Source organism: Xiphophorus maculatus, chromosome 12 (assembly GCF_002775205.1).
Source record: "Xiphophorus maculatus strain JP 163 A chromosome 12, X_maculatus-5.0-male, whole genome shotgun sequence".
Taxonomy (NCBI): Eukaryota; Metazoa; Chordata; class Actinopteri; order Cyprinodontiformes; family Poeciliidae; genus Xiphophorus; species Xiphophorus maculatus.
Window position 1 is genome coordinate 29,613,786 of NC_036454.1, and position 249,047 is coordinate 29,862,832.

At 41.6% G+C, this 249,047-nt stretch overlaps 2 protein-coding genes across 3 annotated transcripts; both read left to right on the plus strand.

Annotated features, from left to right (window-relative positions):
* The first annotated feature begins 15,584 nt into the window (after positions 1–15,584).
* Positions 15,585–241,876, plus strand: LOC102221065 (netrin receptor UNC5D). Of its 2 annotated transcripts, XM_023343786.1 has the most exons (17): positions 15,585–16,036; positions 115,504–115,716; positions 142,922–143,065; positions 146,084–146,187; positions 158,748–158,928; positions 159,671–159,838; positions 170,681–170,845; positions 174,994–175,026; positions 179,476–179,661; positions 187,116–187,478; positions 193,998–194,082; positions 215,460–215,631; positions 221,871–222,098; positions 227,199–227,348; positions 229,588–229,752; positions 234,670–234,848; positions 237,377–241,876. In XM_023343786.1, exons 1-17 carry the CDS (start codon positions 15,952–15,954, stop codon positions 237,639–237,641), a joined length of 2,886 nt encoding a protein of 961 aa, XP_023199554.1. In that variant the 5' UTR covers positions 15,585–15,951; the 3' UTR covers positions 237,642–241,876. The 2 variants fall into 2 exon arrangements, with proteins under 2 accessions (XP_023199554.1, XP_023199555.1); XM_023343787.1 differs by lacking the exon at positions 174,994–175,026.
* Positions 204,049–206,363, plus strand: LOC111610311. Its single transcript, XM_023343788.1, has 2 exons — positions 204,049–205,684; positions 206,229–206,363. The coding sequence occupies exon 1, from the start codon at positions 204,437–204,439 to the stop codon at positions 205,418–205,420; it is 984 nt and encodes a 327-aa protein (XP_023199556.1). The 5' UTR covers positions 204,049–204,436; the 3' UTR covers positions 205,421–205,684; positions 206,229–206,363.
* Positions 241,877–249,047: the final 7,171 nt, after the last annotated feature.

The window sequence follows — 249,047 nt, forward strand, 5'->3', positions numbered from 1 at the left end:
GATGCAGGAGTTTCAACCCTTTGTATCAAGTACAACAGTCTTGTTTCCAGTATATAAAAAAAACACTGTTTGTTTAAAGACAAATAACAACCTAAATGTTCAACTGCACAACATTCGATACTTTATCCTGTCACATATGCCATTGATCTGCGGTGAGATAAGCCCACATGTTATAGCGTCTGGATGCCTGCAGTCTCCCCGGAGAGGAGAATTTTACGCTCAACTGCCTGTGCAAAATAAGACCATCCTCCAATATGCTGTCATGGCTCTTTTCTGCATTCTGACCCGAGCGACGTGCCTTTCTGAAGCCTTGTATCAGCATCACTTGCAGCTGTAAACGCTACAGAAATGTTTTATGGCTCAGGCCAAGCGCCATGCAAAGCTGATTAAGTGCTATAATATCTCAGTTTCTTTTAAAGCTCCCTGGCTCCGGGCTGCATTAATTCTGCCAAACACGATTTACAAGTGGGAACTCACGTAGAACTGGTTATTCCCACCCGGCCAGCCGAAGACCATCAACTGCGAGTTGCCTGCAAAGTGTATTAATTAGAATTTAATCTGTGTTTGGTCTGTCTTCTCGTTTGTGCACATGTAAAGCCATGGCTTTACATGTGTTCCAGTGCTCAAAGTCTCACTGCAGAATTGAATTTTAGCAAAGCAAATGCTTCAAATATTTCGGGTGTTTTTTCATTTGTGCATTAAAAGGCATAACTAGCACAAACCTCTACAACTTTTCTTCCAAAAGTTGCAGGTTACCCTCTCTGCCTTCAAACCCAGACGTCCTCCACCAGCTCCGAGTGCCAGCCTCCACCTTGCAGAGGATCCCTGACTTCCTCACTAGCTGCATTTCCACCACAATTGTGTGCAAATCTTTGTCAAAGCAATTGTAAAATTGTGTTTTTTCGACACAATTTTTGATATAGTTTCCATTAAATAAGAAATGAAACTGAAATCACATGTAAATAAGATTGTATGCGTGGTAAGTGGGTAAAAATCAAGGTAGGGACGCGCTTAAACAGTCACATTAGATATTCTCCTAATTCAGCCATGGCTCTAGCGCTTATCATCTATCAGCCAATCAGAGGAGACGTCGGCGTCTTATCCATGGGGTAGGAGTGACAAACCCTTCATACTTGGGAGCGGCTACGTATGCGGTGATTTGTGGAAATCGTAGTCTGCGATTTTACAGAAGAGCTGTGGAGTCAACGCTTTCGAATGACAACAACTTTTTATGAACCGTGTGATGCTGTGAGAGCTCTGGTGGAGCCAGATGGACATTGTCTGGAAAAAACAAAACCATCATCTTCCTACTTCCTGTCATCATCTTCAATGTTTTTGCTAGTAGTAACATCCGGCTGTTGATCATGTAACTCGTGTGGCGCCAAAAAAGTGTTTCCATTACAGTTTTGTAAAATACATCTATTTCGATATGAAAATTGCGTCATCCTAACACAATTTTTTTTTTTTTATCAGAAAACATGTTTTCTTTTTTTATTGATATGTTTCTATAAGGGGAATTCATTTTCGCAGTTCCCATTTGTGCAATTTCATGGCTAATGGAAACGCAGCTGCTGATAGGCAGCAGCAGGAAATTCCTTAGTTGTGTTTGCAAATCAAATAAAGCTGATTCTGAATCTGAAGACAAATGTTGACTAAAATTTGTAATAGATTGGCTTTTTCATTGTACAGCCTGTCTCTTGAACTACTAAATATAGTAAAATTATGATATTAGCAACCAACCAAACAGTGGCCTTATAGAGCAATTATGTAAATTGATGTAAATTGTGTGCCTGTGTTTTGACCACATGCACTTTCAGGCATGAATACACCTGTGATTGACTAGATGGCTTCTTGTGCAGATGGTTTCATGAACAAAGTAGCTCCTCTGATGCTTTTTATCCTATGACATGATATTTATAAGCAGCTGGACTCTGTTCTGTTGTCGTGACCTTGACTGCTTGGCCATTTTTAAAACAGCTTTTGTAAATTTCCAGAATGAAAACCAACACAACCCAAACGTAATCTCATCGACAAGTTAAGCTTGGTGTCACTTTGTGTAAAGGAGGAATTGCTGGTTTAATATCTGGCAGAAGCTTGCTGTCTAAAAAGCAGAATTAGACATTAGTCAGTTAATAATCGGAAGGTATAAAACACATACAATTGGTCTGACTTACATAATAAATACATATTTAGGTCAAATTGAAAATTATCTTCAGAAGAAATTTGAGTTCTGTCCTTGGTGGCCAATGAATTCATATGTGGTTTGTTTTCCATGTTTTTGATGGTTTTCTCTGAACCAGGGTTAGACGCCATTGAAACCATTCTTAGCTGTTTAGTGGATCTCCTGTTTGTTTAAGAAATGTGTTAAAATAACTATTCTGTCACTTTTATCGACGTCAAAAGGTGTCTATGGGACCATAACCGCAGAGAAGCGAATCAATACAACTGCCAGGCCTTTAAATTACTCTGGCTGTTACAGCTGGCACAAACAGCAAACTCACATTTTTATTGACTTTCTGTTGCAGGGGCAGTAAAAGTCTGGCTCTCCCCCTTAACTTCTCAACGCCTCCCTGTTGAACTGTTACATCAGCTTCATGGATTCCTTCAGTGTATTTTTTTTGAAGTGGTAAAACCTCATCCTAAAAGTCAAAACACACCCAGGATTCTTCATACCTCGCCGCTGGAAAGCCTCCTGCATGCGATATGTGGGCCTCCACATGGTCAAAACCCAAACTGCAGTCCTGATCATGATAAATGACAGTCACACATCTCCTCTGTTTTTCACTCTCCTAACCACAGTGTGCTGTTGTGTCTTAAAGGAAGAGTAATGTGCCGTCGTTTCCAACAGACCTTGAGGATGTGCACCTGAAGTTCAAAAGCTCCTCAGAAATTCTTCCACAGAGCAGCGGACGTCCACGAGGCAGGAGTCTGACACCAGAGCGGTGTGTCTTTGGGGGAATTGATCGTCGCTCAGTAAAGCGCAGCAGATTTTCTTGGACTATATTCTTGGTAATTATTGTCTGTCTCGTGTACTCATGTGCTAATTGGAAGGTTGTGTTAGATCCCAGCTTCCTCCAACCAACATAAGAGTGTGTGAAGTTGTGTTTAGAGGTGGGCGGATGGATCCAAAATATCGATACCAAGTCGGTATCAGTATCTGATCGATACCAGGTTGGTGCTTTAGTTTCACATTTCCTCTTTAAATTTGACTTTATTTTTGTATTATAGTTTTTCAACTCTACCTCAGAAAAGATTTTAATTCAATTTGCTCTCAAATGACACTTTTTTTCCATATTCGTGTACACAAATCACGTCATTAAAGACTTTGTAGATACCTAGAAACTTTTATGCAAATTCTGTTTGAGGTTTGAACAAAAGGACTGAAAGGAAAACACAAACAAATTGATCTAAAGGTAAGAAGTTTGAGATATAAAACTTAAATAAGTATCAGTTTCAGTTTCTATTGATGATACGATTCCGATACTGATACTGATACTTGGTATCAGAGTGATAAGAGAATAAGCAGTATCACACTCCTCTACTTGTGGAATTTGTGAAAACACTCTGCGTGATGTAGAATTTCCCTATATAACTTCAGTCCACTTAGCATGTAGCAAATGCTATTTTAGCTTTGCCCCAGATGAAGAGGGTAGCGCCTTGCTAAAGTATCAACTTTTGTCATATCAGTCCATAGAAGATATCTTGTAGCATTCCTAATCTGCAGTGGGTTGGGCTTTGGAGCCCTCTTAGGATTTCATTTTTTTGCTCTTTCTTATTGTCGAATATCAAAGCCACAGAGGCAGCGTGGCGCTTTTCCTGGAGCGATCCCTAAAGCATCTGTTATCTGATGGAGCAGCGGAACATGATAGCCAGAGCTTCCAAAGAGGGAGGAGAACGCAAAGAAACTGCATAAAGGAGCAGAGAGATATTCAGCAGCAGAGAGTCGGAGAAAGAAAGTTGAACATAGAGGAACTGGAATGGTCTCCAATAAAACGCATCGGGATAAGATCCCAGACAAAGATGAATGGTTTTCAACCCAAACCGAACCAGAACCAGAATGCCACAGTAAGCCCAAACTGTTTTAGTTCATCCTGAATCTTGTGTAAACCATCTTTGGGCAACGATGTCCTTTCAACCTCGGTCGAGTCCAAACAAGGGTGGAGCAGGCTGTTAAATAAAGCAGCATGACCAAATATCAGTAGTAATACGGTATTTGCTCTAATATTTCCCACCAATTAAACCTGATCAAAATGTTAGTGACTCAGATTCATACTTACCCCTGGGACTTTTCACGTTATTCACATTTGTGCCTGGATTGGATGTTGTGCCTAAACAAAAAACTAGATACATTCTATGTACTTTGCAATCATGCAAACTTTGTGTTGATCTGTTACATAAAATCTGGACGGAGGTTTGATGAGACATGACGATAATATGAAAAAAGATGAAAAACCTGGGCTATCTAACTTTAATTTAAAAAAGATTTTTAACATATCTGTTAAAACTGTCATCATGTCGTAATGAGAGACAGATCAGCTCTGAAAAAAAATCAAGGTCCTCCGCCTCGTCCCTGTACTCCCAGTAAAACACAACCAATGAGAGCCAGAAGCAAGGTCTTAGCGCTGTTAATCAAGCTCATGTACATGCTGCTCACTGTGCAAATGGTGGGAAACAACTTACGCTTTCAGTATAGCCCTCATTGATGGCTATGCTAACTAACCGGAGCCCCCATGGCAGGCTCTGCCGACTGGCATAAGCTGTAGCTTAACAGAGAGCAAAGTGGGAGAGTGTGAGCAACGCATACATGATGCTTATTGACAGCGCTAAAACCCTCCTTCCGCCTCTGATTGGTCATTTCTGACCAAGCGATGTATTTCTGTAGTTAGCACTGGGAGAAGGCAGAGGAGCTCTACGTTTGCACAATTTCACAACATAATGACAGTTTTCACAAATATGTAAAAAAAACAAAACCTTTTTTTAGAATAGTTACATACCCCAGCTTTAAGTGAATTAGCATCTCTCAGCAGCTGCTGCAATTTGCTCAATCCCCGGGGTTGGAGTTGGAGATGTGATTATTTGCCCTCTCTGTGGAGCAAACTGGCAGCACTGTGAGCATCACGAAACAATCCCAACAGAGTACAATTACAGGAGTGGGGAGCGGGGGCGGCTTCACAGCAGCAGGATGGGTAACGGAGCACACAATGTGATAGACAGAGGACAGTTTGTCTGTGAGTAAAGGGTCAGCAGCAAAGGAACGTCACAGTTTGACCCTGATCACCTCAGAGAAGAATCATATAGGAAAGAAAATCTGTCAGTGGTGACATGGAATCCAGGAACCCTGCGGCCCAAATTATTATAAATAAATAAGTGCGTAAATTTGTATTTGCTTGGATTGCATAATGCTAAAATAATAGCCAGACTGAGCCATCTAGATCATTGGTCAGCAACCTTTTCATTCCAAAAGCCACTTTTTCCTCTGCTGCTACGAAATAAAACTTGCTTTGAGCCGCAAAAAAATGCTTCTAAAAATGTACGGGAAAAAAATGTTTTATCATGAAACCTAACAAATTTAGCTAAAATGTATTTACATTTTCAGATTTTAGAACAAAATAAATCCTCTCACAAAAGAAGAAAGAAGCGATTTTGTAATGATTGTGCTAAATGAAGCACAGTTTGAAGCTAGTTACTTTTAAAAGCCTGTTATAAGAACTTACAGAAAACTCTTAAAATTTCTTTTTGGGTGACACGAGTAACCACCCGGGGCGGCATCTCGTCAGGGAAGGGTGAGATCTGGTGAGAGAATGGTGAGAAAGCTGAGATCTGACAGAAATCTCTGTCAGGAGAAGGTTATCAGACCTCGATTAGATGCAACGCGTGCACTTGGCTCTGATAGGTTGTTTCTGGACGAGCTGTGCATTTGTGCAGATGGCAGTAGGACCACAAGGAGCAGGCAGAAGACCTCAATTTTTTTCACAATTTTTCTAGTCACACAGATTGTCTTATCAGCAAAACCTCAGATACTCGAGCCACAAAGTGAGTTTCTTTGTGCATAGGTCAGCATGTAGCTCAGATTAGGAGCTTATAGGTTATTTGGGGTGAGGCATTCATAGCTTACAAAGAGTCTGTAGTTCATTCAATGGGCTCTAGTCCCAGTGGAACAAGCCTGAAAAACCTTCAGAGGGAAACGTCCAGAAGGCAAATATCTGCACCTCCACTGACTCCTTCTAAATAATAGGATCTCCTTCTCTATATCTATCTCCAACACTACCCCTAATACTAAATGTGATGGAATAATTATTGAAAATGTTTCAGGTGTCAGAAAGACGTTGAAGCAGATGAATGTGACTCACGGTCATAAAGTTCCCAATTAGCCACCTTAGCTCGTGACTAATGGTTAGCAGGTTGCCCTCATTGAAAGTCCGCAAGCGTGCCATGTGTCACTTCTGCATGCAGGAGTCGGCTCACGTGTTACAGAAGCTCTTGGGAGCAGCTACAGTAATCTTCCACCAGACAAAGCCTTCAGGCAGTCGGACGATCAAACTCTATCTGCTGGTTTGTTTATAGATTTCCAGCGTGTCCGCTTGAAGGAATTAAGATTTTATGCTCGCAGGATGTTCATCGTTACAGCCACTCAATACGTTCTGACAGGCCAAGCGACGAGTTCTCTGGCTCAGGTGCTGGGAGTAGCCACACTAGTTTGCTCACTTAAAGCAAAAATATAAAAATAAAGATGTCCAATAGATTTGATTTTTGCATCACAGATGTGCGGCACAGACTCCCGCCCCACAGGAGAGAATGTGTTTGATAAAAAGCCAAGCCTCATGTCTGCCATGATGAATGGCATCTCTTTATAGGCACTCTGTTAAAAAGGCAGCCTGTGGTAATAAGAATACAGTAAGTAGTGTTATTCATGCCGTGCTCGGAAGAGCACACTTCAAGCAGCGCATTCCATGCCGCTAGATGCACTGTTCTGCAGATAGAAAGGCTTCCAGGAATAATTGAAAGGGTAGCTCTATAAAAAGGTAATGGAACTTCTCCAGCGATGCTGCTGTGCGGCGCAAGAAGACAGTCAAAAAGAGCAATGCTTTTCATCCGTGGCTTCATCATTCGTGTTGGCATGATATCATACAGTTAATGTCTCGGCACGAAGTATTTTAGCAAAGGCAGCGGTGCAAGGCGCTCGTCTTAATCCGATGCTGATTCAACCGAGGATCACATGGAATCGAGAGCAGCTGAGTTTACAGCAGGAAATACAGGAAGCGTGGTTGAAACTGGAGCTGCACCGATCCACTTTTTTTTTTTTTTTACTTCTGATACCGATATCTGAGGCTTAGTATCAGCTGAAAAACTGCACTGGATTGCAGTTGGGGCGTTTCTTTTTTTCCAACCACTTTATTTGAGAACTCTGCATCAGTACATCTTGACAAGCCTGGTCAAACATGTAAGAACAACACAATTTATATTTGTTCAGTCGGTGCAGTTAGGAGTAGAACTAAGAAACTGAAACTGATAAATGCAACAGGTTGACTAATTGGTCAAAATAAACTTCAAACAAACCCTTCAAATAGTTCTGAGAGGCCAGTTAGGAATTCTTAATGTAATCTAAGGTAAATAATGACATCACTCAGAGCATCAAGCATAGAATTAGACTGAATAGGTCTGCCCCAATGGATCAGGTGCATTGTCACTAACCTATATAGATTTTCTTTCAATATCGAGATCGATACAGATATCAATATCCATCCTCTAGTTAAAACACATTAAATATGAGCAGAGGTAAGATGGCAGTTGTGGAAATGAACTCTGCCCCACATGATATCCTGGATGCATCTTGTAGAATTATTTCTGTATCATGATCACTGCTCTTTTCTTCCTAACCTCATTATAAAGGAGGGAGGGAACTAGTGACCTCTGGTGGTCATTGGGTGAGAGCCTGCTACACCGTGGACAGGTTACCAGTCCATCACGGGAAAACATGGAGGACAAACAAGCACACACACACTTCAATCTTAGAGAAACTTGTCATACCAGTCATTGTTTTTGGGCAGTGGGAGGAAGTCAGAGTCCACAGAGAGAACTCCAGCATTCACTGGGGCAACATGGAAAACAATGCAGACAGACTCCAGGCTTGGATTTAATCCCAAGACCTTTTTACTGCAAGGCAACAGTTTCAAAGGTGCCTTGAAGCCCACAAAGATACTTTTAAACCTCAATCAGCGGAGATGAAATCAGCTGATGCCTAAACCAGGCCCTGTCTGGCCTTCGGATGGCCCTTGAAATCCCTGAACTGGGAATAGATCTGACTCAGTGTAGGTGATGCAAACCAAACTACATCCGTTCTACTGTATAGAGAATGGATGGCCCCTATTGAAGGGCTCTGGATTCTGTCCGTTTGTTTTCCTATTTGTATTTGTTTTGCAAAGAAAATGTAAAAAGAAGAAATGTGTTTGTGTAGCATGCATATCATTATTGTTGAACAATCAGGAAGTCTTCTATTAATGATCTTTTTTTATGTTTAAGTTTATGTGGATGGTAACTGCCTCAAAAAATGTATTGGTTTTGATGCAGACAGAGTAGATATGTACAATAGTGTTGCTACAGTGCAAGTTACAAAGTGACATGAGATACAGATTTTTTTTAAAACTGTTTTTCTGTTTTGTAGCTACATCTAAGCACAGTTCTCCCCTTTATCCAATACATCTTGGTGTACCCCAAGGTTCTGTTTTGGGGCCTCTTCTGACTTTATTGTATTGCATCTGCTATGCAAATGATATTCAGCTGTTTACCTCATTTTACCCAAATTAAATCCACACTTAAATTGTGCTTAGACTCTAGTAAACAGTAGATGGAAAACATTTCCAATTCTTTATTAGCTTGCGTATTTCTAATTTCAGATTCCAGGCTTAAAACTGAATCCATTGTGTCTCTTCAGACCTCTAAGCTACGATCCTATTGCATTGAAAATAAATCACAATCTCACTGTTTTGTTTGTGTTCTATGATGATAAAGTTATATGCTTGCGGCATATAACCTAAATGATTGTTGCACAAAAAGATGTGGACTACAATCTTAAATGTTAACAACTATAAGGACAAATATGAAAAAATTAGAAGGTCGAACTCCGAAGCAGCAGCGCCGAGAGGTGAGTTGGCTTGAACTTCTGTGGCAATATTCATATTGACAGAAATCCCACTTTTCATGCAGGGCCTGTATGTTCTTCATATTCTTCTCGATGTGAAGAAGCCCAGTGAAACCAGATTAGATGAGAGAAACAGGGGAAGCAGACCGGATTAAATGATGAAACTCGAACTACGCAGCAGATTCTTTCAAAGACAAGCTTCAGGCTGTTACCGTTCTAAAACCCCTCAACTATTAAAAAAAAAATCTGAATCATTCCACCCATGTATTTTTCTGACAAATTCTAGTGGCTGATACTGTTGATTTGACTTTCCCACATCATTTCATGTAGTGGAGTCTTACTGTTAACTTTCAAGATGTGGAAACAGGAGATATGCACTTTCAATGGCTAATTTCTTTTTTCAATCAATACAGTAAAGAGCGGGAGGTGGAGGCAGACAATAGACAAGAAGTAGAAAAAACTGACCTTGTTGGAGTTCTAAACTTTGTATGAATGTCATGCAAAATCACAGTTTAGTTCATGCAATGACTGACGTGCAAACTGTAAAAGTTATATCAAGGTAAAATGTAAAGATAAAAGACAATATTCAAGAAATTCTGCTGGCTAAGTGTAAGAAAAAATTAAAATGTTGGTTATTACCGGTTAACCTCATGATGTTTGGTTATAGTTTACTTGTGCAAAAATGACAAATGCACAGGTTCCAGTTAAAAAATAGCATTTACACAAAAGCTGTCTTCCCAGAAATGTCTTTGGCTGATAACATGAAAAAGGTTAAGCATATCTGACTGGATTACACATCAGATGGAAGAATATTTTCCGTGAACACTTAATCCTTTTCCAGGGATGGAAGGGGACCTGTTTTTTTGTTTCAGTTCAACTCTGGACAGGTCGCCATGACATCACAGGACAAATCGTGCAGTCTGAAAGAGCAATACATAAAAAAGATAAATCCAACTTGGCTGGAACCACAATATGATTAATCCTCTTTAGCTGAATGATTGGGCTCTTCAAAATTTTCTGTTTTTTTTATTGGTTAAAGCTGCAGTATGTGCCTTTTATTAAGAATGTCTTTTACATATTTGTTCAAACTGTCACCATGTTGTGACAGAATGTTGTGAGACAGATAATCTGTGAAAACATCAAACTCATTCACTTCCTCCCTGAGCTGCTATAGCCGTCTGAAGAAACGCACGGCTCCCGAACAAAAACAACCAATCAGAGCCAGGAGGAGGGGCTTAACGCTTTCAATCAATACTGCTTAATACTGCTTAAGTGCCACGTTGAAGATGATTGACAGTCTGCTGGCTTTGATTTGCTGTTTCTAGTTGGCATTGGAAGCACTGGGAGAAGGTAGAGGGGCTTGACTTTTTTCCACAGATTATTTGTCTCACGCACATGCTAATAATGTCACAACATAATGACAGTTTCAACAAATAGGTAAAAAAAAGATCATTTTACTGCAGGTTATATAAACCATTTTTCAGATTTATTAAACTACAACCATTGTATCCATTTATTTTTGGCAGGGCATTCAAAAAATATACATTAGAGTGTGTGCCTTTATTTTATTGCATCAGTATGTTGTATGCATAATGTGCTCTGAACTTCATATAGTATTTGTAAAGACAATTAACATGACTTTCATAAGGAGATAAGTAGGGTTGGCATGTGGAAAAGTACAGAAAACAATACCGAGCTCCTGCGGTTACCAGAGAGGTTACCAGTCAGGTGGAGGACTGGCGGCCAGCTCTGGGTTCTGACCTGCAGCTCCAAACTTCAGCTGGACTTCGCAGCTAAAAATTGAGAGGAACAAAGCATCACACTGAGACTTTCCCCCACAATCCACCATCCGTTACGGATCTCATTCTGTTCGTGTTACTAATAGAACGCCATGATATTATACAACCTTCACAATTTTCTATGAAGATAATCCATTTATGCTTTTACGTTACCCTCACGTCTTTCCTCTGCCACTTCCCATCAGTGACTAAAACCAAACGCCAAAATGTCAGGACAGGTTCCAGCTGAGGAGGTCTTATCACTTCATGTGAAGGTGGAATAACTGCAGTGATGTACGCTCTATTTCCTTTTTTTATTATTATTACTTTGACAGAATATTGTCAACATAGCTTTTGAGTTTGAGTCCCATCCTGTGAACTTTTAACTTCCTGTCTATTGAGCACGTTGAACTTTTATTCAGATGTAGTGCGACCCTATAGTTCCCTGGATCGATTGCTTTCTTCCCCAATCAAAAATGAGTAAAGTGATTAAAGTAGCTTGTGAAACTATTGATGTTGTCACATTACAACTAGGAGCTACAGTCCGTTTCATTGTAATAGAATAACACAAACTAAAACATAACTATGAAATAGAAGGAAAGGGATGCATTATTTGTTTTTGAAAGGGCTATTCATTTGATATTTTTGAATTTTGAATTTAATTGAATTGCCCATTAATCTGATAACATTAAGTTAAGTCTAATTCAGTCCAGTTGACTTCACACTGTGTGTGTGTGATTTATTCTCAATAAATGCAGGACGGACGGCCCTGGAAGGACACCTGTTGCAGAAAACAAAAAATGTAGACTTGGACAGAGATTCACCGCAGGAAAAAAACCCCCAGACATACAGCAAGATCTACAGTGGAGTGGTTTAAATCAATGCAAAATTATATGTGGCCTAGTCCAAGGATCTGAAACCTGAGGTTCAGATACTACAGTGGCTCCTGAGACTTTCCCCAGTGGTTCTTCATAACTGAACATAAGATGAAGAACCAACAAATGTTCCTCGATATAGATATAATATTTTCTTGTCATTTAGTTGAAAACGATCTGCTTTTTTATGTTGTGATGTATCCTTTTATGTTTTGTGAAAATGTTGCGTTTTTCCCTGTCTTCAAAACCTTTAACATTTTAGAAAAATATGGTTCTGCACAAATCAGAACAAATTCTCTGTAATAGACCTTAATCAAAAATGACAAGTCATCTTTTTTCAGAAGATCAGGTAATATTTGCTGCTCCAAGTGACTTTTATCTACCTGAAATGAGGGAAAAACGGCTCCCTGCAGATCCATGACCTAGTCAAAGCCCAGTCCTATAGAATAGAACATCTTAAAAATAAATAAAAAAATTCAGTTGGTGTAAAACTGGAAAACAAACTGAGGTGTAATTGCAGTGAATGGTGATTCTAAAAAGTATTAACTTAGTGGGAGAAATTAAATTGTTTGTCACAAGTTTGAGTTTTATTTGTAAAAAAAAAGAAAAGAAAAAGAAGAAGAAGGTTGAAAACTGTCAAAGGTTTTCATTTCAATTAACAGGTCAAATTTATGGAAATCTTAAGTGAGGTATTGTATACATTTATTAATATCTGCATATCAGCCCATGCTAGCCCCTACTTCAACCTCTCATCTCCCAATATGCTGTTGACTTGTCGGACATTTTGGATAAAAGCGTCGGCTAAATGAATGTCATTTAAATCTAACTCATTTAACACCTGTGCAGGTGGATCACGGCTTTGTTGGGATTTTGGAAACAAAGCAGATGTATGGGAAGGTAACCCGAACATGACGGTTCGATCCGAATTATTCATCTGTGATTAAACGTGTGAAATGCAGATCCAGAGTGTGTCCTCACCCAGCACCTGCTTCACATGTAAATGAGCCCAATGATTCATACTTTCCCGTTACAGTGTTGGCACAGCAGCACAGGCGCCAGTGGAACGAGATGTGATTTTTCACAGGACAGACATTGCTCTTGAATGTAACCTGCTCCTGTGTTTTGCAAACATTAGAGCCTCATATGAGTCTGATCAAATGGCTGAGAGGGAAGCCTGGGAACCTTAGAAGGCTGCAGGTCGGATATTTGAGCATGTTTCTGGGTATTTTTTCTGCGGCGCAACGCCACATGTTCTCCTGCTCCTCAAACAGACACCCAGGGAATCATCCTGGTCATTACCAGCAGTGTATCAGTTATCAGGTAAATTAAATTAGGCAATGTTGTATGTTTCATGTAGAAGACTCCATCAAAGTAACTCTCTGGGGAAGAATCATGATATTAGTGTCACAGATGTGTATTCATACTTTATATATATATATATATATATATATATATATATATATATATATATATATATATATATATATATATATATATATATATATATATCTCTGTAAAAAATGAAGAGACCACTGCACTGAACCCCATTGAAAACCTCATGGTTATTCCACCAAATATTAATTTCTGAACTCTTCCTGAGCTAATACATTAGTATTGTTGTTTCTAAATGAATATGAACTTGTTTCCTTTGCATTATTTGAGGTCTGAAAGCTGTTTCTTCTTGCATATGTTTCGTTATTTGGACCGTTTCTCATTTTCTGCAAATAAATGCTAAATTCTTGCTTGGAATTTCGGAGATGTTGTCAGTAGTTCATAGAATAAAAGAACAATGTTCATTTTACTCAAAAATATACCTATGAAAAGTAAAAGCAGAGAAACTGATCATTTTAAGTGGTTTCTTTGTGGAAGTGCTGTTTTTTGTGCAATGTCTAAAGCATGACAGTGAAGGTGCGTAGTGCTGTGGAGGCTTTGAGTAAAGCCAACTAATAGAAATTAACGCTGCATTCAGTGTCAGAGCTGCACAGTGGCGCAGTTAGTAGCACTGTTGCCTTTTTTAGCAAGAAGGTCCTGGGTTTGAATCCCAACCTGGAGTTTGCTGGTATGGATCTAATGTGTGTAGCTTTAAATGTAGGTTTCTGGATTGGGATGCTTAGCACCCCCTAGTGGTGTCTGTGAAAACAGAAAGTTCCAGCACAGTGGGTATGACAGACCTGCGTTTTTCCTGCTAATGTTTAGTTCACAAAATCTGTAACTAACCAAATATGTTGTTCAGTTAATTTATTGATAAAAACATTTGGCTCTGGTTACAGTGTGTCCCACAAAACAGTGTTTAGTAAAGCAGAAAAGGTTTTAACCAGACTTATGCATTGCTAGCTTGTGTTGAATTTTATCAGAATTAGCGTTAGCATAGTAGCAGACCAGACGACTGGTTTCTCATAAGTTTACAAGTTAGTTAGCATTAGCAAATGCTAACTGCTAATTACGTTGACGTTCACACGCACAATACAATTGTGTGATGTTTTGTGTATGTTTATGTCTTTCAACGCAGAGTGGGTTGAGCTTACAGACAGCACTGCAGTTGTTAAGACTTGTAAAACAACACACTAAAGATTTTTATTGGTCTTTTTTCAGTTTTATGACATTTCTATGGAAAAAATCCCCAATGGAAGTAAGAAGTACTAGTAGAGGGCCTAAGAAGAACACTGACATGCTGGAAAGGTTGGATGGAGGACCGACTTTGGGCACCACTAGCATGGTTGTTTGTTCTCTCTCTCTCCATTATTTATACACCTCTTCTCTCTTTTCTCACTGGTTTCTCTTGTTATTTTCCTGTTTCTTCCCTGCTGTATTTTCCATTGGATTTTCAGTTTTTGTTCTCCTCTGCCTCCCTGTGTTCGAATCTTTTCTGTGTGCTTTTTTTCCTCCTCTTTTCTTTAAATCTCGCATCCATCCAACACCTCTGCCTTACTGCATTTTGATCCACCATCACCGCGTGAAACATGACAAAAATCAAGTCGTCGGTAAAGTAACTATTACTTTTTCAAGTAACTATGCCATCACTGCATCTGAATGCGTCCCCTAATTTTTCCAAAAGTGGTTATTCATTTATCCTTATTTTTTATTTTTTTTATTTTCCCCAAATCACTAATGGCAAAAAATACACCTTACGCCATTACTTTAGGAAGGTGCTTTACATAAAAAAAGTTTAGTTCATTGGAGTTACAAAGCCTTAAGGGTTACATAGCCTTATGACTTAGTGACTCTTTCCAGATTAACTTTGTTTCTCACCTGTTCTGCTTTTTTAGAGTACAAAAGGCTCCACTGATGTGTTTCTCGTTCCCATATGTCAGGCATTAATCAAGCTAGGGTGTGATCTGTCATTGTTAATTTAATAAGAAGGAATGGCTGCTCTATTTATATGTAGAAATCATCGTTGCCCCTCTTACCGAACTTGCTTCTAGCTTAGGAATTGTTAATTGACACAAAGCAGCAGAACACAAATAATTTTCTGCTATTTAAACACATACAGAAAACATGTAGCAGTTAAAAGTAGCAATTTTCTCAATGAATTAGATTTTTAAAGCAGAATCCCTGTTGTGCTTTTCTGACCTCTGAACCCTAAGCAGCAGCTGCCTTGGTTCAGCTCCGGATAAAATCAACTCGGTCAAGTTCAGGTTATCGGTGTCTCCTCCTCTGAGTTATGATTTTTTTTTTTTTTTAATTAACCAACCTCCAGTGATGTCAGCTGTTGTGTTTTGTTCTTTGCCTGACCGTAACGGCGGACCTCTGCCTGCTGCATTACAGTAAGAAGAAGAAGAAGAAGAAGAAGAGGTGTTGGAGCGATCGGAGCCCACCTCTCCCCCTCTCTCCTCCTCCCGCTGCCATTGGTCGGAGCGCAGCAGGCTCCGGTGCCGACGATGCTTTGAAAGGGGGGAGTAAACAGAGAGCGCACGTCTCTCCCGCTGCGCGCACACTGCACGCACGGCGAAAGTGGAGTGAAGATGCTGGTCCCCCCTCGACCGGCAGCCCAGTCCGCCAGCCGTCCTCTTGTCCCCCTGATTGTTTTTCTGCTGTCAGCCCGTCACGCTGCCTCTGTGCCCGCTTTACGTGAGGAATCCGGAGCGGCAGCAGGGGGAGGCGAAGGGAGACGCGAGGGATCCGGAGAGCCGTCACCTCTATAGCGCATCAGTGGGGAGCTATGGATGCGCGGACAAAAGGACGCTTCCTCTTCGCCGTGGGCCTCCTGTGTGGGTTTTACTGGCCGGCATCAGTCACCTCCAAAGGTAGGAGCTTCCTCTCCGTGAAGCACGCATGGTTACTTTGCGCTCACTGACTGTTTTCTGCGTGCCAACCCTCGTGGTTGCGCACCACTTGTCGCCTGAATTAAAACGTGACGTTATTGACCCGGGGGTGTTGTAAATACTCCAAAGCGCACACGCAAACACCAGAATGCGTTTTCATTCATCCCCGTTTTTTAAAATTGTATTTATTTATTTTTTGCTTTGCGCTGGAGTAGCTCGTCCTGATCCCCCCATAGGATGCGCAGCTTATTGAGTCGTGAAGCTTAAAACTTCCGCTGTCAGCCGCTGGAGCTGCTTGTTCGTCACTGGGGTCGCTGCTGATTCTCCTATTTCACTTGTTCTGAAATAAATCCATCAGATCGAGAGCACGCTGCGTGGAGGAGAGCGGCGGCTGATGTAGGCACGCCTGTGCAACAGGCATGGTGCGTTTTTTTTTTGTTGTTGTTTTTTTTTTTAATAATCTGTTTAGAAAAAAAGTGTCTCTTTTCAGAAAAAAATTGATTTATGCAGCAAAAAAAAAAACAAAAAAAAAACATACAATATGTGATCAAGATGCGCCTTCAGTTAAAGAACGTTTGCTGCAGATGTAATATGAAACCTTTTTGCAAACGAGCTGCATGCCGGTTCACACCAGCGGTGGTGAAGCTCAGCTCCTCTACACACCGTTTTGCTGCATTTTTCACTCAAACAAACAAACAAACAAAAAGAGAGAAAAGACTCCAACATTTCTGATTTAGACCAAAACAGCTGAGTGTTTTGGTCCAAAGCTGGACTCTAAGCTGCTGCACTAAGATAAAACCAAAATAAATTTCCTGTAATTCTGTGAACAGAACGACAACAAACCTTCTTGGTACTTTGTTCCAGATGAACTGACTGTAAAATTCCCCAATCTGCCTCCCACACATCTGTATTATGTGCCGCTAACTCTCCAGCCCGTTCTCTGTGTTCTCCTGCTGCTGTAGAGGACGACAGGGTGCAGTCATGGTGTTTGTCAGAGATGTTTCTTCTGTGGATGAACACTGAAAAGTTGCTTCATGAAGTTTGACTGGTTCTTGTGATGTATTTAGGTTGCGGCGTACAAAGGGAGAGCGCCCGCCTTTTCATTGTACATGTGGAGTCTGTTGGATCGCGTGGCTTTTATTGTTCTGCCATGCTGTCACCTCCTGCTGTGCAAAGACAATCAGAGACTCGGCCCATAATAACTGCTTGATCCAGATAAACCCGACGTTTCTGCAGATTTGGAAAGTTAAAATAAGGTTTGTGGGCTTGTGCTGGCAGATGCAGGTTTCCGGTTTTCTTTCTGGGAATATGGCAAACACTGATTCCAAAAAAATGTTTAAAAAAAGGGGCCACACATTGCTTGATAGAAATAAAGGTTTGACATTTTTACTATGCTCAGAACAAACGGCATCACGGACTGTGTTTAAGCTCTGATAGAACAGAAAAGCTTTTAGGTTTTATCCAGATTACTAATGGCAGGAATGAAAAGGGTTTTCATCGATGACCAGTTCATTTGTGCATCTTTACAAAAGTTTCATGTTGTTTTTTCTAAGTTTGCATCTTTTCACCTGTATTAAAAGTGGATTGTAAGGCTGCAACTAACAATTATGTTAGCAATTAGTAATTCTGACGATTAATCGGATAAAAAATGTTTTACTGAAATGCAGTAACAGCTTTACTTATATTATTGGAGCAGAGGACGCATCTAAAAAGTACTTCTAACATCAACATGTGAAGAGGTCATCTCTGCTTGACTTCTCAACAAATCAGTGTAGGGATAATCTGATATTGCTTTTGTAGAATTTGATCCAGGTGAATAAAAAACTAACTAGAACATCTTTACGGACAAAGACGTTTTTTTTTGCTAAATGCAAAATGTATATATTTTCTGCACAGTTTTGGCTTTACTGCTCTGAGTGTTTGTTCTTCCATTTTGCGGCTTCATACCTGAGCTAACGATTGATCAAATGCTGAATTAGTTGGTGAGTGTTTCAATAATTGATTCATCATTGTTAATCCGATGAATCGCTTCGTCTCCAGGGGACATGCTCTCTTCAGTTTTCAAAACCAATCACATACAAAAAGAACTTTTGGAACTGCATCCCTTAAATTTATATATAACTTCATATTTATTTCCTGGAATCCCACGGCCCAGCCGCTGCTGCTGTAACTTAAAAAGAGAAACTCGCGAGGAAGAAAAATAGTTTTCTGCTGCCACTAATCAGACCTAATGAATATCAAATTAAAGCTGTTTTTGCAAGTAAAACATATTTATTATTTGGCACTTTGCACAGCAGGGGCATAATAGAATGAAGTGAAAACTGCTTCTTTGTGTTTTTGTTGCCCTAAGTGGGATTCTTGATGAATGGAGGGATCCTATAGAGCAGGGGTGTCAAACTCCAGTCCTCAAGGGCCGCTGTCCTGCAACTTTTAGATGAGCCTCTGCTGCACCACACCTGAACAGAATAATTAGGTCATTAGCAAGGCTCTGGAGAACTGATCTACACAAGGAGGAGGTAATTAAGCCATTTCATTCCAGTGTTTTGTACTTGTGGCACATCTAAAAACTGCAGGACACCGGCCCTTGAGGACTGGAGTTTGACACCTGTGCTATAGAGTGTGTTTCATTTTTCTCTTTCTGAATTCTATGGTGGAAGTGAAATTATGGAGCTACGCCTGATGATATTGAAACTATTAAAATGCTCAGCGTTTTTGTGAGGTAAAGGTGCCATTAAGCCAGGAAAATCTGAATAAAAGGAATAATCAAAGGAGCAGAAATGGCCAGGATCAAGATACCCTGAAGGTCACCAGCAGTTATTACCTGGAGTACGATGACCCTTGTAAATGATGACCCATAGTTTAAGAAGCGCCTCTTTCAACTCCTTGTGAAAAGGCTCATAATGAAACCCCGGCTTACCATTCCACTAAACCAATTTTCATTCTAATACAGATTTTCTCTCTCTTTTTTAAATTCTCATACATCTTCTAACCAGACTGGTAAAATCGAGTTTTTTTTTCCACTAATAGTGACGGTTGAAATTGGAACACCAGAAAACAACAAAAGCACTTCAAGGCGAGCTGCATCGATAAGCTGCACTTAGAACTCCTGTCATTCTCTGACTCTTGATACCAAAGGACTCATCGTCAAAAAAGCTCATAGAAGGGAAAAGAGATCAATAAGTCGTGGCTCCAGAGAACTCGGGCCAGATGGAGTGCTCACTGCCTTTTTCACATTCAATTTGACAGCGTTTCACATGTCGGATTTGTCAGCGAATGCACCTCCAAAAGGAAGCCACGCCACAAAACGCAACCTGTTAGCGCCTAGCTGCATGAAACTGTTTTCGTTTTAATTAGCATTTAATCATTTGGCTATGTTGGTATTCATGTATAAATTGTAAAGAGGATTAAATGTGATTTATTATTTATCCTGATGAGAATGAATAAATAAAAGGCTTACACCTGTAACCATGGTGAAGCAAATAGTGCGCAAGTACAGGCAGCTAAAGAGAACATGCCAGTTTATAGAAACAGACATTGACCAAAGTGTTTCCATTTAGATGGATGAAATAAAAACAGTCTAAAAATTTCCCAAACTAACAGTAGTGAAGCTAAATGTGGCTAAGGTAAGCTTTTCACTGCTTGTGCAGTCTGCTGTAGCAGTCCCTGTTTGGGACTTAAAAGATAATTTAATAGCAAAACATTCGATTTTTTGTGATCACTTTGCTTTTCAAGTGATTAATTTACCACTCTATTTGGTAATTAATAGATTAAGAATCAACTTTCCAAAAAGGTTGGAAGCTTACCTTTAGAAATCTTACTGATTCCTAAAAGGTATAGCCATTTTGTTCAAAACTATTGAAGCATAACTCCCTCAAAATAAAGTTCTGTTTTACGCATTGTCAAATAGTGTTGGAAGTACATAGTACATAAGTTTGCCATTTTGACTAAACTAATTCTTAAATTAGCTAGCATTTAATAATTTAGAGCTAACAGAACTCATCGACAAAACCTTTCAATACAATCTATGGTCTTAAAGCATAAATATTCATACTGGACTGTTATATTCTATAGATCATTGAATGGGTTATTTCATATTTTATTTGGTCCATATTTGTGGTGTGATTTTGTGAGGACTACACAGATTATTTTGGTTCAAACACATCTGGAATTATTGGTCCTATTTTTATCTAATGTAACTATTTGTACCTTTAGTAGTTTGATGTCACCATACTTTTATGGTTAGATGTCTCTCAGCTGTGATGAGCAGCGAACACAAAGAGACTGGGTAGATGGGGTTTAATGGGAGGATCCAGCAAGGAGTGAATGATGGAGAGGTGGTTAAATAATAGGAGTTTGAATGATGGAACAACAGATCGGTGCTAATTAGGAAACAAGGTGTAGGTGAGAGGTCAGAGGGCCAGCTGAGGGAGGGAGGGAAGGAGAGAGAGAGATGGCACATGGAAACAAGGAGGAGCAACACCAACAGGGGAGGAGGAAACGTAATCAAGAAAAACTAGACAGAGAAAACAACGGACATAATCAAACTAAAATAACTAAGAACTCACTAGTTTGAAGTGAATCAGAAAAATAGCTGATCTAAAGAAATGTTTCAAACTATAAACCCTGGAAACACACAAACACACCCTGATATCCTGACAGACCTATTATTTTTCAAACCTAAACCTTATTTAAGTATTTGTAGCTAGCCACAGTTCGAGATTCATGAAATGTTTAGTATATTTGTGAAACGCACACAAACCACCTCAGATTGAGATATGCAGGAAAATCACGACGCATAGACTGAATTGTTGCTTCCACCAAGCAGTTTTTGAATTGTGAAACATTTCCTTGATTTGTTTGCCCCGATACTAGGGTTAAACTGGCCGTGAAGCCAGTACCATTGGTATTTACAGAGAGGAACCTCAGGGTCGTGTTCTAAGTCATCTGTCAAAGATAGTCTGGTAACCAAGTGATTTAGGGTCACATTTACATCATAGGGGCAGACGGTTCTTCAAATAATTTTGTTGAATTGTGAACACAGAGAATTACCACAACTTGCAACAGTGGAAAAATAATAACAGCTTTATTTTCCACCTGACAGCAGCTAAATGTAATGCAAATGTAGGAAAAGCATATTGAAAGTTCTTGCCTGTCAAGGTTTTTTTGATTCCACAAACAATATTTTTGATTAAAACAGGTTTTTTTTATTTGTATCCATGCTTATAAAAATCACAGCTGCATATTGTTTATATTTCTATATATTAGCAAAATGAAACAAAGGAACTGGTGGATGCTGGATCTGTCGTGGTAATACATTTTGCTGGATGATAAATTGTCCCAAGTTTGCCCTCTCAAAGACTAATACACTTTAATTTAGTACAGAACATTCCACACTGGAAATGGAAGACATTTTAAATATTCACACTAAAACACAACCTAAAGCAATAAAAAAAACTGAGATAAAAACTACTTACTACTGAATAAATTTATGTGTCTGTAAACAAAATTACCCTTCAAAAAATATCATGAGAATGAAAATTGTTGAGCTCATTATATAGTCATACAATTAATTGCTTACCGTATCAGGCTTAGAGATGAACTATAGCGCCTGGTGATCCGTCTGCTGGACCAGCAAGAGTAAATAAAGGCCATGGTGAAACTTCAAGTAACAGTTCATATTAAGTCATACAGAGGTTATGATCAGTCTGAGAATGCTTCAAACAATTTCAGGCAACAAAAAAATGTTCGCATTTAGAATTCTAAATTCTCAAACAGAAAAAACAAATGGCTTTGAAAAACTAACCTGGGATTCTCCATCTCCAGAAACACGTGACACCGTTTGCTTTACCATTTCTTTCTACGTGACCTCAGTCACACAGGCCAAAAAAAAAAAAAAATGTCACGACTCGCGTCATTCCCACTCTCTAGCAACCGGAGTCCAGCCAGCCAGCCGGCCAGCAGCGGTCTGCTGCAGCAGCAGGACCTGACAGCTCCAGCTCGCACACAGCAGGACTTCAGCTCCCGACGATCAACGGCCGAAGTTATCTGGGCCCCTGGTGGCTTGAAACGAGACTTTCGTGTAGGGTCACGAACGAGGGCTCCTTCATGTGCAACACATGAATAGCGCGGCCCGGGGGGCCGCTTTAAAAAGCTCTCCTCATGTCTCTCAGCTGTGATGAAACACGCGGGGGGTTATCTGAACACGCACATCTTTCTTAGCGCTGCCGTGACTCGCTTTTGATAAAGGAATCGGATTTTGTTTGTAAAGACCCTCTAACAGATCATGCTAAGAGGTTGTGGGAGTATTTTGGTAACATCTCTTGAAACCTGAATCCCGATGAAGCTATTGTTGATTTCACTTGTCATACAGGTGCTTGATGATTAATTTATGTGCTGTGTGATTTAGCAGCAGTGTGGGTTCTGTGTAGAATATGAAGAGCGGTAATCGAGGGGATTTAATTAAAGTTTGAGTGTTGAAGTCATCCAGTTCATTTATTAGATATTCAGGATGTTGTGCTAATGATTACGAAGACAATATATTTTGTGAGATTTGAATATGGTAGCATTTGCTTACGTCTTGGAATGTGTGTCACTTCATTTGATAAACTTGAGCTGTTATTGTTGCACCAGCTGCAGTTTTCTAGCCAATTGCCCATTTATAAAAATCCTGACCTGCCGAATCTGATTTTGTTCAATGCCAATGTTTCAACCGATGCTGATCCGACACAGAAAAACAGCTGAATTGACTTAAGATGTTTTTGGGTTTGTTTTTTTTAATACAGACATAAATGTACTTAGTTAAGAATGTATTTGATAATTCTGCAGAACAGCTTCACAAGCTTGGTCAAAATATGTAAAAACAGAACTTTAATTTGTTCAGTCAGTGTAATTAGGAGTAGATCAGCCAATGTAAATAATTGGCTTTATTGATTATCTTGGTTAAACATGTAAAAATAAACTGCAGCAAACTTTCTTTCAGATGGTTCAGAAAGTGGAATGAGGAATTCTAAGATGATTTCGACCAATACCCAATCTAGAATTTTTTTTTCCAATATCGGAACCGATACAGATATCAATATCAGATCAGTTCATCTCCGGTTTGACATGCACGTGTATGCTTATTGCTGATTCCTCAAAATTAAGGAAATCTGGGCCGATTTATCAGTGCATCCCTAGCATACAGCATCTTCCCCACTCATGATGTGTACTTTTGTCAAACGTTGCTCAAGTAATCATCACTGCCTGGCCTGCCATGGCGTTCTCCTCCGTTCTGCTGCTGCTGCAGCCTCAACCCTTGCATTGCCCCTGACCCGAAATTTTTGACAATGGAAAAAAAATTCTTTTTTTTAAACTGTCAAAAACGACAAAATGTGGCTACTTTTGTTTTCCTTACAATGTATATATATATATATATATATCAAGGTTTTTTTATTTTGCTGCTCACAGGGCTTTCAGTGAAACGGACAAAGGTCAAATCTGTTATTTTCCTTGAGAGAAAGCAAAGGGGCTCTTTTATTCTGCCTGCAGATTCAAGAATGAATCATCATAGTCGGGCTGTCATAGACGGGGGGGGACAACATGCGCAGTTGAGTGCCCAGATTTACATTTAAATGAAACCAAATGGCTGTACATTCAGAAATGATATACAGTAATGATGATGGTAATAAAAGCAAAGTCCTCTTTCATATTGGACCTGCTGCTGCTTGGAATTGCTGTCGTTTGGCAGGAATTTTCAGGTACAGTCAGTGAGTTATGTCTTTGCTATGTCAAGACTATTACCTTAACGTTTCAACGAGTAGATTCATCAGCATCCTGCCTAAGAGGCTTAATGTAGTCAGCAATCAGCCCCGCAGCTCATTGGGTTTTTTAGTCTGCTGCATGGCAGAATGGGGCTTATAAATTTTGCCCCCCCCCGCCTTCATCATGACTTATGAATCTGTAAGTTTCTGCCATTCCACAAGGCTCTCATCCATTCCGGTTTCTAAAAGTTATTTGGGGGTGTCATTTCTCTGGACCCAAGCCCAGCAATCATTACAGAAAGCCTGACGCATCTAAGTTCCTACATCGGTGGCAAACCCCCCGCCACTGGGTAATCCAAGTTAAAGGTTTCATTTTAGATAAATTTACTAAGGATCTTGTGTCTGGTTTCGCTGTGTCACACATTAAACAAAATATATAAAAACTTTATAAAATGTGCACACGTGTGTGTATATGTATGTATATATATATATATATATATATATATATATCAGAGGTTGCGCTAGACATTTTTGTTCTCCGTCATTTTGACCGACAGCATAAAAAAAAATCGGTCACAAATTCCTCCTTGTCGCATCTACAGAGAAATCTGCGCTAGTTCATTGGTCAGTTGGATCTGTCTGATCCAAGCCAATCAATTTAACTTTTTTTTTTTACCCTGTGCGTGGTTACTAGAAGTTTTTTGCGTGGTTTTGCTTCTCCAAAACGGACAGATGCTTTGTCTGTCACGCTTCTGAGCGCCGCTCTCCTTCTGGACGCGGGAGGGTAATGTCTTCCAGCTCCATTTGTTAAAACCGCTGGATGAGTAAAGTTTAATTCTTTGCAGCGTCCGCATTAGTTGTTCAGCGGACTGCGCATGCTACGGTCTAATTAACTTCTGCACCTTTGTTGTTTCCTCAAGATAAACTGCCGGCTCCTCTGTTTAGACTATAAATGGATTAGCTCAACATTGCATGCTCTTTAGTTTTCTCTGGTCTGTAATGGAGACTGAAATTAAACGCGCCATTTCTACTAAAGGTTTGGAATACGCTTCTGAACCAGACGCGCTCCAAAGTGTCCGGTTCGTAACTCTTCAACACGCTGTGAGCTCCCGATCAGAAAGACGCATTTAGTTCAATGTCCCTAAAATGATATTCAGAAAGGATTTTTTTATTATTTGATTTTAGTTGCCTCTGCGATGGACACTTTGCGTAAAGTCTATAATGTCTGCCTGTGTGCACCAGTCAAGGGTGTGAATTATAACCTGTCAAATGGCCTTTGGGTTTCAAATTTTCCCATCGTTCAAAAGGTAAGGAGGTCTTTGAAGTATTCTGCCCACCGGCCCACAATGTCCCGAGTCAAGGTCAGCAGCACACTATCCCCACTATAAACAGTGTTGGTGCTGCTCTGCTTCCCCCTCCTCAGACGCCAGATGGTGAACCAGAATCGCCTCGAAGCCGTGCGGAGGTCTTTCTCCATGGCCTCTCCAAACACCTCCCACGCCCGAGTTTTTGCCTCAGCAACCACCCGAGCTGCTTCGGCCACCGGTACCCATCAGCTGCTTTTGGAGTCCCACTGGCCAAAAAGGCCCGATAGGACTCCTCCTTCAGCCTGACAGCATCCCTCACCGAAGGTGTCCACCAACGGGTACGGGGGTTGCCGCCGCGACAGGCACCAACAACCTTGCGGCCACAGCTTCGATGTGCTGCCTCAACTGCATGATATTTGTTGGTATACTATTGCAATATCCTGGTGGGATGCAGCAATGATAATCTATTCCAGCTGACCTACATTTTCACAACTGTTGTGGGATTTTTTGGGGGGGGGTTTACCATCTATCATCACGTCTGATTGTCTGGTTTAGAATGTTGAAAGGACTGATGAAAGATGTTAGCTACCAATTTAGGTCTTAAACTCTATTTGTAATATTTTCAAAAGGTATAAATTTTGAGTAGGTGAAACATGCATAAAACCTGGTAAAGGTGCATCCAACAGGCCAATTGTATGACTGGTATCATGGACACGCTGTACAGAGCAGCACACCTTGTCTACAAATCAATTTTTACAGATTGATCTATTCGCTTATTTATTTATTTCTTTTGCAGAGCGCATATCTAAGACTTTTGAGACAAAATACCATGCTGCAACACTACTTAACACTATTGGCTGGCATTTGCAAAGCAGCCAGTCCAGGAGTGCCTTTCTTTGTCCTTGGTGCTGATTGGCTGTAGACACAAGAGCAGAGATAAAGAAGACTGTAACTGTTAGCCCATACGGTAGCACGGAGACGGTTTACACTGAGCGTAACATTGCATATTAAGTTATATTTGGTGTTTAGGAGCATCTTCAGCAACCTTTTCAAGTGTTTGTGGATTTTAGTTATTTGCATGTGCTATGGACCCTAACCCCACTGATCTGCTCCAATGATTGTCAAGGTGCAAGGTGTTCACAATCATTTTCTCTTGGAATTTTATTTTATTTTTTACGTCTCAATGGCTGCTTAACTTCCTTATTTATTCCCAGTCTTTCCTGCCTTCTGGGCTACATGCTATACTAGTCCAGCCCCCACCCTCGCCCCCCAATATTTAGGTGGTATTCACAAATAGCATCACACATGACATCCCAGGGCCCTGTTGCCCTTGACTTTTGATTTCTACAGGACCCCGCAAACATCTGTTAAGGATTGTTGCAAGAAATGTGAGAGAAGCGCCACCAGGGCGGGGTGAGACGGCCCATTCGGTCACAGCGCTAAATCATGGAACAAAGCTGCAGATACTCTTCATCCATCTCAGTCTGCAGATTCAATCAGCTGTGCTCCTGGAGCCACATGTCTTCATTCCACAGCCTCGTTCACGCCGCGGCTCAGTGGCTCTCCTTTCAGACAACTATTATAAAAACTGGGGGAAAATACATGTTGATTTATCCATTTATTTATTTGGATCTTTGTACATTCTTTCCTTTTATTAAGTGTTTATGTGCTAAGATTGAAACCTTAAAATATTTCTTTCAAATAGTGTGTGAAAATGTTTACATCCCTTTTACTTTTTCAGATTTTGTGGTGTTACAGCCATAAACAGCCATGTGATTTATTGCCTTTTTATGTATGAGACCAACACAGGAGATAATTGTGGTGTGAAAGGGCAAGGATATGATCTATTCACGTTTTGTGATAAAAATAAAAAAACTTAAATGCGTCAAGCCTGGTATTACATTTACATTGGTTTGCCCAACATAACAGTAAAATTTATTGAAGTCTGGCATGGAAAAGTTAAACCATTAGGAACGCTTTCGTAAGGATCTGTATAAAACTATTGTAAATAATTACTGATATTGTGAAAAACATTAATGGATTAAACTACATGCCTTTTATAGCATCTATTTAAATTTTTATTTATCTTTAGATTATTTTTTTAAACTTGAACATGATGTTTTGTGTGGTCACATAAACTGCATACTAAGCACTAATTTTGTATTTGAAGGCATAAGCTGAACATCTCAGTAGTATTAATGGATTTTTACATACACTATATGAACAGACACACATTGTCTTAAAATGTAATTAAAAAAATGACTTAACTTTAAGTGAAGTAGTGTAAAGTTTATAAAAAAGCAGCCTCAAGGTATGTTCTCCCCACCCCCCAAAAGAATAGACTCATTAAAGGCACACAAACACACACACACTGACCCTTTGCAGGCTTTAATGCTCGCCACATGTAGGCGTGTCCGTCTGCACACACACTATGATATCTCACTGCCTGTGTTTACAGATGGTGGGCAGCAGATGAGCTTTTTACAAGGCTGTTTTACGATGCCGTCCTGTTTAGCAAACGTCCGACTACTATAAAAGCCTCTGTGTGGACGGGGGCACGTTTAGATTGGCATGCACACAAAGACACCGCGAAGAAGCCCACACACAAGTTCCCTTGAAACTTGATTAAAATAACACGACTAACCGTGTTTGATAGGATCGGCGTGAGGGCCTCTCTATGTTCACAGTCAACCGAGAGCCAAAGCCTCATTTCTTATCAAGTTAGAGAGAGTTCAATAATGTTATCGAAAAGCATGTCCTGTTGATGTATGGCTCCTGGTTGAAATCTATCTGAGCTGATCTCAAAGTAAATGGTTTTTTGAAAGACTGGAAGAGGAGAAGCCCTCAAAGTCCAACCAAAAAGGAGCCAAGGTTAAGACTGTCCTTTCTGTTCCATGTTCCTAATCAGGCTTTTTTATTTTACTTGGAGTGCAACAGAAAACAATGCAGCTTAATGGAAGTAGACGGATATGCTCCAACGATTGTCAATTGTTCCACAGTTTAGTTGCTGTAAAATTGGATATAGAATCAGTTTGAATCCAGAACCTTCGGGATTCCTTTTGTTTCCAGAAAAAAACCCCTGGTTTTATGTGGCTTTTATTGGTTGTCATTGCAACTTTGCATTTCTACAATGTGAATTAGTGGTGAAAATTGGGCTCTTTTGTTTTAGAGGCTATCATGTAGACCTGTGCTGTTAGTAAAATTTCAACCGACCATTAAGAAAAAGATGATTTTAAAAAAGCCTTGCATCACATTAATTTAGACTTTGGGTATAGATTCACCCGTTTCTTTGATTGCACGGTTTCTCCAACCCTCTGCAGCTGTCATGAAGTATAACCGTCTCCCATGTTCTTAGTGACAAGTTTAATTACAGCCCAACCACATAATTAAAACGCAGGCTGTGCAAACACAAGAAGAATAAGAACGTTTATGTTTTCGGCATCATTTTATGTTGAAGGAATGCTGATGAATGACCCTTAATAGGTCTTTAATGTTGTTAGGGGTGACAGAGCTGCCGTTGTCTGCTTTCATAAATATAGTAGAAGCTATAATAGAAGTTGTATAAAACTCAAACTGTATTAAAGAAGCTCTGTCCATTGTAAAGTTTTCCAGTTCAGGTTTGATGACCTTATTGAAAAGCTGTTATTGAGGCTCTTTTGTCGCTCAGAGAGAAAGTTACAACTTTTTCTTCAGCATGTTTGCAGCTGTATGTTCAGCCCTGGTGCTGCTCTTGCATAGTGAACAGAAATCATAGCTGTCCTGTCTGAATCTGTGATTCTTCTCTGCAGTGGATACTGCAGAGGTTGTCAGATAAAAGATTCAGTGGAGTGCGAAGGATCGTCAGTCGACTCCGTAAACAGAGCTACTTGAGAACTACTTCCATTCTTATTTCAAAATTAGAGTCTCAAAACTCAGATGCAACAGGGTGTCGACACCTGTTGTCATTCTGAGCTCCTATTGAGCTCCTGCTGCACCAAACGAAGTCAGCAGTGAATCAACACTCTGCTTTTCGATGCAGCTTTTTAATGTCGCCAGATCCGTTTCACAGTGTCTTGTCACACCTCTTATATTCACAGCAGCCACACACAAAACCTACCAAACCTCAGCAGGTTATATTTCATCATCACTAATGTGAGCATGGACCGACATCTGCCTGTGACTTTTTATTACACCTGAATGTAATGCAGGAGGGATAATAAAGGGCAGCAGTTCATTAAACCATTGATGAGGAAGTGGACAGGACAGCAAGCCGTAGACAAACATAAAAGCTGCACACCCACTGCATAGATCACAGGTCTTTTTCTTGGAGGTCTGATGTATTTCCTTTGATACGCCGACCCTGATGCTGTTATGCTGCTGCTGCACTAACTTTCATGGCCTTGGGTGAACTGTTCAAACATGTCCCGTGTTGATCCATGGTGGAGCAGCAGGCCTACCGGGACAGAACAGTGCTGAAGGACAGGATGTGATGAATGGACTGCCCAGCTGCAGTCCCAGCTCACTGTGTCCTGTACCTGCCTGCAGGACCTCTTGCTCTTGTTGCCAGTCTCATCATTGGAAGAAACTATTCCCAACAAGCAGCAAACACTCCTTGATAGGAGGATTTTAACTTTCCTCACCTTAATGCATGTAGCTGGTAGTTAGGATCATACTCTTTTTAAACAATGACATGTAACTAGTTGATTCATCACTTTACATTGTAGCTAATGCAACAATAAAAATGATTATGAGCAATTCTGAACTATTTTTTTGACAGACTGTTGTTCAAAATGGACTAGCTGATGCATCAGCTTGAAGTTGAATGTGTTTCAGTGTCACTATGTTCTCACTCTGTGGAAAAGCTAAAATATTCTGTTGCTATGAAACAGTAAATGCCTCCTCATATTACTTTGAGTATGGTCTTTTTTGTCACACATTATGTTTTAAAATGATGAATTCATTTACTAAGGGAACAAAGCAGCCTGATACTTTGGGGACAAGAAAAAGGTTCCTTGCTAAATAATGACGCAACTTTTATAATCCACACTTTTTAGAAAACTGAAATCAAAAAATGAAATATGTTGAACCTGAGAGAAAGACGTAGACAGTGATAAACATTCCCAAGAGTGGCCAGCCTACTAATATTACTCCAAAGACAAGTTGAACATGGAAAGAGCCACAGACCTCACATACCCTGGCTGAAATCAATGTTTGTGGTTCAGTATTAATGACAAAGCAATCAGACAAAAACAGCATTCATGGAGAAATATCAAACCAGAACCACAGCTGTTCAAAGATACAAAAAACACTAACACCCGATTTATATCTGCCAAAAAAATGTTTTGATGATCCTCAAATATCTGATTGATTGTCGAGACAAAAGAGAAACTTTTTGGAAGATGTGGTTTAAATTGAACATTTCAGAAACAGAACAGCAGCACCAGCGACAGACATGGTGGTCAGGGCTGTTTCCTGGTTCCCACTGTTAGACAAGCGTTGCAGATTTGCATCAAACTGTTTCTGGTCTGAGTGCAGCCAAGCTGGTGGACAAATATCAATAATGGAAGTGCACCAATTTCAGTTTTCTGGCTGATCACCGATTACCGATCTATTAAAAATCCTGACCTGCCAATTCCGATTTTGGCCGATACCAATTGTTTTTTGTCTAAAATGTTGCTAAATGTAGCAAGAACGTTGATGAGTTGCTAACAGTAAGTTGACTATTAACTGCAAACCTATAGACCTGATCTGGTGGGCGGGTCTACTAGTCCAACCTCTCTCACAGCAGAGGAGAAGAAGATAGCAGTTGATTTAAATACATTTGCCGAGGTAGATAAAATCGGTGATTAAGATCGGCTTCACATGTAAAAATCGTCCGATCTCCGATTTCCCAAAATTGGGGGAAATTGGCACCGATAAATCGGCTGGCCAATAAATCGGTGCATCCCTAATCAATAACGATACAGTAAGCCTAGTATTTCACATAATGGTAATGATATGTTTTAGTTAATTAATTTGGTAAGTGTTTACTTTGTAGACTGCATGGGAAATAGCATGTTGCGATTAGATTTCAAAGCCGTCTCTGAGCAGTAGCAGCACCAATAAAGTATTTATACAGTTGAGATTGGAAATTGGATGTTTTTCTCTTTTGTGCCTACTTTTGCTAAGTTGCCAGTCTAGTTTTACTCAAATTTAATGTACAGCATTTAAATTAATCTGTGGAAATGGTGCTCACAGAAAACGTAAAAAAAAAAAAGGTTCATGATATTCTGAATATGTTTATGTTTGGTCCTCAAAGGTTCTTGAAATTAGCTTTTTTCCTTAGATAAATGAAACTAATATTTATATTTATGTTTGTCTGATATAGAAAATTGTTGGAAAGTCTTAAACATTTTGGTGTGAAAAGAGAGTACCAGTATCACTTCATTATTGTTTCCACAGGGACATTTTCCCTGCAACACGGTGGAAAAAACCCCCATAAAAACAAAACCACACATCATCAGTGGCAAAATACTGAAAAATAAAGTCTGTGACAAAAACAATCAGAGAAATTATAATCATTAAATTTTCCATTACAAGTTTACCTGAAAAATTACATACTTTTTCCATCTGTATAGAATCTCTTGGATTCTTGTATTTAATTTTTTTCACAGCACTTTGAATTTCATAACAGTAAGTATCAAATGTTAACTGTCAGAAAAAAGTAAGGCATTGACTTGACTTGGCCTTGTTTCCTTGGAGACAAGGGGATTTATACTTTATACAAATGTGGGGTTACTACTCAATACCGTAATCTTTTGAACATGTTTATTTTAGGACAAAGCGTGTCATATTCAGGGCATATTTGCTTTGGAGGTAAGCTTTTATTGTCAAAGTGTCAACCAAAAACATCACCTTTTATCGCTAGGCTCAGACAGAAAGTCTTCTGAGTGCAACATCTTTGCATCAAACAGCTTTGCTAAGCTCCAGTCCGATCTGTAGACAAACTGCTTTACTAACTCAGTCTAATTATTGCAAGAATATTGCTAAGAGAGCAGAATCTGTCACACATGGATTGACTTGCAGTGAGAGAAGAAAGTGAAGGGCAGAGATTTGTAGAGTTTCTGTGTTACTGGCTGATCTGAATGTTGCTGATTACACAGGACTTGATTAAGTGAAGAATTTCTGTGAATAATTTTAAATGTTAAACACTCCATTTGACCAATTACGCTGGTGCAGAGTCTAATAGCCCAATTTAGACAAACATTTCCTGTGAGTAAATGAGACTGGGGGATGTTAGAGCTGGAGACATGGACAGATGGACATTTTCAAGCTAGTGTAGCCATAGCATCTATAAAAACGCTTTATAGTAACAAACATACTTTTGAGAAGCTTGATATTTCCTTTTTGAATGGATATTATGCAAGATTCTCCTTTTTTCTGAGAAAGTAAATTTTATCTGCAGGTTATAACAATCAAAATTACAAGAATGACTTGAAAAATGTCAATCCACCTGGGGAAGAATTCAGGCCTGGGGTCTCTGTGCATGGTTGGACATGTCAATCTGTTTAACAGAACCATGGATTAGGATTTTTTTTTTTTTTTGCATATGACTGTGATCTGCAGTGAGAGCAGGGTGTAAGTAGAGGAAGGGACAGAGAGGAATAAAGATGTGTCATATTCATCCCTGTTGGTATTGGCACAATTTTCCTCTTTTCAAATAAGATTCCTGGTCAAATTTGCGCATCTTTATAAGTGGCAATTCTAATATTGCTTCTTCTAAATAGGCTATTGCTTTTCAAGTTCAAATGCATATGTAGATTTTGTAAAATCTTTTTAAATGATCCTTCTCAGATTCATATAGACGTTATTTGATTTGATTCTTTGAGAAATAACCATGAATCAGGCCAGCTTGCCACAAAAATAATGACCTTTAGGGAGGTCTTAAACATTATTTAGGCAGAGATGTTTTGACTGTGTGATTAGGTTTGGCTCTCGCTCTCTCGTGACGACGGGCCGACTGAAGCCCTGTGCAGCTGGCGCATTCAGTGCAGCAGCAGAAACCATGAACACAGCTGCAGCCCGAGCCAGTGCAGCTGCAGCAGAGGGTCCAAGCTCAGCCTTTCACAGGGAACAACGAGCAATGAACGGGTCCAGTACAGTAAGGTGCACAAAATGCAGGGTTTCATCTGGACTGGAACTGGCACAGCCATTTTCTAAATGTCTATTTAAACAGCACTGGCACACTTATTGAATATGAATGATGTGGTAAACTGAACTTGCTGCAAGGATAAACAATAACAGTTCAGAAAAAAATTCTTCAACCATCTTCAGCTTCTTAAAAATGAAACCCTGGGATTCGCTGCAGTCAGGGACAACATCCACCCATGAATAATTAAAATCCACCGAAACCTGAGACCCTCTCTTATAACTGCCTGTCTTAATAGTTCAAACACCAAATATACCTTGATATTCTTTCCTACGCACAGTGAAAACCATGTTTATACTTCAGATGCAAATTTTTTTTTTGTAAAATCTACATACTGTTCCTTTAATCCTGCAGATCACCTTGTTTTGACATAAACATTCTTTTTCTGAGAAAACCAAGAAAGGCCGAGGATGTGCAGAATTAGTTCGGTCATCCAGGGCCAGCTCCACGTGAAACATGAAACACTTCTCAGAAACTTTGCTAACACAACTACCTATTAGCTCTATGATTTACATTTACAATACAATTGTAAAGGGGAAAAAAATGCTCTCATTGCTATTTTGATATGGATTATTTTACCTTACTGTTCAGTCATAGCATGTGACTGAATTTCCTTTATGTTTTCATTTGGGGTTTAATTATACAGTTTGAACTTTACTCAGACATGATTATTTTTGAACATTGTTTCTGCTGCATTTATTTGCAAAGCCAAACTTTTGTCCTCTATGTGTCAAAAATCTATTCTCTGATCTTTTCAGCTTCGTTAGCGCTGCTAGTGTGATCTATTCCTAGAAGTGGCTGTGTGGCAGGCGGAGTGCAGGGCGAACATGTTGCCTCTGTCAGGGCGAACGCAGATGGACAGACACTGAGTGTGCTCTCACCCTCACACACGTCTGAGGCGGCGTGTGTGCTGCTCTACACATCAACAATTCATTTGCAATGTCGCCCAGCGGTGGCGCTTTACCATGATGCCATCCAAATTAATCTCTACTGTGATCAATAATGCTGAAAATACACATCAAAGTGTGTAAAAGTAAAGAAGAAACTTGCTATGAAAGGCCTGAAGAATTTCTTGAACTTTCCTTTGGTTGTTGGAGTTTCTCACAGGGGAGCCTGCTGCTTCACACACTGGATTAGTTTGTATGTTCTATTACTATAAAGGTATTAGTCTTGCTCATTCGCCAGTATTTCTACTCACGTTTATGCTCTCATCAGAATCTCAACACTGCAAAAACACAAAATCTTACCAAGTCTTCTTTCTAGATGCATCTTAATACACTTGAAATAAGATAAAGCTAAGTAACTTTTCAGCAAGATACAGGAGCTTGATTTAAGTCAATAATTTCTTCATAGTGAAAAAAGTACTCATTTATAACAAGACATTTTTCTCATAAGTGAAATAATCTGCCAGTCCAACAATAACTTGTTTTAATCGATATTAAGGGATTATTTACTTAAAACAAGCTCCTATTTTTTTTACTGAAACTGTACCTGTAAGTTAGTTTTGACGTATTTCTAATGTACCAAGATGTTTGTAATAGAAACTAACCAAAAATGCTTGGTAAGATTTTGTGTTTTTGTAGTGAAACCTGCCAATGACTTTTCATACATTTAATAAGTGTGCTCTATATTTGATGGAACGGCGTGTAGCCTTCTTGTTGTCGCCTATACCGTCACCCGCCGAGGTCCAAACTATTCATTTGCGACAGCAGGGAGCTTGTGACGCCAATTATGTTCTGCTCTTTCAAATCCAGATCAGCCATGTTTAAAGGTTGTAATTAGCCTGAAAGGAAAGTCTGAAAGTACAGAAGAATCCATCTTAAAGGGACTGAAAATGGTCGGTTTCCACCTTGATTTGTGAACTAGCAGTTAAGCCTGCAATTAATCAACTGTTTGCCTAATAAATTAAGATGAGTTTGATGATTTCCTTTTTGATTATTGATATTGTTTGAAGGGCAATTTTCTTCACAAAGATTTCATAATTGATTTTACTTATGGTTCTGATGGTGTGTGTTTTTTTTTATCCACCTTTCATTTATTGGTTTTTGGTTGTGTTTTATCATAGATATTTAATATACATTTCAGTTCCAGTATTGTGTCCTTCACAAACTAGTTTGTTAGTCTTTGAGAGGGGGAACTTGCTATCACATAACTTTTTGGGACATTTTATCATCCAGCAAACTTTGTTATTGTGACAGACTACTGCTGCTGCATTCCCGTGTGATGTTGGAAATAAAGAACAAAATCTCCACCAGACGAGTAATTTTCTACCAGATGTCTCCAAAATTTCTAGCGTCATTGAACATTGATATTCTCTGATGTTGAAAAGCACTACATTTACAAACATTGAATCATTTTCAACCAATAAAAGCATTAGGTGGTGATATTAAAATTAGGATCTTTTCTAACATTTTAAAGTCAGAAATCTGAATGAAAAAAAATTATCGTCAGAACATTTGTAGGAATATAAAGTCAGTCTGAAATGATTAAAACCAGGGTTATTATAGTTAACTAAAATAAATAAAATGACAAAAGCTGAAACTGAGAGAGCATTTTTGCCTTTTGAAATAAATAAAACAGTAAGTAATGGGAGGGGAAAGCTACTGTCTGTAAAACTAGCTAAAACATACTGAAATTGGAGATATAATTGCTTTTGTTTGTCTTTATGAATCTTTATTAACCTTTCAAACTGATCTAAGATTAATTTATACCCCCCCCCCACACACACACACACACAAGCAATTTTTGTCAGCTGTCACCAAATTATGGTACTACATAGTTTGCAAAACTGCCTCAGCAAAAGTTGGGAGAAAACACCAGGGTCAGTTTGCTATTCAACAATAAATGAATACATTTTATGAGAATGGTGTATTCTGTTGAGTATTCATTATCCAATCAATTTAAAATCACAATAGAATGGAATTCTGCACCAAAAAAGTAACCAAAGTATGAAAAACAAAAACTACTACTACGAGAAATAAAAATTAAACTGAAACTAAACCATATTTAGCCATTTATAAGAAGAAAACCCACTCAAAAGACAAATTAAACTAATTAAAACTAGCTGAATGAGACAAACAAGAAGTCACAACAAATAAAACTAAACTACAATGAAAAATCCCAAACTGTTAAAAGAACATGCACCTAAGATATTTGGTGAATTCAGACTTTTAATTCCACTTTAATCTGTTGTTATAGTGAAAACCCTGTTCTCCTTTGAGTGTCAGCCCCCCAACAAATCAGCTGCGTTTTTTAAAACACTTCACAGTTTCACGACATGCAAAGAACGCGCTGAGATTCCCTTTCTGCCCTAAAGGCACCTTTTCCTCATCGCCGCCCTGCTTTACGGTCTATCTGCTTTTTGACAAGTCCGTTCACTCTCACGAGCCACATGAGCCGCGCCTCGCACGTACCATCACTCACTGGGAGTATCAATCGGGACTGACGGATGATCAGAACCGGCCCCTCGACAGGCGGCGGACGCTTTGAAACGGGCGGTAGCATGGAGACACATTCACATCCAGCACTGGCGAACAACGCTCAGCGATGGCTTCTGGCGCAGTTCGAGGTAGACTTGTGGACAGGAAAATGAGGTAGCCATGTTGTGGGGAGAGCAGACAGATGCCGTAACCTGCCGAGTGTCTCAGTAGGGAGGTGATGAAGCACCTGGATTATCTTCTGCATTTTAGCCTTTTTCATTCTTTAATTTTTGTTGGGGAGTTCTCCCGTCTTAATTAAGGGAGCAGTACTATGCAAAATTGTTTTTTTTTTAGCTTTATATCGTGTTCTAATGTTATCCCCTCACCAAAAACATACCTGGAGTGTTGCCTTGATTCTTTAATAAATGTTTGAGACGTCCTTTAATCTCCATGGCAACCATTCAGCTGTGCACAACGCCTGGATGGACGTAGCTCCGCCTTCGAGGACGCAGCTCCTCCTCTGAGCTGCAGTTTCTAAACTTCTGAGCTTCTGCCTTGGAGAGCAGCCCTCCCCCTGCGACTCCTCCATCCAGCTCCTCGAGACTAGCCAGCAGCAATTAGCAACCACCTGGTGGAACTGTTCATCTGCTGAGCTCATTATAGCAGCTACTTCTCAGTGCAACTCTGGTGAAAATGTTGATAAAGAGTTAACAGAAGAGTTTATGTTGTGATGACTTTCTGAAGGCAGAGTTTCATAAAGAGCAAAGTTTTAAGGCAACAGAAGCCTAATTTTGAGACGTTAAATTAAAAAGTAAAATTTCTTTTTAGTCATATTTGATATTTATAGCATTTGTTTAACAACTGAAGTTAACATAGTGTTATAAAATGGCACTATGTTCCTGATAAACACATAATACTGGCCCTTTAACCCATTTTTACATCGCTTCTGAAGTCCTTAAAGTTTTTTACCTTTGGAGGTTCTGGTTGCTGACTTTTGAACCAATGAAGCACTCACTGGATGGATATTGATGGTTATAGCCTTCCAAGTTGATCTGTCTTGGCAGGAACTTGCTGCGTTGCCTCTAAAGCTCCTGATGAGCCGGAGGCGTCCTCCCACTCCCTTCTCTCCATACTTTCATTTTCCCTTTTGAAACTCATTTTAGCCTTTGATACAATCTCCGAGGTCTCCCCGGTCAGGACCGCCGGGATTACCCAACCCTCCCATGTAAACCAACATATTCGTCTCAACCTGCCGCTCGTGGAGGCCCTTTTCACCGATTTGTTGCAAACTGCGCCCACACACCATCCCTTTGTTCCTAGTGTCTTTGTCCTTTTAAGCTGCATTAAGATTGGTCAGAATTAATAGCAGTTATGAAACAAAGTGGCGTGCCACTGTATCACTTCCCCGAAGCCACTGCGTGTTTGGGAACATCTCATGTCTGCCGCTGGTGCCTCCATGATTCACCGTGCAATTTGTGTCATGAAATGCCATCAAGACGAATGCTGTCTGAAGACATTTTTTAACAACTGCATGATGAGCAGTGAGTGGTGTTTGGTACCGACTGCATTTTTCTTCCTGTTGCTAATGTGCGGCAGAAAAAGAAAAAAAAGTCTGGGGCCATTTCTTTGATGAATACATTATATTGCATTGACATATTGATGAAATTATGTATTCACGTTAAATAAGACAAGTTTTTTTTTGTTTTGTCTTGGTGATGTCATTGTGTAAAAGAGGAATGATTGTTCTTATTCTTATACAGACTTGGATTTAAATCTAAATCTGCATGAGAAAGTGATGATTATTAGTAGTGTTATTACAGAGCCTGATCTAGAAGGGAAAGTCTTGACGAGTATGAAAAAATGAAAAGATAACAGTCATGCGCATACAGTGGTGTGAAAACGTTCATACTTTTTTGTACATTTATCTCACTGAAATGTTTCAGAGAATCAAACTAATTAAAATAATTAGTAAGTAAACACAAAATGCAGTTTTTAAATGAAGGTGACTGCTTCTATGGAAGAAAAAGTAAAGTCCAAGCCTACGTGGCCTTGTGTGGAAAAATTAGCTGCATTTTCATCACAAATGTGCACAGAACTATGTCTGTTTTCAATTCATGTCCCATGAACGCAGTGTCATTAAAAAAAGAAACATGCAGCGCCATCGTGCTCCAACTACTTCCTGTCGACTTCTTCTTCGTGGTTTGTGCCAGTGGCATTTGGGCATTTCAGCTCGGAGACGCAGACTGCAATAGGCAGCGTTTCTTTCCATCAACCCTTCCGTGTGAAATCCACGTCCGCTCCACTGCTTCAGATCTCCAGAATACCACAAATCACCTTCCAACAGTGAAAAGCTTTTAACGTCAGGCTGCAGACACCGCTCTCTGGGAGAGGGACAGTTCAACGTGATACATCGCCTGTTGCACCAATTTAGTGACTGCATCTGTGGGTGGGGGCTCGGTAATGCTAATGGCTTCAAATAAAATCTGATTAATGTAAAAGACTGTCAAATACATTAAGGCAGTGGTCCCCAACCTTTTTATTGCCGCGGACCGGTCAAGGCTCGGCAATTTTGCTGCGGCCCGGGATGATGAGGGGGGACAACTCCGATGTTCACTGGACATCGGAGGTGATATATGGAAATGTTTATTACTATATGTAAATGTTATTTTTATATATGTTTATTATATGTGGTAATGTTTATTCAGTTAAAAATGTTAACTACGAACAAACATAACTCACCTCCAAATCATAGAGCAGCAAACAGAGCGGCTGATCCCGCCGGCTTTTATCAAACTCCTTTTGCTGTTTCTACATCGTCATCCGTGTTTGATTATTCTAAATTCATGTATGGTATGTTCGGGGTTTTACTGGATTTTCTTGTTGGACTTTTATCGGCTCTGTGGTCACAGAGGTTTGGAAAATCGGCCGACAATCCTTAAATCGTGTCGTGTGAACCAGACCTGAAACTCACGAGCTCTACTCCTCTCTCTGCCCTAACGCTCTCTGACTCTGGTCGCTATGGTAACGTTTACGTATCCCTTCAAAATAAGATACAGATGCGCCACAAAAAACGAACATTTTACTTTCGTGAAAATTTTAACTCACGATAACGACTAATGGAGCCCTGAGCTTGTTTCTCTGCAACCAGACGGTCCATCTGGGAGAGATGAGAGACAATGACACCGGAAGTGTTGCTGATGCTCAGGGTTCTTGGTCTCTAGTGGAGAAGCAGTTTGAAGCTTCATTGCCTCATTAACATCCGGTCACCAGATCATGCAGAGCTTGGAATGTGGGAATCATCAACCAGGATAAATCCATTCTCCTGTCTCTTCTCTGGGCCTTTTTCCCTTCGCAAAGAAACTTTCCAAAGAATCTGATCTGTTTCTTACTCATTTTGCTGCTTGTGGGTTCAACTGATAGAATCCGGTTAAGGGATTTTCAAAATAAAAGATCCTCTAGACTCAAATAATACATAAAACGGAAATATTGAATTATTTCTTGCGGCCCGGGACCAATTGGTCCACTGACCAGTACCGGTCCGTGGCCCGGGGCTTGGGGACCACTGCGTTAAGGTATGTTGTTAGAGCTAACAATGTGTCACCAACTTCAGAAGCAACTTTGTAAGTTCTGAAATGCTTTTTTTCAACACTCCCTTCTTTGAAAGAGAACAAGAACTCACTAAATACTTCCAGAATATGCTGACCCAGCAGGATAATCTCAAGTAGTATATCACAACTTGAACTCATTGAGTAACAAGCAGCACCCACCCTCCCTCCCCAGGTGCAACGACAAGCTGAGTGGTAATTGCAGAGAAAAAGACTAAAAACAAATCCAAAGCCTTTGCTGGATGTCTTGTTGCACTTCAGTAGCATCTGGAATATTCCACATTTAGCTCTGCTTTAATCCGCCACAGGGGAGGATTGGAAACTAAAAAAAACAAAACATGTCTAAGCACATTTTAGAAACACAAGTTTAAAATATGAATAGTAATAAGACAAATGTCCAGACGGGAATTAAGAGACATAATGGATTACATAAAGTATAAAACCTTAATCCGTGTCATTTATTGTAATCCCCATGAGCGGGTTGTACTTACAGAACAGAATCTGCTGCAGCGCTGAATGGAACAGAACCATTCTGAGGTTTTTTTTCTCTAGTTTGCACTTTGGATTGAGGCTGCAGCTAAACTTTATTCAGGCCTTGGTCCTCCTGAAGGTCCAACTGGATTTATATTCAGGATTTATATTTATTCTCCATTTTCTCCCCCACATTTTAACCAAAACCTTCAATTTCTTTCTATCAGGGTTTAATTTTATAAACCAACAGCGTCTTGTAGAATTGCCGAGGAAAAGGACGTGTGGTTTAAAAAAATCTTTTTACTAATAAAAATCTGAAAAGTGTGGTGTGTGTTTGTGTTCAGCTCTCCACCAGGCTGCAACTGCTGGGAGGAAGACCTTCGCCTCAAGCTCAGCTTCTGCATCCTGCCGCGGATTTTCATCCCTCCCTGCTTCTGTTTAGTTTCGCAGTCGCTGCTGACTGGTGGTGGCACATCATGATGCTGCCACCACCATGCAGATGGTGGCAGCAGGTAGGCCAAAATGTTACATAGAACTCAGGACTTTCTTCTAGCAATGGCTTCCTTCTTACCACACTAAAGGGTTAGACGTCTGACAGAACAACTGATTGGCACTAAACTCTCTGCGGCTCCTCCAGAGTTAACTTATCAGGTGATGTATTATGACTTTATTAAGCTGATGTTGAATATATCGCCAGATGCAATTTTCCACCGCTATCCCCTCTCCTGATAAGAGAATATGCAATATTTTTATATTAATCCCATCAAATTTTATTTCACCTCCACAGTTTAGGGTTTTGTCAGCAGAGTCCTCAGAGCTGCTGAACGGTTCCTTCGGTTGTTTTCTTGTCAGAAACTTTTCCATTTGTACCTTGAGGAGCAACTTGATCAATCTGTCTGGCAGCCAATCAGAAATGCCATTTTTCTGAATTTCCCATCTGTGGGGCAATATCTCCATCTTCAGGAACGCATTTTTTAAAATAATTTTATAATAATGACTGAAAAACAAATTACATTTATATAGAAATGAAAAAGTAAGATGTAAAAATGTATTGGAGTCTTTTTTTTTTTTAAATTAATTTTTTTAATTTGTTTCTCATCTTTTTCTGAGGCCTCCATAGCGCCCCCTGGCTGTAAAAGAACCTCTGAGGCCGGAAACCGAACAGCTACCTTAACCCTTACCCTCCATAAAAGATTGTAAAACCATATTGACTTTCCAATGACTCTGTGTTGCTCTATCACATAAAATCTATTTAAAACATTGAATTTTGGAGAAGTGAATCATTTTTCCTGCAGTTCAGCTCATGCTCTCCGCCGGTCATTCACGTGTTCGCCACAAATCTTCAAAAGCTGACAGCCGTGTTGAAACAGGCCGATGAAAGTCGCCGCATGCTCTTGATGCTTGCCCGCTCATGCTCAAAATGTAATTCCTGTTTATTGGCAAATGGTGTAAAACTGGACTCTTTGCACAGAGGCTCTCTTGCCTGCAGACTCTGACAATTGACCAACTGCTGGAAAACTAATTGCTTTAGCCGCCGTCGGTACGCCGCTCTAACCCTGGGTAATTTAACAAAGAGTGCACAGCGGAGACGGCCCAGATATCTGGCTTATCCTTTGCGGCATCTGTCCCCTGAGCAGCCTACCGTTGATGGTTCTGTGCCGTTTGCCTTTTTTCTCTTTGCTCACTTGGAAGAGCAGCGTAATTGAATTTCCACTCGCGAAGCAACACAATCAATGGGGAAAAAGAGGGGGTTGCTTAAGAGTTCACGTTTAATGGTATGGACAACCCCACAGATCACAGAGGGAAGTGAAATTAAAGTCCATTCGATTACACGCTGGAGCCCTGCGAGGCGACATCGCTCACACCTTTACGGAGTGTTACGTCTCCATGTTGGACGGCTCCGGTGCTAATCGAAGTGCAGCTTCTGGTAATGATGAAATTATTCCACTGCTAACACCGATTAAGAAATTATGTATGTTATTAGTTCCATTAATTATGCTTATTTTGCTGTTCTGTGCTAACAGATGCTGAGGTGTGGTTTTCTGACACAGCAACATTTAATTTGGGGGGCTATTTGTATTAAAATCAACTATTTTAAGCTTCATATGTTATCCCCTCACCAAAAACATACCTGGAGAGTTGCTTTGATTCTTCTACGCAGGTTTGAGAAATCCTTTAATCTCCCATGGCAACCATTTGGGAGTGCCTAAAAGCTTGCGCTCACAAAGTGCCGCCTTTGTAATTAGCAAACACCTGGTGGAGCGCCAGTAAGAACGTTAACGGCTTAATGGAGCAACGTTGTGATGACGTGCTGAAGGCAGAGTGTCAGAAAGAGCAGGAGGTTCTTAAAGACACAGAGGCCCAATTTCAAGGCGTTAAACTGCAAAGTCAGACATCTTTTGAACTGAAGGTAACAGCGGTTGTGCTATAAAATGGTTCTATGTGCCTGGAAGACACTGCCCCTTTAAAAAGTTCATAATATATGATTATTCTTGTTACTTTGCAGCAAATGTTTCCACCCAGGGGTCACTTCGCAAAGAACGAGTTTTATTCCACCTGATGAAAACAACGAGCCTGTAGAAATGACCGTCCTGGTGAGAAGTCGTGTCTCTGGAAACCTTTTGTGTTTGTTCATGAATATTTGAAGCCCTAAATATAGACCAGTTATTTCCAGACGTTTTAGCCACCCAGCACTCTCCACCTCAACCAGACTGAATGGAAAACTAGTCAAATTTTACAAAAGAAAAAAACAAACAGTTGATCAATACAGAATTTGTTTAAATCTCATAGTAATGTTCTTATGCTTTGTCATGTTGCGACAAGTAGAAACTAAAGAAGCGGTAAAAAAAAAAAAGAAGTGCATTTTTATGAAGCAATGACCATTGTCCTCTGACAGATTTTATGGAAGCTAAAATCGCAAATCTGCTGATCTGTCTGTAACCTGAGAATCTAGCACAGTTTTGTTTTTCTGCAGCATTTTGAAGGATGATTAAAAACTACTTATATGAATTACAATATGCCAGATTGTAATGAAGTTCTTCATTACTTAGCTGGAAACACTTAAAATGTGCGAATGATAAAAGAAACAGGTACAAACAGATTGAAGCATTTTATTGATTGTGTGTTTTTATGCAGTGGCATCTCAGCTGAAGCTGATGGTGTCCTGTTAAAATAAAACAAGCAAATGGATATAAGTTTGGTGACTGTTTGAAATGCACTGAAATGTTTTGTGCAGATGTGGCTTACCTCTGTCTCTTCCTCTGCAGGGTGTTCAGGCTAAAAGATTCCCCCGGGGGCCTGAGCACCTTTTAAAGGTTCCAGAAGAAACCAATGCAGATGGAAGGGGGGGAGCAGTAGAACTATGCACTGTAGAAGTCTAATGTTGGATTTATATTTATAGAAACGTCTTTTTAGAAATGAAATGCCTGTTTAAAAATCAATAGTATTTGCTAATATTATTCTGAAGATTTGGTTGTTTTTGTCAAGTTTGTTTGTGTATGTATTTTGTTTGACCCTGTTTCTTGGTGGGTTAGTTAATTGGAGCAGCCAGGAACTATAAAACGCTGCATGTTGGCCACATTGCAGGTGGTTGCTGCTGAGACCTTAGGCCATTGTGAGCAGGGTTGTGTGTGTGAACCTTTTAACTGTTGGTGAATAAACACCCAGTGGGTCTGCACCGTTTGTCTGCCTCAAGACTCCTACTTAATCCAGCCGCTAAGGGCCATAACACGGATGTTGGTTACAGTACAAACAGGACACACTGTGTTACAGTCACAATCATGTATGTTGGAGCATCATAAACTAAGCTTGTTATGAGTCTCCTTTAGTTAGTTAAAAAAAACAAACAGCACACCACCTTGCTCTCTGCTCTCCCTCAACGCGCCTCAAGCTGCTTCACTGTAAATTACTTCATTGTTTTTGAACAATTCAAACTTTGGTGACAAACTCACCAGATTTAACTGGAATACGTGAAAGTGGGCTGGAGGTTCACCAACCTAAAGCATCCAGGCAGAATGGTTTAAATCTTACTATGTCCGCTTATTAGAACGGTCCAGTCAAAGCACACTCATTAATTCAATGGAGAATCTGTAGCAAGCCTTGAGAACTAATGTTCACAGACTCTCTCCATCCAGTCTGAGCTCTAGCTTCGTCGCTTAGAAAAATGAGCGTCTAGTTTAGTTTTAATCTGAGTTCAGTATTGACTCGGAGATTCATAAAAATCAATACTTTATTTTTAGATTATTTGTTTGCATTTAAGCAGGGACGGGGAAAAAAAAGACATTTGTTCATCGTCGTAACAAAGAACATGAGCAGGCTGTGTTGAAAATCGAGGCGGTGCACAAAACGAAACTCCAGTAGCAAAAAAGACCAAAACAACAAAGCTCTGTGGTCATCAGTAATTAAAGAAATTGAGAATACATTCATCTACTGGAAAGCAAAATGTAGTAAAATATCACCTTTTATGCCCCTGTCATCTGGTTACGTGCCTGTTCTTGCTCCAGTCTTTAATCGTATTGCTGCTCCCAGTTTTGATTTTCAACTCGATTTTATGAATCTAATAAAAAAAGTTCCTGTCCAGACAGTCTGTAAAATTTCAGGTGATTTATTTTCTTTCTTTTTTAAAAAAATTGGCAAATGACATGGCTCTTGTTTGGCTCTGAGCCACTCTGGTATTCAACAATGATACGTTTCACTTCTGGTGGGTTTTTATTTAATTTTTTTTTTTTATCATTTATTTCCTCCTGGTCAAAGGGACACTTTCCAAAGGCCATGTTTGTCATAATCAGCTCTAAATGTAGTGAGCCACGTTTACAGGAGAAGACATGAGCTTAAATGTCAACCCGCAGACGGGCTCAGATAAAAAAATAAAATAAAAGACGGCAGTTTGGCAGGGACGGCCTGCGCGGCCACTTGGCGGGCTGCAGCTTCAAGCGGTCAGCATTAGCCGCCGTTTTTGAAGCAACCGCCAATGTAAATAGGATCAAATGAGATTGTGATGGTGGCCTGGAATGCAGAGGACGGGTGAAAAGTAATACGAAGAAATTATATCACTGGGGAGAACAAAGTGCAGTGATTACATTTATTTCCACTGGCCTATTACTGGAGCACTGGGGGGTGGGGGGGAAACGCGCGCTGAGCTTTCTGTTTTTGCAGTCGGCCGCGGGCTGTTAAGAGCCCACAGGCCTTTTTTATTCATGACATGTCAGAAAAACAGCTTGCTTTCCCCCCTTGTCCTCTGAGGATTCTCGAATGATAGGCTGAATTCATTTGTGGGGAAAAGTCTTGCAAATTTCAACTCGAGCTTTAAATATCTAAATGTATGCCTTTCTATGATTGCATGTCTTCCCCTCTGTTACTGTAAATTACTTCTTTTTTTTCCCCAGTTCCCCAGTAGCTTGCCAGTGGGATAGATAGCTTACTTGTCGACTGTTGGCGTTTTGAAACTGACATAATGGGGAAGTGTGATTTCATTTCACCTTGCCTATAGATCAAGGGAAAACGTTATGACTGCGAGGTTTCATTAAAGGACCTTCCGATTCCAGATACGAAATCCCTTAAAATTCTGGGCTATCGATACGAACATGGACAACGACAAGGATGTGGAAGCGGTATAGCTTTAGTTTGTGGACTCATGTTAACCCAAAGAAGACGTAACAAAAAAAAAATCAAAGCTTGGGATTAAGAACTGGAGACATTGCGAGCAAGGATTATATTTGTTGCGAGGTTTTTTTTTCTTTTTCTTTTCTTCATAACAAATACTGGTTTTCATTTTTTCGGTTTTGTCGTTTAATTAACCGTTACCGTTTGCTTATCTTTTTTTTTTTGCTTGATGTTGTAGAATATATGTATATGCTGGACCTTGTTTCAGAAAACGGAATGACTGAAACATCAGAGTAGCTTAAACTAGAAGAAAGCATTTCCTGCATATTTGTTTTTAGAAAATCAGATGGCAGTTAGACTTTTTTCCCCCCCGACTGACCGCGAAAGGTTAACGTATTCCGGCTCCTTTAATTAAAACCCGAATGGGGAGTTAATTGTAAATTTTCTGGCATCCCTCCTGAAGCCGCGCAATATTTTTTGCAGCGCTCTGCGCTGGTCACAGTTTTCTGCACTTTTTTTCCCCTCTATTTGCTCCTGTATTTAGACTACAAATAGATGAACACAGCATAACATTTTCTGTATTTTTCCTCTGTCGTGTTATTACTGCAGAATGAAAGCAAATGCGCCATTTCAACCAAAGGTTAGAATGCGCTTCTAAACCAGATGTACTCTGTGCAATAATTTTATAATTTTCTATCGTTTAAAAAAAACAAACAAAAAAAAAAACGATCCATACCGCTCTGAACAAGGATAAAGCTTTACTTATGGTTTTCTGAGATCTAATTACCGTAGCATACGTCAAAATTCGGGATGCCCACCGTGCTTACGTCACAGCGCTTTCTGATTGGCTACCTGTCATATTCAACAGGCTGCCTTCTCGCTCCCAGTCGGGGGAACGCCACAGACACTGAGATAAACGAGCCAAGACGATCAAATATGCTGAATATCCCCGATTTTAGATCAAAGCGGTCCCGACGTTCTACCGACTGGACCCGATCAGTCGTAACACACCACACACTACAGGATCACCACACACTACAGGATCACCACACACTGCAGGATCGCCACACACTGCAGGATCACCACACACTGCAGGATCACCACACACTACAGGATGATCGGTTACGACAATCTTAGAACTCAGAACGTTCAAAGATTGTCTTAAGAGCAAACTCGGGCCCAAAAGAAAAATTGTGTAGTGTGAGCTGGGCTTTGGCTTTCTCAAATATGACGACTGTAAATGAGCTCGCTTTTTTGTGTTTTTTGTTTTGCCAGAGACGGAGATGATTAATGTTTTATTTGGTCACCATAATGGGCAAAGTGGTCAACGCATCCTCCCCGCATGCATCATCGGATCATTTCCAGGTGTTCATAATGTCATCCCTATTAGCTGTTGTTGTGTTTCCCATAGTGCATCATGAATCTGGGTGGCAGCAGCCGTTGCAGTGTCCTGACAGCTGACATGATGGATGCCTCTCCATTATCTGGGTGTGCTTTCCTGCTCCTCAATCTGGGAAACTGGGGGGGGGGCAGTTATTAATCGACTGCAGATAACTCCCAATAAAGTGTCAAGGCTGAACCACAATGAGCAGTGCTTCATGCATCACCATGCCAGTGCTTTGCAGTGACAAAACACTATTATTGCCGTAAAGACTGCAAGGCTGGTGGCTTTTTGCCTCAGAAAGTGCACATCCGACCTCAATGATTAGACAGCTGTATGGAACGTCACTGTGGCATTGTGGTGACTTTTACACACACACACACACACACACACACGCACACACACACACACACACACACGCACGCCCACACACACACACGCACACACACACACATGATGTAGAGGACAATTTAAAAGACCTCAATCACAAGAAATGAAAATCTTCTTGTTTAAGTGATGTGCAGTAACTGGCAGTATTGCGTTGTGTGGCAGTGCTAGCTTATTGCTTGTGCTAGTTTAATGCTGGTGTTCTGGGTTAGTGCTTGTGTTAGTGAAGACATAATTGTGTGAATCATGCCTGTATGGAAATTGGTTTCACAAAACTACAATTTAAAACCCTTTTTTTGTATCACACGAGTCACCTGACAGACAACCAAATGTTGCCAGTGAGCAAGTCATGAAGGAGAAGACAGGAAGTGGTAGGAGCATGATGGCACAGCATGTTTTATAATGACTTATTGTGTAACATATTCAAGTGTGATTTTAATTGTGTTAATAGAAACATTGCAATTGCAAAATTGTCTTCTTTTTTTTTTTTACTTTAGCAGTATATTGACAAAGTTTTGCTCACGTTTATAATGGAAACGCAGCTAGTTCTACCTTTACCACTGTACTCTTTTTGTCATAATGTTCCAGGGCCTGCTGCCCATGCTTGTAAGTCTGTTCTCCTTTGTCAGGCAAAAACAGGACACACACAACAACGTGGGGATGAAGTGAGGACTGTTTTGCCAAGGGAAAAGAGCAAGAACCAGTGAAATGAAAGATGCTGGAAAGTACACAGGATGGGCGAGCAGCCAGGAAGGGGAAAGAGCTTTTCATTAGTCTAATATTCCTCCTGTGCATTGGCTGCTTCATTATGCCTCATTTTGCCTAACCAGGGAAACAGCTGGAGGCAATGATTGGGAGAAGCAGCAGAACCTCTTGACCTTCGATTTAAATTAATTGAAATATTCCCTCCTTCATCTGATAAATGGCAGGGGTTTGTTTGAGTGCTCTGAGTTTTTCTGGTTTTGTCCATCCAAGAAATGAATCATAGAAAAGTTATTTTGGAAGCTGGGTCCTTTCCTTTCTGGGTGGGTTCAGTTTTAATGTAATGTGTTGGATATTACATAAGCACATGGTCATCCTGAAATTAAAAAAAACAAAAGTCTGTAGCTGTGTTTCCATTACAAATGTGTGCAAATGTTTGTCTATCTTATGCTAATGTCGAAAAACCTCACTATTGCGGTGTTTCCATTAATTAACAAATGAAATTGAAATCACATGTGAGCTAGCCCCTTTTCATGCGATAAGTCATTAAAAATCATGGCAGCGATGGACATAAACAGTTACATGAGATACTGTATATTCACCAGTCAGCCATGATGGTACTGCTCAACCTTCATACAGAGGAGACGTAGGCGCTGGAGCAACAAGCCCCTTATACTTCAGAGCGGCTACATGTTCAGCATTTTTGATGTTACAGAAGAGATTCAATACGCTTGAATGGCACACAACCTCTTATAAAGTGTGACATGCTATGAGAGCTCAGATTGAGCCAGCTGCACATTGTCAGAAAAAAACAAGCCATCATTCTTCCTACTTCCTGTTGTCTTCTTTGTCATTTTCACCAGTAGTAACATCTAGCTGTTGGCCACGTCTCGTGTGAAATGAAAAATGTGCTCTGATTCAGAAAACCCACCTCATCCTATAGTTTTTATTTTCAAAATGTTCATGTTTCCACTAAACAAATGTATTTTTGTGATTTCAATTTGGCAGATTTACGATTAATGGAAACTCAGCTAGAGAGACCACGGTGAGGTGTGCGGCAGTAGACAGATTAAAGGGCAGATTGACATTACTGTTGGGATTAGTTTTAAGTCCCTGAACCCTAATTCACAGTAAGAGTTGGATAATTTTAGGTGTAACTGCATAAATCCTTTCCATCATCTAGGTTTATCCGCTACATTTTTCTCAAGTTCTCAGATCACAGCACAGTCTTTAATGTTCAATTTTGATATCTTGCTAATTTGCTTTTAAAGCCGTGGTTTTCTGACAGCTCCCCATGAGCTGCAAAGTAAAAGATTTATTGTGCTCATGAAGTTGTTCTACAGTTGAGAAGTAACTAGATGCATAAAAGTACAAACTGCTAACATTGTGTATTTAGTTGTCCTGTTTTAAAATTCTGCTCCATCAGGTTGGATGGGATTTGTCTACGCAGCCATTTTCAGATCTCTCCTGAGATGTTAATCTGATTCCAGTCCGGCGTCTCGGTTTCTCCAGGACTCACACAGTGGTGGTTCCATACAGGGTGGTTGTCCTGCTGAAAAAGGAACCATCACCCAGACTGAGGTCAAGATGCTCTGCAGCAATTTTTCATCCAGGATCTTTGTACATTTCTACATTTATCTTTTCCTCTATCCTGACTAATTTGTCAGTCCCTGCTGGTAGAGAACATTCATCCTAACATGATGCCTAGTATTCACACCATAAGAGTTCAATCTTTCTGTCATTAGACCAGAGAATCTTGTTTCGCCTGGTCTGAGAACACTTCAGGTATGGTGGCCCTGTGCCTTTAATTAAGAAGCAGATTTTGTCTGGCTGCTCTACCATACGGAAATGATTGGCGGATTTCCTCACAGGTAGTTCCTCTTCTGGAAGGTTCTCCGTTCAACAGAGGAATGCTGGAGTTCCGACAGAGTGACCTTTAGGTTCTTGGTCTCCTTCCTGACTAAAGCTCTTCTCAGCTCAGTGGGACCTTAAAGGAGCAGAAATGTTTTTGGATCCTTCCCAAGAGTTTTGCCTCAAGACAAAATTGTCTAGAGGATCTGCGGACAATTCGTATAATTTCACGAGTGGTGTTTGACCACTGACCTGATGTAAACTGTGGGACCTTAGGTGTATGTCATTCCAAATAAAGTCCAGTTAACGCAATTTACTTTGGGTGGACTCAAATTTCTTGGGGTATTTGTGTGTAGAACTTTGAGGAAAGAGATTATTTTAATACAAAGTAAAATAAGGCTGAAACATAATAAAATGTGGAAAAAGCAAAGAGCTCTGAATCCTTTCCAGATGGACTGTATAATTAACTGCGGATATACTTTTGGTAGACAAGTTTTTCCGTCTGGGATGTTTTAATTCATAAAACAATAGAAGGAGTTTAATTAGTAAGATAAAGACCAGCAGAAGTAATACTCCAGAGATGCCTTTCTATTGTTAATGGATTGTTCTCCTGTTGTGCCTAAAAAGCTCCTGAGCTTTTATTACTAATCCACAAACAGTTATACCTAATTAACTCTGTCATTTGCTTTTGTATGGTGTGCTGCTTCTGGCTTCGCATCTTAGGAACAGGGGAAATCAATTAGTGGGATAGAGATCTGTGTCTCAAAAAAAAAGAAAAAAAAAAGAACAAAGGCTAATGTCCAGTCCCAGAGGCGCAGTTGGCAATAGCGATGCAGCGCCGTTCATTTCAGTTGGGTTGTATTCCTGGATCTCCTGACTGGAAAGGATCCTTTATTCTCCGCTGATGATGTCTAAATATATGAGGAGGCTTTTTTATCCAAGGACAAGTGGACAAGTGCAAAGCACTAAGGAACAGGAGCTTTGAAACCAGCAGCGTTTAGAACAGCTATTCCTCTCTGCACTAAATTGATGTGAACACATTCTTCTCGACTCCTTGCACCCACCGCCCTCCCAGCCTTCACTCACCCCATTTAGCAAAGGGCTGAGAGAGGGTCGAGTACAGTGGAGGGGGAACTGCATAATGCCACCTTCTCTGCCTGAGTGCTGGTCCATCCCTCTTTGGACATTGGCAGGAGGAGGCAAGTGCATATTATGCCCACTTAGCCATATCAATGTTAGGGGGCTGTTGGGTTGCCATTTGGTTTCCCTCTGTCACGGTTTATGAAAAAACAAAACATGAACTGCAGTCCATGTCAAGTAGAAAAAGTGGGGTAACATGAAAAACCGGTCTGTTGGTAATACTGGTTTATTGTATGAGCTGCTGTATTAATATGATCCCCTGAAAGGTAAAAAAAACAAAAACAATATCAATCTTGCACTAGCTGCACCAAGGGAGGCAACGTCGCTCCCTCTATATTCATTCTCGATGGAATTTGTGCAATGTGACGATCACTTGCCCTTTTCCAGCCACTTACATGTAGACATGCATGGTCGGGCTAGGGATGTGACACAAGAAAGGCGAAACTTTTGTCACAACATGGCGTCGCAATCGCGTCCTCAGTGTTGGGTTCACCCCTAGAGGCTTCACCTTTTGTTTTCGTTCATCCCTCGTTGGATTTATCCTAAATATTCTATCACTGAGAATCTTGTGTTTGTAACAGAAAAGAAGAAGTGAATGAATGCAGGCAACTTTCATAGAGGCAATAGATTCACAGGCAGACAGGTAGGGTCTCCTCAGCAGCTGCCTTTGCAAGGATGTTCTTGGTCTGCAGCAGTCTGGAGGTACTCAGGGTCAAGGAACCAAAATCAAAATCATAAATGTCCAAAATTAGGACTGCTTTGTGGAAAAACATTATTTTATCTTGAATACAAACAAAACAAAGGGGCTGATAGAAGATTATCAGGAAGAGGTCAAAAAGTAAGAGGCTTTAAATGTCCAACTAATCAATTGATCAGACTGGAGTTGTTATGATGTGTGACCACGACAATGAGTATTGGTTTTTCAACTGAGAGCAGCTGATCAGCACCTCAACAATTCAAGAAACACTTCATGCACTTCACGACTGCAGAGCAGAACAAAAAAGTAGAGCTTGAAGGAATCCCATTCCTAGGCAGAACTGGACCATTTATTGAAACTCAGGTAAAGGTTTTAGCTGAGAAATGACATCATTAAGTACGCCTCGTTCCAATCGCAGAACTATTGTACTGCGTCCATATGTTCCCCGAAAGGGACTTTGAACTGGACTTGCCAAGGCCATACTTATCAAGCACACAAGAACGTACTTCTTGCACACTTGACTATTAAGAAGGGCCCCAGGCCTTTGACAAACTGACTGACATGCTTAAGGAAATAATTCAGCCTCAGGTGGTTTGGAACAGGGTTGCATATCCAAGTTGCAGGACAGTAGCATTTGAAGACTGGAGCTGCAGACATCTGCTCTTCAATAAATTATACAGACTCTTTGATACACAGGTCATAGTTTGTGGAGAGCAAAGGAAAATCTTTTTTTTTTTTCCGGTTTTTGGTTTGGATTGCAAACTCTCCATATCTCAGTCCAGACATGTTTGATCCACGAAGGCCCCGCCCTGCAGCTTCCAGCACTTTAACAGTTCAGTGCCAGATCTCACCAAATGGACTCGGGTCCAGTGGAGGACAAAAGAAGGACATATTGAGTTATTAAGGATTCGTTCATAATGTTGGGACTTCGCCATTGACCTCTTTTGTTTCTCTCATGTGTTCCTTCGTTAAATGGAAAGGCGCCGCCATTCACTAATAAAACTATGAGCTTTGTTGTCATTGGCTCTGTAAAGTCATTTGGTATTATAAAGCAATTGACCTTCAGCTTTATTGCTGCACAAATCTTTTCATTGCATTTCTGTTTTCCTTCGGCGCATCCCCTTCAGTCGCTCGGACATTAAAAGTTGCGTGTGCACATTAGAGCCAAAGCAATCGTTTTCTCTGCAGTACTTACGAGTTTTGCATTTTGAGTCGACAAACAAGCTCCATACGGCACAAAATCTACACCGAGCATCTTTAGGACTACACTACCTCTCGCTCTTTAATTCTGCCTTAGTGAGCGTTGCTGTTTAACGCAACATAAAGTCTACCTGAAGGGAAAATTGTGTGAAAACAACCTTGAAACAGTGAAGTTCCACACCCCTTTAACTTTACTTCTAGACCAACCTTGAGATGAATTTCTGCTCTACAATTCAACCTCTGCACGTAAGCTGCTGCTGCACCGCTGAATCCATCACTCCACGCAGTCACGCCTATCATTTCAATGTGTCACAAATAGGCAGAGGGGCGATAAATTACTGTTACCTGCCATGTCAGGACACTGTTCATCACTCAGTGTGAGTAGTGAGAGCCGTCCATTCAAAAAGGAGGGGGAAAGGCACCTATGCTTTTTGCGCTCCTCCTTTTTCCTGTTTCCTAGTGACTCAGTGGAGTCTGTTTTTTTTTTCAGTCATTTCAAAATAAAGGTTTCTGTGGCTGTTGTTAGATTCAGGGGGAAATTACAGTACATTCAAGCTCAATCCTGCTGCTTATGTCATGAATTGGTGGATGAGGTGGTGAGGCAGACGCTTGAGACCCAGGTTGAAATGAGAAGATGATGGTTTGATGGTGATAATCCAGAAAGGACTCAGCATGTGACTCAGTCAAGGTGTAGACATAAATCTGGGAGGGAAGTAAAAATTAGGGTGATGGCAAGGAGGCCTAGCAAACAAAAAGCTCTTTAGCAAAGGTAAATAATGAAAATAACTGGAAACATGATAAAAGCTGCTCAGCATATAGAAGAGGTTTGATTGTTGCGGTGATAATATACTGTATGTTCATTGATTAATGAGAAGGTTATACAGGTAATAATTGTAGACTTGCTACTTTTTACCTGCTTTCATGCAGCTTTTCCAAGTTAGTAGAGTCTGTTGTGTATGCTCAGGCTAGTTAGCATGGCCACCAATGACAGCAAATAGACTCCTTACCTGTAACAGGGAGTTATTTCTCCACCATTAGCACATTTAGCAGCACATTTGACAGCACTAAGACCCTCCCCCTGGCTCTGATTGGTTGTTTTTGTCTGGAAGCGGTGCATTTCTTCAAACGGCAACTGCAAAACGGAGAGGAGGCGCAGGAGCTTGATTTTTTTTTTTTTTCCCACAAATATTTGTCTCATATTACACTGTCACAGCATGGTGACAGTTTTAACAAATATGTAAAAAGAAAAACTATTTTTTTTTAAAATAACAGTTCCATACTGCAGCTTTAAAGAAACAAACGCCAACACAACTCCTTTTACTGAAGCAATGTCACAAAGAAGAGTGAGTTAGAAGCTGACGGTGCTTCTATACGCTGCTGGGCTACCCTCCACTGCAAAGACAGAAGGAGAGGAACACATTTAGTGCAAAATATAATTTTAAACAAACAAGCGTCAAGGGAGCAGTAACTTTTTTTTCCCTGAGTGTACCCGTTAGTTTGAAACGAGCCGAGAGCCAAACTCTCCCCCTAAGTGCGTGCAGCTCGGTATCAAATCAAGCGTTTCACGCGCAACACGGCCCCTGTTGACTCTGCAGGTGCTCCGCAGCTTTCCCATCCACAGCGTGTTTTTTCAGTCATAATCCTCATGCGAGGAGGGAAATTCGGTGCGATAAGATTAGCTGTTTGGTACTAAAGCAGTTACCGTTCATTTGGGTATTGTTTGCTGGATCCCAGAAGGGAATTCAATGAATAAAATGTAATTAACTTGTGGCTGTTTGAATGTTATTTTAGGCTTCCATATTAACTAATCAGATCGCATGTTGTTTTTTGGGGGGGTTTTTCTGTTTTGTTTTCAGTGATAATACTTGACTGGCTCTTTCTTAGTCTGCTCCACAAAGGATCTACAGTGCAATAAACAGGAAGGAGTGGCGCAGCGTGTTGCTGCCGTGATAAATGAAAGAAGATTATGTGATGTTGGGGGTTTGAACTCCTTAGCTGGGAGAGACGGTCCCAATTACATTTCAAAGGAGGATTAGGGAAACTTTTCACTAAAAAGGATTTGAAAAGTAATGTTTTTTTAAAAAAATTGTAACACTTCTTATTTCTAAGCATTTGTGATTATAAGCAGACAGATTAAAGTGTTAAGATGAAAAAGCAGAAGAAATTAACCCTTTGGGCCCAATTAACATTTTCTGGATTAGCATAATATTCTCCATTGGGATGTCACTTTCTTTTTTGTGCTTTAGGAAGAAAAAAAAAATAAAGAAAACATCAAAAGCTGAATAAGCCCTGAGACATCCAGAGCCACCCAACTTAGCGTGAAGACAGCAGACCCCACGGACCCCCACCAGAAACAATGAGTGAGTTTATAATGGGGTAAAAGAGGCGACAAAGGCTCCAGGAGGTTCTGCTCTGGAAGATTATTACCCTAATGTCACGTCGGCTTCCGACTGAAAAGTCATCCGTCAGTCACTCAAACTTCATTTTTACCACCGAGAGGCAGTGAGAACCCCACTCTGTCAAAGATTAGCTAGTGACTGTGCTAAGAGGTGAAGTCATACTGATGCTGAATGGATGTGGTTCAAGTTATAACCTCACATCATAATCAGCTTGGTTGCAGATGGTCAGTTTTATGTTACAGAAAATTACGCTTTTAGATGTGATCACCAAATTGTTTTTGTCCTGGTTGGTGACAAAGGAAACAAAGGTGAGCCAAAATGCAAACGGCAGCGTGGCGTAAACGAGGATTTATTTCGGCTCCGAGACTCGACTTGACAGATTGTGGTTATTCACCAAGTGACAGACGTAAGACGTACAAGAATTCCGCACCAGACAAAGACATGACTCGAACTGAAATGTTACGGGAGACAGGCGAGGGGAAATCAGGAGACACGGGTGAAAAACAGGAGCTACGTTAACAGGAAGGAGATTGAGCTGAAGAACTAATTACCATGATGCATGCAATCAAGAAATAAAACCTGACATCTGAAAGATAACTGAACCTACGGAACACAAAAGCTCACGACAGCACCCCAAAACACTGACATCGTGACAGTTTTGTGGAAATCAGATTGAAACAAGGGAGGAAATCTTTCATCTTTCTTTCAAAGTATCCCAGCATGCCCATATAAGGAGTTCAAGGCAACTTCTGAAATGCAATAAGAAGAAGAGAGCATCGGTTTACCTGCTGCACGCTGCCAAAAGCTGGTTTAGAGCGGTTAGGTTCGAGGTTTTCCGTTAATGAAGTGCCGACTGAAATGGTTTTCTAATAAAATCTGTGTCTGGGCCAGGCATTGATAATGCCATCAGCTGCTGCTGGCCATGTACTGTAGTGTCCATACAGTTCTGAATCACAGCAGACTGGCCATGCTAATTGTAAACCAGCTGCACTTTATGTCCATAAGCAAGTCTATATCACTGACTCCTGGCAATAATAACACCACCAAACCTTCACTTATTTATTTACCCTGTTATTGTATTCCCCAGGCCAGAACCTTATTGCTCTCCCTTCTCCCCCTCCCAGCAACCCCCCCTACACTACCTCTACACTACCTCTACACTACCGCTACACTACCTCTACACTACCTCTACACTACCGCTACACTACCTCTACACTACCTCTACACTACCGCTACACTACCTCTACACTACCTCTACACTACCGCTACACTACCGCTACACTACCTCTACACTACCGCTACACTACCTCTACACTACCGCTACACTACCGCTACACTACCTCTACACTACCGCTACACTACCTCTACACTACCGCTACACTACCTCTACACTACCGCTACACTACCTCTACACTACCGCTACACTACCTCTACACTACCGCTACACTACCTCTACACTACCGCTACACTACCGCTACACTACCAGCTCCAAACTTTTAGACATTCGAGAAGACGTTCACTAATTTCTGGTGATTCTGCTCATCCTCACTCCAGCTGCGTTTCCATTCCAAATGTGTGAAAGTATTTGTCAATATTCTGCTAAGGTCACAAAAAAACACAATTTTTCAATTGTGGTGTTTTCATTAAATAAGAAATGAAATTAAAATCACATGTGAATAGGCTTGTTCACATGATAAATCAGTGAAAATCATGGCAGTGACCGATGTAAACGGTTAGATGAGATATTGTACAGTATATTCATAGTCCAGCTATGGTGCTAGCGCTCATCATCTGTCTATTAAGGTTATGGCTAAAGGAAATCCAGCTGCAGCCACCATGTAGCTCAGAGAATAGACTAAAACACTTTCATTAGTTTATAAATCACTGACCGACTTAAATACCAAAAATACACTCTGAACATCTGCTGTTGTAGGATGAACCTTCCAGTCCTCTCAGCTCCTCTCATTCTGGTCTACCTTGCCGAACCAGAACCCGAACCAAACATGGAGAAGCAGCACTCAGCTTCTTTGCACCACAAATCTGGAGCAAACTCCCAGAAAACTGCAGAACAGCCGAAACACTGAGTTCCTTTAAATCACCCATTAGTTTACAGTTTCCTTTGTGCCATAATAAATGTTTTGATTTTGATTTGATAACCCGAAGTGGGAGATGGATTGCTTCACTGACTAGTTGAGGTTGGCTTGATTGTTGAGCAACAATTGTCTGCACCAGTACATCACACTCATAGCTTCACAATGGGGCATTAGGGTGTTTTAAAAGGAGGTGGTGCTACTTGCCCCGTCCAGCTGGTCTGTGCCAAGCTGTCTGCTGGGACGCTGCGCGACATAATCAGCTCCAATGGGAATTTAAATCACTGTCTCCTTCAGGTACATGATTGATGCATAATGATGTATGTGACTGAAGTAATTAGTCACTGAGGGAAAAGATCTTACGTGATTACATCTCAGGGGGTTCTGCTTTAGCAATGACCCGCAGAACAAACTCCACAGATGAGGAGTAAAGTTAAACCGAATGTTCTGGAGTTTGGATAAAATGACAAAGATTCTGATAAGAGGAGAGGGGGAAAAAAACACAGTGGAAGGATCTATTTTCCCTTGGCATAAACGCACAAAGTGCTCCGACAATGTGATTTGAAGCATAATTTGATGTTGGAGTTCTTTTCAAAGAGAACCGGAGGATGGCAGCGCGCGTGATGGATGTGTCGCTTGGCCTGTTTGACGAGTTAATTGAAAGCTGCGCTCCTGTCCTCGGCGAGATTAAGTGCCGCAAATGACAGGTTACTGTCAACGAACGGGACGAATGCACCAGCCGCTCACTTAACTGGAAAATCACTCATCGGAGTTGCAGAAGAAATTGTTCCCGTCTGAGGAACGGCGCTTGCATAATTCCGTCATGTGCTCCATTTGCTTAATTTGATTTCCATGTAACTAATTCATTATAATGCAAAACAGCCTGCAGTGATCTGCTGTTGACTCAGTGAACGTTCTGTACCAAATAGGGAGTAAATTATTAATCATGGTCATTTTCAGTGGAGTGTGAGGCGAACACCGAGGACTTCTTGCGAATGTTGAATCCGTGGAGCACAGACAGAAAGATTCAGATGTAACCCTGTGTTCCTGCCTCCACAAGCTGCTGATGTTTCTTTTTTCATGTCTCCCCCTGAAGTCAGTTTAGTATATTGTCCTCCAAGAGATCGCATGGGGCCCCGTGGCAAACACGCCGTGAGAGCCGGAGCAGGCGACGGAGCAGGCGACGGACCTGCGACAGGCAGCCAGCGTGGAAACCTATTACCGCCATCAGTCTGGCCGTGGCAAGAAGCTTTATATGATCACCAAGATCAATCTGTGAGGTAGCTTTTCTTTTTTTTTTTATGTCTGCATTCCAAGCAGCCTAGAGTGACGGATGATTTTAGCCTCCAGTTTTCAGGAAACTCTTTGAAATTCGGCCTATTCTCAGCCGTGCCAGTCAATATGTTCTCAGAAGTTGCCGCTCCGGAGCAGCCGGGCCGTAGGTGGAGGCGCTGAAGGTCCCGGCTGTCAGGACCTTCAGCGAAATCTACTCATAGTGAAAAATATTCTACAATTTTACTCTACATAACAGATTCTGACCAAGTTCTACTAGTAATTAAATCTAACCTTTTGTGTTAAAAACTAGAGATGCACAGATTCCGTTTTTTTTTTTTCTTTTCCTTTTCCGATAACGATATCCGAGGTTTGGTGTCGGCAGATACCGATCCGATACAGAGAAACACATGAAGCGTTTTTTGTTTTGTTGTGTTTTTTTTTTGAAATACAGACGTAAATATACTGAATGGGAAATTTGATAACTGTGCACCAGCACAGCACATGTAAAGCTTCGAGCTTGGCCAAACATGTAAAAACAACAAGAGTTTCATTTGTTCAGTCGGTGCAAATAAAATTAATAACCTGACTAAAACAATAGGTTGACTACCTTGGACATGCATGTAAAAAATAAACTGCAACAAGCTTTTCAAATGGTTCAGAAAGTACAATTAAGAATTCTAAATATATTGTAAAACAAACAATAAAGCGCAAAACATAGAAATAGAATTGGTCCATCGGTCCCATCAGACCGTCAGTTCCCGATCGACCCGATTTATTCATTCTGCGTCTGACCAGTGTGCCTAATAAGGAGCAGTATTATGTAAAGTCGACTTTTTTCAGCTTGACCTCATGTTACAATGTTATTCCTCATCAAACACATACCTGATGTGTTGCCTTGATTCTTTCATGCAGGTTTAATAAATCTTCTATTTCCCTGTGGTATTTTGAAGAGGCCGTTCCTGAACAGCTCAAAGCTTTGGAGTGCTCACTCAGAGTCGCTCAGAGTCTTAGATAAGCACAAGAAACCTTCATTTTTAAATTCCTGAGTTTCTTTAATCACCGCCTTTAATCCGCTCCCATTTTTGCCTTTTATGTTAATTTCTAAAATATTTTGTAAACTTCCCCCTCACATTTGTTTCCAGTTTTTTTGCAGGAGATTCTTGTTTAAGTATGTAAATGTATCTATAATTCAAAATTGCATTTTGTTTTCATATCCTTATTGTTTTACATGAAAAGACACTTTTGAATGAGAGAGTTTCTGGCATCTGGGTTGACCATTCATAATTAATGGACCTTTGACTATTTGAAAAATGTCTTTGTAGAGCTTTTTTATATTTGAGTAGCTCTGTCCTATATTGTGCTGAGAAGCTACTTCTAAGGTAGCCTTGTCTTATTTCAACTGTACTAAGATATTAATACTAGAAACTAGACTTGGTAAGATTTTGGGTTTTTGTAGTGTTGTACCAGTCTGAAAAAGTGTGGTGAGTAACAGGTCGTCTTGGTAAATGATAAACCACCTTTTCATGTAAGACAAGGTAGATCTGTGTAGCTTTTTCTACTTCAGTTGTCTTTGTCTGCGATTAGAAAAATCAGCTCTGTGCGTTGTGTCATTAAACCTCTAACCTCTTTTCAGAGAGAAGAGCCGTTGTCTTGGCAACCCCTTCAAACAGCCTTGCACGTTTTCAGGCTGCTTAGAATTGTCCGCCATTAACTTCAGTATTGAACATGCTAACTCAGGCTCGCACACTCTCTGTGAGCATTGCATGCGCCAGCCTTAGTTGAATTTGCTGGTCCATCCACTCCTGGGAAAAGTGTTAGCTGTCTGGCAAAAGTTACTTCTGTAGAGTCGTTGTTTTCTCTTTGCTATAACTCCTCTACTGTACCGCCTGCGATTCCTACTTTTCCACTTAAATGACATTTAAGCAACTCAGTTTTCCTGCACAACCATGTTGACTGTTTTATTAAAGGGGCAGTAGTATGTAAAGTTAATGTTATTCCCTCAACAAAAAACATACATGGAGTGTTGCTTTGGTTATTTCATGCATGTTTGAGAAACCCTTTAATCTCCCATGGCAACCATTCAGCCGTATGAATCTTCTTGGGGAACCAAGACAAACTCTCTCCTCGGAGCTGCAGTTTCCAAGCCACGCTTCCGCCTCACAGAGCAGCCCTCCCTCACGACGCACCTACTGAGCTCCTGCAGACTAGCCAGCAGCAGTTAGCAAAAACACCTGGTGGAAGTGCGCATCTGCTGTGCTCATTATAGGAGCTACTTCTCAGTGAAACACTGGTAAGAACATTGTTGATGGATTAATTGATGAGCCATGTTGTGATGACTCCTGAAGGCGGAGTTTCATAAAGAGCAAGAGTTTCTTAAAGCGACAGAGACCCCAAATTCAAGGCGATAAATTACAAAGTCAAATTTCTTTTGAGTCATGTCTGATATGTACAGCACTTTTATATCATCTGGTGGCAAAATAATTACTTGAATAAAAACTAAGCAAGTAATTACATAGTACACAGTTTGTGTACTACCTGGCTATAAAAAAAACAATACTGCTCTTTTAGTAAAAAAGGAGGTATGATCAAAACATAATCATTTAAAATTCCAGCAAAGCCCAGGTCACTTACACTTACAGGTTCTGAATCAACCACAGAACCGAAAGAGGGGGAACGTTTTTTTTTTTTTTACCTGACTGATCAACTCCACTACTGATTCCGCCTTAAACATGTACGTAATTTCTTCCCTGGAACGTATTGACACGTCATGATGGATCGCTGACGGAAAAAGCTCCATCCATCAAACTCACAGAACGCTCGCGCTGCTGCAGGGAACCGCCGCGCGGGTAATTTTTCACAGAGATTAAATGAGCGTGCTCATCGGAGGTGGCACGGGTCATTAGTTTCCCCAAATATTCGACACATTTTCACAATTCTCCCGCTCTGTTTTGTTTCACGCCTTTAAGAAAGAAAAAAGTGTAATTCACGAGTTTAATTGAGCAGCGATGTGCCGCGTGTTGACTCCTCTGATTTAATGAGCTGTCAGCCCCGCATAAAGACACATCCAGGAAGCCTCCTTTGCTTCGCCTCATAAAAGCTTCACATCAGACATGGTAATTAGTTCGCTCTCTGACATTATCCCATGACTTCACATTGTTCAACAACCTTGGAAAGAAACCTTAAAAAAAAATCACGGGGGTAACTGTGGGGAATTTCTTGCCGGTGCTAAAAAAATTCAGCAGTCATTTCCTGAGTCCTCTAATGGCTTTCTGCAAGAAATGTTGCGTGCCGTTTCATTAACATTGAAATATCCCCGATCACTGTGTGTGTGTGGGGGGGTAACCACAGCGCTGTCCGCCTTCACCAGCGCAGTAAACAACTGGTGTGGCTGTTGTCGCGCTCTGTCTAATGAACCCACACAAATGAGTTAATGGGGATCCAGCATGATACCGTCGTCCTGCCTCCCAGCTTCATGGCGCATGGCTAATTGTCACAAGTTTAATGACCATTTTAAATGAGCAAAACAGAATGTGGACATGTGTACGGTGCGCAGACAGAGTGGAGGTGTTGGGAGAGACGACGTGGGGGGGTTTTGTGCAAAAGAAAAAAAAAACAAACAAACAAACAAAACAGTGCGACCGATTGCGACTGGAGGGTCCAGTCGGGTTCTGTTCCCATCAGGGGCCCCCGGAGAAGGTCAAACTTGATATTGTTTGTCTCAGCGGAGGACGGCGGCCGGGGGGCCTCGCCTTTTTGTGTCGGCCGCTGAACCAGAACCCTTTGCCTCATTCGGCTTGCGGAGCCGGTCGGCCCCGAGCTCTTAAAGCAATAGCAGTTATTTGTGTTTGTTAGTGGTCCCTGTCCCATTTTCTGGCACACTGAACCAGAACTGAACCAATACGCTCCATTGCCAGGTGCCGCCCAGTGTTTTTTCTTTTTCTTTTACTTTGAGCGCCATTCATCAGGGAGCATTCTTCCCCCAGTTCAGAGGGATCCATCTAAGATTCCTTCTCCACCCTATTTCATACTCGGGGGCGTCGGGAGGGGGTGGCAAATGAGGATGATGTGCGATATTGCAAGGAGAATTTGTTACAGCTGGCTTATCAGAACCGCCGCAGACAGATTGAAAGGCTGTGATCGAAATAATAATCAGTCCACAGTGTGACAGAGAAGAAGTTGAAGTAATTGTTTTCTCATAAGCTTCAGGAGTTAGACAGATCAGGCAAAACGTTATGGCTGGTGCAGATGAAGTGAATAACAATAATACTAGTCCATATTGGCACCTGCTAATGCACGGTGTAAACTGGGCAGCAGCTAGACATTCAGTTTTCTAAGTGGATGGGTAGGAAACAGCAAAAACTGGACAAGCACAAGAGTTTGAATATTGCGAATGTTCGATGGATTGTCAACACTCCAAACTCTTCTGCAGGGTAAAATAGTTTTGTGTTTTCATTATAGTTTAGTTTCATTTTATTGTGACTTTTTGTTTGTCTAATTCGGTTAGTTTTGCTAGTTTTTAAAGGTTATTAGTTAAATGTTAGTTTCAGTTGACTTTTTATTAGTTGTTGTCGTGGTTTTAGTTTTTTCATACTTTGATTCATTTTTGGGTGCAGCATTCAAAAAGGTCAAAGTGTTGTGTTGTGATTGTATTTCGATTTGGTAATAAATACTCAACAGAAGATGCAATTTTCATAAAATGGATTCGATTATTGTTGAACAACAAACTGATTCTGAATTCCTCTCCCAACTTTTGCTCTCGCCATTTTGCGTGCCATCATTTGCCAATAGAAGAAGTGTTTTCATTGCAGTTTTGCAAAATACACTAGTTTCAATATGGCTGAAAAACTACCTCATACATGCTCAAAAACGCCTTTTTAATCAAAAAACGTGATTTTTTTTTTTTTTTTTTTTTTCCATTTAGAAATTGCTGTTGAGCTGTTTCATTGTGAAAGCCTTGGGTCCTGACCTCCATGAGGATGTTACTTTGGCATTCACTCTCTAAGCATCATTCCAGGAAGTGAGCGTCTATGGCATGGCTGCTGACTCTTTTAGGACTGTACCCGGCAGCAAGTGAAAAGGAACAATGCCAGGAGCACAATAATGACATCTATAGGTTTTGACTCAGCCTTCAATTTCCCAAGATCTAGGGAAGTATCAAGCAGTACTGTAATATTAAATATGTTTTTAAAATTGTCTCCCACATGCAGCGCTTTGCTCGCTGTTTATAGCCAGTTAAGTGGTAATTGTATATATATATATTTTTTTTAAAGTGCACCATCTTTTAACCGTAGTCACCGACGCTGAGCGCGTTTGATCCAACTCACGAACACAGAGAAGAAGACATGAGAGGTGCAGACAAATAAAATTAGTCCCCTTTCTGTACTTTGGTGTGCCAATTAGCATATGATAATTAGCTATGGACAATTGGCCTCCTGGATGGTCTCATTAAAAAGTATCACACTGGGACCTCATTAGCACGCTAATATAAGAACTGTTAGACCTGTTCTACTCCACTTTACGGATCTCATTCATACCGGAGTCAAGGTCTGAGATGCTTGGAGTCTCCTGCAACGAGGAGGCAAGTGATGCGTTCGACTTGCTCACGTCTTCACTTGTTTTCAAAGTTTTATGGCTACCTGAGCATTACGTAGAGTGTTTACAGGATGTTCATCGTGCGCTCAGAAATCCCTGGCGTGTAATTATTCACGGCGACTGGAATGATTGCAGCCCCCTTGATGAGCAGAGACTCTAGAAGACATTAGCAATGACTAAAAAGGTGCTAATTTAAAATAAGTCAGACATAAAGCCTCCGAATTCCCCTGCTGCTTCTAGCAACTGTCATTGACAAGAAAGGTTACCCTTGCTGAGGAGACAGCAGAGAGGTAAGGAGGGAGGGAGGGAGAAGTTTCCCCCCTGGATGTTATCGGAGCAGCCTGCAAAGCGCCACGACGTTCCACTTCCCTGCTCCTTTCTCTACAGGCCTCCTCCAAGAGTCTGACTGCCCCGGGTTGTTTCACAATAAACCAAAGGAAAGCCGTACAGAGTCACACCGCGAGGATAAAGAGCAGAAGCCACACTCAATCTGCCTTTCGCGAGCTCATCTGCTTCGACTTTGGAAGTAGGAGGTAAGACTCCATTCATAAGATCAAGCGCGTGATTGGAGCTTGCTTCCCCGCACGCCCGCTGCCAAACAAGTGTTCCACATAGATGAACTGCGCTAATCTTTCCCTAAATCCCCTTAAAAACATCTTTTTCCTGCGTTAGCTGGGGAGGGCAACAGATAAAGTCTTGCCAGCAAGACGGAGACGGCGTTGGCAGGACTTTCAAGCAAGATTTGTTTCATGAGAGGGAGCAGGGTAGCACCGCGAGATGAATTATTGATACAAACTCAACAGTGACCCGCCATAGATCAGGGCACAAAAGTTCAGTGCTGCAAATCCCTGACAGCTCTCATTATAAGACCGAGCCGTGCTTCAGCAAAACGTCCCACAGCACCTTTGTTGCTGTCCTCGAGGAATAGCTCTGAGATGGCGCCGAGCTCCAGATGGGGGGGGGGGGGGGGGGAACCGTGGTGTGTGGTAACAGGTGTCAGAAAGCTAAAGCTGCTGGAGAACGACAAACTCTATAGTGCAAATTGCTCTACAGAATCTCAAACTGAATGTACAATCTGGCTTGGTGGATGTGATTTCCTCTGAGATGCAATGGGGCTTGCGGGGTTGAGGGGGCAAACAATGCTTTGAAAATGTTTAAGAGTTTGCAGGGGGGGAAAAGAAATGCTTGTCTGAAAGTGCTTTGGAGGAAAAATCGAGCGGTGCTTTTACTCTGCGCCTCACAGGCTCGCTACATGTTTGAGAATTATGAAAATGTGTGGGAATTTGTTTTAGGTCTTCCAATTCTGAACAGACAGAAACGAGATTAGACCTGGAATGCAGGTACAGGAAGAAAATAAGGAGAAGTGCAGTCATGGCCAAAGTGCTGAAGCGAACAGAATATTTTCAGCTGTTTACTGAAGACACACGGAAATGATTTCATAGACTGCAGAGAAGCACTTTGAGTTTGTGCAAATCATCAATAGAGTGTCACTGGATTAATGGTGGGATGGATTAATGACCTGAATACATCATCTACACCCACGGTTAGAAAATGGTTTCCTTTCTTTAAGCTTGTTATAGCTTTTGTGCTTTCTGACTTTATTTTCTAAAACGTCACTGGTAATAACTAACCAGTCAGAATCAACTCCTACTCTGAAGAGCGTTGTCGTTAGCCAGACTTAGGTACGGTGCATTTACTGATCAGAAAAAATTCTGAATTTATGGTTTCTGACCGGTCACTAGGAATGCCCGATAAATACGGAATATGGTAGAAACAATAAAAATTCGGCCTATGATAGAGATCTGTAGTTTGCCAGCTAACCGCCGTAACGCTTGTTGATGACGTAACCATTTCTACACATACAAATATACACATTCCACTCGATTAGTATGTGATTTTTTTCCCCATTTCTATTGTAAGTTTGATAAAGATCATATTGTGATTAGGGGTTGAACCAATTAGTCGACTAGTCGACTAGTCGACTCTAGGACGTCTCGCGAGTTTTTACATTTCATGTCGACTAGTCGCAGTCATGTGATTGTCGGTGGTGACAGCCTGTGCTGATCTGACAGCACAGTATACGTCACAAGACAGAAGAAAAATAAGTTAATACATTAGTTTAAATGATATGTAGATGGATGCATATTTGTGGTTTTACAGTGTTTTTAAAAGGAGATGGAGTTGCAGCTGCAGTCCACTACAAAACACGAGGCGTCTAAAACTCGCCCCCTTCCCGCTAAGGATGTCACTTAGCCGGCTCGCGAGTGTCTTTGTCGCGACGATCTAACTAATACATTATGATGTTATGTTGCTGATTAAATAAAGATCTGTGGTAATGACAGCTGCTGATTAAATAAAAGCCTGTAGTTGGTAATGACAGTGTATACTTGTCTGACATATATATAGCCGTGAGTTCGTGCTAAGAATGACACTTCGTGCTTAGAAGTGTCATCAGATCAGCTGTCAGAAGTGTATAACACTCTGACAGCTGATCTGACAGAACACTGGCTAAAAAATGGCGTCTTCAAAACAGATCGAGGACAAAACCCGCATCTTGTCAAACAGGTAGAAATTACTGGGTCCTTGTATGACAATGTGCTCTTAGCGAACTCTTAGCAAAGAGAATATTGACAGCGAGTGAACTTTATTTACCCCCCCCCCGCCCCCGCGCCACCTCTTTTTATTGTTTTTACATGCCATCTAAAAGATGTGCGTTTCCTTTTGAATGTTGGTTTCCCAGCAACTTATTATTTATCATAAACTATCCCGATGTTTTGTTGTTTCACTTGTTGCTGTTCTGTGTAAATGCCGTATTTTTCCGTGAAAACGGGTAATAAAGCCTGTACGTTACTCCAAAGCTTTGCGTCTTGCGTTGCTATGACGTCACAACGACTAGTCAACTCGACATCGACTCGACTTTTATCATGTTGACGTTGACTAGAAAATATTTTAAATCGTTCAATCTGCTGAGTCAGCAGAGCTTCCTGCCGCGCATCAGGCGGAGGAGAAGCAGGTGGTTTCGTTGAATTCAGCTGTAACCAAACGGGATCCGTTCATAACAAGTTTGGCTTGTGATGTTCCAAAAGCTCCATGTAGTCAGTGTGATCATTTGACTCCTATAGTAACTATCCAGAGATCATCAGCATCAGCCGGTGTTTAGAAAAAAAAAGTCAGACCCGACTTTGTGCAACAAACTTTTCCCCGCTGCTCACGAAGAATCTCCATAATAGACTTAGTAAAAGCAGGAGAAGGGGAGAGTGTGTGTGTGTGTGTGTGTGTGTGGGGGGGGGGGGGGGGGGGCAATATTTGCCGTGAAAATAGCTAATAAAGCCTCCAAGTAGTTGTGAAGGGTTTTTGCGCTTACGTCACTATGACGTCACCGCGACTAGTCGACATCGACTCGACTATTATCATGATGAAGTCGACCTTAAAAAATATGTAGTCGTTCAACCCCTAATTGTGATATGTATATCGTTACCACCACTCATCACAATATATATCATGATATGAATTTTATGCCATATTGCACATTCCTACAGGTCACCAGTCAGACCTGCTTAAGTTGAAACCGAAGCCATTCCAGTCACCAACCCAAAGATGATACATCTCAGTGCAGCCGATATCTTCACAATAGAACATAAACTGACCATCTCCCGTGCAGTAAAGTTTTAAATTGCCAAGACTTCATGAAAAAAAAAAACAAAAAAAACCCTCCACTGTCATGAAACGGTGGTGGAAGATGGTGAGGGAACGCAGCAGACCCAGGATAAGACAAGTAAGATGGTTTTAATAATGAATATCAAGAATACACAGTCCAATAATGACCAGAATACCGGGCAGCACGGCCGAGCGGAAGCCAGGGCTCGACGCCGGTAGCAACTGGTTACACAAAGGATAAGACGACGGACTAGAAGTCAAATGAGACGAGGACCCAACAAAGACACAGACACACAGGTGACACTAAATACACAGGAGGTAATTACGGGGACACCTGGGGACAATCAAGGGGAAGACAGTACAACATGGAAACTCAGAAACACAGAAACTCGAAATAAATACACAGGAAAAACACGGAACATGACATCCACAGATTTTAGTCTGTTTAAATAGCGTCGGGAGTAATCCTTCTGGCGAGTGAGTAACGTTAGCCTGGAGCTCAGAGGAACACCTCTAACTAATAATCACATTTGCTGTGATGAAAACTGCTCAGTCGGCGTGCAGAGCGCCATTACTCAACTAATACAGTGGATGCATAATAATAACCTGAAGCCACGCCAAGATCTGCCTGAGCCACACGGCAGGAACAATGGCATCCATCATATTAATTTCAGTTAATTGTCTGTACTTATTAAGTCACCAGGACTGTGGACGGCAAAAACTAATTGTCTGACTTTAATTACCATCAGACAGGCTTTGTGCAGGCGGCCCAAAGATGATAAACCAGGAGGAGGACAGCGAGGGAGAGGGCGCGAGGCAGCCTAAGCTAAAGCCAACAGTGACAACAAAGGCACCACGGTCATTCATAACAGAAACTGCTGCATATGAAGTAAAAGTGGTTCCCAGTGCTGCCTGTAATGAAAGTCATGAATAAAATCCATAACTTCACGGTGTGTGAAGTGATGTTGAAAATACAAAGGACTGTATATGTGCTGTTGTTTCTTATGCCCAAGTGAGCTTGTGCCGTTGTGCCTGGAGCAGTGCATATTAACAGGACCTTTGATCTTTACACTTACATTACTTTATGTTTGTATGATGCGGTTGAGTTTATGAAAAGAGGACAGTGTCTGTTCCATTGTTGTTGCATTGAAGTTTTGTTTTAATGTTAAGTTTGGATGTGTGGAACAAATAAAACCGTAGTGGCCCCTGAGGACATCCGTCTTGTAGCCAGAGGGTTACCAGTTTGAACCCCTGCGGTTAATGTATTGATATGTGGCTAATCATTGTGCTCATATTTTATCGCAATTATGATGCATTGCATAAGGACCCACGTAGGGCAAGTTACTTTTAATAAGTAATTTGTTATGGTTGCTAGTTACTTTTTCAAAAAAGTAACTGAGTTTGTAAGTTTGTCTGTGACGTCTCACTCTGATTGGTTTACAACAACTACTGCAGTCGTCCTCAGCCAATCAGCAGCACATTTGTAATCATTTTCTGCTGGTCAGACTGTTTCAACCTTCCGTGTGCTGAATTAAAGTAACATGCCACATTTTATCGCCAGTTGTAACGATGGATAAAGTAATTCCCCCTGACTGAATGATGGTGTTTATTTTAACACCATCATTCCTATCACTGAAAAAGTTGTTTTTAAAAAAAACAAAATGCTTTGCTTTGGGTCTTGTAAAATTCAATGAGCAGCGTTTCAGCTGCTTTCTGTGCTGCTATTTCCTACGTTCGCCATACATCCAGCAGGCCATGTGGCAGACTCAAAGGAACTAAAAGTGTAAAAGCAAGCCAATGACTCGATGCTAACTTTTATTTGTATTCATGCAAATAAAAATGTGTCGTTGTAACTTTTTACCCAAACATTCTGCTGGCTTTTAATTCGATTGATTAGAGTGCCGTTTCTGGACTCTTTTTCGTTTTGTTTTTTCTCCCTGAATCATTTGAAGTGAGGATTTTGTTTTTCCTATCACGCTGAAACATGGCCACTTTACTCTGCAGTCAAACATGCACCCCCATTAACCTGTCTTCCTGTGTCTCCCTGCAGAGGAAGGGGAGGCAGCGCTGATCGCTGCTCTGGTTCTGAGGGAGGCATCAAGATAATTAAAGTTTCATTCTCAGCCAAAATGCAACCTGCTCATGATTAGGCTTTGAAAGCCCCTCTGAGGACGCAGTTACCCTGTGACAGTCCAAATGGACTTTTCTTGTTTGCAGAAATCCTGTTGTTCTGTGCTGCATTGGCTTTGCAGAGATTTGGTTAGAAGTAAGCTGCCTCCTCTACACTTTTTTTTTAATTATTATTTTTTGTGCTATATTACTTCGGGGCTTTTTAAAGTGTTGATCCTTTGGCTACTTTTTCCTCCTAGTTAGTCAAGCACAGGGATGCACTTTTAGTCTTTGGATCATTTGCGATAGCATCAGTGGAAGGAGTTCTCCCATCAAACCTCACGTTATCTGCTTCCTGTGTGAAAGTGGAGCAAAAGCTGCCTGATACGAGTTGCTTTTTACTGAAAACCCCTGTGACATACGTACATTAGCTGGACTGTATCGTGTCCATAAGGCTACAAACCAATCTGTTGCTTTCTAAATGCTGAAATGGACCAATTCACCAAATCCTGGATGAGAGTCTCAAATTATCATACAGATTGGAGGGATTTCTGGTGTGTGATTTCTCTGATTTCCAACATTTAGGCTGCAGGCGGGAGGCCTGGCTACCTTGAATAGCCGCTGATCAGCAAAGGGAGGCAGAGCTGCTGGAGGACAGGCCCAGCAGGGTCCTGGTTGGGAGCTGAAATGGGTTTTCAGTGGTCAGGCTGGTGTGAGCGGTGATAGTTCTGTGGGTGCCACCTGTTCAGGCACAGATGATCGTAAATAATCACTTTTTTGTGAATATTACGGGAGTTTATTCACAAAACTTCTGTTTTGTGAAACGGGAATTTCACAAAAACCAGTTTTGGTTACTGCATACAGCAGTCTTTTTGTCAGCAGCTAGGTGTTTTATAGGAAAGGGCCTGCTTTTTGCAAACCATCTTTGAGAAAAATATTGATGAAAAACTGCTAATAATTATGTAAAATAATCTTAGTGCTATAACTCATTTCATTCTTTGTTGACAAAATCCAATCCCCAAAATCTGTTCTAAAAATATATCGTTTTTATTGAATTGAAACTTTTATGTATTAATAACAAATTTTTTGTCTGAGATTCAAAAATGGTTACATTGTTTAGGTGAGAAGTTACAAAGACACAAACGGTGTGTGTGCTATCAGCTGGCTATCAGCTGGCTACAGTTTGCCCTCAGTCCTGATCCTGATCCGGAAAACGCATGCATATTGATCTGTCCCGGATTTTCCAGGTCTGAAAAGCCACTACTTTGTGACTGTGGTTTAGCTGGAATGTGCTAAAGACGTGACAACAATCTGTTCACCTGCTGTAGCTGGGTCAGACAGCTGAATGCTTCGGCTGTTAGAAAATAAGTTGGTGGCAAGTTAGCATGCACATATTTTGCCAATAAAAGTAAGATGGACAACAAAAACCAATGCTCTGACCTTGTTTAACCCTCTCGCGGTCTCAGCGCGACACTCAGGAGGAGTGCAGCAGATGTCACGGTCAGACAGCAGGGAAGTGAGGGGTATCCCATCAGACCATCAGTTCCTGATTTAGAACTGGCAGTCCCGATTTATTTATTCTCCCTGCAACCAGCAGGAGTTTCTTGTTTAAGTATGTAAGTAAGTAGAAACTTAAATATGAGACTTTATCTCTTGTGTGCTGACTGTTTATAATAGTTTGACTATTTGAGAAGTGTCTTTGTGGACCTTCAAGATTTGTTTGACTGCACCTGCTTTACTCACTTTGCCTTGTTTATGACCTGCTCTTTCCAACTCAAACTAAATTTCTGCCAATCATTTTTAGGCCAACCAAATTAGTCATGCCCCTCTCAGACTTGGATTAAAGTAGCGTTTCAATTTTACCAACATAAATCTTCTGCCTATGCTTTTATCCCTATTTGCACTTTGATCAGTTCAGAGCTCTTCATTATTGTTAACAAGCTATTGTCACATTCTGTCCATTTCTCTCTCCTTTCGTGTTTGAAAGGCGTTTCCATATTGATTCATTCCTTTGTGTTTAGTTTCTTACCTAGATTTCTGGTTAGTTTTAGTTTATTCTCTTAGGTCAGTGTTAATCTTTTCCAGATTAGTTTGTAAATTCCTTTTGTGTCTATCTTAGTTTCTACTGTGTTGATTTGTCCCCCCACTCGGCTTTGCAGGTCTGCTCTCCTCCACAGCTGTTCCAAACCCCTCTGATTAGCTCACCTGCATCCAATGTCATTCTTATTGTTTATTGCTGTTTTCTACCTTAATATGTCGAAAAATTTATAGAATCAACCCTTCCCCACATTTATCCCTAACCAGAAGTGGCAGAATACTTGATATAAAAAAAAACTTTGGCCATATTTCTCCAATTGTACATCTCAAACGCAGTTCTTTTTTTTTTTTATGTCTGAACTATATTATGGGGCAGCTCAGTTTTTGGAGTGTGTGCCAGTTAATTGAATCTGATACCAACTTCATCATCATGTCCCGTAAAGTCACTTGGGCTAACCTTGACATAAAAAAGCCGTTGCTGGAATTTCTCCCAGTGGAATTAATCTGCTGCTGGCCGTCCTTTTGTCCCTGCAGTGACGATATAATGAGGAATGAGATGCTGACAATATTTTGACATTCATCTGTGGGGCCGTAATCACCGCTGAATCAATATCTCATCTGTTATCATTTCATCCAAGCCCGTCTCCACAGAGGGTCATCTCGGAGGCGTTGTGGCTCCCTGGCTCTTTAACCACTCAGTGCTTTGCCGTCAGAATGCCGCAGGGACATTTAAATGCAAAACCAGAGAGATGAATCGCTTAATTATATTATGGAAATGGGAAAGTGGGATCAGTCAGGTCCTTTCTGAAGACATAACCACATCCTCTGTCTTTTCCCTACCGAGCTAAATGTTAGGTTGAAACCAAACAACCACAACTGCTTTTTATGTATTTAATCCACAGATTGCAGTTGTACCGCCAGTTTCTCTGTCCTTTGGGCTGACACTTAAATGATCAATGGAAATGCAGCTTGTGACTTTAATAAATGCTTGTTTTGCTACACTAACTAGCCTATTTGTGAGGCAAGCAGGCTTTTGTTTCTGCTTTACACGTCTTAGACATGAAGTGAGTCACCCAGTTCCGAATCCGACCTAAAGAACCCCAGGCAAAAAAAATAATAATAATTAAATGGTGGAAAACCACTGCAGCCAAACAGAACACACAGGCCTCACTATTTGCAAAAGGAATCTTCATGATCCCCTTGACTTTTAACAAACTATTCAATGGAAGTGGTGCATTTCATTAATTCTGGTGGAAAAGTCACATGGCATTTCAGAGAAAGCAATACATCTACAGCCAACATGGTGTCGGGAATGTGCTGAACTGGAGCTTCTTAACTGCTAAAGGCGGGAGTGAGACATTATGTAAAATGTACTTGTTGATATATGCAGTTTTATAATTTTTATAACAACTGGAGGTAACATTGTTACCTGATTGTGCTGTGAAATGGCGCTCTGAGCTTGGAAAAGACATAATACTGCCCCTTGAAGTACCAGGATGACTGTGATGGATGGAGCTATGAATTTTGCCATCTACAACAAAATCTTCTTACTACTGGGCTAGGTTGGAATATTTAGCTTTTGGCAAAAATAAAAATATAAAAAAACAACAACAACAAAAAAAAAAAATGCCACCTCTTTTTTTCCAAAAGATGTCTTTATCAAAAAAAAAAAAAAAAAGTAAAAAAAAATTTTAAAATTTCTTTTGGCAAAAAACGACTTAAACCATTATTTTACGAAGGTGACTATTTGAAGTCTTGATTTTGTAATTACTCTGGTTATCATTATCTGGTATTAAAAAGTGTTTGATCATTTAAAATGTCCCCTGTATATGTAAATAAAAAGTAAAAAAAAAAAACAACACAATAAACTCCACTAAATTTTTAGTAGCTCTGTGTAAGTAAACAAGCCTAACCACCTGCTGAGCCTGCGCCTCCAGGCTTTGTTTCCTGTTCACCCAGGAAGCTCTACTAAAATGTCCTCTTGTCTCACTTTGATGTTAATAGTAATCATGGTAATAGCTTCAATATTTACAACCACACTTGCCAGTGACACCGTCACGAGTGGCTGGCTAATTAAGCAGGCTGCTTCGCACTTTATCTTGTACTTTTGATGGAGCAAAAACTGATGCGTGTCAAGTGGAAATGAAACAGAGAACTGCTCATTAAAACAGACTTCAGTCAGAGCAAACGTAGCCGCACTGCTAAGTGTTTGGTCGGACCAAACGAGTGGCTTCGTCACAGAGACCCACCAGCACGAGCGTGCCCGTGTGTTTTCTCGCTTTGAGGCTAAGACGAGTCAATAAGAAGAAGAAGAAAAAAGTGCTTTTTCTGCCAAAAAAGAAAAACAAAAAAGGTTTGAGCAAACAGCGTTGACATTAATACTCTTTCAAACCTATCTGTTCAGATTTGACAGACGGCGGAGGCGAAGGGGGAGAACATGAAAGGGAACAGAGCAGATTTAATTACACTGAGCGTCCATGTGCTGCATTAGCGGCCTGCTCTTCAAACAACCCGCCCCGCCACAATGAAAGCTGCTGACGCTGCAGCTTCATTCCCATGTCAGAGTCTTTGCCCTCAATCTCACTTGATCAGGATCCTTGGTTAAAAAAAAATGAAAGAAAGAAAATTGCATAGTTATGCATTTTTTCCCAGCCTGCAGCAGGAGAGGATAGCTCAAGATATGTCAAATTAATCCTAGTGTAAATGACCAGGAGGGACAGAGTTTTGCATTATTCTACACACAGAGCTGTGGATCAGCCATATTGGACTTGATTTACTTGGTGGTTTATTGATGTTCACATCTTTTGTAAGCTGGGAATTCATCAGAGAACCTCACACTGTTCCATAGTGCACAATGCTTCCAAAAGGTGTTATAGCCACAATTACACATCTTGCCACAAGCTGATGTTAGATTTTTTTATTATTATTTTTTTACCCAAATTAGTTTGTGAAAGAAAAGTGATGGAAAACTGGACCATGACGTTCATTTTGTTTTTGCAAATAAAGGAAAACCTCCAGCTCATTCAGGTTGAATGGAGAGGTTTTGTTTGTCCTCAGATTCTCAGTTGGATTTAGATCCAGACTTTGACTGGGCCATTCTTACACAAGTGTTCTGCTGGAAGGTGAACCTCTTCCATAGTCTCTAGAAATTCGGTTTTCTTCCGGTATTTCCCTCACGTTTACATCTGCCCATTCTCCCAGGGATTCTCTCTAGCTTCCCTCTGCCCCCTACTGGGGAATAAATTATTGCCAAGCACTGTTCGGGTGGAAATCAGTCAGTCAGGCTGATTAATATAATGAACAGAATATAAGCAGGTACAGAGATACACTTTTGAACTGGTCAAAGTAAAAAGAAAAAACACATTGGTTTTCTAGGAACAGTAAAAGGAAATAAAATCCTAAACATTGAACAAAGGAAAAAAATCGGACCAAACTAAAAAAGAAAAAAATCATATCATAACCATCAGATGAACAAAGACATAAGATACTAGAGTAAAATAAAAATAAAAACACCATGCTGGTGGGGAAAAAAGCCCACTGCGTCAATTGCTGCCTCGGTGGAGATGGTGCATTCAGGAACATGTGAGTGTTTTCTGTCAAATGTGTTTGATTCTACTGAACGATGCTGGAGGCCAAAAGTTTAATCTTGATCTCATCTGACTAGAGCACCTTCTCCTTACAGGACTTGTGGCAAACTGCAAACAAAAATCCTATTTTCAACATTAGCTACGTTCCAGTTCCAGCCAGTTCCATAAAGCTCATATTTGTGTAGTGCAACAGATAGTTTCCCCGACAACAGACTCTCCTACTTGAGCTTATTCTGTGGGCAGTTTCTTTAATTAATGCTTAACCAGCCTGTCACGCTAGGTGGACTATGGCCATGTCTTTGTAAATCTGCAGATTTGCCATAATCTCTTCATTTGGGAACGACAGATTAACTGGTTCTTTGTATGTTGTTTAAATCTTGTGATGTTCCGTTAGAACCTAACCTTCCCATTAACCTCTCCACACATTTCCCCCTGACTTGTCTGCTGTGTTCCTTGGTCATGATGTTATTTGTTCATGAATGTTCTCATTCAGATCGTTGAGGCATTCACCGAACCTGGATTTACTCTGAAATTAAATTATACAATGATATTTACTGATCTAATGACTGCTGCAGGGAGTTTGCCATACTGGGTTTTATTTAGGCTTATCAGAGTAAAGGGGGAAGGGCTGCTACTATGGCCTGTCGCAAAATTCCAAGGAAACGCATTGTAGTTTCTGTCTTTAACATTACAAAGTGTAAAAAAAGGTGGAGTAAAACTTAACTTTATAAGTTATTGACAACGAATTGACAACGTCTTTCCCCAGGGATTTATCTAGTTAGAAGAGTAGGCTCATTCTTTCAACTCAACTGATAACTACGAAGTTTGAAGATGGACAACCTTGAGAAGGCTTTGCCTCAGTTACTTTGGTCAAGAACATTCTGGGAGCTTTCAAAGTCAATTGAGTTTCCACCATCGAGTATGGCCAGTCCTGCTCCCAGCTCAATCGCCAAGGCTATTTTTATCCATCCGACTGACAGATCAAGTGGCACTGATCAGCACACCTGCCTCTCTGTGCTGCAGGGTGGAAGGAGCAAAAACTGGAGCTCATACATCAATGTGTCACCAGCCAGGACTGTCCGGCAGGCCCCCGGGAGCACGGCTCCCACTGGCTAAGGCCGTGACCGGAGACACGTCTCAAAGTCCCACTCCAATGTGTGTGAATTAGAAAGAGCCTAACCTCTGAGCTGTGGCTCTACTAGACTTTTACTTACCAGGAGGAATTTGAAAGTTCTGTTAACAAAAGAGATTTTACTGACATGGTTTACATATTTTAAAAGTTCCAGAGAAGTGTTTCAGTGGCCTTCCCCTGTGAATCTGGGCTGACTATTTTCCATCAAACTGAAGCTGTCGAGAAACTGTTCAAACACAGCAGCTAGTGACTGCCAACTGAGCGCTGATTTACGTTGGATATGAGCCATTTGTTGGCAACCTCTGGAGAGAGAGACAGTAGGATTTCAAACTGTGTATATGAGCTTATTTTCTATGTTTTGTCATTAATTTGGAAGAGAATGAAATGCTGTGCAACCACAGCTTCACCAGTGTTTTATTTAATGGGCAAAACTGAATATAGTGTTAATGTTTAAAACTTGCCCAAAGGTATTTCAAAGTTTCAAAGGTAAAGTTGTCTCTTTCTTGTCAATCAAGAAGTCCCTTCAATAGAACCTGTCTGACAACATAAAGTAAGACCAAGATAGCTGAAGAAAAGTAGAGACAACTCTGAAACGGTCATTGGTATCTGTTAGCCTGGAGCAAGGTGCAGATTATTTGGTGAACCACAGAGACATTATCCACAAATGGAGAAAACATGGACCAGTGACGATCCTTCTAGGGATGAAATTACAGAAATGTTTGCAAGAGAGCATTGTCAAAGCCTGATTCACAAAGACATTAAGCCCATGTTGACCACACTTCCTATTGAATCAACATTGACAGTCGCCTCATTCGGCACGGCGCATGTCTCTCATCAGTGGAGGATGATTGTTTACAGCCCAAGCAATTTCTGGTTAGCTTCATAGCTTCAAACTGATGCATTGCGTATATAACGGGCAAGCGTTAGCGATTAGTAACATTTCAAACATCAACACAGTCCACGCCTCCAGTAATCAAACCTTTCTCAATAGCCAAGAAAAAATCTGCTATTTTATCTGCCAGAAACTCAGTTTGGGATACTAAGTTTAAATTCACCTGAGTTGTTTCACAGTGGATAGTGATCCACTGTGAAATCCACTCTCGGAGTTGATTAGTCAAGACTTTGTCCTTCACTTAAGTCTTCTTGTGATACTTTGGCATCACAAACAGCCAATGTGTGAAATCAAATAATTATGTCAGGAAAAGTGAGGCAAGATTTACTAGCAGTTCTAGTATTAATTTTATTGATTTGAAACGTGAGTGAAGATCAAAAACAGAAGACAATTAATTTTTTATAGGTACTGGAAGTTGTGTAACTTGTGTTTAGGTGAATGAGAGCAGCACACTGTTGAAGTGTGGTGTGTATTCCAGGTGAACTTCGAAAGCCATCAAAACTCTGGGCTATTAGGAAGAAGCTGCAGATGTCAGTGGCCATTTGTAAAGAATGGTTTGACAGTTGGAGTACACAACGTCTGAATGATGGAAGACTTGCTGGATAGCTGGTGAAGCCTTCTAATTGGTACTGCAGGGTTTGGGCATCTCCAAAGTCATTGTCACACTCTCTGACACACAAGGCCTATGGGGCTGTTATGCTACAGGACACAGTAGAGAAACAATTAGTTGTGGATGCTAACTTGCTAGAACGTTTGACATATGTTGTTGAAACCTCCCAGGGGGAGGACTCCCCCTAGGGAGTAGGGGGGCTGGTGCCTATTTCCTGTATTCTAATGGTCCAGCAATAGTCCATTACTGAGCACAGACAAGGGAAAATGAGTAACACACTTGCACTGTGACTCCAAAGGGCAATTTGTGATCCCCAACTTACAAATTGGGGATCACAGGTTTATCAGACTTCTGAATTGATTTTTAGACTTTGATTCTGTAGAACCCAGAAAACAAAATGCACACATGGAGTCATTTTTGTTGCCTGAGGCTGTTCATGCATCGCTAATATTACTGTTTCTTCTCTTCCTGTCTTCCTGCTTTTCACTGGGAACCCACTGTCCTGAACAAATTCATTAACTAGGTGAGTGATCTCTAAATGTCCTTGCTGTTGTACATCACTGTGGCTACAGCCTGTTCTTCAGTTCAGAGTTTAGCATGTTTGTTTTGTGACTGGCAGCTTTATAGTCACAAAACTATGGGTACGAGTTGTTCCACCAAACTGGTTCCAGTTGTAGCTTGTACTCTCTGTTTTAACTACCAAACCAACGAGTCTTGCATCAAAAAAAATTGATGCTGTCTTGGCACAAACTCTTAACTGGTACCATTATTTCAAACTGAGGGATATGCAGAAAACAGTTCTCATGCTTGCTAACCGACCCAAGCGCAACACAACTGAATGTCAAATGTAAACTGCTGCAGTGAAAATACTTTGAACCATTTCTATTTTGTCACTATGAGTGTTTGAGTTTGAAGCAGAAATAAGTAGATTAGTAATACCAGGTTGGTGGGGGGAGTCTTTGCTCTGTGTGGATGTGTCCCAAGTGTGTTCATGTATTATTCCCAAGTGATAGCGTGGGGCAGGAGGTGGATGGACAAAACATGGACTCAAATTAGTAATGTGGGATCAGCTCTGGTCTGTCATAGGGCGGGCGCCCAGCTCCACTAGTCATTAGGTGACAGGCGGGGCCCGTCCTGGAAAGGTTGTCAGTACATCACAGGAACACAGAGACACTTACACCTCAGAAACATTCAGAGTAACCAACTAACATAGCAGTCATATTTTTGGACCATGGGAGGTAGCTGGAGTACCCAGAGAATGCACACATGCATCAGGAAATTATGTAGAAAGAACCAAGGAGCTTCTTGCTGCAAGGCAACAGTACAATATCACTGCTCCACTGTGCTACTATTATCTGCATCCTGCCAATCTTTACACCAAAGAATACTCTATTTAAAAAAATGTTTTAATCATATTCTTGGTTGTCAGTGGATTTGCATCATAGTATTTCTGCCACACAACACCGGCTCTGTTATTGCAGTTTGCATCCTTCTTTACAACAGCTTAGTAAAAAACCCACAGTTAACCATCTCAGGTACTTCACCCCTCGTCCCCTCTACTTTACCTCTCCTCCTACTCGCTCATTGACAGGTGCTTATGCAATCCTAGAGGTGCCCACATCAGAAGTAATTCATAGATCACTCCATTACAGCCCAGAGTGCCTCTTTTCTGAACACCTTCTCTTGTGGCTATGATGAGGTTGGATTATTCCGGCCACCTCTCACATGGCCTATTGTATATCTTCTGTTAAAGCTCAGTGCAGACAGTTATAGCAAAAAAAAAAAAAAGCTCATGGTCACCCTCTTCTTCTCGGTTGTTTTCTGCCGCGCGCCATGATATATCGGCCTAATAATCGCAGCCACAAGTTGACCAAGAATATATTTTGAGGCCAGCGGCAGCACCTCGGGAGAATCTGCTTTGTCGTGTTGAGTACATTACATATTATTAGAAGAGAAGAAAACACGCACCTTGAGGCTTGTTGGTTTTGAGACGAGACCTCGGAGAATTTATAAATCTGCAGCCGCAATATTCTTCAGGTTGAGTATATTGAGTTGTGGTTTTAAATTAGAGAGCGCAATCTGCCGCCTGGCCCAGCCTATCCATAAAAAGCTGCTGCTTGAAAGCACAGCGTTGAGAGAGAGAGAGAGAGAGAGAGCGGCAAAATGTTGTTTTGAGTCAAAGAAAAAAAAAAAGAAAAACTTCTACTGCTGTGCATGTGACTGGATGGGAATTTTTTGTAGCGAGAAGCTAAAAGAGCGCCACTACTAACACTGGCACAGATTTCCGATTCCTCTGACAGAGCGGGCTTCGTATTGGCTTTTACCGCGTGGAGGATTTGGCTCATAGAGGCGCTTTGATGAATGTCTTGACACATCTGTGACCATTATTTCAGAACGCCTCTGAAAGAATCAATAGTGTTTGCTCCGAGTGCCTGAGGCGATGATGCCCGTGAATGCTTTATTTACCTCTTTATGCGTAAAGATTTGAAGAACCATTCACTGTTGACTAATGAATGAACTGCCCCGCCAAACGCCACGGCTGTGGCACACAAGAGCATCTAATCGCCTCCAAATGTCACTCCGGCTGTCCTCCATTCGTATTCCATCCAGCCTCCGGCTCATCAATAATAGGTAAGAAGTGAACTCCAGGGAGCCGCAGCGAGGTGGATGTCAGTCCCCGGTGCTCCAGCGAGGGCCCGTTGGAGGCCTGGGGGGTGAGAATCGGCACTCTGCTTCTCCTCCTGTTTCTCCAAGTTAATGAGGCAAATGTCAGTTAGGCTAAAGGAGCTCCTCCTTGGTGCATTGAGTTTAGAAGCAAATCAAGGTCCGCCTCTGTAATTGGCACCTGATACAGCGGACGAGCTTGATACACTGACATTCATTACACTTAATAATGCTCTCCAGGCTCTGTGCTTCCTCTTCCTAGCCAGCTGTCTGCTCAACACCAATTCCATTAGGCTTCAAAGTCAGAGAGTCAAGCAATGCTTTTGACATACGTCCTCTGTGACGGGGCAGCGGGTGAGGAAGTTCAAGCTATTTGTTCACCAGCCTGTCTTGCCTGTTTGACTCCACTGAGCTGGAGATAACCCCACTATCCTGGAGAGTGACTTCCTCCTGCCTCTTTTAGATTTACCCAGGGTACTGGCAGCACTTTGAGACAAGTTCATGATTATGGCTGCCTGTCATGTGGCTGGATCTGCCTATCATCAGGTGTGGTGCTAGTGGGCCGTGCTGGCTCCCAGTGCCAATCAGAGCTCAGTAGACCCGTGTCCCTGCCAGGACTCTATCACACATGCCGAGTCCCGAACACTCTGCTGGCAACGGCGGAGCTGCATGTCCCCTCCAATCAGGCTCCAGTTTCCCAGAATCGCTGCGTGTGCAAGGAGCGTGTCTTGGGAGAGAGAAGTTCCTTGGAGTTAAAAAAAATAAATAGATAACAAGACCTGCACCTATTTTTGGGGGGGAAGTATATGCATGTCAAATTGTGTCTAATAACACACTTGCTTTACTTTCCCAGCAGATCATGCAGAGGCGAAGATGTTCTGATTATATTCTTTGTCACATTTTGGTGTAAAGGATTTAGTTTTTCTTCTTAAAGAATTATCACAGTGGCAGGTGGGATGAGACAAGACAAGATGAGATAATTCGTTAATAGTCCAACAAGTGGGAAATGTTCATTGTCATGGCAGGAAGTGGATACAAGGTAAAAGTAACAAAAATTAAAAGCACAATAGAATAAATGTACAATACAAAAAACAATTGCATGTCTCAACCCGTAAACTGCTGCTACTAGTACTAGTAATAAACCTTTACTGTTTGTGAAAACATCAAAATGGAGCCTCAGATTTGATTGGTCAATGCAATACACTGACTAATAAAATCTGGGCTGTATTGTTTTATGCTGGCCATAACTTTTTTTAACACACTGTTTGAGATTTGAAAAACCTGTTCCTCTGTTTATGTGGCTAGAAAACATTTGTAGAAAACAGCAGTTGAATGAATTTTTAAACACTTTTTAGTGAGCATTTGTGTCCCAATGGAACCAAATCAACAGAATTCAATTGAATTATGAGTAAATTGTCTTTACTCATCATCTCATTATGGACTCGTTGTGGATGGTGATGCTGTTTACTGGAAGGGTAGGGGTCAGTATTGCAACTAATTTAAAGAAGCCTCTGACTGAAGACTGTTCCTGTGTGACTGTCACATGCATGTCATGACATGCTAACTACTCAATATCCAGGCAGGAGAGGCGATATTCCACAGTAACATGTCCTGGGTGACTCCATCAGTTGTTAGCAGCTCTGCTGACCCGCCTCCTTTGCTTTTGCTTCTCCTCTTTAATTCTCTGCCTGAACATTTGGTTAGAAAGCTGGGCAGAAAATAAAGAAATAAGACAGGAGGGCAGAGAGACAGCCAGAGATATGATCCTTGTCCATTTTGATTGGTAGAAGAGATGGTTTGAATTGTAGCTTTTGAGATGCTTCTGGTTGTCACCATGGTCATGCGTCATAGCAACTGTACTGTTTTGTTGTTGTCTTGATTCATTATAACTGTTCAATGCTTTGTGAGGAAGGGCCTTATAAAGTTGTTATTATTAACTGTCCAATGGTGAAAAAGTTCAATCAAAAATTCTTCCAGCTGCACAAGATTTGGGACCAGAAGGAATAATTGTCCAAAAAAGTGACGCCCAAAGTCCCCAATCCAAAAAACATCATGAAACGTCTCCAAACCAAACAGAACTCAGAGCTACTCCAACATGCTGCCACCATGAGTGGCACAATTTGAGTTTAATGTTTGCTCACTTTTAGATCATTTGTCCTTTTTTTTTTTCCCCCAGCAGGGCCACAAAAACACAGGATATCCGGAAAACAAGGGGTTCTGTTTAAGCGATAGCCTGGCAAACATTTTCGAATCATCTTGTCACGGGGTTGAGGTGTCTGAAAGTAAGGACAAGAAAAAAAAAAAAAAAACGAATTCCTTGGACATGAAATAAACCCGCTCCACCAAAGGCATGATTGTGTTGGATGTAAAATGTGCGGATTATTCAGCAGGCGCTGAGAATGAGCAGAAGCGAGACGTGAGACAGCCTCCCTCTTTGTGCCCGGGTGTCTGAACGCTTCGGCACAGCTGCGTGGTCGAGACGGGTCGGACACTGACTCACTGTCAGCCCGATGCACACTGTAAGAGCCGGCCCACTGACGGCAGAAAGCAGAGGCCCACTCCGCGCTGAGCTGGAGAACTTCCATCCAGTGTGTTTCTGTTTGAACAGACGAACCAGTGAGGTCCATAAAGTTACCGCTAGAACGCATCGCCGCGTAGTGAGCCGAGACTGAAGAGTAGTCAAATATTTACAGTTGCAAAACCCAATACCAGCTGGCAGCCTGTGTGAACACACATTGAGTGGTTAGCTCACTGTACATAGAACCACTAATCTTATAAAGTAGTTTTTTTCTTTTTACAGTGGTTGGAACAATTTACTCTGACCAAGTAAATGTGGGCTTGTGTAAAAAAACAACAGCTGCACTTTGAGCCATCTTGTAAGTTCAGTTAAACAACAAGGATTTCCATCTGGCTGCAGACCCACTGGTGTGTGCAGACTGCGTTCATGCTGAATTGTACAGGACGTGTTCAGTAACAAATCCCAACTGCGAATTTAACACGAGGAAGATTTTAGGGGCTGACAGTGAGAAATGGCAGCAATATTTATTGTCTTAATAGCATCTCTAATATGGAAGAGCTACTCTTACAGGATGTGTAGTCGGTTGCTATACTTTGTGGCAAAATCAAAAATAAGAGAAACTTGGTTCAGCTGTTAAAAACACTTATTGTAAGAACTTGTGAGGAAGTGAAATTGACAGCAGCTGTACAACATTCATTTAGTCTCCAAGCCAAAATGCATTCAGCTAGTAGAGTTTTGAATTATTGCTCTGCCATTATTTCCATTTTCTGATGAATAAACGGATGGACTCAGAGAGCTCTTTTGTTTAACCATCAGCCAGGAATTAAGTTTATCGCTCCGCCTAAACGCTGTTGAAGATATCTGTTGAATCACATTTATTTGATTACAGACTGCATTTTTATTGAACAATGCAATCATGTATTTATCCATTAGCGAGGAGGAGAGGCAGTAGAGCGTCGTGAGGAAGCAGGGGGATGGAGAGACAGACGTAGGAAGCGTTTCTGTCTGAGAAATGAAACCCCACAATAAGGGCTGTCAGCAAATTGTGGGTAAAGTGGAGCTGCACTCGCGGATAATGACTGCTACTGTTTTATTCATCGGAGCGAATGAATGCTGACCACTGTTTGTTTGTCTTCGACTCATTGTGTTTGCAATCACAACTGTGAATCTGCGAGTGTGTAATTAATTCCCTTGTGTCTGCCGGCCAGCTTCGGCTTTGTCGGAGGAAAATCAAGTGTTTGTCGGGCCAGCGCCTTGGCCAGCGCTGCAGGTGAAGGAGAACGGAGAGGACGGAGCGCTCTTACTGGTACTGTTCTGTTTTTTTTTTTTAGGAAGAATCACTCTGCAAGCGTTTGGCAGAGCACTGATATATTTAGTAGGTGATGCGCCCATCCACTTCCTTCACTTCTGATACCGATCTGCTGCAGAAAAACAGCTGAATGGATTTAAAACATTTTTAATGTCTAAACGCAGACAAAAATGTGCTGAATTACGAATTTAATTGATAACTCTGCACCAGTACAGCACACTTAAGTTCTCCTGTAGCTTTAAGAACTCTGTCAAACATCTAAAAACAGCTTTAATCTGCTCAATCAGTGCAATTAGGAGTAGAACAAACAATGTGCAATAGATAATAAAGAACTGAAACTGACTAAAACAATACGGTGTCCATCTTGGTCAAGCACGTAAAAAGTAATCAACAAACCTTCTTCTAAATGGTTCAGAAAGTGCGATAAGGAAATATAAAAATAGAATGTAAAATGACAAATAATAAAGCAATGTCACTCAGAGCACAAAGCATAGAATTGGACTGAATAGATCTGCCCTTATGGATTGAGCACATTGTCACCCATTCCAGATGTAGAATTTTCATTAAACGTCAGGATCAATCCAGATATTAATATCAGATGAATATTGATATCTGAATTTATTTTTCAAATTCTCATTTCACTTCAACATTTTATAAATACCTATCGAATGCAGAGAAAGCCTTAACATACATTCTGCCACATTTTCGGGGACATTCATGGTCTTGACGTTACCCCAAATAAAAATGAGGTTGACACCCCTAGTTTAGGTCAAAAATATTTATGACTTCAAATGGCCCAGTTAAAGTCCTGCTCAATATGAAGTTGAGAATTTGCTGTGAAACTTGAAAATTGTTTTTCAGCTGGGCTGACAGGAAGTGCTGGGCTGGATTCTTCAACCTGTGGATCAGGAGCTGAAAGTGGCTCTTAAATCTGTTGTTAAATATAGACATAATCACAAAGGCAGGTTTTATTAGTTTTTCATTTTAGTTTATTAAGAAATTGTGTTGAACTTCCACAATATAATGATTAATAGTACCAGGAAAAATGCTTAGATCTATTTCTCTTTCTCATTAGTATAGAAACTTAAACTAGAAAAAATTGTTTTCCAAAGCAAATGAACACGCTGTAAGAGAAGATGTATCCATCGTCTGTTCACAAAGATTTAATTGTAAAATCTAAAAGTAGAAATACAAAGACAAAAAAAGAATGTTAGATATTAAAAATCTCAAGTCTTTTTTTTTCAGGTCATGTAAAATGTATGGCTCTAAATCAGTTTTAGTTATTGTGACTGTGGGGAAAATCAGTTTTTTTTTATCCGGTAAAGGCTGTTGACCTCTGACCCGGAGGGAACCCTGCAGCACTGGAAGCCCTGCTGCTGCTGTTTTCTCCTTTATGTGGGGAATCAGTCACACCTAACGTAACCACAAATCTCTCTTGTGGTTTATATATTATCACCTCATTCACATGGTCAGATTGTTTTTTTGCAACTCTTTGCAAATCTTTCCTTTTGGACGACGTGTCCTGCCCTCTGCTTTTTTCACAATTTAGTGATTACTCACAATAGAAAACCTGAAAAGTGTGTTCAAAATTTGTCAGTGTCAGCTCCGTGTCAGTGGACGTACGTACAACAGTTCCCTTTTTCTCCCAGTCGTTTGCATTCCTAATCCACTGAAACTAACCTTTAAAAGCATAAAATACCTCCAAACAATTCAAAACAACAATGGTGAAACACAGATTTGTGCTCTGAAAGCGAGCGAGGCAGACGCGGTGAAAGCTGGACGTTGCTTTCCTGAGCTTCATAAAACATTTAGGCGCGTTGTGTTTTTAGCGCTCGCCTGATGAAAGAGCCGTGCCCTTTGTTGTACTTTTGCCCTCTGCTAAACTTGGCAACCAGCAGCACTTTCAAGTCGGCTGAATGTGGGTCACGCAGCGCTGCGCTGCGGTCTCAGCGGCCTTGCTCTGCATAAATAGCAGCACATCTAAAGCGCCCTCCTCGTCTGGAGGCGCCAGCACTGTGATCAGCGGAGCTGAAAGGAGAACGTACAGTGCGGCTGTTTCTTCGTTTTCATTGCGGCTGACGTGTTTTTGGACCTTCGTGACGCTACTGTGGCTTCGAGCCGTCTCTGTCGGACCGAAACACCCTGAAGGACAGTGAACACTACTTTATGAGGTTAACTGAACCACATTTTCTCACAGACTTTAAAGGGTTTTATTTGGGGTTTTTGCAAATTATGACATTGGGCTCTACCGGCTTTCCATATTTCAACATTTCTTTATTCATTATTTATGCTTAACTGCTCAGGTTCACTGGAACTGTTTTAATATTGCAATATTTATTTATTTGTCTCTCTCTTTTTTCTTTTTACCTTTTTAAGCACAAGTCAAAAGGAAAAGAAATGCTAAAAAAATTAAGACAAAACAAGTACAAAAATAGATCATATTAAACTTCCGAAGAACAGAAAGTGTTCTTGCCATTGACAGGAAGTAAAATTGTTGGTTATACATTCAATTTGTTGTACATAAAGCATAATCACAATCAAAGCAGCTGAGCCTTTCCTGCATACTTTTCTAAAACACATCATGGAAGATAAACTCAGAAAATAAAACCTTATCAGACTTTTAACTACTTGTTTAACAAATTATTTTTATACATTTGTTTTTAACTTAAGGAGTGCAAAACACAGATTTAGCTCACACACCTGAGTTCCTCCAACTAAAGCACAGTTGTTTTTAATATTTGTTCTGATCTTTGATTTAAAAAGAAAAGAAAAATCTCTCCTAACTTGTAGTTTGATCCTGTACAATGAAACATTCATTTTAAAACCCTCCCTGTAGATTTCTCAGTGGATTTAGGTCTGGACTTTGACTGGACCATCGCAACACATTATCTTTGTACAAGCCATCAACATTTTTTTTAATCTCACTGCTGTTTTGTTATTCTTATTGTCTTATTTCCATTTTTAATACTTTTTCTATGTGATTGTACCGTTGTTGTGCATTTTATTTATCCTAAGTTGCATTTACCTCGTGAAGCCCTCTGTGCAGTTTGAGCTGTAGGAATCGTGTCATATAAGTAAACCTGACATTGACCGCTGTGTGTTTCTCTGCGTCCATCTTCCTGTTAACTCTGACCAGCTTCCTGTCCTACATGAAGAAAAGCCAGATTCCTCCACATCGGCTTCGTTAGCTTTAGGACTTACGGCATGTAGACATTTTTCCCAACAACGTCTTTATTGAGCCACATTTGCGGCGTGTGACCAATCTGTGTTGTGTTGATGAATTCTTACTAATGAAGCTCTCCCCGGAGTTAGGGTGTCTCTCAGCTGATTCTATGATTGAAACGCGTCTGACGGCTTCTAGGTGTTCCAAACTTTTTCCATATTTAGAGGACAGATTGAACACAGTTCCATCAGATGTTCTAAGCCTGGGATATGGCTTCCTATCTCAATCCTGCATTAAAATGCTCCAGAACCACAGGCCTTATAGTTTGTTCAGACAGAACGCTATTTGAGCATCAAGAGCGTCTGTTTGTCACGCAAAGTCTACTGTGGACATGCGTCTAGCGTCGAGAAGTCTCGCGCACTTTGAAGAATTTTCAGATGTCCAGAATTTGACTCTGCACGTCAACCAATCAGAGAGACTCTGCCATGTCTCTGGTGACATAGTGGCTGATTATCCAACTGGATGGAAGGACCAAGAGCCCAGGACGTTGCACCACACAAAGACGCCAATGGAGGACAAACAAATGCGGGTACCGACACAGGTCAGCACGCCGTCTTCAAATTGTGTTGCACCTTGTTTTGGTTTTGGATTGTTTTTGTTTTCTTTCCTCTATGTTTGTGCTTAGCAATTTTTATACAAAAAGTGACATATTTAGGGGTTTTTTTTCCAACAAATATTTAACGATTTATGAAGAGGTGGACGCCTTTTTGACGCACAAAATGCGTTCTCGGTCTGAGTGCAACATTTACATGTCCGCTGTCTTCCTTTGTCTTCACGATGCTCTTTGTTCAATAATGTAACCATGCAGCACTTTTGTTGCGACATTTTGAAAATCATTTACTCCTTTCCCACCAGTTCGCAGTACTTTTTTTTAAATATTATTTTGTGCTGGTCTGTCTGACATAGAATACACTTTAAAGTGTGTGATTGTGCAGCAACAAAAAAGGAAAATACTTCAAGGAGTATGAGTACTCTAGTGTTGTGTTTGGGAATACTTATGCCCTTTAACTGCAGTTCTATCTACCTGCGTACAAGTTAATATAGATGGGTAAAGAAATATCTCGTTATGCGCCTCATGGCAGCTCTAATTGTGCTGTGGCTGACGGAGTCTTCCTCCTCACACGGTGAAGCATTTCCGCAGCTCCTTTATGGAGGATAATGAGGCTGCCAGTGAAGGAGTAATGTTGAATAAGTGGGGAACTCTCCTGGCTCCTTGTTAAGTGTCAGGCAAATGAAGCAAAAACCTTTGGCAAAGGTATTCACGCCAACGTGAGGTGAGCCTATTTTTATTCACGCCTTTAAGAGCCTCATCTCGAGAACATCTCTGACTGCCGTGGTAGATGGAGCCGGGGCGTCCCTTAAACTGCCTGTAAAAGACATTTCTAGATGGAGATTGTTCGTCACGGCTTCGCTGTCACCGGCGGGGCCAGTAAGCAGTAACTCAGGCTGACCCGGCATGAAGGTCAGACATGACATATTCCGCAGTGAAATTCTCAGAAACGTTCATCTTTTCTCGGAACGGTGGAGGAGCTTCGTGCAAAGCGAAGAAGGTCCACGATTTAGGAATTATTTAGTGAGATGATGGGAAATGGACTGGTTTTTTTTCTTCATATATCCAGAAAGCATGACACAATATGTTCAGAATGTAATGATCTAATTCAACTTATGAATTAGCACATTGTAAAATTACTTCTCATTAGTTTTACAATTAATATACTTCTTTTTTTTTACATAGCATTGGAGTGGATGGAGAAGTTTTCTACAGCCAACTTATTTCCAATTTTCAGCAGAGTCTAAAACTGTGGTTGTTATTTACTTTGTCAAAAATATCCGAGACCATTACCCAACCCTGGAACCACAAGTGTGGAAAAGAACACATTACACGTTCCACGTTGCCAAGACGCCTATGTAAAGTTTGAATCTAAAGTTTGTGCTCCCAAACCCCAAATACATACAAAATATACAAAACCGCAGAAATGAAAGGGGTGTACTTTCTTTATTAAGTAAAAGTATTTGTATGTTCTTGTAGGAGTTTCATATTTGCATGTGATATTTGGATGTAAAAGAAAACAAAACAGAATTATTCAGTGATGCAGAGACTGGCACATTTAGAGTTTAAAAACACAACAGCTTATCAAGTATTTTAGGTTCAGTTTCTAGAACAAATATCTTAGTTTTGTCTTATTTCTGGTGTACTAACTTAGAAGTGATTATTTAACAAAAATGTAGGGGCTGGTTTTAAGTAGATAATTCCTTAATATTGATGAAAAGAGCACTAGTTCTGCTGGCAGATTACTTCACTTCATAACTGGTACTTTTTCATTAGTATGAAAGTCCATGAAGTCATCAAACATTTGGATAAACAAGAAACATGTTTTAAGCTAAAATCTTACAGGAAAACAATGAAAACGGACACATTCTTTTGTTGATGACAAATCAAATAGGCATTGAAATATAAAATGTCTCCTTTATAGCTCACTTTGAAAATATTGCTTTTAAATATAAAAAGATTTTAAAAAACCACAACAAAAGCAGTCGCTTTACCCTCAAAGCTTTTCATTTCATTATTATCGCAACAGTTAGAGTTTAAAAAAATCACAAAGAGCTAACTCTGGGCAACATCTTATGGCATAACCACAAAATATTTAGCTTGTTTTCTAAACTGTCCACACTCATATAAGTCTTGCTGTTCATGCAGCGTGGCCTTCATTCATAATGAACAGAAACGCACTGCCTGACTCCACTCACTACGCATGTTCAGAAACAGCACAGATATCTTTTGATGTGTTTTCCTGCTGCGCCGGCACATTTCAGAGCCTCTTTTAGTCCTCCTGCCGTTTAAATAGCGTGGTCAGTGAGTGACGGTTTGTCCTCCCCTGCCGCTGCTGGCAGTGGTCTGTCCTGCTCTCCCCTGCTTTAGATGCACAACCAGACCAACTCCAGCACATTCCTCCCTCTTCCTCTGTCTGTCATTCAACTCTGTGCTGACTTGGCACTCCTCCCTGGAGAGCGGAGAGACATCAACAGATCTGCGGAGGAGATCTGGCTGTTCAGGCTCCCCTTTCTCTCTCTTTGTCAGCTTTTCTTTCTCCTCACGTGGAGGTGGGTGTGTGTGTGTGAGGCTAGGTGGTATGAAAGCAGCTGGACGGTGGCTGTTGGCCCCTTATTTTACTACAACAGGGTTGTTTCTGGGACCAGAACCCTGGTGCTGGTGCTGCTGGGACCAGGCAGCATCAGCGCCAGTGTTTGCTGATTGCTGCTGGTTAGTCTGAAGGAACTGAGTAGAGGAGTCGCAGTTGAATTTGTTTGCTTGTCAGCCATTGCAAATAGGATATTCAGTAATATCATTTCATGAAAGTAAATAGAGATATGAGTTTCACGAATGATCAGCAAATCTTAATAGAATTAGCCTCAGTTGTTCAGTCATTTGTTGTTCGGCTGTTGGGTATAGAAAACAAGTCTTCCTTCTGAAGAGTCGCATGTTGTCCTGCCTGATGTCTGCCTCTGTTGTGCTGCTCACCACACCACCTGTGGACAAACAGCAGCTGTACACTAGATTGATCACCTTAGGCCATGATGCATTGCAAGTGTTGACATTTGTTACAAGAAGGGGGATTTTCTGTGCTACTGAAAAGGTCTGGTGAGGATGAGACCTACCCGCTGCACTGATTCACTCTGCAAAGATACAGGAATGGACTCACAGCGCCTTGTGACAGGGTTCACTTTTTGTCAGACATATACGAGAAGGTTCAGTTTCCCGTCGTTCTTCACCAATCAGCTTCTACTTTAACTATAAACCTTTGATTAGATCTCACTTTGCTCTGTCGTTGTCTTGTGTTTAGTGTATTTTTGACCTCTTACATTGTGTGTTTTCTTCCCTACCTGCTCCTCTCTTGTCATCTCTCTCCTCATATCCAGCAGTCAGGCCTCCCAGTATTTAAGCTCTTCATTTTATCCCAGTTACTGCTGGATTCGACTGTTGTCTTTGCTGCTCTCTGTGACATTTTGCAGCCCCTCCAAGCCCATCAGTCATGTCATGATGGAAAGGTTTCATGAAAACCTTAAACAAGCAGAGACGATCAAGACAGACAGAAGTGAGGGTGAGCTGTGATGACATAACGACCAATTTAAGCTGGCAAACGACACAGATCCCATCATCGCATCAGCAGTAAAGCAGATCTAAACGCTGCAAAACGTTAGTTACCCCAGCAGCTGCAGTTAGAGCAACAAAGTGCGGTGCACCTGTTTTTTTAGATTTACTATTATACTCTTCCTTACAGATGTCACAGCATGGCAGCGGCGAGCCGTCTGCAAATTTAAATGAGCTCTGATCCAGAGAGCAGGAGCAGCGGGGGCTCTGATTGGCCAACTGTTTTCTTTTTGTTGTTTTTTTTCCTTTCTGTTTCACGCTGTTATTGCCTTCTGCTGCACATGAAAACAGGCAGCAAGATCAGCAGTGAGGCTCAAGAGTGGATCTGCCGCTGAGACGTCTTTAAGTAGCCCGCACTAAGACACGGAGAGCTGGACCTAGAGAGGCGGTCTGCGGAGTATTTATTATGGGTCAGTGCTTTACCGGCAGAAGACACAAGTCTTGATTAGAAACGGTAGACTCTTTCTAAACCGTTCCATCACAGACGCTCCACTCTGCTTCTGACTATATCGTCAGAGAAGTGTCTCGCTCACACACACACACACACACACACACACACACACACACACACACACACACGCCTTCTTAAATGTGAGGCACCATGACATAACTGGGAACAACTGAAAATGAAAACTGGAAAAAAAAAAAAAAAAAAAAAACACCAATGTCTTTTTTTTGGTAAATATGTTAGTCAAAGTTATAAAGACTGCTTTAAATAAGAGTTTCAGAAGTTTTACAATAGTAAACATTGCATTTGAATTGTCCACAGAGTAACTCTGAGGTGTTTCAATGTGTGGGGGGTAAACTCACAGCTGATCAACATTCCGGGCTTCATTGGTTATTCACACACTTTTGTCATTGGTTTCGTCCAATAACCAAATTTTCAGCCAAAACCTTTGGTCATGTGAAAGTAACACATGGCTACTTCACTACTACTTAGCTACTTACGATTAATTGCCAAAGCTATGCAAAATTATACTCCGCTCTACATCATAATGTCACCTGGTGACTCTGAACCCGTCCAAACACTAAACAGATGCTTAGAAAAAGATGTTCCATAACTTCCTCCAGTGGAACAGAAACAAAACTGAATTTATTATGTTCGGACCTAAACAGAAATGATCCAGAGTCAGCACACAGCTTCGGTTACTACAGCCGGAAACTAGAGAACAGACCTGAAATCTGGGTGTAGTGATGAACTTTGACCTGAACCTTCAGAGTCACATGAAGTCAGTCACAAAGTCGGTCTTCTATCACCGGAAGAACATTTTCAGAATTAGAGGACTGATGTCTCAGCGAGATCAAGAGAGACTTATCCGTGCGTTTATGTTGAACCAACCAAACATGGAGAAGCAGCATTCGGCTTCTATGTGCCGCAAATCTGGAACAAATTTCCAAGGAACTGCAAAATAGCCCAAACACTGAGTACCTTTAAATCGAGGCGAAAAATTTGCATTTAGAGTTGCCTTTGATTAGCAGTAAATGAAACATTAATCAACATGTTTCATGTGTATTGCTTGATAATTTTGTTGATGGCATTAGATAAAATGTCATGTTTATTGCATTATGTTTTATAATTGATGGCTACATGTTTTTATGTTATAAAGCACTTTTAACTTTAATATATATATTTATATATAAATATATATTGACAAAATGCTTTGATACAGCAATAAAAACATCTAAGCAAACAATTATGGATTTGCAAAAATGCCTTTATGAGACACTAAGAGCCCAGGAGCCCTGAAGGAAGGAGCAGCACTTGATTTTCTGACTAGTCGTGGCGGCTGCATGTGTAAAATGTTAATTGGACGGGAGTAAAGTTTAACGCGACACGTTGCCTTTGGAGTCTCCTGAAGCTCGCAGTTTGACAGGCCAACGTAGAAACCTGCCGCCGCTCAGGGAGACGCCGTCGTTTAACAACTTGTAGCTGCTGATGCCTGAACAAAAACAAAAAGAAGAGGAAACGGCGAGTCATCTTATCTGGTTGTGGGTGGTAAAGTGACATGTTCCAAAAACAACATGTCAGTTCAGCCTTGTGGAGCAGCGGATTTCATGTCAACACGTTGGTAATTGAAAAACGCCCTGATATTTTAGATAAGAAGATTCTGTTCTGCGCCAGGTGGAAGTGGATCAACATCTGCTGAACCACTCGTGAAAATGTGAAAACACATCTTGGTGGTTCTCCTTTTCTCTGATATCCTTTTTGAAATTGGCCGTAGCCGCTCGTTCGGCGGGCTCCTTTTGAATGACATGATCATGGGATGGAACTCTAATCATTTAGGCCCATATTTCAGTAATGAGCTTAAGCACTCGCCTATCTTCTTCTCTGCTGAGTAAAGATTTCCCCAGCTAGCTAACCAGAGAGCTGTGGAGGTTTAAAGACGGAAATAAATAAATAATAGAAGCAGAAATCAAAGGGGGATTTGAAACTCATTTGCATTGCACAATTGATTCCTCGCATCTTACCCTGTCCGCAATGTCAGTCAGTCCCCCTTTTGAGTTTTAATTAAATCCCCGACTTAGCTCTGTTCGAAATTGTGATTTGAAGCTGCAGTCAATAGCAGCAAAGTGTCCAAAGATTGGGCTCCACTTCACTAAATCAATTCCAACAATGCTTCCAGGCCCCGCTCCTCTGCAGAGGGAGTTGGCTCCACAATGGCTGTCAGAGGAGATAATATCTGCCTGCTGGTAGCAATCCCATCCCTCCTGGAGGGGAACACCTCACCAGAGGCCTATCGGTTATCCCTTCCTCCTGCCTTTCTTGATATCATCTCATTAGACCGGATCATAATGTGGTGCCGCTCATTGCGAATGGTAAGTAAGACGGAATTATCCACGTTTTTCTTTTTTTGTTTTTGTTTTTTTAACAATCGGACATTTTGCCTACCTATGGACGGCATGTTTCATTCTACACATTACAACGATGGAAACTTGATCCATGTTTCTGCTGGTGGGTGCTCACCCTTGACAGACCTGTTACTGGACGTCACTTATTGTGTGACACACGTGCGCTTTGCATCGAGTCAGCAACATTGGTGGTTGAAAATGAACATAACGCAAAAAAAATCAGGGAAAAAAGGGCACTATTAATTTTCAACACTACGACAATTAGGTCACGTTCAAACTGCAGCTTGAAGTGGCCAAATTCCGATTATCTTATCAAATCGGATTTTTTTTTTTCGCTCTGGCCGTTCACGTTTCCAAATATATGCAAACTGCACATGATCTCCGGTGTGAAAAGCAAATGACTTGAAAATGTCCTGCATGTGCAGTAGAGGGCGCAATAACGTCACACAGAGAGCGCGCTCAGTGTTTTGTCAGCCGCCATAAAAAAGGAGACATGCTCAGTGTTTGCGGAAGTAAACGTGGATGCTAATGGTGGCGCCTATATAATGATTTTAAAGTTGTTGTCCAACCGGAGCCGGCACATTAACAACTTAATCCACATTATGGTTCGACATGGTTGTTGTTTTTCTTCCAAAACGCAGAGTAGTGACGTATCAATAATATTCAGGTCGGATCGATGCGACTTGGCCGTTCAGATTCAGGTCACATTTGAAGAGATCGGATATCCAAGTGGCCTGGGTCGCATTCGAAAAAAATCGGAGTTGTTCAGACTGTCATAAAAAGATCAGATGCAGGTCGTATTACGGCAAAAATAAATAAATAAAAATTGGGTCACTTCTGGCTGCTAGCATAACTGACGTACTAAACACGCGCCGAAGTGGCACCTAAACATGGCGGCATGCATCTTCATGGATGAAAGACACAAGTTGCTTCAAATTTGTGTTGCGAGATTGCCGTGTGTGCTCATCGATAATACGATAACACAAACGAAACCAGCTGCAGTCATTTAGGTGTTGAATTCGATTAATTGAAAACCGACGGAATCCGATTCATTTAGAATTCAGGAGCTGCTGCCATCAAGCTGACAATTGCCTTCAACTGGTTAAATCTGACGACGAAGCACAGGGGAGGAGAAAACAAAGGTTTCCCCGAAAGAGCGGCAGGGCGAGCCGAGGCGGACGGGACCCACCGAGGTCCCGGTGCCCCGCTTCCGCTCATTACGCCTCACCTCCGGCAGGCTCCTCCGCTGCATTTTTAATGAAATGGAGAGGAGAGCAACAGTTTTCATTTCACATCTCACACGCGAGTCATCCGTCAGAGCCGATAAGCTCCAATTTGGTGAGAGGTCAAGTGAAATATTAACAAGAGCCTCCAGCAACCCATCCCAATCAATTACAGTGTGATATATTCATAAATCAATGGCATGGAGCTGACAGCTGAAAACAGAGATGCCTCGTTCCAGCCTGACTGACATATTGGCTTTTGGCCTATCGTACCATTGTCGTTTCCTGCTTACTGTAAATAGTTAATGTGTATTGAGAGACTGAAGTTGCAATTCAGGGAATACACTGAGCAATTGGGAATCATTGTTCACTTTTTAAGGTGTAATTTGTTTCCTCGAGAAGCGAACGCCACAAGTCCTTACACCGTGTGAAATTTGGTGATCTCACAATAGATCAGAAAACCTGTTTCTGCTGACTTCTTACAATCGTTCTGTCGAACAGTGAATCTTTTTGTTTTCTTTTTGATTGATGTATCTCAGGGGTTTCCCTAGGCGAGTCAGCCAGCGGTGAAGCTCAAAGACGGTGAAAACCATGTACAGTGAAGTTGTCCTACAGTTCTTGTGCCAGGATCTGGTTTAACAGAAGAATTGATCTGAAGTTAAGCTGGCATCTGTTTTACCAACTTAGCAGAGCGTTGTCCTATTCTTCAGGATCTGAGCTAAAACGCTACAGGAGCTGAGCACAGACTAAGAGCTGTCAGTTTACTATTCAGTCTGTGGTTGAGACCTAAACTAAACTCTGGTATCTTGGACTTTTTTTATGGAAATCTAAGCCACCATGTTGAATGTAGACTAGGAGCATAGTATGTTTGAAAATGAATCAGATAAAAAAAATCATTAGTTTACTCAAATAAGAAAATGTAACAGATTCAAATGTTTAGTTAACTCTTAACTAAACTTAGCTAATGGTTTAGCAAAGCTCTACCTGAAATGAAAATATACTTTCATGTATAACTACAGTATACTTCTACCTAATATGAAAGTAAAATAACTAACATGGTGATGTTTTGTGAAAGTCAACCTTAATTTATTGTTAAAATTTTGATAAAGAAAAATGTACATTTAAAAAAATAAGCTCATGAGCTGATTTCATATTTAGCGACATTTGCAGAGCTGAAAGCTGCAGTATGTAACTTTTACAACTTTCATAACTTACATAATTGTTGAAACTGTCACTATGTTGTGACAGTGTGGTGGGAGACATAATCAAACTCCTCTGCCTTCTCCCAGTCCTCCCAGTGCTAACTAGAAACAACCAATCAGAGGCAGGAAGCGGGTCATTAGCACATTGAGCAGCGCGTACATGAAGTCAATGGACAGCGTTAAGACCCTCCTCCTGGCTCTGATTGGTTGTTTGTTTGGGAGCGGTGCATTTCTTCAGAAGGCAATAGGTTATCTGTCTGATATTACACTGTCACAACATAGATGAATTATGGCATCGTTCATAACTTCTCCTTCTGTTAGCTGATTGGTCAGAGCACTGAATGGAGACGAGAATGGACCTGAATTCAGCAGGAAGGCCACGGCTGGGCTGGGACTGCCCTGGTTTCCTAGTAGAAGAAGTTGTAAAGGTGAAAGGCCAGGTGAAGGTTTGGGAAATCTCTGCTGAGATCGTCAACTCAGAGCAGTAGATGGGTAGATTCCACAGCAGATTATCACACAAACTAGCCTTGACACATTGAATTCACCAGAATGTATTGTAATGAACTTTCTGGCATTTGTTGCTAGCTTTTATTTTTTTCAGCACTACTGAAACTGAAACACTAAAATGTATAACTATGAAGAAACTTGGGTTTGATGGGAGGAGTCAAAAGTTAACTTGCTCAGACGAAGTTGATTAGTTGGGCCTTAAACATTTTTTGTCCTTGTATTATCCTTACAGCCAGCCGTTTCCTCTGAACCCCACCATGGGCCCTCTGTTACCCCAAACTGAACACCTTGTTCAGCTTTCCTCTTTTGAGTTTTTATTTACCACATGGTTCCTCACATTGGGAGACTGGAGTGAGCTGGACATCCAGAATGTACTAAGAGAAGGAGGTAAAGGACTTATGCAAAGGGAGCCTTGAGTTTGACAAGTTCTAGTGTTCGCCCACCCGTCATGTTTGACAAGGGAAATGAACTGGAATTGCAGCTCTGTCACACAGTCACAGTTGGTAATTAGTTTCTGGCCTTTCAATTAAAATGTGGCAGGAGAGAACCCAGGTAACGCTTAAGGCATTTGTCATAGCTGAAGCAGTGATTAAAGCCATTCAGTCAGGCTGATAGGTTTTAATTCTGAAAGGCTTGTAGACATTTTTCAAACAAGGTGCAACTATGTCGGTTTGTGAGATAAAGTTTCTGTGGTATTTTGTTCTGATCTCTTTTTTATTCAAAAGTCAGGAGCAATAAACAGAGCTCCCACCAGCTTCAACAGGCATCAATCTTTGATTCCGACTTTTCTCTCTGGTTTATTTAAGACGTTTCAGATTGGAGTTGGATTGCTGCTCTGCTCTCCAGGCGTATTTCCAGCCATCACTGGAGCGTGCCAGGAGCATTTACATTTACATGCAGATTAAAAGTACACATGATTTAGCCGTCCACATTTTCTAATATTGTTGTGTTCAAAAGTGTTGTCAAAGCAATGCAGCAGAACCAGAAATAATTATTCTGCTTTTTAAAAGAAATTATGCTCCTTTCTTTTTTTTTGTTCTTGGTAAGTCAGGCTGCCTTCACACTGCAGCCCAGAGTGACCCAAATTATTTATTTGTTTTTTGCCGTAATACGACCTTTGTCTGATCTTTTCATGACAATCTGAACAACACAAGTCACATTCATCCGACCTGAACGTCACTGATACTCGACAAATGTCCCTATTCTGCATCCTGACACACGCAAGCAGAAAGAAAAACAACAACCACGGCGGACAATAACAAGAATTAAGTTGTTAATATGCTGGTTCTGGTTGGAGAAGAACTTCGTAAGCTGTACTCCACCGTTAGCATCCGCGTTTAATTCCGCAAACACTGAGCACTCTCTATATGTATGACTTTATTGCGCCCTCTACTGCGCATGCAGGACACTTTCAGGTTGTTTGCCATTCACGCTGGAGATCACATACAGGTCGCAGTGTGAACGGCCACAGCAAAAAAAAAAAAAAAATCTGACTTGATAAAAAATCAGAATTGGGTCACTTCAGGCTGCAGTGTGAATGCAGTCTTAGTCTGTCCAGGGTTTTCCTAAAATGTAAAATATCTTAATCTAGAAAATGTTAAACCTTGTGACTTTAAGAATCAAGAAAAAGAGAACATTGAAGGATCCCCCCCCCCCTCTGCTTTTCTGGGCTTCCATACCTGTGAGACAATAATATGTCAAATTTATTATTGAAATATTCTATATTTTATGCATTTTAAATATAAAAAGGCAAGAACAAACAATATTCAGCACAACGTGGTCAAATGTCATACAAACATCTGTCACAGCTTTCATATTGGGCTTTAAAGATAGATCATTCGAACATGTTTTAATTTGTCATACAGGTACTAAACAAAATGAAAAATCAATTAATATGACTTCAAAATGTTCTATAAACCTCTCGGCGCAGACGGAAGATCTTCCAGGATTTTTTTTTTCCCTGGAAGCTTTAAGCTTCCTTTGAATCCAACAGCCTGACGGCGCGTCTATCGATGCCTGGGGATTCATTCTTAATCTGATGATCCTGTGATTTACAACTGGAAGGTTAGTGTAGGTGTGAGGCAATCAGTTGTGATGTTGTGGTGAAACGTAAGTCCGTGTCACCTTCATTTCAGACGTTGACAGTGGTTCACTGGCTGGTCGGCGAATGACAGCCTGCTGGCTTCAGACGCATCCTGGGGATTAGGATTGAAAGGTACCACTACACGTTTATGTACAAGAGCTAAATATAAAAGCTGATTAGCTTGCAGCGTTTGGGTACAACCATCTGTGTCCACATTGACTGCTTACAAAGTTATCAAGCTTCCTGAAATCCCCATCATCATAACAATAAATCTGCTTGTTTTTTTTGTTGTTTTTGTTTTTTAAGTGGGAGAAATGAAGTTAGATATACTCACTTTCATAATCTAATTAAGCACATTTTTGAGATTCCTTTCATTTTGAGTTGTTCATAGTTTACAGTAGTACCATACAGTATGTTTTGGTCAGAACTCATTTCCAGAGAGCGTTAGAATATATGAGTCTTTTAAATCATTCTCTCCTAGCTTTACTTTAGCTACTAGTTCTTGTTAGCAGATCTTTTTTTTTAGGATCTACTTTGCCGGGGTTCCAAACACTGAAAGACGTCCTGCCAATCACAGTTTGGCTAGAGCAGGGGTGTCAAACTCCAGTCCTCATGGGTCGCTGTCCTGCAGCTTTTAGATGTGCCACAGGTAGAAAACACTGGAATGAAATGGTTCAACCCTCCTGTTATGTTGCGGGTCAAATTGACTTGTTTTAAAGTTTAAAAATGTTTTTAATGTAGTTGGAAGTATTTTTTTTGCATGAAACTTTTTTTGTTTGTCCTAATAGATGCACTCTATATATAAAATGATAAATGTATTCATTTTACACTTTTGCACCAACCCCTAGGTCTACTTTTTACATAGATACTGTTCAGGTCAATTTGACCTGGCAGTCAAGTTCAAGTGCAAAAAAAGATACAAAAATGTCCATTTCTATATGTTTCCTTGCAGCTATGAGCCATATTTCACCACACACACACACACAAACACACCCCGACACACGCCAGCCCACACCCTCACTACTCTCTTTACTTCACTAGGAAACTGCGAGAAAGCAGGTGTTCATAAAACTTTTGACGGGAATCTTTTCTGTTCCTGTGGACAAACTCCACTCACACTGAGTGACACTCAGCCGAAGTGGAGGAAAACATAAATACTCTCTGCATGACTCATTTATCTTGATTTTAATCAGGGGGTCAATTTGACCCTGAACAGTATGAGAGTCTCAAGTTCAATTATAAAAATCACCCATTGGAAAAAAAAAAGTGTAATATAAAATTTTTTACCAAAGATCAATTTCGAGGAAATTATAGTTTTTTGTGTCTAGGTTTTTTTCAGTGGACATTAAAAATGTAAATTCCATTTTTTTTTATGTCCAAATGAGTAAATGAGCAGGTTGTCGTCGTTGATCCTCCATTTCTGAGAAATAAAAAAACATCATTGCACAAATATTGATTGAAATGGTTAGTATTGGAGTTAATAATCAGATACAAAAATGTTTTGGAGGAACTTTTTGGTTTCTGACACTATTGCATGATTTATGAGTCAAATTGACCCACGAACAGAAACAAACATAACAAATTAATCACCTCCTCCTTGTGCAGATCAGTTCTCCAGAGTCTTGCTAATGACCCAATTATTCTATTCAGCTATGGTGCAGCAGAGGCTCATCTAAAAGATGCAGGGCAGTGGGCCTCCAGGACTGGAGTTTGACACCTGTGGGCTAGAGGGTTGAGTTGTAAGCTGACCTCATTGTGATAATCACATCCCATATTTTTAAAAACTCAGACGAGAGACTCATCGTCCTCCCAGCTTCGAGGTAAATGGCTACGCTCAAATTATCACTAGCGTCCAACAATGATGTGCAGACATTTTTTGTACTTGTTGACTGATAAGAAAATGTAAACAGTGCAAGAGAGATTGACCCAAAAATATGAATTTGTGTTCCATACAAATCACATCATGTCACTTTTCAGCCTGCCTTTGTATGACGATGATGACGGCATGTGGAAGTAGAACTGGATCGCAATGGAAAATGACCAGAGGCTTCTGTAACTGAGTCCAGGAGATCCGACTAGGTGCTAAAAGAAAACACCTGTAAAAGTATATCAATAACACAAAAAGGTGGAAAACAGATTTAAAGAGACGTGTCACTGGAAAACATCAAGAGTGGCACATATTAGATCGACAATATCCACCTCTCCGCCCATAAAAAAATACTTTCTGCTATAGTAAAAGAAAACACACCAGATTTTGAGCACACCAAAGATAGAGTATACGCCTTCTCGTTTCTCTCTCGCTTCCGCTCGCCGTTGCCCTTTCTGGGAAGCGCAGGAACCTGTCAATAACTGTCAGGGCCTGTCACTGTCTATCAGGCCTGGAAGGCTGTTTGGGCCTCTGGTGTAACAGGAGGATCTAACAGAAACATCCTAGAACTGACAGAGCTCCAGATCTATGCACTGTAATCACCGGGGAAGCCAGCTCTCCTCTCCAACAGCGCACACATGTGCCGTGTAATTGCTTTTCATACTGTTCAACCTTTTAAAATTGATTACAGGCCGTGTAAGAGGCTTTGCTGAGAAGCATACAGGCGGGATGACGGGTGCTGGGGCAGGAAAATTGCTCGACAACGTCATGCCACAATATGTGTATCTGTAAACAATGTGGCCGACTCCTCTCTCATTCTGGGAGGCTGAGCCTTCACCCGCTGACGTCTAATCCCCTGCAGTCGACTGACCACCTCGCAATATCCTGCTACATCCGAGTCCTATTTATTCCAACCACTAATGGGAAATTTCTGTTTTGCAATATTGTACATGAACACCCCACTTTGTGCATCCCTTTCAGGGTTCCTATCCAGCACTCATGTGAGCAGACCTCTTACTGTAGACCTCTTACTGTAGTCCCATATAATCACCACTACATCTTGCCTAACTCAAGGTTATATTTTATGCACACAAGAACCTGTTTCAGCCAATCAGCATTGAATGGGTGGATGTCTAGGTGTGAAGATAACAATGGTGGGTTGGAAAGACATTAGCAGAGAAGCTTTCATCATCTCCAACCAGTGAGGAGCTACACTGAAAGGCTTTTAGTGGCGGCTTCGTCACATTCCCAGCTCACTCTGTGTATGTGGCACGAGTCGGATAAAACATCCAATAATATAAAATGCTGGGTTCAGGAGAAAGAGGATATGGAATATATATATATATATATATATATATATATATATATATATATATATATATATATATATATATTTGGGGGGGAAAGTGAAAATCTTCTGTTCTGTTTTCTTTTCAGAAATAAAAGTTCACCAATCTGATCTGTTTTTTGTAGAAGAATCTGTTATCTATATAGAGTACATGTGTAAATGTATTGCAGTTATTATATATTTCCTAGGTACACAATCAAGTAGCTGTGTTACCTTCAGTTGCATATATGTGTTTGCTTAATATATACTGTGCTGTATGTATTAAATATGAGCTAAAAGAAATTTGACTTTGTAACTTATCACCTTGAAATTGGATCTCTGTCTCTTTAAAAAATTCCTGCTCTTTTTGAAACTTCGCCTTGAGAAAGTCATTACAACATGGCTCCTCTGTCAACCCTTTAAACAACATTTTTACCAGTGTTGCTCTGAGATGTAGCATCTCTGATGAGCTCAGCAGATGCGCAGTTTCAACACGTTTTTGCTAATTGCTGCTGGCTAGTCTGAAGGGGACTCGTGATGGACGGCTGCTCTGAGAGGCAGAAGCTTGGAAACTGTTGCTGCGTCTGGAAAATAAACATTTTCCTGCGAGAAAATGGACGTTTTGTGCTGCTGTGTGAAACAAAAATTGTCCTCACAACTGAATTCTACTTGAATTAGAAAGTCCTGAATTGCATTTGGTTTTCTTCTCACAGTGTGCAGCAGCAGCAGCAGTGAACATGTGTCCATAGATGCTCAATAAGCATGGAAGCCATTTTTAGAATCAGAATTACTGGACTTTTGGGATTCAAGTCAGGTTTATCTCAGAGTTCATGTTGGGGTCAGAGTGAATGTCACTGAATTTATTCCTGTACGGTGTGTGTGTGTGTGTGTGTGTGTGTGTGTCCGCCTTGCCTTGAAGGCATGTATTCACTGAAGTCGGTGTCCTTTCAGTGATTCTGGCGACTGTGTTCTAGAGTTCACCCGGCGGTCTCTCGGTGCCGCGTGCAGAGCCTTTTGCTGCTTTCTTATTCAGCCGCTCGTTTTTCTTATGTGTCAAGGATCGCTCTGACATTTCCTCACTCCTTGCCTTTCAAATATTCGAGAACCGTTCCTGAAAAGCTGAGAGGGTCTTCACCATGTAGAGTCAAAACTCGCACTGCTGGCGCTGCTCAGATTTGGCTCCCACCTTTCTTAACTCCTACGAAAATCCACAAAAAGTCCCCAGTGGTCTCGTGGATGTAAGAGATTTTGAAAGGACTTTGAGTCTGCAGCTGCTGTGTGAAATAGTAATGCTCTGCTCAGCCAGGAGAACCAGGAAGGAGGAGCAGAAAATCCTGCCAGCTTTCACAATTTCTTTTTCTTTGAATTTCACACCTTTTACAAGCGATGCTAAAGCAAGCTGAGAGTGAGCTGCCATCATTTACCTTTCCTGAAGGAGAAGTTTGGGAATGATTTGCCCGTCAACCTGCAATTAGATATTCATTTGTCTAAACCACTAATTAAAAAAGCATGTGAGTAGATATTTACAAATCTCTTGATGTAATTTACATGCAACAGATCATACACAACCACAATATTTCACAATTTATTATAGCATAAAGCACAACATATTAGCTGCGTTTCCATTAGAAAATCACACATGAATAAGCTTGTTCACACTACAAGTCTTGAATAATAATGACAGCGACAGAAGTAAGCCATTACAATAGATATATTTATAACTTAACCACATTGCTATTGCTCATCGTCTATCTGTGGGAGGAGTTGCCAGCGTCTTATTCAGGCATTGGAGCAACAAGCCCCGCCTACTTAGGAGCGACTACGTGTGCAGCGTTTCGGGGAAATTGTAGTCGGTGATTTTACAGAAGGGTTATGGACTCAGCAAGTTGTAATGACACACAACTTATGAACTTTGTGATGCTGCGAGAGCTCTGGTGGAGCCAGCTGAATATTGTCTGAAAAAAAACATCCTCCTCATTCCACTTCCTGTTATCTTCTTTGTTGTTTTTGCCAGTAGAAACGTCCGTTTGGTGATCATGTGTTTCGATAATCGTTTCAGCCGCAATAAATGTAATGTCACATGTAAACAGTGCTTTGCTTAAGTCAAAATAAAATTTTATTTGTACAGCACATTTCTGCAACAAGGCAATTCAAGGTGCTTTATATGATAAAAACACAAAATCATGCTAGATAGAGTCAACAATTGAAACATTGCATTTAGTCAAGTGCCATCCTTAAATTCTTAATCTATTATGTTTCAAAAGCAACTCCAAGCAGGTGGGTTTTTAACGACACTAAGTGCTCCAGCAGTTTTTAAGAATTGGTTATGTCTTCAGCTCCTATACCTTAATGCCAGGCGCTGGTTTGACCCAACATTCATCTTCACCTCTGAGAAGAAGAGCGGTAGAGTTGACTGTAAGTTTTATGTAGGAGTTTTGCTGTTTGTCTTTGTACTTTGCATGTTAATATGTACACACTAAAGCAGGGGTGTCAAACTCCAGTCCTCAAGGGCCGCTGTCCTCCAACTTTTAGATGTGCCTCTGCTGCACCACACCTGAATAGAATAATGAGGTCATTAGCAAGGCTGGGAGAACTGATCTACACAAGGAGGAGGTAATTAAGCCATTTCATTCCAGTGTTTTGTACCTGTGGCACATCTAAAAGCTGTAGGACACCGGCCCTCGAGGACTGGAGTTTGACACCTGTGCACTAAAGTGTTCGTTTTATAAAGATAGCCATGTTAAAACCAAGAAAAGTTCAATTTATTTTAATGTAATAAATTAAGAAAGATTTGGTCAAGAAAGTGAATCGGAAGGAAAATTATATAGCTGGTGTGATCGTAGCAGTAAGGAATACCAAAAGTAAAGTTTAAAGGTAATTTTGATTTAGTAAAATTTGGGGGACCTAGTTGACCTTTTGACCTCTAAACTTTCATTAATATCTTCAAAGCCAAAGCGGCACAAACAAAAAAATGTTTTGCTGCACAAACCAGCACAAACGTAGTCGAGTTGATTGACACCAATTTTGTTTGATTTGAAGAAGGTAGGAGGGGCTGGTTGACCTTTCATGACCTCTGGAAACATTCCTTAATATCTTTAAAATGATAGCGGCACAAACAAAAGATTTTGCTGCACAAACTTGCGCAAACCAGCACAAACGTCTGATTTGAAGAAGGTGGGTGAGGTCAACTTCACGCGGGTTATTTTTGCTGTTTTTGATACTTTTTTGTCCCCGGTCCGGTTGGTCCAGTTTTTCAGCGGTGTCAGTCCACCCTGTCTGCTGTGACGCAGTGCTGAGAGACGGAGTCAACTTTTGAATTTCACATCAGCGACATCAAAGGCGGCGCGCTCCTGAGCTCTCCAGGTCTGATCGCTGTTTGAACATTAGATGGAGGGACGCCGATTCAGCCGAGAAGCTCACTGTGATGTCGTATCTCTCTGCTACAGCTAAAAGGAACTATTACCGATATTACCCTCACAGAAGCTCAATCCAAACTAATCCTTCGGATTAGGATAAGTATAAAGAATAGAAATGAAAGGGAAATTTTACTTTAGAAAGGTTTGCTTTTCTCTCTCTCTCTCTCTCTTTGTAGATTGAATCCAGTGTGAGCAATGTTTGAGATAACCAAAGTATAAAGATGTCGATGTGCAGCTGGAGGTAAAGATATGCAGACTCAGGAAGTCTAAGTTGAACCTCGGACACTTTTGGAGTTGAGTCTTGTCTTAGACTAAATTTTATGAGAGGTGTGGAAAAGAGGAGTCTCCACTCTGACTTGGCTGTACAGCAAACAAAGTCAGTTTGTTGTTCTATAAGCATTAAAGCAGCTTTCAAAATGGCTTCTTCTTCTTTTTGGTTTTTATTGGCAGTTGACAATAAGCGTCTGTTGTGTACGCAAGTCCACAATTTACAAGTCAATTTATTTTCTTAATTAATTTTGACTTTCTTCTAATTCTCAACCAATCAAACTCCGGCTCCTATCAGCTCACTTCCTGTGAAAGACCTGGGTTTGAGGCTGGAGCACAAGATGGCCGCCACAGAGGACGCACCCACATGGTAACAAACAAACATTTCAGCAGTACCTTGCTAGACAACAGAATGTTAATAATTACACACTCTGGGACTAAAATAGAACTTCTGCTTCTTAGCAGACTACCACAAATAAACACTGAAAAAAAAAGGAATGTCTTTAGTTTTCAAGATTCTTTGCTAAGTTAATTTGCAGGCAATATAGTAAAGAAGTACAAATATAATCCATATAAACAAGCAGCAAATATTGTTTATGCTAAACATTTTTCATTTGTCAATTAGAGCTGAGGCCTTTGGATGCGTCTTTATGAAACTTGTATCCAACTCTAATTATATTCTCCGGGCTCACACGGTGTTCTCTATTATACTGTCTAAAATCTAATTTGTGGAGGACGCCTTTGTATATCACGATACGGTGGATTAAGGGCATGAGTAAATGATTTTATGCAAAGCGGACAGAAGTTCAGGCCTTAAACTACAGTGCCTCCTAGCTGTTTATTGAATCAGTTATAGATTCTGAAGCGAAACATAAAAGTGGGATGAATCATAAATTGATAGTGAGGCTCCCAACTCTCCCTCCTCTCATTACCACAGATGTTAAGGGTTTGTGAGGGTCGGCGCTGTGGAAAAAGGTCATCCAAACTCATGTTACTGAAGCTTATGTGGAAATAAAATCATTATTGATAATGTCAGATGTTTTAAGCGATGGAAGAGTTATGGATGCAACACGTTGTAATGACGCACAACGTTTTAGAAACTGTGTGATGCTGCGAGGATCCAGTTGCACATTGTCTGAGAAAAAGCCAGACCATCGTCCTCCGACCACTTCCTGGTATTTTCCTAATTGTTTTCGCCAGCAGTAACATCTGGCTATTGATCATGTGACTTGTGTGATGTGGAAAAAAGTGTTTGCGTTGCAGTTTTTCAAAATGCACGTATTTCAGTACGGTTAAAAAAAAAACAAAAACACCCAATCCTAATGCAAAAAACATAAGTTCTTTATGAAATTGGTGTGTTTACTTATTTTTGTAATTTCAGTTCAACCATAGAATTCCAATTCTATGGTTAATGGAAAAGCAGCTATTGATGAAATAAGGTAATGGCACGATATCCCATAATCTGATAGGAATCAACTTATCGCTTGTTTGGATTCGCCCGCTTCAGACGGATTAGTTTTTAGTGTTTCGAAGCAGAACAGCCTTGACGTGGCTGCGGTGCGACGGTGTGTGATGAAGCCTCTGCCGCGCCGCTCCTTCATCAAACGCCGTCCATGTCTCGAGCCTCTCTTTGCATACCCAAACAGGAGGAGCAATGCTTGTTGAACCTGGCACGTCTCTGTGAGACGGCGGATCTAAATCTGTTTTTGTTGAACACGGGTCCCCTGGCTCGGAGGCGTCGTCAGCCGTCCTGATACGCAGGTGCGTTTATCTGCTGCAGCGTCTGACTCTGCCGCCAAGTCAGGTGGAAACCTGTGACAGGCAGCCAGCAGGGCGGAGGGAGCGCTTCAAAGGCAGCGTTAAAATTAACCAGCGTAATGAGGACGTAAGTGACTTATAGGAGCCACAGTCATCTCCTTCATTAAGGCCGATATTTATGAGCATCCATCACAGGTAGAGCAGCAGGCTCCACGGCTGCAGAGCTTATGGAGCGTGAATTGTCACCTTGTACCAATTATCTGCTGCTTCTGAATGTGCCGAATGCCTAAGCAGTAAGAGAAAGGGACACAGCACATCATTAATGGATGGAAAGAAAGAAGCAAAGGCCGTGTCAGAGTATTTTTTTATTTTTGTCCACCACAGCTGCAATTAGCTGATTAGAGCGCGGATGCTCAGTGGTTACGAAGGGGCTGGATGGAGGCGCATTTTAAGCCCCGGCTGTTGTCTTAGTTATGGCTTTAAATGATGGTAAGGTGTTCTTTCTGCAAAAGTTTTTTTTTTTTTTTTTTTTTTTTACATTAATGTATAACAGTTTGAATGGTTTTGTGAAGAGATTGTGATAAATCATTTCAAAGCTTTTTTTTTTTTCCCCCACACATTTTATGTGACTTTTATCCTGTACCAAAACAAGGTAATCTGCTAGGAGGAAATAAAATACATCAACACCAAAGAGCAGCAATAGCCCATTTCTCTAAGTGTGCACTCATAAAGCTCCGGGGTCCCGTTCGGTTTTTTTTTTTGGTTTTTCATGCATAATTTTGGACATGTTTATGGAAATTCTGCATAAACTCTGGGCTATTTTGAGTGACTCGTCACTTTCCATATTTTTTTCTGTCTTGTTTAATATGCTTTTCAAGCCAAGTAATTGCATTACTTGTGAAAATGAAAGTTGAATATTTCTTTGGATGAAAATCGCTGCTGAAGCTAAAGTCAGCTGTGGAAAATGTGCAGATTTTTTAACATTTTTATTTTAACTTAACTGAACTGCTTAAATAGCAAGACTGACAGCTGAAAAGAGCCGAACGACCTGGTTTTAGTATGAAAACACCTGTTGACAAGTAAAATACTACCGACATTCACACAATCAATCCATCTGTGTCCCTCCTGCATGTTTTTCTGCAACCGACTTTCATTGCTAAGGAGTTTTTAAAAATTTGTAAACGTAATTTGCTTTCCATGGGCGCAACGGGCAGTTGGTTCACGGGGATCAGGTATCCCACACATCTATGCCCTCTGACCCCGGCACTTTTCTCAGCCCTTCCAACTGTATAATCTGTTGTAAGAGGGGCAAGGTTATTTAAAATTAACTTTACACCTTGTTATAATATTATTCCCGCATCACAAACATACCTGAAGTGTTGCCCTGGATTCTTTCATACATGTTTGAGAAATCCTTTAATCTCCATGGCAACCATTCAGCTGTAAAACACACCTGGGAGGACCTAGCTCCGCCTTCCAGCTGCAGATCCTTCTCAGAGTTGCAGTATCCAAGCTTCCACCTCCTCCGCAACTCCTTCACTCAGTTCCTTCAGACTAGCCAGCAGAAATTAGTAAACACCTGCTGGAACTGCACATCTGGTGAGCTCATTACAGGAACTGCTTCTCAGAGCAACGCTGGTAAAAACGTTGTTTAAAAGGTTAACAGAGGAGCCATGTTGTGATGACTTCCTGAAGGAGGAGTTTCAGAAAGAGCAGGAGTTTTTAAAGAGACAGTGGCCCAATTTCCAAGCTTTAAATTATGAAGTCATAAACAGCATTTTTTTTGACAACTGAAGGTAATATAATTTGTTGATTGTGGTATAAAATATATAATACTGTCCCTTTAATATGCTGTAACGCATTTCCGAACTGAGTTTAAACTATATATTTTTTTTTTGTTACAAGCTCCTGGTGAACAACAGTCAGCTTATTCATGCATTATTTTCTGTTTCCTCCAAGCGATTCCATCTCTGTAGCTATTAAATATGCACATATATGATCATATCTTCATATTAAGGTGAACATTATAATGATAATAAATCATTACAAATCACAAGAATGGTGAAGTAAAAAAATAATTTTCTTGGAATCATAAGATTGAAATTGCTACATAGAGATAATTAGGTCAAACCTGTAAGCAGAATGCAGCTTATGGCATCACAGGTATCTTGATTTAGCCCCAGAGGAAGAGTCTGTCTTCACTGGAAAGCTCACTTTCTGAAATGATTGCGGTGAAAGGGAAGCAGCTCTGTAATAGAGAGCTGCAGAGGGCAGGTTTAGCTCTGCTGGCGCGAGAGTTGCTGACAGAAGGGAGCTGCCCTGAGACAGAGCGGGGCAGCAGCTGGACGCGGAGCAGAGCGGGGACAGGGAGCTGGTGACAGGGGCCCGACCGAAGACTGGAGACCAGAACCATGAGAGAGAGAGACGGACCGAGGCAGAATGAACCAAGAACTGAAATTTAAAATTTCAACAAAGTCTCAATTTAATGTGACTGAGTTTGATCTGCTTTGTAAAGAAAAATATGTAAATTCTCTGGGTGGAGACTTGGGATGCAGGGATCCACTTTCTTCGTTTCCGATGCCGACATGAAGTTTTCGTGTCGGCCGATACGATCTGATACAGAAAAACTGTACTGATTATACATTTTTTTTATGGGTTGACAACAGTACCCGAGTCGCTCCTTTTTTTTTTTAAAACACAGACACAGATTAATTTGATAACTCTGCTCCAGTATAGCACACTTAAATACACCAAGAGCTTCACGAGCTTGGTCAAACATGTTAGCACAACTTTTACCTGTTCAGTCAGTGCAATTAGGAATAGAACAGCAAATGTAGAATGAATAATAGAGAAACTTTTACACGCTTGACTGCCTTGGTCAGATGTGTTATAAATAAACTGCATCAAACCTTTTTTCAAATGGTTCAGAAAGTGAAGTTAGGAATTCTAAATATAAGTTCAAATAAATAGCAAGACATGACATCACTCAGAGCACAAAGCATAGAATTAGACTGAATAGATCTGCCCTGATGAACTTGGCTTGTCGTCACCGACACCCGATCTAGGATACTAGGATAGGATAATGTTTTCATTATCGTAACCGATACAGTTATTAGTATCGGATCGGAGCATCTCTACTGGAGGCGTAATCTACTGGTGGAGTAGATATTCACTCAGTATTGACACTTTTTTTAAAAATAAAATGGTGGTTTTTGGGTTGTAACATTGCAGAATGTGAAAGAGGTCACGCTCTGCTGCAGACATATTCTATTCGTAGCTAAACGTAGGGGAGGGGCTTAGGCATAGGAGGAAATACTCCGAAATAAACGAATGAGTGACCAAGCACAAGTACGAGAGTAGCAGGTGTTGAAATAAAACACACATTAATATATGTCATCTTAAAAAATAGGTTGCCATTTATCATGTTTTTCTGTGTAGTTATTTGCAGTTTTTTTTCTTTTCTATGTCTGTGTGCTCTGACTTTAATTGAATATAAAACATCAGCCAAACTGAGCTCTAATGAGAATCATATCTGCTGAAAACTGTGTAATATCTCTTCTCTAATCATGTGATGTTTTCTTTACTCTCATTGTAATCGGCCTCCTGAGCCTTCTGCCTTCCTGTTTAGTAGCTTATTTAAAAGTCAATTTAATGCCCATTCTTTTCCTAAATTGCATTAGATGTAATTGCAGCAATCATTTATCCACACCGCTTTAAAGGAACGCTCTTTTTTTCTTCGGGTTTGCCACACTCAAACATCGCTCAACGATGGGAAAGTTGGCGAATTGGGTATTAATGTGTGCAGCTGAAACGTGATACATGATGAGCATTACTGTACACTCAGCAGGTTTTAAGACGAAAAAAAAATACCCGCAAATTTGTGGAGACACAGCAAAGTATGCAGACGGAGCTGCTTGGCAGTTTGGCTCCAGAACAGCTTTTCAACAGACACCAGTGGTGGAAGAGGCCTGGATTGCACCAAGTTTTATAGTATATATATATATATATATATATATATATATATATATATATATATATATATATATATATATATATATATATATATATATATATATATACACAGTATATATACTGTATATATTAGAGCTGTATCTAACAACTATTTTAGTAATCGATTATCCTTTTAGTTTGATAATTAATTGGTCAGTTGAATGTAATTTTCACATTCTGCAAATTTTTCTTTTCACTACTTCATGTTTTTCCTTTACATAACATTTGATATGCATTATGAGATACAAATGACTCAATTACTTTTCTGAATAAGTAAACTAAAATGTTATGCCTTCAAAAGTAATAGCTTTCTTTTAATGAGCGCTTGATTATGTGTAGCAAAAGATGCTTAAAAGGAGATTTCTTCTTTCTTTATTTCATTTCATCTCATTCCAGAACTTAAAGCAGGTGAAGCTAAAAAACACAAAAGCCACTGGGTGGAACATGTTTACCAGTCAGACTGCTCTGAGTGGATTATTTCAGTAATCAAATAATTACTCTTAATTTGATTCATCATTTAATATGCAATTGTGTGTGTGTGTGTGTGTGTGTGTGTGTGTGTGAGGCCTTGTATTTGATATAGTGTAAGGCCCATTTTCCCAAGAAATACTGCATTGTGAGGACTCGCTGCTTCTTATGGGCCTTGAGCCACATAAGAAGACATTCTATGTGTGTGTGCATGTGTGTGTGTAAATTACTTCATACAGCCGACCACTTTCACAATATTTACCCACCCCTTCTTCACTTTTCTCCTTTCACCATTCCTTCAGTATGTATAGAATTATCAAGTCTTATTTTTTTTTCCAATTTTGAAAATGACGCCCCATGTCTCCGTGTGTTTTACCAATATAAAAGTAGAAGATACTTCAGCGTAATGTGTTAGAAGAAGACATCGTGTAAATATACGTATTAACATCAACCCAACGAGCAATAGAACGAAAAAACATAATAACAGCAGTATGAATAATAAAATGGAGTATATTCAGTCTAAATATGGTGGCCATCCATCTGCCAGCAGGTAATGTCAGCATATTATTCCTGTTTGTTTATTTCATTTCCTGTTGGAGTGCGCCTCCTCTTTACACCTGCATCCATTCATTTACCCATTTAACAAGGACAACATTGATAGAGAGCCGTGGAGAGAGGTCAGATTCGATTTCAGGGGACAGAGTTGGATGTGATGGGGAGTGGGTGGTGGTGGTGGGGGAAGCGGGTAGTAATGGCTTTCCTGGGCTTTTTACAGCACTGAATAGCTCAACTGGAGCCGCTTTGATGGGCTGAGGGCGCTGTTCTTAGAAGGAGCTCAAACGTCCTGTTCCTCATTGTTCCCGAACACAGCGCGCCTCTGCTCCGGAGGAAGCAGGAACAGCACACCGTGGAAGGCAACGACTTGGCTTATAGATGAAGAAGAAGAAAAAAAACACTCCAAGTCGCTCTGCCTCACTCTTCAAGATCTGCCTGTTTCAAACCTGTTGTTAGACTGATGAGCTGCCATGACGAAGAACAGTGGAGAACCGGGCTGTGCTTTTTGCTAACGTCAAACAAAAACAGTAACGTGACACGAAGCTTCATTAAAGCTGGAGTCCTGCTTGCTGCTGGCACAAAAAGCCTGTTTTGCTTTGAATCAGAATCCAGGCTGAGATGCGATGCATTCAGACTCCACTGCCACAATTTGGGTAATCAGCCTCCTCCTAATTCCTCTCCACTTGTTCCTTTCTGATTTCATTTATCCGCAAATTGCTGTGAGGGGAGCAGGTCTGCTAGAACAAGAAGGAGACGGGGGAATTATTATGCTGTGCTTTGGCTTCTGATGAATAGAGAGCTGTCATTTGAGCTTTCTTTTGAAAATCCCGAGCACTTCTTCCATACTTTTTGTTAGCAAAAATAAAGCAAAACTAACAGCTTTTTTTTGTTGTTTTTTTTTTATGCTAACTCGTGAAACCGACGGGAAACAGCTCTTGTGTTTGGCCAACTGCCAGTTCCAGTTTTTAGCCTGAATCATTGACAGAAGTGCTGTGTGTTTGCAGGCGCCCCGGCCGGCCAGGCCGACACGCTGCCCTCGGCGCAGGGCACGCTGCCGCACTTCATCCAGGAGCCAGAGGACGCCTACATCGTGAAAAGCAATCCCATCAAGCTGCGCTGCCGAGCCACGCCCGCCTTACAGATCTTCTTCAAATGCAACGGGGAATGGGTGCACCAGAACGAACACACGTCCCAGGAGTATAAAGCCCTCAACACCGGTAAGGTCTGCTTTTCATCGAATGAGAGCATAAACCATAAGGAAAACATGAAAGGAATCCACCGGAAATAAGGTGATGCATTATTTAAAGAGGTCACAGACTACTTCCTGTGACCAACGTGGATACAGATTTGTTGCATAACCTCAGTTTTGTAAGAGAGTCGCCTAGCAACGTACCAATCCACATTTTTCCACTTCCGATATCGATACAGATATTTATCGGCCGATACATGAAAACAGAGCTGAACTGAGTTGAAACATTTCTTTTTCTAAAAGGGACATAAAGGCACTGAATTACAAATTTATTTCATGACTCCACACATTTAAATACACCAACAGCATCTCAAGCTTGGTCAAACATTTAATTACATTTTTTACAATATCGGTCCCGATAGGTTCATCTCTAGTAGTGCGTGTGGGCGGAGCTCTGGGTTTGACTCTGAGCCTGAACTGGAAAAATGATGTTCTTCTTTCTGATCACTTTTAGATGATAGACAGTATGCATATCTCCTGGTAATTATGTATTTAAGTATCACCCATATCACAATTTTTAATAGTAAAGATATCTCTAATTTTTCTAGGGACAGTTTCACGTTAGCTATTGAGCTAAAATAATGAAACACATTTTTTTATTGTACTTGCTGGCTGTAATGGTGAACGGCAGCGTTTATTTGCAGTTCTGTGAATTTCACAGTTAGGTTTCTCACTCGCCTCCAGGGCAGCGCTCTTTCTTTCCTTTCTGGTGAGACGTTTTTGCTAGAATGCAGTTGTTGATTCTAATAGCTTCAATGCAGCAACTTTCCTCTAAGAAGGTACAGAATGAGAATTTCACTTAGCTGCGAAATTCGTCAGCTACTGGCACGTGTCATTTACCAGCACAGAGGCCACCGGCTTTCACTCGCTTTGATCAGCGCTCCTCCTGTACGCGCTGCGTTCAGACGACGCATCGTTGCAGCGTTTCACTCTGAGGACGGACGAGTTGAGGTTCCGAATGTCGGACGGTTTAAGCCCTGATGCGGACGGACGGCAGCGGTAATCACAGCTCGGCCCGTTCACATGTGCAGCTGGTTCCTGGCAGGCCGAGCTGAACTGGGAAATTCTGCAGGACGTCAGCACAATGAGCATTCCTACCAGCCGTCACTCAGAGCGATGCAGAGGATTGTAGATTTGTTACACCAGCAGTTTGTTCCGACTGAGAACATCATGAAATTAGGAAATGTTAGAGTGACTGAACTGTTCACATCACTGATTTAGAGGAACTAATATGAGTTGTTTAAATCAAACACGTGTGACTCATATTTTTGAAGCACAGAGTTGGTTCAGAGTATTATGGGTTTAATATATTTCATAGACAAATACTACCCTGTTATGTTTGGTTTGAGAATGATGAGGGATAAGGCGGCGCTCGGCTCCACCCTGGCGTTTTGCACAGCTGAATGGTTGCCATGGGCGATTAAAAGATTTCTCAAAAAGGCATTAGAATCAAAGCAACCCTTAATAAATTTGTGATTTGCCTTTTCCGCCTGACAGAACAGCCCTCCCATGTGAATCCCCCACTCAGCTCCTTCAGACTAGCCAGCAGCAGTTAGCAAACAGCTGGTGGAACTGGGCATCAGCTGAGCTCATTATAGGAGCTACTTCTCTGTGCAAAGCTGGTAAAAACCAAAGTTAATAGAGGAGCCATGTTGTGATAACTTCCTGAATGAAAAAGAGCAAGAGTTTCTTAAAGGTACAGAGGCCCAATTTCAAGGCACTAAATTACAAAGTCAATTTTTTAAAGTCATATTTGAAATGTACAGCATTTTTATAATGATGCTATTAAATGGCAAAATGTGACTAGAAGACATAGTTGCAGCTCATTGGTTCATGTTTAGCTGCAAATAATTGATACCAATTTATCACCTAATGCACAACAAGCATGCTTCTAATCTCTATGACTTTTTTTAATTTACCTTATTGTTATCATGAATTCTAAACTAAAATCACAGCAGCCAGAAGAATCCAGGTTCACTTTTGGGCAGAATCTCATTGGGTATGAAAACTGGTTTATTTTATGGCCTATGACTATAGTTGAGACTGTCTGATACTACCAACTGATGCCAAAGTACAAAAAAGAGAAAGAAATCTGTCAAACCTACAGCAGAATATTATAGGAAAAAACACATCCTAGACATAAACAACAACTCTACATACGACTCAAGCCAGCAAAATGTGCTAAAAATACATGATTAAAATCTTCAATTTTCTTTTCTCTACCTCCCAACAATAAGAAAGTCAAAAAGCTTTCCTTTATTAAAGCTGTACGTCTTCAGACAGTGAGGCTGCGCTGAAATAAAAAGAAGAAACCCTGACTTGTTTAAACCCCCCAGTCTCCTCATAAATCCAGACTTTTCCGCTGAGTAAATATCCGTCCTGGTGCCGCAGACATTCAGTTCCAGCTTAACTTTTTCATATGAGGATGAGCTTGCAGCTCACTGTCGTTGGATTTAATGATGCGACTGATGCTGAGCACATCCAGCCCCGCCCACCCTGACCTTCAGTCTGTTCTCCTGAGCCACATGTTGCTGCATGTTCAACTGACATGTTGCTCTTCTGGAATACTTTGCTACGTTTCAGTCAGACGTAACAGCAGGATGTTGTCTGGAAAACAGAAGAGAGACTTCTTTTCGGCCAGCGCTGCTTCTGGGATCAGAACCCGTTCTTTTCTTGGCCATCCTGTTTCTCATTGTTGAATCTTTCTGCCTCCCGAAAGAGTCTTTATCTGCATTTATCTGGACCGTAGAACTGTGCAAACTGGAATTACGAAAGTAAATTTGCTTAACTGAACCACACCTACTTGGAAAAAGACTTTTTGCATTAGGTTGAGGTGGTTTTTTTGGCTGTATTGAAATCAGTGCATTTCACAAAATTGCACTTTTAAAAATTTTTTTCGCATAATATAACAATGTTACTCAAGTACAGAAAAAACTATGGTGTTGTAAAACTACTCCTAAAATTATTTTTTTCCCCCCAAATAGTCAAGTAAATGTAACAAGTTAATTTCCCACTTCTGGCTCTGAGTACAGTAAAAAAAAAAGAAATGTTTATCTTCATTCTTATTTGAACAAGGGGAGTATTTACACATACACTGCTGTTTTTTCCTTTTAATAATTGAAACTATGATTTGAACATTGCTGTTTTTGTATTTAGTGTAGTTATTTATGTCTAATATTAACATTTGTTATCTTCAATAAGTCTGAAGAATCTAAATGAAAGAGTTAGATCAACATTTCATTTTCCCTTTGGGATTAATAAAATGTTTCTGAATTTGAATTGAATTGAATTTGAATCTGAAACAGATCAAATAAAAAAAGCCATAATGATGGAAATCCCTAGAGGTGGAGAGATGGTGAAGTCTCTATTTTGAATGTGAGCTTTTAGTTTCACTGGAGGATGTTTATTTGTAGTTTTTTGTTAGTCTGTTATAAATTGCTGAATCAGAAATATTCCTTTTCCTGTTGGATAGTTTGGATCAAAATCAGACGTAATTCCAGGTCAGAGTTTTGTGTTCCATAAGATCAGTGTTTTTTTGAATGTGGATTGCAATTATACATCAATATTTAATGTTCATAAGTCAATAATTATGCTAATATTTATTTAAATGCATTGTTACTCTGCTTAAAACTCTGTCCCTCTGGATTCATGGGGCCTCAGGCAAACAAGCTACCAACTAATGGCAGAGTTGCTGTTAAACGTGACACATCATCGTTACGTTTTACCCTCTCGTATGCGTTTCTGCTTCGGACTATGATGTATAAATGAAGCAGAGGCTTGCCACAGCAATTCTGCATCATTAGTTTTCACCACGTGCAGGCATGCTGATTGGAGGACCGAGCTTTCAACGTCCTGAATGGATTTCTGGCCAACAACAAAGCCGATGTGACGCCTCGGCTGGAGGGCGCCGTGGTTACAGGCTGCTGGAAAGCTGTCTGTCTCCTATTCATGAAGGTCCCTCCACAGGAAACGGCCTTTAATTACTTCTGGAAGTTCATTATGGTGTGACTGCTGTGCTGTGAAATTGTTGTGAGCTTGGTAATGGCAAAATGAGAAATTTGGAGCCGGAATTTTGCTAGGCTTGTTCCATGGGGCAGAGCACGAGGGGAGAAAAGTTTTGGCTCGTCGGCGTGCGGCGGTTGGCTTATCCTTTCCACTTTGCTCGCCGTGCAGCAGGAGGGAGGCTAATCAGTGTGGATCTGACGGATGAGGGGTGAGACGCCGAATCAAACGGCCTCTGCCCGCAGGCTGAAGCTCTCCACTGATGTGTTAACAAAAGGACAAAGTCGACGCTAGAAATGTCCGCAAGCAAAATTTAAATGCTTGCGGACATTCCAGTTAAGTTTAGAAACTAAACTGGAATATAAGCAGTCAGGATAGAGTTTTACTGATGTGATTTCCTAGATTTCATGACTGACTGAATGGGCTGGGCTTGGCATCATGTACCACTGACCTGCATGGAGACTCAGGGGGAGTTCTGATGAGGGCCGTGGCTCACCTCCCAGGGCGACATTCAATACGGGGCGCTATCATGGGAAGAATTTTCTGTGTTTTTATTTTCCTGCATGCGGGCAGACAGAACTAGCCATACACCGTTGATGAATAACGACAGGAGAAGAAAATGTTTCTTGACACTGTGCGCAAAGAAAAGCAGCAGCAAAGCGCCACGGTGAACGTGGCGACCTTGAAGCAAGCCCTCGCTCTTGTGCTAAACGAAGACTTTCTCAGCCACTGCAGAAACAGTAACTCTTCATCTCAAGACCGAGCACATCCACGTCCTTCACGTTCATACGGACAAACCGAGGGAAAATCATTTTCAGGAGCCGACGCCTGCCTGAAGGAGCAGGATCCTGAACCGACATCAGTGTAAAAAGCTGCAGAGGCTCAGCAGCTGGCTGTTACTTTAACCTCAGGCTAGAGCTTGTGTTAAGTCTGGCAGCTCCCTGCGATGAATGACAGCCGGGCGAAGCTAACACCCTGAAGCTGCTCTTCAAGCTAAATATATATATATATTTCCTTTTTTCTTTTTTTTTTTTACTGTAGACATGAATAACATGAAGGTGCATGACCAATGCTGACACTTCTTAGATGCAACTCCTCTGAGGAAAGAGCAACATTGTGTTCAGCTTTTTTACTTTGTCACAACGCAAGAAAAGAAGAAGAAAAACAGCGGAAGAGTTGCTGCAAGAAACATCACGATTGTAACAATTACCGTCTTCTCAAGTCACACCGGGTTTATTTTTACAGAACATTTCAGCAACGAGGCAGTTCAAAGTGCTTTACACCATGAAAACAGAATACAGTCATCAATTAGGAAACAAGTGGCAAACGTTACATTTTATCAAATAAAATTCGTCAAGCAAATATACATGAAATATATTTATCAGTGTTCCAGTTTATATTAATCAAAAGCTACTCTAAAAATGAGGGCTTTAAGCCTTGATTGAAAGATGTTTCAGCGTCTTTGCAGTTTTCTGGAAGTTTGTTCCAGGTTAATGTCACAGAGAACCTTAATGCTGCTTCTCCACTGTAAAAACTCAAAATCCTACCAAGGATTCTTGGTCTGGATTTTAGGGCAAATATTGTAGGGCACAAACTAACTTACAAGTAACTTGTCAGTAATATGTAGTACCTTGTTTTAAGTCAACAATTCCTAAATTCTGATGAAAAAGTCCTCCAGGAGGACCTGAGGCAGTCATCTGAAGCCCTGAGAGAGGCAGTAGTATGTATTTCCCAGGCACACAGTCTCATATTATACCTTCAGTTATGATAAAATGCTTCATGTATCAAATATAACTTAAAAAAAAATTTACTTTGTGTTTTAGCGCCTTGAAATTGGGCCTCTGTCTCTTTAAAAACTCCTGCTCTTTCTGACACCTCACCTTCAGGAATTCATCACAACATGGCTCCTCTATTAACCCTTTAATGTTTTTAAAAGTGTTGCCCTGAGAAGTAGCTGGTACAATGAGATAAGCTGATTCACAGTTCCACCAGCTGTTTGCTAATTGCTGCTGGCTAGTCTGAAGGAGCTGAGTGGCGGCGTTGCGAGGGTGAGCTGCTCTGAGAGGCAGAAGCTTGGAAACTGCAGCTCTAAGGCTCTAAGGAGGATCTTCGTCCTCGAAGGCGGGGCTCGTTCTCACCAAATGTTTTGCTCAGCTGAATGGTTGCCATGGAAGATTGTAGGATTTCTCAAACATGAATGAAAGCATCAAAGCAACACTCCAGGTATGTTTTTTGGCAAGGAAATAACTTTAGAACATGATTGTAAAACTCCACAAAAGTAAATGTTACCTAATATTTCCCCTTTAAAAACAGCAGGTTAAGTCATAGTTAATCGGTGGCAGAATCCAGGTTTCTGATTTCCAAGGGTTTCAAGTTGTCTATTCATATAGCGTACTCTCTTTCAGACGTTGTAAAGAAAAGACTTCTCACCTCCCCTTCCATCCATCAGTTATGCTCATTACAGATGATTTCGAGAAGGAAAATTAATGCACATTTTATAGTCATTAACTCAAATTAGCCTGAGCTTACTCATCAGCATCCGATCGTCAGTAAGTGGCTGCTGCCGCCTTACCGACGGCCGCCTCTCTCTGACTGACAGCCCGTCCGCCCCTCCTCGCCCTCAGCTCCCTCATTGCTCCCGTCACTTTGCTTTCTGCCGTTTCCACCGAGGCGAGATGAAAAATTACAAGCCACTGTACCTCGGCGTGCCCTGCCTCCCGTGCGCCGGTAGGTTTACCGTCTCACCGCTTTAAAGGCCTGCGGCGCTGCTAGGCGGAGTGACATCTCTTTGCTATCTGCCGGCCCAAACTTGACTAGCAATTAGAAGAGCCCGGGGAATGTCCTCGTTGTGTTCCCAAGCACCGGCGCTCCTCATGTCGCTAGAACAACAGATAAAAGAAGGTTCGGGGGGGCGGCAGTCTTAATGGGATGGCTTTGTCCTGCCACCGTAATGGACAGCAACACTATGTATTGGATTAGTCCGGCTAATCAGAGGCAGAGATCAGTGAAAAATTGGAAAGTTATTGATTAGGACAAGAGCCTTCAATGCCACCAGGAGCGCTTGATAGCATCTCTTATTTACCAACTAGCCTGATGAATCACCCGGCGCTGATAAAGCTGACAATGCCCTTGAGTTCCTAGCAACAACCGTTGAGGAAGGACTGCACATTTCCAGCATGAACAGCGGAACACCTGAGGACAAGCAGGCCTGCCGAGTGTGTGCATGGATATTGATTACATTTTTATGGATTATTGTTGTCCTATGTATAAAAAAGAAAGGGGGGGAAAAAAACGGGGCTGTCGGCAGCTGTTTGCAGATTACACTTTAACAAGAACATTTGAAAGTCACTTTGAACCCTAAACGTTATGGAGAAAGTAGAGGACATCTCTCCTTGTATATTTACTTGTTTGACAGTAAAGAAGTTATTATGTGGATCGTTTCGCCGCATCTTCTCCAGCTGCAGTAATTTTCGGCGAAGCTTGACCGACGCTGGCGGAGGGCGGTGAGGCGGCGTCGCCTTCACCCTGAGCGCCATCAACGGACCAGAATGCAACGCTGCCCCAGGGCAATTAGCATTTTAGCACTTGGAGCAGAGGTCAAGCGGCACTCTCTACCGTCCATAAACGACTCGGATGATCTGCAGCAGTGCTGCATTTATTTGATTTACTCACACAACCCTGCAGAAAAGAGCAAGTTTACTTTATTTGAACTTGCACAAAAAAATATTCCAGCAATCTCATATTTTGTCAGTCATATTTTCAATATGTTATTCATACATAAACGTCATAGTTCCAAATTAGTTTTTAGCTCTAAGTTAAATATTTAGTTGTACAAAATATTTTATTCTCCAAACTAAGCATTTAATTTCCAGACTATTTATTTTGCTAACTAAATATTTAATTTTCAAGCTAAATATTCAATTTTCAAACTAAATCTTATTTTGCAAACTAAATATTGAATTTTCAAACAATCTTATTTTGAAAACTACATATTGAATTTTCAAACTAAATCTTATTTTGAAAACTGAATATTGAATTTTAAAACTAAATCTTATTTTGAAAACTAAATATTGAATTTTAAAACTAAATCTTATTTTGAAAACTGAATATTGAATTTTCAAATGACACACCTTAGATATTTCTGACAAACACATTGATATGAACTGGAAAATAAATCTAAATGCTAAAAGTCATGATAATTCCTTTCATCCAGTGGCCTGGTGAGACTCCAGGCTGTCGTTACAATTACAGGGACATTTGATAACATCTGAAGAAAATGCTGTCATGGTGTGAATCCAGCTATTTTAATACTAACAAAGATTTTTTTTTGAATTACACAAGCCTGACCGGCGTTTTAACATCAGATTATCTTCTGTGAAAGGTTTTATTCATGCTTGAAATGAACTGTTTTACATATGTGATAACCTTTCAGCAATTGTCATGCAAATCACTGTTCAGGAACGGGAAAAGGGTCTTGGAGTTACCGATTCTTTTTTTTTGTTTTTGACTAAGCAGCATTCTAATATTAGATACAAGTAAATGTTTACAGTTAAGAATAAAGAAAATATAGCCACACAAAGCATCCGCAGTACCACTCAGATTATAAATTAATCTGTCAAGTTCAAGTAACATTCCCTTAAAACTCATAATAGTCTACAATAAGCATACATGCATATGCACTGGCTACTTAGAGCAGTTTGAAGACATTATTAACCAAGTGAAACCTTCTGTTGAAACCTGGGTCATTTCCATGCAGCCCTCTGAAGTTCACAGCAATTTCTTTGTCCAATAATAACTGTCTGACGCACGAAGTGAGAGAAATATGCGAGAAGTTATATGAAAAGAATATTAGAAGAGCTAATACCAATATGGGATTAGGACTGAGCTGAATAGTGTTCAGGGAGAAGCCGTTCTGCTTTCTGCTGACATAAGGAGCTGCTGCTAAAGCATTTCACTGCTCTTACAGCCTGCAGGAGGTTCAGGCAGCTGTCCGTCAGGACCAGAATGCAAACCAGACAACAGAGACAGATATACATGTAAGCTATGTGCTGTAGAACTCCCAGTGCGAATGACTTACTGCTGACAGCACATGAACTGTAGATGAAGGTTCATTTTAATCAAGACACTCAGGATCGTATAGCTTAAATTTAGTTTTGGTTCAAACTCTGACCACTTCTAAAGGAAAGCTGTCAAATGCGTCGCAGCAGCACAGAACGGAGAGCTGCTGTTTGCTAAGCTACATCCAAAAGAAACGAGAAACGAGGAACGAGAAACGTGAGTCACATCATCATCTGGGCCTGAAGGCTTCTTCTACTGTAGAAAGAGCTACAGACCCTGGGATTCCTCAATGGTCTATTCAAGAATGAATGAATGAAGTACACATAAAAGGAAGAGAAATAACACACACATTACTCACTATTTATCATTTATTAGAAAACCTTGAAGCTCTTATTTGGTTTGAAAATTTATGATGATAATCTTCAGTTTCACAACATCCTAAATATGCTGGATCTGTTGGATAGAGATCAGCTGACTGTGGATCCCAAGACCACTAAGATCTGCCATTTTGTAGCATAATCAAGTAACTATGTTACCTTCATTTGTTGTGAACATGTTGTATGTACAAAAAGACAAAAGAAATTTGTCTTCACAATTGGATGCCTCGAAACTGGGTCTCTGTCTCTTTAAGAAGCTCCAAACTCCGCCTTCAGCAGTTATCACAACTCTTCTCCATTAACCCTTTAAAAACGCTCATACAAGTGGTTCGTATTTTAAGCTCAGCAGATGCGCAGTTCCACCAGGTGTTTGCTAATTCCTGCTGCCACTAGTCTGAAGGAGCTGAGTGGGGGAGAAGCAGAGGAGAGCTGCTCTGTTTTCTCTCTGTCATTTCAGTTCAATCACACAAATCAGTTCCAATTGATCCCAGTTATCAGACAGTTCAATAAGTTCAATTTATTAATCAAAGTAGTTCAATAAATTTCTAAGTACAGCCAGCAGATTGCATCGAGTCACTGACTTGCAGCAATCACAGCTCCTGGATGACTACGTAGCAACAGGAAAAAATTCCTTTCTTATGTTGTTGACTTTATAGCCATCCCTCATACCAAGCATGCATGTAGCGACAGCAGAGAGGAAAAACTCCCCAATGACAGGAAAGCATCTCCAGCAGAACCAGAACGCGGCTCGATACGAGCGGCATCTGCAACGACCGACCGGAGGTTTGAGAAGACAGAGCAGAATGCACAGAAAGAAACAGAAGGACTGATTCCAGAGGACTTTGTGTGTTAGTAAAAAGTACAGAGTTAAAGGTGGTAGTAGCTCCTTTGGTGAAAGAGTGCAAGTCACAATAACAACTCTGCTAATCATTTAGCCTGAGGAAGAGCTGAACACTGAGAGTATTGCCAACTGCTTCATCTGTAAGTAGGATGTTAGGCTGATGTTCCCTTCAGGATGGAGGTTGAACCTGGTGTGGCACGGCTAACAGAATACCAGACCAGGTGTAACTTCTGTGGACGGTTCTGGAAAAGCTGGACTTCACCAGCACTTTTGATGCTTTTCTCTTTTGTACGATTGAAGAATTTCTGATGGGACCATCTGTCTGCTGAATGCAGGTGCTGCCTCTCCTGTCGTCTCGTCTCCCATTGGGAGGGAACTCTCAGCTTTTCCTCTCTCGGTTGCCATGAAAACCTCCCTGCCTCACCAACTCCACGAGACGCTCAGTGTTGTATCCCATCCCCCCCGAGACCGATCCCCTCGCCCCAGGGATCCGACTGTAAACTTGTCGCCTCCTGTCCAAGACATCTGGGTGAGCCGTCACTCATCTGCGTCGCCTCAGTGTCCAACCCGGTAGTGGGGAAAGGAGAACCAGCCTCCACCGAGCTCTTTGTCCCTGTTTGTTCTAAAAGTGGCGCCGTGTTTATACTGTCAGGACTCGTGCGTTTCCCCTTTATGTGATTTTAATTGAGGCTGTTAAACCTCCCTTGGAGAAATTCAGCCATTAAACACTTGAAGTTTCAGACAAAACATGTTTCTATGCAGCATCCCGGAGTTCAATAGTTACCCGCGGAGGAGAATGTGTGGGGGGGAGGCGCTGTGTAGAGGGGGGACGAAAAACCCATTGACTTCTCTTTCCTGCCGCTGCGGCATGAGAATGTTATCACCTGAGAGCAGCGTGCCTTCAGATACTGCAGGAAGATGCTCCATTTGTGTGCGTGCGTGTTTGTGTGCATGTTTTAGAGGGTTTATGGTTGGGAAGAATTTATCAGTGTGGAGATATTGCCATGTGGGCTACATGCCTGCGACTGATTTAATGTGTTATTTGCATCGGCTACATGTTGTAAGGACATAACGAGGTGGCGCCTCAGTGTGCGGGTTTGTTCGTACGCTTATCTGGATCGACACGAGGCTCCGGTACTGTACAGTGTAAAATAATGTGTGACTTTGCAAAGTTTACAGGGCACACACACGACTCCCTCTATGTGTTGATCTGTCGGCATATAGGAGTTAAGGCTTGTGTTTGGCGTGTGTGTGCGTGTGTGTGTGTGTGTGTGTGTGTGTGCGTGTGTGTGTGCGCGTGTGTGTGTGTGTGTGTGTGTGTGTGTGTGCGTGTGTGGGTGTGTGTGTGAAGGCCTGGGAGAAGCAGATAAACAGCCTCAGACTCGGTCCTGCCAAACAGCCTGGGGGGAACTACTTGTCGGCGTGTTTGTGAGGTCTGGCTGGGGTTGCCGGGCGGACAGAGGGTTGGAGTTGACAAAAGGGCGGCGACACCTTACCCCTCCTCCCCCCTCCCTCCCACAACCTGACCCCAAAGCTGCACGGCCGCGGGGGGCCTCACCTCTCTCCGACGAAGAGCCATATATATCTCTGGCCGGACGTAATGGCCCTCTAAAGCTGGGATTGATGTTATCGTTGCCCCGGGGGTTGCTTTGTGAGCCAGTTAATGGGGTTGTTAACCGAGTGTGGCCCGGACAATACACCTCACACACACAACCACACGTCCCCTCTTAACTCTGCTATAGACTCCTGGAAGACGGGGTGGGAGGGGCTGTGGCGATGCTTTTTTCCTAGAGATGGTTTTATGCTGCCTCGCCTCACGTTTTCTGCCAGAGCTAAGCTGCAGAGTATTTCTTTTTATTTATTTATTTACTTATTTTCATGAGAGAAAAAGGAGCCCTTTGTCACAGCTGGTGAGTCAGCAGATTCTGCTTTAATACCTAAGCCGTCACAGGGGTATCCATGCATGCTTGACTGTTTTTATATCCAATTTTAAACCTTGGAAAAGAGCCCTGAAATACTTACCTGCAGACGCCGGGATGCAGATCAATTCAGGAGCCCTTCAGCGCTGCATGAGTTCAAGGCAAAATTATACACAAAGTGACAAGCTACTTTAGTCTGTTTTGTTTTTTTTTATCAGTACTGAAATAAAACAAAGGGTTGGGCATTCAGATGGTTCTCAGTTCCGAACCGTGTTCCATTGTCCGGGTCAGAATATTGACCGCCGTGTCCTGGGAACCACCTTCATACATGTTCATATGATGCTGATCTCAGGAGTTTCCTTGTTACAGTTTTCTCCATTGTTTTTGTTTTTTTACACTTTTGTTCACTTCCATGTTTGAAGTCATGAAACAAGTTTTAATATCCGAGCTGGCGTCTATTTTTAAAATCAAAAAATTGTTTTCAAGTAATGATTTCCTTTCTTAAAACTGCAGTATGCAACCGTCATTAAAAAAAAATTATACTTTTTTCCCATATTTGTTGAAATGTTGTGACTGTATGGTAGGAGACATCAATAATGCGCGGCTCCACCCCCCTGACCGCTCCCTTCCTTTCTCTCAGCTTCTGTAGAGAGAAATTTTTAAACAGTTTGATCTGAAACAATTAAGAAGCAAAAATAGAAAAAACTCTGTAAAAGGAAAATATAATTTTTCCAGCGTTCTACTTTTTTCTTTTTTTTACTGTATTTTCTTCACATTTCCTTGACCTTTCCACCTGAGGGAGGGAGAATGCTTTTCAGGGAAAATCTAAACATCTACAATGTCATTGACATGAGTCTGCATTAGTAAAATTACAGAAGGTGAGAGAATACACCTGAATTACTGAATGCTCTCTCATTAATGAGACTTTAATGGAATCTACAAGGTAGTAGGATCAAAAGAAATAAATGGCTTTATTATCAAGGTTAAATAAGTGAAAAAAAATGTTTTTTTAAATATTTTCTTTGATATGATGGTTCTGTAAATGTATCCAAGGCTGAAGCAAAGATCTCCCGAGCTCATTTTCTTAGCATTGGAGTGCTCTGCACTGACTGTCATTTAAGCCCCAATAGGAAATGCGCTGCCTTTGAGTAATAATAGCTACTAGGGGCCTAATGGTACAGATATGAATCATCCATTGTCTATATCTGCTTGTCCTTGAGGATTTGTGGGGGGGAATGGGGGTACGGGCCATTTGAAAGTAAAAAACAAAAGGTCTTAGAAATGTTTTCTGGAAAAGTAAAAGTACTTTTTTTTTTCTCCTTTGTCTAATAAGGTAAAGGCTTCACAAATTACAATCTATGCTATGAAGAATTTGTATTCACTGCATAATATCTGACAGGTTCATATATTGATGCTAGGATAATGCAACATACATATTTCATGTTTTACATTATTTGCATTTTCACAAATTTCACAACTACGATTTCATAAATCTCCAATTGTATTTTTTTTAATTTTTTTTAAACGACAGAGGGTTGATTCTCTGAATTCGGAACATTTGGGGTCTCAGGTTATTAAAAGATATACCACAAAAAAATGTGTTTTTGAACTCTGCATCTATTGAAGGACTCTTTGAACCTCCAAGAAAATATGTCTCCCCACCTTATGCATGAAATCCCAAACAGTATTACGAATTTCTTTGTTACTTGGGTTGCTTTAAATTCAACCCTGTAACAGGACAATTTGATTCCTCTGTGAGTATAACTCCATAAGATAATTAAACAAATTTTTCCAGCTCCTTTGAGATTACCTGTCCCTTGATTAAAATAACTAACTGCAAATATAATTTATTTGATTGTGAATCATAATAATTAGACTGATAAGTAGAATATGGCAACTTGATGTAAAAGCGCTTTTCATAAATCATGAAAATACTCTTTAAAATAAGTATTAAATCTGGCTTTTTTATATTTTTCAGTCATTCTTTAAATTTTGCATACAGTCCAGCAAATATTAGTCTAATATTTGCTGTTATAATTTATTTTTTAAAATCATAATGTATCACGTAACTGTGTAGAACCTAGTGTAAAAGTTGACCAGTCTGTAACGGAGTTGAACACTCTGGCTGTGCTATTTTATAAATAATTCATGTATTTTTCTCATATTTTTTTTACTTAGATTAAAGTATACCAAAAATTGTTTATATTAGTAGAAATAACTTGCAGTTACTGGCTATTTGTATTTGTTTTATATTCACTGAAAAATGAACATTGGTCAGTGATCATTTGGCTGATCTCTACGCTCCAGCAACCCGTAGCATTTTTCAAAACATGATTTTTAAAATATATTTGCATGTTACATTTACCAAGACACATGGATGTTTCCATTTCTTGATTTTTCTCAAAAAATGCTGCTTGCATTATATGAAAATCTTTGAGATAAACCTGTGAGACAGAAAATGCACCAAATTCAGAGAATGACCCAGAGTTTGCTTTAATCAGTCTAAGCAATTTGGAGTTTGAAGTAAAGATGATCAAACCCAGACTCATTAAAAACTGAAACAACCGAAGCAGAAGCTACCGTTAGCAGCTAACTGTTAGCCCGTTGCAGTATTTTCACAGAAACAGAAGCTAACTTAGTTTTGATCTTCACATATTGTTAAGGAGAAAAGTTATTATGTTAGCTTAAATTTTGGAAAAAAGCATGGCTCTCCTTTTCCTCCTGTTAGCCGGGTCGCGAGCGGATGTCATCACGGCTGCAAAAGTACGGCGAAACAGAATGACGTCACAGATCACAGAGTTTAATTCATACAGAGCAATCGACAACAAAGCTGCAGAGATACAGAGATATGCATTTTCTCATGAAAATAAAAAACACACAAGGGAAGACAAACGAACACAGAGACAGACAAAGGCGCCCACGTGGAGAAAAGATGAAAAAAAAACTCTCTCAGCCCCTCTCCGGTGCTGCCCTGAAATTTTTAAACAGAAGAGGAGTTTCCCTATTTAATATATGCAAAAAAGGCGTTCCGTTCTTTGACCAATTAGAGACCTTGTTCGGCCCCCCAAAGAACCCCGGAAACTCCCCTGATTACCGCTCCGATGTCTGTTTTTTATCTAAGCAAAGGCGGACCACTTCGTGCCCATCTCCATCCGACGCGGGCCGAGAGGCGCCAAGAAGTCTCTGACCCCTTTCGGACTGTAAATTTTATTGCTCTGTGTGTCAGCGGGGGAGGAAAAGGGCCCTGCTTTGTTTGAATGTCTGCTATTGTGAGCTCCCCCATGCTCCACAGAAAAATGTTCCAAATAAAGTGTTGGCTATCCCTTTACACATGTCGTAAGATTAAGTGTATTTTTAGCATTAAATAATCATTTTCCTTAGCAATATCCAATGGATGATGTGGATTTTTTATTTTATTTTCTTACAATGATTTGTTTTAAATATAAAGGGGACGAGAATCTGCGGTTTATGCTTAAATTTAGCTCTGCGTCACTCATTCTCCACCTCAGATCATAATATTATTATTTAAGATAGTTTGCTGATTTAGCCATTATTCAGGGTCAGAGCAATTGCAACCTTTGGCTACAATACACATAATGTTCTCTCAGACTATCACATCAACGCTCACAATCCCCTAAAAGACCATGGCGGTTCTGAGAGTGGGCCCAGTATAGAATGGTTCAGCTACATCAATATAGAATCAATTCTTTTTTCTTTTTTTTTTATCAATTTTTGACTGATTTTGTTTAAAACCCAAACAAATATCAGTAAGATTAATTCTTCATTTTGATGTGCCCAATATGGCAAAGTAATTCCGAGATGTTTCGTTTGAGAGGGCAGCCCATTACATACCTCACTGCTGAATCCAGTTACAGAGAGAAACACTTTGTTTTCAATGAGTTTCCTCTTGAGTGGGCCGACTTGATGGATCAATTTGCATTTCACTCCTCATCCAGAGACAGTAGGTGGAAAAAACATTGTTCTCCTTTTCTGAGTTTTTTAACGCCATTGTTGCTTTAATTACTGATGCTTACCGCAGCTGCCTTCTACTATGGTATTTTATTCTCCCGGTCTCGTTACACCACAGGATGTGTCATTTGTGAGCTTTATGTTTTGGGTTTGTCAGGCTTGATTTCACACATTTCAGGTTTGAAATTGAGTATCCTCTCAAGGAGAGATGGCTGCGTGTTGGGACTGTCTCTGGTTACAGAGCTAAGAGTTCGACACCAGGTCTAATGGAGCTGTAAAATAGAAGCTCGTCTTTCCACGAGGAGTGGAAGGCAGCCAGATATCAGATGTTCCTCTCTGGAAGGCGAGGGAAGTAGATTCTAATGGCTCCATGAATCCGTTTGTGTGCTGGACTCAGTTTTGATGGAGGAGGCGCCAACGCCGCTTTGAAAAAAGCAGTCGTTTCGTCCCGTTTACTTGAGGAGTTCTTTCGTGGATTTTATGTCGTCTTGAGTAGCTCACAAATTTAGCCACATTTATGAGCAAAATGGATAAAACAAACATCTTTTGTTGCTTTTGGATAGCTCAGGAGCAACAAATAAATAAATAAATGCCTGGCAAACTAACATCTCCGGTTAAATAAGTCTAAAGGTAAGAAGCTTTGGCCTGCAGACAAAACACTTCAGACAAGACATTATTCCCACAAGTCTGAACTGGAAGTGACCTGCGCAGCTTCACCAGAACTGCGGTGATGGACTCTCTCTTCTCTTTTTTTCTAATTGGATATTAGAATATTTTTTTTAACTAATTTTAGCTTTGGACCTTAATGACAGTGGTAATTATATCAGTTCTCCAGCGTGTCACGTTGAAGCCTACATCTAATTAGTTTGAGCATTTGCTTTAGAAGCATCATGACTTACCTTAGAAATACTCATAAAATAGTTTTGACATGCTTGCAATTAACACGATGAAAAACAACTTTTATAATATTCAAGAGTCAGGCACTAATGATGCTTTTCTCTTGCAAATTATGACACTTGACCCTCTCACACGTCACACCCACCGAAACTCACACTGAAAAACACACACACACATATTTTGGGATTTATGTCGTTGTGAGAACTTTTAAGCCCTTATCCTTAGATATGGTCCACATTTTAATTTTAAGCAACTGCACAAACAAGACACTTAAAGTATATTCACAGCTTAAAAACCGTAATGTTTTTTAGAATAAAGAGTGAGCTGCTGATGCCATTTTATTACAGCTTGGTGGCTCAAGGCCTCATTCTTCACTGAAGAGATCTTTTTGTTTTTTATTAAATATCTATTTTGCTCTGGGTAGTCGTCAAATTTTTTTTTTTGAAAACTGGATGGTTTATGTGGTGCTGGGAGAGTGGATTCTTTCAGCAGGTTTAATTTTAATTAAAAAAACTAAGTTATTCATTTATATTATTGCTTTCATCTGTTTGTTTTTTTTGTTCTTTGTGGCTGTAACTCAGGAAGCAGAACGTGTCTGCCCTGCAGTTTGCTTCTTTGCTGTGAAGCGCTTTGGCCAGCCGTGTTGTTTTAAGCTAAATTCTATTGTATTCCTTTCTGTCGACGTCTCTAACGGCGATTTTAAATTCAAGAGTACCTCTTGATCTCTGACACGTCCGCCGGCCATTGAAAACAAAACATTTGAGGACATTTTTAAGAACGTTTTAAGGACTTGAATGTCATGGTCTGTGGCTGTGTGAGTGCCGCCAGCTGTTGGGAAGAGAGTCATCGAAGGAACCGTCAATGCACATGTGTACTGCGACATTCTGAGTCAGAGCAGGATCACTTCCTTTCAGAAACTGGGTCAGTTTTCCAACATGGTAGTTGCCCCAAACATCTCCATGATGACCACTGCCTTGCCAAAGAAACTGAGACTAAAGGTGCTGGACCCCAGACCTAAACCCTAATGAGGCTCTCTGGGCCATCCTCAAACAAAAAAGTCAAGGAGCGCACGGTACGGCACGGTCTCCGAAACCCACCAGCTTTGTGACGTTGTCATGGAGAAGAAGAAGAGGATCAAATGGCAAAAGCCATGAAGCTCTGGTGAACTCCATGTCCAAGAGAGTTAAGGAAGTCCTTGAAAATAATGGTGGCCGCTCAAAATACTGACATTTTGGTGGTAAAATTAAGCATTGATGGTTGAGTTTTTTTGAGTTGACGGCAAATTCGCTGTTCTTCTGAGTACTTCACATCAGAATCAGAGCTTCTGTGTTGTAAAAGGAAAAATAAGAGAGAAAACATTTGAAGAGTTGAACATGCAGCTGTTAGCTTACCTGGGCAGCTGACCAATTCCTAATCTCTATCAACTGTGCCACTGTTATATTTTCAAAACGTAGCCCTCATTGTCTTGTTGCAATTCACCCCGGTTTTTAATTCATTCACTAAATAACTCCGAACTGTGGGAAAGCCTCAGGTAGAGATCTTTTGTTGGTTTATGTTGTGACATTTCAGACTGTTTTCAAATTATTCTTCCTAAACAAAGCATCCGACTAACCCCAGAGACCTGACAAAGAAACCCCGGTTTGTGTCAGAGTCAGCCATGCTTGCTCTCACCTCTCCTCCCTCTGCTGGGTGGATGAAAGGGTGGGAGCAGAGAGTGGGGTCGACTCTGCACAGGCAGGCAGCTATTTCTGGTAGTAGAACATCTCAAGTCTCTGAAGATATTTAAATCAGTCGTCAGGAATCCCGAAATGAGGGACCACAGGATGTGTCATCGCGAACGGAAACTCTGTAAAATAAAATATAAAAAATACAGAGATCTTCTTTCTTTTCTTCTGTGAATTCTGTATCCAAATTATGGACTTTTTGCTTCTCTTTTTTTATAAGCCTTTTAAAAATATAATATATATTTTTTTTAATTGTCCCGCTAGGGGTCTTTTTGGGGCTCTAGTGTCCCTTTTTCAAAGTAGGCTGACAGGAAAAGGGGGAAGACATGCGGTAAACGTCGTTGGGTCTGGGAGTCGAACCCGCGACAGCCGCGTCGAGGCTACGTTACCTCTGAATGTGGGTCTCGCTAACCCCTCCGCCACCATGGCACGCCCCAGAAAAAATATAATATTTAATTACAATAATGGCAACACCGAAACAGTTTACCCGTAGATGTGTACAGGTTTTAGAAATTGGAGTGAGAGAAAAAAAAAAAGCAATGTTAAATTAAACCCAATAATTTAGATTAAAATGTTTGATTTTGTGGATACAGCTGGTATTCACTGAGGTTTGGGATCACAGCTGCCTGCAAAAAGCTGAAATCAGTGAATACTTGAGGCCGCCTCTAAAACACACACACACACACGTGCCGATTTTCATTGTTCAACACCAAGTTTGGCTTAGTGCTCATTAATACACAGAGCGGAACCATAACGGAGATTTTTACAGACTGGATCCAGAGCTTGGTTAGAAAACCAACAACAGCCTCCACCTGGGAGGGAGGGAGGACATGCAGGAGGAGCAGGAGCAGGGAAAACATGGAAGCGTTAACAACTTTCACTAAAGTCATAGGTTTGAGTCAACCAGAGAGGTCGACTACCAGGCGAACTCGTGCCCTCACGCGGGATCATGTACTTGATCCTTAGACGCCCAGTTGTCAAATAAAACAAATGTAGTCAAGTGTGCAGTCTGCAACAAGACAACCCTGCCCTCCAGCAGAGATCCCCCGCTCAGGAAAGAGTCTCACACATGCATTTAAAATCAAGCTCACACAAGAACAAAGTTTATTCAATAAAATAAATCAAGTTTTCCTCTTTTTTTGCCTCAAACCTCAAAACAACAGCAAACTATTATAATTCCTGCAGATAGGAAGAAAGCTCCGTATGTTACTTTCCACGCACAGCAAACTGCTTCAGTTCAAGAGTTTGATGCATGACTCTGTAGATGTCTGCTGCGATTGTCGTCTAGTCGAAGGACGTCAGGGTTTATTTTGACAGTCAGTTTCTTGTGTTTTTGTTTATTTTTTTGTCAGAGAAATATTTCATGTGCTTAATTTTCTTCAACCCTTCTTTGTGTGTGTGATGTAAATATACTCCATAAACACAGCTTTACTGATTTTGAGCATGTGTTTCCCATTCTTTGGTTGTCTGGTTAACGGCGCAGGGCTAATGGAAATACATTTTTTCCCCTCTCAGCGACTCCAGCAAACAGACAGATTGAAGCCGCCACGGGGTTCCTGAGAAATAATCTAAAAAATGTTGTGAACGTCAGGAAATCACGCTGCTTCCTTTTTTTTCTCTCTCTTCGTCTATGAAGGCTTCATTCTGTCGCAGGCGACACGCAGGATGGGGACGAAAACGAGTCCATCCGCTTGGATTTCATGGTTCTGATTTCAAGATGGTTTTAGTCCCGATTTAAGATAACAGACAGTCAATTTAAAAGATTCATTAACATCAAAATATAGTTTTAAATGTCTGTTTGATCTAATTACGTCATGAGTGAAAATACTTGCTAAATCAAGAGCGTTTGACTATCTACTCGAGTGTTTTGTTCCGTCTGGACGGTTTTGAAGTTTTAGCATGAATGTTTTATAGCTGGTCAGTTATCTACAGTATTGAGTGGACTCCTGGTATTCATGGAGGTTTGAGATCACAGCCATTTGTGATTACATAAAATCTGCAAATACTTGAGACCCAGTCTAGGAAAGCCTTAGAAGAGAATATTTTAAGAAGAGACTGTCGTGATCCGTGTTTTGCTGTGTGTTTATTTTGAGTTTCCTGTGTCTCCGTGTTGTCCTGTTCTCCCCTTGATTAGTTCCCAGGTGTTTCTTGTTCCCTGATTACCCCCAGTGTATTTAGTGTCACCTGTGTGTCTGTTCTTTGCCGGGTCCTCGTCTCATGTGCGCTCAGTCCTTCGTGTTCCAGTCGTGTTTACGGTTGCTACCGGCGTCGAGCCCTGGCTTCCGCTCGGCCGTGCTGCCCGTTGCTGGACTCTTTTGTCATCATTAAAAGATCATTTATTCATCTTACCTGGGTCTGCTGCGTCTGCCTCACCACCTCTCACCACCAATTCATGACAGAGACGTGTTTTTATTGTTGTTATGCTGCTGTTACGGAAAATTCAGGTGCATCGAGGCAAGTAGGTTCAAAAAAAAAAAAAAGATTAAAAAAAGTATGTAAAAACACACAAGAATCAACATGCTTTTGCGTGAGAACAATATTATAAGAAAAAAAAAGTACTATCATGGAAAAGTTGTTTAGTTCCCATAATTTCTTCTGAATATTCAGATGTTTTGAATTCCTGTTTTCATAGGTTTTATGAGCTAGAAGGACAAATTATGCAACAATAAACAAACAAATACTTGAAATCACTTAAACCGTGAGCCCTGAATCTACAACCTGTGAAAGTTTAACACTTTGAATGGAATTATGGGAATTCAACACCTTTTTCCATGATATTACAATTTTTTGGAAAGGGTCTGTACAGAAACTGTCATTTTCTGCAAAGACTAATATTGATCGATGGCACATCTTCCCACACATCTAGACTGCAAAACCAAGGGAACCAGAGGAAGTGTGTGGACATGAAGAACGATGACTTGATTTTACTCAAACTTTTCAGCAGAAATAATCCCCGCGACGTTTTTCTATGGAGCTCTCATCACCTGCAATAACAAGCTGACCTCGGGAAGAACTTTGGCTACGACACACTTCTCTTCACCGGAAATCAGACCAGCCCAAACTTAATTCTAAGTCTAGCTTGTGGCCGTCTTTTTCTGCATCAGTCAGCCGTTTCGGATGGCTCTGTTAGAGACTCAGGAACCTGTGAAGAGCTGGAATAGAATCAGTGGCAGAGAATAGACGGAGTAGTTTTCTCTCTAATGAGCTCCGTCAACAGTTCTACCTGTAAACAAGCGGGGCTGTCAGGGGGAAGAGTCTCCTTCTCTGTCTCTCCAGCAAAACCGCATGTCGACGTCTCTTTGCATTCCAGCAAACTCGACGTCTCGGAAAACGGACGCCGGTTTATCACTTCCCCGCTCTCTTTCTGCTCGGCCTTCCTGCTTCGTTCTCTCTTGTCTGTAACATAAAGCAGGCTCAAATCCATTTCGGGGGCATCATGGAAAGTCATTAGTCAATATTTTCTCCGCTGTCTCTCTTCCCACACGTAGGCTGTCACTTGCTGGCTCTGTGCCTCTGCTCGAGAAATTATGAATTATGCCAGCATCTCGCTCTCCACATGGGGCCCGCGACTGGGAAGCACCAACCGTAGAGTTGCTACTTTGTGTATTACTCCAGTTAAAGTTCCGTCCAGCCTTGTCAGTCCTGATTTATATGAACCCAGGTTGCCAAATATGTGGCTTTTACCATATTCAGACATATCACGTAATTTGTATCAGTATTGTACATCTCGTCAGCTGTGATCGGTATGACAACACTGCCACACTGCTGGGGGGACCAAATGGCCAGAGATGCATTCTTCCTGGTCTGCTTTCATGTTCTGCAGTCAAAGGATTGGTTATTTTTCATACTGCCAATACCGCAAAGATATCCACTCCTACCTGATGAAAGCAAATATATTTTATTGTTTTCCTGTCCACAGGGGTAAATTGATATGTCACCACGGAAAAACCTCAGGTGTTTTGCACTCCACACATGGTGTCAGAAGTGGGATGGGTGCAGTGCTGCTTCAAGGACCACCAGAGGGACATCATCCTATTGCTTTTATAAGCAGAAAGCTCTACCCAAGAGAAACTCGATACTCCACCATAGAAAAGGAGCGCCTAGCTGTGAAGTGGGCCTTAGATTCACTGAAATATTACCTGTTGGGGACACGGTTCATCCTAGAAATGGATCACAAGGCTCTGAAATGGCTTGAAAGAATGAAAGACTCAAACAGCAGGATAACCCGCAGGTACCTGGCGATGCAACCATTTCAGTTTAACGTCCATCACATCCCTGGGAAGCTGAACACTACTGCCGACTACCTGTCACGCTGGCCCATGGAGTTCCCAGAAGAGGGGGAGTGTGTGGAGGTTCTTCCCTTGTTTCCCCAGTGTTAGTATTTATTTCAATGTTTTCACACAATACATTTATAATTTCACTCTTTTTGTGTTTGTTGCATTAGGTTGTTTACTATTATGGGTGCACACATTTAGTGAACTCCTTTTATTTTTGAGAACGGACACATATGTTTTCAGAACGGAAGAGATGTGTGACTGAAAACACATCTCTGGCTGTTCTCCTCGCGAGTACAAAAGAATCTAACTCTCTTGTCTTTCTTGTGTTTGTTTAATCTGTCTCAATAGGTGTTTAAAGCTGACAGTGTTCATTGTGTGAGGTCAGTTTTTGGTTTGTTATCCTGAGTTAGGTATGCCTTAGTTGATTTCTGTTGGGCCCATTTTGTTACATTTTTGAGATTTGCAGTTGAAAGGCTTTTGTTAAGACTTTTTGAAAAATAAATAGAAAATATTTTTTCATATATGCCTTTGTCCTTGTGCCTTACTGGTCGGACCGCAACAACCTGCCACAGGTACGAATAACATTAAGCCTCTCAAAAAGGTAAATATTTATTGTCTGCCTTCAGAGTATTTTGTCTCATGGACATATTATGTTTACGTGGTTTTAAACAGCCAAAAGCATTTGAAATGGATGCTCTGTTGAGGATTTCTTTACTTGTTCTACAAATCTACTGTGATATATCTGTCCACTGTATGTATGTAAAACTATTACAATAACTTCACAAAAATGCATATCACTTTAAAGTATGTAGGGAGACAGATTAAAGTATCGTTTTCGATTAAGAGAGCATGCATGTGAACAGGAGGACCCAGGGTGGCTGTTAGGCTTTCGGTCCCCAGCGCATTACATAACACTCGTGTTTAATCCAGCTGTGGGCAGAGGGCCCGGAGGCTGCAGTCGGCTCAAAGAAATCACATGCGACAGGCTCTAAGCCAGTGACTCAGATTAAATATGGTGAGTGTTTGGCCATCTGGGGCTATATGACAGGGTGACGAACATTTCAAACAGGGATGCTTGCAGCTGGTGCCATAGAGGATTATCAAATAGAGTCTGCCTCTGTTTTTGTTGATGCATTCAAGTACAATAATAGGGTTGTGAGGATTTTTTAAAATGTATTTTTTGTTACACATTGTGGTGGATTGTTCTGGTGCCGCGCTCTGTGCGCCTACATGTGCCTTTTAGTGTAGGCCAGCTTATTAATGCTGATTCTGGTGCAGCTGATTTAGCGTTCCTCTTGTTAGTGCTTAGAACATACAGATCAGTTCTCTGGGGGTCTGTGGGTCTGTCAATTTCTTTAGTCTTCTCTTGGAGCTAAGCAGCGAGGAGGTGGGGGATGCACGGATTTAGGAAGCGTGTCAGCCTTTCCTTAGAACTTATGCATAAATAATCCTCCTCAATCCACTGATCGTTGACTCAAGGCTCGAAATGCATCAAACTATTGATTAAGGGTTTGTTAAGAGACCCTAATTTAAATTCAGGCCATTCTAAAGTGGCCTTTACCATGTGAACACATGTAAGCCAAAGCAAAAGATTCAGGCGATATCGACACTCTAATGTCACTAGTGCTATTATCATAGTTAAAGCATTGCTGTTTCTAATACTGCATGTGAATTAAAAATCTTGGTGTATCATTAAAAACTTTGATTGTTATTGCATCACAGGAAAAAAAATGTATTCAGTTATAAATTATTGTTACTTCAAAAGGTCCTGCCAGCATTCTGGCCTCTCAGTGTCATGTTCCGTGTTTTTCTGTGTCTCTGTGTCTCCGTGTTGTCCTGTTCACCCCTCGATTACTCCCAGGTGTTTCTCGTTCCCTAATTACCCCGTGTGTATTTAGTGTCACCTGTGTCTCTGTTGGGTCCTCGTCTAATGTGCGTTCAGTCCTTCGTCTTGTCCATTCAATTTACCAGTTGCTACCGGCTTTGAGCCCTGGCGTCTGCTCAGTCGTGCTGCCTGGTTGTGTGGACTTTTTTGGGACATTCATTATTAAAATCATTTATTCATCCTACCTGGGTTTGCTGCGTCTGCCTCACCACACCGCTTCATGACACTCAGGTTGTGAAAGGTGACACAATGAAAGCTGGGTTTAATCGTGTACTTGTAGTGTCCAGCGAGGGACATTCCCAGGACCAATGTGTGACCCTAACCCTGAGACGGCCCCTCTGCTGGAGATGACCCCCAACCTCCCAGGTTAGAGGTCATCTCCACTTACTTGGCCTGAACACTTCTCTTTATACTTTCTTTATTTGTCTTCTTCGTGCCTGACAATACCTTGCTGTTATTCTTCCAGATTGGGACCCACCTCTGGTTTTCTTGATGTTTAAAGGCTGATACGCTCTTCAGATTCTATAACACCAATTCCTTCCTTCACCTGTAACAGATTCTAAAAAGGTTCCTCATGATCTCTTCAGGAGAAGTTGTAAAGAACCGTTGCGTTGTGGGTAATGGTGGATGATGTTGGCAGCGGTGTAATCCAAAAAACCACTTAACATAAAAAATGTTTTCCTTGCCATTCATGCCTTAATGGAGAAAAAGTGATATAATTACAATGCAAATGTGTTCTATTTTTGCTCCCAGCAGGATGAATTATTTTGTGTTGCTGTGTCACTTTAAGACGGTCCCACTGAGCCCCAGCTGGGCCCCTAGAGCTCCACTATTCAAACTCGTAGGAGAGCCCACAGCGGACTGCTGTGCCAAGTTACTTTGTCTGGAATGAGCCCACAGTGGCACTAGAGGGACGTTGTTGCTTCCACCTCAGTGTTGAGCAGCCGCTCTCAGTTGGCCCCTACATGTGATTACAGCCGAGCGATGAAGTTGCCTTTAGATATTTCTTCCTTCCTCTTGTATCCAAACTTGTCATCCAGTCGGTGATGTAATTTATGATTTCAGACTCTCAGAAGCACAATGACATGATCAGCCCAGTTCTACTAATAGACCTACTTTATTGATTGGTCCAATTAGGTTCCTGAAGAAAACCCAGTTATGGTTCACCTTTGTTTCCTGCAAGTGGAGATTACTCATAACGGCTTCATCATGTATTATAATAAAAACAGTCCAGTGTTAGGGCTTGACGGTGAACATTTCATCCACTAATCCTTCCTTCGTCTGCTCCCACTTATCCTTGTAGGGAAGGCTGGTCAATAAATCAATGACAAAATACATAACAATAGACACATGCTCAATATTAATAGATAATATGTTCGACAGAATTTTCAATAATTTCACTGAACTCTGATCCAGAGCTGCACAGCATTCTGGGGGATGTAGGCAGATGGAAAGACTTTAGCCGCTCATCCTCTCAGGTGGGTGCTAAGTAAGGTGGGTGGCATCAACTAACACAGTTTTGGGTTACCTAGCAACAATGTGGTGAGTAACTTGCGCAGCAGCAGTTTCAGATTTGAACGCTGTGCCTCATAACTGCTGAAAGGTGAAGGGAGTAAATGATTAGAACACACACACACACACACACATTACAGTATTTCAGATATTTATAACAAAAACTAATCAACAATTGTCAATATCTATCGATATGAAACGCTTATATTGTGATGAGTTTTTCAGCAATATTGCCCTGCCCTACTTGTAGGGCCGCTGGGGGCTGGTGCCTACCTTCAATGGTCATTGGGGAAAAAACGTGTTCCACCCTGAGGAGGCCCTGTATGACAGACACACACTCATAACTGTGCTTTCTGCTATCTCCATGCAGAAAGAGTCCAGGACATGGTTTGTACCCAGACTGGCCACATGGCCAACCACTGCTCTGTAGAACAGTAACAAAAGTTGTCAGCAGATGGATAAATCAGACGACCATCTGGGAGCGGAACAATCTGGTGTCTACAGTCAAATACTTCTCCATCTTACCCTGTCCCAACCCCTGGCTGATAACCCCTGGCAGAACTTCAGATCATCTTGACCTTTGCAGGATTTTATGACAAAAAAAATAAAAGATTTATTTGGGGTTTTTTTGAAGCCATTGAGTCTAAAGTAAGGTATCTTGTGCATACATATCTGTGATAACTGATTGCCTTTATCTTCTCTTTTCTCCCAGGGCTGAAGGTGCGTGAGGTGATGATCAATGTGTCCCGCCAGCAGGTGGAGGACTTCCACGGCCCCGAGGACTACTGGTGTCTCTGTGTGGCCTGGAGCCACCTTGGCACCTCCAAGAGCCGGAAGGCAACTGTCCGCATCGCCTGTGAGTGTGGAGGTCATTCATTAGCATCGCTTTTCACAACAACAAACACACAAACAAACAAAATAATAGGAGAACCTGTTTATCTATGTGTGAATTTTAGAGATGAAGAGTTGGACTGAAGTTAAATTTGCTGTTTGTATGACGTCCATCTTGCTTCATTTCTCTGTCTGGTGGAATCAAGTGCATAGCTCTTATGTAGCTTGTAGCCTGTAATCTTCCATTTCTCTTGGTTACACCAATGATTAAATCGCTTTTTGACAGTAGACGGACCATTTCACACACTACCCTACCATCACTCAGGAGAAAGACACCAGGATAACTGTATTCCACTAGAGGCAGAGACTGACCTCTTCTCACGTGGAGGAAGCACTCCAACCGTTTTTAGATGTAAATAACCGCCTCAGACTCAGAAATAATTACAGTGCATTTGGAGAAACTTCAAAAACTGCAGGGGCAAGTCCTTTAAGTCTGCGTCTGCATTTCACCTACCGATTTCTGCTAAATATAAAAATCATTTGTCATTTCTCTTGGAGTGATTTTTTTTACAGTATTGTTTTTCTTTCTCCCAGTTGCAGAACACAGAGCAAAAACAACACAGAAAACTGTAATATGAGACACTTTCAGAAAACATGGAGACTATGCATTATCTGCGACGTTGATAAAGTAAGATGACAGAATGACTTTTTTTTTGTCTCTTATCACCATGCTGAGATGAATGTGTGAACAGAGGAATGGTCGACTCCATCCCTTCTTACGTTTGGTAAAATGTTGCCTTGAAATGTTCCCTTTGATGTGATGAAGGTCCTTTTAAACTCCCATTTACTCTTCTGTTAATGTAGGAGTCAAATGTTATTCACAAATAATAACTCTGGCAGAGTAACAGCCTTTCTTGAGCTGTTGCGATATTGGGGGAAAATAACGAAAACCACCTAAGTGAAGTCTCAAAAAGCATAATCCTCTTCCTGTCCGTTACCGGGTGAGTTAAAGGTCAGCTGGTAGTACGAGATCTGGGCATATGCATCTAGTTTTCAGGTTTTTTAGTGTTTTGTAAGGAAAGATTTTGTGGCACTACTACTTCAGTCACAGTGTTTCAGACAGGAAATGGGTAGAGAGAGAAGCTACTGAGTTTGATTACTCTCGGGTCCAAAATCTAAAATATTGGCCTTGATCAAACTTGGGACTATATCATTCCACCAATATAAAAGTTCTGTATCACACACTTTGTGTTTTAAAACTCAATATAGATTGATCCTTGCTTGAGTTCATGACAAAAGAATCACATTCCTTTAGGAACACAGTTTTCCTGCATAATGCAGATCACAACTGTGGAACACAGAAGGCTCCCTTCTATGTTTAGTTGAAGTCATGTTCTTCATTTTTGAGAAAAAAGTAAGATTTATTTTAAACAAATCAAACTGAAATTCTTTGGTTTTTCCTGAAATATTGCTATAATCTCATCTCATACTTGTGAACCCAGAACCATGTTCCATCTCGTCTCGTCCCTGAAATAATAGCTGAGACTTTCAGCCTAAGCGTAGCTGTGGTTCCATCACAAATGTGCACTGAAAACCTTGTCCGTGTTACGGTATTGTCAAGCAAACACAATTTTGCAATTGCTGTGTTTTCATGAAATTAGAAAGATAAGCTTCATAAGACATTAAAAAGCATGCTGCGACATGATCCTCCCTCTACTTCCTGTTGTTTTCTTCTTTGTGGTTTGCGCCGGTGGCAACATCGGCTGACGTGACTCAAATGGTGAGAAAAACGTTTATTCTACTGCAGTTCTGTGAAATAAACCAATTTTGACACAACCAAAAAAAAAAAAAAAACTCATCGTAGCACCAAAATATTTAATCAAAAAATGGCTTTTGGTTTTTAAATTGACGTGTTTCCGTTTAGCAAATTTATTTTTGAAATGCCAAATTGCACAATTATACGGTCAATGGACACACAGCTGTGCGATGCTTTTCTCTCCTTTCTCTCCTCATTGATCGGCTACAGAAATGTTGAGATGACTGAGTTCTTCACCACAAAGGGAAAAGTTTCCGCCGAGGTGGGGACATGCTGTAAAAACATGCCAGAATTTTGTCAGGCCACAAAAAACATTTATGGTTTACATGATCCCTGGTGTATCAAGCATCACTGAACGATAATGTGCCTGAAAGGCCCTGAATCCAGCGGTGATGGCGGCCATGTTGTGAGAACACCAACAGTTCAATTGGGTGAAAGATTTTGAAAGGATATTTTCAGCTACTTTGATCCACTGTCGTTCTGTTTTGCTCAAGGAGTGTGTGCCTGGCATGTTTTCAGACTGGTAACAACAGCATACTTCTTAGAGTTAAAAAAATTCGAATCACCTTCTGACTGGTTTTTTATCAAAACTATGACGGTGTTTGCCTTCTAATAGGAAAAGGAGCCTTCTGAACGAGCAGCCTCTGCTTTAGGTTGGACCAGAAAGTCAAACCCAATTGAGCTGATTTTTTTTCTCAACATAAACTGAATTAGGTTGATCAGCGTTAAAACCCCAAAGCCGCCTGATCAAGTTCGACGCAATCAGTCAATTTCAGCCTGTGGTGTCTAAAACCAATACTCCCACTCGAAGATGTCAGAGGTTATCTGAAAGCCCTCCTCCGTATTGAATTTATTGGTTTGACTTACTGGAAGCAGAGAAAAAAGAAAATCAAATGCTGTGAGCAAAGAAGATGTGTGAAAATCCTTATCTGGCAGGTTTTGCGCATCATTGTATTTGCACTTATTTGACACTTACTTATCTACGAGCTGAGTTCTGGTTTTGTGACCTCTACAAACACAGGACTCTGTTCATAATCTGTCAGGACTGAGAAAAGCAGCCAATTTAAATGTCATTAGAGGTTGACTAAGATCCCTCACCAGGTCAACTAGAGCATGGGGTTTGTCCTGCAAAGCACCATGGGACTGGACCGGTGCTGCATCGTCTTGTGGAGCTGAAGTCCAGGCTAACGGTGACACCTGACATCTGCCTCTTGTCTCCCCACACAGATTTGAGGAAAAACTTTGAGCAGGACCCCCAGGGGAAGGAGGTGCCCATCAACGGGATGATCGTTCTGCACTGTCGCCCTCCAGAGGGAGTGCCAGCAGCGGAGGTGAGGCGTTCCCCTCCATGGATCCGCCCATGCTGAAGCTGGAGAAGTTTGTGCTCCCCCAGCTTCCAGGAAAGATCTGGAGGATGACTTTGTAGCACTTTGACAGGGAGTTCAACATCCTGAGCCGGTTTCCCTTCATGTTATTTTTCACCGATAAGTTAAGGATCGTTTAAAAAACAAAAAGGATCTTTCAGAATATTGGATGCTGTTAATTCAAAGGAAAAACCACAAAAACACCTAAAATCAAAAGTTTGATGTTATATCAAAATTTTTAAAAAGTATTGATATCAGTATTGGCAATACGGGCCCTGTATTTACTTGCAGTATAAAACATCTCCACCAGTTAAAAATGCTCCTTTTAAAAAAAATTTCATTTTCCAAAAGGGTCTTCATTTTCTAGAATCAGATCTTCATAGTTCATAGAAATAAATACTTCCTAGTTTAGCTGGCACACGTATTTGAAAAGGGAAACAGTGATGTGAATTACAGTATGCCGCCTGTGACTCCTGACATGTAAGTAAAGACACCCAGAGCAACGGGAGCGTTCCAGCAAACCCTCCCTAAATAGAACCGGTGGAAACCGCACGGCACAAACTGACTCCACTGTGAGTGACTGGAGACTCATTAGCTCCTCTTTACACCGCTGCTGACAAGGATTATTTCCAAACAGTGGATGTGCTGACCCCCCTCCACACACCCACACCGCAAGCTCACATTCTATTGTGTGTGCACTTTCATGTTGCAGCAGCAGCCGCGCCGCAGCTGAAACCTCACACCGGCCGCGCTCATGGATGCCATCTCAATATTTCATGGAGGAGGTGCGCTGAAATCGACAGGGCCGGGCAGCGCTGGCTCGCCCTCTTTCCATTATTCACTGCCGTCTCCTGTGACCGCGCTCATTTGTGTTGACAAAGGACTAGATGGGAGATTGTGATTCCGTCAGTTCGGCTCACGCTCCGCTATTTTTACCACCTCTGCGGGGCCGCGCCGCAGCCGGAACGACATCAATCCTCCATTTTTTTCCCCCCATGCCGGATCATTCTCGTGCTGCGAGGGAGCCGGCCGAGGCTGACCTCTTCCTAAATCTTCGTCCTGCGCACGACATCCGCGCGTCCAGACCGGAACAAAGTGCCTCCTGGAGGAAAGCCTTTGAGTTTCCTCGAAACATCAGGCAAATTCTAAATGTTCGCGCAACAGAAAGGAGAGACAGTCACAGGAAGACGAAAGGAGCTCTGCCAGCAGCAGGCTCTGCTCCTCTGTCCTGTTGGACGTTTTTACCTCTTTACTTCTCTGGTTCAAAGTCTCCAAGTTTATACAAGCAGGAAATCACAGTGGTCTGCTGACAGCTGAACATCCATGTTAATTATAATTAGTATCAAAATCAAATAGATGATGCAGTTAAATGACCAGCATGATTCATTTTCTATAGTTTTATCATAATGACACATTTTTCTTAATCCAGTCTAGATTCAATGATCAGTACATTTCTATCAACTGATTACTGGGGCTGCATTAGTTTTTCTTTGTGGGGTTTTATTGTGTCTTGTTTTGTTGTTTCAACCAATCATTAGCTGCATTTCCACTCCAAATGTGTGCAAACCTTTCTGAATTTTCTGCTATTGTAAAAAAAAACAACATAATCCTGAAAATAACAAGTGCAATTAAAATCACATGAGCTAAGACTTTAACCTATAAAACCTTATATTAGATTTAAAAAAATATTCTTTAGCAGGTTGCTGTCACTTTTTAGCCTTCATCAGTCTTATGATGTAACCGTGGTTGGAAATGTGACTTTGTTTATGACAGATAATCTACCATTGAGACAAACCTCTTCAATCTCTTTCGTTTTAGAGCTACGATCATTTGACCCTGAAACAACGGATGGTTCTCAGCTCTAAACGAACGTGGCCTTCATGTTGATATGTTACCTTTTGTTTGGCATTTTACAGTAAAGACTGATTCTGCTGATCTGCTGCTCTTGCTTAAAGTTTAGCTCTTAAATATGGCCGCCTTTGCATAAACAAAACAACAGCACATATACCAGAAGAAACTGTGTTTCTATTCATGCTCACAGGTTTTGTACAGCAGCATTTCAGTATGTGAGCCATAAGGACTCCCAGATGGTACAGAATGCAGAGACAGCGAGAGAGAAAGAGAGAGGGAGAGAGAGACACAACAACATTCAGCAAAACTGTAGAAAAGTCAGCGCTGTGCTTGAAGACCCTTTTCTCGTAGTAGAAAACACCTTTTATGGAGAACCTGCGAAATAATCATGTTCGCCCAGGCGCCAGTATTCCACAAGTCTGAGGATATTTTTCACATTTCGCATTCGTCCTGTGGCTGTGGACACAAACACAGCCGTGACTTCAGAAGCGATGAACTGACCTTTACAGGTCAAGTGGCTCTGAAACTGACAGAAATGATTTAAGTTTCATAACATCAGCGTTTTGTTCAAGCATTACTTCAGGTTTTTATTGCTTATAGTCACTTTCACCTGTCTTTCAAACTGAAAAGTTGTATTCAACACTTTTATTCATTATTTATGGATTTACCTGAGGCACTGCTTCATTCAGCTGAATTTAAGGTTCAGGGAAAGAAACACGTTTCAACTTCTTTGCTTCCTAAGTGTCATTTTCTAACTCTGCTCTCAGGTTTGCATAAAATGTTTTATTGAGGATCCAGAAGTTTCAGCATGATGAATAATAATGTCTACTGGGATCGGTGATTTAAGCACAAGTGCAAAAGGATATTAGGTGTGTGAGTTTGGATCCTCGGTCGCAAACAAATTACAAATAGTTCAAAACTAATCTCAGAGTGAGTAACGCATAGAAAACTGAACAGTATTCCCCAGTTATTCGCTTCCACCAGTCAGATCCAGTGTTTTCAAGCTAGTGTGACTCATTCTAAAGGGCTAAGAAACTAACCAGAGAGCATCGCTTAGGAAACGACACCTTCATTTCTGAATGTTTACTTCTGGCTCATTTCTAAACTTGACATACTAGCCTCGTAAGGCATGGTGGTGGAAGTGCTAGAGTTGGTTAAACTCTCAGAATAATACGAAAATAAATCCAACTTTTCAATTCTAAATGGCGACGTTGTGAAATAATGGGTATTATCGTCAATTCAAGTTATTTCATAATTTGCATTTGTTAGAACTTGGCTCGAGCTGAAGGCGTCTTGTGGTCCTTGATGAGGTATGATTTATTAGCAATTGCTGTATTTTTATTTTTTTTTTACACCATTTCATAGGTGTATGAAATGGTGTAAAAATAAAAAATAAATTCCAGCTTGACAGAACATGAAGTTGTGGAGGAAAAAAAAAAAATCCCAAAACAGTTACATGTGGATTCTTAAACATATTAATTTTAATGCTTTTCAAATACAAGGCACAAAACTTTCAAATGTTCCACCACCGGTGAAGTATTGCACCGCTCTGGTTTCAGACGATGTGCTGGCATAGTTACTACATTCAGAAGCCAAATGCAGAGGTGGTGTTTGCTTGACGTCGCTTCTTTCTTCCAGAGTAAACGGCTAAAGCAACGTAGCAGCTCCACCAGCTGCACTTATTCAACAGAAGCCATTTTCCATCAAGTGCACGTTTGCACAGATGCCTAACCACATGTAGCTTGTAAAATTTGCCGGGCCACATGTTAATAAAGTTAAGTCCCAACTACTATTATCTTTCCCATCAATAATAATCCTTATTGGGTATTACCATCAATTTCCACATTAGCCACATGGCTGCGGCGGTTCTGTTGGGTCTGGAAGCCGTCATCGCACCATATGCTTTGTTTAAGACTAAATTAGTTTCTGTAGCTCGGTTTCTAATGGAATTATTCATGATGCTGTTATGAATTCGTTTGACAGCAATAACACTTGATCACACTTTAATGACATATCCAATATGTTCAGCTTTGAGTCCTCGAGCTTGAGTGAAATATTCATGGCACAGTTGGAAATGCTTCATGAGAATAATGTCAAAATCAGCAACATGAGAGTGTGATGTATAGTTGGTGCATACGGCCTGATTGTGAGCTGGTTTATGATGTTACTTCTGGTAGAAGATTTCTTCTGCTGGCAGGTTCAATGTGCTTTGTTTTGTTTTATTATCACGTTATAACAAAAGAAATCAACTTTGAAAACAAACGGGTCATCGTGGTCTCATGTGAGTCTTACTGGACACGGTTTTGATTCAATATTTCAAATCTGGTCATAATAAAGTCAGTGTTAGTTTTATTTTATTTTATGTACCTTTGTGTTAAGTCTGATTTTAGGGTCTAAAGTTTTATTCGACTTGTTGGGGATTATGAAGGTAAATAAAACTTTCATATTGGTATGATTTCAATAAAGAAAAATATTAATAAATATTTGAGAAGTCATAGAAGTCAATATAAAGGTAGACGAATCCTCTCAATGAAAACTGCCCTTTTTATGCATGAATTTTGATAAGAAATGTCACAATTGCTTAAGTGGGGGTAAAAAAAAGTTGTATTCTGCTGTGCCCAGTAGAAAATCAATGGGAAATAATGATAAAAAAGTTGCATCTCATTATACACTTTGACATTAAGAGTTTACATGAAGTACATGATGGAAAACTTTCCATAATTTTCAATATAATAGTATCCATTACCTTTTGAAAGAAATAAAAACAAGGATCTGTCCCATGATGGACCATCCAAAATATAACTTATTTTCTTAGTTGTCTGTTTTGCGTAATTTGTACTTATTGAAGTATTATTACAGAACTATTTTACCGCAAAAGAGTATCAAGAATTTTAAAGCCCCCATTTGCCCCCAAGTTTATTTAAGCTTTAAAGTGAGTTAAAAGCAGCAGAATGATTGACATAGTTAATAGTGTAGCACTAGCTTACAACCACAATCGGGATGGAGCAAACCTGGATGAACGTACACACACACACTCACACACACGCATCCAGGAAAAAGATCAAGTCAAAGTGACCACTGTGCCATAACAGACAGCAACAAATCAACCAGAATATGAATATAGTGCCTATAAATATGTATATCTCTCTACACACAAACACACACAAGATGACAACAAGACAAAACAACAAAAAAACAGCACAAAAATGAACAAATAATAAACAAAAATGGATTTTAAATAGGTAATTTTATCGGTCATTCTTTCTCCAAGCTACAACAAGTCCCCAAATATGTGGATCCAAAAGTGAATAAATAAAAATACAGAGTAATGAGCAACATAAAATGCAGTGAAAAAACAAGATTTTTTTATAACCAAATAAAACATCAATATACCAGCAAGAATTCCTACATGTAGTAATCCTGTTTTTAAATGTTCTATCTGAAAGCATCAGTGCTTCTGATGAAAGTGTTCACTGAAGTCCATCATTCTGCTCTATTTACTAGTTTCTTATTATTTATTTACTCATTCATTTTGTTCTGTCTCAGTAGACTTATGGTTCTCTGTGTGTTTCAACAGACCTGGGCTTCATCAAGGCATTCCGGACACATCGATTTAAAACCAGCATCTGGATGCAAAATTGATATTTTTATTATATATATATATTTTTTTTTTGTTGTTGTTGTTGTTTTCTGATTTTGCTCACATAACCCTTTTGTGAAGTTAAAATCCTCACAATTACTTCACATGTTAAAGTGTTATTAAGCCAGTATTTTTTCTCTGACATGCTTTGGAACAATCCAAGCTTGCTCGCTCAGACTCTGAAAGCAAAATACCCTCATATCCATTTTAGAGCTTATCCACAGCCAACGTCTCAAACAAAGCTGTGTCGGCGCTAGGTGTGACATTCAGATTCTCAATTGTATCTGAAGAGCAGACAGTGTAATTTGCCCACAGTTAATAAAATGTTCGAGTCGATTATTTGCGGTTTGGTTCCGCTCCAGCCAAACAGCTCCTTTGACTTCACACATTTCTGGGAGTGAATGTAGAGCACATGCTTTAGCTGTGGGAGAAAGGAAGCCATGAGAACCCCGGTATAATGAGTTTCTTTTGAGTTGATTCTCAGGGAGAAAGTGTGAAATGAGAAGCAAAAACCAGAAGCCAATTTCCACTTCCCTGAATGAAAGCCTTTAATCCGAGAGGAATCCTGCTTGATCTGCAGTAGCTGAGGTAGACCGACCGGGCCACGGCACAAAGGCGGCGAATCAACTAAACGCTCCCGTACTGCGGAGCACGCCCAAGCTCAGTGTACACAGTGAGCCGCTGCTTTATAACTAGGAACCATTAACCTCCATCCCAACCACCGTCTCTGTACGACTCAGTCCTGGGTGCAGATTCTTTGTTCGTCTCATAGGTCACAGAGAGTCTCCCACAGAGACGATGAAGAGCTGCATTAAGCAATCCCATCCCAGAAGTTCCCTCTGTTTACCTGGTTAAGATAAGACAGATTGAGGTGGGATGGTAATGCAGTGGCACAGCACTGGAAGCAAAAGACAGGTGACATTTGGGAAGCAAACGGGGAGGCAGGAACGTGACACACACACCCCCACCTCCCTCTGTCACTTGTATCCTGTGATTAACCTCTAGGGCAGGAGAGAACAGCCGAACTCCCCCAGACTCCACCTGCTGCCGACAGGCCTGCTGTTTGAGCGAACATAGAGTAGCGTTGGGTCAGAGCCCCATCCCAGACTTATTCATGTTCTCTTCACCCGTACCACCGATTAGCGGCGGGGAAGATGCGTGAAGAGGATTAGCTCTGTGTTCCTCAGGGTTTCCTCTGATATGCAGCTCAGTAGGTCCCCGCCGGCGTCCCTGGGTCCCACAGCGCGCCGCTCGCAGTGGCGCTTAATCCATGTAATTGCGTTGATGAGACACTCGGCAATTAAAAAGTTCTTCAGCCCGTACGTGCTTTGCCGATGGTGTCAGAGTTAATGTAACCCCTAGCCTGACCGTGACTCAGCAGACTTGTCTCCCACCAGCCCCAGAGAAAGCTTTTTCTTCCTGCAACACCTTGACACTGAGTGACCGCCAGACGCCCTGGGCAGGGGCGATGAGGCGCGGGAGCAGCACGAAGAATGCATCAGTTACCGAGGTCATGATGGGGGCTCTCCTCATAAGTCTTGAGGACGGCGGCGGTGTCGCTCGCCCCCTTTGCTCCCCTGTCCTCTAATTGCCCGTCAACCGCTACATTTCTCAGCATCTAATCATCGGCAAATGTCAGCTGGATGAGCTGTGTTCGTGTGCATAAGCTGATGAGAGGACCCCGCCGACGCAGCGGGCCGGGGGGGGGGGGAGGCGACCTTCAGGGGAGGTCTGGGTAATGAAATCACAAAAGGAAGCTCTACCGCTGGAAACTCCTCTGTCAATCCTGACACTGATGACCGCGTCCTAATTGAAACAAATGTGCCAATTAGGTAATTCATTTCTCACATCCACTGACTTGCACGGGCAAATTTGTATCCCTGTCATCTATTCCCCTCTGTCTCTCTCTCCCCTAATATCTCTCTGTATTAGGGAAGCAACATTGAGTATTAAAAGTATCAACGTATCGATTAGTAAGTATCAATTAAGTAACGATTAGTCTATCAATGGACTTTCTTAATTGATAAGCAGCCGTTTTCTAATAAAACAAGTTTTCTGTTGTATCAAGAGCGTGGTCTCCATGATATGCAAAATTTTTCATGTTAAGCTGAACGTATAAAAAGAAGAGATGTTCAGAAGTGCAGACTTTACTTTACACTAAGTGTCAAAGAAGTGGACAGACTGTGATATAGCTCTCAGCTGGCTGGACACTCTATGATCAGTGCCGACAGTGAAACTTCATGCTGTTTAAGGCGTGACACACAGGAAGTGATGTCGCACCCTCTCCATTCATTTCCTATGGAACTTGCTCTCCTCCAGCCAAGTAACCAGCGACATTCATACAAAACCACATAAGGAGGTTTTTGCATCCCCCGCTGGACTTTGTTCAGAGATTCACTTTCCTTCGCTTTAAGGATGATCAGCGGCGCCTTTTGCTGGTTGGTGGCCAAACTGCAACACAGAAGGTTTTAGAGGATGTTATTTGTTTAAATGGTAAATTGCCGGTACCTGTATAGCGCTTTATCAAGTCTATATGACCCCAAAGTCCTTCACAGTACATTCTGACACACATTCACACACCGATGATGGTAAGCTACTGCACAGCTTAGCTGGACAGCTGGGGCAGTCTGACAGAGGTGAGGCTACCATGCACCTCTGTCATGGTAGCCTCACCATGGCAGAGGTCATGGTGCCACCGGGCCCCCTGATCTGGGGAGTGAGGTGTCTTGCTCAAGGACACAACGACAGAGGCGGATTGAGTAGGGATTGAACCACAACTTATAATTGCGGGACAAACTCCTACCACCATCGCTATTTGATCATCCTGTTCAAATAGAACTCCTTTCAATCTAAAAGCCATTAATCAACAATCAGAAGTTAATCAATTAATTGCTTCCCTGCTGTGTGTGTCACTTCTTTTGCCTCATGAATCTTCTCATGACGACTCCATGGCTGCTCAAAGCAGGCAGACCCCAGACTGAGAGGGGCCTGCTGATGACATACAATAATTGCCTCTTTCAAGTCAGAGATTTCTGCGGATAAAAGAGAAATACATGCATGAAAGAGGGGGGCAGCTGAAAAGACAGAGGGTGTGGACGGGCGCCACGGCTCGTGCCACCCATCCAGACGGATGACTTTAATAATGAGAGATTAGACTCTATCCCGCAGTCCTCTGCCTTCTTATCGACGCACGGCGCTTCACCTCTGATGAAACCCGGGTGCAAGGCCGTCTTTTAATTGTAGATAAGAATCGAGACTGCTTTGAGGATCGGCTTCTACATTTGCACTGAGACGGTGTGGGGAACATAGTTACAGTCTACCCATCGCCTTTGAAAAGGAGACGATTCCAGCCAGCCAATGCAAGCTATAATTAGCTGAAATAACTGATAAAAATGACAGAACAATATGGGGTTTTCTATTGGTGAAAGTGATTTTTGAATTTCAGGATGGGTGATGATTGATGTTTTTGCCCTACTGTTATTTAGTTGACTGTTTTCTATTTTTACTCATGATCAGAAATTCATATAGGCCTAACTGACCAATGCCCTGTCTTGCGCGCACACACACCCTCTCACGCCCACGCACATGAATAAGACAAGATCTGATAAAATCCCAGCAAAGCAACTTTTGTACATGACAGTACATTACATTTGAATTTGGTCAACACTGAGGAAGTTACTGATTTAACTCTGAGACCAGATTCCAGTTGGAAACCGTTGCTCAGCAGAGCAAATTGACTCAAAGCTTTATCATAAGCAGTTATTTCTCTCTGAAATGACATTTGGCATCTAATCAAATTACTGGAAAAAAATCATGTAAAAATAATAACACATCTTTCCATTTCTTCTTGTAGACGTGTTTGTTCAGAACTTGTTCCCACTTGCTCATCCAGGTCTTACTGAACCCTCATTTGGGTACTGATGCCCAGTCATAATGGAGCAGAAAAGAATCGTACCAAAACAGGTCTCACCCAAGAATGAAATTCTCTGCAATGTGTTGGTGCATTAAGACTTCCTCTCACTGGAAGAACCTTTTCCCTAAAAGTTATGACTATTCCTCCACCAAACCTTTCATTTGGCACAATGTAGTCAGAAAAACTCAGGGTTTCACCTCACTTCGTAGAACTCATCTCTAAGAGCCTAGTGGCTTTTACCTTTCACCGCGGTGTGTAAGGCTTGGATACAGCCATGAAGAACTGTTCCATCACACACACTAGGCACAGCTCTTGAACTATGCCGTGTTTCTTTGCATTTCCAAAGGTGTGCCACAGGGCCCATCCTTGGCCCCACTCTGTTCTCCATTTATATTAATGATTTTTCACAAGTTGTTAGTAAAGGTGCTGTGCATTTATAAGCTAATAACACCATATGCTTTTGGTCCATCCCCTGAAACGCTCTCACTCTCCAAAGCAAAGCGCCTTGGACATCCAAAACACCTTTTTGAATTAAAGGTCTAAATGCCCCCTCGCTGCAGATGAAACGATCTTTGATCAGGCAACAAAGTACAAACACTTAGGAATCTGGCTGGACAGTTAATTTTCTTTCTAAAAAGAAAGAAACTTGGATTTCTGTACAGAAACCTCTTGTCTGAAGCTTGGAGTTCTGTTGCTAATGACTTCAGAAAATTAGCAAGTCTTTCCCACAGTGGCCCTCAGCGTGCAATGACCCCGCTCTCTGGTTGCACCTTCCCTCGTAGCTGTGTCTTTTCCATTGCTGCTATTTCATTTAACTTTGGAATTTGTAGTTGTAAAGAAATTTTGTGACTAAGGCTCCATTTGCACGAAGCTGCTATTTAACCTGTTCAGTTTAACACAATTCCTGACAAGGATTACATGTTATCTGAGCACTTTGTTGGAGGCAGCTGTTGATTATGAGGTGGAAGCTAAGGATCAAAAGCGTATGTGATGACATTCTAAAGTCACAGTGCCGTATAGTGGCCTGGCATGACAACTACAGCTGACACAGGGTGTCTTAGCTGTGCCGTCTAAACGTGGAACTTTTTCCCAATCAGCATCCGAAGACACCAGCAGCTTTCAGGCAATAGTCTCGTGTAAATGTAGCCTGAATTCACTGCTCAAGTGGCTTCCTATCACAGCACCACATTGGAATTATCTGAACTTCTTAGCTTGAGCCATTCTCTCACAGATGCTGTCTGCAGGTATTTGTGCCAAGTTTATGCACATATGGCCAGGGATGTGACTGGAACTCTTAAATTCCATCAGACGGACTGTGTGACCCAATACCTTTGCCAATATAATGCATACCTGCAGGCTGTCATTTCTCCTGTCCATCATTTCTATCTGTGCCGTCTCCTTATGCCCACCAGCACTTCCTATTTGCATCCAAAGTGTTGATCATTGTAAATAGTGCCTCTGCACTTCCTTTAAATCCATCAGCATTTCCCATTCTGCTATGTTACAAATGTAATTTGCAAGTGCAGCGATGCAGCTCTCTTACCAGGCTAAAACCACTAAAGCGTCACTAAGTTTGTAATTCCTAATTAGTTTTCCTCTCAGGTGCTGGTAATTGGTTCCAGTGCTTCTCCTGACTGCCTAACGGAGGTGGAGATAGTGGTGGAGCCGCGCCCACTGGGACTAATCAGCAGTGGGACGGCTTGTAACACAGCTGACCAGCAGTTCTGCATGCAACGACTTGAACATGAGCGACGTGTTCACGTCGATGTGATCTGAGAATGAGTTAAGTGATGATTCAGAGGTAGCCAGCATGATGTCAGTGTCAAAGAGCTGGGAGGAACGAGATCCGTAGAGGGTCAGGATTATTCAAACCCTGGACCAGTTTGAATTATTTCTTTAAAATATATTTTTTTTGCCATATCAGTAGAAAAATCATTTCAGACTAACATTACCTGTTCTGTCTTTTTCAAGATTTAACATGACCACTCAGGTGTTGTACATCTCTTTTTGTTTGTTTGTTTTTGGCAATATGCTCCATAGAAGTTAAAGACTTAAATTGAAATTGTTAAGAATATTTCTCATTTTGAGCCAGTTTTAAACACTCTTTTAAAAGGAAATCCTTTACACAGTCTTCTTATGTCAAAAGATGTTTCTCCAGACTTCCCCACTTCTATTTTTCCTCCTGCTGTGTCAGTTTTCTTAAACACTTACTGCTTCTTTTTTGAAGTGTGCTACGTTTCTGCCAAGTAAGTCTTGGAACTGTCTGGTAGTTCAGAACTACTTCCTTATGCTTGTTACGTTATTTTCGCTTTAACACTTTGAAGACATCAATAAGGGAACAGGAACAAAAATGTGTTCTTAAAGAAATTATGATTAAGAACAAAAGAAAATCATTTTAAAGGGGTTCTTTGTGAAAAGGATAGTTCAGATTCTAAGAAAATGATGTCGGTAATACTTTTCACCCTTATGACAAATTTTAAAAATGTGATAAACAAATTTGTATCATTCTTGTACTGCAGCGGGATGGGGGGCCACAAAAAAAGTCCAAAAAAGGCCACTTTTTTACACCCCTCTTTTAGTCAGCATGAATGTGATTGTAATTTATGTTTGTTTTATGACACTCTCCTGTTTTCTGTCGTGTGATATTTTGTTGCATGTTTTCGGAACAGGTCGTTGTTGAAAATCAGAATTTGTCCTCAATTTACCTGGTGGAGAAAAGCTGCAGAAACGCAAATAAATCATAAAGAAAATTACCTCAATTGCTGATTTCGCTTCTGTTTCTGCTTATAAATAAAATCCTACTGAAAAAAAACGTGACAGCACATTTCTTTTACTTGTTTCCGAGACAAATTATAGCAGATCTGAAGTTATAATTTGTAAAAAAATAAATAAATAAAAAATGAAAAATAAATTATGCAAAAAGCCTTTGCCTTGTTATCTGTTTGATTGTTAAATCAGTCAGTAATCTGAATAATACAGGAGGCTCCATTAGTTGTGATCCATCATTTATTATTTAGAAGAGGACAAGGGAACGTCACACTGTGTGCGTAAGCTTTGTGATTTGACCTCATTCGCATGTTTTCTTTTTTTTTTTTTTTTTTCTTTTTTCTTTTTTACCTGCAGGTGGAATGGCAGAAAAACGACGAGCTGGTGAGTTCACTGACCGACGACCAGCTGGACACCCGGGCCGACTACAGCCTCATCATCAACGAGGCGCGCTTGTCCGACTCGGGCAACTACACGTGTCTGGCCAGCAACGTCGTAGCGAAGCGTCGCAGCGCCACGGCACCTGTGATCGTCTACGGTACGCCCGCAACAACCCGTCCGCACCGCAACAATGTTTACACGGCCCATTAGATCAATTTGTTTGGCTTCCCGTAACCTTACGCAACAGTGATTAAGAATCCCATCTTGAGGCCTCGGCTGAAGAGCGCCGTTTCCCCTTTATTCCGGCGAATGCATTATTCAACGAGTCAATTTACTGCCTCTCGTTTAAAATCAATGCCTGCTGTATGAAAGGAAATAAGCCACTGTGTCTTAATCTCATTTAAAGGGAGTGTTGCTTGTTAATTATTTACTTGCCTGAAGCCTCGCGGAAATCTCGAGTTCGGCCCCCTTTCAAAGCAGCTGCTCGAGATTCAGCTCCCAAACACGCAATAAACCGGGATCATAGAGTAAAGGGCTTCAGTCACGGCGCTAAGTGGTCGATTCCAACCTGTCAGGCTGTTTGAGTCTGTCGCTTTTAGAAATGGCATTTCTGCTTAATGGCTCCCTTTGCTTTGCACAGCTCCACGTCTTTATCTTAATACGAGAGCAGAGAACACTGACATTGCCAATTAAGGGAAAGGGAGCCGTATATCCAGCAATCTGCTCCTGCTGTTATGCATTGTTGCCCCGTGGAGCCCGCAGGACCATTAATAGCTCCGAGCCTTATTAGAGCTTTAGAGTATGCCAGAGTTCTGTAAGGGAAAAAAGAGCGTGTGTTGTTTTGCACACTCACTCAACTGTTTCCTTTTCTTTTCTAACTTTGCTGGAACTTTCTCCAGTGAACGGCGGCTGGTCGCTGTGGACGGAGTGGTCGGCGTGCAACGTGCCGTGTGGGCGGGGCATCCAGAAACGCTCCAGGACCTGCACCAACCCGGCGCCGCTGAACGGAGGCGCTTTCTGCGAGGGCATGTCCGTGCAGAAGATCACCTGCAACGCGCTCTGCCCAGGTTAGTCCCACTTCTGGTTTTCAGCGAAGACGAACCGGAGCTGGGATGCATGGCGTGCTCCGCAGCACGTCAGTAAAAAAAAATACAAAACGGGAGAAAAATGTGTGTGTGGAGGAAAACTAACACAGTGGTGCCATCGTGCTGTGGGGATACTTTTCCTCAGTAAAGAACTTCTAGCTTGTCAGAGTTGATAAAAGGATGGATGAAGGGAAATCCTAGAAGAAGACCTGTCAGAGGTTGGAACAGGCGGGAGACTGGGCTGGAGGTTCACCAACCATATTCATATGTCAAACTGGTCCAGCCAAAGTCCAAATTATAAACTCAAATGGAAATCTGTAAGAAGACCCGTATATTGAAATTAGTAAACACAAGCTGCTTTTCCATTGAGCTTAAAATTGCTCAAAATGAAATCACGAAAACTTACTTTCATAACAGAAACACAGCAATTTAAAACAAACTTTTTGACAAAAAGGTTTTGCTTCGGGATGAGATGGTTTTTCGGCTTTATCGAAATTAGTGTGCTTCACCAAGCTGCAATGGAAACACTGTTTCTGCATCACGAGTCACGTGATCAACAACCGGATGTTACTACTGCTGGAAAAGACAAATAAGACGACAGGAAGTGGTGGGAGGATGATGGTGCAGCATGCTTTTTTATGATTTACCGGGTGAACAAACTTGTCCGCATGTGATTTTAACTGCATTTCTTTATAATGGAAGCGCCTAAATTACAAAATTGACAAAAGCTTTACGCATATTTGTATCGGAAACGCTGAAATTGTTTATTTAGCAGGATGAGTTTGCTCTAGCTTGCAAATGGGGAATTGCGAAAATTTGCAGAACTGAGACTTGCGTCCCAAAGAGGTGCGGCAGTAACTGCACCAAAAAATGTTCTACGAAGCAATGAACTGAAGCTCACAATTCAAATTCAGCCTTATTGTCAATTTACCCACATGTTCCTGGCATTCACAGGAACTGAAACTGTGTTTTTTGATGTTGTACAGTGAATTCAATTCACAATCAGGTGCTACTTTGTGTTGGTCTGACACAACAAATTCAAATCAAGCACACTAAGGTGTGTAGTTGTCAGAAGAAGCATGTGGGGGTGTAAAATTCTTCTGTCAAGTCCCTGTAAATGAGCTCAATATCCTGACTCAGCAGCATTACAGATGACCGATATTATAGACTGTAAGACACCAATCGAGTGGTGACCTCACTGTGTCCCTAATGGTGCTGGACTGATAAGTGCTGCACCAAGGAGAATCCAAAACCACGAAGGGATTTACTGTGCAAGTTAAAATGATTAGAGGAAGTTGAGAGAGGATAGCAGTGTGTGATACACAGGGAGAGGTAGAAGAGGCTGCAGGACTCGATTAAACGAGTTCATGTCTCCCAGCAGGAAATGTGGAGAAACTTAGGCTGCGTTCACACAGCAGGCGAACTCGACCCACATCTGACTCTTTCAGGGCAGCCTGAACGCCTCAGTTTGGATCTTTTCACCTCTCAACATTCTTATTTGAGCCACTTCCATATGTGGAACTCAGTCGGACAGTTATGCGATATATTTCAAAGAGTCTGCAGTCTGAGCAGTTGTGTCGCACTTCATCCGACCTTTACGTTATTGACGTGTGACGTACATCATAACTCTACCAGAAAAATTGGAAAAAATCTGGATGTAATGGCTGAAAATTATGATTAGGAAATTATAAAGGAAGTGTACATCAGTGAAGCTCATCATAGTCCACCAGTTTTAGGTCTGACAGATTTTCCTACATGAACTGCAGTCAGTGCTCTACAAAAGCAAATTAAGAGCCAAACGAGCCAAAGCTCCTATCACTAAAGTGGACCATTGTTTGGAAAAAAAATGCTTTAATGGTGAGTCAGCAATTTCTGCATTTACATGTAAAATAAATATCACAATTTCATTTTCAAATTCTTGCACAGCAACAAAACTTACACAATGGGAAGCTCAACAGAGCCAGACGACTTACAATAGTTAGAATCTGGGAGACGATGCAGACGGGCGGCAGTGGCTGCATCAGGATGAGGCGTTTCCTCTTCTTTTCCCGTTGACTATTAAGTGTACAAATAATGAACTTTATTGAAACAAGACACATGTAAGGGTTTTAAAAAACTGGATTGTTTAACAAAAAAAAAAGAAAAAAGAGTCCAGCAGTTGAACAGAAACGTTCCCTTGTTTTCTTTTAATCATTCCTCTGTTGTGTCTTATTCAGCTTTTGTGTCCCGGTGAAATTTATACAGCTTGGTTGGAAACCATTAAATCAGCAGGAAAACCCTTGTGTTAGTTTCCCAGGCCTATTCACCAACTGCCAGAGACGGAGGAGGGGAATGCGTCAGGGCAGGAGCTGATAAACACTGGAAGTAACGGCTATGTGAACATTTTCACAAAGCTCCAATCAGACGGGGTAAATTGAAAAAGTTTTATAGATAAGTATATTCAGCGGCTGTCAAGGCACAGCAAGTATGCTTTCCATCTGTCTGCTTCTCTGATCTTAGAGTCTGTTATATCAGGATATTTGCAGGGAAAATATGTCAGAAATGTCTCGTTTAGCTGCAGGTGAATGCTTTACTACCTCTGAGCAGATATCGCCCCCTGTAGACCGCTCGGACTCACTATACTTGCTTTTTTGATTTACACAAGAAGAAACAAAAACACAACAGTGGTGCACCAAGAAAAGCCACCAGTCTTTAAAGGGGCGGTGTTATGTAAAATTGACTTTTTTTTTTTAGCTCTACATCATGTTAGAATGTTACATCCTCATCAAAAACATGCCTGGAGTGTTTGCTTCGATTCTTTCATGCATGTTTGAGAAATCCTTTAATCTCCCGTGGCAACCAGTCGGCTGTGCAAAACGCTGAATTCCCCACTCAGCTCCTTCAGACTAGCCAGAAGCAATTAGCAAACACCTGGTGAAACTGTGCGATGACTGAGCTCAAATGAGCTACTTCTCAGTTCAATGCTGGCTAAAAAAAAAAAAAAAAATGTTGTGAAAGGAGTTTCAGAAACAACAGGAGTTTCTTAAAGAGACAGAGACCCAATTTCAAGGTGTTAAATTACAAAATCAAATTTCTTCAGTCATATTATACATATATATAGGTCATTTTTATAACGACTGAAGGTAGCATAATTAATTGATTGTGCTATAAAATGGCACTATGTGCCTGGAAAACACATAATGCTGAAGTTTAAAAAAACTGTTTATTGGCTTTTATTAAAGGAAACAATCAGAAAACACCTTTAAATGTGTTGTTTTGTTTTTTTGCAATCAGCAACACGATGGTGGAGTGGTCAGGCTTGACACCTCAGAGAAAGGTTTGGAGTTTTCCTGCTTTTCTCTGCATGTCTGGGTTTTTGCTGTCACTCAGTCCAACAGTTCAGAAATATTCATGTTTAGGGCAAATTCCCTCAGGTGCAGCTATGATTGGCTGTTTTCCTTTGTGTTGGTTCTTTGATGAATTGCTAACAATCCCATGATGTACGCCTGTACCTCTCACCCGGAGGGGTTCCAGTAAATGAGTCTATTAAAAATAGTGTCTTTCCTTTCACAGCAGCGCAGAGCGTAAAGGAGTCGATGAGGTGAATGAATGACTGGATCAGGGACTTGAACTTGGATCAGAAAAACTGAGGATTCCAAGCCTTTTTACGCCAGGCGTAAGCCCGACCATGTGGGCTCGGAATGTTACGTCGTCGTTTCCCTCGGAAGCGGAACAGTCTGAGCTCCAAGTCGGGAAAAACGAGAGGAAGGAACGCTGAGTCTGGAATTTCTAACAGGAACGGCAGATCTTGCAGAGGGTTCCCAATGTTAACATCCGATGCAATATGGATTCCAACCAACCATTTACAAACACTTCAGTAGTTCACATCTCAATAAATTAATTGAACATGTGTTTGTACTTCGGTGTTTGACCAGCTGTCATGAGGAAACATTTTCTTGTATTCGCTAGTGATAGTTAGCAACCGAGGTAAATAACTTGTTCTTTTCTGACTCACAACCAGAGGCACTAAATGTGGTAGTGATGTCATTCTCAGATGTCAATCAAAGCATAAACCTAGCTGGAAAAGTGCTTGAAATTGAGAATCTTTATCTCTCTAGGTTTTTTTTTTATCTATAATTGAAAAGTTTATATCTACTCTTTTACAGTCTGGGTCCATTTAGGAAAGTTGTGTATCTTGTAATTATCTGTCCCTGCATAAACCTTGTTGCAGTCTGTGAGTGTCATGCTACTGTAAGATTATGCAAGCCGGATCATTTCTGAAAGGTGTTTAGGCAACTCGTCAAAAGTCATGAAGGAACAATGACTGCAGCCTAAAAACAGATAATAACGTTAACCAGGTATTCTGTAGCTGCTATTATCCCTGGAGATGAGTCACTTGTGAAATAATTTACCTACATGATTCGTCCTTACACAAGCTGACTGAGTGTGTGTTTGGAGGTCTTGCCACTGAAACACTGTAACTATTGGAGCAGAAGGTGTGTGCAGGTATGCTGATGGCTGGGGTGTGTGTGTGTGGGCATGCAGGGGTGTGTGTGTGGGCGTGCATTTGTTTCTAATACCTTGTGGGGACCATTTTTCTGACATGTACTACGTTGTGGGGACCCACTGCTCCTTGTGGGGACTGAAGTCTGGTCCCCACTAGGGGAAATGCTGTTTTTGGGTCAGGGGTCAGATTTAGGACTAAGGTGTGAATTGAGTTTTGGTTAGGGTCAGGGTAAAGGTAAGGGTAAGGTTTAGGATGTAGAAATGAATGGAAGTCAATGGAAAGTTCCCGCAAAGATAGTCACACAAACGTGTGTGTGTGTCATTGACACCGGTCCAATGTATCAATTTGGAGGGAAATATGTCTTTAAGTTGGATTAAATCAGACTGACTGGTTTTGGTTTCATATTTATGTTTGTCTCTGACATCTCAGTTGGTTAGGGCTCCACATAATCTGTTTTTTTGGTTTGTTTGTTTTGGGGTTTTTTTTTAGCAAACTCTGCCTCTAGTGTCTTCAGTTTTATGACACATACTTTTTTTCATTCCAGCTATATTTTAGCCATGCGAAAAGCGTGTAATTATGGAGTGAAATAAATTGATTAAAACTAGTAGACGGACTTCCACATTATTCAATGCTTTTTATGTTCAGCAGTAGTTTGGGAAGGTAGTTTAAAAGTATTTACCTGGTCCTTTTCTTTAAGAAGAAAAGAACATTGCTTACGGGCAAAACAATGAATGTGGTATTTCATGTAGAAAACAAACAAACAAAATAACAAACAAGAAAAGAGCCAATTTTGTGAAATAAAAATGCTTTCGATTTGAACTCAGCTGGAGAATATTTCCCATAAAGACGTGGAACAGATGGTAAAACCGTGTGAAGACATGCACGCTGCTCATTTTTCATCTCTCTTATCAGCCGTAGACATCTCCATTGAAGAATGATGATTGTCAGTCTTTTTGTGTTTAGCTCTTGTGTTCTGACAGCCATCCCCCACCCCCGGCCCTTCCACCTAAACACCCCCGGCTGCAGTGCTTTTCTAAAAACGACAAGGCTTATTCTGTTTTCCTGAAGGATTATTTGACTCGACACGGTTAGCGACAAAATCTTCCAAAGATTCACGCTTTGGTTCTACTGCTTTAGATACATTTTCAAGAGCTACCAAACATGTGCGGCCTGCGCCAGCCTGCTCCTTCTTCCCGTTTCTAATGTGACGCTTCATTTTAGGGGGGCGGGGCATCTGTGTTTCGGCCATGAGATTTTTTCATGGCTGGTCATTGGAAAAAGGTGGATTTGGATGCTAAAACAAGACAATGATCCACAACACAATGAAAAAATGACCTTTTGTTATAGACGTACAACTAGCAACAGTTGAAAACTAAAAGAAGGTTGCAGAGAAATCATCTCTCCTCTCTGTCCACTGACGTCAGGATTATTGAGCCTCTTAAAACTGCACTATGCAACTTTTAGGCTCTAGATGCTGTCATTCATACTCGTGTATGCACCGCTCAACGTGCTAATGGCAGAGAAACAACTTACCATTACAGGAACAGTGTTCATTCACCATCAAGCTAACTAGCATGGCTAAATCACTTGGAGAAGAAAAGGATCTTGATTTCTTTCAGAGATTATCTGCCATATACTGTCAAGACATGGTGATAATTTGAACAAATATGTAAAAAAACAACAACTAATATCTATATAAGTAAAGTTACATACTGCAGCTTTCAAGAGGATCTTAAACATGCAGCTTAGTAAGATGGCCAAAGAATTTACAGTAACTTTAAGCTTAAGTATCTTGTCCATAACATCAATAAGACATCAAGGACCTGTCAATGTCAACTTTTTATCTGGGTCAGAATGGCAGTTATTGTTTTCATTTTGCTTTATAATAAGAAAAGCACAATTTGGCTAATAATTGGCTTCATCTGACCACTAATAGTGAGTGACACTTGTTGTGGTATCAGTCATATTCTGATCAGGGTGACTGAATTTGTGCCAGACTGTAGTGTGTAACCTGATGAGCCCTGCTGTTTGGTTTTCACAGCGTTGCCATCAGACAGCGAAAGATGCTGACCAATCAAAGTATCTGATCCAATATAACATGGAAGTCACTTTCAGGCGTGAACTGAAGGCAGGACTTTTTTTTTTTAACACTTGGTCAATGGAGAGAACATTTGCCCTAGGAGACTATTTTTAAAACGGCACAAATATATGAAGTCGTCGTGAGGATTTGCTTGTCAGGTTTGATGAAGTATTCCTTGTCCTGCATGTTGTGCCTCAGGCCAACATTCTGCAATAAGGTGCTTCTTGGAGAGACACGATGCTGATAGTGTGTTTGAATCTAATATGCTATTTGATCAATTTCTGCACAAATCTACCTGCAAGTGTAGCAATATTTTTATTTTGATTAAATCTGAGGAGGCGGGGGGGTTTCAGCACATTTGATAAGACATACAGTTCATCCAGAAATGATTCAGTGTTTCAATGTTAGAGCCTTATTTTAAATTATATTTAATGCATCTCCTCAGAATTCTACAAATAAATACGCCGTTATGATGACGTCGAGTGTTGCCAGGCAGCTATGCCAACACCTGCAGCGCTCTGTATTCCTCAAAAACAATTTCAGTTTACGTAAACCATGTGCGTCTCTGTTTCGTATCATAGAAGAAGTTTCACACAGTGACTTGAATCTCGATATGACGCAAGGCAACGCAAACCTAAACCCCGGTGAGGTCATACATGTAAATACATTTTAAGTTTGTTTTTTTTCTTGGTTTCGGAATTAACCCTTTTTTTCCCCCAGATTGTTTTATTGCTTTACTGTTTATTGTTCTCTCACAGTTGCCTTTTTCCATCAAACTTTGTGCTGCTGTATAAATGCTCTGCTTCATGTACGTATCTCACACAAAGCATCGCGTTATGAGAACCACACACTCCCAGGGTGGATACCAACGGCAGCTCCTTGATGTTGACACTAGTTTGCTGCAGTGAAAGAAATTGTGTTGCAGTTTTAACTGCAACTATCTGGAGTTGAATGAATGGATGAATCTGTACTGATTTAACTACTGAACAGTTCATTTAAACTAGTGGATGACCGTAAGCCGTATTTATGGTAAGTGAAGCAGAACTGTGTTGGAAATAGGCAACTAAACTAACAACGATCAAAGTTGGAGCTCCTGTTTTTACACTACCGTATTCAGCAGTAACTTTTATGTTTCACAAAAGTTTATGTCGTCTACCATAGCTGTTGTAAATCTGCTTTTTCTTCTGTTTGAGCGTGATAAAGCCGGTTGGACTGCGAGTTTGGGTTGGACATGTTTTGGCCCCGACACTGAATATGAAATGTTCTACATGCTGTATGCAAATCATTGAGCCTTCACAGATGTACTCTTAGATCACAGTATGCATAATAAATATTCTTGACAGCCAAATGCAATGTTCAAACACAACGAGAAGCACTTAAAGCGTTACTGATTTTTAGAAAGAAAACTTTCAAGTAGCACGTGTTTAAACGTCTTTTCAATAATCACCACACATTTTTAAACTGTTGTTACATTATCATCTTTATGAGTTTACATAAATAATCGTCTTGATCCAGGTTATTCTTCAGGGTTGAACTTTAATGTCACCAATCAATAACAGTGATGAGTGGGAGTTGTATGCTATATGACGATGTATGTTTGTTCATTTGCACAATGTCTAGTTAGAATTGCAACATGCAAATGAAAATGACTCGAGGTGCCACCTTGGCTTTTAACACAATATAGAAATAATAACTAAGATATAAATAATGTAGAAAAACTTCAGCTTGTGAATATTTTCATCTTGGCAGGTTGTACAAAACATTACCATGAATAAAGTAGGACTGAAAAGACTAATCAGATGAATCAATTATTATAATACACTGCCTGGCCAAAAAAAAAGTCGCCACCAAAAAATGGTCACACTCTCTAATATTTTGTTGGACCGCCTTTAGCTTTGATTACAGCCCGCATTCGCTGTGGCATTGTTTCAATAAGCTTCTGCAGTGTCACAAGATTTATTTCCATCCAGTGTTGCATTAATCTTTCACCAAGATCTTGTATTGATGATGGGAGAGTCTGACCACTGCGGAAAGCCTTCTCCAGCACATCCCAAAGATTCTCAATGGGGTTAAGGTCTGGACTCTGTGGTGGCCAATCCATGTGTGAAAAAGATGTCTCATGCTCCCTGAACCACTCTTTCACAATGTGAGCCCCATGAATCCTGGCATTGTCATCTTGGAATATGCCCATTCCATTTGGGAAGACAAAATCCATTGATGGAATAACCTGGTCATTCAGTATATACAGGTAGTCAGCTGACCTCATTCTTTGGGCACACAATGTTGCTGAACCTTGACCTGACCAACTGCAGCAACCCCAGATCATAGCACTGCCCCCACAGGCTTGTACAGTAGGCACTAGGCATGATGGGTGCATCACTTCACCTGCCTCTCTTCTTACCCTGATGCGCCCATCACTCTGGAACAGGGTAAATCTGGACTCATCAGACCACATGACCCTCTTCCATTCCTCCAGAGTCCAATCTTTATGCTCCCTAGCAAACTGAAGCCTTTTTTTCTGGGTAGCCTTACTGATTAGAGGTTTTCTTACGGCTACACAGCTGTTCAATCCCAACCCCTTGAGTTCCCTTCGCATTGTGCGCGTGGAAATGCTTTTGCGTTCACAATTAAACATACTCCTGAGTTCTGCTGTTGTTTTTCTTCGATTTGATTTGACCAAACGTTTTTCACAGAATAACACACACTCGCTCCACAACAGCGGTGGTTCAGCCTCGCTCCGCTCACACGCTCCCAACATGCAAGTGGTCGTCTCACTAGCGTTTTAAGTAGCAAAGCAGAAAAACCGCAAGAGGCAAAAAAAAAAAAAAAAATTCACAATGGAAAAAGAGCCCACTCCACCACCCACACCGCTCTGAGGCGAGGGGGTATCACAACCGCTGCCAGAAGTCCTCCGGCGCCATCTGGTCGCCCAGTATTTGTTAAGCTAAGCATGATGAGCTCTTCCTTGATCAGATGACGGAGCGCAGAGGAAGATCCGCTGCTATTAGCATGCGCCAGGCTGTCTTGGTTTCATAGCCTCGCATCAAATCTCATTATATAAACAGGCCCAGGGGTTAATGAGGAGAAATGTGTCTCAGGCTGTCCCACCGCACCTCGCTGTGCATTATCTGCCACACCAAGCCTGCATGTGCAGCTGCAGCAGAAAAACATCCACTTTCTGTAAATATGGCCGCATGGCGCTTGTCTCCACCCCTGGCTCGCTTCTGTTGCCAAAGCCGTAACATATCGCACACGTTCTGTGCCAAAAAAGGCGTGGCGCTCTGGGGACCAAACCTAGAGATTAGAGTCACATGCAGAGTGAGAAGAGAAAAGCTGCTGCTGAGAGCCACAAAACAGAAATGTTCAGAGTTTTGCTCCCCAGAAATGATTCGCCAACAGCTGCGGAGGTTCAAACATCCTGTTTCAGTGAAGTGAACTCAACGTAGTTTCTTGTCATCAGATCAGCTGTTGACAGAACAACTGATATATGAATATGTTTTCATTTGTCCAGATAAAAGATGAGGTCGTATTGCTAAAGTGCCGGGGGTTTGTTGAGGTTAGTCCAGGGGTCTGCAACCTTTCCAATCCAACCTGCTATTTCTACCTTCAGTCCTGTTAAATAAAACTCCTTTAGAGACACAAAACTTACCTGACCCTTTAACAAAGATAGAATCTCTGATTAGTAATCTACTAACGCTGTCAGATTCATAGAACCACAGTTGTATTTTTTATTTTAGGCTTTGAAAGAAATAAAACCAAAACTTTTTAAAAAGCGATAATGCTTCTGTGGGATGACATAGTTATAATGTTATGACAAGAAACCTGTGTGATCCACAGAGTTCAACAATGACAACAGGAAGTAATGCAATAGGTCTTGCCCCAATTAAATGAAGCTGTGTCTCACTACTTCTGGTATGGTAATGTATGTGGCATGAGGAATTAGAATACTATTGAATGTGCAGCACAGCAGCCATTATCCAAGGTCCCTTTTTGTTTTGTGACATAATAATAATCCTAATTTTTGCACACATTGGTTTTGAAATGTAAAAGATATATAACTAAATAAAGTGACAATCTTCACAAAAAGCACACTAAGCATTACATGCATCACAGCTCCTTCTGATAATTCAGTTAATCTTCAAAAATGTGTTACAATTCTTCTGATTTTAACTGATTTTAGGGCCTCATATGTATGACTGCTTCTTAAGTCGTTGCCACCATTGTGACCGTCTGTGCCGTGTGTGTCTTCGCCTTTCAGTTGACGGCGGCTGGGACGAGTGGAGCGAATGGACGGCGTGCAGCAGCCAGTGCGAACGGCAGCGGAGTCGGGAATGCAACTCCCCGGCGCCCAGGCACCGAGGCAAGACGTGCGAAGGGAGCGGCAAGGCGACCGAGAACTGCACAGACGGACTGTGCACCCAGAGTAAGGGCCGTCTCCCCTCCGGGTGTCGCCATCATTTTCAGGGTTTGCTTGTCGTCATGGTTATCATAATAACCCCCTCTGTCAAAGGACAGTTCATCACCATCATGTTGACCAGGATGTGTCTGTGGACCGACAGGCTCTCAGTGCATGACAATAATATGCTTTTTACCACTCACTCATATAATGCATGTCAAACTGAAATTATAAATGAAAAGTGCAGACTATGATAAATCTGAGTCTGGCCCGCCATAGCTTTTTATGTGGCCCTCTAGATTCTAGACTAAACATTAAGTGTTCTTAAATATTATGGTATCAATTTCATCTGTTTACTGCCAAATTATATCAATCAGTCCCTCCAACTTCTTGAGAATTATCGTGAAAAAGTCACGCAAAATCAACAAATCCACAGACTTTTTTTGTGCAAATACATAGTTGGGAGTTTATTGCAGATTTTTCTCAAAAATTGTCAACAACATTCTTACTTGTACTACTTTAATTGACGTAAGATTATATAACAGTCCATGGTCTATCCAACTAAATATTTGAGAACTAAGCTTTTATTTGCAGCTTTATGTTAGCTTGCTAAATGCTTAATTTATCAATCAAACCTATCCAGGAGCCTAAAAATCCTGTCAGCGGTGGTTTAAAGAACATCTACATCAGGAGCAGAGGTGACGTCACACTGGGTTAGAGAGCAGCAAATGTTGCACAGCTCTGCAGTTAAACAAGACTTCAATATCCTTTCAAACCAAAGAGCTAACATGTTAAACCGACGTTAGTGTCTCAAATTTGTGGCCAGCTTTGATTTGTGCTGATTGCATTGCTAGCTGCGTCTGGCAGGTTTCATACGCTTTCCTGGTTTAGCAAACCTGAATGAGAGGAAACGGCAATAAGCATGTTGGAGAACCTGATGACACAATGAGAGGCTAATTAAGTCATGTGGACTAGCTGCTGTAGCAAGTCTGCTGGACACCAGATTGGAGGGCTGCAGTTGAACACCGCTGCAGAGATAGTAGACTCTTACACCTGAACTGGATTTAAAAATAAATAAAAAAAAACCTTCAGAATGTCCTGTGCAGAATCTCTGGTAGCTGTTAGAAATGAACTCACTAGGATAATATAAAGGGATTTCAAACCAGTAAGTTCAGCTTTGTGTTATCTGCTGAAGTCGTCCGGTTGTAGTTGTACAAATAAACAGCTGACATACTTCCATACAAGACACACTTTTCCTTCTAGAAGTCGCTCGCAGTTTTTCGGCTTCCTTTGAAACGGCTCACTTGAAAAATGAGTAACGTTTAGCATGCTTCCCTCATTGACAACTTCAACACGGAAGAGTGTTCTCTTCAGCTCAACTTGGTGACTTTTGGTACGATGCATTCACCAATTTGAAAAACATTAGATTTTTTTTGTTTCAGACACTCCAATCACCAGTAAGGCCTGGTTAAGGATACATTAATTCTGTTTTATTCAGCAGGTGATTTCTCTGTGCCTTTTTAGTTTGAACTTTAATAGTGCATCTGTTCATCATTCCACCCTTTTTTTGGCATCAATTTTTCCCCTTTTTCAATATGAATGATGTTTTCTTTAATTCATTTTTTTAATAGCTTGTTACATCGGTGAGTCTGACCTCTGTGTTTCGTCTGCATGTCTCATTCGTTCACTTCATGCTCCTTCAGAGTTATGACTGTTATGCAATGGTAGCATAACAGTCATTTTTAACCACAACCAACAGAGGGTCTTGTGGATGACAGAACTGATGGCAGTAATGTTAGCCTAAACACTAGAGTGTGGCCGACTTCCATGTTGCCGTCCCGTAGTGGTAGCCAAACTCTACGCAGACAACCAGACAACATTGTCAACCACGCCTACCTCCGTCCTGCTGAGCCATACAGACCTGCAGTATTAGCACAAATCACTCTAGGGTGTTCAGATAACCGGGCTCTAAAAGTATTTCAATCTAAACTCAAGTAGCTACATAAAACTTGGCATTTCACGTCATCATTTATTTTAAAAAAAAAATTATTACACCAAGATGAAAAAGTGAGTAGACAAGATGATTCAGCATCTACTTAGGATAGCCCTTCCTGTCTGACTCTATCGTCTCATGTTTGGGGGGACAGTCTGCTCCAGCTCATCGAGCATTGTGGGCTTCCATTTCTCTTATTGTCCCTCCACAGCCAGGCCTCATTGACTGGGTCACTGCAGCAGGTTGGTGTCTGCCTTTTCATTCATAATGTACATTTGCTTCTCTTTTGGGATGATTCTGCTGCTGCAAGCACATTACGTATATCAGAGTGTGTCACTGTTGCTCCTATGAGACAGGAGTACTGGTTATGATCCAGATCTCCCAAAAAGTTGGAAAGAGAATTTTTCAGAAAATTTTCTGGACTCTGTCCTGAGTTTCAGTGGGTCCTTCGTGGACAGATGTTCCCGTTTGTCACAAAGGCAATTTAAAGGGCAACTTGCTGGACTCTCTTGAACATCTTGAAGGCTTCTTAACTGTAATGTAATCTATGACTGAGTTTAATAATTGGGGGAAATATTTTTACAGATGGAGTGTTTTTAGCAAAAGTGTCTTTATGTCCTTAAAAACTTATTAATATGACACACATTGAGATCAAAACAAAATCCTTCTTCAGTTGAGAAAATACAAAAACTAAAAATAATGTAAAATTTCAAGAGCGAGTCTGAAACTAAAGTATTAATCTTACAATGGTAGGATGGATCTCATACTGATACCAGCTTTGTATCGATTCTATTGATATTTTGGTTCAATCCACCCGCATCACTCCCACTACAGTAGTACCTTTGGACCTGGCACACAGTCGAGTCTCTTCCTGACTGTCAGGCAGTCGTATGTGTTTTTTTACCTTTCTTATCTCATCCAATGAGATCATTTCCTTCTTTGTTACTCTATGTTCACACTAGAGTCTAAAGTGGCCCAAATCAGATTTGTTTTTGCCCTCATGCGACCTGCACCTGATCTTTTCATGACACTCTGAGCAACACAGATCTGATTGTTTTTCCAATGCAACCCAGGCCACGTGGATATGCGGTCCTAAATGTGACACGTTTCTGATCTTTTCAATTGTGACCTGAGTCTGTACGGCCAGGTCACATTCATCCGACCCGAATGACAAAAGTCACTATTTTTGCGTTGCGATACGTGGAAGACAAAGAAAGGAAAAAAAAAACAACCATGGAGGACGATAATGAGGATTAAGCTGTCGATGTGCTGGTTCCTGTTGGACAACAACTTTAAAATCACAATATTTGCTCCACCGTTAACCATCCATGTTTTCTTCCCCAAACACTGAGTTGAGCACGCGCCTCTGACGTCGTTGCGCCCTCAACTGCGCAATGCGCGACATTTTCAGGTTGCTTGCAGCTCACACAGGAGATCACATACAAGTCGCAAGTATTTGGAAATTTGAACGACCACGCAAAAAAAATATATACAGTACAGACCAAAAGTTTGGACGCACCTTTTAATTCAATGAGTTTCTTTTATTTTCATGACTATTGACATTGTAGATTCACACTGAAGGCATCAAAACTATGAATAACACATGTGGAAATATGCACTAAACAAAAAAAGTGTAAAACAACTGAAAATAGCCCTTATATTCTAGTTTCTTCAAAGTAGCAACCTTTTGCTGTGATTACTGCTTTGCACACACTCTGCATTTTCTTGATGAGCTTCAAGAGGTCGTCACCTGAAATGGTTTTCTCTTCATAGGTCAACCTGCCCTGTCAGGTTAATAAGTGGGATTTCTTGCCTTATAAATAGTCATGAAAATAAAGAAAACCCATTGAATTAGAAAGGTGTGTCCAAACTTTTGGTCTGTAGTGTATATATCCATCTGATTTTACAAAACCATCTGAATTGATCATGAAAGCCTGCAGTGTGAACGTACAGTAGATTCCTGTCGGAGTTTTCCTGTGGTTGGACGAGGACAGGAACAACGTTTCCCCCCCCCCATCATCAGTTTCTGTCCGGTCTCTGTGAACTCAATCAGCAGGAGAGCGTCCTCCCATTCAGGGTGTCTGCGTTTTCAGTCCTCACTTGTTAGTCACTTCACAGCACCTTGCACTTTAATCGCCACTTCCTCTCCTCTTTGTCTCATTCTATCTCTCTGTCTTTGCAGATCGAAAGCTGCTACATGATGTTAAACCTCAAAGTGAGTCTTCCTCTGTGGATTTCTTTCATCTTCTTCTCCCCCCATGCCCATTCCTCTCGCCCTCCTTCCCCGACCCCTCCCATCTGTCACTTACATGTAATTTACCCTGAAATCTGAGGGCAGGAGATGATTTAAATTTAAAGCTGGCAGGAAAAGAAAACAAGAAGAGTGACGGGCTCTCTTTCACGCTCCCAAGCACACGGCCTGGAAATAGAAACATCGCGAATTATCAACCGTTTAGTTCACCTTGATCTGAGCAGCTCCAGAAATTAACCCAGCAAACGCTCATTACACATTCTCCGTCATTATTCAGCGGCTGACTTTTTATGACAACCGTGACATCACAGCTGTGTTTCTACTTTGAGCCAGGAGATGGATTGGTTGTGACAAGTGAACATGTGCTGCGTTGTGGAGGATTAATGGGCTGTAATCATTGCAAACGAGCTAATTTGTTCAGTTTACGGCACTGTCCTGCCATTCCTGTGGCAGCTCTCAATCACGCGCCAGACTCGGCCCGGTAAAGTGATTGCCAGCCTCTACTGTAGCCTGAGTGTTTTCATTAGCTCGCCAATTTAGTGTAAAATCTTGCCTTCTCCTTTGCTGTCAGGCTGTAAGTGTAGGTTGAATGAGAACAGGAAGTGCATTTTGCTGGACTGTGGCGACTGATCCTCGGGCAAGGAGCGATCTGAATCAGCTTCATTTAGTCTGCGTCTGACCGTCACCTCTACGGTCAGGTGATTTGCAATCACCTGAACACATTCTGGGGGGAAAACACAGGTCAATAGGCACAAAGGAAGTTGGCTTCCAAACAAAGATTCTGTCTCAGCGACTACACTGTATAACGTATATAGAGTTAATTCAAAGATTATGGAAAAGTGGAATTGTTAAAAGTATTAGAGAAATTTTGTGGAGACAGAATTCCATTTTTTCTCCCTAAGGACACATTGCATGTTCTTGTTTACATCTGGACATTTCACGCATGCGCACAACACTGGAGGCCTAAAAGACTATTATTTTACATGCCATCCACAGCAATGCTGCCATGAACAATGTCGTTAAAATGAATCCTGGAGATGAAGGTATTATTAATTCAGTGCAGCGCGCCACAGCAAAGGGAAAAATAACGCTTAAAAACTGTTGAAGAACAACTCAAAACCACTCGTGTTGTTTTTTTTTTTCTTGCTCTTGTCGGCTTCACTATGCTCAGACTTGTTACTATAGCAACTGACAACAGCACCACTTAAGATAAGATAAGATAAGATAAATCTTTATTGTCATTGTCACAAGGACAACGAAATTCAAAGGGTGCCATCAGTCGGTGCACATGCCCAAAAACAAAAAATAACTGTCTCACAATTCACACACAATGCAAGAATCAACAAACAACTGGCAGAAAAAATCCTTGTGCGTCAGGATTCAACACCGAAAAACACGCAAACACATTGCATTGAAAACGTTACAGCTAACACCAATGGTAGTCGTCATCAGCAAGCAGCTTTTTTGCCCTCCAGCTTCCTGCTGGAGGGCGGAATCTTGCGCATGACGTCAAGCTGGAGCGTTTCTATACATTGTTCCAACAAGACCGGACTGAAAAGAAGTTACCATGGAAACCCGTCATCTTGGTAGGAAACCAGTTACATTAGAGCAGCGTTAGTAACCTCATGACCAAGACTCAAATTAGATTTTGTGGCTTTTCCTTCTCTTCTGGAGCACTAGTTCAGTGTCTAGCTATAACACATCTTACATAAATAGTCAACAAATCATTTGTATTTGCTGAGTCTTGCAATGAGGCGGAAGATGATGTGATCAACTGTGACAATGAGAATTGACCACATGTGGTTGCATTCTAAGTGTGTAACGTTGACCTGTGTTTTGAAAAACTTTTTTATTGTGAACGTTGTAAATGTAAATGTCAGAAATGGCAAAAAAAAAAGCCTGTTCTTTTTTTAAACAAGACCATGTTTAAAAAACATGGTCCATCACATGGCCCTCTCTACTACCGGCCATGTGATGCATACTAAACAATAGGAATGTACATTTAAGCAAGTACTGCTTATTAATATGTGATAATATGGTGAACATGAGCACTGATTGCATGGCCTGAAGTGCAGCAGCGACTTTGAATGTAATTAAATTATTTTAGTTCAAGTGCAAGAAGAAATATATTTGCATATCTACAGTGTATTGCATACTTTACTGAGACTCTGGTGAAACTCTACCCTGGGAACCTGTTTTCCTTTGGTAAATCCAACAGGTAAGAATACTGTCCAGACCTACCCTCGTTCCCGGAACCATGCTCTCTGATGATGTTTGCATTGACACTCGTCAGTGGAGGACTTAAAGGTTGTTGTTTTGATGGACTCTTTGTTTTGGATCAGACACGTTGAAAATAATTCAGATTAACTAACCGGTTTGCTGTACGTACAAAGCTATCTTTATTGAGGCAAATTATTTTTAAATATGTGCAACTTTTGAATTTGGGTAATGCATTACAAAATTGTAAAGCAATGTCCACTTTGTTGAAAAGAAAAATCTAAACAAAGACTAAAATGCAAAAGCTAATATTACGTAGTTCAGATGTTTCACACCGGCTAGCTCCAGCAGAACGCTGACCAGAGCTGTGCCGTTTCTCTCTTCTTCATTGCTTTCTGTTCTTCAGAGACACGTAATGTTTGCTAAATCATAGTCACTCTACCCCAGAAGTTGACGCATGTGCTCAAGGTTACACTTCTCCACGCTGAGTAGCTCTCTGAGTAGCAGGCGGCATGTCTGCCGGTCGAGATGTTCGGTGGTTGAGATGTTGGGTCTTAAATCACGGGCCAATCAACGAATGCAGTCTGCTGTCAGTCAAATCTCTTCTGCGCACTACATGGCTTGGCGTGGCTTGTACAAACTCTGAAGTGAGTGGGGAAAAAACGGAGAATTGCTAAGAATCTGCTACAGTCTGACCAGGGCGGAGTAAGGCAGAACCAGTGAAAGCCTCTTCAGCGGAGAAACATGTTAGAGTAATGGAAGGCATGACGATTAGTTTCCATTTTGTTCAAGCTCTGAGAGGTAGAGCACGGGATTGCTCCAGCTTTCCGCTCTGTGTAATACAGTCCTACTCCTGACTGAGTTTGCCCTTGAACATCTACATAATAACAGGCTTGGCTCCATCACCTTGCATCATGCCCTTTTCACTCTCTGTGGGTCTTTATTCATACAACAAAGACACTCCTCTTTAATCTTTAAGACGCTTTCATCTCAGAAAATAAATGACTGATTCCAAGTAATGTGATAAGAATCTTACATTTAACGCCACGGAAAAAATAAAACCTCAACGCTCTACACTAACTCTCCTGCTTTAAAGGAGACGGTCACCTGATGATTAATTAATCATGTGTCTTTGGAAAGCAGCGCCATTACAGCAACCCCACTTAAACTCCAAAGGTGTACTCTGTTTGTCTAATGACTGAAAAAGATGTCGCAGTATAAAGCACCAACGAATCCAGTTTCACTGGGTTAGAGGTTTTAAGTTTGATGTGAAGTGCTGACACCAGACAGAACTGATCCATGGTGAGCCTCTGTGAATTGTACCATCGTTCTTCTCATCTTAGATGACCGGCATCAGTGGATGTGGTCTTCTGCTGCTGTAGCCCGTCTGCTTCAAAGTTGGTTGCACTGAGTGGTTGTTTGAGCCACGGTTGACTTCCTATCTCAAACCAGTTGGTCAGATTTTCCCCTTTGTCATCAACAAGGAATTTTGTGCTAGTAACAGGTAGAAACAGAATATTATCTCTTGTTGGGATTGTCCTGAGGATTTGGTGTATTGGGGGAAAGCTTCTGAAATACCAAAGAGCACACCGCCTTCAGTCACTTAAATCTCTCTTCTACATTTTGATGTTCGATTTTTACCTCCAGCTGTCGTCGCCATGTTTAAAAGCAATTGAACAGGTGTAGCTAATGAAGTGCCAAGTGAATCTGTAGACCCTAACAAGTTGAAGATTCTGTGCTGTTGTTTTTCTAGGGCTCTTTATGTCAAAATCAATGCAGCAAACTAAGCGTCTATGTGTTTACTCCACATAGTTGAACTCTATTATGTACAACAACAATGTAACTCAGCCGCCCACACTCCAGTTCAGGTGAGCTCTGTTTCTGGCAGGTAATGTACACCAGGCAGGGAGGATGAGCGACCTCCAGAGGTCATGGATGTTTTCCTTCCTCTGAGTCTACACCCCCACGTTTTTCTTTTGTTTTTAAAAGCTCACTTCAGGTCATGCTAAAGTCACGCACATTTCACAACCTGCTCAAACACACTGGTTTTAGCCTCAACATAAGCAGTACAAACAAATCAAATTGGGTAGAACTATTATGTTCAGCTTACATAACATTAAAAACACAATAAACTGTTTAAAAACGGAGGAAGTTTACTTCTGTATGAGAACTCTTTCCTGTGTTTGTGTCTTACAGACATGGAGAGCTCCATCGACGTGGCTCTGTACTCGGGTCTCGGAGCAGGAATCGTCGCCGTGGTAATCCTGGTTGTGGCCGTCATGCTGTACAGGAAGAGCCACAGCGACTATGGCGTTGATGTCATTGACTCTTCGGCTCTCACTGGGGGTTTCCAGTCCTTCAACTTCAAGACGACCAGACAAGGTGAAGCTACTTCTTCTCCCTACCTTGTGTGTTGTGGCGTTGAAAAAAGGCCAGCTAAAAAGAAATGGAGAAAATGCATAATTTTTTTCCATGATTTCAGCATCTAATTTGATTTTAAAAATTTCATAATTTAATTAAAACTGGTCCTATGAGGATGACCTTCTGAATTACAACACATTGCCAAATAAATCTTGATTAAATTATTCTGAAACTATGTTGGACTGCTGTCGGTTTGAGATCTGTTCGTTAGTGCAGACAGAGCATCTGCACAGCATAGCATGAGAGTAGTAATCGGGCATTACTGATAACATTTCAAAGCACTCACATTTAATACATTTGATGTGTATGTGATGTACTGTATACACCAATCAGACATAACATTATGACCATTGAAGGAGCTTTTAATGAAAGATATACTGTAATTCTCCCTACTGGCTGCTTTTGTGATTCTATTGGATTATAATTATAATTGAACAAAGTGTTTTAAAAATGGTGGCACGAGTCAGTGAAGCACTTTGTTTGCAAGTGTAATATCTGAATAGACAGTCATACTGTTCCAACTCAGAAAATTACACTTGGTTATATTTTACAGTAATGATATGAGTTATTCATCTTAATGCAGATTTTCTGAAGTCTGCTCAGAGTCTTCCTGTTGGCCGTGATGTGGTCCTGCTTGCCTGAACCTTTTGAGGCAGGGCATATCATCCTCAATGGACGAGGCCAACTCCATTATTTAGAAATATTTTTATGAAACAGTGTGTCCTCCAGCTAAACAACACACACACACACACCCCTACACACCAGAAAACATGGTTTAGTGGCCACTTAGTTTCATTACTCTGGTTCGAGATTTCCATTGTCGCTTTTTCTGACAACGGACAAGAGTGAGCATGGGGCCCCTGACTTTCTTGCAGCTACGCATCTCCAAACACAACAAACTGATGCTGTGTGTCTTCTAACACCTTCCTGTCAGAACCGGTATGAACTCCTTCTGCAGCTGGAGCCAGCTTTCTGTTGACATGTGCATCAGTGAGTTTTGGCCACCCATGAATCTGTTGCCTGCACAACACTGTTGCTTCCTTAGATGACATTTGATAGATACTGACCTCTGCGCTCCACCTGCTAGTCTAATCCAGTGTTCTGACAATAAGACCATAAAAAAAAGCATAATTATAACCACAATTCTATACACTGCGGCTCATATGCAGTCAAAAGGTGGAACTCATAAATTTGCAGCAATATGGTGTTATTTCGCTGCCGGAGTGACGGAGGGAAGAGAAGAGGAGAAACAGCTTCAGCAAGGATTAAAACTTGCTGTTGTGATCATTTCATAGTGATTACACAGGGACACTGCATTACAATCACTTCAAAAATCAGAGAAAGTTTGTAACATACACATATTTTTAAAAAATAAAATGTGGTGCAGATGTGTCTGAGTAGAGCATAAAGCACACACACACACACACACACACACACACACACACACACACACACACACACACATGCAGCAGAATCCTACAAATCTGTTATGATCCCTTCACAGCAATCCTTCCGGTCAAAGTAAATGAAGTTTTTTCTCCCTACCAGGGTGATTTTCTGGGGTAAATTTTTACCCTATGTAGTTGTTTGTAGCAAACAATACTGATAGCCTCAGAAAGCTACGCTGCCTCCTGCCAAAGATTCCTGTAGTGGAAACTAGAGGGTACAGAACGGTTGACTTTGAGCCAAAGGTCCTTCCCAGAAGACAAAGACCCAAAACATGCAGTTAGAGATACACTGATGGGGATCACTTCATAATCGTGTGTTCTTATTTTGGACATCTGTCAGAGGCCACAAGTATGTACCTGACTGCTGTGTGTGACCTCTCAGAAATGTGACATTTATGCCAAAGTGTTTGGCAACTCCAAATAAGCCCATGCCAGGCATTAAATAGCTGATTTGTGGTGATGCTGGAAGGTTTTTTACCTAAGGCAGCTGATGTTCTTACCTTGACACCCAAGGCAGATACATAATAGTGTGACAAGGATATAAGAAGTAGTGTCATCAACAGAGAGCAAGCACAAGGCCAACAGGCGACGTCACGAGAAAGAGACAGAGAGAGAGAGCTCTGCGGTGCGATTGATGGCGTTTGCCAGCATTAAGCAGAACGGGCTGCACCCTCCCTATCGCTGTGAGATTTATGCCTCAATGATCAGTGAAAGGACCTGTCCATCTGTTTTGACAGATCTGCACCTCTGTTATTCTGTTGCAGGAGATAATCAATCTCTGATAGACAACAGCAGCACTCCGCCCGCCTCCCTCTGGACGGTGCGTCCGACTGTCGTTCCACCAATCTTCCACATCAGATTACAGCAGCATGAACCCACTGATGGATAAATGAGGGGTTTGGGGGGTGGAGGTGGGGCGGGGTGGGTGGGTGGGTGGGGGGGGGGGGTATGGAACAGTGAGCATCAATTCAGTTTTTGTTGTGCGCAGCAATAACTTCTGTAGCCCATGTGACTGCTGCTCTCCCAGCACAGCCACGCTGCAGGCATTCATATTGCAGGACACTTCTGGGTTACTGCTAGTGATAGCCATTGTGGAGACAGGTGATCCATCCAGCCAAGGGTTCCCCCTTCCAGGCATCCAGAGGCCTGGAGAGCTGGTCATGAACCCCTCCCCCCCTCTCCTGTCCTTCCTCCCCTGCCCCAAGCGCTACGTCTTGAGATTGGAAAGATGTGCAGAGTGCTCCATTCAGCAGGTCATCAATCGTATTTAAATAGGCCAGTTCTCTGTGCAGCCTGCTTGCTGTGCCCTCCACCGGACACAATCCCTCCTCTCCGTTTAGCAGCCGGGTCGAGACTCCCTGGGAAATCTGGAGCACTTCCTTCCTCTCTTCTCTACTTATTGCTCAACAGCCACAGTTTGCCTTTAAGGCGTCCCCCCCCCCCCCCCTAGATTGGCCTACTTGATTTTTTAGGGAACATAAAAGCACTCACATTTGCTTTTATGCAAATGTGAGTTGAAGCTGCCGTATTTAACTTTTCTAAAAACATATTTTTATACATGTTTGTTGAAACTGTCACTATGTCGTGACAGTATGGAACGAGACAGATAATCTGTGAAAAAAAATCGAGCTCCTCTTCCTTCTCCCAGTGCTAACTAGAAACAACCAATCAGAAACAGGAGGTGGATCTTAGCACTACAGCTTCTTCCCCTTAATGCTAAGGCTAGTTAGCATAGCCACTGGTGACGGTGGATAAACAGTTTTCTTATAAGGCTAAATTGTTTCTCTGCCATTAGCAATTTAAGCTGCACATTCACAGGAATTATTGACAGCATTAAGCCCCGCCTCCTTTCTCTGATTGGTTGTTTTTGACCAAGAGTGGCGCATTTCTTCAGATGGCAATTGTAGCTCAGGGAGAATGTGGAGATTGATCTTTTCGCTGATTGTCTCAGAACAAATTGTCAAGACATGGTGACAGTTTTAACAAATATGTAAAAAAAAAAAAAAAAACACATCAAAAAAGCTTCATACTGCTGCTTAAATAAGCACTTTTGGATATTAAACTTGCATTCAAATAGAAGGCCTCTCAAAATTAGATATTGTTATTAAACCTGAAGCATAAAAAAAAAAGAAAGAAAAATACTGAAGTGATTCCAAGTTGTTAGAAATGCTCTCAGGTGTTTCTCCAGAGAGGCGGAGTGCAGAGCGAGTCTCGGACCTGACCCTGTCTTTCCACATTCCTTCTCCTTCTGAGTGATTTTTAATCAGGGGCCCAATTCCAAACCCATCCCTCAAGGTATTCAACCCGAAGTACATTTCATTAACTTCTCTCATCTCACTGCTGCCATTCCATTTGCGCGGCGTCATTCTTAAAGATGCACACTCGAGCGATAATCAGATCATTCTCCGCCCGACCAGAGGTACCAAAAAAAAAAAGAAAAAAAATTGGCGGCGATTGAATGTCGTCTGCAGTGGGCCGACGTTTGCGGTGCTGCAGCTCCGACCGAGACCCCGAGAAAGCGTTTAGAAATAAACTGTGGTCATGTTTTTAATTCATTTCTGTGGAACATCCCAGCGATTACTTACATTTGAACCAACGCTGACTCCGTACCCTATAAAATGCTGTCTCAGTTGTTGCAGGCCAGAGGTGAAATGGCCATCATGATGATGCTGAGAACCATAATGCCGGAGGTTTGGGGGGAGAGTATAAAGGATTAACCACCACAGCATTTGAGGAAGTAAACTTCTTTAATATGGAAGTCTTTGTAATTTCATTGAGCGTATAATGTGAATCAGAGACTGATGAGAAACTGTAGAACAGCAACCCAGAAGATACAGAAATCTCGTTAACACGGGAAGAGGTTGGTAAAATCTCAGGAGTAAAACAAGAGGATCTGACCAGGTCTGTCCCAATACGCAATACATCAGTTAATGTGGGGCGTGCTGTGGTGGCGCAGGGGGTTAGCACGCCCCACATTTGGAGGCCTTAGACCCGCGGACGCCGCGGGTTCGACTCCCGGGCCCGACAACCTTTGGCGCATGTCCTCCTTCAAAAAACAAAATGGCGCCGGCTCAGCTGGCTGCCTGCAGACGCAGCTCCCGTCGTGTGTGTGTTAACCTATGTATAAAGAAGAAATTCTTGCTGTAACTGCGAAATAATTTCCCTGCTGGGATGAATAAAGTAATTCTTCTTAATCACACTACAAACTAAAATTAGCTCGACCGTTTCCGGTGGCGTGCTTGTTTGGTTTTTTCATGTTTCTTCCTACCAAACAGACTGGAAGCACAAAAAGCCTCACTGTGGTGCATCGACTGACTCCTCCCCTCCTCGTTTCCGTAAGGGTTTCGACAGAGAGAAGGCCACATTGATCCCTCTCCTCTCATTTCTTATGGAACTATGGCGACGAGGCGACAACCGGTTGCCGTCCTCTCGTCAAGCGACTGGCGAAATTCGTGTGAAATTTCGAGCTCGTCCGCGTAGGTGCGCGCACACGAGCTAACGACGTGACACGAGAAAGTTGGAAAATATTCAACTACTGATGCCGTCGCTATCGTTGCTACCATTGCTGTTGCGTCCCGTGAAAGAAGGAAGTGGATAGAAACACAAGACCAGACAGAGAGAAGTGAAATGAGAACCAAACATAAAACAGCAGCTCAGGATGAGGCTGAACAAAAACTAAAACGTATATCAAGAACTTTAAACACTGGACTAAATCAGAAAAATTTAATCCTCATGATAATGACATTATGTGATGCTAACAGCATGAAGAAAGCTTTTGGGAGAACATGTTAACTTTAAATGTCCTGTGGTTTGGAGGGTTTACCATAATGGGTCATCTTTTAATTTGCATTCTGAATTATGTTAAACGACCCTTTTACTTTCCTCAAAACATAAGAAAGTAATAATACTTATATTCCATGTTTATTAGTGCTATGCGATGACAAATGCACAATGTCTGTTTCTACTGACAGGGATTTTGTTTTAATTTTAAATCAGGACGCAAAAAGACCCAGTTAAAAAGCACCAGCAGCCTCCACAAAGCTCATCACAGATCCCATCCCTGGTAATTAATGATTTTCCTAAAAATAAAACAACATTAGCCTCCCGCTTCGCACCCCTCGCCAGGCAGCAGCTGGGCAGCAAGGACTCTGTGACTTCGCCGCTATCTCGGTGCTGCTGCCAGATCGATGCGGCGCCCTGCTCGCTCCGTTTGGCAGCTTCGCCACATTTAATGGCCACAGATGAAGACCTAAGCTCCCCCACCCCCCACTTACTCTCATCACACACTCTCACACACACAGTGGGGGCTGAAGGACTCCTCTCATTTACAGAGCAGACCCCTCCCTTCTTCTCCTTCAGGAGGACAACCGTGTTGTCCTGAGGAGCTGACTTCAGCAGATGGATTATGGAGATCAAGCTGCGTGTGAGCTTGGTAATTAAATCTGACGCCCTGACCGTGGCTCCGAGCCCTGGACCTTCTGTCCAGGTTGTGCCCCTTTGGCCCTCGTGCTCCGCTCTCCTGCCTGGAAATGCAGTTTGAACTTCAGCGGTCAGCCATGGAGTCGCCAGAGCGAATAAAGTCTGATTTAAGCCACATTTACTTCACCCGGAGACGACAAAAAGTTTCTATTTGATCAAAGCATGACACAAGTTTTTGCTTTTGCTAAAATGTGTCACGTTAAATGAGCAATGACTTGCAAAAGTTTTCACACTACTTGAACTTTTTGACATTTTATAATATCACAACTGGAAACTTCATTGTGTCGTATGTTAAAAAAAATATATAAAAAAACAAGATTAGCAATAATAATAATAATATACTGTGCAAGATCGTAACATAAAGCATACTGTGCAGTTATCAGAAAGAGAAGAAATTTAAATCATGTGCATATGTACTGGCTGAACATTAAAAAAGAAACAACAGATCTATGATATTAAAGGTCCAAAAACAATGCAACATATTTTTCCAAAATATATATTTTTTCCATTTACTTTCAAAAACTAAAAGGAGTCAAAACACTGTGTGTTGCTTTTTTTTGTTTTGGTTGTTTTTAGTTTTTAAGCAATATGAAATGTTTTTACCGAATCAAAAGGAGTGAAAAAGTATTTGTGCCCTTCCTGATCAAGGTTACTGTCGTTAATTAAAACTAACGAAATAACAGGAATTGAAAAAACATTTTTGCTAACTGAAGAATATAAAAACCACAACTAGCTGGGAAAAACTAAAACTAACTATAACTAACCAAAACATACTGAAATTATACATATAATATCCTTTGTTTTTATGTGTATGACTATTTATTAGACTTTTGAAATTATGTGAAATAGTTTTGTTTTTTTCCCCACCACACAACACAGTTTACGTCAGTTTACGTCAGCTGTCTGCAGTTTACGGCTCTCCATGCTCCTCCTGGTGGCGCTAAGGCTAGTCCGCAAAACGATGACGGCTGAAGTTGGGAGAAAACTCCAGAGTCAGTTGGTTGTTCAACAATGATTGAATATATTTTTTGAAAATGGTATCATTACCCAATCGATGTAAGCACAATCACAATACAACACTTAGACCTTTTTCAATTCAGCAAAGTATGGAATTTATGCTACTGCAATTACTAAAAGCTAAATATCTAACTAATAAAAACCATCAAAAACTCTCTAAAAACTAACCAAAACTAACTGAATTAGACAAACAAAAAGTCACAACAGAATAAAACTAAGCTACATTGAAAAATCCAAAAACCCCAAACTATTACAACTCTGTTCCTGATTCCCTGATTTGTGTGACAAACATTCAAAGAATAGAAAATCAGAAACACTTTTCCACATCATTTTATCCCAGAAACTCGTTCATCTCCAAGTAGGACGGTGATGAATGTCATTTTAAAAGATTCTTTAACTAAACCGTTGTTCTGTCTGTCGTTTCCCATAAACACAGAGCTTTTAGGTGACCGTGTCTCTCCGTGTGTCCAGGCAACCCGCTGCTTCTCAACTCCTCGATGCCGCCCGACATGACGGTGGGACGGACGTACAGCACGCCGCTCTGCTTCCACGACGGCGCCGACAAGGAGCTCTTTGACCCGCTGCCGGACATCAAAGTCAAAGTCCAGAGCTCCTTCATGGTGTCTCTGGGCGTGGCCGAGCGCGCCGAGTTCCACGCCAAAGCGCCCGGCGAGTCTTACCCACAGGACCTCAGCTGTGACTTCTGCAGCACTGTGGACAAACGCAAGAAGGGCCCGCTGATGCTCAACGGGCCCCTGAGCGGCAGCAGAGAGCAGCTGAGGACCAGCGGCGTGTTTGGCCACGTTGGAGGCCGGCTGGTGGTGCCCAACACAGGTGAGCGTCACTGGAAGGGGGAGATGAAGGTGTGTAGATCCCAGCTCTGTTCTCGCTCTCTCAGCAACGACAGGCTGCAGTAACCTCTCATCAGAACTGTGCGATAGACGCGGTCTGCCTCCAGAGGCTCCTCAACGTTTAACAGCTTCCTCCAGGCTTTCTCCGCTGCCTCGCCGGTCCTGGTACTAACCTCCCGCTTCTGCTCTCACCAGTAAAACACGGCCTCTGTGATGATTCAGCAAAACGAGGAGCACCGGACAGAAAAACGGATCCAAAACTGGGAGGAAACTCAGGGTTGCATCGATCAGACATTCGTGGAAATCAAAATAATTCCTTCCAACCGTCCGTCATCACTTATTCCCCACAAAAAAATTATAAAAAATAATAACACATCCGTGCGATGTTATTAAGCATCGCACGGATGTGCAAATCTTTTTGTGGTTTGCAAAAGGAGCTGGCCGGGTTTAAAGCTGTCACTGGTTTCCGTGGTTACCCACCGTTGTCATGCAGTTTTAACATTAGCTAGCATGTTGACAACTAACTAACGTGGGTACGACTTTAAAGGCTCCTCTTATAGATGGCTAATGAATATTTTATTGATATGCTATCCATTCCACTGTGAACACTTTATAAATCATTAATAAGTGTTTATTATCCATTAATTAAGAGTGAGGAGGTATCAGACTATCTTGATTTACTATCTTACATATATAAAATATGTAAATGCTCATACTTTGCTCACTAATTGGCAAGAAACCTGTAGATTTTGTCTCCTTCTCACCCTTAATTAATGCATAATATACAGTTATTCAAGAGTTGCATAAAAAAAAAAATCAATGCTAGTACACAAAGAGCATTGCACTGCTTGGTCACCCTGACAGAAAAAATCTATCTTCTATCAACTTCTTTTTGATTCTTGAAAAGAAGATGTAGCAGTAGTCATGGAGGCGGGTGGTAAACCATCAGAAATGTGCAAGAAATAAAACCGCTGACATCTGCAGCAGATGCCGCAAAGCTGCATGCAGGAGTTGCGCCAGGCGAAGAGAGGCGGTCTGCGCCGGCGGCGAGTTGCGAAAAAGTGTGTTAGTGTAATTTTAAATAGTTGTAGTGATATATTGTTGCTTTCTTTCTGCAGGCGACATGCAGGGTTGACTGATAATCCCGCTGGAGGATTTCTAGAAGCATCGCATGAAATAATGATAAAACAATAAATGATTGAGAACGTTTCTCTGGGACAGCCTCCTGTCTGGCAGGTTGTTGAGAGGGTTTTTTTTATTATTATTTTTATTTCTTTCTTTTTGGAAGCACAAACAACTTCCGATATGACTTCAGGGAAAAACATCCTGCTGCGTGGTGTGGGGCCCTTTATCCACATTACTGGCACCGCTACATACCTGCCTGGAAGCACTGGCAGCACTTCTTCTACTGTCTCTGAATTTTCAATTACAAATAAATCCTTGGCATTGTTTTCTGTGAGCCCATCAGGAAAGAAAGAAATCACCCACAATACTATTATTTACAGGGCAGCTCTTCATCATACGACAGCTTTGGTTGGCACCTCTTGGGTTCCAGAATCAGGGAAAGTGATAGGAGAGAGAGAGAGAGAGAGATTTAGGGAGATTTTTGTATCTTGAGTTTTAGTTTGATTTTTTTGTTTTGTTTTTTTTTTGCCATTTGTGTTCAGAAACATTCATATTCACACATTGGTATTTGCAGCTTCTACTGTGTTACTTATGAATTGATTTCACAAGACATCTTGAAACCAGGGCCTGACATGCTGGACGAATAGGAATGGCAAATCAAGCCAGTGTTTGAGATGCCTGGTCAGAGATCAAAGTAGGTGATGTCTCACTCACTGTGAAAAAAAACATTACACATTTTTATCGAGTGCCTATAAGAAAAAGCAGGGTGTTGGCAGAGAGGAGATGTGTTGGGATAGCCTCGTCACTTTTAAGAAATTTTGAACACAGCTGAGCTCATTATTGGAGCTACTTCTGAGTGAAATGCTGGTGAAAATGAATCTAAAGGGTTATTAGAGGAGTCATGTTGCGATGACTTCCTGAAACAGCGGGAGATTTTAAAGAGACAGAGGCCCAATTTCAACTCGCTAAATTACAAAGTCACATTGATTTTAAGGCATATTTGATATAGTGTATCATTTTTACAATAACTGAAGTTAACATGGTTATTTGATTGTGCTATAAAATGGTAATGTGTGTCTGGAAAGTACATAATTTTGCCTGTTTAATACCGAACAATCCTTGGACTAAACCAAAGATGCTGTAAAAGATTTGTGGCCTGGGTTGGAGAGTCGCCTTCCAGCAGGACAATGACCCTAAACACGCTCCCAATACTGCAATTATACGGCTGAGATCAAAGCTGTTAGAAAGGCTCAGTCAAAGTCCAGACTTAAATTCAATTGAGCAAATGAAGCAAGGCTTCAAAATTGAGGTTCACAGAAACTCCATCACATCTGATCAACGACGATCTGTTTGGCAAAGAAGTGTTACAAATTGCCATACACAGTTCTGGAAGAAATGAAGAGACTGCTGCACTGAGCCGCTCATGGTTGGTCCCCCAAATATTGATTTCTGAACTCTTCCTGAGTTCATACATTAGTATTGTTGTAAATGAACTTGAACTTGTTTTCTTTGCACTATTTGAGGTCCGAAAGCTGAAAGCACTGCATTTTTTTAATGTTATTCGGACCATTTTTCATTTTGTGCAAATAACTAAAAAACTAGAGTCTTGAGCCGGTTTGTCGAGCCCCTCCGAAACGAGAGCTGCAATTGAATCGGACATTCACACACAACGAGGAGTGTGAGTGGGAATACAAAATGAATGAGGCAGTCGAGGGCACAACAGGGGGCGTGTGTGCGTGTGTGTGGGGGGGGGGGGTGTGCGTGTGTGTGTGTGTGTGTGAAATGTGGCACTCTTCGCCGTCGGCCGGCTTTAAGGGCTGAAGTGAAATCAGCCTCCTGCAGGGGACTTTCAGGCCAGAGGATCTGAGTTGAGGAGTTGCCGCCGTCGTCAAGTGCAGCGCTCACACGGCGCGTCTGCAGGGGCCGCCGTTCATTAGCCTGAATCGCCAGCCCCCCCCCCACACACTCCACTTTGCCGCAGATTACCGAAGCCTTTGGTCACCTCGGCGATGAGCCGTAAATCAGCAGCATCTCTCACAATCTGCGCGAGTCTCACGAAAGACTTTGAAGATGCGGCCTGTCGAGTTGAGGCTTCGCCGTGGAGCCCAGCACAGCAGGAGCGGACCACATCGCAGTTTGAAAGGCTGAATTAAATTCAAATTAGAATAACATTTTAAAAAATTGACAAGCAGCTTCCCTCCGTGAATTTATGTCCTAATTATTCCACAGACCTCGCTTTGAACGCTTGCCGCAGCTGGAGCGACTTTCTGTCAACGAAACGGCTCCCGTGTGGATTCAGAGGCCGAGAGGTTTTAAATGGAGGCAGAAAATCACTTCTTGTCTTTCGCAAACGCGAACATTGTGACCAAACGTTTAGCCGACCTCAACGTGTAATGGCCTCAGCAGACGACTTGTAGTTTTCTACATTATGTTTTCATAATGGCTCCGCTTGAAAATGAGTTCTCATTTAATTCAATCCAGTTTATTTGTGCAGCGTTATTTCACAACAAATGGCGTCTTAAGGCAATTTACAAAAAAGTCATTTTGATTCAATCAGGCATATTTTCCAAGTGATCCTAGTTATTCAAAAGTGAATTAAGCTCAGCTTATTCATCAAATTAATCTCAGACATTTATCTTAAGAAAATTCTTGAGATCCTTGGGAATGAAGCAGTCTTCAGTCAGAGGTCTCTTCAGATTTGTTGCCAGGCTGACTGCTACTGGGGATTGTTCCTGCCCCACAGCATGTTGATGCTTCTGTGATACATATCATCCAAGCATCAACAACTCAGAAAATACTTGGATGATATGAGTGTGTTGGGCTGTAGGAGTCACGTTTTGGCTATGATTGATGCTCATAATACTTTAACATGCAGCACCTCAGCCAGGATAAAGTATTTAAAGGGGCAGTATTATATATTTCCCAGGCACATGGATCCATTTTATAGCACAATCAAGTTATTATGTTACCTTCAGTTGTAATAAAAATGCTGTATATACAAAATATGACTTAAACAAACTTTGACTTCATAATTTATTGCCTTGAAATTGGGCCTCTGTCTCTTTAAGAAACTCCTGCTCTTTTTGGCACTCCACCTTTGGGAAGTCACCACAACATGGCTCCTCTAGTAACACTTTAATAACTTTTTTTATTAGCATTTCACTGAGAAGTAGGTGATGTAATAAGGTCAGTGGATGTTTACTAATAACTGCTGGCTAGTCTGAAGGGGCTGAGTGGGACAGTCAAGGGGAGGTGCTTGAGCAGCTCGAAGGCGGAGCTAGGTTCACCCAGGTCTTCTTCACAGCTGAATGGTTGCCATGAGAGATTAAAGGATTTCTCAAACATGCATGAAAGAATCATGGCGACACTTCAGCCATGTTTTTCATGAAGGAATAACATTATAAAATGATGTCAACCTCCAAAAAGTTGATTTTTACGTAATCCTGCCCCTTTAAGCTGTTGCTAACTTGCTTTGACTTTGACTGGCTTGGAGAAGTGATCACTCCACACTTTTTTATTTTTTACTTATCCCACCCTTTATCAAAAGCAAGACTGAAGAAACGCGGTTCTACGTGTTTTCCCTCCTCTGTGGTCCTGGCAGAGCCGCTTGTCTGACGTGTGAAACTGTTCATTTGATCCGAACAGACTAGTTAGAATTCACATTTCACAGAACGTTTTGCTTTCCACAAGGCATGGAAAAGCCTTCTTATAAAGAAGCCTGCTCTGCTCTTGTAAAGCAGGACCTTTTATATGCTCTTTGCTCCTCCATGTAAATGCGTCGCCGCTTTGCTCAGCAGCAGATGAAAGGCATTACGCGCCAGTATATGCACAGTGCTGATGTGTTAACATCCTGAGAAGACTCTCCACTTGCTTTGCCTTATAGTTGTCTAATCACCAGCTCAGTGAACATGGATGATTAGAAGAGGTTTGGAATTCTTCTTCTTCTTTACTTGGGCATACACATCAAACTTTGAGTGCAGTTGCTGTCAGAAGTTTTCTCATCCTGGACATGAATGTTATTTTTATGACTAGTCTAAGATTCTTGACCATCACTGGTGGTCAAGAATGAGGTATGAGGGCCATGTTGCACAATAACTGTTAATAAATGTGTTACCGTCCATCTTCACAATGATCGTGTTTTGGTTTCTGATTAAACTGCGAAGCTTTCCAAACCAACCAGTCACACCGTACCTCAGAACGGAGAAGTCACGTCCAGATTTCAAAAATCTCAGTCAAGCTGTCCACCTCATGAGAGAGGAGTTTGGCCAGGATGTTAAGGAACAAACCAGCAAAGCTAAGCTTAGCATGAGCTAGACGATGCTGGAACAGAAGTGCTACTGTCGAGAGGGAAGAAAGGTTAAAGACAAGATAAATGGCCTGTATTTGCATCATGTTTTATCAAGTCCAGGGGAGTCCAAAGCAATTCACATTACAGCTGTTCAAGCACACATTCACACATTGTGTTTCCATTACACATGTGCGCTAAACTTTGTCTATATTCCACTAATAATGAGAAAACACAACTTGTCAATTGCGGCGTTTCCATTAAATGACTAAAATTACAGGTGAATAAGTTTAACGCAATAAATCATTACAAAAGCGTGCTGCGCTGTGATCCTCCGACTACTTCCTGTTGTTTTCTTCTTCATGGTTTGCGCCAGTGGCAACGTCCGGTTGTTGTTTGTGTGACAGGAAAAAAAGTGTTTCTATTTCAGTGTTGTGAATAAACCGATTTCACAGATAAACACCTCAAACTGCCAAAACGTTTTAGCAAAAAAACAAGTTTGTTTTTTTGTTGTTGTTGTTTTCGAAATTGGCCTGTTTCCGTTAAGAAAATGTATTGGTCAAAAGGACAAATTGCGCCTGCAGTGGAAACGCAGCTAGTGACAGAGGCAGATGGAGTGGGAATAAAACCTGCAACCCACCGACTGCAAGATGAACTCCTAGAACTGTTGCCATCATTTTAACATGAAATTGGCTGCAAACGAACACCTTTAAGCTCCTCCAGCACGAGACAAACGCTTTCTGGGTTTTGCCACCATGAGCTCCTGAATGCCCCCAGCGGGACAATTATTCTCCTCTAACATACCTCAAAACATTTTATTTTTTTTTTTTGCTCTTTATTCTCATTAACAATTTATTTAAAAATGAAAACAGTCGCATGTTAAAACAGAATCCGTACCCTGCTCAGCAGAAAAAGAATGATCTCAGTCAAAGTTAAAAGATCTGACAGGAGTCTGGATAAAGCCGGGTGGAAATGAAAGCTGAATGTTGCGGGAGCTTCGTTTGGCCCCGCGCTGTCAGGCGGCCATGTCTGCCCATGTTAACACGAATGTGTGTGTGTGTGTGTGTGTGTGTGTTTTTTCCCCTCCCTCAGGGGTCAGCCTCCTTGTGCCTCATGGAGCCGTGGCTGAAAACATGTCCTGGGAGATGTGCATGGTCATCAATCAGGGCGAGGCGAGGTGAGGCTCCACTTTTACCCAAATATCATTTCAAGCATCTGTCTGTCAGTCGCTCTGCATCGCATCGTCCATCTGCTCCCGGCTCGCCGTCCGTCCTCGCTCCCCTCTCGCCCCCGCAGCTGGCGGCGTTGCGGTCGGACCGTGACGTATCCGGCCGCCGTTGCTCTCACCGAAACCAATTAGAAAGTTTAATGTTCTCTGTAACTGGCGGCTTAATTAGCAAAGAATTAGATTGAAGCTTGGCAGCGTCTGAGTAATGTGATTTGTTACCACATAATGTCTGTTGAGTGGAGTTTAATGAGCCTGTTTTTGTTTTGTTTTTTTCAAATCCTCTCATTCTGTGTGGTGAGTGTCATAAATTGAGTTAGAAAGTCAAAAAAAAGGGGGCATTTAATGACGATAACTATATTTAACATTTTTTTTATTTCACAACTTACTGCACCTGTCCCCTCTTAGTGGGTTTACTATCGGGTTGTTTGCTAATCTTTTAGGTTGAAAGCGTCACAGTGACTAAAAGAATCATGTCGAAAGTAAAAGAAAAAAAAAAAAGACACACAGACAGACCCAGCTCTCAGTTTGAAGCTATTCTAAAATGAGCACTTTGCAGATTTGGGCTCATAAAATGCAGTTCCTTTTACGAGGGTCAGCACCATTCAGTCTTTTCAGCTTTGGAGGAGCTGTGTCAGCTCTGAGAAAACGCTGTGTCATGTTGGACAAGGTGATTCTGAATTTTAACTGCATAGCCGTAACACACACGGCTGAAATGGCCGCTCCGCTGCTCTGCAAAGGTCGCGTCGAACGACAAGAGCTGCGAAAAAGTCTTAATTCTCTTCAGGTTTTCTTCTGCTTTTGTTTGTTTGTTTCTCACTTCAGTCTCTCAGACGACCAAAACATGTCACAACAAAATAGAGTTTTTAAATGGTTTCATTTAATAAGAGGGAAAAAAAATAAGTTATCCAAACCAATCTACTTAAAAGGTTGATCCTCCTCTGAATGGCGTTACTTGTTGTGCCAACCTTATATAAAACTATTATAATAAAAAAAAAAATTGTATTTTTGTTGTTTTAAGTCATCAAAATGAGGAATTGCTGTTGTCCTTTACCGATTTCAGACAAACGGTCATTATTTGAGGACTGGTTTTGGTACAGGCCTGTCACAATAAGCAATAAAACAATTAATGGCATGATCAATTCAAAAGATCTCTAGCATTTCTATTTGCATGATTTATCGTTTTGCTTTTTCCTGTCTTTCTACTAAAAACTGCATGTCAAAACTCTTCAGTCTGGTCTTTTGGTCTAAACTAGCCTCTTTTTTTGGAAGGTCAATGTTGTTTCCAGAGACTTCATAATTCATTTTATTTCTTGTTTCTCTTGTTTCGTTCATTAATTTTGGATATTTAAAATGTCTTCCAGTTCCAATGTGAAGTGATCATTATTGGAATCTACATTTATTGATCTCTGAGAATGTGTTCTTGCATTATGATGCTGTTATCAATATATTACTTGAACATGGTCTCAAAACAGCAATATTGTCGTTTCTCATAAAAGCAAATTGTGTTTCTTGATGGACCTACATCTGTATGTTATAGACCAGGGGTGTCAAAGTCACCTTCATTTTGGGCCAAATAATAGCAAGAAGTTTAACTTCTTGTAATTTAATGACTTGAAATTGGCCCTTTTCACTTTTAAAAGCTCCTCCTCTTTCTGAAACTCTGCCTTCAGGAAGCCAACCCAACATGGCTCCTTTCACCAGCGTTGCACTGAGACGTTACTCGTGTAATGAGCTCAGATGAACAGCTCCACCAGGTGTTGCTAATTGCGGATGGCTAGTCGAAAGGAGCTGAGTGGGGGAGTGGTGGAAGTGCCCTGCTCTGTGAAACGGAAAGTCGTTAGCTTGGAAACTGCAGCTCAGAGGCCGGGCTAGGTCCGCCTCTGAGCTGACAGCTGAAGGGTTGCCATGGAGATTAAGGGATTTCTCAAACATGCATGAAAAGAATCAAAGCAACACTCCAGAAATAACATTGACATGATGGAAATCTCAAAAAAAAAAAGTTGATTTCACATAACACTGCCCCTTTAAGAAATAAAATCACTATCAAAAACTTACACAGTTAATCTGAGGAAAACAAAAACTTTTAAATAGGACAAAAACAGAAGCGATATTACATATTACTCTCATATCGTATAGTAGCTGGTGGGCAGCAGAACCCTCTGTCATGGAGTCTGGATGTCTGAACCGTGACCAGCTCTGTTCGCTGGCTGACCCTCAGGCTACCACAGCAGATGTGCCCAGCCTGACTCCCGCTACCCACAGGACTCCTCTCGGCACCGCGGCGGTGCGGGTGTTCGCGTCCAGAAGCCTCTCACAGGTGGCAGCCTGTGCTTTGATGTCCCAGCTGCAGGGGAGAAAGTTGAGTTCGAGCCTCTCTGCAGTAGATCCCCTCATTTAGTACTTCACTTTGCTGTAGGAAGCAAAGTCCAACCTCCAGTCCTCCAGTCTCTGCTTTACAGCCCTCTATCACTGCTCTGAGTGTCGATATGTAGTTATCAACTCCCCTTGGTGTCAACAATGCCGCCTCCCTGTCTCCCCCACTCTCCCCGGGAGGCAGTCACGACCCACAGAGCTAGTTTAAACCATGATGGATGCAGAGATGAACGGCGCCTGGTGCGCTGACGGACGCGCGCGCCGCAGACGTCTCCCTCAGGCCCTTTCATCTCGCCATCACGACGCATTATGCATTCCCGTCACAGCTCGGTAATGACCCTCGGACGGACCGAGCCGCTCGGCGAGAAAGGTGGGGAGGGCGGGGTTCCGCTACTCACACTCCCCACGAGAGCTTCCAGTTCCCTCTGAAGTGTCACGGTTTATTCAGGATGGTCTTTTTGAGCTAAGTCACAGAGGAAGAAAGAAAAAAATAAAGACTGTGCAACGAACGCGTTGGCTGGAGTAATGACGGGGCCGTGGCTCCTCTCGGCGGCGCCATTAAATAAGAAGACAGAGACAGCAGACATCATGCAAATGGAGTTTCTTTAGATCACTTATGAAAGTAAGGATTCAGTGCTGCAGCCGGAAACACAAGGGTGATATTTTCGTCGAGGATTATGAAGAAAAAGAAGCAAGCCGATCTTTACGCTAGAAGGGTGATACTGCATGTTTCGGTGTCAATCCGATACCAAGTAAATGCAGGGCCTGTATCACCAATACCAACACTGATACTGATACCTTTTATTTAAGTTTGATGTGTCATCAAACTTCTGAATTTTTTCATTTTTTTTTATTTGTAAAGCACATTTCAGTAACAAGTCCGTTCAAAGTGCTTTATATCATAAACACACAAGAATTAGAAGTCATAAAGACAACAGAGTCAACATGAGAGACCAGTAACAAACATTACATTTTGACGAGTGCCATCATCTACCATATCAGTACACATCATATATGTTGGTCAATGTTTCATTTATTAGGGTTAAAACCCAACGCTGAACAACCTGCAACGCTGAAAGGCACTCCGTGTTTCAGCTGTTTTGCAGTTTTCTGGAACTCTCCTCCAGATTTGTGGTGCATAGAAGCCGAATGCTGCTTCTGCGTGTTTGGTTCTGGTTCTGGGGACGCAGAACAGAACCCGAACCAAATGCGAGAATCTAGAGCTAGCAGGAGAAATGGTCTCTTACCAAAGACAAAAGAGAAATCCTACAGCTGCACCACTCTGTTTTTGTTTACCTGTTGCAAAGGAGGAAGTTGCTCTCATGTCTTTGAAGGTTTTTGGTGTAGTGCCACCACTGGTGAGGGGGTGAACAGGTTTTTCAAAGGTTTCTGTTCATTTGACAGAGCACTGTGAAAGAGAAATCACTCACTGAGGTTAAAGGTGGACATGGTGGGGGAAAAAGGTGAGACTGCAATTTTAGTAGTGCTAGCCACTGTTATTTGTGCTAAATGCTAATGCAATTTGCAGCAAGCAGATAAAAATATGAATTCTGTCCTTGCATTTTAAATCTGGGGAACAATCTTGTGTACAGTGATGGCTCGCTCCCGCACTGCGCGGTGTTGCCTCTGCTCCTAACGACTGCTCAGGAAGGAAGGCCGGAGAAAAAAAATTGGAATTGTATCACCAGGTTGGGCACCAAGCATTATTGAAACCACAGATGGGAAATCAGATAAAACATTCAAATTGGTATAAAGTATATATTCTTGAGACACAGTTCAACAGGCGTTTCAAAGTCTTTCCTTAAACACTGGCTTTCATCTTAACAAAAAGAGTGAACCAATCATTGCTACAACTTTAAAAGCAGTTTTAAATGATTTTGTAACCACTTGCTCCCTTTTCACAAAGTCTGTTACCATTTTCTGTTGTATTTGCAACAAGAAAAAGAGTCAAAAGTCAACACAGTTTGCACTAAAGTTGTATTTTTGCATCAACAAAGTGAATCTCAATGAGCTATCTGTCAAATTCCATGTTAGCTGTTCAGCTAAAAGCTTTTTTACAAGTGGAGTAGAAAGCAAGACTAACTGACAGTCAGGGAATAAACTAAACACACACAACGGGTGTATAAAAGGCGCTGACATTTCTGTATTTTATTTTGTAATGTTGGTTTAGAGAGTATCCTAGGAAGTGACGTAAGTCGGAGTTTAGTGCTGTGCCCTGCTCATGGGAGCAATTTAATATACTTCCGGGTCAGTTTGCTGCGTTCTCAGCATGTGAGACCGCATTCATGTTGTAGTCTTGAGAAGTGGTGCTCCGAGTGTTAAGTTGATGACGGAAAGTAAGTTACCGCATTTAGCGTGCTGTTTATTTACGCTAGATTCAGTTTGTTATATGTTTAAATATATATGTTTAAACTACGGGAGAACAGGTATGCGATGTTGTGGGGCGTTCTGAGCGCTGGGAACTCAGTTGAGCCTGCTCAGCATTCATAGGTTTACCTTAAATCTTATTATTTGTAATTGCATTTCGGCCAGCAACTGTTATTGCTTTCAATTGAGTTATCGCGGCAGATATAGTAATTAAAGGCACGCGCTGCCAGCTGCCGCCGTTGTGTAGGGATTTTATCTGGCCACATGATGGCGCCAAAGTGCCTCTTATGTTAAATCGAGCCAAAGGGCTGTCTGCTGGTGTCTTTTTCCACCGAAGTTGCGCCTAATGATGTAACCTCTACGTGAATTGAGTTATTTGTGTATGTTGTGGATTTACATGCAAATGTGGATGGTTGAGTTTAATTCTTATTAGATATTTTGTTTGAGTTTGTATTAGTGGAACCTCTATTCCTGTAATACATTAGCCTAATGGCAATTTATTTGTTATTACAGACTACTGGCAACACTGAGCATCACGACGAATAAACCAGTTCGCATCTAAGTCAAGTTTGATCTCATGTCCTCCTTCCTGTATCCTGACCGATACACCATCCTGTTTGCTGCAAATAACCTAAGAACCTAACCTAATTAACACTGGTCCTTCGAGCCGGATAGAAGCTATCAGGATGGAGCCAGACAGAGCGTCATTCCCTGATGTGAGACCTAAACGGCAGTCACGCCGACCAAGCCGATTTGATGACTTTGAAGTTGAGTACACACATCATTCCATTAGAGAAATGCCACATTGGGAAATCCCACCGCCTATCCCAAGACATGTGGAACACCAACCTCAGTATAGCACTGCACCACCTCGCTACGGTGATAGTGATGTAACCTGCGCACCAACTTCTCCTCAGCTGGAGAGAAGTGAACAAGGGAGGAACTTTAGGGATCTCACACCTGAAGTTTTCCCCTACAACCTGCTGGAGACGCCCATCCAACCCTCTCATACAGGATTCAGAGCTTTGCAGGTGGAAAGAGAGAAGCTACTTCAATCACAGGAAGTTCTACAGGAGGGCCTGAGAGAACTTAATGAAGCAAGGAGTGATATCAAAGCACTGATTGAAGTTGCTCACTCACTGAGAAAGGATATGGCTCAGCTGACTGCCTCAAAATATCCCATTTATCAGCCCCCTATGAGCAGCTCAGAAAGGGTGTACACCACTAACACAAGGCCGATTAAAGATGAAGATGAGGAGGAGTGGCCTGATCCACCTCCGTGGCCTGAACCGGGAGAGGAACTGTACACAGGATTCTCCAAACTAAAGGTTGAAGAACAGTATTCAGATTATGGCTTACAGTACTACCCCCCGCCTAATACAGCATCTTTGCCCCGTAAATCCTTTCTGCCAACACGCATCCCTCAGGAGCACAGAGGAGACGTGTTCCACGCTTCTTCGCAACATGTTGAGCCATCCTCAAAGTGGGCATCAATAAATGTAGGCCTGCTGCAACCAAACCCTGTTCAGGTTGAACCCCATACTTCAGTGACGGGGGCAGCGTGTGAGATGTCGAATTGGCATAATTCAGCCCCACCTCTTTCATCTGAGACAGTATATAGGGGGCCCAAACCAACAATCCCGAAGTTCCTTCATTCAGATCCTACTGAGTTTGCCAGGCTCCGAATGGCCCTGGAGAACCTACTCCCTCGTAACGCAACCGAGCTCTTTAAGTATCAAATACTTGTGGACCATCTTAAGTTTGATGAAGCTCGACTAATAGCTGATGCTTACCTGAATTCACCAAAGCCTTATACTGATACCATGGCTGCCCTCCATGATAAATTTGGACAACCTCATCAGCTTGCTTTAAGGAAAATTGCAAGTGTCCTAGATGGCCCAGAAATAAGGAGAGGTGATATAGTAGCTTTCCAAAGGTTTTCTCTCCAGGTGCAGTCACTAGTTGGTCTGTTGCAAACACTAGGACTTGAGGGAGAAGTGGAACTGAATTGTGGCTCTCACGTTGCCCGTCTGATAAGCAAGCTCCCTCCAGAGCAAGAGCTGACTTTCGTCGACATCAGTTCAAACAGCCTGGCACCACCTACACCCTTCATGACTTATCTGAATGGCTACGCCAGGAGTCATGGTGTCAAGGGTTCGATAGCCAAGCTGGTGGGATGGGTAGCAGAGAACGGACCTGCAGAAAGGCGGATGCCCATCCCTTCAAACAGACTGTAACAGTCCTACATAATGTGAAAGGACCCTCAGAACACACTTCCCTGTTACCAAAGGAGAGTCGAGTTGGAGGGAAGTATAAGAGCAAAGCCTATTGTGCTTACTGCGAGAGCACAGAACATTATTTCAGTCAATGTGATGGTGTGGCTAAGCTCTCCAAAGAAGAAATAAAGAATTGGATTCAAGTCAACAAACGATGCTGGCGTTGTGCCCGAAATCATCTAGCGGCTCAATGCACACTGAAGAAACCCTGCAGTCTTTGCCAAGGAAAACACCTGCTGGCTCTTCATGAGGTAAATGTCAGAACTGAAAGATACGACACGGGTGTCTCTGCAAAGGAAGAAAGTTGCCTTACCAATTCAGCGTCAGGTTCCCTCTACTTAGATCGACATGGGGTCGGCCATCGTGTTTTGCTCAAGATTGTACCTGTGGTTCTAAGTTATGGGCAACACACTCTAGATACCTTTGCAATCCTGGATGACGGTTCCGAGCGAACCATGTTGCTCCCGGCTGCTGCAAAAATCCTTGGTCTGGTGGGCATCCCCGAGGACCTTCCTTTACGCACCGTCCGTTACGATATTCAGATGTTACATGGACGTAACGTATCTTTCAGTGTCTCTGCAGCTACCAATCCTGGGCTGCAACACAAGATTGAGGGAGCGTTTACAGCTGACAGCCTCAACTTAGCTCATCATACATATCCTGTTGATCAGCTGCGGAGGAAGTATAAACACCTGCAAGGGATCCCAGTGCCGGCGTTGAAGCGAGTCGAACCACTGCTCCTTATTGGTTCAGACCAGCCGCACCTGATAACCCCCATAGAACCGGTTCGGCTTGGCCCACCTGGCAGTCCAGCAGCTGTCCATACTCGGCTGGGGTGGACCCTTCAGGGACCAAGTCTTTTGATGGGGCGGCCAACCCAGCCTGCCTTAAGCTTATACACGTCCTCCCAATCGGATGAGTTATTTAAGCATGTAGAGCGGCTCTGGCAGATGGATGCAGTGCCTTACACATCTGAAAAGGAAGTGACCCGGTCAAAGCAGGATCTTCAAGCTGTGGCTCTACTCGAAGCTAAAACGATTCGCATAATGGTGGATGGCGTGCTGAGGTATGCCACACCTCTCCTCCGTCATGCACAGATGCCACAACTGAATGCACCAAAGGAATCTGTCATGGCCATGCTTCGAAGCACAGAGAAACGCCTACTAAAGGATTCCCACCAGGCTGATGCTTACAGAGCAGAAATACAGAAGCTGATTCATTCTGGGGCCGTAAAAGAAGTAACACAAAACACCTCATCAAAGGGGAGCTGGTACATTCCCCATCATCTCGTCAGTCATAATGGGAAGAATCGCCTGGTTTTCAACTGCTCTCATAAATACCTTGGACAGTCCCTGAATCAGTTTCTGCTGCCTGGTCCCACACTTGGAGCCCCTTTACTGGGAGTCCTAATTAGGTTCCGTGAATATCCCATAGCTGTGAGTGGCGATATCAAGGGGATGTTCCATCAAGTACTTCTTCTCCAGGAGGATCGCCCCCTGTTGAAGTTCCTTTGGCGGGATTTGAAGGTGGATGAACCTCCTAAAATCTTTGAGTGGCAGGTCCTGCCCTTTGGGACAACCTCAAGCCCCTGCTGTGCAACATTCGCTCTACAGCGTCATGTGACAGAACACACCCAGCCCGATGACTACCTAAGATTCTCCATTGAGAAGTGTTTCTACGTAGACAACTGTCTACAAAGTGTTAGTTCACCTGAAGAAGCCAAAATCCTTGTAGACCGACTGAGAGAACTGCTGAAATCAGCCGGCTTTGAGTTACGTCAGTGGGCTTGCAACGACCCCAGTGTTGTGAGTCATTTGCCCCCTGAAGCGAGATCTCAAAGCCTGGATCTGTGGTTAGCAGAAGACAAATCCAACTCTTCAGAGACGACACTTGGGCTCAGTTGGGACTGGAATACAGACTCTTTGGGCTATAAGCACAGACCTGTGACCTATGACATGCCAACTCTTCGAAACATCTATAGAGTTCTAGCGACACAGTATGACCCTTTAGGCTATCTGTTACCTTTCACTACTCGGGCCAAGCTCCTCCTTAGGCAGTTGTGGGATAAGAAGCATGGTTGGGATGACTCAAACCTTCCATCCACACTCCTTCAAGCTTGGAATGACTGGGAGGCAGAGCTTAAGTTTCTACCTCAGCTTACCTTCCCACGCGCTTATGCTCCTACTCAAACCAACTTAGAAGAGGACATCCGTGAAGTGCACATCTTCGCAGATGCATCTGAGAAAGCTTATGGAGCTGTAGCTTATATGAGGACTGAAGAGTGCGGCGGTCAGGTTCATCTCACCTTCATCCTAGCTCGTTCCCGTGTAGCTCCAAAACGGACCCTCTCTATCCCTCGCCTAGAGCTCTGTGGAGCCTTGGTGGCAGCACAGTTGGGCAGTATCTTGAGAAAAGAACTCACCTCGACTATCAGAGGGATAATTCTGTGGTCAGACTCGACAACTGTCCTCAACTGGTTGAGCTCGCAGTCCTGTCGCTATAAAATCTTTGTAGGAGCCAGGATAGCTGAGATACAGGAGTTGACAGAAAACTGTACCTGGCGCTATGTAGACTCCGAAAGTAATCCAGCGGATGACCTGACAAGGGGAAAGGCTCTGGCAGAACTCAAAGTGCCAAACAGGTGGTCAGATGGACCCCCCTTTCTGCTCCACAGTCCCGACACATGGCCAGAGAAGCCTAACTCTGAGCCCTTTAATGAGGAATCAGAGCTCCGAAAGGCTGTCTTCTGTGGAACAGTAACCACCTCCGCATCTATCTGTTGGGATGAAATGGAGTACAAGACATGGCAGGAGCTCTTGGATGCTTCTGTTAAGGAACTTCAAGGACAAATGCTCTCAACTTCACCTCGTGCTGAGAAATATCAGGCTGCAGAACAGGCTCTCCTTAGGCGAGCTCAACAGGAGTCATTTCCAGAGGAATGTCGTTTACTTGCCGAAGCGAAATCTGTTTCATCCAGAAGTCGCTTACTCACGTTGGCACCTGAACTGGATACCTCAGCAGGCCTTATCAGAGTAGGAGGTCGATTACGACGTCTAGGAGGTCTTGACGGATCGACACTGCATCCTATTGTCCTGGATCCTACTCACCCCTTCACACGTCTTCTCATCCAGAAATACGACATTGATCTCCATCATCCAGGCCCTGAACGGGTTTTTGCAGAGTTACGGAGATCTTACTGGATACTGCGTGGAAGAGAAGCAATACGCAAATACCAGCGCACCTGTCCTGAGTGTCAGCGTTGGAGGGCGCAACCCTCAATTCCGAGGATGGCTGACCTTCCTGCCGCTCGGCTTAGGTTGTACAAGCCCGCCTTTTACTCCACTGGTGTTGACTGCTTTGGGCCCATGATTGTGAAAATAGGAAGACGGCAGGAGAAACGCTGGGGTATCATTTTCAAGTGTCTGACAACGAGGGCAGTACACTTGGATCTCCTAAGTAGCCTGGATGCAGATGCTTTCCTTATGGCCCTGAGGCGATTTATCGCCCGAAGGGGAAAGCCTGCAGAGCTATGGTCTGATTGTGGGACCAATTTTAAGGGGGGAGATCGGGAACTCAGAGAAGCCTTTGCCAACATGTCAGAGACCCTGCAGGGGCAGCTAGCCTCCCAGAAGATTAAATTTCAGTTTAATCCCCCAGCAGCTCCACATTTTGGCGGAGTGTGGGAGCGAGAGGTTCGTTCAGTGAAGGCAGCTCTCCGAAGCTGTGTGGGTTCCCAACCTCTACAGGAGGAGGTACTTCTTACAGTTCTTCTGGAGGTGGAATCGATACTGAACTCAAAGCCTTTGGGATATGTATCAGCTGACGTGGCAGACGTGGACCCTGTGACTCCAAATAGTCTCCTCATGGGGCGGCCTGATGGATCCCTACCCCAGGTGGTCTACCCAGAGATAGAAAACCTCAGTCGAAGACGTTGGCGGCACTCACAGATTCTTGCTGATCACTTCTGGGCAAGATTCATCAGAGAATACCTTCCTGGCTTACAGACAAGACACAAATGGCAATCAAGCCCTCCGGAACTTCTGCAGAAAGCAATTGTTATGATTGTGGATCCCCAGCTGCCCCGCGCCTTATGGCCGATAGGTCATGTGACCAAGATTCACCGCAGTGATGATGGACTTATCAGATCAGCGGATGTGAAAGTTAGTGAACATGTCTACACTAGACCAGTTGCTCGGTTGGTTGTTTTACCAGCTGTGCCAGCTGAAGGAAAGGACACTGAGGAGGACAGCCAGAAGTCCCCCAAGACTTGATAAAGCCTTTTATGTTTAGCAAATGTGTAACCACATTTGGGGGCGGCTGTATAAAAGGCGCTGACATTTCTGTATTTTATTTTGTAATGTTGGTTTAGAGAGTATCCTAGGAAGTGACGTAAGTCGGAGTTTAGTGCTGTGCCCTGCTCATGGGAGCAATTTAATATACTTCCGGGTCAGTTTGCTGCGTTCTCAGCATGTGAGACCGCATTCATGTTGTAGTCTTGAGAAGTGGTGCTCCGAGTGTTAAGTTGATGACGGAAAGTAAGTTACCGCATTTAGCGTGCTGTTTATTTACGCTAGATTCAGTTTGTTATATGTTTAAATATATATGTTTAAACTACGGGAGAACAGGTATGCGATGTTGTGGGGCGTTCTGAGCGCTGGGAACTCAGTTGAGCCTGCTCAGCATTCATAGGTTTACCTTAAATCTTATTATTTGTAATTGCATTTCGGCCAGCAACTGTTATTGCTTTCAATTGAGTTATCGCGGCAGATATAGTAATTAAAGGCACGCGCTGCCAGCTGCCGCCGTTGTGTAGGGATTTTATCTGGCCACATGATGGCGCCAAAGTGCCTCTTATGTTAAATCGAGCCAAAGGGCTGTCTGCTGGTGTCTTTTTCCACCGAAGTTGCGCCTAATGATGTAACCTCTACGTGAATTGAGTTATTTGTGTATGTTGTGGATTTACATGCAAATGTGGATGGTTGAGTTTAATTCTTATTAGATATTTTGTTTGAGTTTGTATTAGTGGAACCTCTATTCCTGTAATACATTAGCCTAATGGCAATTTATTTGTTATTACAGACTACTGGCAACACTGAGCATCACGACGAATAAACCAGTTCGCATCTAAGTCAAGTTTGATCTCATGTCCTCCTTCCTGTATCCTGACCGATACACCATCCTGTTTGCTGCAAATAACCTAAGAACCTAACCTAATTAACAACGGGGATACAAAATGCAAGAAAAACAAGCAAAAGCACATGAAACAGAATGCGTGGATGAGCTGAATGAAATCCAACTGAAAGTGTAAAACACAAAGTCTGAAAATGAGAACAACTAAGCAACACGAAACCAGGCACATGAAAAGTGCTGTCACGTTTCTTCTGCAGTTCTCATTGTCTGTCGCTCAGTGGGAGCCGGGCGGCTGGTGTGTGCTGGTGTTTCTGGTAGAAGCCGGCATTCGTTCTGTGGTGTCCTGTGGTCGTCTTGTCCCTGGCTGTCAGTGCCTGTCTACATGTTGCCAGGCTACGGGACATCCAAAGTACTCTGCCTTTTACTTAACTGCAAAAACACCAGTCCCTTCCTGACCTAGTTCTCCAGACTCAGATTGTTTCCCACTGGATGGTTTCTAATTACCCTCAGGTTCCTGTAGCGTCCAATACATACCTGAACATTTGAAACAAGTTTTTTTAAGTCTGATAATATTCACTCTCCCTTTGTGGTTACCTAAGGATGTCTGCAAGAGGACTATAAGTTGTAAACAAAGTTGTAATGATCATTGCTCCCGTTGGACAGAAATGACTGACAGACTGGGAAAAACAAACATGGAGGTCCCTGCTGTGTTTGCAAAAGCTGCTGTTGCAGTTTTTCCCATAAATAAACACACCCACAAAATTCAGACCAATCACACAGTACTTTTGCATGGAGAGGGGGGGGAGGGTTTTTGCCAGGGTGGTTGTGACAAGAAGGTGCAGATGACATGAGGCGTGAGAACAAAATGACGCCATTTTGTTCATGCAGCCGTGGCAATGAGAACGGATTTCGCCTCAGCCAAGCAGAGCCCCGTAGAAATTGTTCTGTAACCCTTCAAATATTAATAGATGTTTAGTTGTTTCTTTCTTTTGGCCTACTTCATGATGTCAAACAGGTTCTCTTAAGGTCATTTCTTTCAGGCCTGGCAACTGAAACTGAAACCCGTTGTCAAAATGTTAGGATTTGTCACAGTCACTTCATGAACTAACAAGAACAGGTTGGTTTGGATAGCTTTTTGTCTCTCAAAATTTGGTTAATTACCTTAATCAATAAAGTTTGACAAAAAGTGAAGTGTAGAGAAATCTGTAACAGCGCGTTGTGTACTGGCTTTCCAGCAGTAACAAACATTTGGGACTTGCCGTTGTATCTCCAGTCTCAGCTTTGTTTTATTAATCAGAAACCTTTCAGTCTCAAACCGCCTCAGAGGATCAGTTTTATGAAGTGAGGGCTAAACCTTTTATCTTTTGTACACACTGTGAGCAGTAAAGCCCCCCCTGAGTGTAGGCGCTCTACGGTTTCCTGCTTTAATTCATAACCCTCTAGTCAGAGTCCAGGTCGCCTGCAGCCGTTGACCCGGCTGATCCGCATTTCTGGATGTTGCGTGGTGGCTGTGTTTGCCTTTAGCTGTCAGCGCTCACTGTTCCCAGTTCCAGCTGCCAAGAGCTTTGGACAGAGCCATCATCCAAGGTTTCAGTCCACAGCTCACTCCTTCCTCTCACCAAGTTGAAGCGAATGCTCTTTCACAGCACTTTATGGAAATATTTCGGCCTGTGATGAATCGTTTGCATTGGAGAAAATCACAGAGGTTAAAATGAATTCATGCTGAAAGCAGAACATCTCCAAAAATTGAGTGAGACTATTAAGTTGATGGTTAAAGTAACTTTTATGAATAAAAATATTATTTTTACATGTTTATTAAAAAATAACCGTTGTCGTATAAGACAGATCATCTGCTACTCTACAGTTTCTTCCCGTCAGCAGAGGCTACCATGGATTCCAAGGCTAGTTAGCAGCCACCGATGTCACTGGATAAACAGCTTTTTTTGTAAGTGTGAGTTGCTTCTCCGCCATTGGCACATTTAGCAGCGCGTGCACACAAGGGTGATTGACAGCGCTTAGATCCTCCTCCTGGCTCTGATGGGGTGTTTTTGACCGAGAGTGGAGCATTTCTTCAGATGGCAGTAGTAGATCAGGGAGGAGGTGGAGGAGATCAAACTATTCACAGAATATACTTACAAAATAGTTTTTATAAAGTCACTTACCCCAGCTTGAATTTCTTAAAACTGTTGACTGGCTCTGTATGCACGTCTAATCAGCATTTAATACAAAAGATCAGAGCAGAACGCAGCTTTGGTTGTTCTGGGCTGGAGGTGATTGCAGCGTTGACCAGTGAAAATGCTTTTCTGTGTGTTGCCTTGTTCTGCTGATTTACTCTTGTGTCACAGTTTGCAGTCCAATAACTTAGAGAGGTGTTCGTATAGGAAGCCTTTAGCCCATAAATCAGCCCGTAAAGCTGTGCTTGGATCAGCATCAGCCGTCTTGTACCTCCAGGTAACAATAGAGAAGAAGAACAATAAGAGAAATAAGCCGGCGTTTGGTCTCTGCGATGAAAAGTCATGCAATTAAGCTGCTTTGTGTCTCTAAACACAAAGACTCCTTTAGCTTTTTCATTTGAGGGTTATTTCCGTTTAATTAACTGTTCTTGTGTTTCCCGTAAAGATGTTTTATTATTGGCAATTATCTAAGAGCTAAAATGGAGCGGCATTGTTCACTGATGGGATTGAAGTTCGGACATCTTTTGAAAATGCTTTCTGTTTCTTTGTCAGCAGCTTTACTGCTGTTGTGACAAAGGCAAGGGATTAAAGTTGTGTTCTAAGTGATAACCAACACAGCCAGGGATTATATTTCACCATGACTGTTTCCATGAGGCTTGTTCCACTTCAATGTCTCCTGCTTTTACAGGAGCACTTCAGTTGTTGTTAAATGATAAAAAAAATGTTGTTTAGAACAAGACATTTTGATTTGGAATCTTGAATAAGTGTCTTTCTGATATGTTCGATTGCTAATTCTGCCTTTTGACATTGCAACGTTGTAATGTCAGACGCGGCATTGCGATGTATCCAGACTCAGGTCAAAGTGCACAGCTTTCAGCTTCACTGTTCTTCCGGGACTTATGTCTGACCGGAAGAATCAGAGGGGATTTTGATTTTTACCCGCTTTATTTGAAGGTCATTAGATCATGCAACTGTCAGCAACACCGCCCTCACCACGCAGAGGAGAAGCTGTGTGAAACACAAAGTGTTTTTACATGTTTATCAAATCAAGAGAATCTCAGACAGACGGTGTGTGTTTTACTCAACTGTCAAAGTTTCTTCCAACCAACATTAAGCAGAAAGGCGTGACCAGTGAGTGAGCATTAGCCTCTTTAGAAATGTGAGCTGCAGCAGCTCTATACCCTGGTAAAAAAAAAAAAAAAAACAGACCTTTGTACAACATTCAGTTATTTGCTACAGAGAAATGATTGCTGCCTGGAGATGTGAATGCTGTTGAAGTTTTAAATTTTACCCAGTTGCTAACGTTAGCCCATGACATATGTGATGCACCAGTTCGACGCTATGAAGCTTACCAGAAACTGCCTGTGCTGTAAACAACCATCCTCCTCCACTGCGAAGAGAGAACTGAACAAGTCGGCTGCTGATGTCAATTCAATATTTGGAAAGATTGTCCAACACGGACTGAACGGCTTTGTTCACTTCCTCCTCTGACACTGCTAAAACTAATGGCAGACTAAAACGACGCAGAAAATCGATATCATCGTTCTCAGTTTCTCCTTCTGTTCGCTGATTGGCCCAGAAGGTAGAAAGTCAACGTCCAGGCTAGCTCTTCACCAGGCTAGCTTCCAATCCTCACAGGCTTAATTTCCTTCAGCCCCCAAGGGTCCTGTCACCAGTTCACCTCTGTTCCTTCCTTACATACTGACCACAGCAGACTGAAGATCCCCACCACTCACCTAACACACACACAAGAATAGCTGTCTAAAGAGAACAAAGTAAGAGAAGCACACTGTTAAGCTTCAAGTGAGAAGAACAAGCTATTGTTTGTATTCCACTGCCTAAACCTTTCATGTAACTTGCTCGGGTTGTTGATGGTATTTTTAGCTGTCAGTGTAACGCTCTTGGTAATAAGTGACCAAATAGCATGGTGAGCCGTTTCAAGTGATTAGCTTTGTTGGGGCCACTTGTTTCCTCGTTCACAGGGCTTTGGGAGGGCAGCAAAAGTGGAGTCATGTCAGAACAGTCGTTAGCGCTCCGAGTCGAGATTTTTTGTGTCGTGTGCGACTGCTGATTGAAATTATTGCTCACATTTCAGGTTGGGCTCAGACGAAAAGCCCGACTAAGGAGACGTGTTTTGAATCACGGCGGCGAAGAATTGGAGAAAGAAAAAGAAATGAAACTCCACGTCTTCCTTGGATATTTTGGCCCTTCACCTCGAGATGCCCGGCTGATTAATGTACCCGGCAAACACATTAGGTGTCAGTGAGTCGACTCGAAATTGACAGAAGCACCGCGGGCCAAACAGGTGGAAGACTACAAGCAAATAAAAGTGAAGGTAATGGGGCGTGCTAATGGGTGCATTCATTAAGCACCACCGTCTCCACCCGTGACCCAATCTGCCGCTCTTCGCTCGGGTCTTGAGCGTCCTGGAGAAGTGAGTCATTGCTCACGTTAAATAATGCGCCTCCTCAGGGATCCGTGCAGGGCCCTTCAGCGTGATGACAGTCGCGGTATTAGAAAGGAAATCACCGCCACGGGGGGCTCAGAGCCCGTCGGCTACTTAAGGAGCAGGCAGTCCGCTCCTTTTCTACGCTTTGAATTAAACACATGATCAGACTCGGCGCTGACGGCTGAGGGATCAACAGCTCTCTCAGAGGCGGTCAAGAGGGGCCGCCGTGTTGTCTCGGTGTAGGAACCGAGAGAGGTACCTGCAAGCACTGACAGCTGGAGAAAATCCTGAGTACAACACACACAGAAACACACACACGCCGCCATGCCATCCTGGACACCCCGGGTCAGATGTTGAGACAGTAATTGGGAAGTGTGGAGTGGATGTCATCACCCAGAGAGAGCGTTTACCATGAAGGTGTTCCAGGAGACAGAGGCAGATCTTAATTCTGATAAGACTGCTTTAATAGCCCAGGAGCTTATATAACCGCTTTCTTTAGACAAAAAAAAAAGGACACAAAAGTTTCCAGGAGATGTGGGCGAGTGTCAGAAGAAGAAAAAGAAGGAGAGAAAAAAAAAAGTTGGAGTATCATTTCGGAGGCTTTTAAGACAATTAAGGCGGTGTGAATCACGGCATAACAAGTAAACAATCAGTTGTTCTGGGGATAAATATGTGATTTGAAAGGGTGTTTTTATCCGGCGCGGCCCACCGTGGGTGTTTGTTGCACGGCTGCTGTCAGCGGGAAACAACCCCCCCCCACACACACACACAAACTGCCGGGTTGTTTTAGGTGACACGCTACACCCTCAGCAAGCCGTCTTTCAGCCGGCTTTAAAAGGAACGAAACGAGCGCCGTCTGCCTCCCTCGGAATAAAAGTGAGCAAGACAATGAAAACGACGAGCCGCGCTGAAGATGTTGAAGTGTACATGTGAACAACAGCGTTTGCTGACAGCAGGGCTGAGAGTCTGAAAAGCAGCAAGAACCTCAAGTTTAGATAAAGAAAACACTGTTTATGTTGTCATCACAGCACTATTTAGACAGGAGGAATCACTAATAATTGTACCATTATTATTACTATCACCGCCAGTGTAAATGTTGTGTCTTCATTTGCTTATTTATGTGGCACACTAGTAAACTTACCCACCCATTCATCCATCATCTTGTCCTCGTTAACATCGCAAACATGGATGCACTCTACTAGAATTGGTTTGAAATTTGCTGAATAATTGAATAATTATGCAGAAGAGGAGACGCAACGTGATGAAAAATTATTTGCTCCTGCACATTTATTCCTTTTTTTTTGTTTTTTTGTTTCCCACCACTCAAATCTAAGAATCTAGATAATGAGACTAATTCTAATTTTATACAGAAATAATCGGAGTAAAAACTAAAGGCAGTTTTCAAACGAATATTTCATATTTCTAAGGGAAGAACAGCATCTTAGCTTAGCCAATGGCGTGAAAATCCTCTTTAATGATCCTTCTTCTGAATTTACTGAATTCGCCGTGATACATCACATTTCTTGAGAGCTGATTTCAGTATCACTATAATTCACTTTAATCAGAGGAGTCCAAAGTGGTGGCCCTCTGTGGCCCTTGGACTGATTTTTGTGTTTCAAATCAGACCAAAAAAACCTAAAGCATAACCAAAATACAATTAAAACAAATATTTATTTTTGCATGTCATTCTTATGAAAGTGTCCAAAATGTTTTGACCCTTTCTTTGTGACTTGTTACTTTCTTCATTGAAGCCGTTAGCCTGTAGACAGGCAGTGGTTGTAGCTTTCCAGAAAATAAAAAAACGACACCTGACCTCAGTTTCCCTGTGCGATACAGACCGCACAATGTTGCCACTGTGCTTCCAACTAAGAGACTCTTTAACCCTCTTTAACTGGTGTATAATAATAAACAAAAATAACAACTATAATACATTAACAAACAACTCTTAGCCTGGTGGCGACACAAGTAAAGCCTGGAGGCCCGCCAGGCTTATAGTACACTGAGGGGAACCCTCTGTTTCACTGAACTGTAACTAATGCATAACTTCTCTAGCTCGTCTCCATAGATTTCTAAGACTATTTGACCTATGGCTTTCACTAAAGCGGAGCAAAGCTAACAAATGACCCACCGTCTTTGTGACCCGCGGATACTGATAGCAGCACACATATCTTCGTTAAGTTGTTTACCTTATGCACTATCCCTGCAGCGGAGCCCATCTGCTGCTGCCACCACGCATGTTTGTTGTAAGCAGCTTTTAATGAGCGCGCTCCGACTCAAAGTCAGGGCACGGCGACTCCTCACCTCTCGCCGTCCTTCTGCGCAGAGAAACAACTTGAACTCGCGGAGCCAAAAGTCGGCGACACGCCGGCTCTGAGGCGTTCCGGACCTGGAAGTCCGACCCCAGAGGGATGTGTCCGGAGCCCAGCAGCGTTCAGGCTCCTCTCATTAGTCTGTTTTTCCTCGCTGCAAGAACAAAGGCTCAAAGAGAAATGAGCATGAACACAACACGTCTGTTGTGACAAATAGAACAACTTCCAATATGGAAAGTGTGAGCAGCACTTAAAGTGTTACAGCGCCGTGTGCAACCTGACTAAAACTTTTATAGGGATATGTTTGAGTAAAGTGAACATTGTTCTTTTATTCTATGAACTACTGACAACACGTCTCAGAAGTTCCTAGCAAAAATGTCGTTTTAATTTGCAGAAAATTAGCAATGGTCAAAACAACGAAAAAAATGCAGTGCTCAGCTTTCAGACCTCAAGTAATGCAAAGAGAATAAGTTCATATTCATTTAGAAACAACAATACTAGTGCTTGAACTCAAGAAGATTTTAGAAATCAATATTTGGTGGAATAACCACGAGGCTTTTAATGAGGTTCAGGGCAGTGGTCTCGTCATTTTTTGCCAGAGCTGTCGCTGCAAACAGATTCTTGCATACAAAAAAGAAATACCCCTTCTAATGCTGTCTGACCTGAAATATCACACTTTTCCCGTTTTAGCTCAGCAGTTAATAACTTTCTCCAAACGTTATTAGCCCTTTAAACAATTTGCAACAGCCCTGGTGATGATGCAACTTTTTATGTCTCTGGAAACATGAGGGAAAAAAAGGAGGCGGGTCGTCAGTGGCGTGGGCCGACATCTTGTGGCGCAGGAGCTCAAATACAAACAGGGGCACCTTGTGCTGCAGACGGAGCCGCCAGCTGTGTGAGATTTATTACAGGCCCAGCTTGACCATTATGGATGTACTGTATAGCTATTTCTATGATGCAGGTGTTTAACAATGTCCCCCCACAAAATCAAATCAAATCAACTTAAAACAAGGATATGTTCTAAGTCCGGTGTTCTCTTGAGGGCAAAATAAGGAAAATGTGGGCAGTGGTTATATAGGCTTTGAAATCCACAAATGCTGTCACAGTAAAATAATTTTTAAAAAAGCACACAAAAAAATGTTTCAGAAGGACACTTTTTTTTTGTCCAGAGAAAAACGGGCAGGTGCTCTGGCACCAGTATCTGTGAGGGGTTTGAGTTATACTCTAAGGCAGATTTTCACAAAGTTATGAGCATATTTCTTGTGTAGAATGCAAATGTAGGCACACAAGACTGGTAATTAATCTAGTTGTTAGATTTAAAAAATTCATATTCACAAATGTGAATATGAAATTTTAAATACATTTTTCACCTTCATCCTTTTCTTACAGTTTTGGTTGAGGACATTTAACTGTATTTATCCACAATTTCCAAGAGTACAAAATTTTAAACAACATATGAATATTGTAGGTCATTGAATATTTAGAATTCGTCATAATGTCTGTTTTTTTTTTCCGAAAAGAAATATAAAAAGCAGATTTCAGTTTACAAAGTAACTTCATTTTCGGACACGTTTCCTGTGGTCTGATGGTGAGACTAAACTTTGCAGTGAGATTCCATTTGGAGGAAAGAGGTTTGAGGCGTCAACATCGTCCCTACTGTGAAGTGCGGCGGAGGCACCGCTGTATTGTGTGACTGTTTTACTGAAGGAGGATCACAAGGAAAGTACATTGTGTGAAAATGTCCAACAGCATCTTAAGACATCGGGCGAACAGTTAATGGACAATGCACCGCCAAATTAGTTTCTACAGTAAAAGATTTGGAGTGGTCATCACAAAACATTCATCTCAGTCCCAGAAAACAGAATCCCAGCAAACTGATGTCACATACTTGAATCATACATAATTTATACAAAGGGGGCCACACAGTTTAAACATTTTTTTACCTAATACTGAGAAAATGTACCTAATTTTCTGAATTTGAAGGAATAAAAATTATCTGAAAAAAGAAAACGGAATTATTCTGGCACTAAGCAAATATGGATGATTTTGCGAATTGTATCTGAGCTAAAACAGGACAAGCTTAGTGTAGTTTAATGTCAGATGAATGTAAAACACAATTTCTTTCAGTTATTCACTTCAGCATTTACCAAGAAAGACTACACGCTTGTTTCTGATGATTTCTACGAAATCACACACACACACACACAAAACTAACATTGTGTGTACTTGTGTGTGTTTTCTTGGTTAGCGCCCAGACACTGGAAGGCTGTGAAATCCTCCTGGGCCCAGAGGTGACGTACGGTCCTTCAGGCCTGGATCTCTTTTGCCCCGTTGCCATGACCGTCGCCCACTGTGCAGAGGTGGATGCTGAGAACTGGAACATTCAGCTCAAGAGGAAAACCCAGGACGGCAAATGGGAGGTAAGCCGCAGGACGAACACCTGTCAAGTACATTACAGCGCGTCCGATCTGAGCCTGGCTCAGCAAATGCCACTTGGTCCGCATTGCTTATCTTTTCTTTTGTACTTCCTTTTTTCTTTGTAGCTAAATGTCAGCAGTAATAGAGGTTTGGTAGCTCAGGAGCCAGACAGGTCTGTCTGTTTACTTTGTTTGCTGAGGCTGAATATGTTGTCTGCCTCTTGGCTGCATGTGGTGTCTCCAAGTCAAAGCAACAGCGGCTTTTCTTTGAGCATCTTTATTTAAAATAACTGATTCAGAGACAGAACAACAAAAAGGTGCAATTTATCATGAAAAACTGAGTAGAAAAGGTAAAACAAACATACAAAAACAGTGAAAAATTAAACAGAAATTATTACAATTACAAGAATAATCTTAATTCTTAAATGAATGCATTTCTATAAATATTGAGATCTCTTTCTCGTGTGCCAGTAAGAAAGAGAAGGGAAAAGGGCTAACGTAGCAGCTAATTCTGTTAGCTTTGCATGGTGTTAACAACCTGTGCAATAATGTTGCGCATGTCTTGTGTTTAACATTTATACTTGACGTCTTGTTAAATAAGAGTAAATTATGTCAAAGGAACACCTGTAAATACATGTTGTCTATAGATTATGAGTTACCAGCCTAGCCAAGCTAGTCACCAGCTTCTGCAATGCTAACGCCAGGCTAGCCAATAACAAAGCCCATTTGTCCATGTTAATGGCCAGCAGAGGAAATAGCAAATCCGAGCCAATCCTAGGCATGCTAGTTGTTAGCCGCTTCAAAGCTAAGTCCTTCTCATTTGTGATATATGGCGAGTTATGTGCCACTCATAAAAGACTGTCGGGCTTACTTGGGCGAGTTGATTGATGCGACCTCCGATCCGCTCGGCCTCCAGAGTGTGACATAAGGCCATGTGGATGTAACACTGCTGCTCTGTCAGGAGGGAAATAAAGAAACAATTACAGCTTGTAATGGCCAGAGAGAGGCATGGCTGCTGTCAGTCTGCGAGGAGAGAATGGCAGACGGGCGTTGGGGGAGTTGGAAACAGGAACTATCGATTATTAGATCAGGAAAGGCACAACACAGCAAATTTAGGCGTAGGGCAATCATGAGCAAAATCATGGGAGTTGTTCCTCCAATGACCTTGGCTCTCTGGCCACACACAGTTGATCAAGCATTGATTTTAAACTCAAACAGAGTGGTATTGCTCTCACTTTTCTGTTCCTCGCTGCTCGTTAATGCTGCTGTTCGACAGGACACGTTGTATTTTCCTGAATTCGTCCCTTCTTTTTGTTTTTTTCCTGTCCTTTTTCCCCCCATTTGGTGCTGATTGTTTCACTTGTCTGGATGAAATCCAGAGAGTTTAATCCCTGGCCCAGAGGCATAACATGCCCCGATAGCAGTTGTCGCCTCGCATTACTTGCTCGTGTTTTGGGGCAGCAACCGGCAAAATGATTACAAGACAAGTGGGAAAAGAAGATTGCCATGTTGGGATTGGGTTATAATGAAGAGAACGGTACGTCGGGGACTAATGGAAATGTAAAGATGATGTAAACCTTTGGCAAGCCCAGAATAGATCAGAATAATGAATGGTGCAGGTTTGCCGCTGGCTGTTATGGTGCTTGTCACTTCTTAAGTGTTATTTGGGTCGCTGCTGCCTACAGTCTGCATTGTTAACTTTTGTCTTCTGTCATTGGGAATATCTAAGAGCTCAAGCTGCTTCTTTATCGAGCCCCAAACAAAGACTCAACAGAACACTATTCAATTGGCAAAATTCAATTCGAAGTCCTTAATTAAAGCTGCACTATGTAACTTATACAAAAAAAAACCCAAATCAACCCCAAATCCTGTGCTAGCTGCCTGCTAGCACAGGCAGCTAGCAGCCTGTGCTAGCTGCAACAGGCTGCAGCTAGCACAGCCTGTTGTGAACGCTAAAGCTAGCGTTCACAGCTTTAGCGTTCACAACAGGCAGTGGTAGTTGGAGGAGATCCATTTTTTCACAGATTATCTGTCTCACACCACACTGTCACAACATGGTGATGGTTTAATAAATATGTTTAAAAAAAACAACTTTTCTTTTCTTTTTTTAAATAAAAGTTACATTCTGCACCTCTGATCCCAGTTGGGAATAAAATGTGGCAGTTTTCTTCAAATAAATTCTCATGGCAGTGAACAAGAAGGTGAGAAAACAACATTTCAACTTAGCACAATGTGCTCCAGATGCAAAGTGTGAATATATATGTATTTTTTTTATTTAAAAAAAAAAATAGCTTGGAATAACCCAGATCGACGCGGATCCTCAAATGGTAGGTAGCATCAGTAAATACAGCAAAAGATAAAAAGCATGAAGAAGAAACATGTAATAATAATAATGATGATGATGAAAAAAGCCAGTTTGCACCACAACAATCCTTGTTTGCTTCTCCCTTGACTTCAGATTCATGCTTACGTAACCTTGGCTTTTACAAGCATCCTCTGTTTGCTCTTGTGTGACAAAAGGGAGGCAATTTCTTAAGATGCGCCAGAGTTCTGAGTGAGAGGAGAAAGAAAAGAACAGAGGAAATAAGAACGGAGTCAAGATTCATGTCACTTTGAGATTTCACTCTAATATTAAAAGGGCACAGAGCTCCTTGGAGCTTCTTGGTTGGAAATAATGACTCACCGTTGAGGTTTAACCTAAAGAGGCAGAGGGAGAGGGGTTTGGAGATGTATAATACCTCCAAATCCACAGCGCCATCAAAACACCCTCATTTCAGCTGTCATTAAAATGCATATGACTCACAAAAGAGACCTCAACACTCCCAGCTACGCTGCGTTGTTATTCAGCACCATCACGCAGTGTGTTAAGCTGCGCTTACGAGGAAGCAGAAGGCATAAATACAAAATGCATAAACATAAAGTATTTACAGGAGTCCTAGCACCTGATTAGAATGGAGCTTGAACCAAACGGTAGCAGTGCGCGTCTCATCAGTAGAGCAGAGCAGACTGTCAAATAGGGCTGCAGCTATTGGTTAATCTATCAGTTACTCTGAGGATTAATCAATGGATTAGATTTAGAAAATTCCACATTCTGCTAATTTTTTTTTTTTTTTTAAGCAACACTCTAGATATGTTTTTAAAAAGGGAACGACATGACATGATGTGAAGCTCAGAAAAGTTGGTTTTATATAACACTTCCACTTTAATAAAAAAACAAAAAATTTGAGCCAGGTGAAGCTAGAGCTGCCACTTGAAGAATTTTGAGTAGACAAATGATTTTTGTTATCATAAATACAAAAATATAGATATTTATTGTACAATTTTAGGGTTACTTATTACTCTGGGGGTGGTGTTCTTTCAGCAAAATGGCCTTGGCGTCTCCAACCAACCATTAATGGGTTACTAAACTAGTTGTTGATCATTTCAATAATCGATTAAACGCAATTACACATAAGCAATCACAATTAATCGGATTAATTGTTTCGGCCCTATTGTCATGTTCTAGATGTTAAAACTTTAATTCCCAACAGGAGCCGCCAAAACGTCTCCCCTGAATGATATGTTATCTCAAGGAACTCCCTAAAGAAATAATGGTTGAAAAACGTCATTAAGTAATATTTGGTCTGTGAACTAAAAGAGGATGTGGCGACTAACTTTGTGTACTCTCACTACCCAGCAGCAAAGATCGTATTTTGTTAAATGTCTAAATTGTTGGGGTTTTTTTTTTTTTTTTTAGAAGAAGAAAAAAGCAACTGTGGAATTGAACCACTCTTGTTGTACGTTGACAGTTAACGCCAGGATCACATAAACTCCTGCAGTTCGTTTGCTCTGTTTTAATCTCTTTGCCTCCTGTCATTACACGACATTGTTGAGTATAAATATCCTCCTACATTTTCTCAAAACCCTCCTCCATTGTCTTGTTATGAGTCCACCCTGAATTGTCTACGGTCCTCCAGCTTTTGCATTTATTTTTTTTTTTTGTGCGTTTCTAAAAAAATCTCGTTCCCTTTGCGATCTCGAGAAAGTCAATTATTGCCCGTCTGGTCTGGATCTGCACGATGAGGCGACTGAAAATGCATCGAGTCTCTGGTCAAACAGACGAATCTCATCTTACAATTATAATAATAATAATAAAAATTTAAAATAAAATAAAAAACACGGTTTGGAGAACATTAGTTTAGAGCCATTCGGCCTCAGATCGTGAAGCGCTGTAATCTGGCTAAAGCCGCAGTAAAACTAGGCGGGCAGGGAGCGAACATGTGCGGCTCTCCTGTCTCGCGTGACGTGACTGCCGCCGGCGTGACTTTTAATTGGCGCTTTGCCAGTTAACGTGATTATTTGCGAGCGGACACGGCTCCTCCAGCTGCGTCTTAGCGCGCCGTTTGGTCTCGCTGCTCCTCATTAAATCGTGAATTCGCGTGAATCTCGTGGATCGCGTCTCCTTGCCAGGGAGCGGATCAGGACGCGCTGCGTGACTGAACTGCGAGGAGGTTCTTGGGGGGAAAAAAAAAAAAAAAACCCACTTGAACAAATCTGATGGGTGTGTGGGGAGGAATCTGAATCCTACAGCCACGTTTTTCTGTCCTGGAGTATTTTACCGCCATTAAAGACCTAATTCCTTTAAGAACCGGCTTCCTCTATCATTATTAGCTACTGTTTGAGGAATCGGTCCCTTGAGGTGCGATGTGGGAGAAAGCGAGAGTGAAGCAAAAAAGCAGATTCCTTCATTGCAGTCGGAAATAATGAAGTGCTCTGCAGCTGCTCGAGTCGTCTCATAAATAAAACAGTCTGCGTTGTTTGTAATGACAACATTTTGTTCAGCTCTGTGCTAACAACATCACTCATGTAGGAAATGGCTTCCTGCGTTCCAGCTTCCAACCTCTCTGAGTTCATGCTGTGTGATTAAACCCACCATATGTCACCTAACTTCTGATTTGAGAGCAGCTTCACATCGTGCCAAAGTTAATTGTCTCTGTCATGATACTGATGCGGCTCCTGAGATGAATATTTCTCTCTCTACTGAAGACTAGCAGCTTTGTCTGCCGCGTGAAGCGGCTGCGGCAGCAGCGTTGTTGGTACTGAGTACTGAAGGGTGTGTTTTTTTTTCAGCTCTCATGCGAGGTTTTCAATCTCAGGCCTTGTACACACACGTGGTCAGGTCTTTATAAGAGCGCATATCTCTACCGCATCGTTTATAAATATATCATGCACACGATACGGGTTTCGGGAAAAGTTTCCATCCACATAAACCCGCACTGATCCGCCTCTGAGCGCTGTTTTAAACACGCCGGGCCCATAGGAGGCAGTATAGCGCACAGTCAAAACCTTTGTCAGCCAATCAAATTGCTTCGAAACAACCACAATTTCCTGTTAGGGATTCAACATGGCGGTTCATTCAGAGGTTATACTCATTTAAAATAGTGTATTAGAATATAAAGGTAATGAAGTGAAACAAGGCGATGTTTTTTGGGATTCACGTCAAGGCAAGTATGTGGTTATATTGGTGCATTGTTTGTCGCAGACTGTAATGCGCGAGGCCCTAAATCTCTTCTTTTTTTTCCCATGTACAGTACAAACACAAAGATGGAGTTTTCTCAAATATCCACTTTAGTCTAAGTTTTTTTTAAAAAATAAATAAGCATTTCTAATGATATTAAACTGAGTTTTTGTGTGGGCCATTTTGACCCTCTGAATCCCCTTTTTGCGATTCACCACCTGCTTAATTTTATGCCTGCTTTCAGTTTATTGTTGCTAAAATTAGCATACGCGTGCATAAATCTCAACCTTTTCATATAATTATGATCTTTTATATGTCAAACAAAATCTTGTGCACCCACTTCTTGGTTTTAATAAAATGAAGGTTCTTTGTTGTATACAACCCCAGCTCCAGTGAAGCTGGGAAGTTGTGCAAAACATAAACAGGAAAACAGAATACTATGACTTGCAAATCCTTTTCAACCTCTATCCAGTTGAATTCACTACAAAAAAATAAGATATTCAATGTTGAAATGTTAACCTTTGTTGTGATTTTCAAACATTCACTCATTTGGAATTTGTCTAAAACACGTTCCTAAAAGTTTTGGGGGGAAAAAAAACTTACATGTGTTGAAGCTCTCTGGTGTCATTTTCATTTTAGGTTGTTCATTTAACTGAGCATTCGGAAATTAAAAATGTCCAACATGTTCGAATTTGTCTTCAGGTCTGCAGCCCGTCATGCGCGTTCTCTTTGTTTTCCTTGGCAGGAAGTGATGTCAGTGGAAGAGGAGTCCGCTTCCTGTTACTGCCTGATGGATTCGAGCAGCTGCCACCTGCTGCTGGACCAGCCGGGCTCGTACGCGCTGGTGGGCGAGCCGCTGACGCAGGCGGCCGTGAAGAGGCTGAAGCTGGCCGTGTTTGGGAGCGTGGAGGCGGGCGCCCTGAACTACAGCCTGCGGGTGTACTGTGTGGACGACACGCCGCACGCCTTTCAGGTGGGGATGTGCTGCTGTACCAACAAAGGCTGAATTGGGGACAGAATTTGGGAGTTGGATTTGTTTCGTTGTAGCTTTTCTTGGCTGCAGGTGGGTTGCATTTTCCTTAATAATTAAACTCTGTTGTTGAAGCAAACAGTCATTGTTCCCTAGTGGCTGAAAACTGGAACTTTTCTGCCTTTTTCTTCAGAAAGCAGGTTTAACATACTCTGAACAGAAGGCAGATACTCTGAGTAAACTTACTCGGCTCTGTGATTGTCAGGGTTTTTCAGAACAAGGTAGCTCAACTCTGAGTCCAGGTAGCTGAGCTCCGCCTTCGAGACGAAGCTCCTCGAAGGCTTCGTCTCGAAGCTAGGAAGCTTCCTAGCCGCACAGAACACTCCTGCTACTTACTCACTCGGCTCCTTCAGACTAGCCAGCAGCAATTAGCAAACACCTGGTGCACATCTGCTGAGATGTGTACAAGCTACTTCTCAGAGCAATGCTGGTAGAAACGTTGTTAAAGGAGCCATGTTGGGATGACTTCCTTAAGGCAGAGTTTCAGAAAGAACAGAAGTTTTTAAATAGACAGAGGTCCAATTTTAGTTTGTTAAATTGAAATTGGATCTCTATATATAGATTTTTATAACACCTGAAGTTACCATAGTTACTTGATTAGGCTATAATATGGCACAACATTCTTGGAATACACATAATACTGCCCCGTTAACTAATTAGATGTGGTTGTATTAAATTACAGGACTTCCACTGGAAATACGTACATTTTTTTGTGCGTTTTTCATCCAAGAATGGTTAACTCATCAGAGAGAAATGAGACGCTGCAGCTTTTCTTCAAATAAGCCGTCAGAGCTTTGCTTTATTTCCGGAGTCTTTGTCAAAAGCAGAAGGATGCACAGATGCACTCGAACGACCGGGAGAGGCTCGGCCTACATTCAGAGGGCGCATCTTATGCGGTTGTTGGCTTGTTTCTGCGAGGGAGCAGGGGCCACAGAGGGCGACGCCATGTGAGCCAAAACAAGACGGCTGCGTTGTGAGGACTCTGACACAGCGCTGACGGATGCTCTGCATGTGCTTGTAATAGTCTGAGGCAAAGACTGCCACGGTCTTTCAAATGTTAATCTTCTTTCTTTTTCTTTTGTTTTACCTTGATTGACCGGATCTTCCTTTAGCAAGCAACCGTGCATGCTTTTTGAGAAATGAGATGTTGTCAACGAACCTGAAGGAAATCAGGTTCGTTGATTCCACCCATGGCTCCCCTGAGAGGAGGTGAGGCGATCAGGGACGAGCCGGTGGCTGACTCCCGGCCGCTCCTGCGTCGCGTTGCAGGAAGTCGGCAGCAGCTTGGCTGTAAGACGCGCCCTGGGTTGGCTTTATGGGTTTGCAGCCTGCCGAGCAGATGCCAGACGTTTCGCGCGTCCCTCGGGCTTTCCTTCCTGTTAACGGCGCGTCTCTGTTGCGTGTTTTCCAGAGCTGCAGGACAAAATCAGCCACAGAGCAGATTCAGAAGACATTTGTGGACGTGCAACAGTTCACCGTGTCTCTGGTTTAGTTATTTTCATACTTTGGTTCATTTTTAGGTGCAGAGTTCCACAAGGTCAAAGTATTGTGTTATGATTCTGATTCTTGGGTAATCAGTCAACAGAAGACACAATTTTCATGAAATGGATTCACTTATTGTTGAACAACCAACTGGACAACTGAGTTTTCTCCCAACTTTTGCTGTCGCCATTTTGCGGATTGTGGACTACAGTAATTTGACGACGGTTGAACTGCTTGTGTAGGGAAAAAAAAGATCAATTTCACATCAGTTTGAAAGACTAATAAATAGATTAATAAACACAAAAACAAAGGATATTATATTTCTAATTTAAGTGTGTCCTAATTAGGTTTATAAATGCACAATATAGTTCCAATTAGTTATACATTTTCCCCATTAATTGCAGTTTTTATTTATTTCAGTTAACAAAAATGTTTTCTCAATTTCGGTTTTTGTTATTTTCAACTATAAAAACCTTGATTCAGTGTGCATTTTCAAAAATAGTATCAACATTACAATTTTTTTCACATATTGATGAATTTAAGAAACAGTTTTTTTTTTTTTTGAAGTATCAAGCAGCATTAATCAGAAGCGTTTGATTTCTTAACAAATTACATCCCAACCCCTTTAAACAAGACACCGTGGCTCCCAGGGGCCTTTTTCACAGAAACCGGTTTGCGAGGACGACTTGGATGCAAATTGCCAGCGAACCGTTTCCCAAATGACTTAAACTGGCAGTTTGCAGAAAAACTTCCACTGCCCTTCGTCTGCGCTCATGCACGGAGCGGGAGGCTGCCTTCTCTAAATGAGACGCTTTTTAAGTGCCAAAATAAACAGTAAGTTGCTGCTTGACTGTTTAAAATTTAAATTAATTAACAGGCCTTGCCAGCTGGAATATAATGCCTTAAATTAGATTATTTAGTGGTAGTGTTTGTACAGCTTTATAAATTTAAAATATGTCTCAAATTAGAGTTTTTTTACTATATATATATATATATATATATATATATATATACTGTATATATTATTTCATTGAGACCAAAGCATCAAACTGAAGACTTTTATCATCCAGTTTTTGGTAGAAAGAGAGAGAAAAGAGAAAAATTGTATATCATGAAAATGGAAATTATGGAGATCTTTTAATTATTATTTGTCATGCCATACATTGATTTTTTTGCAGCAAGCCAAGTTGGAAATGTCCAGGCTTCCCAAAGAGATCAGTCCATAAGCATGTGATTATGAAAAAAGGCGACATTTAATCCAAACTCCAAATCTGTTATTTCAAAAATGCAGCTTGCTACACGCTATAAACCAGCAACACACACCCAGTCCTACCGAAACATCACGAGACTAGACTGGACACACACCTTTGACCTAAGCTGTGCTAATGTCAGTGGAGGACACACGCTGGCATTATGTGTAGTTCCAAAACCAAGTCCCATTACCAGTTGTAACCGCCGGATTAATAACGGAGGATATTCTCATCTATTTATGCAGCTGATATCCTCCAGCGGACAGCCCAAAGCAGCCCCCAGTAATTGTGTTGACGTTTAAGAGCCACGCTGCAAAATAAATTCATTATCAAATCATATCCGTGCTTATTGTGAGATCTCATTTTGTGAAAATAAATAAAACAAAAAAAAACAAACATGAATCCTAAACTGGCAATATTGCTGATAACATTTTAAAGGGGAAAGATATTACTGCCGTTCTGCTGATTTTCTCCTGTAAGCCTGTGTTTATTGGGCTAAATTTTGCACATTTTCTTGAATGAATAATGTATGAAGCTCCCAGCGTGGGTTTGCTTTGGTCCACAGCAGAAAAGGCTGATCTATGAAGGCTGGAATAAAATCCTTCACTTATTATGACACAGACGTCTATGAATTGGTCCCAGATCATAGGCTGCTATTGGACATGGTGGACAGCTCCGGATGTTTTCTTTTTCTTCATACTATGGAGACTCATCTCGATACAGAAAATGAGCTCAAGGCAGTTTGAAGGTCAGATTTATTTTTCTAGCCTTTGTAAGCACACAGGACCATGTCTACAGTTGTGAAAATTGAATGGAGGCGTACACACAAGTCACATGCAATTGACCAAGCGACACATCTAGAAATGTTTACTAGCTGCAGAACCAGATCAGGTTTCTGCTGATGTTCAAACAGGTTTGACTCTTGTTTCTGTTTCACTTACTGCATTTTGAAAGGCAGCAGTGTCTGACCCTTTTTTAAACAAAAAAATTAAAACATGTTGCTTGTTTGAGAAGCTTAAACTCTGATCAGTGAGTCAGACAGATGTACAAATCTCCTATTATGTACTATGTGAAAGCTTTCCATCATCTTATGATGTTATCCCTTCATCGGAAAAAAACCTGGAATGTTGCGTTTATTCTGTGGTGCATGTGTGAGAAATCCTTCAATCTCCATGGCAACCGTACCTCCCCTGGCGCTTCCCCACTCTGCTCCTTCAGACTAGACAGAAGCAATTAGCAAACACTGCATCTGCTGACCTCGTTACTCGTTCTGATTACTTCCTGAGTTTTTGAAAGAGCAGGAGTTTTTAAAGAGACAGAGGCCCAATTTCAAGATGTTATCGGCCAACCATTAAATGCTAAAGCTAAAGCTAGCATCTGCTATCACAAACTAAAGGGTGATTTTTGCATTTTTTTAGGTAATTTGGATTAAAGTCTAAAATACCTGACTTCATAAAGAGTTTTTCTAAAACACAATTTGAGAATAGTCATGAATTTGAAATCTTTCCGAATCTCATTAACATCTTATCTCCCTGCTGTAAACTCAGTATCGAGTGCTCTCTCGTCTTGTGAGCTCAGTGTAGGCGTAGACCTTCAGGAAAGACGGAAAGTTGCACGTTGATTTTTACGGTAATCTATCTAAATGGTGATGTAAACGTAAACTGTGCTACTTGGTAGTAAAAGCCAAACGATACTGTGTTCCTTCAGCAGTTGTGGTCAGGCAGGCAGGCGGATGCCAAAACGTTCATGCCGGGAACACTGGGCAGCGATGACGGATGAATACCTGCGAGCCACAATCAAAGTGCTCTTTCATCGTCTCAAATTCAATTTGGGGGAGGAGGAGGATGGACACCTTCTACCACGCTTCCACTCCTCCCCCCACACACACTCCCAGAAAACACACCAATCACCAATCAGCTCCAGTCTGTCATGTCGCCGCCGTAAATGGGATGCTAATGAGCGAACGCAACTTGTAGGATTTGTTCGGCGGAGACTCGGATGTCACTTCATGTCAGCCTGCTTCTGTGTTAATATTTGCTGTGAGTCAATTAGCGGATGTGACAGACGAAAGGATTAGCAACAGGTGTTGGTGCTGATATGCAAAGTAAGTGTACCTTCAAAGGGAAAGAGGATTCTGGGTTTTCTGTCTGACTCTAGTTTCTTTAGTTTGGCCAGTCACAGCTTCCTCTCCGTTTCCTTCCTGTTTTCCTCTAGTTGTTGTTTCCTCTTCCTTTCCTTTCAGTTTCATTTCCACGCTCTCCTCTCTTGTCCACCGTTTGTCACACTGTGCGTTGCGTCCTCTCGTCCTCAGGGAGTGGTGGCCGCCGAGACGTCCAGAGGGGGTCAGCTCCTCGAGGAGCCAAAGACGTTGCCTTTCAGAGCGAACACCTTCAGCCTCCAGGTGTCGATCCAGGACGTCCCCCAGTTCCTGTGGCGCATCAAACCCTTTACCACATGTCAGGTAACCCACTGCCGAGGCGTCTGTGTCACTCCGGAGGCAAACAGCTCATCAGCGCGTTGTTTCCACTCCTCCTGGGTTCACTCATGAGTCAGACAGTGTGAGCAGCTCTCGCTTTTCCACCGGTGAAGTCGGAAGATTCCAGTGAACTCTAAACCTGTGAGCCGTTCTCTGGGCCTCTGCAGCGTAGTAACAGGCTCTGGTCCCTCCATGGTCACAGTCCTGTCCTCCAGGGCCGGCATCCTGCAACCTTCACATGGGTCCCTGGTCCTATAATGTGGAATTAAATGTCTAAACTGCCTCACTAGCATGGAGTCACGCTCTATAGAGCCCTGATAATGAGCTGGTATTGGAGCCAGGTGTGCTGAGGCACAGAGAGACTCTGACCGTTGCAGGAGACCGTCCCCTTCAGGACTTTAGGTTGAGAGAGCTGGACTGCCTTACATCTGCTGCATAAATCCTACGTATGCGATTTGTTCTATTGCTTCTTCTACTGTGTGGTGCTGTTTCCTTGGTTTCAACGTTTTGATATTATTAGGGATGAAACGATTAATCAGATGAAGGGGAATCGGTACTTAATTGATTCGTTTGTTTAGGTTTTTATTCATATACTTTATTGTATTTTCTGCCAATTTTCTAAGTGTTTTTAGTAGTTTTTACCAAATTTAATCACATTTTTTGTTGTATCATTTATTTTCTTGCCTTGTTTCATATTTGGGTACTGTATTATGTTTATATGGTGTAAAGCACTTTGAACTGCCTCGTTGATAAAATGTTCTATGCTGATAAACTTGACTTGCTAAAGGCCCTGACAGCTCACACACACATCCTGTATGAAGAATCGTAATATCCTCCATCCACCCTGCATCTTGGAAATGGAACAAGCCCGAAAGAATCGCATTGAAACGTCTCCTGGTCGGTTCAAGCTCTGCGTGTTTTCGGTCAAAAAGCTTGCTTTGCTGCTGAACGCGGGTCGACACACAGCAGCTCACACAGCCACAGCTTTAGCTCGTCAACAAAGAGCTCGCAGCATTCTGACTCGTTTCATTCTTCCCGTTCTTTCAAACGGTTCGTGTCTCTAATGTCAGACTCGTCGTCTTTCCGCTTCCCTCCTGCAGAGAGCGTGAACAGAAGATGTGATTAATCGCGTTCGGTTTGCCTGCAGGAGCATTAAGATGCGAACCGAGGTAGAAGGAGCACGGTCTGCTGAATTCTTTGTTGTGCTTTTTGTTGCAGCTCAGATACTCTCCCTCGACTCCCCTAAAACTCCTCCCTGTTTGTTTCTGTTGTTTTAAGATCTGCAGACAGAGCCACCTTATTTACGCCCGGGAAACGTCAGGCGCGCCGAGCGAGCCGCTTTACGTGGAGCAGGTGCAGAATAACGGCCGCCGTAGATCAAGTCAGCTTTTTAGTACCAGGCAGCGTCCCAGGCTTCCACGCCTGCAGCCTTTCTTCTTCCTGATCTGCGGCTGCATTATCAGCTGCAGCAGGCTGCATGGTTCACAAAGGTCGTCACCTTCAGGGTCTAGGTGTGGCTGAGATCAACATGATCGACATGTTTTTTTATTCATCCTTCCAAGTCTGGTTAGCCGAGATGCAACAAGAAACTACGCTGTGTGTTGTCAGGGTTTTATGTGATAGATCAGCACATAATAGTGAAAAGGAGGGAAACTGATGCATGGTTTCATATTTTTTCAACAACAACAATCATTTTGTATCATTTTAAATTATGGAGTTGAACTGGAATTTCTGTTTCACAACACCACCACACAGTGCCAGATTGTAGATATTTCAAAATAAGTGAATAAAACGAGTGCAAAAACACTGCATGTTATTAAAATGTACAGGCTTTGTGCTTTTCTGCCACACAATTACAACTATTTTTAATTTGAACACTAAAAATCCGTCAAACGAAAAACGTCAGTCTAAATTTAAAAAATAAGCCCAGAATCCAATTTTTCAAGTCTGATATGTTCCAGTTAAAACGTTCACTGGATATGAACTGGATGTCCAGGACTGCTGGACCTTTCTCTGCTTGACGCTCTCTGTTTATCCAAATCCTGAAAACCACTTCCTGTGTGTTTCTTCAGTCATTTCCTCACGACGGCACGTCAAGCGCTGGGCGGGCGGAGACTTCAGAGCCCGAATTTCACCTGCCGACCGGGAACTTCTCGTGAAACAAATCTGTCATTTCTTTTGGAGCCGCCGACGATAATGTTCCCCCTCCGCTTTTGTTTCCCAGGAATTCTCCTTCCCTCAAGTGTGGTGCAGCAACCAGCAGCCCCTGCACTGTGCCTTCCAGCTGGAGAGATACAGCCCCGCCGCCGCCCAGCTCTCCTGCAAAATCAGCGTGCGACAGGTCAAAGGTCACGAGCAGATCCTGCAGGTCTACACGGCCGTGGCCGAGGTGAGGCAGCGCAGCTTCCCCGCTCTTCCTTTGTGTAACCTTCCAGGAGAATGAGGTGGTGGAGGTGAGAGAAAGGGTGGAGGGCAGCTCTCCTGAGCATGCTCTGTGTGTATTAATAGAGCGACCAGGACGCTCCCGCCTGCCTCTCTCCGCAGATTTATGTCGAGCCTCCGCTGTTCTCCCCGCCGTACACACAGGGTAACTGTGTGTTTTGTAACCTTTATTTGCCCAGAGAGACGTGTGTTCCTGCAAATAACCTTCTGTGCATTCACACACACACACACACACACACACACACACACTGCCGTCAGCGGCTGAGCAGCTCCAGTGGAGCGGCGAGGAGCTGCTCCTCCTCACTCAAGAGCACCTTGACGACGGTCGGGCTGTCGAGGCCCGTCCTCCCTCCAGGCCGCACGCCGCCGTAATAAAACACAAACCCATGCACAGGAGAAATGTTATTTACAATTACTGTTTACACTTCAATTTAATTCCTCCCCGGTGATTAGCCGAGCTCCGTAAAAGCGGCGGTTTACAGGCGCCGCGTCGAGACTCCTCGGTTCTGATTCACCTCAGCCTGCCTCCAAGAACCTTCACCGCATTACAATGAGAGAAAAAAAAACACAAACGGACGTGTGTTTTTGTCCACCGCTCTTATGCAAATATTGGAAAGTTTGGTGCATGAAGATCAACAGCTGGAGGGAGTAATTATCCAGTCAGGTCCAATTAAAGCCAACTGGAAGCAGAGGACGACTTTGGTATGCATAATTAATAGAGCTCCAGTCATGAAAACATGGTGGCTGGCTTTTAGTCCCCCGATGTGAGGAATGCAACGTAGTTTACCCACAAGAGCTGCTCAACATGTCAGTATCTCCCACTGCCAGCAGAGGGGGTCATTTTGGTAACCAGGTAGAACCGCTTCAACCATAACAAATATAAAAGAGTCGACATGTTGGGACAGAACCAGGGCCAATGTAGATAGGAGAAGGAAATGCAGAAATGTTTAAATTAATCTCAGAAAAGTCCAAATATTTTTACTTTTTAAACTCAGAAATTTTCTTGTTTTTTTTTCTAGAAAATTCCTGCATTTTCTCTTTTATGTACCGTAGCCCTAATAAGCTGTCATAGCATGTTTTATTGTTTTACTACAGATAAAAAGAATGACTTCACCACTCAGAAAAATGTCTGGTAGTTTTGTTTTACCATAAAATAATGTAAAAAATTCTTTTTTAAAAAAAAGGTGTACATATAGAATGCATACGCACACCTTTTGGTCAGTGGTCCTACACTGAAAAAAGAGAACACAACTCCGATTTTAAAAAGAAATGATCAATTAGTAACAAGTAATAAAATAAAATTGATCCAAACTCAATTTGGATCAATTAATAAACTTAATTTATTAATAAATAAACTTAATTTGTTAAATTGTTGAGAAGAGCAAAGAGAAATTAATGTAAGTTTCATTCAATTATTTGCGACTAGTAGACATACTTTTTTTTAAAGTTGGAGCTGTGTTTTCTGTTTTTCAGTGTAAACTGACAGTCAAAAAATGTCTTTTCCGCTAAAATTTATAACAAAGCAGGCTATACAGTAGCTGTACAGTAGTTCTTCGTCATATCATGCAGATATCAAAACAGACCAATCAAACAGGAAGACAAGAAAAGTTGGCGACCAAGTGGTTTCCGTCACTGCAACACGCCTAACACAGGAACACCGCTGTCAGCAGCGTAAGCCCTGCAGCTTCATGCATATCTGGGGTTTTATTTTCTGCACACTTGATGTTTTAAAACATCATTAGTTGGAATTTTCAACTTTTTTTCTCCCATTAAGAATGTTCTGTCTGCTGAATATTTAGACTTTTTAAAGTACTTCTCCAAGGCCAAGTCTGAAGGGGAAACACTGAAAACCAACATCCGGATGTCTAAAAAAATAACTTTTGTATTAACGCCTCTCCATTTGTAGCTCATAATCTAGTCTAAGCAACCCAAAGTTCTTCACACATTTGCCCACTGATGGTGGTGAGCTACAATGTAGTTACAGTCTGACAGAAGCGAGGTTGCCATGCCACCAGCCTTCCGACCACCATAAAAAAAAAAACAACTAAAGACAATAATCTTATAAAGTGTAACATAACTTTTATTGACACTTGGTAATAGCCAAGGTTCCAAATATGTTTCAAATCTGGTTTCTGAGGTTGAGCAGAGAGCCTGTCCTGGCTCTGGGAGGGAAACTGTCGGTTCGCTGAACTTCCAGCAGCTGAGTGACGTTCTGCTGTCGCCAGCGAGGCACAAGCATCTCTGACAGCGTCGCCTTCCAGCCGCCGGCCTGACTGGAGCGGCTGCTTGTTGCGACGCTCCGACCATAACGACTCCTCCGCCTGTCAGCATCTCCGGCGGCGCACGTCAACACGTCCCGGGTCCGTCAGCAGCTCCGTCCACATTAATCCCACCGCGGGCCGAGTCGGGAGGACATTCCAACAAAGCAGCAACAAAGAAACAGGACTAACACAGGATCCGCCTGGCTTCCAGCCACTTCCAGCTCATGATTTATACATGTCACAGCAAGAAAAAGTTGGGCTTTCTGGTGGAAAAGAAGAAGTCAAACTGCTTTCAAGAGTTGCTGGCAAGTCAGCAATGCAGTCTTGTTGTTCTAGTTGGAGAGTTTCCTCCTCCTCCGCTTTCTTTTTCTTCTTCCCCCTGGAGATTACGTTTAAGAAGAAAACAAAATGGTACCATCTGTTTGTATCGTGTGACCGTGTTTCTGCAAACTAGATGTTCCTGCTAAATGTTTCACAGCCATGAAGTTCTGTTTTACTTTCAACCAGCGGCTTACACCGAGAGAAAACCGTTCACCTGGGAATTCAGCTGACTTCCACTTCCTTTACAGAGTTTTTTTTTTTTTTAATCCACTCTGTTCATTTTAGGCTTTTAATGATTTATTTCAGCTGGTATTGATTTTAAAGTGGAACACTTAAACAAAATCCACCTCACAAGAATTTTTGGAACAACTGGGTCTGTAAATGCTGGGAAAGTTCAGGTTAACAGCGGACCTCAGCTGTCCCCGAAAGGCTCCCCTCAAAAACTGCATCTCTCTTTAAGAGTTCAAACATCAAATCTACTTTAATATACATCAACACACAGAGTGGGGCTGCCACGGCGGACGATGTCTTCAGTCTTCTGCTGAGTTAAGTAGCGTTGCACCCAGGAAGTTCAGCTTTCCCAGCTGCATTTCCTCCTGAATATTTTAGAAAAATCCTTGAATAGGCAAATTTTTCATGAATAATTTGTAGTGCAAAGTTGTTGTGTTGCAAAGGAAAAGAATCTGCAAATAGGTGAATCCTGAATACTGAGCCCTGAAAAGCTGAGGGTCCACTGCACTGCAAACGAGAATGGAGCTCCAACTTTAAAAAAAAAAAAGTGTAAATTAGACTATATTTGTCACATGTAGACGAATTAAGTTTGTCAAACTTACTTTATTTACATATGTTTAAAGGGGCAGTATTATGTAAAATCGAGTTTTTTGAGCTTTATGTCATGTTATAATGTTATTCACTTGTCAAAAACATACCCAGAGTGTTGCCCTTATTCGTTTATGCGGGGCATAAAAGAATGCCCTGCATAATGGCAACCGCCTGGTTTGACCTAGCTCCTCCTCTTGTGAGCTGTAGTTTCGCCTCCCAGAACACCCGTCTCCTTTGACTCCCACATTCAGCTCCTTCAGACTAGCCAGCAGCAATTAGCAAACCGCTGGTGGAACTGCTCATCTGCTGAGCTCATTATTTCTCAGAGCTAGTATAAATAGGGTTAATAGGTGAGGCATGTTGTGACAACTTCCTGAAGAGCAGGACCTTCTTAAAGAGGCAGAGTTCCAATTTTAATTTGTTAAATTATAAAATCAATTTTCTTTTAAGTAATGTTTGATATATAAAGTATTTTAATAACAACTGAAGTTAACATAGTTACTTGATTGTTGTAAGAAATGGCACAATGTGCCCAGAAAATACAAAATATCGCCCCATATAACATGACAACTTAATAAGCGTAATATATTTACTTTTAAACTTAATTTGATTACTTGTAAGCAATTAACTCAAGTTTTTTTTTTAATGTTGGATGACCTGTTTTTGTTTTTCAGAATTCTGATTCAACAAAATATGTAGAAAACGTTCAGCAAATTGTATGGACTATTTCAATCATTATTCACCCACATTTTTCTGACTCATCTCTCACTAAGACCTGCTGTCCCCACAGCTCTCTGTGAGCTTCAGCGTTGTGTGGACATTAAGACAGCGGGTCAACCCAAATTGCATGGTGTGTGGTGAAAAACGCAGATTAAACCCGGGTGTCAAACTCCAGTCCTGGATGGCCGGTGTCCTGCATCTTTTAGATGAGCCTCTGCTGCACCACCTGAATAGAATAATTAGGTCATTAAGGCTCTGGAGAACTGATCTACACAAGGAGGAGGTCATTAAGCCATTTTAATCCAGTTTTGTACCTGTGACACATCTAAAAAGTGCAGGACACCGGCCCTTGAGGACTGGAGTTTGACATCTGTGGATTAAACGAATGAGTTGTGATTTTCTGATCTGAACTGTAATGTTTGGAAAACGATCAAAATGGCAAAACAAATCCCTCCAGAATTACAGAGATAAATGTGATTTGTGGAAAGTGTAATCTTACACTGATTTTTCTACTTCAATCTCCTATGTGCATGTTTAAACAAGACTTTCAAAGTTACTCAATTTAATTTGGGTAAAAATTGTTGAGATGTAGCAGTTCCAGAGTTTCAGACACCCCAGTAAAGCGTACTTGGTTTCCCCATCTTTGTTCTGTTTGTTCATGGCCGAATGAAATGATTACAGCAGCTGCAGCCATTCATATCTAACAGTTGTCTTGTTCTTGGGTATGTTCTGTCCGACAGGGTGAGAAAGAGCCGGTTCCATTTTTCATGCAGACAGACTGCACGGTCACGTCCCAAACGGGGCCCAAGGCCTTCAAAATCCCACTGTCCATCCGCCAGAGGATCTGCGCCACCTTTGACACTGCCAACGCCAAGGGCAAGGACTGGCAACTCTTAGCCCAGAAACTCCACCTGGACCGGTGAGTTCTACACCACCTCCGTAACGTACCGTGTTGGGGAATCGGTTGGGCAAATCAGAGCAGGTGCACAGCATGCCGAGCACAAGTGGTTCAACCTTTTCACACTCGATTGGCTTATCACAAACCTCTTGGTGTTTTATGGAGATTTCAGTTGATAGGCCAACAAAGGTAGCGCACAGTAGATGGTAAAGGATACACTTGAAGACATTGTACAAATAAAAAGATAAGTGTGGCGTCTATTTATGCTAATTTCTCCTGAGTGAGTCCTTTGCAGACCTTCCGATAAGTGAAGTGACAGTTCAGGATTAGTGTTTTGAGCCATGTTTCTTTGTACATCTAGAGACATTTGTACACATTATTCTGTACAAATTGGTTCAACCTCAGTCTCTGAACATCACGGTTCAAGTCTCATGTGGTGTTTTGGCCTAAACCATTGCCTTGTATCTCCCTTTGTATCACCTTCTACCAGGAGCTGTCCTCCTGGTAGAAGGTGAGCCTGTGCTGCAGTCTCAGGTCTTCTCCAGTCTCCAACTGGTTTTCTTTCCAGGACTGTCTTGTCTCAACTGGCCACCCTGCTTGTCCCTCCTGAAAGGACAGCATGATGATTGATTGGTTTGTTCATCAGACTTGTGGTCCACACAGACATAAAAAAGAACAAAGGCATGATACACATCACCATGGCGATAAACAGGGTGATTTGGGTCAGCTTTAGTCTTTCTTGAGCTGGGGGAGCTCTATCAGACTTATCCCCATCATTTTAATACACAACCATACTTATGCTCATGAGTATAGATTTATATGCAGATATAGAAAATGTCAATTCTGGTCCGACCTTAGATGACTTTCCAGATAACCTGACTCCTTATGGCTTTCTTTCAATACTAACACAGTCATCTCATTTGTTTTCTGGTAATTGCTCTATCACGATGATGATGAGGAGAACTTGAGGCAACCGCTTGTCTTTGCTTGTTCCTGTGGCATCAATATTTCCGGTAGCCACAGGAACTGAAGATCTTCCTCAAAGCTCTCCTCTGCAGCTTGACCAGCTTTCAATTGAGTCCAAAGTGACCAGCAGTTGCAGTCCCTCTCATGTCGGCTCTAGGAAGGTGGCTCTGCAGCTGCAGTGGCACACTGCCCCCTGGTGGACTCGTGGGAAAACCAATACAATGAGGCTTCACCACATTGGCATGGCAACCGGCTCTCTGTTCTTCCTAAGCAAGTCAAACTTTAGTCGATTTCAAATCCTCATGACTCGGGCGGTTAATTTATTCCTAATTATGTTCTTATTTTCTTTAAAGGTCACAGCCTTTTGTCATGGAGTTTGTGAAAACAGATGGTTGTATTTATGGCTTAAAGAAAGATAGAAACTAGTTTTAAAGTCAAGCAAAGCAGCATTTAAGGATCCATATGGTTATTTTCTAGTTTTAGATTTTTGCCTAAAGTACTTAAAGTGGAGAAAGTTATCTGGATGTGCAGTTTTACTTTATTTTTGAAATGAAATTTCCCCCTTCGTGTCCAGTTACTGTTGTAAATCTGTTCTCGATCAGGCTCTGCCACCTACAACCACAGTCTGACACAACAAACACATTCTGTGCTCAGAATCAGCAGAGGGAAGTCCTGCTCATAAGTTTACATACCCCGGCAGAATTTCTGATCTTTATGTTCGCTGAAAGACGACGTGTTTTTTTACTCACGCTTAGTGGTTAGGTGAAGCTGCATTTGTTGTTAAAATAAACATATTTCTTGTTTTAAACCATAACAGCTGATAGAAGGTAGTCAAATGACCCTGATGAAAAGTTTCCACGGAAACTTATAACTAAAGCGTCAATCCAAATAACTGAAGAAGGCTTTGAATCCTAATAATTGACGTGAGATTTCATGGTAAATTAGGTTAATGCTATTAAATTTGGGTTGTTTTTATAACTGAAATTTTATCATTGTCCGTGTAACCCTAACTAACACACTTCAAAGTTTGTTATTGTAACTCTTTTCTATATACAGATATTTGTTAAAACTGTCACTATGTTGTGACAGTACTGCATAGGACAGACAGTCTGTGAAAAAAAATCCAGCTCATCTACCTTCTCCCATTGCTAACTAGAAACAACCAATCAGAGCCAGGAGGCGGGTCTTAGCGCTGTCAATCATGCCCATTTGCTCGCCACTCCCCCCTTTGTTCTCTGCTATACTACTATGCTAAGGCTAGTTAGCATGACCATCAATGACAGAGGATACATGGTTTTCATGCACTAAGCCCCTCCTCCTGCCTCTTATTGGTCGGTTTTAGTCGGGAGCGGTGGATTTTTTTCAGATGACAATAGCAGCTCAGAGAGCTTTCTCATATTACACTGTCATGACATGATGACAGCTTAATTTGTTTAGCAAAAATATTTTTAAAAAATGTCGCTTAAACTTTTACATAACTGAGCGATAAAGCATGATCAGTGGATGTAATTTAATACGTCTTCATGTTACGTCATGTTAAGAGTGAAGTCCTCATCCCTCCGCCATGTTGTGCTCCTCCACAGTAACCTGGGCTACTTCGCCAAGCAGCGGAGTCCCTCCGCTGTCATCCTGAGCCTGTGGGAAGCTCGTCACCAGGACTCTGCCGACCTTGACTCTTTGGCCAGCGCCTTGGAGGAAATTGGCAAAATCCACTCCAAAAGCTCCCCAAAGGACCCGGAGGAAGCGGAGCCTGACCTCAATCACATAGAAGCGGGCGGCCTTTACGGCACGGCCAATCCTGCGGCGGTTCCGGCGGGCGAGGACTGCGCTCCCGAATACACGGGCTGAGAGAAAAGGTCGGCCGGCTCTAACTGGCAAACCAGCGGTCGTGTGCGCATGCACATGGCGCTACCCCTGCGGCGCGTCAGGAGGTTGTCTGTGAGCGGACAGTGGCAGCGGTCAGCACGCCGAGCGATCACAGCGGGCCGAGGTGAACCAGCTCCTGCTGTGGATCTGCCCTTGTGTTTTAACGGATCTGTGGACTGACTGTAAATCTTTGTCGGCCTTTCCTCGGTTATTATTTTTGTTTTGATTTTTTCTTCAGCTCTTTGCTTTAAGTTTGTCTTTTGAGTGTTTATTAGTTTTGACTTTTGCTCAAAATATAAAGGATTCTTTATTTCTTTTAGTTTTTATTTTCAAACACACCCTCTCCTTTTTATCTCAACCATGAGGAATGACGTTTTCTATGTCCATCCTTTTATCTTTTTTTTTTTAAGCAGGATATTACTAACATTGTTGTGAAAGTGAACTTTAAAAGCCAGATACTGTATTCAAAAGTGATTCATTTTCATATCCTTAAAAAAACTAAACCGTCTGAAAACCCTACGTTTGCATAATCATTTCCACCAAAGCAACATTATCAGCATTAAGCAACATCAGAATTTAAACTGGAGATGGATGAAAACAATAAAAAGAGCTGTGGCATAATGTGGATGAAGAGGTTTGTTCACTGTGCTTTTAGTTTGTTACAGTTTGGGAGGAAGCTGTAGAACATCATTTCCTGTCTGGGGTGTCTTATCACCTCATTACCACCATAAGCTCCCACAGTGGACCTCATATCAGGCACCGACACCTTTCAACTAAACCACCCAGCAAACACACACACACACACAGTGTAGACACTGTGACTTGAGAGCCCATGTGTGAAAACCATCTGACAGTGGAATTCAATATGCATTAAAGTCACAACAGCTTTAAGGTTGCAGAAACTAAAGAGGCTTTTAGTTTCTCATTTAAAAATGGCTCTAAAGTATAAAAACACCAAATCCAGATGACGGAAAGAAGGATGTATTGGACTGATTCCTGGAATACTGCTAATGTTATTGCTATTACGCTCTAATCCAGATGACACCCATACGCATTTCTGTTGTTTGGATAAAGGGCTAAAACAGAAAACTAGTAGTTCAAGAAAGCATCAGAAGCACTCCACACCACAGAATGACTGGTAGTTAGCAAGAGCCTGGGCTTGAAGACTCATCAGATTATCTGTGGAAAGGTTTTCTGGCTCCTGGTAATTTACTTAGCAGTGGAAAGTAACTGGTGAACATAATGACAAATTGAAAAGGGTAACACATGGTGTCTGATGAACATCAGGTGTTCGTAAAGATCACCCAGACAAACGAAGCACCGCCAAGCCCTTAACGTGTACCAATAGATTCAAAGAGTGGAACTCCTGGGGATTTGTGACGTGTACCGTCAAATTGGTACACGTTAATTGGTTAATTAGTATTAACGGCCATCTGGTTCTTCTCAGCTCTCCTCTCATCACAGTGGAGGATGGTTGTTTATGGCGCAGGTAATTTCTGGTGCAAACGTTAGCAACCGGGTAAAATTTACAACTTCAACAGAACTGCACGCCTCCAGCAAGCAATTGTTTCTCAATAGCCGAGGTTCCAGACACTCCGTACGAAATAAAGCGTAGGGGCTGGTGTTTACTAGAAGTTATTTAGTTCCTCACGTCCTCTAATTTTGCATATGGTTGAAGAACCAATAGCTAATACAACTTATTGTCTTGTTTTCTTTAAAAGAGAGAAACTTTTCTCTCCATTTATGTTCAGTTTAAAGTGGATGAAGATTTTAAAGTAATCCACATTTTTTTTGTGAATCCACCATGAGATGAGCCATGTTTTGTTTCGCCGTTTCCCTCCGCACCACAGCACGCACAGTTTTCCTTTTTGTACCTGCAGTTATGAGGTTTTGTCTAAGAACGTTAAAAGAAACCTAACTTTTGAAGTTTCTTTCTTTATGTTGTTGTACCAAACATTATGCTTAACGGACTCCAGCCATGCTCATGTAGATCTGGTCTTGTTTTGATATTTTTTATGCTACCATTGTATTCTCCTGCTGATCAGCAGAATCATTTCACTACTTGTTTCTTTTTAAATGAAGGTAAGCTTTGTTCTACTGTCAGTAGTGTTTTTAATCTAACCTGACTCCACATTGTGGCAGTAAACTACTTTGATGTTGTGAAGCTACTACCCAAAACTTCACTTTTCCCACAGATGGGCTAGTCGTGACTATAATTTCCAGTCTGAGGATATTTTAAATCCTGTTTTTGTTTTTTTTTTTAAATAACAGTTGCATAAAACATGCCGAGAAGCATGTTTATGTAATGGACGGTAGTTTGAAGCCGATAGGAACATTTGGGTTTGTCCAACAATCCACAGCCAGATTAAACGTGAGCTGAGCTAGCACTTTCTCCAGAACCTGGGCTCACACCTGGACAGGCTCCTGTGTGACACCGGCAGGCTTTTTGCTGAACCTTTCATAGTTCCAACTAAAATGATACTTTGGATTTTTCAAGCGGTTCTGTGAAGTTATTCTCGGTAATAATTCCCTTACCTGTTGGCTGTAAAATCAAACTACAACATTTCATATCAACAGTATATTAGGTGGTTTCACCCTTTCACAGGAAAAAACCTTTGGCAGGTCCATCAATTTTTTCAGCTAACATCCATGTTGTGACGCTAATCTTAAGCTAGCTAGAGACGACCAACTGACCATGAGTCCACCAGGAAAAGACCTGGGAAACCACAGCCATGGCCCACCTTCAAAGGCATTCCATAATCAGCAGCCTGCTGAAAAACACTTAAAACACTTTTGGCGTACTTGAAGTGTATCGATACACCCAGCAGCATCAACCAACACAGCTTTAGCGTAGCGTAGTGGCACCTTATCATCATCCACCAGTGAGGAATTGGATCGTTTATATCCACATTATTCCGGGGACGTCGTCCTCTTCGGTTGTAGTTGTTTGAAATGGCTAAAAAAGCAAATGCAAGCGGTCAGTCAAGCTAGCCATTAGCATTTTGTTTTTGTGTTTTTACTGCATTTAAATTATACACGTCATGACAAAAAATAAACTGAATGAAAAGAGCTAGATTTATTTTTGGCTAATTACAAATTTCAGTAAAAAGTCAGATGACAAAACCACAAGAAAAATCAAAGACGGAAGAAACAAAATTTTGTTGCACCTTCATTTACATGACAGTGAATGAGGTGTCTGCTTTTTCCCCTCAGATAAGGCCAATTATTGATAACGAACTTGTAACCGATTAACTATCTCGCAATTTGAAAAGGTAAAATCTTTTTCCACCCACATCAACATGTCCTGTGGCTATTGTTGTTGTTTTATTCCTTAATTTTCCTGTGAAAAACGGCTCATCTGCATTAGGGGAAATGTACCTCGGCTTCTCATCAGGTGTTGCTTTGAACACAAAGTATTTCTGACCTGCTACTGTACAGTTGAGTGGTTGTTGTCCCGCTATGCTGGTGAAATCTCTTTAATTTCCCGAATCATCTCTATGCATTTTAAACAGATTATAGAACTCCTTTTGGATAATTTAAGTGAAAAGTGTGTCTTTCGTGTTTTCTTTCCTTCCCTTCAATCAACTGTGACTGATGTTTGTTATTCCCGCGGGATAAAAAGAGAGTTTCTGTAGGAGCTAAGCTGCTGTTGCATCCAGTGTCCATGCCCCTTGTCTCCTGTCACACTTTGCGTCCCCCCCCCCCACCAGCCTGGACGTGTCCCAGTGACGTCTGCTGTGTCTCATTATAACCTGAAAGTGATGCACACATCCTCACTGTGTATAACCCTGTGGTGTCAGATATAATCCTGTTTCGTGGGAGGAAACGTTCCCTGTCGTGTCAGCGGAGTTGGTTGGCCCCATGCTCTTTGTTGCTACACGCATGGCCTTCGGCTTCAGATCACTATTCTTGTGCCTTGTTTACCTACTGTAAATGGTGAATGTTGTAAAGTACAGGTGATGGGGAAGAACAACAACAACGGAAAAAGAACAAATAATCACGCTGACATACATTTAAAGGTATTAGTTGAAACGTAAAGACTATAATATTGAATAGGCTGCAGAGCTTTTCTAGTGCTGAACGTCTACGTTTGGTAACGTCAGGGCAGCTTTGTGGTACACTGTATCTATAATTACGGACATTTTGGATGTTTTCTGTACAGTAGGATTTGCAAATGTATATGCAGCCTTTTGGAAATAAATGTACAGCTGAAAGATCATCTCGTCTCTCGTGTGATTTTGGGTCATTTTCCTGTCGTCTCGCTCACGTTGGTGTGAAATGATATGCACATCTCAGAATTCAAAGTCAGACGGCATTACTGTACTTCTCGTGTGGAAAAACAAACGCCTGGGACTGGAAACAGCCGCCGATTCTTCGATGTTAATGTTGGACTTTTTGAACGTTGGGTTTGACGTGTAAAAAATGGATTCGTAGACGTGGTCCGGTGATGCTGTCATCATTTTTTGGTTATTTTGTTTCAAAAAAAGACATGCAGCTGAAATTTCAGAACGAGTGAGCAAACACAAACGTCGGCAGCAGCAAACGCAAGGTTTCTGCTTCCAACTGTAGCAGAGTTTCTGTGTGCAAAAGGAAAAGTTGCTGTTGTTATACACACATTGAACACTAAGAAATTCATTACTGTGTTGCCCTTGTCAATGACCTTTAGATGGATTTTTGATATCATTGTTTGTGACATTCTGTACCAAGGAGGTTGTGATATTGGCCTCACTGACTGGGCTCTCAGTTGCTTTATTGATTTTCCATTCAATCGAAAGCAGTGCGTTAAATGTAGTGAATCTCTTTTGGATGTGGTTGGTGGTGTTCCTCAAGAGTCAGTTTTAGGACTCACTTTTTACTACTTAAATAAATAATATAAGATAAGACACACATGCGTCTATCCATATTGATGCCAATGACGGTATTTGTATCAACCCCCCTTCAGTCAATCCTTTGTAGAACCACATTTTACTTCAGTCAAGTCCAGCTGCGGGTCTGTTGGGTTTCGGAGACTAAATCATTTGCCCGATCTTTGAGAAACACCTTCAACTCAGTCAGGTTGCCGAGTCCTGTTGTTATTATGAAGAAGGCCTTCTTGTTCCGCAGCTGGATGCATGACTGGTCCCCAAGGTCTACTGAGATGGAATCATCTGGCTCCAAAGAGCACACTGGAAATGTCAAAGGTCAGTCCACATCCTCGCCATGCTGAACATAGACACAAAGAAAAACTCTGAAGAAGATCCGAGTGACAACTTTCTCACAATTTCCCAAGCCAAAGCTTGAATATATTGGTCCACGTATGTGGACCAATATATATGTTTCAGAATAAAACAATAACATCCCATGTTAAATGTGAAGCACATAGGGGCATTTCAAATTTGAATATTTATTGTACTCTCAAAAAGAGTAGGCCCATAAACAACAAGTACAAAAGTGACAAGTCAACAAGAACTTTTCTTTTTGTTGGCTTTTGTTTGAGAAAAATTTGGTCCTTCTGGTTATTGTTGATATGGAAATGCTTTGACGTACTAAAGGCTCACAGATGTTCAAAAGTGAGTCATCATGTTGGAGTGTATGAATACACCCGGCAGAGTCAACCAATGAAATATCAGGACTGTGTTATTTCTCTATTCTGTTCTGCCAAACCAGTATTTCTGGTAGAAGAATCCTGGCTTGTTTGACGTCTTCACCAGCAGTTAAATACGTTAACAAACCGAAGAGGAAGAAAATATTGAACCTTATTAGCTGTACTCAAAAACATACAAGAAGCAAGAACAAAATACAAAAAGGAAGTGTAAGGATTTGGTTTTAGTGCATGTTTCCAGTTTATTGAGTCTCTGTGTTTTCATGTCTTCCCCTTGATTGTCTCCAGCTGTCCCTTGTTTCCTTTGATTATCTCCCTGTGTACTTAATCCCACCTGTGTCCCCTGCTCCCTACCGGATCCTTGTCGGGTTCCAGTCTAATGTGTTATCGGTGTCTGAGTATCTTGCTTCATTGCTCACCTGTGCTGCCTGGATGTCTGTACTTCTCATTATTCATCATTAAAACCATCATTTGCTCTTCAACCTGGGTCCACCGCGTCTATCCTCACCGCTACCAACAACCAACTCATGGCAGGAAGAATGCATGTGAACATGACTGTTGGTGTGAGAATCACACAGGAGTGAAGGCGCTGGTGTGGAATGTACCACATTCACACCACGCCAGCGAATGTGTGGAATTCATTCACCGGTAAGTCATGGAGACTCTAAAGTCTTCATGATTTGGAGATGAGAGCTTTCATTTAAAAAAAAAAAAAAAAAGGTTGTTCAACTCACGGCTCCTGTGTGAAAGTCAAACAGGCCATCCAGTTCATGGAACCTGAAGCTTCAGGAACATATGGGAGGCTGTTTAGGACAAAAACTATGTTTTGTCTCACACACACACACACACAAAATACTAAAAATATACACTACTAAAATATCACAAACATACACAAAGCATACAGACATACTATTCTGAATGATAGGTTGCGTGCGCGCGGGTGCGTGTGTGAGAGAGAGAACTAACACTAGGCTGAATGAATGAATGAATGAATGAATGAATGGGGATGAGGTTTGTATTTTTCTGTGTGAGAGACGTCACAGAAGAGGCGCAGAGCTTTTTAACCAACGTCACTGCGTATGACGTTTGCGTCTCGCGCAGAACAAAACAAACTTCATTCCGGTGTTTTCATTGAGTTACCGACCGCAGTGAAGTGAAGTTGTTTTCAAGTTGGATGCTGGATATTCGCGCTCGGCGGAGCACGCGGCGTTTAGCTCAAAGGTTGATCCGATTTATGAACGCTAATTCCGGCCAGCCGTTCCCCAAGCGCTCGGAGGTTCACTTGGGGACCGTCAATTTCCGAACCAAACACTCCTGTCAAACAAATGTAAACAAACGCCTCGTGACCCAAAAAAACGGGTAATTCATGCTATTACACGAGACACACTGTCCTCTATTAAACCATTACGTCATATTCAATATTTTAAATCATTTTAATATTACCGTAAATAACGTTTTCTCACACGCGTGTGTGATATTTTAATAGTGCATATGCGCAATGTTGTGTGTGTGTTTATGAGTCTTTAGTAGTGTGTGAGAGACAAAACATCGTTTTTGTCCTAAGGAACACTTGAAAGTCTCACTTAGTATGGTCCGTAGGGAGACAAAAAAAAAAAAAAAAACATGTCTACGAATTATTCATGACAGGTTCTCTTACAGACAGAGAATGAGTCATAAACCCACGCTGCACCAACTTTGATACTTTCCTTCAAAAGTCCCTTTTGACGCGGCGGCCTCCGGTGAAGCGTCGCTGGTGGAGAGCGTTCGGTCGCAGGCACAGAGCCGGTTTAATTAGCAGCTCCGCTTGTGGATTTGCTTAAAATGCTTGAAAAACATTAGAGGAAACGGTCGTGATTTCATCTAACTCCACATTGAGTGTTGTGAAACAGGCAGTCGGGTGGTAAAATAAAAACATCCAGGCAGATGAGGGATCGGAAGAAATGAAGGACACGCGTGGGCAGAAAAGAGGCCAAAATTATTCATACTCGGTGGATTTAGATTAGATTTTTTTTTCCATTCAACCAAGAAGTTTGTTTCTGATTGGAAATCCGTCCGCCTGTCTGTCCATCCGTCCATCTGCCCGTCCTTTCATTCTTTCCTTTCTTTCTTCTTTCTTTCCTTCCTTTCTTCCTTTTTGTACTTCTTCCTTTAGGCCTCGGTCTTCAATGAGGCCGTCACGGGTTCAAGTCCCGGCCCATTGACCTTTGTCCCCTCTCACAGCCCACTTTTCTGTCAAATAAAGACCACTAAAGTAAAAAGAAAAAAAAATGGATGCAGAAAAATGTGCCAAACATACTGATATGTTTTTCCTTCCAAAGGTTCACGGCCTGAAACAGAAGGAGACTTCTCCCAGACTTTAGGCTTATCGTCGTCAACGGTTACGGTTTCAAGGTCTTCTCATTTGATAACTTTCACCGTCCTGATAAGGAACATGCTGGTGTTCCTCAGGTCCAGTTGCAATGCGGGAGGCAGAGCGGGGCCGCAAGTAAGTTTTTAAGGAACATAAGACTATTCTTATCATTCTACTTTTTGTGTGAATTAATATTTAATTCGAAGGCTATAAGAGGCTTCTGGACAAAGAAGAAGTTTGATTTTAAAGACATAAAATTCTGGGGGACAGTAGCCGCATCCTCATCCCTTCTTCTCTGTAGATCTTCCTCTGAGGCAGCCTACTTTTGCAATAAAACTGCAGACCGATGTATTCAAGACAAACACAAGGTGCTTAGTGTGTGTATATATAAAAAAAAGAAGGGTAGCTGTCATCCTTTTAGATGAGAGTTCAGCTAAAAGGATGACAGTGATGACAGTGAGTTCTTATCTTCATCAATCTAAAGTTATTTTGTCGCTTTATTATTCCTAAGAATTTCACAAATTTCATTCAAAGTCCATCCTTGTTTCGAGTTGATTTTTGTTCCCTGACTTGACATTATTAAACATCAGACGTCAGATATTTATTTAACAGACATGATGTTCAAGCTGTGCCTGTAATACATCTCAAACCACTAAGGCAGAAGGTGCCTTTTTTTCCCCAAATGAGCTCCTGACCCCAGACTGCCTGTGCATGCCTCTGTATGTATGTATGTATGTAACTGTATGTATAGCAATTTCCTTGATTGATTGATAACTCGTAGATGAGTTAGTGTGAATTAATGTGCCCCTGAAGAAAACTGTGCTCTCAGTTCCTCAGAAAACCCCCCCACATTTTCTCCGTATCGTCGGCGCCGATCTCGCTGCGGACCCAACGGAAGAACTCGGCAATGTAAATTCAAAAATTCGTGTCTTATCTTGGAGAAAGTAGCTCGGAGGTTTGGTCTCAGCCCCTTCGCCGGCCTTATCATCAAAAAGCACACGTTCAGAGAGAGTTGCGGGGGTAAACAGAGCAGAAATTCACAGCAGCGGCAAACTCTGAGTGATTGGGCGAATGAAAACAGGCTGTAAGACGTAGAAGAGGACGGCGGTGAGTGAGGGCTGCATGCCGTCCGTTACATGTGCCCGGTAGCCCGTGGACCCAAGAGTTCCTCAGCTATGAGAGCAATCTTTGAGCCCGCAGCATGACCTCAACCACTCAGAACTGTCCGACCATCTCGGCCAGAGCTGAGGTTGCCATGATTGGCAGGCAGGAACGGTTTTATTTCAGCCCTCACCAACATGTTCTTGTCACCGCAGCCCATTACTTCCTGACGCTCTGCATATCCACGCTCTGCAGACAACCGCTTAATAGATAACGGCAAACCTGCAAATACAAGCTCTGTTGAACTCTGCTGACTGTTAAATAAAACTGTAAAGGACATGTGACGTCGTTTTTTCTTTTATCACTCTGTAGCAAACAATTCTTCATGAATGATGAGCGTTTTTCTGCGATTTGTTGTTGAACTTTCTCAAGTACAATTCCTTGACCTTATAGGCCCGACGTTTTGGGGATCCTTCCATAAGTTTCACAGTAGCTGTGTTTTCATTGACCCCATCGTTGCACAATTTGACATTTCACAAATAAACTTGCTTAATGGAAACACGTTAAATTAAAAACAGTTCTGTAAAACTCTCTTGATGTAATTTCTCAAGATTACAGCTGCATGATGTAATCTCGAATGAACCAAAACTGGTTTTCTGTCTGGTACTTTCTCATAGTTTTAATGATGTCACACAAGGAAGCAATATGGTTTGAGGCGTTGCCTTACAATGAATCTGCAAAAATGCCTGCAGTGAATTCAGACGTCGTGACTCGATCGATCAGAAGCTCATAAAGCCATTACATCATGACATGGTGTTTGCTTAAAGGCCTAGTAATCTCAGTGATCTTTTAAATATGAACGGATCATGAATTGCTGTTGAATAAACTGTGATGGAAGAGGAGTGGCATATTCATGGATTAAAAACTGCACCTGGATCAAAGACATCAATATGTTCAAATAGATCATGTGATTTCTGATTTACTGAAGGGTCGGGGGTCAGTGCTGGGCCCTAAACTGTTTTTTTACACTACATAAATGTATTTAATGTATCTATGTTGCTAGCATTTATTTTATTTGCTGATGATGTTGTATTATATCATTATGGCAATAGTGTTGAGTATCTTCTGGAAGAATTAAAATGTCAAGAATGTTTGCAATAAAGTATTAGAGCCACTGAGATAATTTCACTCATAACATCGGAAAAATGCCATGTTATAAGTTAGAACTATATTGTAACTTGTACGTTTTTAATCCGTTGCAAGGAATTATTGACTTGACATAAGATCCCATTTCTTACTGAAAACCTACTGGAAAAAGATATTTTTTTATCTTCAATTGTAGTAAGACATTTGAACTAGAAACTGGATTAAAAATACTTGGTCAGATTTTGAGTTTCTGCAAGAGCTCCTGGTGAAAAGTTCACTTTCTAATGTTCTGAGGCACAACAAAAAATGTCACGGATGTAATGAACAAAGATGCAGATTCAACTTTCAATCACAGAAAAAGGTTACTGATTTTCAGTTCCTTGAGAAAATATGTAAGGTAGGGCTGGGGTAGAGTGCGTTCACCATCTTTTTTGAATAAATATGTTCAGGAATTGGTTGTCTTACTACGGCAATCGCAGATCATTCCGGATAAAGGTTCTTAAAGCGTCTGGAAAATGGCAGCTTCATAAAAGCCTTCCGACAGATACCATCCAGGATGAACGTTTTTATTGATATCTTAAAATTGAGTATACACAACATCTGCTACACCCAGAAGCATCCGCAAGGTGGACCCATGTGACCCCAGAACACACTCCCTGCCTGTCGAATCACCTGAGAGGATCTCATGCCCAGATGACTATTGACATGCATCTTCCCTCCTGCATAATACATTGAGCTCTTCCATGTCTGCATGGAGCAGCGGAGAGTATTGATTAAAAATGGTCTTCCTCTGCAAATGAGCCTTTGTGGCAATATATCACAGTGACGGGACACGTTTTCATTGACTGCCACCTGAGGGCAAATGTATTTGAAGCTTTTGGACATTTCACCCAAAATAGCACACAGGTCAGTCCAGAAACTGTCTGGTCTGGTGACCTGTCCAGAGTTTATATCCTGTAGGAATAAAAAAAAGTATTTGGTAATAATTGTTATATTGGAAAAAATATATAGGATTAGTGCAAATTTGTGTCTTTTAAAGACTGAAATTAGAATATTTTTTTACAAATAAATAATTACAAAATAACACATGTAGGAAGAAAAAACACTTTTTAAAGAGCTTATTAAACCAATGCTTACAATAGATGTTAGATCACGGTAAAGTAGAAGTAAAGTACTTCTAGTGACAATGCTTCTGCCCACCGTCATGGAC

Excerpts from the sequence above, each read along its gene's own strand:
- LOC111610311 (XM_023343788.1), top strand. The coding sequence starts at position 204,437 with ATGGCTGACCTTCCTGCCGCTCGGCTTAGGTTGTACAAGCCCGCCTTT.
- LOC102221065 (XM_023343786.1), top strand. The coding sequence starts at position 15,952 with ATGGATGCGCGGACAAAAGGACGCTTCCTCTTCGCCGTGGGCCTCCTG. Across the intron at positions 143,066-146,083 it reads GGCAACTGTCCGCATCGCCT|ATTTGAGGAAAAACTTTGAG; the intron begins GTGAGTGTGGAG and ends CTCCCCACACAG. Across the intron at positions 175,027-179,475 it reads ACATGATGTTAAACCTCAAA|ACATGGAGAGCTCCATCGAC; the intron begins GTGAGTCTTCCT and ends TGTGTCTTACAG.